This window comes from Macrotis lagotis, chromosome 5, assembly GCF_037893015.1.
Source record: "Macrotis lagotis isolate mMagLag1 chromosome 5, bilby.v1.9.chrom.fasta, whole genome shotgun sequence".
Classification (NCBI taxonomy): Eukaryota; Metazoa; Chordata; class Mammalia; order Peramelemorphia; family Peramelidae; genus Macrotis; species Macrotis lagotis.
The window spans coordinates 3988471-4215659 of NC_133662.1; the positions used below are offsets into that span (position 1 = coordinate 3988471).

At 40.0% G+C, this 227189-nt stretch overlaps 2 protein-coding genes and 1 pseudogene across 15 annotated transcripts; 1 reads left to right on the top strand and 2 right to left on the bottom strand.

Moving 5' to 3' along the window:
* Nucleotides 1-2002: 2002 nt before the first annotated feature.
* SPDEF (SAM pointed domain containing ETS transcription factor) lies at nucleotides 2003-120748 on the top strand. 11 transcript variants are annotated; one of them, XM_074236506.1, is made up of 8 exons: nucleotides 2003-4065; nucleotides 54951-55103; nucleotides 62178-62326; nucleotides 98907-99353; nucleotides 114605-114802; nucleotides 115767-115856; nucleotides 115979-116125; nucleotides 120074-120748. In XM_074236506.1, exons 4-8 carry the CDS (start codon nucleotides 98933-98935, stop codon nucleotides 120250-120252), a joined length of 1035 nt encoding a protein of 344 aa, XP_074092607.1. In that variant the 5' UTR covers nucleotides 2003-4065; nucleotides 54951-55103; nucleotides 62178-62326; nucleotides 98907-98932; the 3' UTR covers nucleotides 120253-120748. The 11 variants fall into 11 exon arrangements, with proteins under 11 accessions (XP_074092607.1, XP_074092605.1, XP_074092608.1 ...); XM_074236509.1 differs by lacking the exon at nucleotides 2003-4065 and adding an exon at nucleotides 4072-10449; XM_074236510.1 differs by lacking the exon at nucleotides 2003-4065 and adding an exon at nucleotides 45305-45439.
* On the bottom strand, nucleotides 61504-62283 carry LOC141523367 (large ribosomal subunit protein uL16-like; annotated as a pseudogene).
* A 1847-nt stretch (nucleotides 120749-122595) lies between the features above and the next one.
* PACSIN1 (protein kinase C and casein kinase substrate in neurons 1) lies at nucleotides 122596-224090 on the bottom strand. 4 transcript variants are annotated; one of them, XM_074236497.1, is made up of 11 exons: nucleotides 223948-224090; nucleotides 222127-222254; nucleotides 137523-137652; nucleotides 134932-135088; nucleotides 134110-134345; nucleotides 133444-133599; nucleotides 132729-132904; nucleotides 131181-131301; nucleotides 130920-131047; nucleotides 129401-129588; nucleotides 122596-128996 (listed from the first exon to the last, which is right to left on the bottom strand). In XM_074236497.1, the coding sequence occupies exons 3-11, from the start codon at nucleotides 137583-137585 to the stop codon at nucleotides 128887-128889; spliced, it is 1335 nt and encodes a 444-aa protein (XP_074092598.1). In that variant the 5' UTR covers nucleotides 137586-137652; nucleotides 222127-222254; nucleotides 223948-224090; the 3' UTR covers nucleotides 122596-128886. The 4 variants fall into 4 exon arrangements, with proteins under 4 accessions (XP_074092598.1, XP_074092599.1, XP_074092601.1 ...); XM_074236498.1 differs by lacking the exon at nucleotides 222127-222254; XM_074236500.1 differs by lacking the exons at nucleotides 222127-222254; nucleotides 223948-224090 and adding an exon at nucleotides 158142-158303.
* Nucleotides 224091-227189: the final 3099 nt, after the last annotated feature.

The following is a 227189-nucleotide window of genomic DNA, read 5'->3' on the forward strand; positions in this document are numbered from 1 at the left end:
AGGCTCTCATACCTCCACCATATTTCTGCTGAGAACCTCGACTCTTACATATGATTCTTATCCCTTCCTCTTCATCACAAAACTCAATACTTCCCCACTTGTCTTTTTTCCCCAGTCTTTGACAATGAGGTGTCCTTTTTTCACCAAGACTATATAATGCCCTTGATTCCATTTTCTTTCATCTTCAACTGATTCCCCCCAGACAGTTTCACTTTGTTTCTTTCCAACTTTTCCCTAGCTACCTGTGTTCCTTTCCTACTGCCTTTAGGCATTCCTAAGTCTCCCTCATTCTTTTTTTTATTTTTATTTTTATTTTTATTTATTTTTAGGTTTTTTGTAAGGCAACCGGGGTTAAGTGGCTTGCCCAAGGCCACACAGCTAGGTAATTATTAAGTGTCTGAGACCAGATTTGAACCCAGGTACTCCTGACTCCAGGGCCAGTGCTCTATCCACTATGCCACCTAGCCGCCCCTAGTCTCCCTCATTCTTAAGGAACTACCAACCCCTGGTACTTAATTGCCTCCTCCCTACCTTTGCCAAAGTTCTAAACAAAACTGTCAATACTTGTTGCCTCCACTTCAGGCCTCATACAGAAACTGCTTCCTCAAAGTTAATAAGGATTTCTTAATCTTTGAAATCCAAAGGTCTGTTTTTCAGTCCTCTTAATTTTTGATCGGTTGCTTCATTTGACATTGTTGACCAGCCTCTCTTCCTGTCCTCCCTTCTCTGGGTTTCTATCATATTATGCTCTCCTATCTCTCCTACTTGTCTGAATTTCGCCTCCCCTTTTTCAAAATTCTTTGAAGTAAGAGATGACTTGTGGGGAAAAGGAAGAGGAAAAGGGACATAGGAAAAATATAGGTGATGTTAAAACAAAAGATGCCAGTACAAAATGATTAAAAATAAAATACATATTTTTAAAAAAATATAAAACACTGCACACTGTCAGAAGCAATAGTGGAAAGGTACAATTAAATTTGACTTGGGAGTACTTGTTAACAATTAGAGTATCTAAATGTAGAGTTAACTGCTGTGAAAAATAGTGACTTCCCTCTCACCAGACAGTTTTAAGAAAAGACTTGAATGACCACATTGAATATGGTGGGGAGGGGAATGTGATTCTTTTTATTTAGATATGGCTTGATTTCAGTAGCCCCAGGAAAGCTCTTTGAATTGTGAGATTTGTTGCCCATGGATGTCCCATCTAGAGTGTTAGTCTCCCACATTCTCATCAGGGTTGTTTTTTTGGTTGGTTGATTTCTTTGTTTGGTTCGGGTTTTTTTGTTTGTTTGTTTTTTTTGGTGTTGTCAAAGTAGGAACAATGGGACTAGGTCGAGAATAGCCTAGCCTAGTGCATAGGTCACTGGACTCAGACACAAGAGTAAAGTTTGAGTCTTGCCCCAGATAGCTCCTTAGTCATATGATGCTGGGCAAATTACTTAATTTTCTCTGACTTTCAGTTTTAGCATCTGTAAGATGGAGATAATAGGTGTACCTACCTCACAAGATTATGGTGAGAATCAGATGATATAATGCCTTTAAGAAACTTGGCAAGCCTTTAAGAGCTGTAAGAAAGTACATTTTTGAAGTGCATTTCCTTTTATTGTAGTCTGGTGATGGAGAAAGTTGGAGAATATCAGGTATTGACTGACTTCCTATTCAAAGACTGGTTGACAGTCTCGTTTCTTTGAGATTGTCAGATGTTGGGTCTTTGGATAATAGATTAAAGTTCTAAATTGCTAGGAAATTAATTGTTCTTTTTGATTTGGTCTGGCTCAAATCTGGTTTCAAAATTTAAGCCTATTTCCACAACTATGGGAGGGGTGAAAAAAATGGTACTGTCAGTTACATATCCTATCCAATTCTCTGGTCATGGGTTTTTTTTTTTTTTTTTTTTTTTTTTGGTTTTTGCGAGGCAAGTGGGGTTAAGTGGCTTGCCCAAGGCCACACAACTATTTAATTATTAAGTGTCTGAGGCCGGATTTGAACTCAGGTACTCCTGACTCCAGGGCCGGTGCAGTGGATACACCTAGCCGCCCCTCTGGTTATATCTTAATCTTAAACTTAAAGTGCAGGGCAAAGGTTAATATGCTGAATTCACATTAGTTGTTACTGCTTATTAGCCTTCCACTTGAGAATGATATGTGCCCTCATTCAGCTTGTTCCCCACCTTTGAAAATCCTATTCCTCGGGGCTTCTAGGTTGCAGTGGATAGAGCACTAGCCCTGGAGTCAGGAGTACCTGAGTTCAAATCCGGCCTCATACTCTTTATAATTAGCTAGCTGTGTGGCCTTGGGCAAGCCACTTAACCCCCTTTGCCTTGCAAAGACCTAAAAAAAAAAAATTCTACTCCTCTACCCTTATTTTCCCTGCACTCTAAATTTCTTTAGGTGTAAAGTTTTGAAAGCACTCAAATGTCAAATCTTTCTTTAGATTTTTTTTTCAGGCATCTCTAATAAACAATTTATTTCCAGTAGCTTCCATATTGCTGATTCCAAAAGCAGGGCAAAGAAAAGAAATCTTTGGAGTCATTTATTCAGTAAGCATTTATAAGCACTTGATATATATATATATATATATATATATATATATACATACATATATATAGATATATATATATGCCAGACATTGATGATACAAAATCAAATTGTCTCTTACTCTCAAGGAGCTTACATTCTACCCAGGAAGACAATATGAATGCATATAACTAAATTAAAAAATAGATGGGGCGTGGGGAGTTTAAGGGTGGTGAAATTTGGAGGCAGACGACTTGGCTCTGTCCCTGCCTCCTTGGACTTTTTTCCAGCCTAGCCACAACACTGAAGGGGAGCTAAGTTGTCTGACTCACTTCCCATCTCCAATACACCGATTTATTTTTCCTTGCTTTGAGCAATCTCCAGACAACTGGCAAGTCCTCTAGTTCCCAGCTCCTATCTGCAGGCATTGAAGAATTCAGGCCAGCAGAGGGTGCTGAGGGGTCCTGTATCTGTCCAGTCTGGGACTTGACAGCCATTCAGTAGAGATGTGAGAGCAGTGGGGGGTCCTGCAGGTGTCTAATATGGGTGGCTCAGATGTGTTCCAAGAGCAGGAGTTGGAATGGAGAGGAGGAGGGTGAGCTAAAATTCGATAGGAGGGAGGGACAAAGGGAAGACGAACCAGAGGTCCAAAGGGGAAAGCAATGATCTGGGCAGGCTAAAGTGCACTTTAAAGGAGGAGGGGGTGTTGCTGAGTGAAGCTGGCAGAAGGGAGTGTCTGAAAGTGGCATTGGAGAGCAATATGCATGCCACATCTTCCGGCCCTGTATGTCAGGGGGTGTGGAAAAAAAAATCATGGAGAGGATGCCACGAGATGTGGTATCTTCAGGAGAAAGCTAAATTGTGGTTTTGATGTGACAGAAACTTTCCCAGAGGCTTATATTGAGACCATAGATTTAGAATTGTAAGGAGCTTTAGCTAATAGTGATATTTTAGATTTGCAAAATTCTTGCTATGTTCTCTTATTTGATCCACACAATACTTATGAGAGAGAGAGTTGTTAATGTCCCAGGGTTTTATTTTATAAATGAGGTATTTGACAAAAACCTAGAGGCCTGTAGATAGCCAGTAAGCCTCCCAGGCAGCATTTGAACTGAAGTCTTCTGACTCCCAAGTTCAATGCTATTGCTGTTTGTCTCTATGCCCAAAAGCTATTTAATGTAGCCCTTCTCCTCCCCCATTTTATAGATAAGTAAAGGGAAACCCTGAATGGAGTTAAGTGACAGATTTAGGATTTGAATTCAGGTTCTCTACCTGAAAGTTCCAGGGTTCTTTTCATCACAACAGAAGAAAGTTCTCAAAGAAGATGCAATGGAATGGGAGAACCAATTAAGTAACTGGGGAGAGCCAAGATTGTAGATGGAATGGAGCAGGTTGGAGAGGGTGTTTTGAGTGACTTGAATCCCTAGGTCAGACAGCATATCTGACAATGGCCAGCATGAAGATGCCCCTATTAGGATGTGCTAATCAAGGAATTTTAGAAGAGCTGTGGGACTCCTGCAGCAAGTGAGCAAGAGAGCCAGCTGGTCAGGTGACTGAGTGATTATGGAAAATGTAATGTCAGCAATCCTGGGGTAAAAGCTGATTGATTCGTGTTAGGTCCAAGTGGAGGGAAAGGGAGATTCTAGACCAGGACTGATCCACCTTACTTTTTATTGAAACGAGACAATATATTTTTATTTGCCATTTTAGTGAGAGCTCTGCAGTAGCTCTGCTTCATTTACTAAAGCATTTAGTAAACTCACAAGTGGCCTGCTGTATAAAACCACCCTGTGGATCGCATTTTGGACAGTCCTGTTCTAGATTACAGTATTTGGGCTGGAGTCAGATGATAGACAAAGCTGGGGTAGTAATCTGGATCTTGTGTTGTATAGTTAGGGGGACTATAGGTACAGGTGGCAAACTCATTCCCTTTCATTTGTACATTCCTACTTCTTCAATCTATATCACTTCACTCACTATGGAAAAAGGAATTCTAACATAAGTTAGCCAAGGAACCCTTTCTGGGCACTTGACAGATTAAATAGAGCTAAAATGCTTGTTTAGGGAAAGGGAGATAAAATCCTTCAACTTCTATCCTTGAGACAAGGGAAAGACTGGAGAAAATGGGGCTAAACTGAGGATCCAATCAGTTGCTAAGTCTTATTAGAAAGTACCTATATAACACATCTACATTCATTACCTTCTCTCCACCATTACTACCACCACTCTAATTTAGACCCGCATTCTCTCATGCCTAGAATCCTAATTGTTCTCTGTGTCTCAGGTATCTTCCTCCTTCAACTCATTTTCCACAACGCAGCTGCCAGTGACTTTTTAGGGTATAGGTCTGACCTATATGAATTATTCTCCTCATTAACTCCAATGGTTTCCTATTACCTTTAAGATGAAGTTTAAATTCTTGACTTGATTTCAACCTATCTTTCCAACTTCATTGTACATTCCCTTTCATGGTCAAACTAACCTTACAAGATGTTGTAGGTATCTTTGTACCACTTGTCCCGTGCTGCAATACTCTCCACTCCTAGATAGAGTTCCTAGTTTCCTTCAGAGATCAGCTCAATTATCACTTTATACAGAAAATCTTTCCTCATCTCCCGTCAGTTGCTAGTGGTCTAGGGGCTCCTATAGGGCCCTCTTTCTCTCTCCCCCCCCATTACCTTGTATATTTATATGCTTCTCTGTGTACATTTTTTTCTCCCTCCCATGGATTGGAAGTTCCTGGAGGGCAAGTACTACTTAATTTTTGTCCCTACCTTCCCCAATTCCTAATCAAATGATGGGAGAAGGAAATAGTTTTCCTAGGAAAGAAAGATCTCCCAGGAATGAGTCTTTGCAAGGGTACTGTGGTCAGTCCTTGTGTTTTAGTGGAAGCTGGCTTATGTGTGGGTGTTTTTAGCCATCTTTTGGGGGTTAGTGATTTTGGGCTTAGACTCAAGCTTTGATGCCTCAAACTTTTCCCCTTCATTCTCTCCAAATGTGTAGGGAGGAAGCGGGGCTATCTGGTCTGGCTGCACCGAGGGGTTCTGAGTGATGACTTGGGGAGCCTGTGGCTAGGAACTAGTTTGGCAAGCTGTGCTTGGCCCAAGCTGCTGTGGCTTACCACTTCCGAGCTGGTTTCTTCAAGGGGTGGCAGCTGAGAAGGCAGGAGTGGAGACCATGATGACACATTTTGTCCTCAGTACCTGAGAAGGATAAGCCACCCCACAGGGATAGAGGCCAGAATGACAGTCCAGGAATAAAAATGGACTTGAGCCTGGGGAGGGCTTCTAACCAGGAAGCTCTCCTTGGCTTATTACCTGTGCTCATTGTGTTTATAATAACAACAGTGACCTTCATTTTTATTGGGTTTTTCACATTTACAAAGTTCTTACCTAGGAAGGTGGAGGAGAAAATGAAAGCTTAATAGGTCTAAGTGACCTCTTAGCATAAATCACTTAACCACATTTGCTTCAGTTTCTTCATCTGTAGAGAAGGAAATAGCAAAGCATTCCAATATCTTTGCTAAGAAAACTCTAAATAATAGTCATGAAGTATCAGGCACACAGCAACAACAATAGGATCACATAGATTTAGATCTAGAAAGGACCTTAGAGCCATGAAGTCATCTATCCCCCCCTTTTTTTTTAGGTTTTTTTTTTTTTGCAAGGCAAACAGGGTTACTTGGCTTGCCCAAGGCCACACAACTAGGCAATTACTAAGTGTCTGAGATGGGATTTGAACCCAGGTACTCCTGACTCCAGGGCCGATGCTCTATCCATTAGGCCACCTAGCCACCCCTACCCCTTCAGTTTTGCAGATGAGAATACTGAGGCCCAAGTAGGCAAAGTGGCTAGCCCAGCATTACACTGGTACCAAATTAGTAGATCTGGAATTTGAACCTTCAAATAACCCATATAGGTTAAACAATCACTAAATATAAGAATCAATCTCCAAAGTCCCTTTTAGCTCTTAAGTCTATAATGTGGTTGGCTAGTGGTCATAACAGCTGCTAGTCAAAGGGTATCATAACATCATTATCAGTATCAAAATTGGATAGAAATCTCAGCCTCATTGTATTTACCGAAGACCTCACAGCCCTAATTTGCCCACAGTCATACAGCCATTCAGTGGTAGAGCCCATGATGTCCATGCCAGGGTTCTTGGCACCAGTGCTGTGGTTTATGTGGGGGGGGGATCAGTTTAAGCACAGAAAGGGAAAGAGAAACTGCTCATTTCATTTTTTACTTTTTGGGAGATGGAAAGGGAGTAAGGTCAATCTCAGTTGAGTCTGGGTTATGGGGTACAGGGACAGTTTTGGACTCCCAGAGATCATTTGCATGGAAGAAAAGGAAATTTGCATTTTTGAAGTAGCAACTGTGGGAACAAGGAAGAGGAGGAGAAAAGGAGTGAAGGGAAATGAGGTATTACTGAGAAAAAGAATGTTTTTGTTATTGTGACTTAACAGGATACTTATTATTTGGGGAGGCTGGGAACCAGCATCAACTAAAAGGCAGAGACATTGTTTAGTGGAGGGTGAAAGCAGAGGTTTTGAAGGAGGAGGGGTCCTATTTTTTTCTTCCCATCCTCATTATCAGAAGCTGATCAGACAGCTGAATGTTGGATTCAGAATTTTCCTTGCTTCAGTATTCAGAATTTAGGGAATATTTATATAATTCCAAGGATCCATATGCCCTCATCCATTCCTAGTAAACTGCAGAATACTAAGTTGGAAGGAACTTTAAAGACCATATAGTTTAACGCAGTTTTAAAGTAGAGAAATCTGAGATACAGATAGGGGAAAGCCACTTAACCTGGGATCACACTGTTGCCAGGATCTCATTCAAATCCAAGTCTTCCAAGTCCAGAGTTTTTGTGCAATGTTTAACTTAATAATAAAAGCCAATCCACTTTTCTGCCTGGCTTTGCTTATTACAGCCCTGTGAGGCAGGTAGGTAGATTATTTTTATCACCATTTTCCCGAAGAACAGACTGAGGCTCAGCTCAGCCATGATTGGATCTCAGGCTCCAGAAGAAAATGGATGCTTAAGGGGCAGCTAGGTGGCGCAGTGGATAAAGCACTGGCCCTGGAGTCAGGAGTGCCTGGGTTCAAATCCGGTCTCAGACACTTAACAATTACCTAGCTGTGTGGCCTTGGGCAAGCCACTTAACCCCATTTGCCTTGCAAAAAAAACCAAAGCAAAACCCTAAAAAACTAAAAAAAAGAAAATGGATGCTTAAAAAGCAATTTTACTTCACCCAAGAAGAGCTGCCTGCAAGCTTGAAGAGAGTGGAAAAAGAAGAGAAGGGGTGATAGGATTATGTCTTGAGTAGCAGAAAAAGAATAATTGGGTTCTGCTTGAGAACACGAAGGAACAGTGGAAAACTGTAGGCTTTGACAGGGATCTGACAGTGGGCAAAACTCACATCATTTGAGAAAAGATAAGAAGTTGGCTCTAAGTAAATAATACAGTCTCACTGGGGCATCCCCAGAAGCTAGATCACTAGTGTTGCTAATTGGAATTTTGGCTTTGAGAAATGGCCCCAAGAGCTACCAAGAAAATGGTGGTGCAATGAGGATCTCATTAAAGTGAATCTTAGACTGGCTTGCGGAGTTTGTTTTCTAGACACTATCTCCCAACAGCTGTGTATCCATCATGTCTGAGTTAAAGCTCCCTCCTCTGGAAGATGGTTAAAATGACTAGAGAAACTCTTCAGAGTCAGAGATTCTTTATATAGTTAATGGAATGAAGCAGAGCCCACCCAAATAGAAGGAAGAAAGATGAGTTCAGGAAATAGAACATTTGACCCAGAGGTGTGACCATAATAAGAGATTTCAACTGGGATGATATCTGTGAGTTTCTCTTTCTGCCCATTGAATGACAATTTTACTTGCTTTAGTGAGGATTTCAAGTTTTCCAAATGAGAAAGGAATCATGAAAGTAATTGCTATGCTGGACTTCAACCTGACCAATGAGCTGAAGGCAACCTCAGAAGAATGTGACCCCTCCTTTTGAAAATCCATGATAGAGAAAAGAGAAACCCAAGACAGCACCTGGATTCTGGAGGGAGTTTCACAGGTTTCAGAGAAGAGACAAGTAGCATCCCATTTCTGGATCTGTAGAAGTCGGCCCTAGAGGAAGGGAAGGTCTCAAGAATGACATTCTGAAGCCTTCATAAAGACAAACCATTTTGGTTTGGACGAAAAATGTGATGTGGTCAGCAGAAACGCACATGCACAAGGGACTCCTCTACCAATTTAGACTGTTTTTGCTTTTTAGAGATCTGTAGAAGGTGGAAACAAGAGCATTTCATACCAAAGAATGAACTGAACCTAACAAGGCTAAGAAGAGAGAAAAGAGTTTGGCACTTTTAAAACAAAAAGTTTGAAGTGCTTTGGATGCTGATAGTGAATAGAGAAGTAAAACATTGTTGTCATTTTTCAGTCATGACTGACTCTTCATGTTTCCATTTAGAGTTTTCTTGGCAAATGTCCTAGAGGAGTTTGCCATTTCTTTCTCCATCTCATAGATGAGGGACTGAGGCAAACAGGGTTAAGTGACTTGCCCAGTGACACACAGCTACTAAGTAACTGAGGCTGGATTTGAACTCATGTTGATGAGCCTTCCTGGTTCCAAACCCATTCTATCCACTGTGACACTTAGCTACCCCTTATTCTTATCTTGATTCTGCATTAATTGCCAAGGAAAATGATCTTTATACTGAAGCTAGAGAAAAAATGATTGATAATGGAGTTGAAACAGAATAAGTCAATGAGCCAACAAATATTTGATAAAACGCTCTTTTGGGACTGAAATAAAAGCAAAAGATAATCTCTGCTGTTAAGATGCTAGCAGTTTGAGGGTGCTGGATGTTGCAATGGATAGAGCCACTGATCCTGGAGTCAGGAAGACCAGAGCTCAAATTCAGATTCAGACATTTACTTGCTGTGTGATCCTGGGCAAGTCATCTAACCCCAATTGCCTCCCTTTCCCCTCCAAAAAAGATGCAGTTTAATGGGGGAGACATGCAAACAATTACATACAAACAAGATATGGACATAAATTCTGTAGATTCTTTAAAAAGATACAAGTTTAGGAAGTCTAGGAAAAGCTTCTTGCAAAAGGTGAGATTGCAACCAAGCGCTGAAGGAAGCCTGTAAAACTAGGAGTTGGAAATGAGGAGGGACAGCATTTCCAGGCACAAGGAACAAGCCAATGAAAAGGATGAGTCAGATGATAGAATATTCTGAAGACTGAAGAACTTTAAATATTGAAATGGAGGGTTTTATCATTATCCTGGACACTTTATAATTACCTAGCTGTGTGGCCTTGGGCAAGCCACTTAGCCCCATTGCCTTGAAAAATCTAAAAAAAAAAAAAGACTTTGATAAAATTTAAATTCAACCACCTCCCTTCCCCCCCACCAAGTTATTCCCTTTGCTCATACTGAGGATAATTTATTGGGTAACTCTAAAGTTGGACTATATATTCTTGGTCTTTATATTTAAAAGGGAGATTAGATCTAGGGCTAAAGAGAGGAAACCCAAAATTGGGAGGTCAGACAGAAGCCAGTTAGTTACACAGTAATTCAGTTCTCAGAAGGGAAGTTCCTTCAGAGACTTAGGAACCCTAGGAAACCTTTGGGGTGCAGAAATTGCTTTGGATAGAGGCAACATCAGAATGGTGGAGTTCCTAGATGAACCTCTTAGATTTAGCAGAAATTTTAAGACCAATGGGACATGGAAGAAAGGAAAAAAAACTTATATTAAGAACCTACTATTTTCCAGGAACTGTACTGAAGAAGGTTACAAAAATTGTATCATTTGATCCTCTCCACAACCTCCTCGAGATGAGGCCAAGGAGTAGCAGGGGACAGAGCCATGAAGTAGAGAAGCAAACCGCAAGCTTGATCATCACTGCTATTCCCTCCATAAGTATTTAAATTTATATGTATGCATACATTTAGAGAAGTTATTAAGCACCTACTAGATGATTGGAATTCAAATGCAAAAAAATAATCCCTTACATTCTAATAGCATAAATATAAAGTGAATAAACACAAAATAGGGTAGTTGGGGAGGGAGGACACCAGCAGTTGGGATGGGAGGGGCATCAGGAAAAATTTCTTGCAGAAGAAAATGCCTGAGCAGCATCTCAAAGATACTTTAATATATATTCTTTTTTTAAAAAATATATTATTTGCAGGGGCGGCTAGGTGGCGCAGTGCATAAAGCACTGGCCCTAGAGTAAGGAGTACCTGGGTTCAAATCCGGTCTCGGACACTTAATAATTATCTAGCTGTGTGGCCTTGGGAAAGCCACTTAACCCCATTTGCCTCGCAAAAAAACCTAAAAAAAAAAGAAAAAATATATTATTTGCTCCCAATTACTTTTAAAGAGAATCTTTTGAGGAGATGAGTTACGTGAATTCTGCAGGTCTCAAAGGCAGGTGAGACCTACCAGAAAGCAGATTTAATGGCTTCAGTAGGATCCGTTTGAAAGAGGGGGGGGTAAAGGTTGTAGTGGTGATAACTTTTGTCTTCCAGTGCTAGAATAAATCCAAACCATATCTTTAGAAACAGCCTAGGCTCATGGTGTTTGACTCCCCCCTAGCAATGCTAAGTTTTTCCTTGCTAGTATGGACCTCAAACTCAGTCTAGAGGTCTGTTTAACCCTGGGGAAGAAGAGTTCATTGTGGGGGGAAAAGGAGAATTATCTTAACAGTTTATGGGCTCAGGTGAAAGTTCTTTGCATTTTTTTGTTGAGTTAAAGCCTTTCCTATATTCAGTATTTTGTTTAGCTTGAGGGTTTCATAAGAGCTGAGGGTACTACTTTTGGTGTGAAGAACTAGACATGAGCCAAATTCTGATATGACCAGGGGAAATTCTGGGTGAAAGGAAAATGAGCCAAATTCTAATTTCTCAGGGAAAGCCCAGATGGGGACATGATCAAAAAAGAGAAGTTATATGAGAAGTCCCAAAGAAGTCCCAGTTTTTATAAACCCCAAACTTAGGTCTTGGGTGATAAGTTGCAGTATCATTAAAAAGGATGGCTTCTAAACCATCAAAAAGGGAACCAGTGATTACCAAGAACAGGTTCATCAAGAATAGTTCATGTTAAAAGTCATTTCCCTTTGTCTTGGGGCTACTGTGTTGATAGATCACAAGATAATATAGACATTATATGATAGGTTTTCCCCAAAGCATTTTGACAAAGCTTCTCATGCCATCTTGTGAACAGAGGAGAGAAATGAGAGAAAGATTGTAGTTGAGGGGATTTATAATTGCTTGAAGGACCAGATTCACAAATAAGTCATTTAATAGGTTAATATTGGTCATTTAGGGACAGCTAGGTGGTGTAGTGGACAGAGCACTGGCCCTGGAGTCAGGAATGCTTGAGTTCAAATGTGACCTCAGACACATAATTACCTAGCTGTGTGGCCTTGGGCAAGCCACTTAACCCTATTGCCTTGCAAAAAACAAACCTAAAACAAAACAAAAGAAAAATTTATATTGGTCATTTAATGGGTCAATGGAGAGAAGTTTCTAGTGGAATGCCCAATGTATCACTTCCTGCCTGTATTCCATCTAACATTTTTATTAATGATTTGGATGAAGGCAAAGAAGATCTGTTCACCAAATTTTAAGATAATCTAGAATTGAGAAGAATTAACAAGCATAACAGGACATAATTCAAAAAGATCTTTATAGATTAGAACATGACATTTATAATAAGAGAAAATATAATAGGAATAATTTGAACTTGAGTTCAAAAAATGAAGTGTACAAATTCTGAGTAAGGGATAAAAAGAATAGGGAAGGAAGAAGATAAGCATTTATTAAGTTCCAGGTCCTGTGCTTAGTACTTTTATAAATATTATCTCATTTAATCCTCATAACAACCCTGGGAGATAAGAACTATTATTTCCATTAAGTGACTTGCCCAAGATCACTGCTAAGTTTTATCTGAAGTGGTATTTGAACTTGGGTCTTTCTAACTCTAAATTCAACACTCTTACCCACTGGGCTGCCTCAGTGCCTCTGGAAAGTCAAAACTAGACAACAGGGAGGGAAAAGGCCTGAGGGGATTTTAGTAGTCTGTAAGTTCTATTGAGCAGCCACGGGTCTCAGTGGGTAGAGGGCCAGACCTGGAATCAGAAAGACTCATCTTCCTGACTTCACATCTGGCCTCAGACACTTAGCTGTGTGACTCTGAGCAAAAGTCATTTAATCTGTCTCTCTATTTCCTCATCTGCCAAATGAGCTGGAGAAGGAAATGACAACTCACTCCAGTATCTTTACCAAGAAAATCTCAACCACAACATTAGGTGATAATCAGCTTTGATGGACTAGTTCATTTCAGCCACATAATAATCAGAGACACTTCTAAAAGACTTGTGATGGAAAATACTGTCCATATCCAGAGAAGTAATTCTGGAGTTTAAATGCCTCTAGAGCAAAGCTTACTGTCTTCAGTTTTAAAGTTGTCTTAGGTATGAGATTTTTTCTTCCTCTGTTTTTTTCCCATTTCACTTAGGATTTTTCTTTCACAACATGATTAATATAGATCTATGTTAGCATGGTTGTACATTTATAACCTCTATCAGATTGCTTTCTGTCAGGGGGAAGTAGGAGGGAGGGAGAAAAATGTAAAACTCAAAACCTTGCTAAAAAATGATTGTTGAAAACTACCATTGACTGTAGTTGGAAAATTTTTTTTTAATTATTTCCTGCAAAAAAAAAAAATAATGGGGTCATGAAGAATTGGATGCAACTGACCAAATCACATCATGGATATATTCCCCTAATCCTCTGCTCTGTTTCTCTTGGATGTCAGTGATGTATCAGGGACCCTAGAACACTTGTAGGAGTGTGCAAAGCCCTGGAATGAGATGGGGCTGATGAGTGAGGGGTTCAGTAGTGATATATGAGCCTCTTTTCTATGAACTCTTAACAGATACTGTGTGAATTCCCCTGTTGGGGGATAATGACTTTCTCTTAAAACTGAGGTGACAATTGAGTCTGGAAGAGGGATTGACTCTCCATAAAAGAATTCTCCTTGTACCCAAAACCCAGAAGTTTAAGAGCAATCTTGCCTTGCCTCTTGAATTCTCACTCCTGTCATTCCTCATCTTTAGACATCACTTACATCCTTAAGCTTCAAACTGGGCATTTATCTTCCCTTGCTTTGCTTAGTCCTTGCTTCTCACCATTTACTTTCATCTACATTGATTAAACATCTACTGTATGCAAGAGTATAGTCCCTGCCATAGACTGCTTTCTGAAGAGCAGCTTAGATAACTACAGAGAGATAGGTTCATTACCACTTTGAATGCTGTATAGGCATTAACCAGTTAATTCCTTGGCAATTGCAATCTAAGAAATAAAAAGAAATACAAAATTATCTTTAGTCCTGGATGGCTTCTTTCACATTACAGAGCCGTGTCAAAGTGTAAAATAAAAGGGAGGGGAGTAGTTGAAGGGGGCAGGATAAAGGGTGCCAAGAATCAGTTTTAGGGTGGTATTAAGCATTAGCTTGGGGCAACTAGGTGAAATGGGAAGTGTACCAGGCTTGGAGTCAAGAAGACTGGAGTTCAAATATGGCCTCAGACACCTAATAGCTTTGTATTCCTGGACAAATCATTTAACCCAATCCTCATTTTCTTGCCTGTAAAACAGGAACACACTTGAGAAGAAAATGGTGTACTACTCCAGTTTCTTTGCCAAGAAAATCCTATGGATGATGTTATTCAGAGTCAATTGAACAATTATCTTAATTATTTATGCTATTTAGCTATTTATCTTATTAAATATAAGATCTTTGCCCAGTGTTCAATGTAATAGATGTACAACTTGTAGAATGTGACCTTATCAATTTTGACATTCTTGAAACCAGAATACAGGAATGTGAGGAAGGCCCATAGGGCCTTCTTCAAAAGGCATGTAAAGAAACAGGAAGGAGCATCATTTAATGGAACATTTGGACATCTTCCTTTGTGGTTCTTATAACTGGTGTTTGCAGAGACTGCTGTGAAAATAACTAGCTTATGGACCCAACATCTGGTGTAGGGGATGAAGAAATTCTATAAAGAACTCAACCTTTCAATTTAACCGTTAACTACAAGTTAAATAAAAATTTGTGATAGTCATAATGGAAGCCAAGGTAGATGAAAGCTTCAAAAAAAAGTTTGTCAACAGTATTGGTGCTGTAGAATTGTCTAAGAGGATGAAGAATGAAAAAAGTTGTGATTTTTGGTGGGGAAGGCCTCTGTGAAATACTGTCAGTAAACTGACTCTGCTCTGGACATTGGACCTTCTATTTTTTTTTTCCTTGAAATTTCCAGATCTTATGCTTGTTTTCCTGAATTTATTTACCAGAGCTGTCCTTAGGAACTATCTGCCTAAAGCATCCTAATGGATCAGAACTGGAAAACCAACCCAAGATGTCTGAGCAGAAACCTGCCCTTTCCTTGTATGCCTTGTTGAGCTGCCTTGGTATGATTAGGAGGAGAACCCAGGAATAATCATAGCCTGAATGGAGCACTTGGCAGATCCTGAGGGTGCTAAGACTGAGGACAGCTTCTCTGAAGGAACATCATCTTTCTTCTTACCCAAAGACCAGTCCACTCTTGCTTAGACCTCTTGTGATTAAGATTCATTACATCAAAAAAAAAAATCCATTGTATCTATCCTCTCCCAGTCATTGAGATCAGCTGATGATCTTCCTAAATTTCACCCATGATTTATTTTAGACTGACCCTCAAATTTGCTGTGACAAAGGCATATTAAATTATATATTAGTGGTCTGTCTCATTTTTTTGTGAAACCTCTAAATCCCTAAACTGCTCCATTGAACTAAATCAAGAGGTAGTGAGGAAATGGAGCCAGCTATTGTAAATCATTTTTTTTCCAGGAGTTTGACTGATGAGGGAGGAGAGAAAAGAGGTGATGTGATGACTTGACAGTAGCAGAATCAAGAGCAGGGGTCTTCCTTTCTTTTGTTTTTTGGGGTTTTTTTTTTTTAGGTTTTTGCAAGGCAAATGGGGTTAAGTGGCTTGCCCTAGGCCACACAGCTAAGTAATTATTATTAAGTGTCTGAGACCAGATTTGAACCCAGGCACTCCTGACTCCAGGGCTGGTGCTTTATCCATAGTGCCACCTAGCCTCCCCTCTTCCTTTCTTTCTTTACTTTCTTTCCTTCCTCTTTCCCTCTCTGCCTCCCTCTCTCCCTCCCTCCTTCCCTCTTGTCCTTTCCTTCTTCCCCTCTCCTTCCTTCCCCTCTCCTTCCTTCTTGCCTGCCTTCTTCCTGTTTTCCTTCTCTGTTTCCTTCCTTTCTATTAGTGAGTCCCAGGCATATTTGCTGACCTTGGGGAAGAAACCAGTAAAGACAAAGAGATTGAAAGTGTAAAAGAAAGAGGAAATAGGATCTTAAATCCCTAGGGACTCTGGCTTCACTCTTAGGTAATTAGTGATTCTGCTGCTATAACCTTGGTTTGGTCCCCTTCCTGTTCCCTCCACCTCCCTGCTTCTTCCATCCCATCTGGCACCACCACCACCTTCTCTCCCTTTATTTTATTTATTTAGTTTTATTATGAACTCATCAAATATCAAATGTAAACATTTCCGAATACAAAGAACAGACAAAAGATGATTGCACAAGAAAGCATTTATTTCTTTAGCTATGTTAAGTACAGATTGGCATTTTTAAAAATATAGAATAAATTTAACACAGTAGTACTAACACTGCCTTGCTTGGCTGTATCCTTTTTTGAACTTCCTTACACTTGGTGTATTTTAAAACTGTTCCATTGGTACTCTTTTATTTTTGTTATTTTTTTTTTTTTGCAAGGCAGTGGGGTTAAGTGACTTGCTTAAGGTCACAGTTAGGCAATGTGTCTGAGTCTGGATTTGAACTCAGGTCCTCCTGACTCCAGGGCCAGTGCTCTATCCACTGTACCACCTAGCTGCCCTTAATTGGTGCTCTTTTCTATCTTTTTTTTTGGGGGGGAAGCAGGGAAATATTTTCTCTCTCTTTAGATGACAGACCCCTGTCCCACTTAGCTCCCCCACTCTAGACTTGGGGCCCTAGATCTTGCTTTTCTGGGTAATGTGTTTAATGATAGTAATAATGCTATAAGTACAGAAATCAAAAATGGAAGAAATCTCTTTGGTTATCAATCAGTAAACATTAATTAAACAACCTACTTTGGAATTTTACCAGGTACTGTGCTCATACTCCATTAGAGGAGAGAATAATAACAACAATGATAGCATTTTTGTATAAGGATTTTAATATTGCAACTATCTTTAATATTACAACTATCTTATTTGAGCTTCATAAAAACTCTTGAAAGAAGTGGTTACTATCCCCATTTTATAGATGAGGAAACAGTCATTAAATGACTTGTCCAGGATCACATCCTGAGGCAGAATTTGAATTCAGGTATTCTTACTCCAAGTTGAATATTCTATCCATTGCTTAATCTCCCTACCTAAACAAGATAATTTATTACATCAGGTCCTGATGGAGAAGACAGACCTGGAAAGAGGAAATAACTTATTTAAGGGTTCCACAGTGAAATTGGCAGAACCAATTCTAGAATCTAGGCCTTTATACCCAAGTCTCCTTCTTCTGTCCCTCTTGGATTTTCAAAGTATTTTCCTATACGTTTATCTATCAAGAGCAAGACTGTATTAAATGCTTTTTTTTTTAATCTAACCCTGTCCTTATAGTGGCTACAGATAAGTATAAGACATCTTTCCTGTCTTCAAGGCACTCATAGTCTATCTGGGGAACAAGACTAACACTTAGGAAACAATGAAAAACAGTGGAAGATAGAGCTTCATTAAAGGCTAAATTAGCTGAGCACGATTGGAATTCAAAGAAGAGATTCAAGATTCTGTGGAGGATATACCCCCAGCAATAAGCTTTTCCAGTGTGAGAGGGCATTGGTGGGGAATGGACTAGAGGAAAGGAGACAAAGAAGACCTCTCATAAGGAAAGTTTCCTAGGATATTCCTATCCTTTTGTTCCTTTTAGTAACTCTAGAGATAGCATGGCAGAGCCAGCATCAGAGTGAGAAAAAATTGGGTTTACATCCTAATTCCTACACACATTGACTGTGGGACCCTGTCAAGGTACTAAACCTCTCCATGCCTTAGGCAATTCTCTGAAATTATAAATTGCAAACCAAGTAACTATCAGTGCATTGATAGAATTCATAGATTCATCGAAGAGCTTGAAGTCATTGAATCCAGTTCCTCTTCTTTTTACCAATAAGGAAACTGAGGCCCAGAGAAATTAGTATATCTCAGAGGTGAATTCAAACCCAGGACCTTGTTATTCCTGCTTTCTATCCATTATATCAGTTGTTTCCCTTGGGTTGTATTAAGGATCAATTCAGATAATGACCTTACAATAAACTTTCTATGGGAAGTTTTTTTCCTCAGTCTTTTCCAATACCAGCTTTCTAATATGAAAGAAATCACAAGTTTAGTTAAAACTAATAGGAGTAGGGTATTAGTGGGGAGATAATCCTGCTATTATTCATTTGACAAATGAGGATAGTGACAACTAGAACAGATTTACCCATTTTCACATTGTAAATGTTTAGTTGTTTAGTCATGTTCAACTCTTTGTGACTTCATTTGGGAGTTTTCTTGATAAAGATACTGGAGTAGTTGGTCATTTCCTTCTCCAGCTTCTTTTTCAGATGAATTGTGGCAAACAGTTAAATGACTTGCCCAAGGTCATACAGCTTGAGGGTGCCTGAAGCTAGATTAGAATTTAGGAGGATGTCTTGATTTTATATCCAAAGCTCCATCCACTGTACCCACCCATATTCACATTGCAAATTAGTAACATGGCCAGATTAAGAACCTAGGTCTCCAGATCCCCATGAGCTTTCTGTTGTACCCTCCCAAAATTTTTATCTCACTTATGCTGTGCATGCTCCCTAACAGGAGCTAAGGAATTGGGGGGTTGGAGGCAGGATTATAATATGTGAGAGGAAAATGAAGGAAATGTGGTGGTCTATGAAAGGAGCTGTTTCCTATAGTTCGGTGGGACCAAAGCACAAGTGTAGTGGATGAAATTAATCATTTTTAATTGCTACCTCTCTAACGTAGAACTATAAAATTCCATTTTCTTATCTCCTAACTCTTAACTACAGGGCCAGTGCTCTTTCCACTGTGCCACCTAGCCACCCCCCCCATTTTCTGATCTTAAGCATTTAGCCTATCATCTCTTCCCTCCTCTCCATTCTTCCTAGGCATTCTTTCTCACTATCATCATTTCTTTTTCCATCCCTTGCTGTTTTCCTAGTCCATAAGCCTTGCTTTGGCGTCATTTTCTTCTCTTAATAGTCTTGAAGTTATAATTAACCAATTCAACTCTACACCTTTCCTTTCTACCCTTGAATCCTTTGTTCCCTTGCCCTACTGTAGTTGACACCCTATTGGTCCTCCACCCTTTGGCATCCATCTGTTTTCTCCATTCCTACTCCCCTGCTGCTGAAGAGAACTGGAGGAAGTTGTGCAACACTAATTCATTATCTATTATCTAATCTCCACCTGGCCTTCATTCCTGCTCCTGAAATCATTTGAGCCTGGTGGTTTACATTTATTTCCCTTAGGTCTTATGTCAAATCCTCCCTCCAGGGTCCCTACACTCCTTTTTACCCTCTCCTTCATACCCAACTCCAAGTGTTCCTGTTAGAGGACTGTGGAGTCTTTTGTTAACTCCAACTTTTCATTATCTGCTTCATTGTCCAAATTTTGCCACCATCCTTCAGTTGCTTTCTTCCAACTTTCCTACTGGTGCATTACTTCTGAAGTCTCCATTTTAAGGAAAGTCCCATACCAGTCATACTTTATCTTCTTTGAACTTTGCTATCAGGCCCTTATACTTTTCCTCTCCCCTCTTTTAGCTATCATTTAATAATAGGTCATTTCCTCCCATTAGAACTTAAGAAAAGGGGCAGCTAGGTGGTGTAGTGATTAGAGTACTGGCCCTGGAGTCAGGAGGACCTGAGTTCAAAACTGACCTCAGGCACTTAATAATTGGCTAGCTGTGTGAACTTGGGCAAGTCACTTAACCCCATTGCCTTGTTAAAAAAAAAGAACTCTAGATAGGGTTAATTAGGTGACCCAGTATATATATATATAGAGCACTGGCCCTGGATTCAGGACAACTTGAGTTCAAGTATGACCTTAGAGACCAGTTATGTGACCTTAGGCAAGTCACAAAACTCCCAATTTCCCCTAAACCAAAACAAAACAAAAAAAACTTGAGATAAGAGACTTTTCCCCCCTTCCATTTGTGTCCTCATAGTTATATCTCCTATGTATTAGGATGTGCCTACACACAGTAAATTCTTAAATGATTATCTTCTTGTCTTGACTAGGTTATCTGGGGGGGATTACCCCAGCAGTGGTTAACTAATCTTTAATCTCTTATTTCCTGCTGTAAACATCTCCCCTGAAGCTATCCTGAATCTTGGCTTCTAGGAAGAATTCTTAGTCTTATCCCTTTAGTTTCTCAAGTCTTATTTCTCAACTCTCTTAAAAGCTAAAATGTTCACTCAACATCTACTTCTACTAGATTTTTCTTAGTTCTTATCCTTGACTTGGCTTCTCTTGACTTCCATGATACTCTGCTATCTCCTGTTTTTTCTCCCTAACATTTGACTGCTCCTTTCAGTGTCTTTTGCTGGTTCATAATTTGTCTTCTCCTATATTTGAATCTCCCCCAAGTTATATCCTGAACCAGTTTAACAGTTTTAACAATTTATACGATCAGTTTAACAATTGATTCTTCTCCAAAAAAAGAAATGTACATAAGGCATATTTTTACATTATTAATTATTAACATTTAATTCTAAGACAATCAACAAAATTATAAATCAAGTCCTGTTTTGTAGCATTTGTCAATTTTCTATTCTAAATGCTCATCCTAAAAATTTAACAATTGGTTCTAATGACTCCAGCACAATCTTTGTCTCTGTGTGTCTGTGTCTCTCTGTCTCTCTGTCTTTGACACTTTCTGTGTCTGTCTCTCTCTCTCTTCAGTTCCCATGAATCTCTTTCATATTCTGTTTTCTAATGAATTCCTGTGTTGTATATGCAGTTGTGCAATAGACATTTCTATATGGATGACATAAACTCACTATATCCAAAGTAAAATTCATCTCCCCCTCCTTTAAATTTGTCCATCCTCCAAACTTTACTGTTTGTATCAAGGACATGTCTTACTAAGCACCAGAGTTCCTAACTTTGGTGGCATTCTTGACTCTTCCCTCTCCCTCCCTCATTTCCCACATTCAGTCAGTTGTCAAATCTTGTTACTTCTATTTCCATACTGACTGTCACATTCATCCTCTCTCTCTGTTAACACAGCTGCTGCTATAATTCAGGCACTCATTACCTCTCACCTGGACTATTCTTTTTTTTTTATTAAAGATATTATTTGAGTTTTACAATTTTCCCCCAATCTTGCTTCCCTCCCCTACCCCCACCCCACAGATAGCACTCCATCAGTCTTTACTTTGTTTCCATGTTTTACCTTGATCCAATTTGGGTGTGATGAGAGAGAAATTACATCCTTAAAGAGAATAGAATTCTAAGGGGTAACAAGATCAGACAATAAGATATCTGGTTTTTTTTCGAAATTAAAGGGAATAGTCCTTGTACTTTGTTCAAACTCCACAGCTCCTTATCTGTATACAGATGGCACTCTCCTTTGCAGACAGCCCAAAATTGTTCCCAATTGTTGCACTGAAGGGATGAGCAAGTCCTTCAAGGTTGAACATCACTCCCATGTTGCTGTTAGGGTGTACAGTGTTTTTCTGGTTCTGCTCATCTCACTCAGCATCCGTTCATGCAAATCCCTCCAGGTTTCCCTGAAATCCCGTCCCTCCTGGTTTCTAATAGAACAGTAGTGTTCCATGACATACATATACCACAGTTTGCTAAGCCATTCCCCAGTTGAAGGACATTTACTGGATTTCCAATTCTTTGCCACCACAAACAGGGCTGCTATAAATATTTTTGTACAAGTAATGTTTTTACCCTTTTCCCTTATCTCTTATCCCTTATCCCTTATCTCTTCAGGGTAGTGGTATTGCTGGGTCAAAGGGTGGACTATTCTTAATAATCTCCTCAATGGTCTCCCTTGTCCCTTTTCTCTCCTGTTGATCCTCCACACAGTTGCCAAAGTGATTTTATTAAAGTGTGGAACAGACCATGTTGTTCCCCTACTCAGTAAATCTAAGTAGCTCCCTGTTACCCCAGGATCACATGTAAATTTCTATTTGACATTTAACATCCTTCAAACCTGACTCCAACTTATTTTTCCAGCCTTATTCTATATTACTTCCCTTCACGCACTTTTTTCTTTTTTTTTTTTTAAGATTTTTCAAGGCAATGGGGTTAAGTGGCTTGCCCAAGGCCACATGACTAGGTAATTATTAAGTGTCTGAGGTCGGATTTGAACTCAGGTACTCCTGACTCCAAGGCCAGTGCTCTATCCACTGTGCCACCTAGTTGCCCCCATACACTCTTTAGTTAAGCAAAATTGGCTATCTTACTTTCTTTGATAGAACCCTTTTCCCATATTTCTGTTTTTGCCTACAATAAATTCCATCCTCCCCTCAACCACTTGGAGTCTTGGAATTCTTTAAAACCCAGCTCAAGCCTCTAGATGCTTTGCTTTTTTTCTTCTTTGCATCAAATTACCATAAGTATTTATTTTATTTACTTTGCATATATATATGTCTTCCCCATTTAAACATAAGTACCTTGAGGAAAGAGACTTATTTTTGTCAGTGTATCTCTAGTGCATAGTACATACTTAATAAAAGCTTGCTTGTGAGTAGACTCCTAGTCTGTCTTTTTTACTTCCAGTTTTCTAACTCATCCTTTGTAAAGCTGATGAATCAATCTTTTTAATATATTTTATTTCATTAAATATTATATGTCATTCATTTAAAAAATTTTTGAATTCTATATTTTCCTCTTCCCTCCTGCCCTTCTTTCTTTGAAAAGGGAAGCAATTTGATGTAAAGTCATGCAAAACATGTCTATATAAGTCATGTTGCAAAAGAAAATAGATTAAAAAAAGGAGAAATTAAAAAGTATTCTTCAATCTGCATTCAGAGTCATCAGTTCTATTTCTGAAGGTGGATAGCATTTTTTTTCATGGGTCCTTTGGAATTGGGAATGGCTAAACATGTTGTGGTATATGATTGTGATGAAATACTATTGTGCTAATAGTAATTACAAGCAGGATGTGTTCAGAAATCTTGGGAAGACTTGTATGAACTGATGCAAAGTGAAGTGAGCAGAACCAAGAGAAAACTATATACAGTAACAGCAATATTGTATGATGATCAACTGTGAAAGACTTGATCAAGACAATGATTCAAGATGAATATTTCTAAGATACTGGTCTGCTCATATACATTCCCTTTTTCAAAGGTCATCAATCACGTCCATGTCTTTAATGTAGTAGACACTTAATAAATAATGATTTGATAAAGAGGCATCAGAGAAGGATGAAGGAGAAACCACAAGAAGATGGATAAAGCTTCGATTTGGTCATGGCAGGTACTAGGAACTCACAGCTTAGTTCATCAAGCTACAAAAAATTCCTGAGCCATGTTGGGGGCTCTTGAAACTGTTGACTTGGTGATGCCATATAGACTGCAGGACTGAAGAAATGAGAGCAAAGTAAGAGTATAGACATCATAGACACCAGGGCATATGAGAATATCCTGGGGATAAATCGGGTGGGATGTACATTCTGTATTCACTGAAGATCCAGTTCTACTTGAATTACTTTGAGTTCCCCTATTAATGTGAGTTTTTGTTTCTGCCCTTCTGGAAGAGAGTTAACCAGGTTCGGATGCAAGTTTCCTTTCAGTTTTTTACACTATTCAAAATAACTTCACTGTCTGGCTGCTTATTGGAAGTTTATTGCTTAGAGAACAATTGAATATTCTTAGGGGAAGACTAGAAAGAAACCAAACTGATGTTCCTAGGAGAGAACAAATATGAATCATCTAACTTCTTAGTAGAAAGAAAAAGATACCTATAATCCCTCAGGGGTCTTCCTAAAACCTTGAGAGATTTAGCCTGGGGCAGCTAGGTGGCACAGTGGATAGAGCACTGACCCTGGAGTCAGAAGTACCCTATTTCAAATGTGGCCTCAGCTCCTTAATAAATTATCTAGCTGTGTGACCTTGGGCAAGTTACTAAACCCCATTGCCTTACAGAAAAAAAATCAAAAAAACAGAAAAAGATATAGCCAATTTCTTTCTGGAAGCATGAGTAAAGAGGATCTTCCTTGCAATGACTTACACCTCCATTATTCCCTAATTCTATTTTAACATTTTAATATTTTTTAAAATGTTGAGTTCTAGGGGCAGGTAGGTAGCACAGTAGATAGAGCACTGGCCCTGGAGTCAGGAGGATCAGAGTTCAAATTTGGCCTCAGACATTTAATAATTACTTAGCTGTGTGACCTTGGGCAAATCACTTAACCCCCATTGCCTTAAGTAATTTTTTTTTCAAAATGTTGAGTTCTAAATTCTCTCCCTGTCTCCCCCATAGCTTCAGAAGGTAAGTAATATATATATGAAGTCATGAAAAATATATTTCCATATAGACCATATTGCAAAAGAAAACACACAAAACAAGAAAAGTAAGGTTTTTAAAAGTAGACTTTTTAATGTGCATTTAATGTTCTGTCTGTCTCTAGCATTTTTCATCATGAATTCTTGGATCATTGTCTTGGTCAGAGTAACTATCTTTCATAGTTGATCATCATAATACTGCTATTATTGTGTACAGTGTTCTGGTTCTGCTCACTTCACTTTGCATCACTTCATATAAGACTTACCAGATTTTTCTGAAAACCATCTTGTGCATTATTTCTTACAGCATAATATTATTCCATCACAGTCATATACTACAACTTGTTCATCCATTCCCTAATTCATGGGCATCTCCTCAACCTACAGTTCTTTGTGATGATGCATCTATTAACCACTGATGATAAACACCCCAAGTTCATTTAACAACATGAATTTTGCTTTTATAGAGAACAATAATGCAAACATTTCTCTCCCTAATATCAAAGGATTTAACTCTTCCCCCTTTACCATCTCGGGATCCGGGAAAAATAACTTCTGGCAATACAATTTCTTTATATCTTGGTCTTAAAACAAAGAATGAAGATTTGTATTTCTCCTCTTACAGCACTATATCTCCTCTTTCACCAGAAAAAGACTGGCTTGGGCATTTTGGATACTCTTCTATTCCAGTGTTTGCAGCCAATTAGAAAGCTGTCTCCCACTTAATATAACCAGACAGAACACAGTTACAGAATGTCTTCATGTTCTCCAAATCTCTTCAGGGCTCTTCTTTTATATCTCATCATGCCTTTCCCAGTGGGGGATTATATCAGCTGAGCACTGATACCTGTTCACCACCTCCACCCCCTACCTCTCCCATGCCTTTATCCCCCAATGCAAGAAGGGCATAGAAGGAGGATATGGTAGGGGGATCCAGGGATATTTTTTTCACTCCTATGTCCAGCTTATGACTTATATTTCCATTCTGCCTTTGCCCTGTGGTGATAAATCCTTGGCAGTAGTGTAACTTCCTTTCCTCCTTTCAAATATCCCCCCCCTCCATTCCATTTGTGGATGAATCTGTCATCAGATTAGGTATCTGCCCCTGCCCCAGGCCTAGGCCATGTATGGCCTCATCATGCTCCACTGCCTATCCTGGGAGGGGCTTATTTTCTTTCTTGGATCACTGGTAACCATGCCTAGTTCATCCGGCATCCACCTTGGCAAGTACAACTAGAGGTTAGAGACCAAGACAGCTTTGATGTCCCCCCAATCCCACAGGATTGTGCTGTAACCAGTCACTCTAGGGAGAGAACTTAAATGATGGTGAAGGCTTTGGGAGAAGGTTGAAAGGGGAAGAGGATGAGGATGAGGAAGGGCCAAAGAAAATGAAGAGGATTGGGAAAGGATAAGTAAAAGAGATGAATTGATAAGCATAAGGGGATTGAGTATGATTTTGCTGTGATAGAATAGGAAAGGAGGCCAACCAGATCTAATGCACCTGAGATTTCCATCTTTGCTCTACATGTGACCTTTATTTATCCATACTCCAAAACCAAAAGACTTCCTAGTTCATAGAATTTAGAACCTTGTTGTTTGGTGGTTTAACCATATCTAACTCTTTGTGGCTCCATGAACTATGGGGTTTTCTTGGCAAAGATCCTGAAGGGGTTTTGCCATTTCCTTTTCCAGTAGATTAAGGCATACTAAGTTAAGGGTCACACAAATGACCTTGAGTATCTGAGGCTAGATTTGAACTCCGGTCTTCCTAATTCCAGACCCAGTGCTCTGTGCATTTAGCTCCCTGGAAGGGATCTTATACAACATTATATACAAATCCATTATTTTATAGATGGGGAAGCTGAAGTCTAAAGAAGTTAAATACCTTGTCTGAGATCACTCAGGGGGCAATTAGGTGATTCAGTAATTAAAGGGCCTGCAATCAGGAAGACTCATTTTCTTGACTAGCTATGTGACCCTGGGCAAGTCACTTAACCCCTGTTTGCTTCAGATTTCTCATCTGTCAAATGAACTGGAAAAGGAAATGACAAACCACCCCCAGTATTTTTGCCAAGAAAACCCTAAATGGGGTCATGGAGGATCAGACAAAACTGAAAAACCACTAAACTGGGCAGCTAGGTGGTGCAGTAGATAGAACATTGGCCCTGGAGTCAGAAGGACCACCTAGCCGCCCCAGGACCTGAGTTCAAATACCGGCCTCAGACACTTAATAAGCACCTAGCTGTGTGACCCCATTGCCTTGCAAAAAAACAACAACAACAAAAAGCCCACTAAACAACAAAGGAATGGAGCTAGAATTTGAAAATCGGGTCCTTGCCTACTTCCTGTCACTTTATGAACCTGGAGAGAGAGGGAACTTTTCTCATAGGGATTTACTGATTGAGGTGAACAACACAAACCTTCACAGAATGCAGAATTACTTAAACTCCAGAGTACAGGAATCAAGTTTGAGAGTATTAAAGCTGAAAAGAACTTTAAAATACTCATTATACAGATGAAGAAACTAATAAGAACTAGAAAGCAGAAGTGATGTGTCCAAATCAGACAACTAAATCAAGAGGAGTGTTGATATTTGACTCAAGCTTCTTCTCTTAAGTATTATTCTACTTTCTAAAATACTCCTAGATTAGCCATAGAGGCTGGTGCAGCTTCCTGGGAAAGCTAGTCATCTGTCAAATGGGCAGCCAGATATGTCCATCTCTTTGTAACCCCCATTTAGGGTTTTCTTGGCAAAGAAACTGGAGTGATTTGCCATTTCCTTCTCTAACTCATTTTACAGGTGAGGAAACTGAGGCAAACAAAGTTAAATGACTTGCCCAGGGTCATACAGCTAATGACTGAACCTGAACTCCAGAAGCTTTATCTAGTCTTTCTGACTCCAGGTCATCTGAGAAGCTCTGACTTCTGCTATTCTCTACCTTCTCTAAGCTTAAGTTTTCCCATTTGTAAAATGAGGTGATAGGTAAGTGGTTTCTAAGATTCTACCTCTAGGGGTTTTGTTGGTTTGTTTGGGGTTTTTTTTGGCATATGAAACCATGAATGTCTATTTTGTACATCTTGGGTTTGGGGGGAATTTTTGAGTATATGATAGTTATAAAATCTCCCCACTTATCTCCCTTTCCCTCCTCACTTCTTCTTCTTCTGCAGGTCTTTCCCAGGCTCCCCTTCCTAGTGTCTTCCTTCCAATTATCTTCCATTTACAGTGGAAAAAAAATCTTACTTATACTTATTGGCATGTTATCTCCCCACTAAATTGTAAGCTCCTTGTGTGCAGGCATCATGATTTTACCTTTCTTTGTATCTCCAGCAATTAACACAGTGCCTAGAAGTAAATCCTTGGTCTCTTGCATTTTTTAAAAAATCTTTCATGGATTCATTTTTTCATTCTACTTTTTTTTTAATATCACTATCTCCATCTCTGGAATTGATGTTTCTTTAGTCCTGAGGAAGACCAGCCTGGGGAAAGTTCTTCAGTTTCCTGATCCCTATTCAAAGTTGGTACCCTCCTCTGGCTCCTTCCTTCAATTCTAGGGTCACATACCTGTAAGCATTTGCAAGACTCCACTTTCTTTGGTGAATTGCATCATCTCTACAGTTCCCCAAGAAGTTTTTATCAGAGCCCCTTTCAAGTTTACATTGCCATAATTCAGTCACATTTAGTTATAATCTATAGATGAGCTTCACTGGGAAGAATTCTTGAGTGCTATTTTTTCACAGTAAGAAAAAAGAGGGGAAAGAGGAAGACAGGATAAGGAAAGCACAGGAAAAGAAAAAAAGGGGAAAAAAGAGGAAGATATTAGTATGCAAAAGGAGTTGGTACTTATCAATTGGAGAATGCTTGAACAAACTAAAGGGGAAATTACATAGGAATTTATACTATAGGAAATTATAAAAAAGATGATTTCATAGTAACATGATTGTTATATTGAGTATAAAATAACACAGAGTCAAGTGGGTAGAACCAAGAGAACAGTTTATATAAGGAAAACAACATGATAAAAAAACCAACTTTGAAAACTTTTGTTGTTAGCCAATCATTTCAGGTATGTCCATGTCTTTGTAACTCCCAATTAGGGTTTTCTTGGCAAAGAAACTGGAGGGATTTGCCATTTCCTTCTGTAACTCATTTTACAGATGAGGAAACTGAGGCAGAGTTAAGTGACTTACCCAGGGTCACACAGCTAATGACTGAACTTGAACTCTGGAAGCTTTATCTAGTCTGACTCCAGGCTCAGCACTGTGGCGCCATCTAGCCAACCTTACTAAGTTTTATATTATCTATTAAATGAGATAAACTTGTAAAGTGCTTTGCAAGTCTTTAAGTGCTAATTAGTACTAGCTATTATTTTTCCTATTATTCATTAGTATATGAATAATGAAGTGACTGTTTACCAATGCAGGCCTGAATTTGTAGTCTTAAGGATTTGTCAAGGATGCTGATAGCTTAAGTGATTTACCTAGGGTCATGCAACCAATATATGTCAGAGGCAGGACTTGAACACAGGTCTTCCTGACTCCAAGGTTAGCCTTTTTTTTTTCAAGTATGCATGGTGAGAAATGCATAAGAGAGCATTTAGATTCTCTAAACAAAATGCAATTCTAGTGGTATATATAAAAAGTGAAATCCTCTGAATTTCAAGTTTGGAAAATCATATTTAAGAGATTGTATTAAGTTGTATTAAATCTGGTTACTAGAAGATTTTGTCAAAATTATGTAGGAACCTCTAAGAATGATTTGGAAATAGAGAAGCAGAGCCTAGTAGTCTTGAGAATGAAGTCTATACCAAAATGTATAAGATATCCAGTGATCAGGCAACTGCATGGGACGTCTGGAATTCAAAATGTGCTGATTAAATGGACATAGGGAGGGGATTACTAAGGTATAAGAAGACATGATATTATGTTATATTGGTGATAATTATTATTAAAAACAAATAAAAAGAAACCCATGTGCTATGTAGAGTCCAGAGGAGAAGATCATTACTGAACAAGCAACAGGGAAAATCCCTGGAAGAGGTGGTTGGGTAGGAACTCAGCATGTGAAAAAGGAGAGAACTGTCTAGTTAGAAGAAAAGACCTCAACAAAGTGTAGTATCTTCACCATCTAATTTAGCCCCATGACTAAAAGAAGATCTTACAATCTTTTTCTTAAACTGAATGGTACAAAGCAAGAGTATAGGTAAGGACCCCAGTGAGACAATCTGGGAATCTCTTTATCCTAACCGTGCTTTTAAGGACCCAAGGGAGGGGTGGGGGGGGAGAAGTGTTACCTCCCTAGACTCCTTAAAGCTCATACCTACTTATACCTGATGTCCCTTCTTGGCCCTGGTTGCCTGTCAGTGAACCCTAGAGCTTTGGGAGGGGCAGAGTTATCTGGAGAAGGGAGTGGTGGGTCAGGAAGAAACACCCTTGGTCCTTCCTGGGCAAAGCCATGAAGCTTACCAGGGACTGGTAGCTAGCTGTCTGCTCCACGTGCGGCCCCGATTTGAAATGGCTTTATGATGACATCTGGGAGATGTCAGGCAAACAGCAGCACTCATAAAGGGGAGGGGCAGGGCTGGGCTAGCATGAGGCCCTGGGAGAGAGAAGGGTAGGCACCCAACTGCTGCCTCGCAGTGGAGGGCTGTGTCCAGTTTTGTTCTGGGGCAGGACAGGATTAGGGGCGTTGAAGAGAAAGAATACTTTATTTGGAATACAGTTGAGATCTGGGTCTGCTATTTACTTGTATAGGGCTGACTTCATCTCTCTGGGCCTCAGTTTCCTTATCCATAAAATGAAATTAAACTAGATTTATCTTTAAGACATCTACTACCTCCAAAATTATGATTTAGGTACAAAGATGGTCACCTTTTCTTTATAAGATAGGAGAAATGAAACTTAGGGAAATCACTTGTCCAAGACCATATTGAGCTCCGGGCTCAGTATGTATATAATGTATCAGTATGTGGATAATGTATCATAATAGAGGTTAAGAGAAGTAAATGGGGAATTGGGGCAAGTAGAGGATTTTGCTTTGAACCTAGGAGTTGCTGGAGAATTGTGATTGAATCATTCCCTAGTCCAAGAACCTTCTGTGAGTTACCCTATTGCCAAATAGGTAGGGTTCAAATACATCTGTCTGGCATTCTAAGGTCTTTGGAATCCGGGCCCATCATTTCTAACCTTATCATTTACTATTTTCCTACAAAAAAAAAAAAACCCAAGTTCTAGGGCCTTAGGAAGAAACCAGTTTTGGGATTTAGGTTTTATTAAACTATCAGCTTCCCAGAATCTTTTTTTTTTTTAGGTTTTTGCAAGGCAAATGGGGTAAAGTGGCTTGCCCAAGGCCACACAGCTAGGTAATTATTAAGTGTCTGAGACTGGATTTGAACCCAGGTACTCCTGACTCCAGGGCCCATGCTTTATCCACTACACCACCTAGCGGCCCCTGCTTTCTTGGAATTTTAAACTGATCCTTGGAACTGGCCCAGAGGACCTTTGACCTAGAACCTTTTTACTTTTCACTAATTTCTTAACTTCCCTGAATACTAATTCACTTAATCCAATAAGCGTTTATAAAGATGTGGTACATCCATTGTGCTAAACTCCTAGAATATAAAGAAAAGTAAAAGATAGTCCCTACTCTTGAGGAGCTCACTATCTAATGATCTTGTGCTTCCCCACCTTCTTGGTTCAGGATTCTACCGAATTCCTTTTAATCAGAGATCTGCCATAGCTAATTCCTTATCTCCCCTGTTACCTTCTAGTATCCTTTTTCTTCTTTGGTCACACACCATAGAAGAGCATTTTGTGGGAAAAGAGGATTATACAAATTTACAATTTATACCAGTTGTAAGGCAATTAGCATATATAAACAGAAACTACCAAGTCCCATATTGGGTGGCACTTAAGATTTCTAACAATCTATAATTAAGGTTCCTTAGACCTATCTTGGCTCATATGAGATTTTCTTAGTTCAGGAACCCAATCCATGTTATTGTTTTAGAAATTTTCTGAAGAAGCTTGAACCTCAATTCTGACATTTACTACCAGTGTAACTTCAAGCAAATCATTTCTCCTTTCTGAAACTTAGCTTCCTCATTTGTAAAACAAGGGAGTTAAATCTCAAAAGTCCTTCCTGAGTTATAAATTCTATAAAAGTTCAAGGAGAGGGGCAGCTAGGTGGCTCAGTGGATAAAGCACCCGCCCTGGAGTCAGGAGTACCTGAGTTCAAATCCAGTCTCAGACACTTGATAATTACCTAGCTGTGTGGCCTTGGGCAAGCCACTTTACCCCATTTGCCTTGCAAAAACCTAAAAAAAAAAAGTTCAAGGAGAATATGCCCTTGATTGTAATTTGTGTGCTCCCCCTGTATTCCTACATAATCTCTTGCTATATACTTCTGTCACTGTGGTTGGAAAGATGGATTGGGGCCAGACTTTAAGATCTTTAAAAGATAAACAGAGATCTCTATATTTTATCCACTGAGAAGGATTGCAATTTCTTGAGTCAGGAATGGTAGGATATACACTTAAGGATAGTCACTTTGAAAGTAGTATAATAGGGTGGCTAGGTGGCGCAGTGGATAGAGCACTGGCCTTGGAGTCAGGAGTACCTGGGTTCAAATTCGACTTCAGACACTTAATAATTACCTTGGCCTTGGGCAAGCCACTTAACCCCATTGCCTTGAAAAATTAAAAAGAAAAAAAAAGAAAGTAGTATAATAAAAAGTAATATTAAAAAAAGAAAGTAGAATAATAGCTGAACTAGAATGAGAATGAATCAGATAGAGCAATTGTGAGACCACTGCAGGGCAGCTAGGTGGTGCAGTGGATAGAGCACTGGCCTTGGAGTCAGGAGTACCTGGGTTCAAATCTGACCTCAGACAATAATTACCTAGCTGTGTGGCCTTGGGCAAGCCACTTAACCCCGTTTGCCTTGCAAAAAAAAAAAAGAGAGAGAGACCATTGCAATAATATCCATCCAATTCTCACCTGGTTCCAAGAAGCAGCAGCCATACTCAGTTAAAACCTCTGCAGACAGGTGAAACCAGGTTGAGGGCAACTGACAGGCCTGAAACCCATTGGTGAGTTAGGGAGGATGTCTACCCTGAACATGTGAAGACTTCCCCTGGCAGAATGGATGTATGAGGACAATTTGTTGCAATGACCATGAAGGTTGCTGAAGCAAACTCTGGAATACTTAAGAGTTTAGTCAGGCATCAGAGACACCAAGGTCATCCACTTCATCCCAGTCCATTGTCAGTCGTTCTGTCTTTTGTCTTGTCATTAGACTTTGATGACTCTGGAAGAGAAAGTGAGTCTGATGACTTTAAGAAACACTGCTTCACTTAATTCTAATTTGTGGCCAAGTCAAGACACCATCTCATGATGTCTGGTCCTCTTCAAACAAGCAATAATATCCTTTTGGTTTTACTAAGACCTGGCTCCCTTTTGATGACACAGCTTCCCTGCCTCTCCCTCTACTACCGTCACTGAGTAATCTCTTCTTTGAGGCTGATTCAGTCTCTCACCTAACAAGATTCTAGTAACCACTGTCAATAAATCTCTAAGATACCCTGCTTATTTCCTCAATTTACCTTTCTTTTCCTCAGGACCTTGGACCCTGAGAAACAGGTTTGAAAATGTCTTTTCAGGGGTGGCTAGGTGGCACAGTGAATAGAGCACCGGCCCTGGAGTCAGGAGTACCTGAGTTCAAATCCGGCCTCAGACACTTAATAATTACCTGGCTGTGTGGCCTTGGGCAAGCCACTTAACCCCATTGCCTTGCAAAAATCTAAAAAAAAAAAAAAAAAAGTTTTCAGTTCTAAGTTCAGGCAATGGAATCCCCAAATCCAAGAGCTGGAGCCATAGCAATCTTAGAAGTAGGATTCCTTATTTTGCTGCCAGCCATCTGGGAAATCCTTAGAAGCCAGGGTGCCTGGACTTGAATGCAAAGGCGACTGTTAACTTAGAACATGGTGGGACTGTACCATAAGAACTGAACTAAACTGTGAATATAATGGTAAAACATTATGCTTGGACAGAAGGAAACCAGAGAAATTCTGATGGAAGTCCTTGGCAATTCTGATGTGCAAGTCAGTTGTCTGACCTGGGTATAGGGGCAAAAGACTAATTTCCATCTAGGAGCAGGTGCCCTCCGAAGTTTCCCTCTGGATAGTTGGTGATCTCTCATTGCATTGTCTGTATCTCTTGCACAGTACAGCTGCTGTATTTTTATCTGGTTAAGCAAATGATTAGAGGTTTGGGGCCAAAATGAACTCAACCTTTTCTCAAACTTTAAACAGGTAAGAAGCCCAGCTTGCTGGCTTGGAGCCAGCCATGGATTTTGAATTTGGTAGGCATAACTGGTGTTACAGGATGAGCCATATGCCAGAAGGCACCTGATGCTGAAGCTCATCAGATCTCAGAAAAGGTATTGCTTGATATAGACTACTGTCCATGGAATTCAGAATCTGCTAAGAAGTGTGTTAACAATTTACCTGCTGAATCAACTACCCCTGAAAATGGATGGTGCTGGAGTGTGGAGCCCATATCTGGCCATTGCTAGCAAGGGCAAGCTGCATGAGAGCAGTTGAAGGTACCAACTTTTGAGTCTCCTTAGGGGCTGGATCATAGAAAGTCTGCCACAGTGAACTTGCAAAGCTAGGGCACAGGTCTGGGTGGATTCACTGCAGGTGCAGCTCTTGGTGGTAGTAGCAAATATTCAAACAAGAACGTTGAAGGCCAAAGAAGAGTTCCACATCAACAGCAGTTAAACATAGGTCAGCTGGTCCTGAGAGATGAGTGAGTGTCATTCTGAAGGGAAAGTTGATGGCCTCTGTTTCCCCTCTGCCCATCGAAAAGAAGTCAGGTTCATATCCCTGAATCCAGAGTTGTGGAGACCAGTGCTGTGAGGCATTCAGTGATGTAACAGGAGGGGAGAAGTTGGTGGGAGCCCCAGGGAGAGTCCTCTTTTCTTTGTGAAGGGCAGTGGCTCCCTGAGTTTGCCAGAGAGAGGGGCCCTGGCCTTGGAAAGCTTTGTGGTTTTGTCAGCAAGTGGTGACCTAGAGCCCTGGGGAGTGTACTAACAGAACTGAGTAGCAAGCTGACCTTGTTGTCCTACTGTTAAAGCTATTGCTAATTGTAGCATCCTGATGAGTAGTTCACGAGTCACAGGTGGAAGGTCTGAGAGGAAAGGCCTTAATGATGATTGATCCATCAAGAGACAGGTTAGGATATATCAGGTTACTGCATTCTGTTTTCCTTCTTTTTTAAAAAATTTTATTTATTTAAGGCAATGACGTGCCCAAGGCCACACAGCTAGGTAATTATTAAGTGTCTAAGACTGGATTTGAACTCAGGTCCTCCTGACTCCAGGGCCAGTGATATATCTACTGAGACACCTAATTGCCCCCAGGATGTTGCATGTTAACAGATATCACATGTTGGTGCTTGCCCATGTTATGCCATGGTGCATCCTTGATATGGGAAGAAGTGAAAACAATTTAAAGCCAAAAGACTCCTGCAGCAGCTAGACCATCTCCAATAATCCTGTTTCCTGTTTCAATCAGACCATGGAGTGGAATTGATTCTGGTAAAAACAAGTGATACCTTTGTATCAACATACCTCTCAATATAATAAACATAATTGTGCAACTCAAGCCACAAATCATTGGGTTCTTTGGCATGGTCCTCTTCAGTACTAAAGGACTAGTAGTAACATACCTGGTGTTCAGGCAGTGGAAGTCAAGGCAGTAATGGTTACAGTTGTAGAAGTCTTCTGACTTTGTGCCCAAGATTCTCTCCTTTCCAGTCTATCCTCCACAAAGTTGTTCACGTCCATCCTCTATTCAGTAAATTCCAATGGTTCCCTCTTACCATCAGGATCAAATATGAAATCCTCAGTATGGCTTTTAAAGATCAACAAATTTCAGAAAAACCTGGAAAGACATAAACTGATGCTGATGAAGTGAGCAGAACCAAGAGAACATTGTACACAGCAACAGTAACATATGATCAACTATGATAGACTTAGTTCTTCTCAACAATACAGTGATCAAAAACAATTCTAAAAGACTTGTGATAGAAAATGCCATCCTTATCCAAATTATAGAATCTGAATACAGATCAAAACATACTAATTTCACTTTTTTAAAATTTGTTTTTTTGTTTTTTTTCTCATGGTTTTCCCATTTGTTCTGATTCTTCTTTCACAGCATGACTAATATGGAAATATGTTTAACATGATCATACATGTTTAAGGTAGATTAGATTGCTTGCTGTCTTGGAGAGGGAAGGAAGGGAGAGAGAAAATTTTACAAAAATGAATGTTGAAAACTATCTCTACAGGTAATTGGAAAAAATACTATTAGAATAAAAAAAATAAAGCTCTTCAAAACTTGTCCCCTTTGTACCTTTCTAGTCTTATATTCCCCCCATTCTGAAATCTACTAACACTGTTTCCTTGCCATTCCTTGAACAAATCACTCCAAATCCCAACTTGGCCATTTTCACTGTTCTCCCATGCTCAACATGATCTCTGTCCTCATCATGCTGACTTTAAGTTCCAGCTAAAATCCCACCTACTGTGGGAAACTTTTCCCAAACCCTCTTAATTCCAGTGTCGTCCTGTTGATTATTTCATAGTTTATTTGTACATAGTTGTTTGCATGTTGTCTTTCCCATTAGACTGAACTCCTTAAGAGCAAGAACTGTCTTTATGTTTCTTTTATACCCCCAGTATTTGTCTGGCACATAGTAGGTACTTCATAAATAGTTATTAGCTCGAAGAACAATCTGGAATTTTGCCCAAAAGGGCAGTAAAACTGTGTATACCCTTTGATCCAGCAATACCACTACTAGGTCTACACCCTGAAGCAATCATGAAAAAGAGTAAAAATTCCACATGTACAAAAATATTTATAGAAACTCTGTAGTGGCAAAGAACTGGAAATTGAGGTAATGTCTATCAATTGGGGAATGGCTGAACAAATTGTGGTTATTTGTATGTGATGGAACACTATTGTTCTATAAGAAATCATGAGGGACAGGACTTTGGAAAAGCCTGGAAAGACTTTCATGAATTGATGCTGAATGAGTTGAGCAGAACCAGAAGAACATTATACACATTAACAATATAGGGTGATGATCAACCTTGATGGACTTGCTCACTCCATCAGTACAATGATCAGGGACAATTTTAGAGGATCTGGGATGGAGAATACCATCTGAGCCCAAAGAAGGAACTGTGGAGTTTAAACAAAGACCAAAGATTATCATCTTGCATTTTTAAAAGTTGTTGTATGCATTACACAATTTTGCTATCTCTAATGTTTTCTTTCTTCCTTTTGAAGCTATTCTCTGAACATATACAATGTGGATCTGTTCAAATAATGGAAGCAAATGTAAAGACTATATTACCATGCCTTCTGTTGGGGGGAGAGGGGAGGGAAAGGAGGGAGGGAGGGAGGTAGAAAAAATATTGTAAAATTCAAAACCATTGTATGTAATTGGAAAACAAATAAAATATTTATATAATTTTTTAAAATTAGTTATTAACTGATCGACTGTTGTAGGTTATCTAGCACATATGTAGACACTTCTTCCCAATTTTGCTTATAATATTTCCTGGACTTAGTATACATCCCTCATGTACCCATTCTCATGTATTCTGCCTATTACAGCTATCCACTCTTCAAAGACATTTTAAATGTCAGCTTTCCCCTGACCTTCCTGAGTTGTAAATGGTTGACCTGATCACCAATCCTCCCCCCTCCCATGTTGTATGTATTACCTGATGTACAAATCACATTCTATCTTATCTTATACTTTGTCTCTGTATATGTTCTGTGTCTCCCCTGCCTACTCTTCCTACTTTTAGCCCAGTACTATTTAAGACATAACTCTTATAAATTTTTGTGGAACTGAAGTCTCTGACTAACCTAGCCCAAAATGATTTTCTCTTGTTATACATATACTCTTATTTATCACATGCTTCTTTGTGATCGCTTTTGTTTTACTTAGTTAAACTGTGTCTCCTTAGGTATGTGTGTCTGGGTATCCGTGTTTGTAGCTGTGGGACAGATGGTAAGCAACCTCAGGGCAAAAAATATCTTGCTTATTTGTACATTTCACCACACATAGACCAGGGCTGAGCAACTAAACCCTTTTAGGTACTTAATATTTGATGAAAAGGAGAAAGATGGTGTAGTAGAAAGTGCTGGATTTGTATCCAAAGATATGATTTTAATTGGACTTGGCCAATATCAGATGGATCAGTTTTGCTGATCTTTTTTTTTCTTTTTTTACTCTTCATGATAAGGAATATCTCAGGGTAGGAGTGGAGGAGAATGTAAGAATATCTTGGTGAATGAAGGTAATGTAAAAAACAAGGTATTATTTAAAACAAAAATAATAAAAGACAAATGCAGCAAACAAGCAGCATGACCAAAAACCTCCTAAGATCTGGACTCAAACCCTAGCTAGATTTATAGCTCTACACCTGAAAGGGACCTTAAAGGACATCAAATCCAGTTTCCTCATCTTACAAACAAGACAAACTGAGGTTCGAAGAGATGAAGATTTGCTCAGGGTAAAAAGCTAGTGTTTGAAGTAGGATTTGAACCCAGTTCTTCCTGAGTCTAAGTCTGGTACCCAAACTGCTACTATTTCTGTTAGATTGTGAGCTCTTTGAGGGACTGTTTCACTTCTTGTTGTATTTTGTATTTTGTGTTTAATGTAGTAGCTGAGATATAATAGATGCTTGATTTTATTGATTGACACCCATGAGACTCAGAGTTAAGTCCCTTAAGTTCTCTTGGCCTCAGCTTCCACATTTGTAAAAAGAGGAGATTGGAGTAGATTATATCATGAAGATCTGAATTCAAATCCAGCCTTAGATATTTAATAGCTATGTAACCTAAGGCAAATCATTTGACCTCTGTTTGCTTCAGTTCATCTGTAAAATAGAGATCCTAATTCACCTTCTCCCTAGGTTTGTTATGAGAATTAAATGAGATAGTATTGGGGATGGGCATGGGGTGGGGGAGGGTTCACTCCATAGGAGAATTGAATAGCATTTAAGAAGCCATCAGAGTCTTTACTTTCTGTAGCTTCTACTAGCTTAACCCCAGATGGGGGAGGAAACTCAGGCTCCCCATGTTGTCCTGATGCAGGAGCCGTGTTATGGAGGTTGAGATAGATTGTGGGGTGGGGGTGCAGGTACATAAAAGAGGTCGGTTACCATAAGTTCCAATGCAGGGCAGGTTCCTCACATCTGTTTTTCTCTCCAGTACATGCCACTTTGTTGCCCTCCCCATTCCCAGGAAACCCCATAAAGTGACTTTTTCTGTGGAATTGTTTGTTTAAAAGCTAGAGGAAGGCTGACTTTGATCTGCTCTGCCTCACACAAATCACAAATCAAGACATCAAGCTCATGATGTCATTGATCCTCTGAGAATGAAGGACTAACAACAAAAGCTGCCAAAAAAAGGTCTGTAGTGGGATGTGGGTGGGTCTACTTCAGGGTCATGCCCTCACAAAATGACCTTTGGAGGACCCTTCCAGGAATTCTCTGATCCTTTAATCCTGTTCACTGTCCTTTGGGCAGAGAAGAAAGGCTGGCTTACTGGGAACTACAACCTGTCCAATATGACTCAGTCAGTTTCCCCAATGTCACAACTATGTTTTAGGAAAATCAACTTTAGTGGTAACTGGAAAATGGGGCAAGTGACTTTACCTTTCTATTCCTTAGTCTCCTCATCTGTAAAATTACAAGGATTGGATTTGGCAACTCTAAGGATATGATTCTATATTGTTTGAGTTCTAAATTCATCTTAACAACCCTTCCACTAACTGGCTTTGTGACTTTGGACAAGCCCATTAATTTGCCGAATTTTCCTTATTTGTAAAATGAGGGAGTAGGACCAAATGATCTCCAAGACCCCCTCTAGGTCTAACAATCTGGAAATGGTAATAATTAATTTTTTTTTTTACCTAACTTAAGTGGAGGGAATGACTGGGTAGTTATTTCCTCCTACCTGTGCAGATGGATACCTGCTTTGCACCTGTTCTTAAAGAACTGCCCTGAGGTGCTAAAATAGTAAGTAACTGTTCAAGGGTCATAGAGCCAATTCATGATAAAGGCAGGACTTAGAACCAGGTCTTTCCACCTCAGAGACCAGTTTTCAAACCAGTATATCATGCTGCCTCAATAAATTAAAAATAATTTAAAAGCTTAAATAAATTTTATCCTATTTTTAAGTTCCAAAGGATATGGAGGATAGTACTTTTACCCACCCCCTCTCTCTCCTCTCCTATCTTCCTCATTCTTATGGTCTTTTCTCTAAATAAGTGTCCTAGAAGAATAGTGGAGTTGAACTGGACAGTCCTGGAGGTTAAAAGGGAAGGGGTGGTGGGGCTAAGGGAAGAAGTCATTTAAGTGTTTGTGTTGGAAGAGAGAAAATAGGAAGTCAGTAGTTTCCCTGGGCAACATTCTTTTTCCTTCCTCATTTCAAACATTCAACTCAACTTCTCTACCTGGCCCAAGTTAATTGTCAGCTTCATCATACCTCACTCTCCTCAAACTCTACAATCCAGCCAAGCTGGATTCTTTACACAGGCATTGTCTTCTTCTTGACTCCTTAATATATTAATTTATGTATTAATATAATTATCTCAAATTCCAAGACCTTTCCTTTATGTTCAGCTTTTTGTGTGACCCCATTTGAGTTTTTCCTTAGCAAAAGATATTGGAATATGTGCTGTTTCCTTCTCTAGTTCATTTTACAAATGAGGAAACAGAGGCAAACATTTAAGTGACTTGTCCTGTGTCACACAGGAAGTGTTTGAGTCTGAATTTGAACTCATGAACATGAATCTTTATGATTTCAAGCCCAGTGCTCTACCTATTTGTGCCACCTAATTGCCCCAGTAAATATAGTATACTTCATATTTATTCTGTTTACATTTATATAGTACATACCTTCTCCTACAATAAAATATAAATTCCTTAGAATCAGGGACTTATATTTTTTCCTCTGCTTCCAAGGAGTTTATAGTCTGTTGGAGGAGAAGGTATTTACTATAAAAATGTATACAAAGAATATAATTTAAAGAGTACAAAGAAGGTGTTTTAAAAAGGCTTGTTTGATTAATTGATCTCATGCCCTACAATGGGTAGAAGTTCTAAACCACTGTGGTCCTTTCTCTCCCACAATCCTTGTTTTCCAAGTGGGGAAGGTGTGGGGCAAAAAGAGGCTCTTCCCCTGCTGTGTTTGATCTTCCTCTTTGCAAAAAGAGAAAATTTGTTAGGGGAAAACTAATAAAGAAACTCTGCCTCTGTTCCATCTTTCTGACTAGGGGTGTAGTGAAGTCGATAGTATCTCCTAAATTTTCAACCAAGTAAATGACAAATGTGTGCCACTCACTGTATCTCTCCCATAATTATAAAGGGGACAGTGGTCTTGGGCCTTCCTTGGGTTGGAGAGAGATGTGAGGGATCAGAATTGGTCAGGAATATGAAGGGGAATGAGCTGGTTTTAAGGGCAGTGCTCATGGGTCTGGCAAAAGCTTAGGAAGGCATCATCTTTGAAGTAGAAGCACTTGGATTTATGTTCTCATTTTGTTTACAACCTGTGTGACTTTAATCACTTTATAAGCAAGAGTCTCAGTTTCCTTGTTTGGAAAATAAGGGAGTTGGATGAATTGATTTCTATTGTTTCTTCTACCCTATAATCCTAAAACTTTCCTTTAGGTCCAGGCATTTGTCTGGTCCTGTCTGAGGAAGGAAGTAGTTCTCTGACCAGAAGCAAAAATAAATCCATTTTCCCCAGCTATTTTCTACTCCCATTTCTTGGTAAGGCTAGCCTACCATTGTTAGATAGCTGTAATGAGACCTTCCCAGGTGCTTATCACACTAAGCATCAAGTTGGGGAGATGAGTAGTGAGAAAAATGCAGCCCAGGCACTCCCAGACATCTCCAAATCTACCCTCCAAGATTTGTCTTCTCCATAACCTAAATAGCCCCCCCCCAACATTTTGTCATCGCAAGTTTACTGGATATTAGAGCTGCAAGAGATTTGGGAGATGATCTAGCTTACCTGATCTAGTTAATGATCTTGGCCTTTCCTTGAGCTGTCATTCTTATCCTTTCTCCTTTTAAAAAAAATATATCATTTATTTTTCCAATTACATGCAAAGATAGCTATGAATATTCATTTTTTGGTAAGATTTTGAGTTCCACATCTTCCTTTTTTTCTCCTTTCCCTTCCCCTCCCCTTGACATCGAGTAATCTGATATAGGTTGTATCTGTATAGCTATACGACCCTGTTTTCTACTCAGCCTTAAGTCTTAGCTCTAATATCCATTTCTGACTTTGACTCCAACCCTGCCCCCTACCTATAATAACCCTGTCCTTGACCCTAATCCCGCTGTGATGCTCCAACTCAAGTCCTGGCCTTGATTGAACTGTCCCTGCCTCTGTCCCTGATCTGTGATCCTTGAGAGGGTCAAGGCCCTGCCTGTGAGAGTCCAAGTCAGGAAATGAAGGGCCTGAGAGTGCCTACTCCCTTTGGGGGATGCCTGGCAGCCAGATGATCCTTGTGAGCCCCTCCTGCTTCCTGGTTTACCAGCTGTATAGACTTAGGTCTTTTTTCCAGGAACCCCATGGTAACTGTACCTGTGAAGCTGGAGGGTGGGGTGTGTATAGTGGAGGTTGGTCAGTGACTCACTCCATGGGACCCAGGGAGGAGCTGCACAGGTGCTTAGTTCGGTCCATTGCCTCAGGTAGGCTTAGGGGCTCTGTCTACTCCCCTCACCTGAATGCCATCTCCGGACTGATCATGGCTTCTGAGTCCCTTGTGCTTCCTCCTTCCCTTTCCCTCTCACTCATGGATGAGCTCCAGAGCTCCAGAACTCTTTGGGGTTCTCTCCCCACCCATTCAGGTTCTCTCCACATCCCTTTCCTTACTCAGGCCTCTTACCCCAATATCACAGGCACTCACCCTACCTCCTGCCTATCCTGGAACTTATCTTAGAATCACAGAGAACTATAGAATTTTAGAACTGGAAGAGATCTTAAAACAGATCCAGTCCACTCATTTGGCGGATGAGGAAGCAAAGCAGGGGTGGTGGAGTGAGCACAGGATGCAGTTAGTATCTGGGTTCAAGTCTTGATTCTCTACTGACCACCTGTTTGATATTGAGCAAGTTATCTTAACTTTCTGGTCTAGCCGTTAGTTTTTTTCATGAAGAGATAATGAGGGAATAACTAATTCCCTTGATGAGTTCAGGGAAATTGGTCCAAATGAATTAAATGTGAGAAAGCAGTTGCCAGATTTAATTTCTGAGCTATTATCAGTGATGGGAGTGGGGATAATCTGGATTAAATGATTTACCAAGGGTCACAAAGTTAATGTGTCTAAGGAAGGATTTGAACTCAGATCCTTGTGACTCCAGAGACAATGTTTTATCCACTGTGTTACCCAACTGCCCCACCATCAATGATTTTTTTTTTGAAAGATAGTGGATGAGGGCAGCTAGGTGGTGCAGTGGATAAAGCACCAGCCCTGGAGTCAGGAGTACCTGAGTTCAAATCCAGCCTCAGACACTTAATAATTACTTAGCTTTGTGGCCTTGGGCAAGCCACTTAACCCCATTTGCCTTGTAAAAACAAAACAAAGCAAAAAAGATAGTGGATGAGAGGTATCTTAAGACTTTTGCTGCTATTGCTATTCAATCGTTTCAGTCATGTCCAACTCCTTGTGACCCAATTTGGGATTTTCTTGGCAAAGATACTGCACCAGTTTTCCATTTTCTTCTCCATCTCATTTTACAGATGAAGAAACAGGGTTATGTGCCTTGACCAGAGGTGCACAGTTGGTATATATTTGAACTCATGAAGATGAGTCTTCCTGAATTCAGGTCCAGCACCTAACTACCCTTAATTCTCGGATAAGTCTGCCTTTAGACTTTGACCAAGTACACATCTCCCTTTGCCATGTACTTCTTCAGGACTGATTGGGAAAGGGAAAGGCGGAAGACACAGGAACTTGAGATCCTAGAATCTCAAGCCACCTGGGCAAACACATACAGCTCACCATGTGCTTCTCGGGCCATCCATTAACTGTTATTGGGTAAGACTGATGCTGGAAGAGAGGGAAGAGGAGATGAATAAATTTAATTCTTTTCTGTTGTGGGTGACAGAGACAGTGAAAGAGAAAATGCAAAAACAAATAGAGACAGATAACAGAGAGAGAGAGAGAGAGAGAGAGACCAAGACTAAAACGGGGGGGGGGGGGGAGAGAAAAGAGAGGAGACAGAGAGAAAGATAACTTAGCTTGGGGGGGGGGTGGCTAGGTGGCACAGTAAATAGAGCACCGGCCTTGGAGTCAGGAGTACCTGGGTTCAAATCTGACCTCAGACACTAATTACCTAGCTGTGTGGCCTTGGGCAAGCCACTTAGCCCTATTGCCTTGAAAAATCTAAAAAAGGAAAAAAAAAAGATAACTAGCTCAATTTTATACGCCATGAGGGAGGGTACAACTCTTTGGATTAGATTGTCTTCCAGTGCTCACACTTATTCTCTACAGAGAGTTCCTTTTAAAATGTCCCCAAAGGACCATGCCCTTTAATCTAAACAAGCTGGTTGAGGGCCTCATCAAGTTGATCAGGGCCTTCCTTCTGAAGCCACTTCATTAAGAACAGGTTATATAGAGCACCAGCCCTGCAGTCAGGAGAACCTGAGTTCAAATCCGACCTCAGACACTTAATAATTGCCTAGCTGTGTGATCTCAGGCAAGTCACTCTTTTTTTTTTTAAGAATGATGTTATTTATTTTGAGTTTTACAATTTTCCCCCCATTCTTGCTTCCCACCCCCCACAGAAGGCATTCTGTTAGTCTTTACATTGTTTCCATGGTATACATTGATCTCAGTTAATTGTGATGACAGAGAAATCATATCCTTAAGGAAGAAAAAAAAAAGTATGAGATAATAAAATTACATAATAAGATAACAGTTTTTTTTTTTCTAATTTGAAGGTAATAGTCTTTGGTCTTTGTTCAAAGTCCATAATTCTTTCTCTGGATACAGATGGTATTCTCCATTGCAGACAGCCCCAAATTGTCCCTGATTGTTGCACTGATGGAATGAGCAAAGTCCATCAAGTTTGATCATCACCTCCACACTGCTGTTAGGATGTACAATGTTTTTCTAGTTCTGCTCATCTCACTCAGCATCAGTTCATGCATATCCTTCCAGGCTTCTCTGAATTCCTAACCCTCCTGGTTTCTAATAGAACAATTGTGTTCCATCACATACATATACCACAGTTTGTTAAGTCATTCTCCAACTGAAGGACATTCACTTAATTTCCAATTTTTTGCCACCACAAACAGGGCTGCTATGAATATTTTTGTACAAGTGATGTTTTTACCCTTTTTCACAATCTCTTAAGGGTATAGACCCAGTAGTGGTATTGCTGGATCAAAGGTATGCACATTTTTGTTGCCCTTTGGGCATAATCCCAAATTGCTCTCCAGAAAGGATGGATGAGTTCACAGTTCCACCAACAATGTAATAGTGTTCCAAATTTCCCACATCCCTTCCAACATTGATCATTGTCCTTTCTGGTCATATTGGCCAGTCTGAGAGGTGTGAGGTAGTACCTCAGGGATGCTTTAATTTGCATTTTTTTAAATAAGTAATGATTTGGAACAATTTTTCTTATGACTATGGATTGCTTTGATTTCCTCAGCTATAAATGGGCAAGTCACTCCTAACCCCCATTACCTTAAATAAATAAATTTTTTAAAAAAAGAACAGGTTAAATCAGACAAAACCATTTCATGAGCTGCAAATTTTCCTGATGAAATATGAAGCTGGGAAAAATAGCTAAATTATTTGATGGCAAGTGAGAATTCAAAAACATATGAATAGGCTAGAGCATTAGACTGAATTGAATAAGATGAAACTTAATGGAGTTAAAAATATAAATTATTTGGAACCAAGTTGTAGGAAGAAGAAATAGGGTGTTTCCCCCAACCTTCCCCTACCCCCAAAAATATCCTTTCCCAGACAGATATAGAAAATGTATCCTCAGAGGGAAATCCAAGGGGGAAAAATCATTCAGTGTCATTTTTTTGTTGATTAGGTTGGTATAGAGAGACAGAAAGGCCTGCATACTGGTCAGAAGCATACTGTCTATAGTATTTCAGCATAATTAGAGATCATGTACCAGGGCAAAGAGAAGTCCTAGATGCATCAAAGAGAAGTCTAACGTGCAGGATGCAAGGTAAGGTGTCAACTGGTAGCTATCACTTGCAACCACTTCCAGGGCCCATATATCCAGGATGAACCGAGGAGGGAACCTACATTTAAGGATGACATTTCCTCAACAGCATGGTTCTTTCTGAGGAGCTAAGCTTGAGCCTATGAGAATCATCTCCTCTCTCTTGTTTCCCTTATTTTTAAAATCTCCTTTTAAAAAAATATGAATTAGTAACAGCTCTGTTTGTAGTGGCAAAGAACTGGAAATCCAGGGGATGTTCAGAACTTTGGGAATGACTAAACAAATTGTGGTATATGTATGTCATGGAACACTATTGTTCCATTAGAAATCAGGAGGGATGGAATTTCAGAGAAGCCTGGAAAGATTTGTATGAACTGATATGAACTGAGCAAGATGAGCAGAACCAAAAGGACGTTGTACACCTTAACAACTTGGGATGATCAGCCTTAATGGATATGCTCACTCCATCAGTGCAATAATCAGTGTCAATTTTGGGGAATCTGTGATGGATAATACCACCTGTATTCAGAAAAAGAACTGTGAGATTTGAACAAAGACCAAAGATTATTATCTTCAATTTTTAAAAAGTTGTTTTAAATATTACATAATTTTAGGGGTGGCTAGGTGGTACAGTGGTTAGAGCACTGGCCTTGGAGTTAGGAGTACCTGAATTCAAATTTGGCCTCAGACACTTAATAATTACCTAGCTGTGTGGCTTTGGGCAAGCCATTTAATCCCATTACCTTGCAAAAACCTGAAAACACACAAAAAAAAACAAAAACCCAAATATTACATAATTTTTAATTTTGCTATCCCTAATATTTTCTCACATTGACCTATGCATATCATGGAAACAGTGTAAAGACTATCAGAATGCCTTCTGTTGGGGGGAGATGGGGAAGGGAAGGGGGGGGGGGAAATTGCAAAATTCAAAACCTTGCAAAAAAAATGATTGGTAGAGGCAGCTAGGTGGCGCAATGAATAGAGCAGTGGCCCTGGAGTCAGGAGGACATGAGGTTAATTCAGGCCTCTAACACTTAACAATTACCTAACTGTGTGGCCTTGGGTAAGTACTTAACCTCATTGCCTTGCAAAACAAACAAACAAAAAAAAAAAGATTGGTAGAAACTACTATTGTATATAATTGGAAAAACAAATAAAATAGTTATAAAAAATATGAATTTTGAGGTAATTTAGGTGGCATTAAGATTATTAATATTTGTGTGCACTTCTGAACTTTGTGTGTATATATTTTTATTTTATAAAACCATAAGTAGTTGATGCTACTTATCTAGTAGTAGAGAGAACCAGGAGTGAGGAAGACAGAATTTGAATTTGACCTCAGTTTCTTATTAAGTGTGTGAGCCTCAGCAAGCCAATTAGCTTGTTTTTGCCTCAGTCTCCTCATCGGTAAACGGGTCACCTACCTCTCTGGGTAGTGATGAAGACCAAATAAGATGATAATTATAAAGCATAGTTCCTTATACATAGAACTATATAAATATTAACTATCTGTGTTGTTGTTTTGACTAAAATATGAATCCACATGTGATATAGCAGCCAATGCAGGTATGAGATCTTAAAGTGAATTGAAATAAGTATATTGTCCAGCTAGAAGTTGAACTGATTGCTCTGGTCAGAAGACATATGGAATAATATGCTCAGTTCTGGGGTCCATGTTTTTGAAAGGAGTAACTTAGAGTCTGGAAGTGGAAACTTGGAGTTTCTTTTGCCCTTCAGGTCAATTTATTATTTTTAAATATTACCCTATAAATACAAAATAATAGATTTCATTATTTCATCTCTTATTTTATAATTGTACTTATTTGCCTTTGTCTGGGATGTTTTCAAATTGAATATTCTGCTTATCTCTATTTTGAGATTTTTTTTTTCCTTTGGCATAAATCCCTCAAAAGCTGCCATTGTAGGAACCATAGTAACTTGGAGTCTGTCCAGAAAAAGGAAACAAAGTCAAATCTAGTCACCAAAAATTTATCAATCACCTGCTAAATTCCAGACACTGTGCTAAGCATTGGGGATACAAAGATAACCTTGCTCTCAAGGAGTATACTTCTAACTAAGGGAGCTAATGTATAAATTAATAAATTTGTCTGCAGGACAAATGTGTAAGGGACTGTTATGTGTGAGAGTACTATAAACCGTTATCACCTGATGGCCTCTAGCACCAGAGCATTATTCATTGGTTGATTGAAGAGTGCCAAGGGAGTGGGGAGGATATTTAAACACTTGTATTTGATCTAATAAACAGGGATCTAGGAGATCTAGGAGAACTAGGAGAACTTTCCATCCTTGTCTCCTGCCTCTTCAACATTTGCCTGGGTAAGGATAGGCTAGCCAGCAGGAACCTAACACTTCCTGAGCAGCTAGTCTAACTGAAACATCACACAAATCGAAAGATTGGAAGTCCTAAAGGCAGAGCAGTGGGATGGATGGCAAGGTCTAGAGGTACTTATAAATATCAGGGGAGTCTAGGTCATGGAGGGATAACAGAAGGCAACTGATGGTCCATCAGAAGGAATATAGTCATTGATTCTCAGCACAACCCATTCATCTCAATTCAAACTAGTCAAGCAGATTGAGTAAAGGAGTGGCTCTTCCCATTACCTGCCTATCCCAGAGGATTTCTGTAACTTCTAGGGCCAGGGGAGGGATAAATGGGGAGAAATGAAAGGGAATGAGTGGATAAGGTTCCTATGATGGCAGCATTTGAGGCATTTATGCCAAGAAAAAAAATCACAAAATGGAAGTAAGCAGAATATTTAATTTGAAAACATTCCAGACAAAGGCAAATAAGTACAATTATAGAGAAGAGATGAAATAATGAAATCTATTGTTTTGTGTTTATAGGCTATTATTTAAAAATAATAGATTGACCTGAAGGGTAAAAGAAAAGAACAAAAGGAGGAAGGATTGAATGAATATACTATAGACTAAGTCCCAAGATCTCCTAGAAGTAAATCAGTCTTTTGAGGAAAAGAACAGCACAATAGGAAGAAGGGTAGGTAAGATTCAAAGCGGGACTGAAGATACACTCTTACCCAGTTTATAAGTGAATTGCAAAAGGATATCAATTTCTATAATCTCTCAAAAGGAATATGGGAAGCTGTGGAGGAATAAAATAGAAGTAATGAAGAAGAGGAACTGGGATAGAAAGGCAGGGATAGGCTTGCCTTGGAAAGGGAAAGGAAAGATTATTACTAAAGTACATTCTCAAGGGGGAAGCATATATCTGTAAAAAGAGACAGGAAATGTATAATCAATATACAAATGAAATTTCTTCTGAGTGGAATTTGTACATTTGAAGACTTTCTTCCATAAGAAAGATCTGCACATCACAGAACGTCATTCTTTTTTTAAAAAAATTTTATTTATTTAAGGCAATGGGGTTAAGTGACTTGCCCGAGATCACACAGCTAGGCAATTATTAAGTATTGAGGTTGGATTTCAACTCAAGCTCTGCTGACTCCAGGGTAGGTGCTCTATCTATTGCGCCACCTTGCTGCCCCCCTTATAGAACTTCATTCTACTCCAGCAACGGTAATATATAAAACTCACAATGTTAACTAATACTCAGGGTAGTGTGGGAGGAGCTTAAACCAAAGAGAGGATAACCTTGCCCTAGGAAAGATGAGAGATTAAATTACGATTTTGAACTTTGTAATTCAGGATATAGAATGATTCTCACCATGTCACTGCTTCTATTTGACATTGCTTCTGACATGAATTGATATTTCTAATATTGAGAAAGACAAGAAAAAAGATGGGGTAAGGTTTACAAATAAAATAGTAGAGAATGGAGTAGAGAAGTGAGTTCAAATTTGACAATCCAGAAATGTACCCCCATAAGGAACACAAATAGAATAAAGAAGAAACAAATAGTATAGAAAGCACAATTTGGAAAATAATTTTTAGAAAGAATAAAAGGGAAGAGAAATGAGGACAAAGCAAAAAAAATTTCTTAGAAAAATATAACAGGGATGGCTAGGTGGCTCAGTGGATAGAGCACTGGCCCTGAAGTCAGGAGTACCAGAATTCAAATTCGGCTTCAGACACTTAATAATTACCTAGATGTGTGGCCTTGGGCAAGCCACTTAACCCCATTTACCTTGCAAAAACCTTAAAAAATATATAACAAAAAGGAATTTTAGAGGTTGGAGAGATCAGAAAGAATAAAGATTATGAAGTATACATTTACCTGGGTGTAGAATGAGAAGAGTCAAAAAATGAAGAGAATTAGATAAATAAAAGGGGGAAAAAGAGAAATTAACAATGTAAATAAAATCAAGGAACCTTTCCTATGGAAAAATGATATGAGAGGAAAGAGCCATTGGGAACATACTGTTATTCTAGAAATATGAGTAAAATGAATATCAAGGACAAAATATTCAAGAAGAGTGTAAAAATTAATGCAAAATTAATAATGTAGGAAAACACAGACCCAACCACCAGCATCTCAAATGGCAATAGATGTACAAAATAACTGTTGTGACAGTGAAAATTAATGGGATGAACTCACCCATAAAAGAGAATAGGATAGAGAAATAGATTAGAAAGCAGAATCCAACATTATATTATTTACCAGAAGCACACTTTAAACATAAAGCTTCACAAAAAAAGTTCAAATGAGGGACTGGAACAGAATTTGCTATGTTTTAAGCAAATTTAAAAAAGTAGAGGTAGTTAGCAATCAAGATCTCAGACAAGGCAGGAATAAAAAAAAGTGACATGATTCAAAGCCATAATTACAAAAAAAATCATTTTCGTTAAGGACACTACAAGAGATAATGAATAAATATTAAAAAGTAAAAACTTACAACATATGTACCAAATAGGGATCATAGATTTAGAGATGGAAAGGTTCTCAGTGTGTCCCCTTTCATTCCTAGAAAATTTTCAAAAAGATAAATAAGTGAGACAGCTAGGTGGCACAATTGATAGAGAACCAGCCCTGGAGTCAGAAGCACCTGAGACCGCCTCAGACATTTAATAATTACCTGTGTGACCTTGAGCAAGTCATTTAACCCCATTGCCTTGCAAAAACAAACAAAAAAGATAAAAAAAGAAGTTAAGGATTTGAATGGAATTTTTAAAAAGCTAGATATAGGAATAGAGATGAATATATATATTTATTAACTTTGCTTGGTCCTTTTACAAAAACTTCATTTTTTTAGGGAAAAAACTTCCTGAACATTTGCAAAAAAGCAAAAATATTCAGCATATGCTTTTCTGACTACAATGCAATAAAATTATAATAAAAGGCTTCAAAAGAAATTATTTAATTCTAATGAATTGGAGGATCAGAGAACAAATTATAAAAATAATAATTTTATTAGAAAAAATAACAATAATGGACAATCATACCAAAATTGTGAGACTGCAGCAAAACAATACTTAGAAAAAAATTTCTATTTCTTAATATTTTCATTAACATAAGAAAGAATAGATCAATAAATTAAGCATTCAATTAAGAAAATAGAAAACAACTTTAAAAAAAGAAAACTCAAAAATAGAAATTCTGAAAATTTAAAAACACAAAACTGAAAAAATTTACTAAAATGATGAACTAGGAGCTTTAAAAAAATTCCAATAAAATAGATAAATCTGGGGGAGGGGGAGAAAATTTCCAAAAGAAAAATATAAACTAACAACAAATGAAGAAAAATAAAGGAAATTATTAGAAACTATTTTATCAAATTACTTGGAAGTTAAAAAGGTAAGTGAAATGGATAAATATTTTTTAAAATATATAAAATACCTAGATTGTCTGAGCAAGAAATAGAAATTAACCCAAACTCAGGAAAAGAAATTGAACAAACCATAAATGAATTCTCATGGGGAAAAAAACAAAAACCTATGACCATATATATTTTAAATGAATTCTATTAAATATTCAAAGATCAATGAATTTAAAATTTACCTAAATTCTTTACAAAAATAGAGTTAAATAGCATCTCTTTCTATAACTAACTTTGTCAATAAAATAAAAATAGTCTTGATGCCTAAAAAAGTAGACAGAAGTTGTATAAATAAAGCTATAACCCAAGATGAGTAATGAATATTGATATAAAATATTGAATAAATTATTAGGAAAGAAGCTACAGTAACATATTAAAAGCATTAGTCACTATGTCTGGATTTCATTTGAAAAATACTAGATTGAATTAGGAAAAGCATATATTGTAGACCATATAAATACTCCCCCCCAAAAAATAAAAATTACATTATTATATTAACAAATGCAGAAGAGATTTTGTTGTTGTTGTTGTTTTACAAAGTACAATATTTAAGTTAAAAAATGCACCTTCCTTTGATATGGGAAACAGAATCTAGCTAAAAACCAAAAAAACCCCACTCATAATGGGCAAAACATTATAGGCCTTTCTAATAAGATCAGAAGTATAGATGTCCATTGTCACTATCATTTCACATAGTTCTAGGAATATTATCTAAAAATTATGGCAACAAAAAAAGAATAAAATTGATGAAATAATCACATGCAAAGAAAAAAATAAAATTATTGCAGATGAAATAAGGACTCTGGGATTTCAACTAAATTAATAGGAACCATTAATATAAATGAATTAGCAGGATATGAAATAAATCCAGAAAAATCATTCTTTCTGCACATTAACAAGACAACTCAGCAGAATGAACTAGAAAAAATTATATTAAAAGTTACTGAAGAATGTATAAATCAGTCAATAAGCATTTACTAAGTAAATATGCAAGCATTTCTAAGTCCCAGCATTGTACTAGACATACAATAATTGAACCTTTCTATGCATGAGGAGCTTTTTCAAGACCCCATTTTTTTTTTATGTTTTCTTTTTGGCAAAAATAGTGGAGAGGTTTGTTAATTCCTTTTCCAGCTTTTTTTATAGAAACTGAAGCAAATAAAGTGAAGTGACTTGCCCAGAGTCACTCAGTTAGTAAATATTTGAGATCAGATTTGAATTAAGGTCTTTCTGATTCCAGGAGAGAAATTCTATCGACAGATAGATACTGTACCACCTCACTACAGTACTTACCAACTTACCAACATATACATAGTAATTATGTAACTACAACTATAAAACTTATTTTTAAAGACATAAAGGAAAGCTAATAAATTGAGAAGAATTAATTACTTAAGGTTGGAACATACTAATAAAAAAAAATGGGGGCGGCTAGGTAGTGCAGTAGATAGAGCACAGGCCCTGGAATCAAGAGTACCTGAGTTCAAATGTGACCTCAGACACTTAATAATTACCTAGCTGTGTGGCCTTGGGCAAGCCACTTTAACCCCATTGCCTTGCAAAAACCTAAAAAAAAAAATGACAATATCATTTAAATTAATTGATAAATTCATTCCCATACCAATCAAATCTCCAAAGGATTACTTTATAGATAGATAAAAGTATAATAGAACTCACCTGGAGGAATTAAAAGACAATAATCTCAAAGGAAACAAGGAAGAAAAAAATTAAGGAAGGAGGATTCCAGAGCAGCACCAGATCTTAAACCATATTACAAAGTAGTAATTATCTGAACAATTTCCTACTGGCTAAAAAAAATAGATAAGTTGGTCAATGAAACAGTTGAAGTAATAGGTACAACAGTAGAGCAGTGTTCAATAAAACCAAGGACATAACTTTTGTGGGTTAAGGACTCACTATTTAACAAAAACTGCTGGGAAAATTAGAAAGCAATTTAGGAGAAATTAGTCTTAGATCAACATCTTGCACCATATACCACAATAAGCTCTAAATGAATACTTGACCTAGATATAAAAGGTCATGTAATAAACAAACTAGAGGGAAAAGGAAGGTGATACCTTTCGTAACTATGAAAAGAGGAAGAGTTTCTGACCAAACAAGGGATAAAGGAGATCACAGACAATAAGTTAGACAAATTTGATTACATACAATTGAAAGGTTTTTGAATAAACAAAAGTAATTCAGTTTAGAATTAGAAGGGAAACAGTTGACTGGGATAAAATCTTTTCAACAAATTTCTCTAATATCCAGGATATATAGGGAATGGGTATAAATGTATTAAAACAAGAATAATTAATCAATAGATAAACAGCCAAATCAAATGAACAAGTAATTCCTAAAAGGAGAAATATAAAACTATCAACAATCATATGAAAAAAATGTTCTAGATCACTAGTAATAAGGAAATACAAAGTAAGACAGTTCTGAAGTTCAACCTCATACCTACCAGGTGGGCAAAGATAGCAAATAATGAAAATGGAAATTGTTGTAGACTTTGGTGAAGTTTAAAAATAGTATGATCATTCTGGAAAGCAATTTGGAACTATAATCAAAAAGTATCTCACCTGGGGGGGTCAGGTAGTGGAGAGAACACAGGGTCTGGAGTCAAATAGACCTGAATTCAAATCCAGCCTCATTTATTAGCTTTATGATGCTGGGCAAGTCACTTAACCCATTTGCCTCAGTTTCCTCAGGTATGAAATGAACTGGAAAAGGAAATGGCAAATTACTCCAATATCTTTTTTTTTTTAGGTTTTTAGCAAGGCAAATGGGGTTAAGTGGCTTGCCCAAGGCCACACAGCTAGGTAATTATTAAGTGTCTGAGATGAGATTTGAACCCAGATACTCCTGACTCCAAAGCCGGTGCTTTATCCGCTAAGCCACCTAGCAGCCCCTTACAATATCTTTTCCAAGAAAATCCAACTAAGGGTACAAAGTTGGACAATGACTGAAAAAAAGCTGAACAATGTCACTGTCCTTTGATCTAAATATAACACTACCAAGCATCTTCGAATAAGAAAAACAAACATCATCATCAGTGAAATATGCTAGTCAACCACCTCTTTCTTAGCAGAGAGGAAGTGGGCTATATGGATGGAATAAGTTCTTCATTTTAAGACATGGTCAGTGTGTTTACTAAACATGCATGTATGTTATAGATAAGTGTCCTCTTGAGGATTAGGACCAGGAAACCAGGAAGAGTCATTGGGAACTGATCATATAATGTAAAGAAAGAGACAAAAACATGGATAAAAGTGCAACATTAGAAAAAATATATATATATATATGGTGGCTAGGTGGTACAGTGGATAAAGTACCTGAAGCACTGGCCCTGGAGTCAGGAGTACCTGGGTTCAAATCCGGTCTCAGACACTTAATAATTACCTAGCTGTGTGGTCTTGGGCAAGCCACTTAACCCCATTTGCCTTGCAAAAACCTAAAAAAAAGAAAAAAGAAATATATATGTGTGTGTGTGTGTGTGTGTTTGTAAAGGGAAAAAAAGTAAAGCAAATAAAACAAATTTTCAGAGAGAATTAGTATTAGTATTAGTGAGAAACTGAGACTGGGACTCATGCCATAACACCCCATTGGTGCACATACAACCCCCCCATTATATAATTCTATCTCCCTTCTTGCTCTCATTTTGACATTGAGCAAGTCAGTGTCCAAGGGAGTGGAAATTAAAGAGAAATAACACTGACTTTTGATTTTCTCTGGCTCTCTTCATCCCTACACAGAGGCCCAGGACTTGTTGTCTCCCTCCCCTGCTCTGTCCATCCCCCAGCCTTAACTGGGCCAGGAGAGCCTATATAAAATCTCTGTCTTGAAGCTTGGTAAAGAGCCAGTGAAGGAACTTGGGACAGTGCCAGGACTTCACCCACACCTTTCTGGTAAGCTCTATTCATCCAAATAACCCTCTATTCAACCCATAACTGCTTACCCCCCTCATCTACTGATTTCCCCAATACAGCTTGGAAAGAGAGAAAATTCAACAAAGATTATAATTCTGATGTCAGGCCTTTTAGGCATCAAGGTAATCTAAAGGTAGAGATACATTCTTATGTAGGGGCAACAACACAGAGTTAGGGACCAAAAGAACCAGATACTAGGATTGGCTCTATCATTGCCCTAATGTTAAAATCCCCTTCTCTGGACTTTAGTTTCTTTCCTTAAAACAGTATTGAGTTATACAGTAGCAAAAGCATCCACCTAAATTCTCTTGGCATCCCCCAGAGGACTACTCCACAATGGACTGGTTTCCCCTTCACCCATTCTAGCACCACCAGGGTCATCCCCCCTGGGCAGGTGGGAGGACAGGACTGAAGGTTTTTTTGGGGGGTGGGGTTTCAAGGCAATGGGGTTAAGTGGCTTGCCCAAGGCCCTGCAGCTAGGTAATTATTAAGTGTCTGAGGCTGGATTTGAACTCAGGTACTCCTGACTCCAGGGCCAGTGCTCTATCCACTGTGCCAACCTAGCCGCACCCAGGACTGAAGTTTTAAAGAGATTGAAAGAGCTGGAGAAGGGAAGGACAAAACAACTCACAAGTAGGAGGGATGTACTATGTAACTGGGCGCTCTGGGCTTGAAATCAGAGTCTCATCTTTATGAGTTCAAATGCACTGATCTCAAACCATATGATACTGGATAAGTCATTTAACCCTATTTGCCTCTGTTCCTTATCTGTAAAATGAGCTGGAGAAGGAAATGGCAAACCTCTCCAGTATCTTTGCCAAAAAACCAAAAACCCAAAACCAACCCAGAAGGGGTCACAAAGAGTCATTTACAATTGAACACCAATTAAATGAGTGTAACTTCTCACACATACATACACACATACACACGACACAAGAAAGGCTAGAACACAATCTAGTTCTGCCACTAACTTTTTATGTGAGTTTGGTCAAACCTGGGCCTATCAGTAAGGATTTTAAAATTTGGAGTAAGGGAGAAGACAGGGCAGAGATGGGGTGCTGGGAGACAAGAGGACAGCTTCAAAAGTCAGAAGGGATGGAGCTCCTGGGGAGGAAGCATTAATGATCCTATTAGTGCCCTCTAAATTTCAGCACCCTGGACCAAAGTCCCACTTCCCCTGTCCTAGTTAGTGCTCTCAGAGATCCTCACTATGAGCCTCAGTTCCCTAATGTGTGAAATGAAGGAACTGAATTAGATAATCTATAAAGTCCTTCCATGTAAAAAGTGATTCCAAAGAGAGGAGGCCACCTTTTTAAGAACCAGACAGTCTTGAACCTTTCTTTCCTGCCACCCCCCCCCCCCCCCCCCCCCCCCCCCCCGCCACGTGTTCTCTTCCAACTACTCTGGCCAGAATCTGAGACCTGGAGGGTAGACTGGCTGGGGAAGGCTAGGAACAAAGGTATAATCACTTTTGGCTCAAGGAAAGGTCTCCCTTGATAAGGTGGGTAAATTTCAAACTGGGCTAATGAGGCAAAGTGTAAGGGGGGGTATTGGTGTTGATAGCCTCCTGACTCAGGGGGGCCTTGTGTGGCCAGACCCCTCCCCATTCCCCAACTTCCCACTCCCACCCCCTGGCTTCCTCCCCACCCCTTCCCCCTTGCAGGTCTATTAACAAAACAGGTTCCGATTGTGCTCTTATCAAAGCCTGTGGTTTTGTAAACGCGGCTGTTTGGCACTGGGCTAGTGGAGAAAAGGGCAGTGGCCACCTCTGGGGGTGGGGGTAGTGACACTCTCCCTTCCCCTATGGCTTTTCCCTACAAAAAGAAGGTTCCTGGATTGGCAAAATGAGACAGGTTAATGCCCTGAAGCAAGTACAATCTACCATCCATCAATCAGCAAGCATTTTTAAAGTCCATATTATATGTAAGATGCTGGGGGCATACTTCCAAGGAATGAAACAATCTCATCTCCCCCATCCCCAGGGTGGAGCAGGAAATATGGGGCACACAGTGTTCCTGTAGAGCTAGGGGCTGGAGGTGAGGGAGTCGAGGTAATTAGAGAAATCTGGAACAGGGCCAGATCTGGAAGGCTTGCCAGAGTCCCTCTCCTTCTGAGGACTAGGATTTAGTGGTGGTCCTCCCAGAAGGCAGGGCCTCCCCTGAGCAGACACTTCTGTGCGTCTGAGTATATGACTGTGTCAGAATAGGAGGGTGCTTCTGAGAGTATTGTGACCATGGGTGAATGTATATATGCCTTTTGCTTTAAGATCTCCACTGTATTTTGAGTAGTGTTTAGTCTTGCCTGACTCTCTGTGACCCCATTTGGGGTTTTCTTAGCAAGGATTCTGGAATACCTTTTCCAGCGCCTTTTGTAGATGAGGAAACTGAGGCAAACAAAATTAAGGGACTTGCCTAGAGTCACACAACTGGTAAATATCTGAGACCAGATTTGAACTTAGGAAGATGAGTCTTCCTGACTTCAGGCCCAGCACTCTAGCCACTGTACTACCTATCTGCTCCTTTTACCCCAGCTATATCTTGCCATGTATCCGGTTGTTTTGCAAATAATCTTCTCCATTAGAACATGAACTCTGGGGCAGTTAGGGGTTGCAGTAGATTAGAGCACCTGTCCTGGAGTCAGGAGGACCTGACTTCAAATCGGCCTCGAACTTAATAATTACCTAATTATGAGCCTTGGGTAAGTCACTTAACCACATTGCCTTGCAAAAACCAAAAAAAAAAAAAAAAAAAAAAAGAACATGAGCTTCTTGAGAACAGACCTAATGCCAGGTACTTGGAGCACTGTCAATTTATTGATTATAAATGTGAATTGGTGTTTGTGAGTAAAAATGCCAAAATTCTTATTCACAGTGACACAATGGTCCTGAAATCAGGAGTTTAAATAGGCCTTAGACATTGGTCTGTGTGACCTGGGCATTTAACTTGCCTGACTCAGTTTTCTCAACTGTAAAATGAGAAATAATAATAGCACCTATATTACAGGGTATTTATGAGGATGAAATGAGATAAACAGAGCACAGTACTAACACATCTCTTTTCTTTTGCCACTTCTAGTTACTCTCTTTTTTGCCCCTCTCCCCCAAGGCCATGCTCACTTAACTTTTAAAGTATCAACTATTTTAAAGAATCAACTACTGGCTTTAGTCTCATTGGATAGTGATAGGGAAAAGGGAGACCCCTTCCCAACTCTTCCCCATTTATGCTCAATCTATCTCCTCAGTTTTCTCTATGCAAATTTCAATCCTTGGAGGACTGAGATTCAGAAGCATGGGGTGCTTTTCAGAGGGTTGACTATACCTGGCATATCGGTTCAGGGGAAAATAAAAGCAAATCATCAGATTTGGTTCTGGGAGGAGGTTTAGAGGTAATTTAAATCCAACCACTTTTTTTGTGTAGATGAAATTGTGTCTGAGGTCAGACAGATGGTAACAGAGCAGCTTTTCTGTCCCTGATCTGATGATTGCTGCTACACCAAGTTATCCCAACAGACAGACCTCAAAGTTTTATATTTCATCCTAGAAAGACTATTAGATAGCCTTCATCTATGTATTCATTTTCCATTACTTGGAGACTCAACCCTTTCAATTCTGAATTCCTGCTCCAAGGCCACACTGTCTTGACTGGTATAGTGTCATCCATTGCATCCAGCCGGCCCCACTCATGATTCACATTCCACTCTGCATCACTTCTCGACATCTGACCTTTCCCTTCCAACCTCTCCTCTCCCCCATTCCATAACCTAATCAGCACTGCCATCACTACTGGAGAAGGCATGTCAATCAGCTCCTCATACTTCATTTTGGTGATCTTAAACCTCTTCCTTCCAGCTTCTAAATTCAGAATAGAAAGGTTTAAACTTGTGTGGACTGCAGAAATAGTTATCAAATGACAGCTTTGATGTTCACTACTTAGTCCAAGGTCATGAATGTGGATAAGTGGAGGAAGGAGCAGGGTGAAGAATGGCTGCAGGCCTTAGACTCTTATACTAAGCAAGCAGGTTCAGAAGCAAATATGAGCTGAATAGTTCTGATCCCACAGGATCAAAATAGTGGTGGAGTAGAATTTTAATTCCAGTCTACAATCTAATCCTAATCCTGCAATGGAGTGAGCAAAGCAAAAGGGATCCTGGAGTTTTGTCCTTTTAGACCAGCATGGGTCTCAACTGGATATCAGTGGCTGAGTTCAACAGCAATCTATTGGAACTCCAACTAGGCAAGTTCATAGGTGATTAGGTCAGACTCAAACCCATATCAAGAGATTTGAAGAGTTAAGACAAGAGGGTAATAATCAGATTTTGCCCTAGAGAAGAACACTTTGGGAACCTTGAAAGCTTGTGAATCCCTATTATGAGCAGTCCTTGAGATCTTAAAATAACTGCAAAATAAAACAAAACAAACAAAACCCAGCATTAGGAAGTCCAGACATTCCCTTCAGAAATGTGCAGAAACTGAACATATCAGGTCTGAAGTCAGAAAGCAGGCTTAAAAACATAAGCAAACAAATAAAAAAAAATCTCATTATTGAGTTAATTTGTTGGACACTGTTGACACAAACTGTTGGACACTGTTGACACAGTTGGACACTGAAGACACAAACCAAGAAGAAAATGACTCCAAAGATATCTGCAACGGGGATGGCTAGGTGGCTAGGTGGCACAGTGGATAGAGCACCAGCCCTGGAGTCAGGAGTACCTGGGTTCAAATCCGATTTCAGACATTTAATAATTACCTAGCTGTGTGGCCTTGGGCAAGCTACTTAAACCCACTTGCCTTGCAAAAACCTTAAAAAAAGTTAACCCCCCCCAAAATGAGAATTCTAGAGGAAAAATTAGAAGAGAAATGAGAACCATAGGAGAAAAAAAGTGGAAGGGGAATTTGCAGCTTGGTTCAAAGAGAAATGAAAACTTCCCCAAGCAAACAAACTCTGAAAACTAGAATGGACTAAATAGAATTTAATGACTCCATGAGACCACAAAAAAAAAAAATACTGAAACAATCAAAATAAAGTCAAAAGACTAAGAAAGAAAGCATTTGTGATAAATTCCATAAAAAAAAACTGCCCTGAAAGCACTGAGAAGAAATAATTTAAGAATCACTGTACTACCTGAAAGTTATGACCAAAAAAACCTTAGACATCATATTTTAAGAAATCGTAAAACTCTTTAGATCCATTAGAACCAGAGGGCAAAGTGGATAAAGAATGAATCCACCACTTATCTCTTGAAAGAAATCCCTAAATGGAAATTCCCAGGAACATTAGAGCCAAAATTCAGGGCTTCTAAGTCAAAGAAAAAAATGTAGTCAGAAACAATGAGTTCAAGTATGGAGGCGCCACAATCAGAGTCACATAAGATTTATTTATCTCTTACCATAAAAGAGAAAAGAACTTTGAATATATCCCAGGAATCAAAGAATATAGGCTTAAACTATAATCTGATAGATGGGAGAGAGGGAGAAGGGGAAATGGGAGATGGATTCTTAATGAAATAGAGGACTTCAAGGATTGCTGTTGAAAAGACCAGAGTTTAGAAACTTTGAAGTGCAATCACAGGAGTCAAGAGAAACAAAAAAGTAAATATGAATGATCATAAGGTCTAAAGATAAAACTGTAATAAACTAATATGGAGAGATAATAGTGATCCTTTAAATCCTATCATCAGAATTCACAGAGGGGGTTTAATTAGACAAGTCTTGAGAGTGTTTCTGTTATATCTTGAAGATCCTTTAAAAAATGGAAAGGGAGAGAAAAAAAATACATTAGGAGGGGAAAGAGAGAGAGAAAAATTAGAGAAAATTATCTCACATGACCAGAAATCTGTATTAAAAAAAAGAGGAAAGGGTGAGTAACTAGAACCTCACTCTCATCTGAACTATGCAAAAGGGAAAAATAGACACACAAGAGAGTTGGGCACAGAAATCAATGTCATTCAACAGGAAGAAAGGCAAGAAAGGGAAGGAGTGGGTAGATGAGAGAGAGAGAGAGAGAGAGAGAGAGAGAGAGAGAGAGAGAGAGAGAGCACCAGGCTAGAGCATTGGCCCTGGAGTCAGGAGGACTTGAGTTCAAATATGACCTCAGACACTTAAAAAAATTTTCCTAGCTATGTGACTATGTGACCTTGGACAAGTCACTTAACCCCATTACCTTGCAAAAAAACAAAAAAAAAAAATAAAAAAAAGGAAGGTCAATCACTTAACCTCAATAGGTCTTAGTTTCCTTCTCTGTAAAATGAAACAGATGAGCTAGAAAAGATAAAGGGGGAAAAATAATCCTAATCAAAATAAATTTTAAGTAGAGATGTACAAAAATATTTATAGAAGTTCGTTTTGCATTGGCATTTTGCAACTGCTAAGTGGTGGATAATCAACCAAGTTATGTGGAGTTACGTGGAGTACTATTGAGATCTAAGAAGTAATGACTGGGATGATTTCTTTTTTTTTTAATTTATGCAGTATTTAGTTTATGCCTTATAAGGCTGAATTCACAGGGCACTCCATTTACTGGTGGAGTGCCCACCACTTGTCCAAGGGGCCATGACTGGGGATATACTTAACCCCACAACCATCAGGAATGAGGCTTTTCTAAGCTATCATATCCTCAAACTCATCAGCATTGAACTTGGTGAAACCCCACTTCTTGGAGATGTGAATCTTCTGGCGGCCAGGGAACTTGAACTTGGCTCTATGCAAAGCTTCAATCACATGCTCTTTGTTCTGGATCTTGGTTCAAATGGACATGATGACTTGGCCGATGTGAACCCCGGCTACGGTGACCTGGGGTTTCCCAAAAGCCCCTCGCATGCCAGTCTGGAGCCTATCAGCTCCAGAACACAACAGCATCTTATTGATGCAGATGACATGGAAAGGATGCAGGCGCACATGGATGTGAAAGCCATCCTTGCCACAACTCTTCACCATGTATTTGTTGGCACAGATGCGTGCTGCTTCCAAGGCTTCTGAAGACAGTTGTTCATACTCATCTGATACCATGTGGCCACACAAAAGGTATTCCTCCACTTTTGCTTTCTTCCTACCAGGATAGAAGATTCTTATCTTGGCATCAGGAACTCCTCTGCAGAACCAGGACTTGGGGTACCGCTTGTTTTTACAATACCTGTAACAGCGAGCAGGACGACGGCCCATGGTGCTAGTGCTGGCAGGGACTGGATCTCACTGCAGCGAAAGGGTGGGATTATTTCTTAAACACCTTAGAAGACAGGTATGAAATGAAGTAGAGTTAGGCAAACAGAACCAGGAGGAACCATTTTTACAGTGACAACAAGTTTGTAGATACAAACAACTTTGCAAGATTTAGGAGTTCTGCTCAATGACATGACTAGCCACAATTTCAGGAAACTTATGTTAGGCTGCTCAACATCTGATAGAGATGTTGGACTCAAGAGTACAGATTGAGAGGATCTTTTTGGACATGGCCAATTCAGGAATTTATTTTGCTTGACTCTATGTATTTATAACAAGTCATTTTTATAATGTATATAACAGGTTATTTTTCTTTCTTTCTCAGGGTAGAAGAGGAGGTAGAAAGAAAAGAATGTGTCTTGTGCTTTAAAAACATTTTATTTATTTAAAATGTCTATAATATAAAAATGTATTTATATGATTTATATATGTATGTATATGTACATATATTTATATGTATATATACATATATTTATACACACACACACACATACACACACACGGGTACTAGATAGTTTAGTCAGGACTCTCTGAGTTCAAATCCAACCTCAGACATTTACTAACTTTGTGACCTTGAAATTACTTAACCCTGGTTGCCTCACATCCAGGGCTGTCTTCAGTTGTCCTGACTCCTATCTGGCCACTGGTCCCAGATGACTCCAGAGGAGAAACTGAGACTGGTGACTTAGCACAGCACCCCCTCACTCAAATCCAGTTCATATGCATATCTTGGCATCATCTCCTGATGTCATGGTCTTATTCGAGAATAAAAGTCAAGCATCATCATTATTTATCCATCTATCTGTCTATCTATCTAGATAGCTATCTTTCTATCTAAACTTATTTCAAATTGCTTATCACCTCAGGAAGGGGGGAAGGGAAAAAGGGAAAGGACAGAATTTGGAACTCAAAAACTTAAAAACCCTGAATGTTCAAAACTTTTTATATGTAAAAAAGTGAAATTCATTTTTAAAAAGTCTATTGCTGTAATTGAGACTAGAGTTCTACCTGGACTAGGGCAATATGAATAGAAATAGAGAACAGAGGACATATTCAAGAGATATTTGGAAAGAAGAATTCACAGGACTTGGGGGAAAAAAGGAACCTTTGCCTCAAGTGTTTGGGAATTGCTTGTTTGACCTTGGATGCCTGGACCCTTGGGAGAAGGTAGGGAAGATGGAGGGTGTTGAGCTAGGGTGGAATATTAGGGTTGGTTAGTGTCTAGTGAATGAATGTCATAAGCCCCAGAGGCAAAGGAGCCAGGAGCTCAGGATGGGGTTCTCATAGGCAAAGGGCTCTTTCTTCAGCTCTTTGATGACTGGTCTCAATCTTTTCTTTCTTGTAGGAGAACTAGTACTAGGAAGTCTCTGCTCCCCTTGTGTTCATTTGGTAGTGAGGATAGGCAGAGAGACTTTTCCCAGTCTTCACATATGTTAGAACTGGAAAGGGAGTCACATTGAGTAGACCAAAGGAGTGTTATAATGACAAAGAAATGAGTAGCCACTCAGAATAATGCCCTTTTCGTGAGTAGATGTCAAGTTGGAATGCCTTGAAAAATAGTTCAGTGCCTTATCATAGAATCAAAGGATCAGAGGTAAAGAAGTAAAAATACAATAAAACAGAGCAGATTTCCTAACCATAGAGGTTCTCTTCTTTTTCTCTTCAAAATTACATCCTAAAAATCAGAGCTTCCCCATAGTAGAATTGGCTGCATCAATCATTAGAGAATATTAAGAGACTTGTCAGAATTGTTGTAGAGAGGCTCCCTGTCCAACTATATGTAGGTGTGCTGGTTAACAACCTTGTCTCTGAAAAAAAAAGTATACATGTCACGCTTTTAAGTTTAATCCTCTTTATTAACTTTTCCCCAATCACTTTCTTAAGTCTAGATAACAACAAAACAACAAATCAAGCCCTGATATGTAGCTGATTTCTAAGGTATAAATGCTCCCACTCTAAATTTAATAATTGCTCTTGACAGTTGGTACATGCTGGCTTCTACACCCCCCTGGTGGGACAAGATGTCATCTGAGCCCTAAAATTCTGTGATTCTAATCTATTCAATTCTTTACTCATCAGGAGTCCAAACCTTGGCATGAAAGGGAGGGGTGGCAGTGGAAGGAGAGGTGGGATGAGGAAGGGATGCCAGCTGGAGCTCTTACCTGCCACCTTCATCCCTGGTCTGGCCTCAGCTTGGATACCTTCTTTTTGTTTTTAAGATTTTATTTATTTTGAGTTTTACAATTTTTCCCCTAATCTTACTTCCCTCCCCCCACCCCTCATAGAAGGCAATTTGCCAGTCTTTACATTGTTTCCACGGTATATATTGATCCAAATTGAATGTGATGAGAGAGAAATCATATCCTTAAGGAAGAAACATAAAATAAAAGAGATACCAAGATCAGACAATGTCAGTTTTTTTCTCTAAATTAAAGGTAATAGTCCCTGGTCTTTGTTCAAACTCCACAGTTCTTTCTCTGGATACAGATGATTTTCTCCATCGCAGACAGTCCCAAATTATCCCTGATTTTTGCACTGATGGAATGAGCAAGTCCATCAAGGTTGATCATCACCCCCATGTTGCTGTTAGGGTATACAGTGTTTTTCTGGTTCTGCTCATCTTGCTCAGCATCAGTTCACGCAAATCCCTCCAGGCTTCCCTGAAATCCTGTCCCTCCTGGTTTCTAATAGAACAATAGTGACATGACATACCTATACCACAGTTTGTTAAGCCATTCCCCAATTGAAGGACATTTACTTGATTTCCAATTCTTTGCCACCACAAACAGGGCTGCTATGAATATTTTTGTACAAGTGATGTTTTTACCCTTTTTCATCATCTCTTCAGGATATAGACTCAGTAGTGGTATTGCTGGATCAAAGGGTATGCATATTTTTGTTGCCCTTTGGGCATAATCTCAAATTGCTCTCCAGAAAGGTTGGATGAGTTCACAGCTCCACCAACAATGTATTAGTGTCCCAGATTTCTGGCATCCCTTCCAACATTGATCATTGTCCTTTCTGGTCATATTCCAGACTACTCTCCAGAAAGGTTGGATGAGTTCACAGCTCCACCAATACTGTATTAGTGTCCCAGATTTCCCACAACCCTTCCAGGAACAATGATCATTGTCCTTTCTAGTCATATTGGCCAGTCTGGTAGATGTGAGGTGGTACCTCAGAGATGCTTTAATTTGTATTTCTCTAATAAGTAATGATTTAGACCAATTTTTCATGTGACTATGGATTGCTTTGATCTCATCTGTAAATTGACTTTGCATATCCTTTGACCATTTGTCAATTGTGGAATTTAGATGCCTTCTTTCTTCTCTTTGGAGTATTCAAGACAGGTTGTCTTTTTTTTTTCAGAAAGACTTTCCTCCTGCCCGAAGCTTACATTTCTTTATGATTGAAGGTTTTCAAAGCTGTTTTGGCACAACCCTGTGAGTTTAGGGAGTATAAGAAGTAATTATTACTATCATCCATCTTTTACAAGTGGAATTATTGAGGTTTAAAGATGGAAATGTCTCACACAACCAATGTCAGAGCTTGGTCTTGAACTTGAACTGAGATACTCTGGTTTCTCTATGTCCTTTGTTTCATTTTGTTCTTGTTGAGTCATTTCAGTCATGACTGACTCTTCATGACCCCATTAGGGGTTTTCTTGGCATAGGCACTAGAGTAGTTTTCCATTTCCTTCTCATTTTACAGATGAGGAAACTGAGGCAGAAAAGGTGAAGTGACTTGTCCAAGGTTACATAGCTAATAAGTACTTGAGATTAGATTTGAATTCAGGTCTTTCTGACTTCAAGACTGGCACCTTATTCATTGTGCTACCTAACTGTCCTTCTCCTATACTAACAGGCTAAGGGGTAGAAAAGAAACTCAGAAACAAGACAGATCAGCCACAGAACATGGAAATCTTACTTTAAAATAATAAAATAAAAATAGGATCTTAATGTAGCACATATATATATTTAAATATACATATATAATGTCCCAAAATTCTTAGTCAGTTTGAAATTTCATTAACATCAGAAGTATAATGCTACAGGCTTACAAAAACATTATTTGAAAGTTATTAATTAATTAACTTCTCATTTATTTTTTGAATTTTGAATAATAAGACTTTTTAATTTTCTGGATGATACTTTCTCAGATCAATGGATCAGAAAAGGAGGTCCTTTTTGGTTGCCTGATCACTCTCCCTTAGATGTTTTTTTGATGGCTATATTAAAACTGTCATATACATAACAATCTCATTGTTTGGATGACCTTAAGATTAAGATTATAAATGCAATCCTTTCAGTCACTGAACAGCAGCTGATGAATTTTTTTTATAAGCTTTGAAAATCTACAAGAGCAATACATAGCACAATTGGTAGTCATATTGAATTTTTAATAAGAAAACTATCGGGGCAGCTAGGTGGCATAGTGGATAAAGCACTGGCCCTGGAGTCAAGAGTACCTGGGTTCAAATCTGATCTCAGACACTTAATGATCACCTAGCTGTGTGCTTGCCTTGGGCAAGCCACTTTCAAAGGTTTTAAAAATAAATTTATAGCACTTTTTCTTCTGAAGTTATTAAAGATTAAAACTGCACTAAGACTCCCTGTGTCTGTGTGCATGTGTATAAATACATATGTGTGTATATAAGCATATATACATACATGTACATGTTTACATATTCATGTATGTGTATTCTTTGGTCTAGGTTTATGTTTTATTTTTGTGAGGTATTCCCAATGTGGAAGTTCCCTCTGGAATGGGTCTGAGAAGCCTAGCTCAACTTACTTTAGAGATGAGGAAAAGCTAGGACCCAATGGACATTAAATGATTTGCCTAAGGTCTCATAGATAGTTAACATTTGGTAGTTAACATCAGAAAGAAGGGAGACTTGAACCCTGGACATCCAAATCAAGATCCTTGGAATCCAAGCCTCCCAATCAAGCAACTTATCTTTAATTTAAAGCATTAAAAAAGACATTAGAGATACTGAAAAGACAAGGGACCTGACTGCAGTCACATGACAGAAGCAGGTCCTCTGGACTCCACTGTTCTCCACTCACCACTCTAAGTTCATCACCATCATCATTCACTAATATTTATGAAGCTCTTTAAGGTTTGCAAAGCACTTCCCTCACAAGACACTATAAGACAGGTAGTGCAAACATATTCATCCCTGTTTTATAAAGGTTTGAGAGGTGACAGTTTCTCCCACTTTTGGCCACAGTGAATTAGTATTATGGGAATTTCAGGTGGAATGGAAGAGATGATTTAGTCCAAACCCCTTATTTTACAGATAGGGAGACTGGAGGACAAAGGGGAAGTAACTTGTCCAAGACTATACTACTACTACTAAGTAGCAGAACTGGAATCCAAATTCAGGTCTTAGTCTCTAGGCTCATCCTTGTCCCACAGTTCTTCCAACTCCAACTTCAATCCAGCTTTTTGCTGATTTTGCTTTATAAGTGGTGTCCCCTATGGGGTGCCATGTTCTATTTGAAAGGTTTGTTAAATTAAAACTCTTAGATCCAATTAGATACAATTAGATATTTACTTTTTCTGGCAGCTATTGGCTCTATCATTCACAATAAAAAAAACTCATTTGATAAGATATGGACTGTTTGATCCCTTAATTCTTTACACTCCACCAAGGAAACTAGGTCTCAACCTGCCAGCCCAAGGAAGCAAATTCTTTATCAAATATAACCCATGTTTTATGGTAAAGTTTGGATTTAAACCTTGCTTTCCTCATGGCAAGACTGGAGCTCACAACTCCCCAAGTTCTTATGCAAGCAAAGAGCTGTTTCCTTTTTGGTGTCTAGACTAGAAGCAAAACTAAGCATAGGCAAAGTGAGTGGTTTATCAGAATGCAATATGCAGGAAGGTGATGGTTGGATGAAGGATCCCTAAAAAATTTGTCTTTTTTACACACATATATGTGTGTATACATGTATGTTTAAATGTATAGATATACATACAGACATGCATACAGAGAGAAGCAGAGTGACTGGCACATGGTAAACACTAAAAAAGTGTTTATTGACTGACTGACTGACATACATTTGTAAGGCCAGGAAACTATGGGTTTTGTGGCAGGTTAAATAGAAGTAGCATCACAGTAGAGTGGAATGTGCACTAGGTTAGCAGATCAGAGTTCTGGCAAATGGGTCAGGTTTGATAAATATTTCTTAATGAAATGCCCACCTGTCATTAACTATAGTCTCTGAGTATTACAGGATACTATAATATTTGTAAAGCAGATCTGCCATTTAAAAGGTGCCTAATAAATACCTGTTTTCTTCCTTCCTCCCCCTTCCTTCTTTCCTATCTTCCTTCTTTCCATTCTACCTTCCTTCCTTCTTTCTTTCTGTCCTTACTACCTTCCCTCCTCCTCCCCTTCCTGTCTTCCTTTTTCCTGTCTTCCTTCCTTCCTTTCTTCCCTCTTTCTTTCCTTCCTTCCCTCCTTCCTCCTTCCCTCCTTTCCTTCTTCCTTCCCTCCTTCTTCCCTTGCTTCCCTCCCTTCCCAATGTCTGTAGACACCTGACCTAGGAAAAAAACATGTAGTCCACTAGACCAAACACAAGAAGTCAATGGAACTAATAGAACTAGGGATAATGGATGAGTATTCTGAGACACAGTAGCATCTCACCACTTTGACTTACCAAATCCTGTAATTAGCCAGTCAGACATTAAGCATTTATTAAGCACCTGTTGTATGTTTGGCATGGTTCTGTGCTGGAGGTACAAAGTACAGTTAAAGCTAGTCCTTGGGGCAGCTAGGTGGCACAGTGGATAGAGCACCAGCCCTGGAGTCAGGAGAACCTGAGTTCAAATCCAACCTCAGACACTTAATAATTACCTAGCTATGCGGCCTTGGGCAAGCCACTTAACCCCATTGCCTTGCAAAAAAAAAAAAGCTAGTCCTTGCTCTCAAGGAGTTTATACTATAATGGGGATGACAACATGCAGACAACTCTCTACCAAAAAGATAATTTGGAAATAAACAATTAAGGGAAGACACTAGTGCTGAGATGGGAAAAGGTTTCTTGTATAAAAGGTGGAATTTTACCTGGGATGTGAAGGAATTCAGGAAAGCCAGGAGACAGAAAAGAAGGTTCTGATAACCTCATTGACCTTGACTAGTTAGCCCTCCTAGGGGACTGATATTTCAAACAAGAACAAAACCTGAAGCCAAAGGAATAAAACTCAAGTAACAGAATTTCATACAGGTGGTGAGAATTTTTTTAAGCCACTATAGATGATAAATCATTGAATCATGAATTTAGAGCTGGAGGAGACCTCAAAGGAATCTAACTCAACCCTACATTTTATAGATGAGAAGACTAAGGTCCAGATCTGATCACTAATAATAGAAACAATTTTCAAATAAATTCAATTCAATTCAATGAATTTTTTTAAAGAGCATGTATGTATTTCTGTGGGCAGCTAGGTAGCAAAGTCAATAAAATGCTGGGCCTGGAGTCAAAAAGACTCATCTACCCAAGTTCAAATCACATCTCAGAATATACTTTTTTTTCCTGCAGTACATGGCACTTACACAAAAATTGACCATGTGCTAGGGCATAAAAACCTAATGATCAATTGCAGAAAGGCAGAAATAGTGAATACATCTTTCTCAGATCATAATGCAGTAAAAATCATATGCAATATTGGGCCAGGGAAATATTGACCCAGAACTAATTGGAAACTAAATAACCTCATTTTAAAGAATGAGTGGATCAAGCAACAAATTATAGAAAGAATTAATTATTTCATCCTAGATAATGACAATAATGATCAAATTATACCTCAGATGCTTACTAGCTGTGTGACCCTAGGCAAAGAATTTCAGTTGCCTTGGTTTCCTCAATTGTAAAATGATTTGGAGAAGGAAATGGCAAACCACTCCAGTCAAAACTGAAAAAACTGAATGACAACATAGGTTGTATAGTAGCCATAATGAGCTAGGCACTGTGCAAATTAAAGCATCTCTGAGGTACCACCTCACATCTACCAGACTGGCCAATATGACCAGAAAGGACAATGATCATTGTTCCTGGAAGAGTTGTGGGAAATCTGGGACACTAATAAGGTATTGGTGGAGCTGTGAACTCATCACTTTTACAAATGCTATCTCATTTGATCTTTTTTTGTTTGTTTTGTTTTTGTTTTTGTTTTTAGTTTTTGCAAGACAATGGGGTTAAGTGGCTTGCCCAAGGCCACACAGGTAATTATTTGGGGCCGGATTTGAACTCAGGTACTCCTGACTCCAGGGCCTGTGCTCTATCCACTTCACCACCTAGATGCCCCTCAGTCCCTCATTTAATCTTAATAATAACCTTCTTTGGTAGAAGCTATTATGTTCCTAACTTTACAGTTAATAAAATTGAGGCAGACTTGGATTAAGTGACTTGCCCAGGGTCACACAACTATTAAGTGTCTGAGGCCAGATTTTGAACTTGAGATTTCCTGACTCCCTGTGCCACCTTGATGCTTATTGATTGCCTACTCTGTGTTTTGTATTTTGTTAGGCTGTAGAGCAGTAGAAGTTAATGCTCTTGGGAGGTGTCTATGTTATTTGGTGGGGCTCATATATTTAAGTGACATAAGGAGAGTTAAGTGTTAAACTATATAGGGCTCCTTCCTCGGGTGTAAATGTAGAAGGTGAGGTCAATGGACAAATAGCTAGACAGGAGAGAGGTGAGGAAAAATGGGCAGTGTTCATAGGGAGAAACCTCCTTCCTTCTCACTGGTTTGTCCTTTGGGGACTTAGGTAAGTATAGTGGAAAGAAGATTTAATTCAATATTTTTCAAATAATTAATAAGAAACGACCATGTATGAGACACTGTACATAGATGCAACTTAGGCCCTGCCCTCAAGAAAGCTTTTGTTATAATGGGGAATTAGAAGTCTATTGGACCTGAAGACATGAAAAAGATTTGAAGTAGGTAAGAGTTGAACTAGATGATCTCTGAGCTCCCTCCCAATTCTGAGATTCTATAAATCTCTTTTTATTCCACCATTTTGCTGTGATTTTGGCAAGCTACTTAAAATTATTCTCTGAATCTCAATTTATCAATGGAAATTGTTGTTGAGTTTTCTTGGCAAAGATACTGGAGTGTTTTGCCATTTTTCTTCTCCAGCTCAGAAAATTTCACAGATGAGGAAATTGAGGCAAAAGAGTGAAGTGACTTGTCCAAGAATAACTAATAAATATCTGAGCTCATATTAGAACTCAAGAAGATGGGTCTTCCTGACTTTTGGCTTATCCACTCCCACTTAGCTGGGAAATATTTAATAAAATAAAAACATAATAGAAACTTAATGTTTCTAATTCAATACAGGAATCCTTATGTACAGTTTAGTGCTCCCTACCCCCACCCTTAATCTTCTCTATTTAAGTTTGATACCACAGATCATGAGACTTGTCTTCAGGAGATCTGAGTTCAAATACAATCTCAATCAGTTATTGACTAAGCAAGTATGTAATTACTCTGAACCTCAGTTTCCTTTTTTATAAAATGGTGACAAGTTAGATTCACTGACTTCTAAACTCCCAATTTAGATTCTATGATGCTATGAAATCGATTTGTAAACTCAGAGAATGTTGGTCATTATTGTCCTTTTTGTTTTTGTTTTTGTTTTTAGGTTTTTGCAAGGCAGTAGAGTTAAGTGACTTGCCCAAGGTCACTGAGCTAGGTAATTAGTAAGTCTCTGAGTACAGATTTGAACTCAGATCCTCCTGACTCTGGGGAGAAGAGAGATAGACTTTGTGGTTCAGTTGTTTCAGTTATAATAGACCCTTTGTGGACCCCATTTAGGGTTTTCTTGGCCAGGATACTGGAGTGTTTTGTCATTTCCTTCTCTAGTGAATCCATTTTATCAAACCATTAGGAGTTAAGTGACTTGCCCAGGGTCAGATAGCTAGGAAGTCTCTGAGGTTGGATTTTAACTCAGTTCTCCTTGACTCCAGACCCCACTGTTCTATCACAGAGCCACTGGTTGCCTCAAGAGATGGATTAGGAAGTATATATTAAGCACCTAACTAACTCCAAGATTGTGCTAGGAGATTACAATTCTGCTTTGTTCTGGACTCTGGAAATGGGAAATTTAGATAAAGGCACAGGACTTACCCTCAGGGAGCTTACAGTCTGACTGGGGAGGAGGCATAAATTATTGTATACAACATCATAAAATAAGCAGATTAGAGGAGGCTCAAGCCAGAGAAGGTTCTGTGATGTCTGAGGGGTAAGGAATATGATGTTAGGCATAGGATAAGATAGGCTTCTTGTCCTCTGGGCACTTGGAATCTTGGCTGTGTAGGAAGAACTCCCTAGACTAAGTTTTTGGGGAGAGAGAGGAAGAATCCAGCCCTGCAAGAGTTAAGTCTATGAGCTATCTCTGTGGTCTGAGGTAAGCAGGGAGAGTATTTGTTCAGGTAAATAAGGAAGGATTACTTATAATGGGAAATCAGGCTCTGACCCAACACTTCATCTCCCGGCTCTGCTGACTTCCTTCCAATACATACCTGCACACCACCCTCTCAGGAGCTGCCCCGATAGCTCTGTCCCCCAAGCTGGGCACTGTCCCCCTCCCACCTCTTGGGGGCTGGGCATAGCCACAGCCCTAGAAGGTGGCACTGGACAGGAGGCAGGTGACACCCTGAGGACAGCACTGCCTTTAGTCAGAGCACCTGTCTCCTTCCTTCCTTCCAGTCTTGGGCACTCACTGCACATAGGGTGGCATTGCCCACCGTGCCACACCCCATCACTGCCTTTGCCTCCTGTCTTCGCCCCCACCCATTCCCAATCTGTTCTCCTAATGCCTGACTGAGACAGTCTAGCACCCACAGCTGCCCTTACCTCTTTCTTGCCCCTGGGATTGGTGCTGCTGCTCCTGAGGACTCCCTGAGCACAGGACATCTAACGGGTAAGTCTGGCACAAAATGTCACAGATCACCTTGCCCTCGGTTCTTCTCCCAGTCAGCTTATTCTCTTCCTCTGGGGACCCTGAGAGAGGGATGGGGGGGTTGATTTCAGATGGACCCCAGAACATTAATGAAATTTATTCTGAATTTTCAATCTTAACTTCTGGGATTCACCTTGGGGGTTTGGAAGCTTGTTCACTAGCTTTCTGGGGGGTCATGCCTAACTGTCCATATCTGCTACTCCCACTGCCCAAAGCCAGGTGCAATAATAGGAAAAACTGCTAGAAGACACAATTCCCAATAGCATAAACGTGGCAAATGTCTGATGCCATCCAAGCTTGGCATGGACCTGGTGGAGGAGGGGAATCCCCTCCCTTTCTGTCACCCTTACCCTTCTCCCTACTCTCTCTCAGCTTTTCACTCTCTGGGCTTGGGCAGGGGTCAGTTTAGGGAGGTTTCTTGGGTCCAGAGAACCCCCCAATATATGACTGTTGGTGCTCATATAGAAACAGTCCTGCTGCTGCCAGACACACTCTCTTTCTATGCCTTCAAAACATTCCCTCTGGTACTGGATTCTGGGGTAGGGTTAGCCCCACATGAAGGGGCTCCAAGAACTGGGTCCCCACATTCTTCTCATTCCTCAATGGCCACATCTTAGAGCTGGACAGAGGGAGAAAAAAAACATGAATGGTCCAGGAGCCAGCCATGGCAAAGGGACCTAACTAGGAAAAAAAAGCAAGGGCACAGGAGTTGGGGTGGGGATAGAAGACTCAGGCAACATGGAAATGGAGGACAGCTGGGGAACAGCTTCAGGGTAAACTGTTTTGCCATGTGGGGTTGTGGGCATTGCAGAGAGGTGGAGTCTAAGTGCCTGTGGGCACTGTCTGTACATTTTACTAACATTTGCATTCAGAGGTTTTGGTGAAGGATCCCCCCCCCCCAATCCCCTCCCCACCTTCAAAGCTTAACTTTAAAAAAAATTTTCTAGATTTGCAAGAAAGCCCCAGGGGAAGTGAAAGGATTGTAGACTGTTTGGGGGGGGAGGGGAAGGAGGGAGGAGAAGAAAGACAGAGGAGAAAGAGAAGGAATAGGAGAGGAAAAGGAGGAAGAGATGGGGGCAGGAGAGAGAAGGCAGGAGAAAGGATGGGATTTTTTGGGAACTGAAGTTGGGGTAGTAAGAGGTATAGATGAGAAGGGTGGGCAGAGGGGCAGAAGAAAGGAAAGAAAGTTAGGTTAAAAGAAAGGGAGGAGGAAAGGGATGAAAGAGGAGGAAAAAGGTTAGTCTGAAACTATACCATATTCTATCTTTGTAGTATTTGGCATAGTAGGTGCTTAATAAGTATCTTTGAATTGAATCAACAAGGGAAAAGGTATAGGGTGTGAAGGGCAAGAGTCACAGAGAAGAGCCTGGTACCAGAAAAATTACTGAAGCCTTGAGGGAATCCTGATTGGGAGGGGGTCGGGTCCCAATCCTTTTCTCCAGAGATCCCAGATAACAAAATGATGGCAAAACTGGACTGAAGATTACTCTCACCCCAAGTCAAGCTCAATAAACAAATCCCCTGCAGGTTCCCATTTTAGGCATGAAAATCCCAAGCCACCCTACTCCAATAGGCATTGACCTCCCAAGCCGCTCCACCCCAACCCCACCCCACTCAATTCTTGTCTCTTCTCTTTTTCCTTGGTTTCATGGCCCTGGCCAGGCCTTTGCTCTCATTTCCTGCTGTGCCCCCAATAAACCTTTTTCTATCACCTCCCAATAAACCCCAGCTCCCCAGCACCAGCTGCCTGCTGAGTAACAAAGCAAATAGGCTAGCACAGAACTAACTATTCCCCACTCTGGAAAAGATAAATCCTCTGGACCCTGGCCTGCCACCCACTCCAGCCTAGTCTGCCTACCACAGAATGGCAGGGCATAATCCTGGGACAAGCCCAGGTTTGTGTGCATCACTGACCAGAGGGGTTGGACCGTAGACACTGTGCCTTGCCCTCCTCTGCCTTCTCTGCCAATCCAGCAAAGATTTCAGTGGCAGGTCTACCTTCCAGGCATCTGGGGAGGGGAGAGAAAGAAGACTAGGAGAGCTCTATAGTTCTGGGATTTAGATTCAGTATAGATTTCCCTGTCCAGAGTCCACAGCCCAATCAATTAATGAACAAGTATGTTCTCCATGGAATGTGAATAAAGAGTTGAACTGATTTCAACACATTTATTATTTATGTGGCCATGTAACTACAATAAGACTCAGTTTCCTTATCTGTAAAATTAGGAGTTGGACTAGATCAGCCATGTGTGAAACTTAAACAGAAACAGGAACCACTAATCTACACATAAAGATCCCTGTGGTCTGCCTTTTGACTTAGTTTTAAAATATGCTAATTATCTATATTTTATTATATTTTTATTTATTTTAAAGAACTATTTCCTGATTATATTTTAATCTGGTTCCTGTAGCACTTGGGAGTATTATGGGCTGTGGTAGGTTGATGCCTCTGGAATAAGTAACCTCTAAATTCTCTTTTGGGTGACTCAATGTATAGAATACCTGGAATCAGGAAGACTCATCTTCCTTAGTTCAAATCTGGTCTCAGACACTTGCTAGCTGTGTGACCCTGAGCAAGTCACTTAACCTTGCTTGCCTCAGTTTCCTCATCCGACAAATGGGCTAGGCTGGAGAAGGAAATGGCAAAACTACACCAGTATCTCTGCCAAGAAAATCCAAAATGGGGTCATGAAGTGGGGTCATGGTGAATAATAAATTTAACTCACAGGACCATAGATTTTAGAGCTTAGAAGAGACTTTAAAAATCTCCAACAGTCCAACTACTTCATTTTAGGACCAAAGAAACTGAGACCCAGAGAGGTTAAGGAGCTTTGCCTAAGGTTAGACAGTAAGTGACTGAACTGAAATTTTTACCATAAGTCCTCTGACTCCACATCCAGGACTCTTATGGGGTTTTTGTGTGGCTGAAACGTAATGATGTTCCTAACATTTTGTGACGTGGCTGATAATGGAACCTACTTTGCTTAACTACATATATTTGTTATGTGGGATTTCTTTTTCCTTTTTCACTTGGGAGGATGAAACAGGTAACAAGAAGAGAAATAAATGCTTGTAAATTGAAAATTTTGCAAATCTTAAAGTTCTTTCCTACCATAGACACACACACACACACACACACACACACACACACACACACACACACACACACACAAACTCTCTCTCTCTCTCTCTCTCTCTCTCTCTCTCTCTCTCTCTCTCTCTCTCTCTCTCTCTCTCTCTCTCACCATCAGTGATTGTTGCTAGAGAGGTTCAAACACCACCTTCTCCAGAAAGCCTTTCCTAATCTTTCCCCTGAGTTGTGAGGCCTCCCTTTCCCTTCAAAATTGTTGTTGTTCAGTCATTTTTTCAGTCGTGTCTGACTGTTTGTGACCTCATTTGGGGGGTTTTCTTGTCAGAGATACTGGAATGGTTTGATGGGTTGCATTCTCCTTCTCCAGCTTATTTGACAAATGAGGAAAGTGAGGCACACAGGATTAAATGATTTGTCCAGGGTCACATAGTTTATAAGAATCTGAGGTTTAATTTGAACTCAAGATGATGTCTTCTTGCCTCCAGGTTTGGTATTTTATTCACTGTGCCATCTAGCTGCGCATCTCCTCTAAACTCTCATGTTAATTTTGAAATATTTTATGTCCACTTCCAATGTCCATGTGGTCAGCTCAAGTAGGATGTAGATTACACTTCTACTTCAAAGACATTCACAGACTTCATTCTGATCATCCTCACAGCTCGTGTCTGGTACAATCCCTTATGTTTACAGATGTGGAAACTGAGTCCCATTATAAGAAAGGCTCAACTGACTCCTCCTGTCCCCTCCCCTTCTTACCTGTCCCTTCATCTGACTCCTTACCCCAACCTACTTCACCTGTGCCCTCATCTCACCTCCATCTCCCTTGTCCTTTCACCCTTACTTTACCTGTCTCCCCATTCCTTCTTTCACACCTTCAGCTTCCTTTTCTATAATATCCATTTATCCCCCACCCCCCAACCCCTAGTCTAGCTGCCAGTCAGGTGGAGCAGCCCTTCCCAAAGCAAACTTTACACAAGGAGATGTTGCCCAGGGCTCTTCCTGACATTTAAGGCAGTTCATTATCTAAGCTAGTTTGCATAATGTTTCTGCTCAGCCCTTGGGCAGCCCAACCCAGGTGATTCTTCCCCTCCCTGGGATCTGGGTCCTAGCCGAGTTTTACCCATATAGAGCCCCTAACTCCTTTTCTCTGAACTACCTCTTATGGACATTTGATGGGAGTCTAGGAAAGGAGCTGTCTTGATTATCCTTCCTCTGTTTTCCTTAGGTGAGAGGGAGGGAGAGTTTCCTTCTTCCTCCTGTGACCTCCTCTCTTGGCCTCTCCATGGGCTCAAATTTCCCCTCTTCCCAGGGAAACTCTTGGCTGACAACTGCATATATTTATGGTGAAAAAGCTCCCACACCCCTGGAAAATATAGATCTAGGTTATCCATGCATCCAGTCATCCCATCCCACCCCTTGTCATCTCTGTTCTGCTTGGCCCTAGAATGCAGAACTTGGAGGAATGGTTCAAGGAAAAGCAGATCATTGGCCCTTGTAAAGGGCTTGCTATTGAGATTACTGTTCAGATATTGTTCAATCATTTATTCATATTAAACATTTGGGCTTTTGGCAAATATTGGAATATTGCTATTTCCTTCTTCAGCTCCTTTTTTTGTTTTTGTTTTGCAAGGCAGTAGGGTTAAGTGACTTGCCCAAGGTCACACAGCTAGGTAATTATTAAAAGTCTGAGGGCAGATTTGAACTCAGGTCCTCCTGATTCCAGGGCCGGTGCTCTTTCCATTGCACCACCTAGCAGCCTCCTTCAAGTTCCTTTTATAGATGAGGAAACTGAGGCAAACAGGGTTAAGTGATTTGTCCAGGATTACACTGTCTGTAAGAATCTGAGGCTGGATTTGAACTTAATTTCCTGACCCAGCACTCTAACAGCCTCTAACTGTTCAGATATGGGTTTTATACGATGTGACTCTTGAGGTCCCTCCAAGTCTAAAATTCATGTTATCCCATCCATGCTATGTCATGCCATGCCATCCCATTTCATCTAATTCCCTCCCAAATCACTCACTACTATAATATTCCATTGATTAGTCTCTTTTCTACTTCCACAATGACTTTCCTTATCTCAATCCTTCCCCACCTCTTCTTTAACCCTTTCTCCCTAACTCCATCTTTTAGTTCCTCCCATTGTAGTAAACGATCTGAGAGGGTTTTAAAGCCAAAGGAAGAATGGAGAATTGGAGATAATGGAAATCATGCCAGATTTGAATTAGGATTTGGATTCAAATTTTGGTGTTGCCATTTCTTAATTGGGTCATCATGGGAAAGTGATATCATTTTTGTAAACCTCCATTTCTCAACTATAAAATGAAGGGATTGTGCTAGATGGTTTCTTCTGGCCCTGGATCTGTAATTTTAATTCATGAGGCAGCCTGGTGCAATGGAAAGAATTTTGGAATTGGAGGCAGATGACCTAAGTTTGAAAACTGTCTCCATTATTTACTATAGAACTGATCTGGGTGAGTGATTCAAAGTCTCTGGACTTTGTACTTTATGTGTGTGTGTGTGTGTGTGTGTGTGTCCCCTTTATTTTGGTCATAGAACAAATTCCCTCTACAATTCTACCTTTTTTTTCCTTCAGTACCCAACTCAGGTGAGACTTCCTCTATGAAGTCCCCCCCAATTTGAGATCCTTTCCTGCCTAATCCCCCATGACCCTCTAACCTTGTTCTTCATTTTTCTTATATTAGTTCATCTTTAAATAAGACTCATTGTACACCTAACTCATTCCCTTTTTCCCCCCTCTGTCTTCATTAAATTATAAATTTCTCCAGGGCAGAGACTGTGTGTCCTTCTTCCATCTTTTATCTCTCCCTTATGAGATACCCCATGGATATCTCAAATAATCAGTCTTTGATGAATTAAACTCAATCCTAGATGATACCATTCCCTCCTCACTTCTGGGAAGTCTCCTGAAATCAGTTTCCTAATCCTTTTCCTTGTCAGTCATCTCAGGAACCCACTATTCCCTAGGAAAGAGGTTTCCTTTCCCAGAAGCAGCTCATCAATTCTCATTTCCTTTAGACAAAGTTTTTTGCAGTTCTGATTTGGAACTCAACTTTCTGGGGCCCCTATGAAACTAGCTAGTTTGTACCTTGGAAGACAAAACACATAGGTATCCAGACCCTTCCCCAGAGCTTGACTTTGCTGATGCAGCAGGATCATAGACACATCAAGATTGGATTTTGGTAGAGGAAAAATAAGTTATCAGTAAAATCATTTTAAAATGAGCAGCTTGGTAGCACTGTGCTGGGACTGGAGTCAGGAAGACTCATCTTCATGAATTCAAATTCAGACCTTACTAGCTGTGCAACCCTAGGTATGCCACTAAACTCTCTTTTTCTTCAACTGTAAAATGAGCTGCAGTAGGAAACTGCAAACCATTACAGTCCCTTTGCCAGGAAAACCCAAATGGAACCAACAAAGAGTTGAATATGACTGAAAAACTGCTAACTACCAACAAAATGAATAATCATTGACTAGCACTAGTTATAGAGTGCTTTACATACATCATTAGGAAAGCAAGTAGATAGATGATAGTTCATATCTTCTTAGATGTGGTCACATAGGATAGATAGAATTGGAAACAGGAAGATCTGAATTTAAAACCTTACTCCTCTACTTACTACCTTTGAGAAAAATCACTTAATTTGGTTCTCAGTTTCCCTATATGTGAGGCAGCTAGGTAGTGTAGTAGATAGTTAGGCCTGCAGTCAGGAACACTCATCTTCCTGAGTATAAATCTGACTTCAAGACACTTACCAGCTGTGTGATTCTGGGCAAATCACTTAACCCTATTTACCTCAGTTTGCTCATCTGTAAAATGAGCTAGAGTAGGAAATAAACTGCAAACCATTACAGTACTTTGCCAAGAAAACTCCAAATAGGATCGTGAAGAATCAGAAATGACTGGAAAACTGGACCAATACTGTATAAAATTAGGAAGTTGGACTAGATCATCTCCGAGACTCCTTCCAGTTTTATGTCTATGATCCTTTAACCTTCCTCAAAACTGAGATTCTAGGATTTCTTCATTTGATTCTCACAAAACTCTCCTGGACGAACCTAGAGAAGAGTTTTTCTCAGAAGAGTTAAGACTCATGTACATTTTCCTTGGATCCACGGTGTAGGTTGAGTTTTCTTTCTTTTCTTAGCTACATTCCTCGAAGAAGCTGTCCAACACTCATTGTTTCTATGTCTCCATTTAATCACTACTCATCCTTCAATTGATTGGTAGATTTGCAGTTTGCCTTCTGACCTTATCACTGAATGTCTTTCTCCCAAATTACCAAAGATCTCTTGATAGCTAAATCTAATGGATTTAGGTCTCATTCTTCTCACCCAATCTTCTCTATTGGTCACCCATAGTAAGCAATTTAAAAATGCTTGCTGTTTGATTGACTGACTGTGAAATGAAGGTTAAATGGTCTCTCAGGTTTCTCCCCATTCTAAGTCTATGAATCTAGAAACTCCAAAGAGTTTATGGAGCTAGACAAAATAATAGCAAAATTATTTTCATGAACCAGCATCTCATCCTGGGTATGCTCTTCTCTCTGGAGTTTTGTGGTACTATCTCCATTCAATTGCCAGATGTTATCATTTTGATCTCCATAATATCTCTTCCATTATATTTCATCTTCACCATTCAACCACTTTTTGTGTCAGACTCTGTTGACCCCATTTAGGTTTTTCTGGTCTTAAGTTCTTCTCTTTTCCCTGTCTCCAGTTAATGATCTTATTAGTTCCCATTATTTTAATTATGATCTGTATATTAGGGACTCTTGTTTCTACACCTCCATTCCCAGTTTCTCCTGAGTTGCAAACCTACTTCAACTATTGCCTGGATATATTAGACACATTTTAATCTCAGCATGCCTGAAACAGATCCCAAACTTACCTATTACTGTTGAAGCCACCACCATCCTTCCAGTCTCCATTTGCCAAATCTTGCCATTTTTACCTCCACATCTCTTGTATCTGGCATCTTCTCTCTATTTATTCAGCTACCACTTTAGTTCAGACCCTCACTACCTCTCAACTAAATTATTGTAATGGCTTCTGATTTGTTTGTCCTGCCTGAAGTCCATTTTAGTTCATCCTCTACGCAGTTGCCAAAGTGATTTTTCCATGCAGATCTATTCATGTTCTTCTGCTCAATAATCTTCCATGGCTCCCTATTATCTCTAGGATCAAATAAAACTCTGCTTAGATTTTAAAGCCCTTGACAATTTTGTTTCAACTGATCTTTTCAGTCTCATTGGATATTACTCTACTTCTCCCACTCTTCTTGTTATTCATTCATTTTTCAGTTGTGTCCAATTCTTCATGATTTCATTTGGGGTTTTTCTTGGCAAAGATATTGGAGTGGTTTGCCATTTCCTTCAACAGCTCAATTATAGATGAGTAAACTGAGGCAAACAAAAAGTTAAGTGACTTGCCCAGGGTCATACAACTAGTAAGTGTTTGAGGTCAGAGTTGAAGACAGGTTTCCTGATTCCAGACCTTGCATTCTATTCACTGTGCCATTTAGCTGCCCATAAACAAAATATACATACACAACCCATCATGTGATATATGCATATCACATACATGTTATATAGCATGCATATTATATAATGTATTGTGTTATGATTTGTTATATATCATTTACTTTATGTGGTATATTCTTGTTTTCTCCCCCATTTGAATGAAAGTTCTTTGTTTTGTTCATTTAGATTTATCTTGAGGATATATTACAATACCTGCAACATAGTGGGCTCAATAAATATTTGTTGATTGATCAGTTAATTGCTTGTTCTAGATTTGAGACAGAGAGAGACCTCTTACAATGACACTCAAAGAAAAAAACTAAGTGAAACATGGACCTTGCCCTCACAGAGTTTACAATCTACTGGTGTTTTAGGGCCAAACACCTGTGGTAATGTTTCCTTTCTTTCAATATTTAGTCTAATAGTCAATTTTTCTTGACCCTCCCCTCTATTTGACTTTTCCTTTGTCCTGGATCCCATAGACTCCTAGGGTCATATATTTAGAGTGGGGAAGGGATCTCTAGACCAACTTCCTTGTTTTTAAGAGATAAGAAAACTGGAGTCTGGAAAAGTTAAGTTATTCAGCCAAGGTCACATGATTGTGTCAGAGGAAGGATTTCAATCCAGATCCTCTGAAACTCAAACCAGTCTCTCTCCACTATACCAGCCTTAAAATAATCTAACTCTTTTATTTGTCTTTTGTGCACATGTCTTATTCCTCCTTCTTAGGATGACTAAATGGTAAGCTGAGAGCAAGGATTTTGCTGCTCAGAAAATTACACTGAGTGAATGCTTATTAATTATTTATTACCTTAAAGTGAACTGAGGTGAACAATTGATTTAAAATTAATAGCATTTGTGTATAATAATAACAAAATCCAGGAGGAAATACTATAAAGGGAAATCCTTTGTTCAAAATACAAAAATGCATAAAAATCAGCCTGCTGAGACACTTTCAAGACCTGTATAAATGCAACTACAAAATTTTACTTAAAGAAATAGTGACTTAAATATAAGAAAGGATATTCAGTGCTCATGGTTAGGCTGTGACATTACAATAAAAATGGCAAGACTACTGAAATTACCTTACAGACTTAGTTGTGAGAGGATCTCAACTTGGAGTCAATAAGACCTAGTATCAAATCTAAGACAGTTACTAGTTTTATGAACCTGGACAAGTCATCCTCTGTGCCTCAGTTTCCCTATCTATAAAACATAGTAAGCAATTAAAAAAATTCTTGCTGTTTGATTGACTGACTATGAAGTGAAGGTTAAGTGGCCTCTCAGGTTTCACCCCATTCTAAGTCTATGAATCTAGAAACTCCAAAGAGGATACTTTATGGAGCTAGACAAATAATAGCAAAATTATTTTCATGAAACAAAGTTCAGAATCTTAAGGGAAACAATGGGGGAAAGTAGGAATGGAGGAACAGAACATAATTGAATTGCATCCCTGTGAATAAATATATATTGATAACTTGCTATATGCAGGGTTTTATCCCCATGATTTCCCTAGCTTATCCCAGAATTCTGACTGATAGAAGTTCTAAAGGCAGAAAGGTAGGGGTGTTAAGTTCAGCCTCGAAGATTAGAAATCACCCTTCAGATCCTCCTGATTTTCTCAAATGTCCCACAGGTGAGGTATGAATGAATGAATTTCATCTACAAATCGATCTAAAACCTTATTGAACCTCTTCAGTCCTGAAGTAGCAACAGTATCATATAGGGGCTAGTGAACTTTTCTCTTCCTAAATCTGCATGTTTTTAAAGTCAGAACATTTTGTTCCAGGCACAGATTAAGTCCTATTAGATCAGTGAAGGCTTAACACTTCTGGTGGTCAGGAACATATAGGAGAGACACAATTTCCCAACCTGCACTTACAAATATTGCCTACTAATAAGTAATGAGTCCTATAAGTTACTTGACCCACTGGATGATGGATCCTAAAGGGATCTCTTTCAAGATTTAAGAAGTTCCAATAAGAACAATAATAGCTAGCATTTCCAGAATACTTTTTATTAACCCCATTTTGCAGATGAGAAAACTGAGGCACAAAGTGTAAGTAACTTGCCCAGGATCACACAGATAGCAAATGTCTAAGACAAGATTTGAATTTGGATCTTCCTGAACCCATATCTAGTGTTCTAACCATTATGTAACCTAGCTTTAGCATTTAAGTATCAGGTCCCTCTATCCCTCATCCCCAAACATGCCTTTCATGTTTAAGATTTTGATCAACTGGGGCAGCTAGGTGGCTCAGTGGATAGAACACGGGCCCTGGAGTCAGGAGTACCTGAGTTCAAATCTGGCCTCAGATACTTAATAATTACCTAGCTGTGTGGCCTTGGGCAAAAAAACCTAAAAAAAAAAAGATTTTGATCAATCAACAAGTATATTTTGAGCATTGCCTTTGTATCCAGCTCAGTTTCAGTGCTATGGAAGAGTAAACTGAAGCAACTTATAGCCTCTTTAGGGGAAACAAGATGTACAAAAATCTACCATAGATAAATACTGTTAATGCTGCATTGTGTCTACTTCCTGAAACTATAGAATATGGCACCTCTTAAGGGTGTTGTTGGGACAACTAGATGGTGCAGTACATAGAGTGGTGGACCTGAAGTCAGGAAGACTCATTTTTCTTTATTCAAATCTGGCCTCAACCAATTGCTGTGTGACCCTAGGAAAGGCACTTAACCCTATTTGCCTCAGTTTCCTCATCTGTAAAATGAGGTGGAGAAGGAAATGGCAAATCACTCCCATATCTTTGCCAAGAAAATCCCAAATGGGGTCATGCAAGTCAAACATCATTGGAATGACTAAACAACAAGAACAATGATATATTACTCCTTGGAAGTAATTCATGTGAATTGGAATAGTAAAGGAAGTTTTCACAGAATCATAGATTCATAGAACACCAGAATCGAGAGGCATTTTAAGTGGGGGCTATCTAATTCAATTCTTTCTTGAATAAGAATTCCCTAAAGTATCTTAGCTAATTGGTCATCCAGTCATCTCTTGAAGATTTCCAGTGATGAGGAGCTCTCCTGAGACAATCCATTTATGGAGAAATGAGACCGGGGCGGCTAGGTGGCAGTGGATAGAGCACAGGCCCTGGAGTCAGGAGTACCTGGGTTCAAATCTGGCCTCAGACACTTAATAAATTACCTAGCTGTGTGGCCTTGAGCAAGCCACTTAATCCCATTTGCCTCACCAAAATAAAACCCTAAAAAAAAAAAGAAATGAGACCACCTCAGCTTGGACCTAAAGGGTGTGAAGAGGAAATTAAAAACAAACAGAATGGATAGGTCATGATCAAAAGCCTGGTGGCTGTATTGTTCATGTCATTGTCAAGGACAGGGATGAGACAACTTGATTTGAGGATATATATTATGCCTTAGTGAGTGATATTTGGATAGGTTGGCTTCAGATTGAATAGAGGCTTTAAATGCTAGGCAAGGGGAGTTTGAGTTTATTTGTTTTTTGTTTTTTGGGGTTTTTTTTGCAAGGCAGTGGGGTGAAGTGGCTTGCCCAAGGCCACACAGCTAGGTAATTATTAAGTGTCTGAGGCCAAATTTGAACTCAGGTGCTCCTGACTCCAGGGCCGGTGCTCTATCCACTGCACCACCTAGCCGCCTGAGTTTGAGTTTAGAAAGGAACATGGTGCAATGGAAATCATGTTAGATTTGGAATCAATGACCCTAAGTTTGAATCTTCCTTCTGCCATTTATACCTAAAGTATTTTGAATAAGTCACTTAATCTCTCTGATCCTCAGTTTCTGTAAAATAAGGGAGGAATAAATGACCACTAAAATCCTTTCCAGCTTTAAACCTATGGCCTTATGAACTAGGAGCAATGAGTAAAAGCTGAAAGAGGCAGATAGAGGCATGATTGAATAGGCAAATAGGCATTTATTTTGTTTTTACTATCTGACATATTTGATTTAAAGAAAAACTAGTGTAGAATTACTTTCTAACCATCTTGGATTTCACACTCTTGATTTTCATAGATGAGCTTATTTCTCTAGGAGTTTAGATCTCTGTGACACTTTCTGGGCATATCCTGTCCTAGCATGTCCTGTCCCAGCAGAAATCTCCCTTACCCTCTTTTCCAGTCCCCCTTTGTGTGTTTTCTTTCTCCATCTCTTCAAGGGTAGGGACTTTCTTGCTTACTTGTATTAGTATTATCAAAACTTAGTGCATTGATATGTGATAAATAACAAATTCTCTATCTATCCATCTATCTATCTATCTATCTATCTATCTATCTATCTATCTATCTATCTATCTATCTATCTATCTATCTCCATTGTCAGTTTGTCTACCTGTCTGTCAGTCCATTCATCTGTCTGTCTAACAAATAATGCTGACTAAAAATGGAATGAAGGTGGTCAGTTCCCTTTCATTGTTGTTATTGTTGTTGTTCAGTCATGTTCAATTCTTCAGGACCTCATTGGAGTTGTCTTGGCAAAGATACTTGAGTGGTTTGCCATTTCCTTCTCTAGGTCATTTTACAGATGAGGAAACTGAGGCAAACAGAGTTAAGTGACTTGCCCAGGGTAAAACAGCTAATAAGAGTCAGAAGTCACATTTGAACTCCAGGCCTGGAGCTGTAACCACCAAGTCACCAAGCTGCCCATTCATTAGATTTTATTTGTCAGGGATATTGTCGAGGAAATTACTGTCTGGGTGTGTGTTGGACTTGGTGGCCTTTGGATATACGTCCAACTCTAAGAATATGATTGATAGAATCCTTGAATGTTAGGATCATCATTGAATCAATTAGTCTAACATCTTCATTTAAAAGATGAAATTGAGACATATAAAGGAAATGTGACTACAGCAGGTCACATACTAAGAATTAGGAACCACTTGGTCATTGCAAACTTGGTCATTTGTTTAGTCAATCTTCCTCCTTTTAGTCTAAAGATTCTCTGGGAATTTTTTTGAATGCTGAGGGAGAGAAAGGAAAAGAGCAAGGATAGGGGAAGTTGTGGGAAAAACTGGGGAAAAGAAATGGAAAAAAATCTGTCATCTGGGGGAAGGAAACAATCAGTCTCAAAGAAAATTGAACCTAGTGCCTTTTCAGTGGCCACTGATCCTAATTCCATAGTTTAGGGTCTGAATGATTTTTCGTAATACCCCTCCTCTTTCTAGTAAGGGCAGTGGATAAATTAGGCCTCTCTCCTTATATAGTGTAATCTGTCCCTGGACTATGAGTGTAAGTCCCTGAGATCCTCCAAAAGCAAAGGAGAGAAAAGATGCCATAGACTCACAGAAAGGGACCATAGAGATTATCCAGTTTAATCTTCTCATTGTATAAAAACTGATATCCTGGAGGGGAAGTGACTTTCTCTGGGTTATATTGTGGGAGATATCTCCTCAGAGAGAGGAAAGAAAATGAGAGCATGGCAACAGGGAAAGAGAAGGGGGAGGGGGAGGGAGATGAGAAGGGAATGAAGAGGGAGATAGTGAGAAGTGAAACCAGAAAGAGGTGAAAGAAAAAGAAAGAAGAGAGGGGTGAGAGGGGGAGAGAGGGAGAGAGAGAGAGAGAGAGAGAGAAAGGGGAAGAAATGATATTCTATTATTTCAAATATCTTGGCACCCCACAGATATGAGATTATAATGATAACTTGTCTTTTAGTAACACTTTGGAAAACAAATTCTGTATAACTATCCTGTAAAGTAGTTCATAGAAATGTTATTTATCCTCATTTTACAGGAAAATAGGATACCTGGTGAGCATGAGTGACTTGTCCATGGTTCTACAGCTAATAAGTGTTGGAATTAGGACCTGAATCTAGGTCTAGACTCCAAGTCCAATACTTGTTCTATTATGCAATTAGTTATGCTCTGCTCTGCTAACTATGTGATATTATATGATAACTATATGATGTCAGATCACATTATATTGTATCATGGCAGCCATAATTATTTTTACTAATGACATCCTCTTATTCCTCTCATTTCCCATCTCTATTCCCTATCACCCTGTGTTCTAATTTTCCCATTTCCCTTCATATTCCCATTGTCTATATTAGAGACATGGAGTTGCTCTCTAAGGAAAACTTTCTTGTCAGCAGTACTGTAAAGAATGAGGGAGGGGGCAGCTAGGTGGTGCAGTGGATAAAGCACTGGCCCTGGAGTCAGGAGTACCTGGGTTCAAATCCGGTCTCAGGCACTTAATAATTACCTAGTCATGTGGCTTTGGGCAAGTCACTTAACCCCATTTGCCTTGCAAAAACTAAAAAAAAAAAAAAAAAAAAAAAAAAAAGAATGAGGGAGACATGCAAAGGTGAAGCTCATTAGGGGTTGGAAAAGAGGAAAAAACCAAGGAGAAGAAGTTTGGATAGTGTTAGGTGACAGAGGAGAGCTAGTCAGGGAAAATTGTATCTCTAATCCCACAAAAGGCACTCCTGGATCACTCCTTCTTCCTTCTCCTTTCAAAAATATCTCCCTTTTATCAGGGAATAGGAGATATAACATGGTGTGAATATAAGGGAGTGAAACAAGGGAGATGACAAATGGAGATATCTTGGATAGCTTGGATCTGAAAAATGGGCATGTCAGGTGAAATCACACTAAGGTCAAAGAGGTCTGAAAAGAAATTGATGGAAGTCAGTCCCCAATTGATAAATGGTCAAAGGATATAAATAGGCAGTTTTCAGACAAAGAAATCAAAGCTATCTATAGTCATATGAAAAATGCTCCAAATCACTATCAATTAGAAAAATGCAAATTTAAAAAACTCTGAGCAAGTTTTTCACATCTATAAGATTGACTAATATGGAAAAAAATGAAAATATTGAATGTTGGAGGAGATGTGAGAAAATTGGGACATTAATGTGAAATTGTTAATGAACCAAACATTCTGGAAAGCAATTTGGAACTATGCCCAAAGATCTATAAATCTGTGCATACCCTTTGATCTAGCAATATCACTGCTATCTATATCCCAAAGACTTCCAAAAAAAGGGGGAAAGGGATCTATTTGTGGGAAAAAATTATAGAAGCTCTTTGTGTGGTGGCTTAGAATTAGAAATTGAAGGGATTTGATTGATTTTTTTTGAAGGATTCCCAATCAGTTGGGAAATGACTAGATAAATTGTGGTATTTCAGTGAAATGGAATATTATTGTGCTATAATAAATGACAAGCAGGATTATTTCAGAGAAACTTATTAAGGCTTACATGGACTGATGCATAGTGATGTGAACAGAACCAGGAGGACAATGCATACAGTAATAATATTGTTTATGAAGAACTCTAAATGATTTAGCTATCCTCAGTAATGCAATGCTCCAAGACAATTCCAAAAGACTAATGTTGAAGCATAATATCCACCTCCAGAGAAAGAACTGGTATTGTTTGAATACAGATTGAAGCATGGTCTTCACTTTCATTTTTTTCTTTTTTTGTCTTCAAATTATTGATATAAAAATATTTTACATAATTATAATCTATATTTAATTGTTTACCTGCGGGGGGGGGGGGAAGAGGAATAGAATTTGGAACTCAAAACTTTAAATAAAAATGTAAAAAGAAAAGAGAAGAAACCAATTAGAATGAGAGAGACACTGAGGGTGGGTGGAGAGGAAAAGAGGGAGAAAGAGAGAGGAAAGAAAATGAGAGCAAGGAGACAGGGAAAGAGAAGGGGGTAGGATGAGGGAGATGAGAAGGGAATAAAAAGGGAGATAGTGAGAGCTGGAACCAGAAAGAGGTGAAAGAAAAAGGAAGAAGAGAGGAGGGAGGTTGGGAAGAGGAAGAAAGAAAAAAAGAGTTAGAAAGACGTGGAAAAAGAGAAAGGGAGAGATAGAAGAGAATGAAAATGAAAAGGAAGTAGTGACAGAGATAGACAAGGAAGAATCATAAAGAAGAGAAAGATGTAGAAAAAGGAGAAAGAAGAAGCGTGAGAAAGAGGGGACAAACAGAGAGAGGTGAGAAGGAGAAGAGGGATGGGGGAGAAAGAGAATGAGAAGGAAAGTAGTGGAAGAGATAGACAAAATAGAAAAAAGAGGCAGGGGGAGAGAATTTAAAATATAGAAAAGCATAAGAGAGGAGATAACAGAGAAGAGAGAAAATAGGCAGGATAAGGTGAGGGGATAGAAACAAAATCTTGAAGAGCCTGAAAAGAATTCAGCCCTCAATGTCCCATTGATTTTGGGGAAACTGCAGTTCTCTCCAAGTTTCTAGCTTGTTGACCAGATAACTGAACCCCAAGCCAGCACCCAAGAGCACACAAGCTTCCAGCTGTTTGCCAAGCCCCAAGTTTTTGCCTATTCCCAGTTGAGTTCTAAACTGTAAAAGGTGAGATAACTCAGAGAGTTTTATGGAGGAAGAGCCCCAAGAAAACCTACTAACTTAGAATCTCATTATCTTGTAGCTAGAAGACAATTCTGAGGTAAACTAGTCTATTTGTATGTAAGGGTCATCTCTGTAATAGTGCTGGGAAGTGATAATCCAGATTTTAATTCCACTGGTCATGAACCTCTTTGGCAAACTGTTGAAACTTCTGAACTCTTTCAAAAGACTGTTTTTAAATAAAATACATAGGATTACAAAGGAAACCAATTCTATTGAAAGACAATCAATTAAAAAAAAGTTCAGGTTTAAGAATCTCTGCTCTAATTGAAGACATCTGGTGAAAAAAAAAAAGGTGGATTTAAAACTTCACAAAACAATGTGACCAAAACATTCAATTTGATTTATGCCCCATATTTTCCCTCCACTGCCCCATAATGGACTTGACTTGGGGAGGGACTAGCTGCAAGCTATATGGATAGGGCTCTGGTACTAGGTACAGATTCATCTTGGCTCTGCTTGATCTGTGACCTTAGACAAGTCATTCCCCTCCTCTGGGCTTCCATCTCCCCATCTGTAAAATGAGAGAGTTGTACTACAGTAAGGGTTCTTAACCTTTTGGGTGTCAGATATACCCTTTCCTTTGGCAGTCTAGTGAAACCTATGGACTCCTCAGGATAATATTTTTCTTTTTTTTTTCTTTTTGGTTTTTGAAAGGCAGTGGGGTCAAGTGACTTGCCCAGCTAGGTTATTATTAAGTGTCTGAGGCTGGATTTGAACTCAGGTCCTCCTGACTCCAGGGTCAGTGGTCTATCCACTGTATCCCTAGCTGCCCTCAGAATAATATTTTTCAATGCCTAAAGTTAAGAATGAAAGATTACCAAGGAAACTAATGACATAAATATATATACATATGTAAATTAAATATGATATTTAAATATTTCCTTATAGTTTAAAACTACATTGAAATGGGACAAAACTCTGGATGACATGATCACTAAGATGTCTTCTAGCTCTAATGCCACATAATAATAACGATACTACTAATAATGCTATGATCATAGACCAAACTTTGGGGTAGAATTGACTGTGATCTTGGGATTAGGGAAAGAACTGAGGTTAAGATCAAGGTGAAATACCTTAACCCTTATGTTCCATATTCTGAAGTCCCATCTCATCTCTTGGACATATATCTGGAATGAGATGATAGGGGTAAAAAGCATTGAACCTTTTGAATTTAAGACCCCTTCTCAACAATACCCAACTCTGGCAGTTTCTGAGTTTGGAATTGTAGTTAAGCTTTATGGTGATTTTAGTGTAATTATGGTTAAATTTACAGAAGACTTGAAGGAAACACTGATTGAGAAGATGAGGACTATGACAGATGAAATCAGAGTGGAGTTGGGGGCAGGGCAGGACAGAGGGAAATGAGAGAAAAACTGGAGGGCTCCTGGAGAGACAAAATTTCTCTGGGGGGGGCAGCTTTATTAGGGAAAGAATGGGAGAAAAGAAACTTGATCTAATTTTAGTTCTTTCAACCTTTTCTTTTCTTTGCTAGGTAGAGTTAGGGGCTGAGGGAGGGATGGAGCCTTTGGAGTTATTTAATCCTCCCTATCTCCTGCATCAACATTCAGTCCCTGACAGTCTCTGGCCTCTGGCCACACCAGCTGTTACCAGAATTCCTTTGTCCAGAAGTGGAATGAGGGTGGCAAAGAGAAGCTGATCCCTCCATGTCTATAGCTTAATCCAAAGAAAATCAACTAAAGTTTTGCAAAAGAAGAAGGCATCACCCAGGGAGACGAGAGATATACCAGGACCCAGTCCTTTGGTTCTAACAGAAACTAACTGACCAGAATTTAGCCTCAGGGTGCCTTCTCTTTCAGGGTCAAGGGGAATGGGGAGTGGGTTCTCAGAGGAGGCAACAACTAGAAGTCATTTTACAGTAGTGGAAAGAAACCTAAATTTTGAGTCTGGAAACTTGGGATCAAATCTTAGCTTTGCTATTTACTACCCATAGACTCTTGAAAAATTTACTTTACCTTCTCTGAGAGTAAGTTTCCTCCTTAGTAAAATGGAGAGTTTGAGGAAAGTAGGGGGTATAGTGCCAGAGTACTGGAGTCAGGATCACCTGTGTTCAGATCCTACCTCAGATACTTATTATATGTGTAACCATGTCTAACCTTGTTGTGTCTCAATTTCTTCATCTGTAAAATGGGAAAAATAATTAATGGCATCTAATTAATAGGGTTGTTATAAAGATCAAGTGAGATTTTATATATATATATATGTGCATATATATATATACATATATATATATATATATATATATATATAAAATCTTAGCATACCTTACAGCACTCTGTAAACTTTAACTTTTATTATTAATCTTTAAGCACTAACATTCTATTTTAAATGATCCTCAATGTTTAGTAATTAACTGCACTATTCCTTGCATCATGCAGGGCCTGGTATGAAGAAGCACACTTAGGATATATTTGCCTTCAAGCAGCTTACAATTGAACTGAGGAATCAACACTTCAAAAACTCACACACAAAACAATTAGATGATGGATAACGATTAGCAATTCTTAATTGCTCGAATAACCCACATTTATTTACCATTTTAAAATTTATAAAGCACTTTATAAGTATATCTAAACAACCCTTCTGAGGTAGGAGTTATTATCTCCATTTTTATAGATGAGAAAACTGAGAGAGATGTTAAGAGACTTACCTGTGTGTGAGTTGTGTATCTCCATTGTCATAGATGAGGAAATTGAGGCAAAGGTTAATAAACTTACCTAGGATTTATAGAGCAGATAAGCATCTGAAACTGGTCTTGCATTCAGGGCTTTTAGAGTCCAGGCCAATATTCTATCTGCTATACCATCTAGTACTGCTCTGTAGATAACATCTGTTATCTAGTAATACATGCCTGGATGTATAATTAAAGGTTGAATTGTTCATCAGTCTCTAAGTATTATAATCTTAGATAAGAGGGAGGACTTAGTAGAGAGTTTGGGTGCTCGGGGAAGTCTTCATGGAAGAGGTAGAAGTAGAATCAATCAATCAATCAGCACTGATTATAATAATAATAGATAACATTTCTATAATGCTCAGTAGGTGCTCAGTACTAAACTGAGCACTTAACAATTAGTTTTTCATTTGATCCTGGCAACAATCCAGGGAGGTGTGTGCTATAATTATCCTCCATTTTACAGATGATGAGAAGATCCCAGGCAGATTTGGTGGGGTTGAGGAGCAAGAGAGAAGGGTCCAACATAAGTAAGAGAAGAAATGGGCACAGCATATAGAGGTCAATAGGGAGTTGGTCTGATTAAACTGTACTGGGGAGACGTGGGGAGACAAGATTTGAGGATCAAGTTAGTTCATTGCTTTGAATGCCAAGCTGAAGCGTCTGGACATGGTGGGACAGGCAATGAAGAGTCATGGAAGATTTTTGACTAGGGGACTAACTTTCAGGCAGGATTTTAGGAAGATCGGTGTGGAGGTGTTAATCCAGGGGTATTGGAGAAGGAAGCAATTGAAGGCAAACTTCTTTTAGGGATTTCTGTAGGGTCAAATTTCCATTGTTCTCCAAGGGTGATTTCAGGGTGATCTGTAAACTTAGACAGGGGAAACAAATCACATCTTTATTTTCATTAACTGAAATTTAACATTCCTTCAATTATTTAAAAACATTTTTTCTGATAAGGGGTCAATAGACTTGACCAGTCTATCAAAGGGGTCTATGACCCACCCCCAAGTTAAGAAATCTTATTGTAGAATCTTACTAATGTAGTATGAACAAGATCACCAGAGTTAGCGCTGAATGGAACCTAGACATCTTCTAGTGTTACTCCCTCATTTAGGAGGAAACTGAAGCCCTGAGAAGTTAAGTGATTTGCCCACGATTGCCTAGAGATATATTTGAACCTAAATTCTCTAGTTCAAATATGGATCTCTTTCTACCCTATCAAAGTGTCAATTCAAAGACTCCTAACTAAACCAAAGTAGAAATCCTAGAGCAAGATAAGAACAAATGGATCCATGTAGGTATGTGTCCCTGTCCTCCACTGCTGCTCATCTTCCATGGTTATGAGCTTGGTGGAGATGCCCAACCCTTCTCTTTGGACAATACAAGCCCTAACTTTCTTGGATTAGGCAAGCAGAAGAGTCCCTTTATCCTTCAGGCACTCCCCACTCCCCTCTGTGCTATGTTCCCCACCACCCTCCACCTTCTGTACAATCTTCAGACAATTGGACCTTTTATGCAGCCTTAATGTTAATGATTAACTTCTCTTTCACTTGGAAAAAGTGACCCAAAAGGAAATCTTGGAGCTAGGATTAAGTCAGCTTTTTGGTCCTTCATTGGGTTGGGAAGCTTGTGAGAGGAGACTGGGTTACAGGTGTGTGGACATGGGGAAAAGAAGGGCTTTTTTCTGCTCCCTATTTCCCAAAGTAGGCAAATGCTGCCACTCCCCAACCTGGCCATTCTCCTGTTGCCCTAACTCCAAAACTCAGAAGCCACAGCTACCTGTGATTGATGCCAAGAACATAGCCATAGCACTAAAAGGAGTGAGTTCTCCTGCTTCTTGGAAAAATCCTTCTCTTCCTGGCAAGAAGCCCAGCAGGACTGGCAGTAGTGCATTACTGTGGCAGAGGTGGGGGAGGGGGAAAGATATGGCCCAGATTGGAAGACAAGGGGGAAAAATGTGGAAAATGGGTGATTAATTTGAGTGACAAGGACTTCTAGAGGCTCCCCCACCTTTGTAGTTAATGGGGCACTGACTCACGGTAGGGGGGAAGGGTGTGGGCCCAGGAGGCAGGGAACAGAGGGACAAGAAGAGATAGACTATAGGTGCAGCCTGTCCTGAGAGTCAAGGTAAATAACTTCATCCCACAGCACACACTTGTGTTTGCACAGAAGGACCTGAACTCATTCCAGATCTTCCTTCTATCTTCCCCCCACACCAGTCACACCCCACCCCATTCTGACCTTTCAGACCTTGTCACTTAAAGAAACCCAAGAAAGGGAGAGAGACAGCCAAGGGAAACTTCCCCCCACTCCCCTCTCTCTCTTTCTCTCTGCCATTACTAGAAAGCTAGGTTCAACTTCTAAGCTATATTTTTATTCTTCTGACTCTGTCCATGGGACTGAAGACCTAGGTAGGGTCCTTCTTGTGCCAGAGGAGGAGTAGTTGGAGTTTGAGGTTTAAGGAAAGCTTCTCTTGTCTCTACATGTCTCTGTTACTAACTTCAATGCTTGAATGTTGATAGTAAGGAATCCACAGAATCATAGAATGGTAGCATGTTGAAGAGACTCTTAGCAATCATGGGGCCCAATTCCCCTTGCTTTCCTGATTCTTTCTTTTGAGTTAAGCATTGCCCTCTTTTTGTGTTCTCTTTCAACACTGGGTGGAGGAATGAGAGACTGAGTTCTTAATATTTTAGTGTGAATAAATGATCAAAATATCATGGATTTAGAATGGTAATGAACCTTACAAGTCATCAAGTCCAGCCCTACCTTACATTTTACAGTTGAAGAAATTGGCATTCTGAGAAATTAAATTATTTGCCCAACTTGAGTAGGAGTCAGACCAGAGCTCCACTGTTCTACCTATATATACCATGATGATTATTCCCTAAGTAACTATCCTAAGAAGATGAAGACTTTTAGTCTGGTATAAGATTTTTAAAAGAGCAGGTTTCTAGGAAGACCAAGAAAAAACTTATTTTACATAATATGATAGGAACTATAGGTGTCACAGTGGACAGTGTTAGACTTGAAGTCAGGAAGACTCAAGTTCAAATCCTTCTTCAGATACTAACTAATCTTGTTAAATCACTTAACAGCTATATCTATAAAATGGAGATAATAGCATTTGCCTTAGAGCATTGTTGTAAGGATTAAAAGTAATTAATATGTGCAAATAACTTTGCAAATCTTAAATTATTGTCATCAGATGAAGTTTTGAGAAGTTTGAGAAGGAACAATGAGGAATCTAACTGTGTTGGATTATTATTTTATTTCTGGAGTTCTCATACTGATTTTGAGTCAAAAAATCAATCCTTCAAGTATTTATTAAGCTCCTACTATTGTACCCACATTTTGTAAAGTCACAAAGAGGAAAAAGAAACAGTCCCTACCATCAAGGAGTCTACATCAAGGATTTTAATCTCATTTCTACCACTATGGGTGGAATCTTGGACACATCCCCTAATCTCCCTGACCTCAGTTTCCTCTGCTATAAAAATAAAAGTATTAGACTAAACTCTAAAACTTCAGGTGATTAATTTCTAAGGTCCCACCAGGGTCTAAATCCTATGATCTTCCTATGCCTCTGAAATCCCACCATAAATATGTCTATCATAAGAAAAAAAATGGATTCCAGCTTATCAAGTCCACCAGCATTCAGTAGTTGTCCAGACTCCCACAAGTCTTTCCTTTGACAAAGCATTCACAATTTTAAAAAAATATTTTATGAAAGCTTGTTAGTGATTACATGTATAACCTATGTTCCATCTTTGGGATAGGGGAGCTAATAAGAGAGGAAGAAAATTCAGAACTCAAAACTTTTTAAAAAGTATTAAAATTGTATTTACTCATAATCAGGAAAATAAATTTTTATTTTTTCATATATGTAAATACCTATACATATATAATACTTATATACAGGTAACAATACAACCAACTAAATTGTCCCTGAGGACCAGGTTATGTCACACAGGAAGCATTGAAGTTAGACTTCTGAAGGCACTTCCTCCTTTGTGTATATTTGTGGGGAGAGAGGGGGTGGGGTACAGTAGGATTGTTGTTCATCCTTTGTCCTAGGAGAGGACCAAAGATGTCATTAGGGTGATGTCTTGACTTGCAAGTGAATTGGTTGTGAGACAAAACTCTCCTCCAGAATCATTGGAGTCCAGTAGCAAATCCTAAAGCAGGATGACTGACAATGGGCCTGGGTACAGTGGGAGACTTTGACTTTTTTAAGATAAGGTCTTTCTCAGATTTCAGCTTGCCTGAGGCAACATGTATTCAGTATTCAATCCTTACTCTACTATCCTCCACAGACACCTAGGTCAACCTGAGTGGAGCTTTGGGCAGGTAATACTAATACTAATAACAATAATATTTGTCCTTCCTTCTTGAAGAAGACCACTGACATCAGGGAGGTGATGCCATGACAACATGAATTAGATTTGAGTGAGAAAACTGTGCTTAGTCACCAGCCTCACTTTTCTCCTCCAGAGACATCTGGAACCAGTGGCCAGATATGAATCAGGATGACTGGAGATGACCCTAAATATGAGGCAGTCAGGGTTAAATGACTTGCCCAAGTTCACACAGCTAGTAGGTATCTGAGGTTGGATTTGAACTAAGGTCCTCCTGTTTTCAGAGCCTGCACTGTACCCACTATCCCATCTTGCTGCCCTAACTGAGGAAGTTAGACAATGCAGTGGATAGAAAACTGAACCTTGACTCAGGAATACCTGAGTTCCGATCCTATTTAGATACTTATTAACTGTGGGTAAGAACTGAAGTAAAAGGTGGCCTACTTTATCTTCACAAAAGGGATGGGGAGGGAAAGACCCTTAGAGTTTCTAGTCAGAACAGAAACAATTGCTATTTAAACTTGAAGCTAGGATAGATTATTCAGACAAGAATTAGAGAACTTTTTTTTTCTGAAGAAATAGGTCAGGGGACTAAGGCATAGATAGGCCCCCTTACCCCAAGGGGCCTGCCTAGCCTAGAGGCAGGATGGATGGTAATATTTCTGGATGGTGCTTTCTGATGAAGTCAGTAGCACAGAGAAGCTAGGAGACTATAGGACCATGGATTTGAAACTGGAAGGGACCTTAGAGGTGATCTAGTTCAACTCCTTCATTTTACAGATGACAGAGAGTGACTTATCCAAGGTCACCCAGCTAGTAAGGGGTAGAATTGGAATTCAAATTCACATCTTCTAGCTCTTAATTGATGGGAAATCGGGTCATGGAGGAAACATGGTGTCTGTAAAGGCTAAGAGTGAGGATCTAATCATAGGGCATCAGGGGAGCTGACGTTGCCACTCACCTAGAAAATGTACTTAATTTTTCTGAACCTCAGCTCTCAAATGGGAATAATTATGCCCACCTCTGTAAACTGCTTTAAGTAATTATATTAAGCAATATAATTGATTAATTTAAGTAATATATAAATTTCAACTCTCATTATTTTTGTTATTGTTTATTATATATTATATCATATTAAAATTATTATTAATATTGTTATTGTTAAAATGTACCCCCCCCAGCCAGAGACTCCTGAGATCAGCACCTTGAACCACAACTTCCCCTTCTCTAATCATCATCATCTGATGAAGGGGAAGTTCTTTCTCCTCTGCTCCTTGACCTAAGAACCCCAACTTCACCATTGGGAGACTCTGGCCAGAATACTTTGCCTCCTTTCACCCCATCTGTCCCTAGCCTTGGTGCATTTTCCTTTTCCAATGTATTGTCTGTCTTCCACAGCATCTGAGCTCCCTCCCCTGCCTGCCCTGAGCCAGACAGAGTACCTGCCCAGTCCGTTATCCCCCTAACAGGCTTAGCATCCCCTGCTAAGGAGCGGGACCTTGGGGATGAAGCTGAAATCCTTACTCTATACTATCCTCCACAGACACCTCGGTCAACCTGAGTGGAGCTATGGGCAGCGCCAGCCCTGGACTGAGTACCCCTTCACCCACCCGCCTCCTCTTACCAGAAACAGGGCTACGGAACAGCATGGAAAAGAGATCAGGGACTGAGAGGAGAGTTTGGAGCCCCAGCCCCCCTGCCACACCTGAGCAGGGCTTGTCAGCCTTCTACCTTTCCTACTTTGATATGCTGTACCCTGAAGAGGGAACCTGGGGAGGGAAGGGCCCCATCGATGAATGCCCGGAGGAGGCCCCCAAGGAGCCAGAGCAGTGCCCCATCATTGACAGTCAGGCCCAGGGGGCCAGTCTAGACTACTCCCCAGGCAACCTGACCCTGGAGGAGCACTCGCTGGAGCAAGTCCAGTCCATGGTGGTCGGAGAGGTGCTGAAAGACATTGAGACTGCCTGCAAGCTTCTCAACATCACTGCAGGTCAGAGGCTGGTGAGGGGGCCCTGGGAAGGCTGGGGTGAAGTTGCCTTGGGGAGGCTGGGATGAAGAGATCTTGAGGAGGTGGGGGTGAAGGGGTCTTGGGGAGGCTGGGATGAAGGGACCCTGGGGAGGGGAGGGTGGGGGGTCCCTGGGGAGAATGGGGTGGGGGGCCTTGGGGAGGCTGGGAGCTGAATTTTTAGTGGGAGGGAGGGAACTATCAGTCTCTTGAAACCAGAATAGGCCTTAGAAGTTTGGAAATATGGAGGAGTAAGTCACCAAGTTTTGCCTGTGCCTACCTCCCCCCCCCCCCCCCCCCCCCCCCGCAACCCCATACACATACCCTTTGAGGGGTATTCTCTGTTAAGTGGTGTGTTTAAAAAAATAATCTAAGTCTCATATGTACTCCGTCCATTAAGTTTCCTTTATATTCAGTCAAAGTCAGAGGTAAAAGGTACCTTAGAGCATAGAATGCAGAATATCTGACATTAGAACATGGAATCTGGGGAAGGGTCATCAGAACATAGAAGGTCAGAACATAGATTATCAGAACTAGAAGGGACCTTAGAACATGCAATGTTAAAACAAGAAACATAGAATGTCAGACCTAGAAAGTTCCTTAAAATATAGAATGTTAGGATAAAGAACATAGATGTTAGAACTGGAAGGTCCCTTAAAATACTGAACATTAAGACAAAGAATGTGGAATGTCAGACCTGCAAGGGACTTTTAGGGATTGTTTGGTCAAACCCTCTTCCTTATTTTTGAGAAAGGAACTGAGCTCCTGAAAGGGAGATAGCTGATGATCACTCTCCCCCAGGTCACCCCTCTTGGAACATCTCCCATTTCAGTCTACTCCTGGTGCATGTTTGACAGCATTGAGGACTTGAAGAAATGGCCCCAGCCACACTGAGCCCATCCCTTCAGTGGAGCCCCAGCCCCAATCCTCTCTAGGCTTCTTTTCTGCTCCTTCCTAAGGCGGCCTCACCCCAGAGTTGCAAGACCCAGAGACTTTAGACTGGGCGAGTTAGTTCCGGAAGCTGCGTTGGTCTCTATGGTTAGATTAAGGAGATCTCAGGATAAGATTCCTGAGCTTTGTATCTTGGCCATTCTGCACTCTCTAAGCTGTGTGGCTTGGTTGAAAGAAACCTGGTCCTGGGGTCAGAAAACCTGACTTCCAGCTCCGGTTCTTATTTACTGAGCCGGGTGATGCTGGGCCTCTTTGTGCTTTCTACCCCTGTAAAATAAGGATAAGAATACCTGCCCTGCCTTGCTTCATGGTGGGGTGAAGGAAGGGTGGACTGAGGTGTGATGCAGTCACAAGATTGGCGTTTGAATTCCAGCTGTTCTGTGTCCATGTGGGATCTTTAGCAACAAACAGCCTCCTGGCTCTGGTTTCCTCTTTTTTTATAAAATGAGGGTTTGGACTGGCAGAACTCTAATTTTCCTCTCAGCTCCAGAGACTATGGAAATGCTTAAGCCTTAATGCAATTATATAAATGTGAAATGTGTCAAGCTGACAGTTGGCATCTCCAGAGGCTTGGGTGTCTGTTTGGTGAAAGGGAATGTCAGAATATGTTTTCCAGGTGTTGATGCAGGCCTGGGTATCCTTTTATGCAATACCCTTGGGTTAGGCACTGGAGAAATGAAGACACACATTTGATAAAATGTGAACCAGATGAGAAGGGACATGAGTTGGATTTGTAAACTCCCCCAAAATATAAGGGTGCAGCCACGCTATGATCTCCCCTTACTTCTGCTTCTATCCCTTGCCTTGCCAGGACAGTTTCTCTTTTAGTGTAGAATGGCACCATGGTTGTATTTTTTTTTGACATTCATCCATTTGCAAGTTTCACATTTTTCTACCACCCTTCATTCCCTCCCCCCCTCTTCATGGCAGCAAATAATCTGGCCTAAGTTGTACATGGACAGATGTATTTAACATATTTACAAATTACTCATGTTGTGAAAATGGAATTAGAACTAAGGGGAAAGAAAACATGGTTGCATTTTTTAAAAGTGCTTCTTTCTTAGCACCTAAGGGATAGGAATAAAAACAAAATTTTTGTAGAATATAGAAACAAAGCCTGAAACTAAATCTAAGAACTTCCTAATTAATCATTAATAATTACATAAGCTCTGGGAGCAATAGCCCTGCCCTTCTTATCCCATTATTATTCCTAACATTCTTATTATTGTTATCGTCAAAAACAATTGTTATCATTCAGTCATTTCAGCCTCATCCCACTGTTTATGATCCCACTTGGGGGTTTCCTGGCAAAGATACTGGAGTGGTTTGTTATTTTCTTCTCCAGTTCATTTTACAGATGAGGAAACTGAGACAAATAGGGTCTTTGTCCTGTCTTTATCTGATTCAATACTTTGAATTATCACCCCCCCCCCCCCACCAACTGCCTAACAGCCTTGGAAGAAATTAAATACCATATAGACTGGGTCCACTGCACATTTATGGCATCTGATCTCAACTGGGCTCTCTCTACTGCATGGTAATCTTTTTATCCTTCCCTGAGAGACTCTTTCATATTGCCTACAATAGCTATTCCAAAGCTCTTAGACCTGCTCAAGCCTCTCATTTCAAAAATATAAATTATCTTGCTTCCTCTACTCATCCCTCCTTCCCATTCTTTGTGTCCAAACTCCTTGCCACTTCCTTGCAGTGAGAGAATAGGAATTCTCTTCTTTGCTCTCGCCTCTGAAGAAGAAAGAGGTGGCCATTCTATTCAAGATCAATTCCTGTTCTTACCCCTTTGACTTCTTCCCCTCCTATCTCTTTTAGCAAGCTGCTACCTTAATTATCTTGGCTTAATTTTTAATTTTCAATTTCTGCCTATCTATTGCCTCCTTCTCTACTGTTCATCAATATTTCCATATCCTCCTCATCTTTAAAAAAACGTTCCCTTGAGCTTATCATCCCCTCAAGTTATTGTCCAATATATTTCCTCCCTTTCCTCTTCCCTCACTTCTATGCCTGTTCTAATATAGCTTCTAACCTCATCATACAATTGAACTACTCTTCAAGGTTATTAATGTTCTCTTAATTGCTTACTAGAATTAAAAATGACTGGTTTCTCTCAGCCCTCGTGTCTCTTGACTTTTCTAAAGCTTCTGACATGGCCTGTAGCTTCTCTTGGGTACTCTCTCCTTTCTAAGTTTCAGTGACAATGCTTTCTCCTAATTCTCTTCTTACCTGGCTTCTGCTTTTCAGAGTCCTTTACTAGATCATCTTCCAGGCCTTGCCATGTTGCCCATCAAAGTTCTGCCTGGCTCCACTTCTCTGTCTTGGTCTCTGTCTCTGTCTCTTTGTATATAGATATAGATGTAGATATAGATATAAATGTAAATATATATATATACATATATATATATATGCACACACACACACCATCTCTCTTGCCAACCTCATAGTTCCTATGGGTTCAATTATCTCTATAGAAATCATTCCCAACTCTATATATTCAGTTCTTGTCACTCTCCTTACTTCAGGCTTGCATCATCAACCACCTCCCTCTTTTCATATCCTCAGGGATTAGCACAGTACCTGGTGCTTCATAAATGTTTATTGATTGACCTGTTGGGTAACTCCAACTGCATGTCTCACAAGCCAGCTCAAAATTTATTCAACATGTCTAAAACAGAACTTATCATCTCCCCTCCCCATCACCCCATCCTTTTTTCTATTTTCACTATTTCTAACCACTCAAACTTATAACTTTAAAGTTATTTTGGTTTCTTCCCTCTCCCTTCCCCTTCCCCCATTTCTAATCAATTGTCAATTCTATCTCAACAACATCTCTTAAATTTGTTCCATTCTCTCTACTCACATAGACAGCTCCCTAATTCAAGCCCTAATAACTTCTTGCCTGAACTAATGCTACAGTCTTCTAATTGGTCTCCTTGCCTCCAGTCTTTTCCTTTCTCTAATCCAGTCTCTCCACAATTGCCAAAATGATAATCCTTTTAAAGCACAGTTCTGATCTTATCACTCTCCTACTTAAAAACATCCTTGGCTGCCCATTGCCTCCAGGATAAAATGCCTATTCCCTTGTCTGACATTTTAAAGATCTGATTCCAACCTATCTTTCCAGACCCATCTCACATTACTCCTCCTCATATACTTTATGGTCCAGTCAAACTGGTTCACCTACTGTTCCCTGTAGATGACATTCCATCTCAGTCTCTGTGCCTTTGTCCAGATTTTCCTGGCATTTGATCTTTCATCATCTCTACCTCTTGGCATCTCTAGTCCCCTTCAAGGCTCAGCTCAAAAGACAGGACATTTCCTGATCCTCCCTAGTTATTAGGACCTCCTCTAAAATTACTTTATAATTTCTTTGTAAATATTTTTCATTGATTTCTCTAGCATTAACTTTCAGTAGAAACATGTTATTTTCTCCAGTAGAATGTAAGCTTCTGGAAAGCAGGCACTGTTTCATTTTTGTCATTAAATTCCCAGAACTCAGTTTCCTGACTGACATAACAAATTTTGTTGATTAAATGAATGATCTCAGGTTTACAGTTGGGGGAGGGAAAGCAAATAAGCATTTTTATGTCATTTTTTTATGACTAGTATGCCATTTTATCCTCATAACAGCTCTATTATTTTATATTTAAGGAAATTGAGGCAAACAAAATTTAAATGATAGTTACATAGCTTGTAGGAGTCTAAGGTTAGATTTGAACTCTCCAGTTCCAGGATTCTATCCATTTAAGTACCAGTTGAACTTTAGAGGTTATTGCATTCATTTTGACCAGTAAGGAAACTGAGGCAAATAGAGGTTAAAAAACTTGCCCAGGGTCACACAGATAATGTACCAAGTAGGTTCATAGGGTTCAACAAAGCTAAATTTGTCAAACCTAAGTTTTCTGACTTCAAATCCCATGTTCTCTTTCCCTCACACCACACTTCTTTCCTAGGAGTTTCACAATTATCTTGGTCCTTGGGTAGGTCAGTCATCTTTTCTTGGGAGAAAGATGTCATCTGGTCAAGCAAAGAGCCCTTTCAGCCTATGACACCTCTCTAACAGTGGTGGTGTTGGAGTGCTTTCTTAGCTCCTCCCTCCAGGTTCCCAGACCAGTCCTGGCAGCCTTCAGTTAGTCCACTTTGATTATGGAGAAGTTCACCTAGGAAAATAGTCACAAGTTTGATAGAGCACATGCTGAACCATGTACAGACCTAGCCGAAGCTGGACAAGGTTTGAAACTTGTTCCCCGTTGATAGTTACTTTCTACTGATAGCTTTGAGCCTTTTCTGTAATGCATATGTCTTGACCTTTCATTTAATAATAGCCCAGGAGCCACAAAAAATAGAATTTTCTGACACTAAAATATGAGGGTGTATATATACACCATCCTGAAATCTTCAAGGAGATAGGGTGGGGAGGTGAACTAAATGCTGTTGGCCCTTTTCCTCCTTCTAGATTCTCTTTCTTTGTCTTATATGACCCTGCTTTCTCTTCATTCTCTTCTTAGCTGTAGGACTACTTCTAGCTCATCAATCAGTTAATAAACATTTATTAAGCATCTACTATAAGAAAGACACTTGGTTAAGTGTCTAGGATATCGAGAAAGACAATTCCTGTTTTCAGGAAACTCATAATCTGATGAGGGGAATAGCATGCAAACAACCAGGTATGAGCAAGCTATATACAGGATAAATGGGAGATAATCAGTAGAGAAAAGGCACTAACATTTTAAAATTTTAATATTTTATTTTTTACCAATTATATGTAAAAACAATTTTTAACTTTTTTTTTAGGTTTTTTCAAGGCAAATGGGGTTAAGTGCCTTGCCCAAGGCCACACAGCTAGGTAATTATTAAGTATCTGAGACCAGGATTTGAACCCAGGTACTCCTGACTCCAAGGCCAGTGCTTTATACACTACACCACCTAGCTGCCCCAATTTTTAACATTTTTTAAAATTTTTGAATCTTAAATTCTCTTCAACACCTAGTTCCCTCTCATTGAGAAGGCAAAGCAATTTGATACAGATTATAATGTGCAGTCATGCAAAACATATTTCCATGTTAGTAATGTTGTGAAAGAAAATACAGACAAAAATCCAAGAAAAATAAAGAAAAAGTATGCTTCCTCCTGCATTCAGGCTCCACCAGTTTTTCTCTGGACATGGATAGTATTTTTTATTATAAATCCTTTGGAATTGTCTTGTATCCTTGTATAGATGAGAATAACAAAATATTTCCCAGTTGTTCATCATATATAATTGCTTTTACTGTTCTCCTGATTCTGCTCATTTCACTTTGCATCAGTTCATGTAAATCTTTCCACCTTTTTCTGAGATCATCCTACTCATCATTTCTAATAGCATAATTGTATTCCATCACAATTATATACAACTTGTTCAGTCATTCCCTAACTGATGGACATCACTTCAGTTTCCAATTCTTTGCCACCCCTAAAAAGAGCTGCTAAAAATATTTATATATATATATATATATATATATATATCTTTTTCCTTTTTAAAAAATTTTTATCTTAGGACACAGATCTAACAGTGTCATTGTTTGATCTAAGAGTATGCATATATTCTTTTTTTATTTTTCTTTATTTTATTTTTTATTCTCATTTTGTATAAATGTTTTTTTTTACATTAATAAAATATTCTTGTTTAAGAGTAAATGAAATACCCCCTCCCCCCATGAATATAGACTTGCTTGAGAGATTTATCGCATATGTTCTTTATAACCTGAAAGGTACTAGCATTAAGGGGAATCTGGAAAAACTTCTTATAAGTATTTTTGTTGGGGCAGCTAGGTGGCACAGTAGATGGAGCACCCGCTCTGGAGTCAGGAGTCCCTGAGTTCAAATCCAGACTCAGACACTTAATAATTACCTAGCTTTGTGGCCTTGGGCAAGCCACTTAATCCCATTTGCCTTGCAAAAAAAAAAACACAACTCCTAGAAGTATTTTTGTTTAGAGAAAAACTTCTTGTAGAAGGTCTTTAGGGCTTGAAGGAAGCCAGGAAGTGAAGATGGAAGAGGGAGAAAATTCTAGAAATGGAGGATAGCCAGTGAAAATACCCAGTCAGGAAATTAATTATCTTTTTCAAGGAACAGCAAGGACACTGGATCAGAGTGTGTGGTGGGGAGTAAAGTATAAGAAGACTAGAAAGGTAGGAGCTAGCCCATTTATGAAAGGCTTTGAATATTAAATAAAGGATGTTTTATTAATATTTTATTTGTTTTCCAATTATATACAATAGTAGTTTTTACCTATCATTTTTGAAAGGTTTTGAATTTTAAAATTTTCTCCCACCCTCCCTCCCCTCCCCCCACCCCCCACAGAAGGCAGTCTGATAATCTTTACATTTTTCCATGCTATACACTGATCTAAATTAAATGTGTTGAGAGAGAAATCATATCCTTGTGCAGAAAATAAAATATTAGAGATGGTAAAATTATATAATATATAAGACACTTAAAATAAAGGTAATAGACTTTGATCTTTGTTTAAACTCCACAGTTCTTTCTCTGGGCACAGATGGTATTCTGTGTCATAGGTACTCTAAAATTGTCCCTGATTATTGCACTGATGGACTAAGTCCATTTAAGGTTCATCATCACCCCCACATTGCTGTTATGGTGTATACTGTTCTTCTGGTTCTTCTCATCTCACTCAGCATCAGTTCATGCAAGTCTTTCCAGGCTTTTCTGAAATCCCATTCTTCTTCATTTTTAATAGAACAATAGTGTTCCATAACATACATATACCACAGTTTGTTCAGCCATTCCCCAATTGATGGACATTCACTCAATTTCCAATTCTTTTCCACCACAAACAGGGCTACTATGAATATTTTTGTACAAGTAATATTTTTATCCCTTTTCATGATCTCTTCAGGCTATAGACCTAGTAGTGGTATTGTTGGATCAAAGATCAAACGGTATGCACATTTTTATTGCCCTTTGGGCATAATTCCAAATTGCTCTCCAGAAAGGTTGGATGAGCTCACAGCTCCACCAACAATGTATTAATGTCTCAGATTTCCCACATCCCTTTCAACATTGAACATTATCCTTTCTGGTCATTTTGGTCAATCTGAGAGGTGTGAGGTAGTACCTCAGAGATGCTTTAATATGCATTTCTCTAATCAATAATGATTTAGAGCAATTTTTCATAAGACTGTGGATAGCTTTGATTTCCTCATCTGTAAATTGCCTTTGCATATCTTTGACCATTTGTCAATTGGTAAACAAAGGATTTTTATATTTAATTCTAGAAATGATAGAGAATCCTGGAGTTTATTGAGAAAGGGGTTAGATATGGTCAAAAAATGAACTTCACAATCAATTTAACAGCTGAGTGTATAGAGTGCTTGGCCTGAAGACTCATCTTCCTAAGTTCAAATCTAGCCTCAGACACTTACTAGCTGTGTAACCCCAGACAAGTCATTTCACTCTATTTGCCTCAGTTTCCTTATCTGCAAAATGAGCTGGACAAGAAAATGCCATGATTGTACATGGATAACCCATATCAGATTACTTGCTGTCTTGGGAAGGGGGGAAAGAAGGGATTTAGGAAGAAAAATTTGGAAATGAAAATCTTACAAAAATGATTATTGAAAACTATCATTATTGAAAATCAATATAACCATTATATTACTGGAATAGCATTATAATGGGGGAAATACTATTAAATGAGGAAATGGCAAACCACTCTGGTGTCTTTGCCTAGAAACCCCAATGGAGTCACAAAAGTCAGTCATAACTGAAATAGGATGTAGATTCAGGCTTCTCTCTGAATCCTTCTGGGCTCCCAGCTTCTGAAAGGTCTCCTTCCTTTTGTTTTCTGATTGTTCTCCTTCTGAACCTCCCCTTTACCTTTCTCACACTCTGCTTTGTATATTACTTACTTGTCTACATGTTGGATCTCCATTTTAGACTGTAAGCTCCCCAAGGACAAAGACTATCTTGTTTTCCATTTTTTTTTTTTTGTATAACCAACACAAGGCAAGGTAAGGCAAAGAAAAAGAAAAGAATGGAATTTATGATTCATTAATATGAGAAATTCCTGGTGAGGAAATTCCCTCCTCAGGGCAGCTCTACAGAGCTGCTCTTCAGAGTCTTGAGCAGGAATTGAGGTTAAGTGACTTGCCCAGGGTCACACAGCTGGTAAGTGTTTGAACTTGGATATTCCTGACTCATTCTTTTGGACCACTTAGCTGTCCCAATTTATTTAGATTCCTTGATCTATAGACCCACCAAAAAAAAAGTGGTACATGAATAGATTTCAGGAGCTCTATAAACTTGGAAGGAAAAAAAATTGCATCTTTATTTTCCCTAACCTCTCTCATTTCATTCAATTATATAAAAACATTATTCTGAAACAGGCTTTACCAGACCAACAAAGGGGTCCATGTTACAAAATAAAGGTTAAGTCTTCCTGTCTTGGGGTCAACTAGGTGGTGTAGTGGATAGAGCACTGGCCCAGGAGTCAAGAAGAACTGAGTTCAAAGTCACTTAATCCCATTGCCTTAAATAAATAAATTTTTTAAAAAAAGTATTATTTTCTTAAGAGAGTTGCCTGGGTCTGCTGAGAAGTGAAGTGATTTCCCCAGGGGCACACAGTTAGAATGTATAAAAGGTGGGATTTGAACTCTGGGCCTCTTTCCACAAAGGCCCTCTCTTCTCTGCCACACTGCCCTTTCCCTGAGATGTAGCAATAGCCAAATAAATGTTTGTTGAAATGAACTGGGCTTATTTATGTATTAGGTACTTAAATGTTCTAATACAAAATAGTGCCACATAAAGATGCAGGTAGGAGTCCCTGAGCCCTGGGCCCACATGCATTTGGGTCCCCTTGTCTCCTGACCCCTTATCTAGAGTTTCCATCTGCTCTAGCAGTGCCCCTAACCACTGAACCTGAGCCCCTCCCTGCCCTGGCACCAGAGCAGTCCACACCTGGGTTCTATAGCCATCTGAACTGGGGCCTCTGCTCCTCCCTTATTTCCTCCATCCTCCAGGGAGGTCGAGGGTGGGGTGAGGTTTCCAAACTGACTCCCCCTATCCCTGGAGGTAAAGAGCTGTGTTCTCCACTCCCTCCTGCTCTCCCCTCCCATTAGTCCCCCACCTCCACCCCAGTCAGGTCGCCCAAATCCTATGTGAGTCCCTGGTCAAATGGGAGGCCCTTGAATTCTTACCCTCCCAGCTCACCACCCCAGGTACTCCCAGGGAGGTGCCTCTGAAACCTGAACAATGGAGACAGAAACAAATTGCTTTGACATGGGCAAGAAAATGGTCTGATTAAGTAGGGGCAGCTGAGGCAGGTCATTGGACCCTGGGCACTGGGCCCTTGGGTCCAGGGTGTTCATTTAGGAGAGCCTCATTGTGTGCCTGCTTTCCCTGCCCCCCACTGCCCACTCCTCCATGCCAACCAACCTGGGTATCTAGAAAGGGGGGCTGGGAGGGAAGGGAACAGGGAAAGATAGGAGTCCCTAAGGGCTCAGAGCTCTCTCCTTTCTCTTTCTCTGCCTTGCAACCAATCTGGCTGGACCTTGCAGTTAAAATCACGTATCACAAGCTCAGAGTTGGAAGGGAACTGGGTTTTTATCTAGTCCAACCTGTTCCCTTCTGGCATATCTTGTGTGATGAACCCCAGGAGAGGGAATCCCCCCCCCCCCCAAAGGCAGTCCCTTCCACCTGCAGGTAGCATTTATTTTGGAGAAGTTTTTCTGTGTAACCTGCTGAATTCTGTCTATATCTAAGACAGCTCCTCACCAAAGCGTCAAGAGAGAATCAGAGAAACCTTGTGGTCATTGGAGGTCAGGAGCTCTTTGAGTAGATGCCCAGATGTCACTGGCTCAGTGCCAGGCTCTGGCTAGCTCTCATTCTCCTGGGTGCTGGCTTTCAATTTAAGAGATTGACAGAAAGGGAGAGGGGTATTAGGTTAGAAATTAGGCTAACCCAGGCACACCTGTGAAACAGAATTGCCGTGCTACCTGCCCTTTTATGTATTAATAACAGAAACTACAGAATGCTCAAGGCAACAAGAGAACATCTTATCCTTTCATTTTACAGATGAGGAAACTGAGGCACGGGCTATTAAAAATAACAGAGCCAAGATTCAAATCCAGGTCCTTTAACTCCAAATGCAGTGACACTAATATTTCACAGAAAACCAAAAATGTTAATGTGGCTCTCAGTTATCTACCCTCCTCACCAAGTCAAGTACTGTTACTTCATCTTACAGCTCAAGGAGGCTGAATAAGTTGGGATGGCTAGATGGTTCAATAGATGGAGACCATGAGCTGGAGGCAGAAATACCCAAGTCCAAATTTGGCCTCAAACATTTATTAGCTGCATGACTCTGAACAAGTCATTTAACTTGTTTCCTCATTTCTTTTTTTTCTTTTAGTTTCCTCATTTCTAAAATGGTAATGATCATAGTGCTACCTTCCAAAGTTGTTGTGAGGATCAAATGAGATAATATTTGTAAAGTACCTCATCACATACGAGGCAGTACATGAACTATTAGTTGCTGTTTAAGGTCATATTCATCTCCACCATAACAAACTAGGTTATGTAGGTAGAAATGAGTTTCTAGGTCAGAAAAGAGACCAACCAGGCTCTATCCCACTTATGATTCCATGCTAGAACCCTTGGTCCACTTTGTTGGTTCTTGTTCAGTTGTGGCCAACTCTTCATGAGCCCATTTTGGGCTTTATTGGCAAAGATACTGGACTGGTTTGCCATTTCCTTTTTCTATTCATTTTACAGTGGGTGGCTAGGTGGCACAGTGAATAGAGCACCGGCCCCGGAGTCAGGAATACCTGAGTTCAAATCCGGCCTCAGACACTTAATAATTACCTAGTTGTGTGGCCTTGGGCAAGCCACTTAACCCCATTTCCTTGCAAAAAAAATAATCTATTCATTTTTACAGATAAGGAAACTGAGACAAACAGGGTTAAGTGATTTGCCTAGGGTCCCACAACTAGTAAGTGTCTGAGGTCAGATTTGAACTCAGTTCCAGGCTTGGCACTCTATCCTCTGTACTACCTAGCTGCCCCTAACCTTGGTTGGCTTCCTTTAAAACATTCCTAATGTCCTGTATCTGACATTTACTTGTTGACTTTTTAAAGTTGATGAATAGTATGAACAAAACAGAAAGATCAGTGATCTTGGAGTTAGAAGGTTCAATTCTTGATTCTCTATGAGACCTTGGCCCTCCAACTTAGAGAATCAAGAATTGAACCTGGATCTGTTTTTGAGGTTGGTTATTTTTCCAATGAGATATTTTTCACATTTTTTCCCCCCTAATTTTTAATTTTTTGGAATAGTTTTATTTCTCCCTGATTTATTGCAAAGTCATCAGCTTCCTTAGTTCCATTCTACATCTGAAGGAGTTTTCTTCAGAGAACTTTTTTTATCTCCTTTTCCAGCTGATCAGTTCTACTTCTTAAAGCATTCTTCTCCTCATTTGCCTTTTGTTTTGCTTTTTCCATTTGGCCTAAACTGGTTTTTAACATATTATTTTCTTCAATTTTTTTTGTATTTTTGAGCTCATCCATAACTTGAGCCCATTTTCTATTTTTCTTGGAGGTTCTGGATACAGAAGCTTTGATTTTGTCATCTTTTGAATCTTTTATTGGACCAAAGTAATTTTCTATGATCAGATTCTTCTTTCTTTTATTTGCTCATTTCCTCAGACTATGACTGATTTACCATACTTCCAAGGCTTTGGGGAGTTTTGGGGACACCCCACTGGGACCCTAATACCTCTAAGGTCTTATGAGAGGCACTGACTGCTTTCTTGCCTGTGCTTTGATTTGTGGATGACCATAGGCATTCTCTTCTGTCCCGGGGCTGTGAGAAGAGTCCCTGCTCAGGAATGGTGGGGTATGGTGGTATAGGGAGCCCAGACTTCAACCTGGATCTGAGTGTGGGAAAACAGCAGAGTCCTGCCCCAAGAAGAGCAGGGAGACCTCTGCAGTCTCCCCTGACCCCCTTACCATCTGTGGGCTGTGCTCTGGAGGTGCAGGCTGGCTTCCTTGATTCCTGCTGCAGGTTCTCACCCCAGGGCTGCTCTGAGGCCAATGCTCACTCTGCACTCACTCTGGTACAGCAGAGTTCTCTCACCACCCCTTTAAGTTGCTCCCAGTGATTCCTGGGTCAGGAGGTCTGGAACTGCCATAGACCCAAGTGTCCCCAGGGATGTAGGCACCTGGCCCTGTGCTGTGCTGCTGGCTGTGGCTTTTTCCAACCCCCTATCCCAGTGAAACAGATCTTTCCTGTGGAACTTCTAAGTTGTCTTGGCCTGGGAAATTGTATCACTCAGTCTTTCTGTGGGTTCTGCCCCTCTAAATTTTAGCTAGAGTCATAATTTGATGGCTTTTGTAGTGTTTTTGGGAAATGAGTTTCCAGGAATTCCTGCCTTCATGCCACCATCTTAGCTTCACCCCTGAAGGGTTGGACTAAATGATTTTAAAGTCCCCTTGCAGTTCTAACATTCTGGGACTTCACAACACAGACCCCAACATGAGCTTAGTTCAGTGGGATTCACTAATTCTTCCAAAACACAGAACTCTCCTTAATGCATCTATCAACAAAGGTTAGATCTTTTTGTTAGATTTTAAGGGAAAGAAAGAAAAAGATTCATAGTACTGAGCTCTTGAATTACAGTTTAACCTAAAATAATCCAAATCTAGACATCAACAGTTATCTGGAAAGGAATCTTTGAGGTTGTCCATTGATGAGGAAATTGAAGCCTAAAGAAGGACTACTAGGACAAAATAGCTTCCTTGATGGAATTTGACTTGGTTGCCACTAGGCCCCCAGTTTTCCTCTCCGTAGATATGACCCCACCCAGTTCTCCTTTTTTCATTTTTGATCCAAAACTGATGATCCTTCTAGCTAAATAACTGGGATTGGAATCAGTAAAATCTGAGTTCAAATCTGACCTCAGATACTTCCTAGATGTATGGTATTATATAAGTCACTGCCTCAGTTTTCTCACCTGTAATATGGGAATGATAATAATAGTACAAATGAGATATTTGCAAAGTACTTAGCACAATACCTAGAACATAGGTCCTTAATAAACACTCCTTTTCTAATCTTTCCCTGTTAGTCCTGTACAGACATAACTGCTCCCACCCACATAGTTGATGTTATTAATACATTATCACCAGACTCTACTGAAAAGTAATGAAAGTCCATAGAAACATTTGTCCTCTTGTCAATTGATAACATTTTTACATTTCTTCTATTATATTGTTTTCTCAAATAAAATAACTTTTTTGAGAATCTATCTAAGCAGGGTAGGCCAGTATTTCCTATCAGCAATCCACTATATTAGCTAAACTCCACGAGCTGACCTCTTTCCATTCAGGAAATAACCAATAATCATTTATTAAGTACTTACTATGTTCTAGGCCTTGGTGTTATGCATGGGGGGGGGGGGGAATAATAATTAAAAAAAAAGCAAAAGGCAGTCTCTGACCTCAAGGAGTTCACAATCTAATGGAAGGGGCAACAAACAGAAATATACAAATGAACCATATATGGGGGAAATAAGAACTGATGAATAGAGAGAAGGCACTAGAATTGAGTGGTTGAGAAAGGTTTCCTGTAGAAGATGGGATTTTCATTAGAACTTAAAGGAATCTAGGAAGAAGAGATGCTGAGGGAGAACATCATAGCCATTAGGGACAGCCAGAGAAACTACCCTGAGATGCCCAGATGGAGAAATTTGTTTGAGGAATAACAAGGAGGCTGGTGACACTAGATCAGAATATGTAGTGGGAAGTAAGGTATAAGAAGATTGGAAAGAGAAGAGAGGGGACCCATTTATAAAGGACTTTCTCTCTTTTTTTTTTTTTTTTTTTTTTTTAGGTTTTTGCAAGGCAAATGAGGTTAAGTGGCTTGCCCAAGGCCACACAGCTAGGTAATTATTAAGTGTCTGAGGCTGGATCAGGTACTCCTGACTCCAAGGCCAGTGCTTTATCCACTACGCCACCTAGCCGCCTCCTATGAAGGACTTTCAGTGCCAAACAGAGGATTTTATAGATGATCTTGGAAGTGAACGAGAGCAACTGGAGTTTATTGAGTAGGGGGATAACATTGAAATAGGGTTATGAAGTCAGATACAGCAACTTCTTTGAAAAAGACAAATAGAATTGGGGGGGGGGGGGAGAAAGGGAAAAGAGAAATCCCACTACCCTTCTCATTCATAGGCATTGTAGTCACAGGAACTGAGGACTGAACTTTCCCCCCCACAGACCCCAATGACTGGAGTCCAGGGAATGTGCAGAAGTGGCTCCTTTGGACAGAACACCAGTACCGGCTGCCTCCAGTGGGCAAAGCCTTCCAAGAACTGGGGGGCAAGGAGCTGTGTGCCATGTCAGAGGAGCAGTTCCGCCAGCGCTCACCCCTCTGTGGGGATATTCTGCATGCCCATTTGGACATCTGGAAATCAGGTAGGCATAAGCAGGGGTGAGGGGCATGGGATAAAAGCTGGGCTACATAAACCCAAGGGAGCAAGGGATCTAGGCACTGCTCTCCTGATGCTCCTCATTAGCCTTTGCTACCCACTGTGGCATTTCACTCTATAATGACCTGAAACAGAATACACCAAGAAGATGCATTTGGTTTCCAGTGGGAGGTCTTTTACTCTCTTCCAGAGAAAATAGATCCCTTTGCCAAAAGTCCTTTGATCTTGACCTCCAAACCCAGGGCTAGCACATTGAACATGTAATAAGAAGATTTGGCTTCAAATCCCACCTCAGATGCAAGATAGTTGCGTGATGTTAGACAAGTCATTTAACTTCTCCTCTGGATCATATACTGAATGGGACAGAGGGCTGGATTCAATGACTTATAGGGTCCTTTCCAGCCCCACATCCATAATTCTGGTTCTTCCTAAGGTTCCATTCTCAATCCTGAATCAACCTTCAGCACCAACTCCAATTCTGTCCTATCCTCTGTTATACTTCTGACTCTAGACTCCCCTCAATCACCTTCCTCTGGATGAACTTCAACATATCAATGTCCTTCTCAAAATGGGATCCTGAGAACTGAAAAGTCCAGATGTGTCCTGATTATCTCCTTGTTCTTTCTGGACATCACTACTCTTTTATTTGGTCATTTTCCCACACTGCAGACATAATCACTTTGAGTTTTGCAGCCCATTCCCCTGACTTGGAGAGAAGCAACATGATCCAGGAGAAAGAAAACTCGGTCTGAACAAGTCAGAGGACCTGGGTTCCAATGTCACCTCTAATGCTGATTACCTGTGTGATCTGGGATAAATCATCTGACTGTCTCAGCCTCAGTTTCCTCAATATGTAAAATGAGAGGGTTGGACTTATAGGCCTCTGAGGTTTCTTCCAACTCAAGGTCTGGGGTCCTAAGGTCCCTGCCTTCCTCTTCCCTGAAACTCAGGCTGGTGCCTCTGTGATTCTCATCAAGCCCTTCCTTCTGCTACAGCAGCCTGGATGAAAGAGAGAACCTCCGGAGCACTGCACGTTTGTGGTGAGCTCCTTGGGAGTCTTGGGTTTAGTGGGGTAAGAGGGTAGGGGGAAGGGGCAGATAAACCAAGCAAACAGAGGGCTCTCAGGAATCAGCATTGTGCCTCTTCACCCTCCTGTCTCCAGCAGTGGAGAGTGAGGAGACCTGGAATGACAATGAGGTGGACTCCTCCTGCTCAGGCCAACCCATCCACCTTTGGCAGTTCCTTAAAGAGCTACTACTCAAGCCACACAGTTATGGCCGCTTCATCCGATGGCTCAATAAGGAAAAAGGTGAGTGGAGGGAAGGAGTGAGAAGGGAGATTTGGGGAATTTGAGGGGCCTGAAGGCAAGAAGGACCCCTGAGCAGAATAATCGAAGGAGAGGGAAGGAAGGGAAAGGGTCTGAGAGACAGGGTCCAAAGGAGAAGCCTAGATCTTCCAGATCCCCTGGGCTTGTCTTACCTGAAGTCTAGTGAAGGGAAGTGATTTAGCCAACGTGGAACAAGAAGTCAGTGCCAGGCAGATTCAAATTCTTGGGTTTGCATCTTGCTGTCCCATGTACTATTTGTTTTTTTAATACTATTTTAATTTTTTCCAATTACATGCAAAGACAAATTTTAACATTCATTTAAAAAGATTTTTGAATTTTGAATTTTAAATTTTCTCCTCTCTCTTTCACCACTACTCTCCTCCCTAAAATAGTAAGCAATTTGGTATAGGTGATATATGTGCAATCATGTAAAACATATTTCCATATTAGTTATACCATGTACTATTTCTACAAACTTGGTCAAGTTACTTCATATCTCTCAGTTTCCAATTCTGTATATATCCAATATCCTTCATCTCTCATAAATAGTATTTCTTATTTTATTTTTTTGCAAGGCAATGACTTTGTCATTGTGACTTTGTCATTAAGTGACTTTGCCCAAGGTCACACAGCTAAGTAATTATTAAGTGTCAGAGGCTCGATTTGAACTCAGGTCCTCCTGACTCTAGAATTGGTACTCTATCCACTGTGCTATCTAGTTGCCTGTACAAATAGTATTTTTAAAGACCCCCCCCCCAAAAAAAAAGAAAGAAAGAAGAAAAAGAAAAAGAAGTAAAGAAAAAGAAAAAAGGGAAATAAAAATAATCAATAATCAATCCAATTGGTTAATACATTGAAAAAGGCTGAAAACATGTGCCATGTAAGGCCTAAGGACCTCTCTTCTCCATGAGGTAAAGATGTAGTCTCATGTTGTTCAGTCAAGTCTGACTCTTTGTGACCCTATTTGGGGTTTTCTTGGCAAAGAAACTAGAGTAGTTTGCTATTTCTTGGCAAAGAAACTAGAGTAGTTTGCTATTTTCTTCTCCAGCTCATTTGACAGGTGAGGAAACTGAAGTAAACAGGGACAAGTGATTTGCCCAGGGTCACACAGCTAATATGTGTCTGAGGCCAGATTTGAACTCCTGAAGAATCTTCCTGATTCCAGGCCTAGTGCTCTATGCCCCTTAATTTTTTTTATATCTCTTCATTAAATCCCACTTGATTTTTATAATTCTGTTACATTTTTGATTTTATTGTATGTGACTGATCTTTTCATCAAATAGCTGTAGTCACTGTATATGTTATTTTTCTGGTGTTTTTTACTTCAGTCTACATCAATTCTTGTAGATATTTCCATGATGCTCTGAATTCATTACATATATAATTTCTTATAGAATAATAATGTTGCAATTTGATTATTCATTCTTCCATTTACTTGTCATCTACTTTGTTTCCAGTTACAAAAAGTGCTACTATAAATATTTTGGTGCATGTGATGGCTTTCTTGGGGTGTGAGCCCAAGGATTTATTAAGTCACTGGAAATGTTTGCAGCATTGTGTTTCTATAATTTTCCTGCTTGAAACCAAGGAATGAGGCTTGCGAAAATATCTATGCCAATTTCAGCAACTTAGATTAATCCTTACAATTAATTAGAATTCAATTGGTTTTCTTTTAATAATATTAATAATAATAACCAACATTTATATAACACCATGATAAATATTTTATAAGAATTATTTCATTTGATCATGCTGGGAGGTGAATGTTATTAATTATTCTCATTTTATAGATGAGGAAACTGAGACAAACAAATGTTTAATGACTTGACTAGGGTCACATAGAGAGTGGATTTTTTACATTGAATTTGAACTCAGTACTTCCTAACTTCAGGCTCACCATTCTTTTCTTTTATACCACTTAGCTCTGATTATTGTGTATATTGTTCTGATCTTTCTTTTACTCCACATCAGTTCATACACATTTTCCCATAGTTTATATTTCTCAGTAGTTCTCATAGTTTTGCATTTCATATAACACCATTATTTGAGTATTCCCTGGTCAATAGGAACTCACTGTTTTGTGGTTTTTTTCCCCTTTCTACCACAAAAATTCATATCCATCCTTTCATTTTTATTCTTTTTTAAAGTTCTGGTTTTGATTCTTAGCTTTAACAAGTAAATGATTTGGCTGCCAATTTTAAAGGATTCCACACATCAGTAACCATACACTTCCTGTCTGTTCAGTTGTAGTCAAGGATTTTTTTCTGATTTTGTCTTCTTGAATAACATATCCTTGATATATGGTTTTTGTGTAAACTGCAAACTTTCAGCCCTTTGGGTTTCTTGCTCCAGAGTCTTTTTCCAACAAATTTTTTACCATCCTCCTCCATACTGACATTGTAGCCACAAAATAAATGTTAAGTCATATGTCAGTTTTATTTGGAAGGACTTAAAAATTCTGTCATATAATTTCTCTGCCTCTTTATCCTCTGCTTCAGTTGTCATCAATACATAAGCTGTAGTTATTTTCATGGTGATCTTTTTTGCTTATATTTGATATTAACAATGCAAGGGAAGACGACTTCATGTCCCACAAAGAGCCTCAAAGTAAGACACTAAAATAAAACTTTTGTTGGCATTAACCCATTAATGATTAATCTTTGAGACAGAGATGTAGTGCAATAAGTAGATAGGGCACTGAATCTGGAGTTAGAAAGACAAGTTCAAATTCAGTCTCAGACACTTACTAGCTGTGTGATCTTGGGCAAATTACTTAACTGTTTACCTCAATTTCCACATCTATAAAATGGACTAATATAATAACACCTACATCCCAAAATTATTGTGGGGATTCAATGAGATATTTGTAAAGTGCTTTGTAAATCTTTAAAAAAAAAAGACAACATAGGGGCAGCTAGGTGGAGCAGGGAATAGAGCACCGACCCTGAAGTCAGGTGGACCTGAGTTCAAATATGACCTCAGACATGTAATAATTGCCTAGCTGTGTGACCTTGGGCAAGTCACTCAAACCCTATTGCCTTAAATAAATAAAACAAAATTTAAAAAGCAGCCACATGATTGGATTATAACTATAAGCAAATGTAAATATTATCATTATTATTATGATCATTCAGTCAGTTTTGAATCCACTTTATCATGTTATCTGTTTCCTATGGATCTATCTTGTCCTCAAGATTAGAGATTTTGTCAAGGGATGTGTTGAAAAGCTTAGGTGGTTTGCTCACAGTCATACTGACCAGAGTAAGTGGCAGCAGCCCCTGGATTCCAATTCAAAAGTTTGAAGGTGAGGTCATTGTAGGCTAAAGAAATCAAGAGAAGGGAGTTGACCTTGGCCTTGAAGAATGGAGGAGAGCAAGATTACAGTGAGAGCCCCTGTAGGTAACCATCAGAAGATGCTTCTTGGTGAAACAGTTTGAGGTCGCCAGAATACTTATCTAAGAGAGAAAATCAAATCTTGTCCCAACCCAGAAAGAGAATTTTAGGGGAAAGTAATTTGGGAATCATCTATCCTCAGTGATTCAGATACAGACCTGTCTGAAGGCACAAGGATGGACTCATAAACTTACAGTTCTATTGGGATATCTCTAATTCACTTGAAGGGCAGAAGAGGTTTTGGGAAGGACTATATATGATGTATATATTGTATATATACATGCATATATACACACACACACACAGACTTCAATTTCTCCTTATTTCCCTACTGCAACCTGGTCTAGAGTGACTCTTGAAACATCCCAATATTCCACATTTTCTGGGCTTTTTTCCTTTTCTTTTTCTTTTTTTTTTTCCTATCCCAAATTTTCACTGGAGATTGTTCTAAATTAACTCCATTCTATCTCTTTCCTTGTCTCTCTGTCCTTCACTCTGCTCACCCAACCTTACATTCTCATGACAAACTTCTTCTAGGCATTTTCAAGATTGAGGACTCAGCCCAGGTGGCCCGGCTGTGGGGCATCCGCAAGAATCGTCCGGCCATGAACTATGACAAGCTGAGCCGCTCCATCCGCCAGTATTACAAGAAGGGGATCATTCGAAAACCTGATATCTCCCAGCGACTGGTTTACCAATTCGTGCATCCTGTTTGACTGGGGGTGACCCTGGATCCAGGGAGCCAGGAGAGGGACAGAACAGGACTGGGACCCTGATCTCACCCTACTGGCTCACCTCTCTTTATTTGTCCCTCCCCCCCCAACCTGGGCCCTGCCTGCTCCACTCCCTGATCCTAGTCTGTGCTGTTGGGAACTGTGCTCAGGCCAAGGGGACTGCAAGGCCGAGCTCCAAGTTGGCTGAGTGCTATCCAAGGAACAAGGGCTCTGTGTTGGGGAGGTGGAGTAGTGGTCTGCTCTTTGAACAAACAAGCATATTCTTCTGGGACTGGGACCTTGTGGGGGTGGGGTCTTTCTCTGGCTAAATTGTTGACTTGACTCTCATTCCAAAATATTAATCTACTCTCTTACCTTTTTCTATGCTCTCCCATTGGAGAGAACACACATACAATACACACACACACACACACACACACACACACACACACACACACACACACACACAGAGTTTAAGACCACTGTGGAATGAGGACTCTTACTACTGTTTATTGCTACTTTTCCTGCCCCTGAGCTGGGATTCCAACCCAATTGTAGATTCCCTTGCTGCCAGTTATCAGCCTCTCCACTGTCAATTCATCCCATAAAGGTTCATTAAGAACCTGGTCTGTGCTTTGGACTAGATAGGGGTGGGTGTGGGTGGGAGTTTGGATGCTAAAGAAATCAGAGGCTTCCTCCTTCAGCTGAAGGAAGTCAGGATCTAATTGGGGAAGCACCCCATAAACAAACATGAATACAGATCAAAGATGGTAATCCAGGGCAAGGTGTGACTAAGTCGGAAGTTTTCAGAGGAGGAAGATAAGACTGATAAATTGTTTGTGTTAGGGGAAGGAATTGCTAGAGAAGGCTTTTCAGAGGATGAAGATGGTGAAGATTTCAAGGATGAGTAGAAATATAGAAAAGAATTCTGGGAAAATAGTATGAAAGGGGATGTATAAGCCAAAGCAAATAGATAGAAATAAGAATGATAAGGGGCAGGAGAATGTCTTTTTTTAGTTCCAACCCTTGAGTTCCTAGAGTTTGTCTGATTTGAAACTAAGATCTGGGGTGGTGTAAAGGAACTCATTTCCCAAGGCCATAGGAGGGGGGGAGGTAAGAATAGACTTTCTCTTACTTTGCTTTCCTATCACAAACCTAGATCGATATGTTTAATTAGTTGCCTCTTAGAGGGGAGAGGGAAGATTGGGATAAAGGGGTTTCAAACTTGAGCAGCCCCCAATCCCCCACACCCATGGCCCTTCCTCTATGACAATGCAGATAGTTCCCCATCTCCTCCCTCCTCCCCCATTCCTATTTTTGCCAAAAGGAAGCTTTTATCATTGCAAGTCTTTGGGAGAATATCAATGGTGAGAGTGGGGGAAGGAATATGATTCCCTGATCCTTTCCTAGTTCCCATAAGGACACATTACAAACGTCTGTCTTGATGGAACCTCTTAGGGGAACTGGAGCTGAGCTTAGGTCAGTGGGATTGTCAAGACCCCCCCCCACCCCCACCCCCATTCAAAGAAATTAGTTGTTTGTCTCCTTTTTGAACACACCTCAAGATTCCCCATCCCAACAGGGATGTTTCTGTGAATGTGTCTATTTCCAGACTTGTGAAGGTGGGAGAGTTTGTGCCAACTGATGAGGTGTGAGTTTGTGTGTGTGCGAGAGGGGGTGACAGGTGCAAGTAGGTGTGAGCTTTAACGAGGAGTTCTGGGACTCTCAGCCCCAGGAACTTGAGAGAAACTGTGCTTTTCTCCTCCTCTCTCCCCAAAGAATCACAGAGCCAGAAGGAACCTCAGAGGCCACTGAATCCTACTTCTTCATTGTACAGGTGAGGGAATTGAGACCCAAAGAGGTGAAGTGATTTACTTGAGCTGCCAGAATCTTAGCCCAAGAGTCCAAAGGAAGCATTGGAGTCAGAGCCAAAGTGAGGCTCAGCATACTGAGGGTTAATCCCAGTTTCCTGGACTTTTTTCTACCTCCACCAGTTTTATTGTCAAGGAAAGAGTTTGCTTCTGAAGTGAGCAAACAGACAGTTGGCATCTTCTGTGCCATCTGAATGACTCCAACAGAGGGGCTGCTTCTGTCTCTGTCCTCCCTCCTTGCCTCTAGACTCACTTAATCAAAGAATCATAGAATTGAAGAACTGTTGCCAATCCATACAAGCTAAGTCTTGGCTGTCCCACCCAGTCCCATCTTAATTCCTCCACTCTTTCCCCTAGTAAGGGAGGAGGAAGACTTGCACCCCAGGCTAAATCCTTAGCCTGGGGTTTGTTCTACAGGTTTTCTTGGTCTCCTCCCATTCTTGCTAGGACCCATTTTTCAGCTTCCCTGGCTGTAGTTCCAACAGTTCTAGGTGATTCTTCCCTTCCTTCAATATCTGTCCCCTTTTAGAACCTGAGACTGGGAAGAGAATCTAAGTAGAAGAGTTATCTGGGAGTATGAGGGTGGAGAATCAGTGGAAAAGGAAGGAGAGTCAGACCGGTAGGAGAGGTTAGAGCCTTAGGATGGGAGTGGAGAATCCAGGAAGAGGAACAGGAATGGAATGGGGTAGGGGTAAGAGGGTAGCCCTGTCTAGTTGCATGTACTTTCAGACACACAGAATATAGGAGACTCCATCTCACAAATTTGCTGCCTGGCCTTGGTTCCCTTGGCAGCCCTGATAGTCACTCTTCTACTTCTACCCTCTCAACCCAGACCAATTCCTCTATTTTCCCAGCTCCTACTTTTGAGCTCCCAAATCCTGGACCCATGCCTCAATTCTTCAAAAAGGTCCTTTCCTCCCCATCCTATTAGGTGTGACCCCATTTCCAGGGTCCCACCAATAACCAAGCTCATATACATGAATAAAATAGTTTTGTCTTTATTCATAGATTTGGGGGTTGTCAAAGGGTCAGGGGTTCCGATTGGGACCTGGGGTCCTTCCCCTCTATTATATCTGTTGGACAAAGAGGGGAGAGGGGACAGGCAGGTTGGACAAAGATGCAAACTCAGACTATGATGAAACAGCAATGGGATGGCCTTGTGTCACTGTATCTGTTCTAGGACCTCAAGAGTTCACCATGAAAAGAACCTTCTTCAAAGGTTTGGTGGGAGAAGGGACAGGGGAAGAAGAGGGAAGGGTGTTAATATACAACAGGTCACCTGTTTTCTCCCAAAACCACATAGCTTGGAACCCTGTTTGTTTCAGTGAGTTTCTAACTCAACTAGCACTCTTTCCCTAACCAACTGCTTCTCACCAGCTTGGAGGCTGGGCTAGGATGTTTCTCAGGTGACTAAAGCCAGGCTTTCTGAAACTCACCTCTTCACATTCTGTACCTCCTTTCATAAGTGTTCCTCATAGGGAATAGTTCTGAATTTTAGAACCAGAGACTCCTATAGTTAAGACTTTATCTTAGTGAAAGGACTGTATACTCTGAATGACCCTCCCTGCTCAGTCATACCTTAGGGAAACCATACCAGGGAATCCAGTTTTTTTCTCATTCTAACTCTACCACTCCACAGCTTACCCCACCCCAAGTTCCTGTCCCAGGGGCAAAAGCTAGGGAGGGGGTTCCCAATGGGTACACTATTTGTAGAACTCTTTCCATAAGAGAAATTTCATCCAGGGCAGGGGAAACTAGGCTTTCCTACCCACTCTGGAGGGTGGGGATTGAGATACACAAGGCAATAAAACTTAATATAATCAGTCAACTCTTCCCCACCTCCCATTTTACAAAGGAGGAAACTGAGCCTAGAGGAGGAGGGTCAATGTCTTGCCCAAGGTCACCAAAGTAATAAATTGTAGACTGCGATTACAGTCAATCCTGATTCCAAATCTACCACATTGCCTCTTTACCTCTAATGCATGGTGACTTTATAAATTTGACCCTGGCTTTATCCTGGGGGTAGTTTTTCTGGAATTGAGATGGGAGGAACCGGGAATTAAGGGAAAAGCCTGTGGGTTATGTATTGGGAACTGGGCAGGGAAGGGAGGTGGCTGAGTGTGTGTGTGTGTGTGGGGGGGGGTGACCAGGAAGTCCACACAATCACTGCTGAAAGGATATGAAGTTAAGGAGCCCAGAGAACAGGATCACAGCAATACGATGACAATCTTCTGACCTTGGGAAGGCAGCCTGACAAGCTTTCACCCACAGCCCACATCCCTGGCCTTGTCTGTGCACAGGTCTTGACCTCTCTGTTTGTTCCATGAAGCCTTTTCCAAATACCCCTAGTCTCTGATAGTCTCAGAACTGGCCTCAGAATTAGTAGAGGCTTCAGAGTCCCTCTCTCCATAAGAAGTCATCTAACCTCTGCCTTAATACTTTCAATGGTAGGGCTCTCACTACATCTTTGAGTTGCCCAATTCTACTCTAAGGCAGAGCTAATCCACAGGGAATTTTTCCTTTTATTGAGCTAGAAAATGTTCTCTCTCCAACTTCTACCCATTATTCCTTGTTCCCATGTTGGTGCCCAGTTTGACCTCATTTGTGCTTGTTTCCAATGATCTCCTCCAACAGTCATCTAATCTCTGCTGGTCCTTGAGATGATAGGATGGTAAAACTGGAAGGGACCAGCTAGACCAACCCTCTCCTCTTCTAGGAAACTAAATCCAGAGAAGTCAATTACCTGAGGATACTGAACATGTTCCTGGCAGAAAATGAGACAAGAACTAGGATTTACTGAATCTCTGGGTCAGCATCCTTTCTATAGCACTATCTTTTCTTTCTGTGGACTTGCCCCATAATAACCAGTCTCTGAAGGAAAATCAAAGGTCATCTCTGGGACCACAGGAGTGGAGAATATTCAAATTAAGATAAAGTTCAAGAGAAAGTAACAGGTTTCTGGTCTTTATCCAATCAATCACAGTATATAAATATATATATATGTGTATGTATATGTATATATATACACACAAACACATAGGTGTGTGTGAATATATTTGTATGTATGTGTGTATTGTGGGGAGGAAATATAGGAATGGAGCACTATGGAGGAATGACGGGGTGTGTATGTCTTATGGGACCATAGAAATCGCCATTGCCCTTCTTGCATTCCCTTGTTTTCCCAATAGATTGGGCAAGTTCAGGGTAGAGGCCAGGCCCAAAGTCCCAGAAAAACCAGAGAAGACTAGTGGAAATTTTCCTGGAACAGAATGTGAGGATGGGGACTTCTCAGCAATCAGAAGAGATGGAGGTGCCCAAACAATTCTTTGGGAAAAAGAGAGGGCACAGCTGGGTTGGAAGTCCAGGGCAGAAAGAAGGGACAAAGTAGCAACCCCTTCCCTAACTACAGAGATGTCTCCTGACCTATCACTAAGAGAGAGTGACCTCCATATCCTAAGATGCAGAAGCATCCTATCATTTCCATGAGCATGGAGATAGGGACATGAGCAGAGGAGAAAACAAGAGGCAGAGTCCCATGTCCTAAAAGCCAGGCAATGATGATCATCTCATTTGATCCCCATAACAACCCTGGGAGATAGGTGGATTCCTGGGCCCTTTTTGCCTGTCCAGATGGTATGAAGATGGGGAGTATGCACAACGTTAATAAGAAGTTTCCTGAATAATGCTTTGAGTTTTATAAGGGACCATCTCAAATTTGAATGGAAGTGGAATACTGAATCAGTCATGGGGGAGAGGGAATGAGATGATTTGTAGACTGAAGAGCTGGGGAAGGCCAGTGCACTTAGAGGTCAGACTCCAATTAGGACCCTCTTAGAACATTGCCCCTAGGCATTAAGAGCTCTGAGGGTCTAGGAGTTAAAGCTTCAGGGTGGACTCTAGGGAAGTGATAAAAGGCAAGGCATCTGGAGGCAAAAGACCCTAACAACAACAAACAAAAACAACCCCCCCCCAAACTCATATCTGAGGGTTCTTTGTGACCCTAGCTGAGTAAAGGGTGTCTATCCATGGTCCTGAGCTTCAACTTCTACTTCCGAAGCTCCACTGGCTCAGACTTTAGCAGTGATAAAGCAGGGAAGGGATAATCAGATTAAGGAATAAAAGGATCCTGATGCTGCTAGAACTGATTTCTGCTAAGTGTTGTCTATGAGGTGGAGGACTGAAGATTTCCAAGGTTTGGGATTGATCAAGTCTCACCTGTTGCTACATGGTCATCCTTTGGTATTAGCTTCCCTATGGCATCATGGGTCACCTTTCACCACCACCAGTCCCTGCTGCTAGGCCCCAACACACTCCAGTAGCAAGAGGGTGGTCTGGATGGGGACAGGGAAGGCCATGTGAAGTCTCCTCTTATCTTATTCCAGGGTTGTTGGCCTTCGGTTTGAGTGGAGTTTATCTCCCAAGCAATCTGTAGCTGCCCAGATAGGAGATGAAAATCTGGAATCTTCTCTCTCTCTCTAATATCTCCTGCCTTCATTTTGGCAGGAAATTCTTCCATCCATATATAGAGACCGCTGGTCTTTTATCTCATGCCTCTTGGGCTCACCTGGCCATAGTTCAGCTTGTCCAGACCAAGGAGGTGGGAAGAAAAGGGGAGTGGAAACAAAGTCACCATCTCCCTGATAAGGTAAAGATGAAGAAAAGGAGACTCTAGGAAGATCAAAGCCATCTTGCTAAAGTGTAGAGGCTTTCACCTTCTAAAAACAATGTCAGCTTTCCCCCATCCTTCCTCCTTAGTATATTGAGAGTCATATGGAATCCTGTCCAGTAGAAGACAAAGTTGGGGATGGGGTGAGCTCGGTTTCTTGGAGTAGCTCTCTTGATGAGGAGAAGGGTGAAAATGGAAGTAGCCCAGGGTTTTGAATGGAGGTATAGAGAGCCAAGAAGAACAACATTATTGCCCCCCATGAGAATCCATCCCCTGCTCCCAAGTCAGTAGCTCCACAGACCCAAAGTTTCAAAGGATGGCTCCCAACCACAAGGTCATTCAGGTTTTTAGAGACATGGTTGAAATGGGGAAGGGGAAGGCTAAGAGATGCAGAGGAGAAGTGGGGTTCACATGGTATATCTAGAAGTACAGAGTGGAAAAGGCAGGGGCCTCTGATTCTGAATGCCAAACATGATGAAATGTTGCTTCCTGCACCCTCTGAGACAAAGTAGTTGCTGCTGTTAGTGATTTTGTCTGCAAGGTGCTAGACCTTTTCAGAACTTTGGGGTTCTAGAAACCATCCAACAAGTGTTTATTTGAAGGGTGAGGTATCCATGTGTGGGTATATTTAGAGGGTTAACTCCTTCCACCCAGGTCAGCAACTGGGATAAAATGACTGCCCTGAGGCCCCACCAAGGAGTGATGCTGCCTCATCCTCAGCTGCCCTAATCCAGGTTTACTGATGAGAGAAAGAGTGAGCAGGAATAATCTCACTGCCCTAACCTTGATGATTCCAGTTAACTCGGCACCAGATCCCATCTCTCACTAAGACATGGGGCTGAGGTCAGCAGCTCAGGAAAGAGAAGGCTCTTCCCTTCTGTCCCCTGAACAAAGGCCCTAAATCAAGGTGAACCAAGGTCAGGAAATGCTAAAGGAATCCTTACCTTCCCATCTCTCATTGCTAGAAGTGCCTGCAATGTCCCCTAAAACTGCTCTGTGGGAGCTACGACCTCCTATCTCTCCCAGTTTGGAAGGAAGGGGTCCATTATGCTCCCCTTCATAGCCCTTTGACCTGCATCACCTTCTCCCTCACCCTTTCCATGGCCACTGGGAGAGGGGATGGAACAGCTTAAGAAAAGAACAAATAAGAACAGGTAGACCTCAGAACACCAGTGGAAGACTTAAGAGACTGAAAGAGCTCACCCTCCCTCAGACAGCAGTCCTTTGGTGAAAGACATGCAGGAGGTGGAGGGGTGGTTTGTCCTCTTGGGAAAGAAGAAATAGTGGAGAAAGGGGCAGAGGAGAGAGGAGGAGGCAGAGGACTGAGAGAGAGAGAGAGAGAGAGAGAGAGAGAGAGAGAGAGAGAGAGAGAGAGAGAGAGAGTAGGGGGAAGCAAGTAGGAACAAGTATCCTTAGAGATCAGTGTGACCTAGTAGAAAAAGCTTTGGATTGAGGAGTCAGGAATCCTGAGTTCTTGTCTGCTGCTACCTCGTGATGTGACTAAGACCGTTATTTTCCCATTCCAGGCTTCACCTCTATAAAATGAGGGGGCTAAACTAGTCAATATTTAAGGTCCCTTCCAGCTCTGACATTTTGTGGGTCAGTCTAAGAATGGATGGCAGTTGGGGATTCTGGAGGAGAGGGTCTTGGGAGACTTCTGAAGGGCACAGAAAGACAGACCTCTTTGGGGGTATCTGAAAACAAAAAGCCCTTGCCAACATTGCTGGCTGAAGCTGTGGCCCCTCACCTGCAGGAGAATTATTTCCCCAACCCTACCCCTTCCCTGCCCCAACTCTATGGTGCTATTGCAAATGCTTGTTTCTGGTTTTTCTATTTTTCTTTTTTTTTTTTTTTTTGCTCTATATTTTTTCTTCCCAAGACGACTTTTAAAAAAATAAAAGCTTGATTGGAAAATATGTCTGGAACTCTATGGAACAGGGGTAGGAAGAGGAATGGGCTGGTTGTGGAAGAGAGTAGATCAGAAAGGAGAAAAGACGGAAGAGGGTTGGCAAAGGATGAAAGGTATAGATGGCAGAAGGGAGACTGGGAGGGAAAGAGGGAAAGGAATGAGGTGAGTTGATGGGAGATGGGGAGAGACAGTTAGATGGATTCCACATAGTTGGCAGGATAGAGGCCAAGTTGCCCACTGTCCAGACGACCTCGGCACCAGCCCTGCTCATCTTCTTCTCCCAGTTTGGTGAGTTCATCTCCTGGAGGGACATACCAGGAGATATGGTTAATGGTTGGGGAAGAAAGGAATATGTTGTCTATGCATCCCCAAGACTCTACCCTATATACTGCCTGGAATCCTACTCTACCAGGCTCCCAATATTCCACAGTTCCAATCTCTATCCCCTGACCCCTTGCCTTTCAGGTCCCTTACACCTTCACTCTTACTGTCTGCTCCTTAAGCTGCATCTATTCCCCCTCTCTGTTGAGCCACACCCTCAACATCCCGTGCTCCTTCCAAACTTCATGCGGCCCTCTCCTGCCCAATACCTATCCTCTCCAGGCTGCCCTGACTTCCAGGTCCGCTTGTCATCTAATCCTTGGACTGAAACTCTACTTCTTGCCCATCCATACCCTGGGACACCCCCCCCCCCCCAGGTCAAACCTGCTTTGAAGCTGAGTTCGTCTTGCTCCTGCCCATCATAATCATAGAGTGCCCGAACACGCACCCCCTTGGCATCATCCTCAAAGGGATTGGCACCCCCATTGGCTTCACCTGCCCCGAAGGGATTTCCACTTTCATCATCAGACCATTCAGCGGCATATGGCTGGCCTCGGTCATAGCTGCTGACGCTGAGTGGAAGGGGACAGGGGAAGAAGGAAGGAGATCATCATTGACTTTGCCCTCAAGGGGCTTTTTACTCCCCACCCCCAGCACAAATTACAGAATCACAGAATTTGGGGGCTGAAAGAAAAAAAAAAGGGTCATCTGGCAATCTAGGCTAATCCACACAACAAAGGAATCTCTTTTCTTACAAACTCCAGTTAGTTGGTCATCCAGAGTCAGCTAGAAAAAAGTTCTAGAGTGAGGGAGACCTGAGTTTCAATCTGGCCTTAGACACTTACTAGCTGTGTGACTCTGGGCAAGTCACTTAGCCTCTTTTGCCTCCATTTTCCTCATCTGTAAAATGGAAATAATAATACTATACACCTCCCAGGGTGGTTGTGAGGATCAAATAAGATAATATTTGTAAAACACTGAAGTACTATGTAAATGCTAGCTAAAAAAAAAAAATGACAGGCAGCCCAACACCACTTGAAGCAGCTCAATTTACTTTAGAGCAGCTCCACGAATAAGAATTTTTTCCTGACATCAAACCTAAATTGTTCCCTTTGCAACTGCCACCCATTGTACCTGGCTTCTGTCCTCTAGAGCCACACAAAAAAGTTAAATCCCCCTTTCACATGACAGCCTTTCAGAAACCCTACTCCAAACTTTTCAAAAATGATGGAAAGTGCTAGAGGATGGCATCTGGAAGAGAGGGAGACTCCTCTACAATGGTTTAGAATCAAGAGATCTGGGTTCAAATGCCAGCTTTGCTTCTAACTAGCTGAGTCACCCTAAGCAGGTGATCCTGATCCTACTTCTGGGGTGGGGTGGGGGGAAGAGTGGTTTTATCCAAATTTCCACATTTGTAAAATGGAGCCACAGGCAGGCTTCATTTTAAACAGTCCTAGAAAAGAAGTTACTTAATTATTTGCACTACGAAGAATCTTTTATAGTTTCCTTAAATAGTAGTTTTCTCTCCTGATACATTCCAAATAAAATTCAGTTTAAGTATCTTTTATCAGGATGCTATCACAATGCATAAAGCAAGGGGCACATGAAATCTTCACTGCTCTGAGTCCTGAGTCAGGCTCCTGGAAATAACAACAACAAAAATAAATGTGAGAGGGTTTGGGGATATTTTTAAATGCTTTAGGAATGTAAGAGGTAATATTGTTATTGTTATGGTCCTAGAATCTCAATTATAAGGTACTTCCAAGTTCATCTAATCCATCTTACACCTGCTAGAATTATAATTTTCTAATGGACCCTGCATACCCAATGCTTGGGCATCAAGGAAACTCCAATGGAAGACCACCATGAGAGGTGAGGGAATGAATGCCCACCTGGTACTCACCTGCCACGGTCCCCAGCCTGGGCCATAGACTCTACCACCCCCGAGGCATTGGTCAAGGTCACACCATCGTTCTTCTTGGGCAGTTTCTCCTTCCTGGTGATGGTATGGGTGAGGTCTGGGTTCCATTCCTAGTGGCAGTATGGGGTATAGGCATAAGGCTGCTCCCTGCCTATTCCACATGATTCCCTCCTCCTGACCCTCCCTGCCTCTTCCTCACCAGCCCCAAGTCCACCTCTACACACCAGGAAGGCAGGAACTGACCTCAAACTGTGGCCAATTCATGGGCATGCCAGGCCCACTGGTGCTTCGGAACCACTTGAGATCATCCTGGGCATCGGCCCCCCGGATTGTCTGCTCCAACTCTCGGTACACGCTGATGTAACTGGGCAAGGGAGAAATCGGGGAAGTTCACTCATGACTCTGTCCGAGATTCAGGGGGAGAAGCCAGACCACTCCCAGGGTCCAGTTCAGGCTATCTTTTAGAAGTCCTAAGATTTTTCTTCTGGGGATACTTCAGATCAGGTAGCCAAGGCAACCTAACACAGAGGATGGGCACAAAGGTTGTGCTACTTGAAGCCTGGGCCCATGCAATGGTGTCAACTGAGCCTAGTCTCTTCCTTCCTGCTCCTCCCACACTGTCAAATTATAGTATTAGAGAGGCTTTATGATATAATAGGCTTGGAGTTCAAATGCTGCCTCTAATAAGGTAGGACCAAGGGCAAACTCAAATGCTTCCCCTCTGACCCTCAGTTTCCTCATCTGTAAAATAGTGACAATAATAATAATAACCATAGTACCTAGCTCACTAGATTGTTATAAAGGTTAAAAGAGATAATGTCTATTGGTCAGTCAGCAAATAAATATTTATTAAGTACCAACAATGTACGAGGAAAAGAGTTGTTAAGTGGCACAGTGAATAGAATACTGACTAGAGTAAGGAAGACTTGAGTTCAAATCTGACCTCAGATACTTACTAGCTGGGTGACCCTGGGCAAGTCACTTCACCCTGATTGCCTCAGTTTCCTCATCTGTAAAATGAACTTGAGAAAGAAATGGCAAACCACTCCATTATCTTTGTCAAGAAAACCCTAGAGTCAGACAAGTCTGAAATGAAGAACAACAAAACATGCTGACCACTGTGCTAAATATCTGTAAATATATGTGGAATGCTTGGAGCACCTTTAAAGCAGAGCTACACTCTTCCCAAGTCACAGCAGGCCTGGCTGAGCTCTCCAGCCCCGTAGGGCAACAGTCTCAATTGTATCTGTGGTGCCAGCCATGACGTTATCACGCCACTGCTCAAAAGGCTTTGGTGACTCCCTAGTACTGTTTAAGAGAAAACAGCGGCGACTTTCCTTCCTTGTCTGGCTCATGGCACATGACTCCTCCATATGTGGTCTCCTGAATCCCATCTCCATCTCCTTGTACTGGCTGCTCCCTGAGCAAAGGGGGTACAGGGGATGGGAGGGAAAGGGGAAGCATACTCCTCCTAGTCACCTCCCTTCAAGGCTCAGTTTAAGGGCCACTTCAAGGGAATTTTCCTGAGTTCCCAGGTATTGTTAGTGCCTCCCCAAATCACTGTGTTTTTATTTTGCTTATATCCTGTATTTACTTATATGTGAACATTTATCCTGATAGAAAAAGGTAAACTCCTTGAGGGTAGTGCCCAGACTGAATAGGTGCTAAACTAGTGCAAGAGGATTGATTCAGCCACAGGGTAAGTCAGGACAGAAGATGATCTGGTCTTACTGCTAGTCCTCCTTTGAGAAGAGGGTTTTAACCCCTGCCCCCTAAGCTTTACTTAGGTACCTGCTGTTTTCTGCCAAGTTGAGATGGCGTTTTATATCCAAGAGCACCTCCTTCAGGAAAACCAGTCTCTTCTCCTCAAATTGTTGGCATTGTTCGAATACCTGCTCCATGCTTTCCATGTACTGGGGAGTTGACTTGCCAATCTCATCCAACACCTTTTCATATTTTTCCTGGGTCTATTGAGAAAGGAAGGAATATTGAGGAAGGGCAAGGGAGGAAGGGAGAGAAGGAATAAAGGGAGGAAGAAAGGAAAGAAAGAAGGAAGGAAAGAAGGAAAGGAGGAAAGAAAGCAGGGACAAGCTGAAACCTGAGGACCTTTAGGATGCTCCCTTCCACTCTCACCCCCACTACACCCCAACAATATTGGTAAATATTGGGAAAATATTGGTAAATGTTTAACAATAGCTCTCAGAGCAAAAAAAAGAGCTTAACACATTTATAATTTCAATCAGCATTAATTTCCTTTACTTTCATATTTCTGGATTTACAAAATATCAAGTTCTGATTTGTATCTCTGCTGATTTCTAAAGTATAAATGCTTACATTGAAAATGTAACAAATTTAACAATCGGCTCTAGGGAAGCAGTAGGCACTGGCTCCAGCATCCATTCTCCCATTCTGGAACCTGTAGTAGCTCTCCTTCCCACCCCCTGCCCCGGCCAATTCCTTCCCCTCTCCCCCTCCTCCTCCCCTCCCCCCAGCTGCAGACCCAGACCTTCTGGACGTCTTGCTTGCACTTGTCCACTTTGTCCTGAAGTTTCTTTTGCTGTTCTGGGGTGACTGACTGCTCTGCTTTGCTGTTGGCCTCCCGAGTCACTGCCAGCTTCTCCTCCTTGCAAGCCAAGTGGTAGGCTTTCTTTGCTGCCTCCAACTTTCAGAGATGGGGAAACATTTAATGCCTTAAGGTTAGTAAAGCAGGGAGGTGGGTCAGGGTCATTACTATCCCCATTTTACAGATGGAAGAATGAGGCTAGAAGAGGTGGGGACTTACTTATCACTTATGGAATAATTAGCTGAATAAGAACAAGACCCCCTCCTCTTTCCTCATTAACAGGGCAGTGATCCTATGGACACCCTCCTTCCAGATAAAGATAGCTTTTGCCCAGGAATTCCTCCCTGTAGATTCTCATATCATCATAGTTCCAGAACTGTAAGGGACCACGGAGTCCTACACCTTGATGGATGAAGAAGCCGAGGCAGAGGTGAAATGACTTTACCGCAGTTACATGGCAATTAAGTGTCTGAGGTGGGGTTTGAACCTAGGTCTTAATGATGCCAGAGCCAGTGCCCTATCCACTACAATGGTGCCTTTCCACAGGTTTCCTGTTGTTTTTAGCTACAAGGAATCTCACACCCCTCTCCCCCACCCAGTCCTGGGTACCTCTTTCATCTTTTTGGCCCAGGGTTTCTGTGCTTTCCGGAAACCATCCTCAGCCTCCTTGGTCTCCTTGAAGCCGCCCATGATCTGCTTGTGGTAGGCATCCTTCTGCCAGTTCTTCACCTTCTCCAGGTCATCATTGACCAGACTGTTCTTCATGTCCTGATGCAGCTCACTAACCTTGTCAGCCTCTGTCATGATGGCGCCCCATGCCCTCTCCAGGCTGCCATACTGTGGGCCTGCAGATAGAGAACCAAAGCCTGAGCATGAGCTGGGCAAGAGACAAGAAATGCTGGCCTCTGCCTCTCCCACCTGAACATAACTGAAGGAGAGCATCTCTCCCTCTCCTGCTCCCCATCCTGCTCCCCATGTCCCATGGCTAGGCAAGTAACCCAAAGAAGGCTCACATCTGACTCCTGCTGTATCATAGGCTTTCCTGAGTTCAATTCAATTCAACAAAAGCACCTTCAAATGGGCCAGATTCCAAACTGGGCTGAGTTGAAAGGGGCACTTTCCTCTATGCCACTCTTGGTGAATGACTGAAAGACTCCTTGAGGTCAGGGTACAACAGGGTGTAGCCAGGAGGTTCCTTGGGGTGGGCTCCCTCCCACAATCTCCCTCTCCTCCTCAGGCACAGTCTCCATAGCTTAGAGGGACTACCATCACCCAGCTGGTTCTAACAGGACTCCCTAGAAAGGGGTGAGGGGTGGCCAGGTCTAGATCCCCCTGCTTATATTCCTCCTCTAGGCATGAGAGTGGGATCCCTGGTGGGGGGAGGCATCACTGCTATTTGTCAGTTTGGTGGTGGGATGAATACAAGGGCACCTTTCTCCAGGAGCTGGCGCCAGCGCTTGGCCCAGTCTGTGAGCTGCTGGGCATAGGCCTTCTCAATCTTAGCTCGCTCATGAAGGCAGCTCATGAGGTCGTTGCAGAGCCGGTGGCCATCATCGATCCTCTTTACCGTCCTCTTGTAGTTTCCCACCTGGAAGAACCCCAAGGATAAATGAGCAGCCCCATTCCCTGGTTCCCTTGGCTGCTGCCTCTCCAGGGGGACCTTTCTGAGCCTCACCACTAATGATAGCTAGCCATATAGATCAAGAATGGTTTTCCCTAACTATTCTCCAAGGGCACCAAGCCAAACCAGCATAATCACAAACAACTCCCCCTCCCGCACACACATAGGCATATCCTGTTGTGTCCAATGGGTGCCTGTCCTGAGTGAGGAAAGGCTGGGACAGCTGAAGCAGAAACCATCTGGTCTCCCACCCCATCCCACATTCCAACCTGGTCCACACCCTGGCTCCCATATTTCCCACCATCTACCAAAACTTAGAAGAAAGAGGAGATGAGCCCCCAAGCAGATTGGGGAGGGGACAGAAGAAACATTAAGGAGAGAAATGGAGAGGCAGGCTGAGGAGAGGAAACAAATGAAGGGGAAAGGATAGCAGAGATAAAAAAAAAATCCAGATGGATGGGTGAAACATAGGATAGCTCACACAAATACGGCACCTTCAGGTTTACAAAATGCTTTCTTCACATTCTCCTGGTGAGGTAAATAATGAGAGCGTTAATCTCCCCATTTTGTAGCTTTGCTACATGAGGCTCAGAGAGGATAACTTGTTCAGAGTCAAGCAGTTAGTACAGATGGCATAAGGAGCAGTAAGTAAGGGAAACTGGGAGATAGATGATTAGGATAAGGACGTTAGACCTAAAAGAAAAATCTTGGGGGCAGCTAGGTGGCACAGTGGATAGAGCACCAGCCTTGGAGTCAGGAGTACCTGGGTTCAAATCCAGTCTCAGACACTTAATAATTACCTAGCTGTGTGGCCTTGGGCAAGCCACTTAACCCCATTTGCCTTGCAAAAGCCTAAAAAAAAAAAAAAAAAAATCTTGAACTCCACCCCAGAGTAATATTGAGAAAAGCTCTACTTATTAATTTTTTATTAATTACTCCATAATAGGGATTAGGCCTGTGATTTCATGGATTTAGGGAACTTCCAGGAAAGAGTTCCTCTATTTTATTGCAACATGTACTCTTTTGGGGGGGGGAGTTTTGTAAGACAATAGGGTTAAGTGGCTTTCCTAAGGTCACACATCTAGGTAAGTATTATGTGTTTGAGGCCAGATTTGAGCTCAGGACCTCCTGACTCCAGGGCCGGTGCTCTATCCACTGTACCACCTAGGTGCCCCCTGCAACATGTACTCTTGAAGAGTTGCCTACCATACTAAGACCTTAAGCAATTACCTTAGGGTCACACAACCAATGACTATCAGAGGCAGAACTCTTCCAGACCTCTGAAGCCATCTCTCTAACTATTATACCATGACTGCTGCCATTGTCATCATCATCATCATCGTCACCACCACCATCACCATCCTTCTCTCTTTTTCATCATCACCATCATCAACCTCATCATCACCACCACCACCACCACCACCACAACCATAACCATCCTCTCTCATCAATACCATCACTACTATCATCATCATCATCACCACTCATTCCTACACTATTTTCATATTTACAAAGCTTTTCTTACAAAAACACTATGGGGTAGTTTCCTTAAGTAGTTTCTGGTGGGGGGAGGGTAGATTGTAGTTGTTTCAGTTGTTTTCGGTCATGTTTGACTCTTTGTAACCCCATTTGGGGTTTTCTTGGCAAATTTGCTAGAGTAGTTTTCATTTCATTCTCCAGTTCATTTTGTAGATGAGGAAGTGAGGCAAACAGGGTTGAGTGACTTGACCAGGGTCACATCACTAGTAAAGATCTAAATTCAAATTTGAACTCATGCCTTCCTTACTCCAGGCCTGGTACTCTATCCACTGTGCTATCTAGCTGCACATTATTCATCTTAATTACTAAATAAACAGGAACTCTGATAACCACTCTCCTTATTCTCCTACTCCCCAAATATGCAGCCCATAATGCATAGGGTATCTAAAACAGATGAACAGGGCATCTAAAATGGTAATTAAAGTTTTAGGAGAGGAGGAAGAGACAATGGAAGGTATGAGAGAGACACACAAAATGGCAGACAAAGCCTTGATTTGGGTTGGTGGGAAGGCAGGAGAGTGGATGAAAGTTCATTGAAATGGTCATCTTGCTCCCTCTTGTGGCTACAATATGCCAAATTAATTCTCCAGAAAAGTTGTGAAGAAGGGCAGGGAGGAAATAAGGATGGTAGAAGCATTAGGTGGGCAGAGGGAGGGAAAAAATACCAAGACAGGACAGTGAGGGAATCCAAACCAGGTGCTGCTGAAATATCTGATGTCAGGGTGGACAGTAGGTCCCACAGGACTGTCAGTGGACACCCCAGATGGTGGCCCCCCTGTGGAAAACTAGGCAAAGGTAGGACTGGAATTTGGGAAGGAGGAATATGTGAGAGGAAGGATTGGAGAGTGGGGGGAAATCTCACCTCCCAGAAGCTGTCTGTGATCTCCTCCACTGAAGGTGTGGCCTCATCATAGGAGCCAGACATGGTGTTTGGGTTTGGGGTTTGGGGTTGGGGACTGGGCTGCAGCCAAGGACAAACCTCTGCTCATGCACTGAAAGATAGAGGAGAAAAAAGTGGTCAATAACATATCGGAGGGAGCCAGCTCTCCCCCTCCATCCCACTTCGAATAATCTACCTCTGCCCACAGCTTCAAAGCCCTGAGCTTCAAAGCCTTTCCTGAGGACTCAGATGTATACAAACTTCTGAGCAAAAGGTACCTTAGAAATTATCCATTCCAACCTTCCTATTTAACGGAGGAAAAAAACTGAGGTTCAGAGAAGTTAAATGATCTGCTCAAAATCACAAAGCTATCAATAGCAAAGCCAGAACCCAAATCTTGTGACTTCCATCCTTATTTAGTGGTCTTTCCACTATTCTCCTTTACCTCTGTAATCAGACACAAGCCTGGCAGAGAATCCAGAGAGGGGACTCTATAAAGGGTCATTCTGCATCAGGTAGCACTGAAAGTAGTATCTTAGCCAATTCCCAGATCTTAAAGCCCTTGGAGGAGGAGGAGATATGGAATCTCATTGTTCCCACACTGGAGAGTGGAGATTTCTCCTGGATTGTATCAGCAAGCCAGTGATGATTTTGTTGTAACCCAGTTTTCAGTGGTGCCCCCATTTGGGGTTTTCTTTTGCAAAGTTTTTTTAGGTGTTTTTTTTGGCAAGACAATGGGGTTAAGTGGCTTGTCCAAGACCACACAGCTAGGTCATTATTAAGTGTCTGAGGCTGAATTTGAACTCAGGTCCTCCTGACTCCAGGGCCAGTGCTCTATTCACTGTGCCACCTAGCTGCCCCTCCTCCCTCTCATTTTAAAGGGGAAATTGAGGTCCACCACAGGAAAGTAACATGTTCAAGGTCAAAGAGGTAGGGAGGAAGTAGCTTGAACTTGTTCCTCAGCTTCCTTCTGCTGTACCACATTCTCTGCTGTCTTTTGCTACCATCAGTTTTAGACACATTCAAATATTGGCTAGTCTGTGGATATCTTCCCTCTCCCATTCCTTTTTTCAGCATCCCAACCCATTGGCAAGGCAGCTTAGCACTGAGATACCATCTCCCTCCTCTGCAGTAAAGCCCCATGCATGGCCAAAGTTTGGGTTCTTGGTTTTTCCTGAACTGAGCCTCTAGATCAGACCATGTACTTTCTCCCCAGCTCCGCCTATCCAGATGGTTTTTCCCTCTTAAAATCTTAACCTCTTCTTCCTCACAGTCTTTCTGGATCACTACCATTCTTCCTGAAAGTGATCCTTCCATCTTCACCTTTCTGGATGTTCCCCCGTTCCTCTTTCAATCTATCTTGTATCCTACTTTATCTGTGGACATGTAGTTTGAGAGAGGTGAAGTCGGGGGGCTAGGTGGCACAGTGGATAGAACACCACTGGCCCTGGAGTCAGGAGTACCTGAGTTCAAATCTGACCTCAGACACTTAATCATTACCTAGCTGTGTGGCAAGCCACTTAACCCCATTGCCTTGCAAAAACCTAAAACAAAACAAAACAAAACAAAAAAAAAGCGGGGAGGAGAGTTGACTTCATGTAATACACACAAAATCTCTGAAACCTGGCTAGAGAGGTGAGGTCTTAAAGGGAAATGATAATGTCATTATCTATCTCTGTTTCCTCCTTGTCTACCGTGGTGCCTGGCTACTCAGAAGGAGATTCATAACTACTCGTTGAATGGAATTTGTTAGCATTTCCCAGTGTACAACTGACCCTATTTCCCTCAAGTCCTGTTAGAGATTCAATTCCTCCTTGCCCCTTTCAGCTACAGCATGATTCTGCCAATGTTCCAGCTGCCCCTGGCAAAGCCAGAGAGGGGCACAGACCCCAGAATTTCCAACTCCTCCCTTCTCCTCTTAAACAGGGACCACCAGACCTGACCATCTTCTTACAAAATGTTCATCTGTCTGTCTTCCTCTGGCCAGAGGATCAGTCGGGATTTGCTCAGCTATCTGTGTGCGTGGATCTGCCCTTGATCCGTCTGTTTACATCACTGCTGCCCAATTTAGTCTGCAAGTTTCTGCAGGGCAGAGGCTTTGACTCCTCCCCAACCCCCAACAGCTCCTCTGCCAGCTTCTTAACACAGAGAGAGAACTCATCACCATCCCTCACCGAGGAACTCCAGAACAAACCAGCCAGAAAGGGAGAACCAGACCTCAGAGAGTGAGCAAGCTCTGACTTATGAGATTGCAGAATGTGGAGCTAGGAGGACCCCCCCCCACCCCGCCCCAGAGTTTATCTAATCTAATACACATCATTCATTTTTCAGGGAAAGTGTAGCTCAGGAAATAAAAATGACTTGGCCAGTATCACAGAAGTAGCTGAGATCCAAATCCTGGTTCTTTGACTCAAAAAAATATGCTTTTTTATCACATCATAATTTGTGGTCCAGCTCCAGTCTGTTCAGTTGCCCTTATACTTTCTCCCTCTGCCTCAAAGCACCAACCAATGAGTACCTTAAGAGTACTCAGGAGGCGGCTAGGTGGTGCAGTGGATAGAGCACTGGCCCTGGAGTCGGGAGTACCTGAGTTCAAACCCTGCCTCAGACATTTAATAATTACCTAGCTGTGTGGCCTTGGGCAAGCCATGCACTTAACCCCATTGCCTTGCAAAAAAAAACAACCCAAAACCAAAACAAAACAAAAAAAAAGAGTACTCCATTCAATCTGGAAAAATCAAGGAGATGCCCCATCCCATCTGAGACATCTTAACCTATCTCTCTCTCATAAAGAGATTTCCTTATATCTGAAGCAGCAGAACCAAGGACAAGTGGCACTCCTTTGCTAGATCCCCTATTTGGAGGTGTAACCCTAGAGCTCTGTAGAGAGCTTCTTCTCTTTTCTCACTTTCTCATTTGGTGACCTAATCATCCTCAACAGATTTAATTATCCCCTCTATGCTGATGACGGCCAGAGCGTCTCTCTGTCTCTCTCCTTAGTCGACATTTCAAACTTAAATGTATCAGCCTCTGAAACTTCCTTAACATACCCAAAGCATAACTCATTATCTTCCCTCAACATTTGTTATTGTCATTTTCCAGTTATATCTGACTCTTTATGATTCCATTTAGGGTTTTCTTGGCAGAGATACTGGAATGATTTGCCTTTTCCTTCTCCAACTCTTTTTATAAATGAGGAAACTGAGGCAAACAGGGTTAAGTGACTTGTCCCAGGGTCACACAAGTGTCTGAAGTCAGATTTGAATTCAGGAAGATGAGTCCTCCTGAGTCCAGGCCTGGCATTCTATCTACTATGCCATCTAGTTCTGTATCCCCTCTACCAAAATGCACCATCATCCTTCTAGGGTACATAAATTCAAAACCTAATGATTACTCTTATTTACAATAAATAATAATAATAATAATAATAATAATAATAATAATAATAATATCACCTAACATTTATATACAATGTAACATTTGCAGCAACATCTCATTTGATCCTCCTAACAACCCCATGAAGTTTATATCCCCATTTCACCTATAAGAAAAGTGGGTCTGAGGACTAGTCACTTTGTCCAGTGTCACATATCTATTAAATGTCTGAGGAGGGATTTGAAACCAGGCCTTCCTGACTCCAAGTTATTAATTACTCACTCCATGGTACTTCTCTCAGTCAACTTTTTTTTCCAGCTTTTATTTTATTTGAGTTTTACAATTTTTCTCCCAATCTTAACCCCCCCCCGCCACAGAAAGCAATCTCATTCTTTACTTTGTTTCCAAGTTGTACATTGATCCAAATTGAGTGTGATGAGAGAGAAATCACATCCTTAAGGAAGAAACATAAAGTATAAGAGATAACAAGATCAGACAATAAGATAATGTTTTTTCCCCCTAAATTAAAGGGAATAGTCCTTGAACTTTGTTCAAACTCCATGGCTCTTTATCTGGATACAGATGGTATTCTTCATTGCAGACAGTCCAAAATCATCCCTGGTTGTTGCACTGATGGAACAAGCAAATCCATCAAGGTTGATCATCACCCCCATGTTGCTGATAGGGTGTACAGTGTTTTTCTGGTTCTGCTCATCTCACTCAGCATCAGCTCATGCAGGTCCCTCCAGGCTTCCCTGAAATCCCATCCCTCCTGATTTCTAATAGAACAATAGTGTTCCATGTCAGTCAACTTTTAAATCTTGTCATATCTACTTCTATAATATTTCCTCCATATATTCTTTCCCCCAATCCACACAGTCAGTATCTTAGTCCAGTCCCCATCTGAACACTTGCAATAGTCTTCTTAAGATTTTTTTGTTTGCAAGGCAATGGGGTTAAGTGGCTTGCCCAAGGCCACACAGCTAGGTCATTATTGTGTCTGAGGTCAGATTTGAACTCAGGTACTCCTGGCTCCAGGGCCGGTGTTCTATCCACTGCACTACCTAGTCGCCCCTACAATAGTCTCCTAATTGGTCTCTTTGCCACAAAACTTTCCCCACTCCAATTTATCCTCCATATAGTTCCCAAAATGACTTTCCTAGGTTTGACCATATCTTTCTCCTATTCAATAAAATCCAGTGATTCCTTATTACCTCTAGATCAAATATAAATTCCACTGTTTGGCACTTAAAGTCTTTCAACCCCTGATCCCTTCCTACCTTTCCAACCTTATTACACGTTATACCATTTTCTTCAATCTATAGTCTAGCCAATCTGGTCTTCTTACTTTTCCTCATACCCTTTATCTCAGATCATCAACCTTTGCTCTTGCTGTTCCCCATGTCCAGAATATGTTCCTACTATACTTCACTTCTCAGTGTCTCTAGTTTTCTTCCAGGATAAATTTATTCACCATCATCCCTGTGAAACCTTTATTGATCCTCTCAAGATATTAATGCCTTTTCTCTCCCTTCAAAAAAAATCACACACACACACACACAGACACATACACACATAGACACATACACACACACACAATATATATATATATATATATATATTGTGTGTGTGTGTATAAAATAAACCTCTCTGAAAACTTTCATTTTTATATTTGTATTTCTATTCCTCAATAAATGTTTTTAATTGGTTGATTGTTTCAGGTAGGGAGAGCAGGAATTGTGATTCTCATTATGAAAGGGAGTCCCTGGAAGGTGAAAGCTTATTGCATAAGCTTACACATTCAGACTAGTGACAAAAGAGGGGCTAGGACCCAGATTCCCAGGATTCTAACCCAATATGATATGGAGGAAAAAGTACAGGCTTGGGAGTCAAAGGATTTGGATTCAAATCCTGCCCCTGCTAATTACTATCTGGCTACCTTGGGCAAGTCTTATACCCGCTGGGGCAAGTCATTCGTAAAATAAATGTGTTGGATCATATGACCTCTGAAGTACCTTCTAACTCTAGACATAATACCCTATGATCCTATTTATCCAGTCTATAGTTTGTTTGTACATAGCTGCTTGAATGTCATCTCCTCCATTTGACAGCGAGCTCCTTGAGAGCAGGGAATGTCTTCTGCCTTTCTATTCCCAATGCTCAGTGTTTGATAATGATTATTGACTGTCTGCCTGTCTGTGATCCCTTCTAAGTCTGTCTGTGACCTTATAATGCAGGACTCTTTTCGCCATTTCATTCACCCCACAACAAAAGAATGGAGGGTTGCTTGATAAAAATCACAGCCAGTAGCCAAATGGTGAGGTTGGGGAGGAGTTGGAGCATTACAGCTTTCAAATCACACCCTGAGATAATCACCTAATCTGTCTACATGGTGGCCAGCAACATTTTTCTGTCTGGTCTGGGGATTCCAGAACAGATCCTTGTAAACAGATGACTGCATATATAAATGGGTAAACAAGAATGAGACCCAAATAATACAGCGTCTAGTCACCAGATGTGGTTAAAGTGAGAGACAGAATAAAGGTCTACCTCTCGCTAGGGAGGGGCAAAAAAAAGCACTGACCAGTATAAAATCACAGAATATCAAAACTGGAGAGCCCCTCAGAGCGCCACTCACTTCGGTTCTTCCATTTTACAGCTAAAGAAATGAAGACACAGAAAGAGAATTGCCCAAGGTCACACAACTGACATGTGACAAGGGCAAGACCCAAACCCACATCCTATGATCTTTCCAGGGTAATTCCTCATTGCTATAATAAGAGATCCTTGATCATACATCTCTCCTTCTCCTACCATTCATATGTCCCTTGTGAGATTGGGTATTTGGAAGAATCATTTTCAGGAACTACTTGTTTCCTCAGAGGTCAGCAAAAATAATGGCATAATTAATCAAAGAGATTGGCCTAAAAGTTAGGAGGTCCAGGTCTGTCACTGATTTCATGATGAGAACTTGGGTAAATCATTTCTCTACATGGACCTCAGTTTCCTCAATTCATCTAACCTGAATTTGAATAAGAATTCTCTCTCTAGCCCAAGTGATTTTTCAGGCAGATTAATCCCCCTGGAGACCGTCCTGATTATTAGGAAGTTGTATCTGACATCTCCACAAAACCTGCTTCTTTAACTTCCACCCACTGTTTCTAGGCTCTAGAAATCATGCCCTCTGGGGAATAAGAAAAACAAGTCTCTTCTCTTTTTCATATGACAGTCCTCCAAAGATATAAAGACAGCTTCAATGTTTCCACTAAGTCTTCCCTTCTCCAGGCTAAACATTCCCATTTCCTTCAGAAGATGAACCTAGGACATGTTTTTCAGTCACCTTTCCCAAATTAAACCCCCCTCCAATTGTCCTTAACCTTCTTAAAATGTGAGACCCCAGACTGAACACAAAACTCAAGGTATGATGCTTTTGTCCCAAACTCATTGATTCTGTGACCCTGGGCCCATCTGGATCTGGAGTCAGGAAGACTTGACTGAACTACACAAAAGCAACAACAGCTAGTATTTACATAGGTAGGGACTTTTAAGATTTGCAAAGTGTATTAACTCATCTGCTCCTCATAACAACTCTGAGCTGCAGCTGCTATAATTACCCTGATTTTATAGATAAGGAAACTGAGGCAGGCAGAAACTGAGTGACTTGCCCAGGGTCACCCAATCAGTCAAAACCTGAGGCCACATGTGAACTCAGGAAAAGGAGTCTTCCTGATTGCAAGCCAAGTGCTCTATTGGCTGTACCATTTCCCAAAACTTTGTGAATTAAGGGGAGGAGGATCTAAGTCCATGCCTAAGTTTGGAGAGGCAGTCAGATGGCTTATTAGTGGGTAGAGCACTGGAACTGCTACCAGGAAGACTTGAGTTCAAATAGAACCTCTGATACTTACTAGCTTGACAAGTCACTTAACCTGTTTGTCTCTGGAGAGGAAAATGGCAAACCACTCCAGTATCTTCATCAAGAAAACGCCAATGACCAGTGCTGGCATAATATGATACAGGGACTCATGAAGAGTCTGATATGACTGAACAATAGTAAGAACCCTGGAGAATTTGAAGATGAGCCCTGAACTTTGGTCAGTAGTATTGGGTGAGCAGGAGGAAAGTAAGTAGAAGGGAGCTCTCCTGATAATTCTGAGATAAGGTTTATTTTAGAGATATAAATCTCATCTATTACCAAGTAAGGGTTTAGCTGTGTCCCTTTCCTGTCTGGAGTCCTTCCTCCTTTAACTGAGTTCCCCATCAGAAACACACTGACATTAGACACAGTCAGAAAGTCACCAACGCTTATAAAAAAAAGGAGATGAAAACAAAGAGAGATTGTGACCTCCCAAAGTCATGTAGGTGACTTATCAGGAAAAAGCAGCTAAGACACATGTACTATGGGTGAAAGGGTCTTTCTTCCATTGCATCTCTAAATTTCCTTACAGAATTCATGCCCTGCCCCAACTCTCCTCCAGCATAAGCTAAAGCTTCTCATCTCTCACTTAAGTGGAACTTATCTTTGGGAGCCCAGCCCATCTTGGGTCTAGCCAAGACTGACTAAGGAAGGAAACCTTTCTTTGGAGAAAGAGAAAAGAGGTGACAGGCAGGCAATCTGAGATTTGGTTCTAGCTCTTCCACTCACTTGTGGTGTGACCTTGAACAAGTCGCAGTGAACCTCGGGGTTCACCCTTGTAAAATGAGTATAACACAATCGGCCCTTAGCTCTCAAAGTTGTCAAAGGAAAAAAATGTTTTCAGTAAGTAGCACTTTGGAAAATATAACCTGTCATAAAATTGTTTTGTTATAGGCAGAAGACTGTATGTCACCATAGGATGCCTTTCCCAATGATTATAATAGGGTGCTATGCATTGTTACTATTTGTGTAACCTTGGATAAGTTAGTTATCTAATCTCTCTAGGACTCAGTTTCTTCCCTTGAAAGATGAACATCTTAGATTTAGAGCTACAAGAGATCTTAGAGGTCATCCGTTACAACTTCCTCATTTTAAAGATAAAAAAAACATGGGGGCGGGAGGGCAGCTAGGTGGCACAGTGGATAGAGCACCAGCCCTGAAGTCAGGAGGCATGAATAGAGATTCAGGCTCAGAGACTTGATACTAACTAGGTATTTGGGATTTTCTTGGTAAAGATCCTAGAGGGGTTTGCCATTTGCTTCTCCAACTAATTTCACAAATGAGGAAACTGAGGTACACGGAGTTAAATGATTTGTAAATACAAGTGACAAGGGTCACACAGCTAGTAAATGTCTAAAAGTCACTTTAACTTTTGAACTCAGGAAGATGAGCCTTCCTAAATCCAGACACTTTACTTGTGCCACCTGGCTGTCTTTGAGGTCCTTTGATGATTGATCCTATTATCCTTTGATTATTCCCAAATCCTTCATTGCAGATGACTTAGCAGAAGTAAGATATAAAAAGCTTGAAAATAGGGGAGAAGTAGGGATTTCGAGTTTAGGAGCCTGAAGGTCAGTTAGCCAGGGAAGCCAGGGATCTGGTTCAGAGCTGGATCTTGACGTTACTTATGATGACAAAGCTAGAAAATCTTAGACACAGGATAAGGAGGAAGACAAAATACTACGCTAAAAAACAGAGCATGAGTAGAAAAAGCCATGGCAGTCACAGAGGCTTTGGGAAAGGAAAGAATGTCATAGATAAAGAGGAAATCATTGAAGAAGGCTCACATGGTAACCAAGGTTTCTAAAATGAGAGAATGTCCTGAGCAGGCATCTCCAGATGGAGTCCTCTTATATGTATGTCTGAAAGTTCTTTCAACTTGGAAAGACTTTTTTGAACTGCAAAGTGAAATGAGAAGAACCAGGAGACCATTGTACACAGTAATAGCAGCATTGTAAGGATAGATCAACTGTGAAAGACTTAGCTACTGTAATGCAGTGATCCAAGACATTTCCATAGGACTCATGATGTAATGCTATTCACTTCTAGAGAAAGAATGGATAAACACTGAATGGAGATTAAAGCATACTTTTTTCACTTTTTTTTTGCAACATGACTAATATGGAAACATGTTTTACATGACTTTACATGTATAATGGATATCTTATTGCTTGACTTCTCAATGAGTGGAAGAGAGGCTGGAGAGAGGGAGACATTTTGGAACTCAAAATTAAAAAAAAAAATATAAAAAAATAAAATTATCTTGTATATGTATAACCTATATCAGATTACTCCCTGTCATGGGAAGGAAGAAGGGAAGGGAAGGAAGGAGAAAAATGTGGAACTCAAAATCTTATAAAAAAATGAATGTTATTGATGCTGAGTGGGATGAACAGAACCAGAAGAACATTGTATACCATTAACAGCAACATGGGGGTGATGATCATCCTTAATGGACTTGATCATTCCATCAGAGCAACAATCAGGCACAATTTTGGGGTATCTGTGATGGAGAATACCATCTGTATTCAGAGAATTGTGGATTTTGAACAAAGACCAGATTATTACCTTTAATTTAAAGAAAAAAACTATCCTATTATAGCATTTTTCTATCTTTTATACTTTTTTTTTCTTAAGGATGTGATTTCTCTCTCATCACATTCAACTTACATCAATGTATATCATGGAAACAATAAAGTCTAACAGACTGCCTTCTGTGGGAGTGGGGGAGGGAAACAAGATGGGGAAATTGTAAAATTCAAAATAAATTAAATAAATTTAAAACTGAATATTGAAAATTATCTACATCTATAATTGAAAAAATAAAATAAAATTTTTAAAAATAAAAATTCAAGTACAAATAAATAAAATAATCAAAAATAATAGAGAGCCCCTTGAATACAAGGACAAATTCATTGTTTCCATTCAATCGATTTAATTCAACAATTATCTCCTATTTATTCTCTCTCAGTAAAGAAAATAGATGGTTCAGAATTAAGATCTGAATTCAAATCCTGCCTTTAACATGTATTAGCAGTGTGACCTTGGGCACTTGCCACAGTTTCTGGGGATAATAGCATGAAAGTATTATTTCACCTTTTTTTTTTTCCTGTCATTAACTGAAGACCATTTCACCCAAGGTTCTGCCAACTTCCCTGGATGCCTTTGCCCCTAGATATAGCGGTTCTGAGTTAGGCTATATTCTTTCCTATGTGTGATACTGAAATAATAGTTTATGTAGACTTAACTATTACTGAACTGTCTGTTTTGTCAATTATAACCCAACCTCCACATCCCAAAACTTCAAACTGTAGGAACATAATTTGATGCCAAATTATCAATTTGTTGATTTCAATTGGAAAGTGGGAAAAGGAAGAGCTTTCCTGAAGATCTAATGAATTTTCCTTCCTACTCCACTCCTTTGACTACATCCTTTATGAAAAGTTTGGGGGCAATTGAGAGTTTTTAGAAAGACAGAAAAAGATTCAGGACAATATTGGCATCCAAGTCAGGGACAAAGGAGGGATGTTCTGCCTAGAATGTGTCACAGTGGAAAGAGCTCTGGATTTTAGCCCAAGTCAAAGAACTTGAGTTCACATTCCAGATTTGCCACAATATCTATAGGACCTTAGGAAAATCACTTAAGCTCTCTCTTAGCAACAGTTTTCTAATCTATGAAATGGGGATGATAATAGCAAGCACTTCAAGGGTTGTTATCCAAAATGGAATGTAAAAACACTTTCATGGTTGTTGCTGTTTTTCAGTCATGTCCAACTCTTTGTGACCCCATTTGAGGTTTTCTTAGCAAAGGTACTGGAGTGGTTTTCCATTTCCTTCTCCAGCTTATTTTATAGATGAGGAAACTGAGGCAAATGGGACTTGCCCAGGGTCATACAGTTAATAAGTGTCTGAGTGTAGATTTGAACTCATGAATATGATCTTTCTGGCTCCAATTCTGGCACTTTATCCATTGCATAATAAATAGATTGATAGACAGACAGATAGATAGATACACATATACATACATACACACATATAAATATATATATATATATAGCTATAAATGCAATATATATGTGTATATTAGCCTTTTATTTTTAAAATTCTTTATTTTTATTTTTAAATTTTATTATTTATTTTTAAAATTAAAAAACCTAATATACATAAAAAATCCAAGCATATATAAACATAAAAAGACCCATGAAACCATAGCCCTCTTCCCATACCACTTATTTTTTAGTATATAAAAATTCAACATATTACTTTAAAACTATCCTCTAACTACTTTCTGAATTCTCTTTTGTTCTCCTTTAGTCATCTTTAAAACTATACTAATGACTCCACTCTTTTTTCTTTTTTCTTCCTTTTTTTGAAGTGGGAGGGGAGGAATACATCATTCTTGCCATTCTGACATTTTTCTACTTTTATTATTGTTACTATTAACTCTAAAACGAGGGGGGATTGAACCAGATGACCTGTAAGACCCCTTCCAGTTCTGAATCCATGATGTAATGAAGTTTAGAGAGGCTCATGACCAGCCTGGATCCAGGAGAATTAATTTCTCAGTTATAAGGACACATGCAGACTGTCTACTGCAGTGTGAGAGGGATTATCATGGAGAGGAAAGGGACCCACGTTGATGAAAGTATTGAATACAGTGCAGGTACACTGTAGGTTCAAAGCTGCCTAAAAAGCAAGCTGCATCGCTATAGAATGGATGATTTTTTTCCTTTGTTAAGTAGCCCAATCTTGTAAAGGGTCCCAGGTGAATTAAACCTGTAATGAAAAGACTAAAATGAATGGGCTGATCCCAGGTCAGAGGTGTGTGATTGTTTAGCTGTCAGCTGGCTTAATAGCAGTTCATCTGAAAAAAGAGAAGGAGTTTTTGTTGACTCAATATGAGTCAATAGTGTGACGCATCAGCCAAAAAGGCTAATGTGCTCTTGAACTGAATTAGCTGAAGAGCAAGGTGCAGAGCCAAGGAAGTGAAAAGAAAGTAGGGAGAGAAGGAAGGAAGGAAGGAAGGAAGGAAGGAAACAAAGAGGGAGAGAAGAGGGAGGAAGTCAAGGAAGGAGAAAGGGAAAGAAGGGAGGAGAGAAGGAGAAAGGGAAAGAAGGGAGGAGAGAGGGAGAGAGAGAGAGAGAAGGGAGGAAGGAAGAAATAGAAGGAAGAAAGAAGCGAGGAGGGAGAAAAGGTTGTCCCTATTACCTTTTACCTATTCCTTGACCCTATTTCCTTTGGTCATTCTCCATCTGTTTTATACCCATTATGTTCGCCAAGGTTTTATATAACAGGGATGAGGAAACTTTTCTGCCAAGGACCATTTGGATATTTATAACATCATTTGTGAACCATACAAAATTATCAGCTCAAAATTTAGCCTGCTATATTTGGTCAAATATTTAATTAATTCATCCCTTAAAAGCTCCTACATTTATTTGAATCCCACTTCAGTTGATTTCATGGATCTTATAAGGTCAACTGGCCAGACATTCCCCATTTCTGCTCTCTAGCCTTCTTTCCCTTTCCCTCTTGCACTATTCCCTTGGTACTCTCAACAACTTCCATAGGTTCAATTATCATCTTAATACAAATGATCTTCAGAGCTACCCAATGACCCCACTCTTTTTTCTTTTTCTTCCTTTTTTTGAAGGAGGGAACTAGTTTTTTAAAATAGTCTCTCTCTCTCGAGTCCTTTTGGACATCTCAAACTCAACATGATCAAACTGGATTCATTATCTTTTCTCCCAAATCCTCCCTTCTTCCTAACATTCTTATTTCTTACAAAGATGCCACCATCCTTCAAGAAATCCAGTCTCCCAAGGTTGGAATTATCTCTTTATTCTCACTCATCCCACATGTAAAATCCATTGCCAAATAATTCTGTCTACCTTCACAGTATGTCTCCTTTTTTCCACTCACATTGCCACAAAAATAGGTGAGGACACCATTACCTATCACCTGGACTATTACAAAAGCCTTCTAATTGATCTCTGGCTCAAGGCTCTCCCAAGTTAATCCATCCTCCAAGAAGCTGTCAAGGTGGTTTCCCTAATGCAGAGCATGTGCCCCTATGACCTCCAGGATCCAATATAAACTTCCCCATTTGGCACTTAAAGCTCTTCTTATCTTCTTATCTGATTCTTTCTAATCTTATATACCTCATTCCCTGCCATGTAAACTACTGCTCAACAGAGTTGGTCTACTCGAAGCTCTTCAAACACAATAATCCAACTCCGGAATCCATGCCTTTGGAATGGAATTCTTTCTGTCCTAACCTGTCTTTTGGTTTCCCTGGATTCCTTCAAGACTCGACTCCAGTCCCACCTCCCACAGGAGACCTTTCTAGGTGACCCCAGCTTTGAAGACCAACCCCCTCTCAGAATGCCTAACTGGTTATTTACATGTTGTGTCCTCTCTCCCCAATTAGAATGCAAGCTCCTTGAGGGCAAGAGTGCTTTTTTTTCTGTCCTCAGTACTTAACATAGTACCTGGCAAATAAGAGACCTGGTAAATGCTTGTTGATTGATTGTAAATGTTCAAGCAGATTTTGGATGACCATTTGCAAGGATGATATAGCAGGGTGTCCTATCATAGGATGGAAATTTAGATGAGATGGTTCTCTAAAATTCTTGATAATAATAATAATAATAATTATTATTATTATTATTCATATTTTTATAATGCAGTTACTTCAAAACAGCAATGAGCTGTTGCAGTGGATAGAGTACTGGGCCTGGTCAGGAAGACCTGAGTTCAAATCTAGTCTAAGACATTTACAAGTTGTGTGATCCTGGGCAGGTCACTTAACCTTTTTTGCCTTAGTTTCCTCATCTGCAAAATGAGTTGGATAAGGAAATGGCAAACTATTCCAGTGTATCTCTGCCAAGAAAACCCCAAATGGGTAATAAAGAAATGACCAACACTTCCATACAACCCCTGATAAGGTAGATGATATAAATTTTTGGGTGGGTGTCTCAATTTATGATTTTACTCAAGTAGGGATTTTCCATTATAGAAATTTGCCACACCAGTGTAGATAGCAGCAGATTATGTGACATAGTCTCATCATCCCTTGCAACTGACCCTTTCTCTCAGCTCACATGGCTTACACTTTCATTCAGGTCCTTAATATCCCTTGCCTGGATTACTCTAACACCCCCCCCCCCCCCCAACTGATTTCCCTGCCTTAACTTTCTCATTATTCCAATCCCTCCTCCATTCTGCTGTTAAAATTATTTTTCTTTAGTGCAGATCTGACCATCCAACTCTCCTACCCAATAAATTGCAATTGCAATGGCTTCCTATTGCCTTTAGTATAAAATCTGAACTCTGTTTTACTCTCCCACTCTACCTTCCTAACTTCAATTTTATTCCCTTCTCTCTCCTCTTTCTCTCTCTCTCTCTTCTCTGTCACCCATTACCACCTTCTACTTGAAATCTTTTCTGATCCCCCCAATTGCTAATACTGTCTCTCCCTAACTACCTTTTACCTATTTAGTTCTCTCTGTATTGTGTACATGCATACATGTGTATTGTCAATATATGTGTATATTAAACAAATAATTTACAAGGTATATACTATCATACATATACCTATTTGTTGTCTCCTCCAGGTATAATGTTTGAAGCAATCAGGTGATAGAGAGCCAAGCCTGGAGGCAGGAAAACCCAAGTTCAAATCAGGCTTCAAAAACTTACTAGCTGTGTGACCCTGGGCAAGTCACCTCACTTTGCCTCAATTTCCTCATCTAAGAGCTGGAGAAGGAACTAACAAATCATCCCAGTCGCTTTGCCAAGAAAACCCCAAACAGGGTCACAAAGAGTCAGACAAGACTGAATAACAATAACTAGTTAGAAAGTAATTTTTTGACAAATAGGGATTGTTTCATTACACTTGTATCTCCAGGATTTAGCAAGGTGTTTGTCAGATTATAAATGCTTGCTTGATTAATTGAAGAATCGCCTGGGACAAGGAGAAGTTATTCTCCATGATCCACTACTTATATGTGTTAGAAACAGAGCCTGAACTTGACCCCAAAGTCAATCCTCTACCTACTATGTCATAATGCTTTTTGCCAGTATCTTTAGCCCCATTTTATAAATGAGGAAACTGAAATTCAAAGGAATAAATTAACCTGCCCAGGGTCACAACCCTAGGAAAGTGTTGGGTAAATTTCATGCCAGGTCTCCTGACTCCAACTCTAACACAGTTTCCTTTCCACCAGGCTTCTTTTGTCCCCAGGAGTTCTTAACCTAGGTCCTTGCATAGATTTCAAGGGGTCTGGGGAAAAAAAAATTACATCTTTATTTTTACTAACTTCTATCTGAAATTTTGCATTTCCTTCAATAATTTAAAAACATGATTTTCCAGACCGCCAAAATGGCTCATGTCACAAGAAAAATCAAGAATACCTGCTCTAATTCTAAAGAATTTATTGAAAGACAGCATGATGCCTGCAAAGAACATTAGCTTAAAAATCAGAAGATCTGGGTTCAAATCCTTCCTCTGACACTTCTTGCCTGAGGGTCCTTAAATAAATCACTTATTCTCAAGCTGCCTCAGTTTCCTTAGTTGTGATAGGAAATTGTCATTTAAATCCCTAAACATTAAAATCCCTTCCAACTCCATATCTATAATCCCATAATAATGACTGACTGATACTGGATACAATTCCTGAATGTGCTTCCTTTAAAGAATGTGTTTTCAGGGCGGCTAGGTGGCACAGTGGATAGAGCACCAGCCCTGGAGTCAGGAGTACCTGGGTTAAATGCGGCCTCAGACACTTAATAATTACTTAGCTGTGTGGCCTTGGGCAAGCCACTTAACCCCATTTGCCTTGCAAAATCCTAAAAAAAAAAAAATGTGTTTTCATATACTCTTGTTGGGCAGGGTGCAGCCAGACTCAGAGACAGATGACCTTATCCCTCCCTCAATTTCCTTCTCCAGGCTAAGTAATCTCAAACTTCTAACTATCCTTAGGAGCCTTTCATTATAGCTGTGGTTTACCTGGGAACCTCCCAAAGGTCTCCAGGTTCTGATCTCAGCCTTCTGGTTGCCTTGTTCCTTTGTCTGACTCTAGGAAACACCTACACTGTACATAGCTAAAACCTTTCCCCTCCAGTCCAGGACTGCCCAGTCTCACGGACACTGCATTCCCTGTCCAAGGACCTCCATGAATTTCATCCCTCCCAAGAGTGGCTGCTCCCAAACCCAGGAGTAAGTACATTGTTCTAGAGAGGTAGATATTGGACCCTGAAAATCATTCCGGGTTGAAGAGCTTTATGCCTAAGATTACAGAGAAACAACTTTCAGGAAATTGGAGAATAGCTCTGGTCACAGGGACTGTCCCAACTGAAAGAAGTTAAAATTAAAATAAAGTTCTGTTTGCTTCTTACCTGCGTTGTGAGACCAGGCTAAAATTTCTCCACTGACTGGTTGCCAGCTGTCCTTCCCCAACCAACTCTCCTCTCTCCTACTCCTAGACACTGAACTTTGATCTTTCACTCCAGAGACACTCCCAATTGGGAGTGTCTTCCCAGGTCTGGTCTTGGTGAATACTCCCAATACACATTTTCCGGTTTACTCTCTCAACCCCCCAATCTACTTTAAGGTCCCTTCATTCTGGCTCCCTTCATCCATCTAATGCATTTCTCCCTACTTTTCTTCTACTGGAAAATAACCCTCTGGGTGGAAAATAATCAGAATAAACATGACTTCTGGTTTTGCTTTTCTCATCAAGTACTATGTGACCTTGGATGAGTCATTTCATTTCTTCAAGTCTCAGACTCCTTCTCTGAAAAATAGAGATAATAAGCTCAGACCTGACTACCTCACTGGGTTCTTGCAAAAATGAAGTGAAAAAAATTTATTTGAAAAAGATTTGAAAAGGGCAACTGAGTTCTAGTTCTGTCTCTGCTATCACCTGTGTAACCCTGGTGAAATTGCTTTCCCAAGTGTGGTTGATTCTTTTTGGGTCTCAGTCAGCCCATTTCCTTAATACGGTAACTCACAGAACATATAATGTTAGAGTAGGGAGCCAACTTTGAAGTCACCCAGTGAATCAAAAAAACAATCAACAAACAAATATTAAATTCCTACTAGACCCTAGATGTGGTTTTAGGCACTAGAGATACAAAGATAAACAACTACCCTCTTTTCTAAAGGTTTTTGTTCTAATTAGAATATTCCAACTTCCTCACTTTACCAATAATTGAGACCCTAAGAAGTAAATATACTTGGGGCGGCTAGGTGGCGCAGTGGATAGAGCACTGGGCCTGGAGTCAGGAGTACCTGGGTTCAAATCCTGTCTCAGACACTTAATAATTCCCTAGCTGTGTGGCCTTGGGCAAGCCACTTAACCCCATTGCCTTGCAAAATCCTAAAAAATTCTTCTGGGGGGGGGGGAGAGTCCCTGAGTCCCTATTCTTTTCTTGGATACCAAAAGGTATTTCCTGAGCAAAGGATGTTACCTTCAGTCCTGTGTCAAAGAAGGTCCCAGAGAGACTAGACTGATACAGATTCCAGTCACTAGTCTCTGCTTTCCCATGTTACCTATGATATTGAGGAACAAGATGGCGCTGGAGTCAAAGTCAGGAAGACCTGAGTTCAGATTCTACCTCAGACATTTACTAGTTGGATAAATTATCAAATTTCCCTCAACCTTGGTTTCCTCTTCTGTAAAATGGGGAGGATGTGAGGACCAAAGTATTTTGTAACCATAAAGCACAATTTAAATACTCGTTGTTATTATTATTATTATCAGGAAAGAAGTCTCTCCATCCTTTCTCTCTGCTATGCTGTGTTATTCTGCCCTTGTTTTAGATGCTGCCTAATCATGGATAGAAAAAGGGTTCCTGCTCTGTGGCTCTCTTAGGGCATTAGTTTGGAGTGAAAGAATATGACTGAGATGGGGGAAAAGAAGAGGTAAGATCAAAGCAGCAACTTTACTTTTTTATACTCCTGGGTCAGCACCCAAGCCTAGCCTGGTGTGAATGTGAAATCCATGGGAGCAGTGGAAGTGAGAAAGGAAATGATTGTGCAGTTTTCACAGTGCTGAAAACTCAGGAGAGACACTCCACTCTTCAATTCCCATTCCCAGGACCACCCTAAAATAGTCACTATAATTCACATCTATTAAAGCTTTCTAAGTTAACTCACAACAAGAAGTGTTATTTATCCCCATTTTATAAAGGAGGAAACTTGAAGAGATGAAACTGTTTTTCATTCTACAGGTCCAAACTCGTTTCCCTACCCCAAGTCCACTTTCTGTGATACCACATTCCATGCCTGTCTCTAGCCCTTTCAACCTGAATCTGGCCTGGGTGGCTCACATATGTTCTTCTTCCCTAAAGAAACAAAAAGAAAAATCATAGAATGGAGAACTTAGAATACCAGAGCTGAGACCCATTTCACAAATGGGAAAACTGAGACTCAGATAGAGTGACTTTCCCATGATCATCTAGCCGATGAGAGGTGAGGCCAGCTCCAGGTCTCATGGCTCCTAGTCCTGTGCTCTCCTTCACAAGGTAGGTAGGAATTGGTGCCATGCTTCTCTCCCTAAATTAGAACCCAGGGAGAGGGGTAAGATCCACATAATGTCAGGATCAGGAGGAACCAAATAGAACAGGGGAAACAGATGAGATGGGGAATCCTTCAACACTTCCACACATGCATTAGCATGTGCATATATATACACATAAGCATACAGATCCCAAATATATGGATCCATGCTCTGCTTTGGAATAATGATTCCCTCTTATGCCCTGGGCTGAAGTGGGGATGTCAACAAGGAACAAGAAATCTCCTTCTTGTTATCTTTTTCACTCTAATCCAGGAAAAAAATCAGTCTTCCCCACCCAACCCCTCTAGTCTCTGAGTCAGACAGACACAAGTTATCTTCCCCACCCCTCTCACCCAAGGGCCTCTGTTATTCCAGAAGCCCCCAGCACTCCTCACTAGTTCTTGGTGCAAAGGTAACTGACTGTCCCTCTGGAGTGCCTCACCCCCTCCAATGGCTTGGCTGCCTCCCTCTGCAATGCACATTCCTCTCTTCATTCTCCTCCCCCCCCCATCATCTTTCAGAGCAATGCAGCAATCAAGAAGGAGTCCTAGACTATGAGGTTTGGGCAATGTGGCTGGAGGAATTAGTAAGGGTTGAAACACCTTGACTCTGACCCCAGGGGTCAATTACACCTATTTCAGACATGCCCACCTGCTCAGCCCTGGATCATTAGATGGAGATGTCAGGCAGGAGGCAGGGCTAGAGGAGGGGGTGAGGTGTCAGCTTTGGTGGAGGTTGAGACAGGAAAGGGTGCTGAGGTAAAGGACTTGAGAGTTGGAAAAGATGTCATATATCTTTTAATTCAATCCAATTGGAATTAGCTTTCAGAGCTTTTGCTCAGAGGGATGGTAAGGGACTAGGGGGAGGGCATGTTTCTCGGGGCTTCAGGAGGGATAGGGAGTGGGGGTCATCCTGTGGTAGATGCTGCATTCCTGGAGCAGGGAGGAAGAGTGAGGAGATCCCCAGCTGTAAACCACTCCCTTCTAAGATTGGACAATAAATAATTCCACAATCAAAGCCCTCCCCAGAGAGGGGAGGGAAGAGGAAAGGACTGGAGGAGGGCAAGGGGCCCAGGGAAAGCAAGGATTCTGAATTAGAAAACTCTTCCGGTCTTGACAGTGACCAAGTGCCCTTTGCTTCTTCTCTGCCCTGTTCTCACATATACCAGGGATGAGGTGGGATGAGAGCATGACTACACACACACACACACACACACACACACACACTGCCCCAGGAAGCATCTACATTTCAGCACTGACTTGAGCATGGAGGAACAGGGGACATGTAAGAATTTGGGGGAAGAGGGGATAGAAGTGGGGTACCAAGCATCTGTTTCGTCATCTGTAAAATCAGGAGCTTGAGCCTTCAAGTCCCCCACCACTGTAGCAGGCTGGGATTTCCTGGGATAGAGTTTGGAGTGCTGGCCCCTGGACCTGGCTGGGGCATTTTCCTTGGAGCGCCATCCAGTCCAGCCTCTTCCCCTTCCTGCCTATCTCAGGGCTGTCCTTCACTGGATCCCTCTCGAGTACACATAGATGCCCCTTCTCTTGTGTGTTTGGGGGGGGGGGGGGTAAGATGAGTGAGGAGGGTAGAAAGTAGATGAAGGGAGCACTAGAAAAGCTATTGGGCTTCTCCCAGCATGTCTCCTCACAGATTCTGCCCCTCTCCCTTCCAACCCCCGCAGCCTCATTATGCCCAGATCCTGGAGCCTTTTCCCTATGTCTGCCCTCTGCCCAGCTGGGTGCCTACCTGGGCCTAGCCAGGGCTCAGGAGCCAGCCTCCCTTCCGAAGAGACCAGAGAAACCGACTGCTTGTTGGAATTAGTTCTCGTCCTCCTCCTGCCCTTCCTCTGGCAGAGACAGGGGAAGGGAACCCGGCGGCTAGGCAGGCAGCCCCAGCTGCTCCAATTGCCTCCACTCTGCCTGTGATGAGACAGTCGTACCAGGGCTACAGACAGCCAGCTTCTCTCCCTCTCTCCCTCCCTCCCTTCGCCCTCCTCCTTCTCCTTCTGTGCCCGCCTCCCTCCTTCTCCAGCCACCCACCTCCTTCTGCAGGTTTCCATGGCAACTAGGCAAAGCACATTCTGCTTCCCTCCAGTGTAGACTGGGCATACACACACACACACACTCACACACACATATCTTCTACATACAATCTGCATGGGGAACACACCTGTCCCAAATACGTCACAGATGGTGAAGCATCCCACTGCAGGCTTGCCATTCCCCAACCAACACATGCATACAAACAAATACATACATATGTGTGTGTGTGTATGTGTAGACACAAGAGTTCAATCAGGACTACCATATCTTTTCTCCACATTCTGAGCTATTCTTCTACACCTGTGTTCAGCACCCAAGAGAATATAGCCCAAATTAACTGCCAGAAATGGTCATGTTCATCTATCTGCACACACACACACACACACACACACACTCCCTCATGTGTGCATGAATGCGCAGATATGTGTCTATTCAGAGATAGAAAGACATGCCACATGTGTGCATATATGCATTTGCAATAGAATGTTACAAATGTGGGTTATGTAAGACTTATAACCATTCAGCAGTTAAGCGCCAGTCTTGGAGTCAGAACAATCTGGATTCAAGTGTCACATTTTGGCTATCTAATTCTGGGCAAATCAATGAATCTCTAAGTGCCCCACATAATTTTCTAAGACAAAATTACAGAACTGTTGCTGATATTTTTGGATAGAAGGACTTGCCTTACCGAAACAGATTTAATCATATCCTTAGTCAAAAAAAACCCCCAAAACTCCAAACCACTTAAGAGTATTGACTAATTATGCACACAGGAAAAACCAAATGGATGAAGAATGTCTATTAATCAGAATGTTTAATCTTCTGCAGTTGGATGGGTTTAATCCAAGAGCAGACAGAGAAGTCTGTCTTGTACAGACAGTACAGTGAATATACATGTGCAACATGTATCATCCACGATACATGGACATCCACAGTATTTCAGGAATAGAAATCCATGGCATCTTTTTATGCAGAAGCAATATACACATATAAGATATTCATGTATATCTACATGAATTAATAATGCAAATATAATTCCTAACATACATACAATATACACAAAAATGTCCTAGACTCAGAGATGTGGATCAGCAATTGGAGGAAAGTATGTTGGGCAAAGGATTGGAGTGAGGGGGAAAGGATCCCACTGCCTTTCCCAGTTACCCTGGAGATGTGAGCTGAGCTTTTGTTCCTTCTTACCATTAATGGGGGGATGAGAGGAACTCTTGGACTATTTTCCTTTCCCAAAGTTTCCAGAGTCAGACCTGGAGAGGACCTTGGTGATCATCTATTCCAATTCTCTTACCAAGATGTAAACTGAAGCCTACTATGAGGAAATGACTGTTCAAGGTAAGTGGCAATGCTATGACTAAGAACTGACCCCTAACCCTGTGTTTTTCCTATGTACTATGGTCATTTACATTCTTCTTTTCCCACCCAGCATTATGGACTGGAGTCATGCAAAAAAAGCAAAAGCTACAATGGATTACTCATCCTTCAAGACCTCTTACTGTTTTCCATAGATAATAGGCAATATCAATCAATCAACATTTATTAAGTAGCCACATTGTGCTAAACATTGAAGCTACAGAAAGAGATAAGTTCCTGCCCTCAAAGAGCTTACAATTCAATGGGAGAAACTATATGCAAACAAATACATATAAGATAAATGGGAAATACTTAACAGAATTATTAGGAATCAAGAGAGATTGGAGAAGGCTTCCTATAGGAGGTTGGATTTTAATTGGTACTTAAAGGAAGCCAGGAAGGTCAGGAGTTGGAGAAAAGGAGGAAGAGTTTTCTAGGTATGGCGGACAGAGTCCCATGAATGTTTCTAAAGATCTGTGTCTCCCCACCTATAGCTCCTGAGCAAATGAGCATTTGGTATATTGGAATGAACTTTTGAGTCAATTCTGATCCTTACTAACTGTGTGACCCTGGGCAAATCTCTTTGACCTTTATCTCTCTCATTCTCTTCATGTATAAAATGAGTGTTGGTTATAGTACCACCTCCCAGTATTGTCAGATCAAAAGAGATACTTTGCATAAATGCTAACTATCATCATTAAATTCCAGAGCATTAATTATCTATGAAGTACAAAATTCTCAATAGTTTAGTAATATTAAACTTTGTTTCTTTTTATTCCTAAATTAAAAAAAAAAACCAACAAACTAAGAACGAGGATATCCCATCTGTTTAAAATGTCAGCCAGATGGGACAAAGGCAGGCTACATTCCCTTTCAGCCCGAAGTCTGGCAATTCTACCTAAGGAGAAGTCAGACTTCAGGCTGGTTCTGGGAATCTCAGAGTAGGAGTCAGGACCCTGGCCAGCCCCTGACAGCCTGAGAGAACCAGGGGAAGAGGGCATGAGGGGAAGAGGGAATAATTCTCCCCCCCTGGAGCAGGGTCTCCCTAGGGAAAGAGGAAGTTGGATACTGAGAGGGCTGAGGCTGGGTATTGAGTTCCCTGGTCATGAAAGCAGAATACCCCCCCCCCCATCCCCATTACCTGGCCCCCAGGTCTGGCTCATCTTCTAAAGAGCCTGGCTGCCTCAATATTGGGCCCCAGGGACAGATGCTCCCTCTCCTTTACTCTTCAGCTGCCCCTCAACCTGTCTATCCTTTTTCTTCCCCATCTGTCCTCTATCCCCCATCTCTGCCCTAGATCCTGCCTCTGTCTTCAGAATGGCACATGCACAAAGACAGATCTTTGGTTTGCCCACCCCATTTCCTTTCTCCTTAAACACCATCACCAGAACCTACCCTGGAAGCCAGTGGGGGAAAGGTCTTCATGATCTTAAATCTTGATTTGGAGGAGCTCATATGCTTGAAGATCCAGAGCTGAAAGAGACCTCAGAGGCCTGCTAGTCTGGATTTCTCCTTTTATAGATAAGGAAACTGAGGCCCCCCCCCAGGAATTTCCAAGCTTCAAAACTGAGATTAGAACCAAAACCTAACCCTCTTTTCACAATATAATGTTCTGGTTCTTCTTCACTGAAGTCTCCTCATTCCCTAGGTCTAGAGACAGAGCAGGAGGCTTCTAGATTCCTCTCCTCCCCCTCCCCCCCACGGTGGGGTAGGGACCAAAAGAGTGGGGGATAGTGAAGATTCAGCCAAGGGACCTGCCTATGGAGTCACTGACCTCCCCATTCCCTCCACCCCTGGAAACCCAGAGTGCTCCTTTGCTCTGAAAAAAGCTCAGAGATTAAACCGAAGAATCTCTATCTCTAGATCAACTGTAATCAGCACTCATTTGCTGTAATTTGGCATTTCATTTGCATCATACTCGTGGAATGACAAAATGTCTGAAAATCCCTCCAGTCCCCACCCCACCCTCTGGTTGTTATGAATTGGATTGAACTAGTTTAGAGAAGTAAAATAAGTTAGCCATTCTCATCTAGCTGACCATCTGCCCTAGGAACCCGGAGGGAAAAAAAGCTTGGGGGCTGAGGCTTATGTTGGGTTAAAGCTACTGGAGTGGAGGATGGGGAGGAGAACAGGGGAGAAAGTTGTCCCTTTCCCAAAGAGGACCAATGACATCAAGACAGTGATGTCTTGACTTGCAAGTGAATTGGATTTAAGTTAGGCAGAGCTGTGCAGAGTCATTAGCCTCACTCTCTCCTCCAGAGTCATTGGAGTCCAATGGAAAGACATGGGTCCAGATCACTTGGGGATGGTCCCCAGGGAGAAATTTAAGAGTTTCTTGAAGCACAGAAAGGTCCTGACTACCCCACTCCCCTGCTCCAAAGCATCAGTGACTCCTATCGCCTATAAGACAAAATACAAATTTCTTAATCTGATATTCAAGGCTATTCTCCATGGTATACTCTACGTTGCAGTCAAGAGAGATTGGAGAATTCCCTAATTTCTTCTACTCTTCTGTCTTTGAATATTTTCCCAGGCTATTTCCTAACATTGAAATGCACTCCCTTCACAAGTGCATCTGTTGAAATCCTCCAAATTTAGCATTCTTCCCACTGTATACTGTTACTGCTGCTACTGCTAACAGCTATGGGGTCCACTTGTGTGGGTTTCCCTCATGGAATCTATCACCACCACCAAATAAAGAATGTTTTCAGCTTCCCCAAATGTGCTGGGCATCTTCAAAAGAAAAGCGAAGACATTTGGTCCCTCCCTATTCTCTGATGATCTAAAGATTTAAACAAACAAAACAAAAATTGCTAGAAGTAGACTTATGGAAGGATACTGGTCCCCTAAATAGCTGTAGAAACACTCAACTTAATTCAACATTTATCATATATTTGCCAAGAAAAGAAGGAAATAAGTATTTAGTTTATTTTCTGAGTGCTCTTATATAGATACAGCATTCAAAGAAAAAAAGAAATAAGTATTTATTAAATACCTACTATTTACCAGGCACAATGTTAAAAATGTTATAAATATTATATTATTTGATCCTTTCAGCAACCCTAGGAAGAAGGTGCTATTATTATAATACCCATTTAAAGATGAGGAAACAGAGGCAGATAGCACTTAGGGTACTTAACTAAGGTCACACAACTAGTAAATATTTGAGAACAGATATGAACTCAGGTTTTCCTGATTCCAGACTCAGCACTCTATGAATTATGACTTCCATTAGGATTAAATGAGATGAGGACCAAAAATATCAAGAATGAAGGACTACTACCAACAACTATCAACCACAACCAACAACCCTGGTAACTAGGTTCTGTTATTATCTATCTCCAGTTTACAGTTAAGGAAACTGAGGCACAGAAGCTATGGTTTTACCAGGGGTCACAGAGCTAATGTGTTCTACTTATTTAGTAACTAAAAGGAGTTGACAGGTAACATAGTAGATACAGCTTTGGGCCTGGAGTCAGGAAGACTTGAGTTCAAATTTGACTTCAAGATACTAGGCAAATCACTTAACCCTCTTTGCCTCAGTTTCCTCATGTGTAAAAATGATCTGGAGAAGGAAATGGCAAACCACTACAGTATCTTTGCCAAGAAAAAGCCCAAAAGGGCTCAGGAAGAAACTGAACGGTAACCTATCACAAACACTCCAACACTACTTGCATTTTTAATCATATTTTAATGTCTTGATTTTATAGGACCTACCTTGCAGGATTGTTGTAAGATCAAATGAAATAAAAATTGGGAAATGCTTATTAGCTTACTGCCTGGCACATGGTTGATACTTAATAATGCTTATTCCTGCTCCCCCTTGATCTTGTAGATATATCAATTCTCTCTAAGATCTTGGAAATCTGATATCCATCCAAGATGTTTTGCTAAAAGGTTTTTCCTTCATTACATATCTATTCATCTTATTCTAACTGTACTTATTTTTCATGCAAAGGCTTTTTATTTTTATATCATAGAAATAGTAGACTTTTTTGATTTATTTTTACAATAATCTCTATGTCATGGCTGTTTATAAATTCTGCCCCTACCCACAGTTGCATTCAATGGGCAACGTTGCTTCTTACTTGATCTTGTTGAGAAAGCTTCCTGTGCTTTTCCATGTCTTTAAATAAGTATTTTAATTCCTGTGCTTTTATTGTAGTTCCAAATTGTTTTCCAGAATGGTTAGACCCATTCACATTAGCATTCCTGTCTTTACACACCCTATCTAAGGAAAGACAAAAGACTATTTCTGTCTTTTGTCATCTTTGCCAATTTGCTAGGTGTGAGGTGAAGCCTCAGAGCACCTTTAATTTGAATCTCTTATTGTTAGTAATCTGAAGCAATCTTTCATATGATTGTTAATAGTTGGCAATTCATATGCTTTTACCATTTCTTACTGGGAAATGTTTAAACTCAGTCATATATTTGGATGACCTGCTCCTGATAAAGCTGCAGAGCTTTTTGCAATCTCCACTTTTTTTTCTAAGAGTTCACTTGATATACATATATACATATATACATATATACATATATATAGTAGCATTTTATTAGGAACTGCAGTAAAGTTCATTGATCTATAGTCTGCAAACTCTATTTTTTTATTTTTTGAAAATCAGAAGTATATTTGCCCTTTTCCAGATTGGCTGTCCCTTTCTCATTCTGTTTGATCTTCCAAAGATCACTGAAAGAGGCTTACCAATCACATTTGTGAGCTCTTTCAGATGTGAGAGATACATACTTACCTGGACTTGGTGCCTTGAATTCATCAAGGATGACTAGGTACTATCTTACCATCTTATTATTTTTTTTTTGCTGTTATTCAGTCATTTCAGTCATGTCATATTTATAATCCATTTGTAAGTAATTTGCTATTTCCTTCTCCAGATCATTTGACAAATGAAGAAACAGATAAACTGAGATATCTGAGGCCAGGTTTGAACTCAGGAAGAAGAGACTTTCTGTCTCCAGGTCTAGTACTCTATTCACTTTGCCATCTAGCTTCTTCCTTCCTATTTATTTTGGGTATACTAATTCTCTTATTAGTCATTTTTGTTCTTTCCTTTCCAGTTCAAAGATAATTTTTCTGGGGGAAAAAAAACCCCAACCCAGAACCAAATTAAATATTAAGTTACTCTGTCTTCTCTATGATTTTCATTGTCCTGTTCACCTCTTATTCTCAATATAGCTTTCTAAAAAATCAAATCCCTTTTATTGTCCTTAGCTTCAGCCCATGCTGAATTATAGTGGGCCACAGGCTTTTTTTTTTTTAGTGCTCCAAATTTATTAGTTCCTGTGGAGTACAAAGTAAACGAAGTTACTGAGTCTGCTATAAAGAGCACAGATGACTTGAAAAGTTTGAGATTTTTTGAAAGTGTGATTCCTGTCTTCATTTTTTGGTGTTTTGCTTTGGTTTTTCATTTTAAAAAGAAACAAAGCTCAACTATTTCTACCCTTAAGCAGTATTCCTATTTTAAGGGGCTAAGAAGAAAGGGGAAGAGAAGGAAAATGAGGAGCAGCTGGGAGGGTTCTGATGATCATTCAGAAGACCCAACCCTGGTTTTGCTGGGCTTACTGACCTGATAGTTTCTCATGGCCTTCTGAGCCAGGTGGTGAATGACCATGTCAAGTACAGTTTAGAAGGCTTCTGAATGCTCTCTAGAGATTCCACTGTGATTCTTATGTAGAGATGCATCAGCTTCCCAAAGAAGATTGTCCACCAATGATCCATGTATGATTTTAAGACCAAGATGGTGGGGAATTACTTCCCCAGAGTAATCCCCCAACAGTGAAGCTGTTATTGGAATGAGAACTCATGTTCCTTCTGAAGTTGTCATGGGTTCCTACATGTGGACCCTTGAATGGGATTGTTGCCATATTGCTTGTTTTTGTGATGATGCCAAAGGTTCCAAAGTAACCTCTGTGGGGAAATGGACTAAATCATCACTGACTTAGCTGGGGGGGGGGGGGGAGAATTCACTAGTCCCCAGAGTCCATTTGTTGGGAGATCATAAGAAGATACTATACAACCATGAAATGTAATAGAGTTCTTTGGTTTTGGACCACACTTTTTAAAAATTATTCTCAATTACCTAATCTTGCATCCATCTTCTGAATAAAAGGCATCTCCTGATTTGCTAACATTGGACATTCCTTATGAATATCCCAGGCATAGGAACTAAAAAATTACGAGTTCAAATATTACCTTTAGCTGTGATCTCAGTAGAACAAAGAGGTGAATTCTAGAGAGTGCAGCAATAGCATAGGTACTCTCCTATAGAGGACACCCTTGTTGCATTGAGATTGGGGTTGGGGAAAGGCAATAAGGAGAAAAGAGAGAAAAGAGTTGTTTGCTATTACCAGCAGCACCATGACCTTAAAATAAGACAGTTGATTGTCAATAAGTATTTATTATGTGCTGAGAATACAAAGAAAAGAAAAGGCAGTCTCTGCTATTGAGGAGGGGGACAACATGCAAACAAATATATACAAAGCAAGCTAGATACAGGATAAAAAGGAAGTAATTAATAGAGGGAAGGCACTAGAATTAAGTGGGGCTGAGAAAGATTTTCTGTGGAAGGTAAAATTTTAGCTGGGACTTAAGGGAAGCCAGGGAAGTCAATAGGTAGAGATAAGGAGGGAGAGGCATGAAGGACAAACCCAAGAAAATGCCAGACCAGAGATGGAGCATCTCCAATGCCATTGGATAAAAAGTTCATAGGTTGAAGAGGAGTGTGTAAGAAAAAAGAAGTGGGATGATGATGATGATGATTGTGTTTGTCCTTCAATCTTGAAGAAGACCGTGATATCAGGGAGGTGAGGACATGACAAGCATGTGAATTGGATTTGAGTGAAGGGTGCTGTGCTAAGTCACCAGCCTCACTTTCTCCTCCAGAGTCATGAGATATGATTCAGGACAATTGGAGATGGCCCTGGATTCAAGGCAATCAGTGATATATGACTTTTAAGTAAATGTCTGAAGTCAAATTTCAACTCAGGTCCTCCTAACTTCAGGGTCAACACTATCATCTAGATGTAAGAAGTGGAATAAGTGGAATACTAAAAGATCGCAGTAAAAGCAAGGAAAAGTCAGAGCTAGAAGGAGACTTGGGAAGGAAAGGGAGAAATAAAGTTTAAGAGAATGAATGAGCAGATCATTTTAGCTCTAGGAGTCAAGTCAAATTTGAATAATTTTTAGATCTGGCTCCATTAGTAACTTGTCTTGTGACCTCAGGCAAATCATTGCCCCAAACTAAGCTTTAGGAATCAGACTAGATCTTGAAGGTTTCCAGTTAATAATAATAATAATAATAGCTGACATTTTATCAGCAAGAGGCAGTGTGGCTTAATATTAATAAAAATAGTAGGATTTATATAATTCTTTAAAGTTTGCAAAATATCAGAATCAGAAAAAACTGAATCTCCAAAACATACTGGCTATATGACCCTGGGCAAGTTTCTCCAGTAACTTTCTATGCTGAGCAGATGCTGATATGAATTAGTAGAAGGAATATTTTCATTGGAAATTCCCTGTACCAAAGAACTCATTGATTCAATCCAAAGAATAAAAGTTAAAATTTATATAATGGCTCATGTTTATAAGATGCTTTAAACATGGAGAACAGGAATGAGCTATGGCCCACCTACATGAACAATGGAGCCTGTGGGCATGGTGTCCAACCAGACACTTGTAATCCCCTTATCTCTTTCTGGGTTTCCTCACTCACTCACTCAGAGAGTAGCAGGTCTGGAGGTTTTCCCAGACATGGGGCCATCCAAGTCCATGACCACGTGGCTACAACTCAACATCTCTTTGAGAGTCCTGGGATAACTGTCCTGCAGTGGGGAGGGTGGCAGAGATACACTCCTACCTCTCACCATTGTAACTCCTGAGCCCCTGCACTATACTTTCCATTTATACAAATCAGTCACAATGACACTACTGATTCTTAAACATGAAACTGACTTAGCAATAAGGCAAAAGGCAATGGAAGAAAAGAACAGAAATAAACAAAATATAACAGTTCACCCATAAGTCTACAACTTACTCTCCCACTGATGCATGCAGAATCTGTGGGGGAAAGTGGGAACACCTTACAAAACATTATCAGAGTGCTACATGAGTGGTGAAACTGTTATGTCCAGAGCAACTCTGGACTACAGTCCTAGACATTCTAGTTCTTCAGGGATAACAAATTGTACCATGCATCATCAAGTAAAACCACTGATATCTGCTCTCCTTCTGGGCAAAGCCATTTCTCTGTTACTCTCAAGCTATTAAAGCCTGCAGTTTTCCTGCTCATAGTATTCTTGAATCCAGGATTATTACAGTGACTGGAGCATTTGACCTTGGAGTCTGGTGACCTGGAGTCTAATCCTAGTTCTGTCACTGATTAGCTGGGTGACCATAGGATAGGTGCTTGGTCTGGAGCCAGGAAGATTGGGGTTCAAATTCAACCCTCAAACTAGCTGTGTTTCCCTGGACAACATCTGTCTGCCTCAGTTTCTTAAAATGTGAGATAGAGATGGTAATCGCACTTCCCTCTCAAGGTTGTTTTGAGAGTCAAATGAGGTAATATTTATAAAGTATCCATACAGGGGTGGCTAGGTGGTGCAGTGGATAGAGCACCGGCCCTGGAGTCAGGAGTACCTGGGTTCAAATCTGGTCTCAGACACTTAATAATTACCTAGCTGTGTGGCCTCGGGCAAGCCATTTAACCCCATTGCCTAGCAAAAACCTAAAAAAATAAAGTATCCATACATAGTATTTATTACAAACTTATTTTCTTCTTTCCTTCTCTTTTTCTTTCTTTCCCTCTTCCTTCCTTCCTTTTCTCTTCCTTCTTTCCCTGCTTCTTTTTCTCTTTCTTTCTTCCTTTCTTCCACTAAACCTCTCTGACCTTTAGATGGTTTCTAAGGTTCCCTTCCATCTCTGACACCCTGAGACAAATTACAAGAGGTGTGACTATAAAGGAAGGATGATTCCAGGGGCCATATGAATGATTTGGTCTCTTTCCCTTACCCGTTTGAGTTTTGGGACTGGATGAAGGAGAGGGAGAATACAAATCAGAAGCAGTTCCCAAGAAGAAACTCCCACAGGTATCAGAACTTAACCTAACTGAGGTCCTCTTAATATAGTTCACTGAACCACTATTAAGCCCTATTATGTTTAATCAGCTGTGTCTTTAACACTCTAAGTCCATGGTTTTTTACTTTTGCTTGGGAACAATGAAAATCTTGAGGTTCTTTCTCCTCTAATACTCAGGTTCCTCTAACATCGTTATTGATCATAATTTCAGCTAAATAGTCTTTATTAACATGACCCTCTGGAAGGGCCAGACATGGCCTTGGTCAATTGTTCTTTACCCATTTAAAAAAGTTTAAGGATGCTTATCTCTGCTTTCTTCCCACAAGTCTTTGGTTATTCCCAGTCTTGGAAATATCATTGTGAAATAGAGAAAGTTAGTTTCTGAAGTCTTTCTATTCCCTCTCAGTAAATGATAGAATTTCACAGTTAGAGAGGCAGACAGTGGTTAAGTAACTTGCCAAGGATCACCCAGGTAGTTAGTGTCTGAGAATGGATTTGAATCCAGATCTTCCTGACTCCAAGTCCAGCCTTCTACCTTATTTGTCATGTAGGTACCTAACAAACTAAAATACTTTGTAAAGTCTTATAGTAATGTCAACTATCATTGGTATTACACTTAGATATGAATGAAACTACTGGATATAGTGGATAGAAGGTTGGAATCAGGATAAAAGGTCTGGTTTCAGTGCAGAAAGAACCCAAAAGATGTGGGTTTAAATCCAGCCTCTGATGCTCACTACTTATATGATCACGGGCAAGTCACTTAATTGTCCTCTGTAAAATGAAGGGGTTAGACTGCCTAGTCAATACATACAGTTAATAAATATTTGTTAAACTTCTATGTGCTGGACACTGTTAATCCCTAGGGATACACAGAAGAAATAGAGTTCCTGCCTTCTAATGGAAAAAGACAATTCAGAAAAGGAAGTTCAAAAATGGGGAGCACTAAAAGGCACCCCACTTGGGGACATGAGGTTTTGGAGTTGAGATCAAGCAGAGCAGCTGATAGGAAAATTAGATGGCCTCTAAGATTCCCTTCTGGGCAGCAAGGTGGCACAGAGGAAAGAGACAGGAAGATTCATGTTCCTGAGTAGAAATCTAAACACAGACAAGTTCTTATTGCATGACCCTGGGCAAGTCACCTAACCCTATTTGCTTCAGTTTTCTCATCTGTAAAATGAGTTGGAAAAGGAAATAGTAAACACTCCAGTATCTTTGTTAACAAAACCCAGGTCACAAAGTGTCATACATGACAAAATAGTTTCCCTTTCAGCTCTAGCTGGTTGAGCTATTCAAATCTTATCTTAGAAACTATGAACTTGATCCTTCTGAACCTCTGGAAGCACTCTTAAGATTTATCTGGTGCTTTACTGAAGGCTTGTAGGGAGTTTCCACAGTTAAGAACTGGAGGGTGCTTGATATGTTGATATATTAACGAGAGATAACCCCTTCCTAAGTAATTTAGAGTTGTAAACAGCACAATCTCAGACCAGAGATAACCCAAAGGAACTCAGGAAATTTAGGATTTAGAGATTTAGAGCTAAGCATCTATCTATTTTATAGATGAGAAAAATGAGACACCCACCCCTCCCAAAGGTTGTAACTTTTAAAAAATCATTATTTATTTATTTATTTCTTACATTCATTGAGATTAAAAAAAAATTGAGTTCTAGTTCTTTAAACACACACACACACACACACACACACACACACACACACACACACACACACAGACATCACTGCCCACCCATTGAGAAGGCAAGAAATATGACATCAATTATACATTTGAAGTCATGTAAAACATTAGTCATACTGCAAAAACAAAGCAAGAAAAATAAAGTGGGGAAAAAAGTATGCTTCAGTTTTCACTCTGACTCCATTCAGTTCTCTCTCCGGAGGTGGACAATAGAATTGTCTTGGATCTTTGCATTGATCAGAACAGCCAAAAGTGACTTGTTCAAGGTCACACAAGTAGTAAGTGACTGAACTGGGATTTGGATCTAGGTTTTCTGATGCCAAAGCTGGGACTTTTCCATGAGGGATCCCTGAGAGTAAGGATGATCTTGTTTTAATTATTGTTATTTTTTCCATCACTTTCTGATCTTGACTATTTCCAAGACACAGCCTCACTCTGAATATTAATAATTATCTTTCCTGAGCTGGTCTGACCTGGCTCCAGTATAATCCTATAAAAAGTGTGTGTGTGTGGGGGGGGGGGCCTAGGTGGCATAGTGGATAAAGCACCAGCCCTGGAGTCAGGAGTACCTGGGTTCAAATCTGGTCTCAGACACTTAATAATTACCTAGCTGTGTGGCCTTGGGCAAGCAACCCCATTTGCCTTGCAAAAACCTCAAAAAAATGTGTGTGTGTGTGTGTGTGTGTGTGTGTGTGTGTGTGTGTGTGTGTGTTTATATTTATATACCTCCAGGATCAAATACAAAACACTCTGTTTGGCATTTGAAGGAAATTGAGGCAAATAGGGTTGAGTGAGCTAAAATAAAAAGCGATCCCTTGGGCAACTAAGTGGCACAGTGGATGGAGCACCAACCCTAGAGTCAGGAGGACCTGAGTTCAAATCCAGCCTCAGACACTTAATACTTACTTAGCTGTGTGACCTTGGGTGAATCACTTAATCCCATTGCCTTGCCAAAAAAATAAAACCAAAAAAGAAGTAATGTCTGTTCTCAAGGAGCTTGCAGGTTCTTCAGATGTACTCTTTGATCCAGTGACATGGGCCTCTTGATTGTTTCATGAAAAAAAAAAACACTTTATCTCTGACCTCTGGGCATTTTCTCTGACTGGAATGCTCTACTTCTTCTACTCTGACTGACCAACATGGCTTTCTTTTTGTCCTAACTAAAACCCTATCTTCTACAAGAAGCCTTTTTCAACTTCTCTTCATTACAGTATTTTCCCTCTAATAATTATTTCCTATATCTTGTATTTAGTTGTGGGTTTTTTTCTGTCTACATCTGTTCTCATTCTCCCATTAACCTGCCTCAATTTCCTTATCTGTAAGATGAGCTAATGAAGGAAAAGTCAAACAACCATAGTATCTTTGCCAAGAAAATCTTAAATGGGGTCGCAAAACATCAAACACAGTTGAAAATGACTGGGGAAAAATGTTGATGTACATATGTATCACCTATCTTTCAATCCATCCATCTATCTATCTTTTCTTTTCCATTGCATATTATGTGACCACTTCTTTACCTCATAGGTAGGAATATTCCTTGAAAGGCATTTGATCTTTTATGGGTGTAGATTGAAACCCTAAAAGATGCAAGTAGAGAGGTCTCCTGCCTTCCTCTCCCCTCCCCTCTCTTCTCCTCCTCTCTCTCTTCACCTTCTCTTTCCACTCTGCTCCTCTCCCCTCCTCACTTTTCTCCTATCTTATTTCTTTCCTCTTTCTTCTCCTTCCCACTTCTCCTCTCCTTTTCCTTCTCTACTCCTCTCTCCTTAGTGAATAAATGAATAAAGAAAGCATTAGTGATTATAATTATACAGAGTTCATTTTTCCCCCACTTTAATTTCAAGCCTTTCATTTTATACAGAGAAGACAAAAAAGAGAAAAAATTGCTCAAGGTCACCCAGTTAGAACTCCATACCCATATTCTTCCAATGAAGCACCCTGGGGGTCCTGGGTATTTGCCAGATGGGGAGGAAAGAGCAAGAGAGGGAAGGACAGAGGCATTGAGCTGTCCTCATATCCTCAACTGGGCAGATGGGAGCTGACAGATATGTACTATATCATCCAGAATGGAATCATCAATGAAATGAATGAAGAGCTGTCTGAATGATCTGTCATTTTCTTTTCATTTTCCAAGCTATGATCCTATGACTCTCTGAGCCCTAGGGTGAAAGTGTGAGGCCATAGTACAGTTCCATTTTGTAAGATTCAATTTGGTTTCAAAAAAATAATTAAATCTATTTTATCTTGGACACTGAGGGAGATAAGAATCTGGTTTACAAAGCATTTTCCATATATTTTGTATCATTTCATCCTCATAACAACCCTTCAAGGTAGATGCTATTATCATTCCCATTTTAGAGATGAAGAAATGAAGGTTAATAGAAGGTTAATAAATGTCCTGCCTGTTACTCACAGAGCTAGTAAGAGGAAAAGACAGGATTTGAACTCCAGTCTTCCTGATTTCAAGCCCAGTAGTTTTTCCACTATGCTACCCAGCTGCTTAGATACAGAGGTCAAAAAGTTCTCTTTACTCCCTTCAACTTGCTTATCTTGGTTGTCCGACAGGAAGACTAGGATACCCTCTCCTGAATACTCTCTCTTCTGTGGATTTTCATCACCCTGCTTTCTCTTGGTTCTCTTCCTTCATATTAAATAGCTCCTTCTCAGTTATTATCCATGGCATACTCACTAATAGTGGATTTAGCTCAAAGGTCTGTGCTGGGACCTCTTCTCTTTTCTCTCTGCATTCTCTTTCACTTGGTGACCTTATCAACTTTCCTAGATTTCATTGTCGTCTGTATTTTTTCAGTTTTATATATCCATACCCAGTCTCTCTTCAACTTCTTGTCCAAAATTGCTAATAACCTTCTGGATATTTTAAACTGAATGCCAAAAAGGAGTTCAAACTCAAGAGGTACAAATCAGAAACTATCATCTTCTCTGTCTTCCCTATGCCATAACCCATCCTTTTTTTTATGTAGGGTACCACCATTCTTCCAGTCATCCCAGTTTGCAATATGTACATTATTATCATTTTCAATTTTATTAATTTTTCATTTGAGCTTCAAGATTTCCAATATGATATTTAATTGGGGATTTTTTTTTAGGTTTTTGCAAGGCAAATGGAGTTAAGTGGCTTGCCCAAGGCCACACAGACTGGATTTGAACCCAGGTACTCCTGATTCCAAGGCTGGTGCTTTATCCACTATGCCACCTAGCCACCCCTAATTGGGGATTTTTATTTTGTTCTTTTCCTAGCTTTTTGGTTGCATGCCCAATACATTGATCTCTTTATTTTATTCATGTAAGCAATTAAAGACAAAATTTCTCCTAAGACTTGCTTTGTCAGCATCCCATAACTTTTGGTATATTGTCTCATTACTGTCATTTTCTTGGCTTATTGATTGTTTCTATATTTGTTGTTTGACCCACTAATTCTTTAGGATTAGGTTATTTAGTTTCCAATTAATTTTAGTCTATATTTCCATGATCATTTATTACATGTAATTTTTATTACACTGAGGGAGATAAGAATCTGGTTTACAAAGCAGTTTCCATATACTTTGTGTCATTTCATCCTCATAACAACAAGGAGGCATTTAGTATTTCTGCCTTCCTATATTTTATTGTGAAGTTTATATGCTCTAATACATGGTCAATTTTTGTTTAGGTGCCATATACTTCTGAGAAAAAGGTATATTTCTTTCTATCCTTATTTAATTTTCTCCAGAGGTCTATCATATCTAACTTTTCTAAAATTCTATTCACCTCCTAAACTTCTTTCTTTTTATTTTGTGGTTAGATTTATCTAATTCTGAGAGAGGGAGGTTGAGGTTCCCTACTAGTAGGGAATTTCTTCCTATAACTCATTTAACTTCTCCTCTAAGAATTTGGATGCTATATCACTTGTTACTGATATGTTTAATATTAATGCTACTTTATGGCCTAGATGTAGTTTCCTTCTTGATCTCTTGTAATTAGGTCTATTTTTGCTTTTGCTTTGTCTGAGATCAGGATTGCTACTCTTGCTTTTTTCACTTCAGCTGAAGCATGATATATTCTACTCCAACTTTTTACCACTACTCTGTGTGTATCTCTCTGCTTCAAATTTGTTTCTTGTAAAAAAAAAATTAATTCACCCTATTAGGTACTTCTGTTTTATGTTAGAGTTTATCCCATTCACATTCACAGTTAGGATTACTAATTCTGTATTTCCCTCCATCCCTTTATCCCCCCATTTATACTTTTCCCTCTCCTTTCACCCTATTTCTCCTCCCCAGTGCTTTGCTTTTAATCACCACCTCCCTCAATCTGCCCTCCCTTCTATCAGCCTTCCCTTTTCTTCCCCTTTCACCTCCTACTCCTGTCCATTCGTCTGCTTTCATTTCTATTAGTCCCTCCTTCACTTCCCCCCCTCCCTTTCCCCTCCTACTTCCCTGTAGGGTAAGATAAATTTCTAAACTCAATTGGGAATATATATTATTCCCTATCTGAGTGAAATCTTGATGAGAGTAAGATTCAATCAAATGCTCAACCACTCCTTTCTTTCCTTCTACTATAATATACCTTTTTTCTACTTCATGTGATGTGATTTACCCTATTTTGCCTCCCCATTTCTTCTTTCTATACAATTCATATATATATATATATATATATATATATATATATATATATATATATATATATATATATATATTTACTTTCATCGTGGAAGGAATGCAGGGTGTTTGACTTCCACAGAATGCAAGAGAAGATTGTAAGTTTAAATAAATATACGTTACAAAGACTGGGACCTGCCTGTAGCTCTTGGTACAGATATGTGAGTGTAAGCAGAAGAAATGACCCTGATCAATCATTGAACTGAATGAGGTCTCTTCACCTGACATTAAGCCTCCTTACCCAGGAGAGGTCAAGCTTCAGGACTAGCTTCAGCTAGACTGGGGTTGACCTAGGGACCTTATCCTTTACAAATGCACCTGCTCAAGGAGGTTTATGCATATTACTGTTCACTTCCCTGTGCTCATTTGTATATTGTCCAGGGTTGGGAAAACATATTATTAGAGAATGGTATAGGGGTGAATGTTTTAATTAGATTGTAACCCCAACCAATGGCTGGCATGAAGGGGAGGAACAAGTCTTTCAAACTATATAAGACTGAACATTGTCCCAATTCAGGGCCTTTTTCCACTAGGGAAATGGGTCCTCCTCTGCAGAAAAATTTATTAATAAAAGCTATTTTAATCTCTCTCTCTCTAGACTAAGTATAATCACAAGTTATTTATAACATGTCACATCAAAATCCACTATACCCACCCTCTTTATCTGAGAGTACTCTCCTTCCAACTGTCCTAAGAGAAATACAGTTCTCAAGAATTACAAGTCTTATCTTATTTTAGGGGTATAAGCAATTTAATTTTATTGAATGACATGTTTTATTTTTCTTTCTTGTTTACCTTTTTTTTATATATCTCTTGAATCTTGTATTTGTACTGAATTTTCTATTTGGCTCTGGACTTTTCATCAAGAAAGTTTGAAAGTCCCCTATTTCATTAAATGTCTATATTTTTCCCTGAATGATTATGTTCAGTTTTGCTGACTAATTAATTCTTGTTTATAATCCAAGCCTTCCTGAATATCATATTCCAGGACGTCTGATCCTTTAATGTTGAAGCTGCTAAGTCCTGTGTAATCCTAACAGTAGCTCCTTAGTATATGAATTGTTTCTTTCTGGCTGCTTGCAGTATTTTGTCCTTGAAGTGATAATTCTGGAATTCTAGAATTTGAATTGGAATTTTCAGTGTGAGATCTCTTTTAGAAGGTGATCTATGGATTCTTTCAAGATATTTTGAGCTGGAAAATTATTTCATTCCATCTTTTCGTGGGTTCTGTTGCTGTAGAATCTATTTAGAGATCTGATTTAACACTGTTTCTGGCTTCACTCTGCTATCTTCTTGACATTGTTCTCTACCCTTTTCCTCTCACATCACTTATCTAATAAGGTAGCTAGGTGGTAGAGTGGATAGAGTGCCAGGCCTGGATTGAATTAACTGGTTTCAGACATCTACTAGCTAGGTGACCCTTAACTCTGTTTCCTTCAATTTCCTTATACTGTAAAATGAGCTGGAGAAGGAAATAGCAAACCAGTCCAGAATCTTTGTCATGCAAACCCCAAATGCAGTAATGAAGAGCTGGACATGACTGAACAACAACACCTATCCTATCAGTCTCCTTTACTATTCTTTCTACTCTAGCAGCCCATCCCCTTTTTCTTGGATTATTTCAATACCTTTCTACTTGATTCCCCTCCCCCAAATCTTTCTCCCACATAGCTCTGCTCAAGAAATTTTCCTAAAACATGTTTCAGATCTTCCCTCACTGACTCAATAAACTCCAGTGATTCCCCATTAACTCTAGGATAAAATAAAAATGACTCTGCCTGAACTTTAAAGCTTTTTACAACCTGACCCCTTCCTACCTTTCTAGTGTTCTTATACTTTATTCTCCTCCATGGATTTTGTCATCCAACCATATCACCCTATTTGCTATATTACATCTCCCATCTTTGGTCCTTTGCCCCATTACTTGGAATGCTCCTCCTTCTTCTTTCTACCCCTTGGAATCCCTGCTTTTCATTCTTTCTTTTTTTTTCAGTTAGTCAATAAGCATTTATTAAGTGCCTCATTTTTTTCTCTCATTTTAACATTTTATTTGTTTTCCAATTATATACAATAGTAATATGTACCCATCATTGTTTTGCAAGACTCTGAATTCTACAATCTTTCCCCCTCCTCCCTTCCCCCCACAGAAGGCTAACAGTCTCTACATTATTTCTGTGCCATACCTTGATGTATATTGAATGTTATAAGAGTAAACATAAGAATAAACATAAACCCCCACCCCCTCCCCAAGAAAATGAGAAACCTCAAGAACAGAGAGAAAGGAAAAAAAAACTGTACTTCAGTCTTTGTTCAGATTTCAATGGCTCTGTCTCTGGAGTGAGTTGCTTTCTTTATCATAAGGCCACCAAAGAAGTTGCTTCAATATTTTTCCCTTAGTTGCTATCACTAACTGTACCTCCACTCTATTTCTCCCCACTCTCATTTATTCTATTCTCTCTCTTCTTTCATTTTGACCCTGTCCAAAAGTGTATTGCATCTCAGTACCCTCTCCCACAATCTTCCCTCTCTTCTATCACCTATCCCATCCTTCCCTCCCCCCCATTCCCCCTCATCCCATCCCTTTTCCTCCCATCCTTCTCCAGGGCAAGACAGATTTCCTCACCCTATTAAGTGTGTATGTCATTTCCTCCCTGAGCCCTTTCCTATGAGAATGAAGGTTCACTCATTCTCCCTTGCCTTTCCCTGCCTCCACTGCATTGAAAAAGCTTTTTCTTGACTCTTAAGTGAAATCTCTCAGCTTCTTCATCTCCTTTTCCTTCCTCCCACTACTTCCCCCATCACCCATTGACTCCATCCCTTTACTACATCATACCATTATATTCCTCTCCTTCCTATGTCCTGTCTATATATGTTCCTTCTAACAGCTCTTATAAATGCGAAAGTTCATATGAGTTATCAATATCTTCTTCCCATGCAGGAAAACAAACAGTTCAACATGATTAAGTTCCTCATAGTTCGTCCCCCTCTTCCATCCCCTCTATGGTTCACCAGAGTCCTGTACTTGGGGATCAAACTTTCTGTTCAGCTCTGATGGTTTCAATAGGAAAGTTTGAAAGTCCCCTGTTTCATTGAAAGTCCATCTTTTCCCCTGAAAGAAAACGTTCAGTTTTGCTGGGTAGTTGATTCTCAGTTGTAAACCAAGATCTTTTGCTTTCTGGAATATCATATTCCATTCTCTATGCTCCCTTAATGTAGATGCTGCTAGATCCTGTGTAATCCTGACTATGGAGCCTCAGTAGTTGAATTGTTTGTTTCTGGCAGCTTTTAGAATTTTCTCTTTGATTTGGGAGTTTGGGAATTTGGCTATAATATTCCTGGAAGTTCTTTTGGGATCTCTTTCGGGGGTAACCTGTGAATTCTCTCAATTTCTATTTTACCCTCTGCTTCTAGGATCTCAGGGCAATTTTGCTGTACTATTTCTTGAAAAATGGAGTCTGGGTTCTTCTCCTGGTCATGGCTTTCAGATAGTCCAATAATTTTTAAATTATTTCTTCTGGATCTGTTTTTGAGGTCAGTTGTTTTTCCAATGAGATTTCATATTTTCTTCTAATTTTTGGCTCTTTTGGCAGAGTTTCATTTCTTCTTGCTTTCTTGCAAAGTCATTAGCTTCCTTTAGTTCCATTTTGCATTTGAAGGAGTTATTTTCTTCAGAGAGCTTTTATATCTCCCTTTCCAGCTGGCCAATTCTTCTTTTTAAGGCATTTCTCTCCTCATTTGCCTTTTGTTTTGTTTTTTCCATTAAGCCTAAACTAGTTTTTAACATTTTATTTTCTTCAGTTTTTTTTTTTGTGTATCATTCACCAAGCTTTTGATTTGATTTTCATGATTTTTTTCGGCATCACTCTCATTTCTCCTCCCAATTTTTCCTCCACCTCCCTTAATTGCTTTTCTTTTTTGTTGTTGTTATTGTTATTGTTTTTGTTTTTTACGTTTTTTGCAAGGCAAATGGGGTTAAGTGGCTTGCCTAAGGCCACACAGCTAGGTAATTATTAAGTGTCTGAGACAGGATTTGAACCCAGTTACTCCTGACTCCAGGGCTGATGCTTTATCACTGCGCCATCTAGCTACCTCCTTAATTGCTTTTCAAAGTCTTTTTTGTGTTCATCCATAGTCTGAGCCCATTTTCTCTTTCTCTTGGAGTTTTTGGATATGAAAGCTTCAATTTTGTCATCATCTGAGTATGTGTTTTGATCTTCCATGGGACTAAAGTAATTCTCTATGGTTATTACTATTTATAGTTTTATATATATAATGTCACATATACTATGGTCATTACAATTACTAAAGTAATTCTTCTTTTTCTGTTGTTTACTCATTTCCTCAACCAAAGACTAATTTACAGCACTTCGGGGTTTTTTTTTGGGGGGGGGGACACCTCACTGGGATCTTTATTCCTCCAAGGTCCTATGTTCCATAGCCTCTGCTTTGATATGTAGATGATCACAGCACTACCTTCTGCCCTGGGGTTATAAGGAGAGATCCAGCTTGGTTATTTAGTATGGAAGCCCAAACTGCAATATGTGAGTGAAGGCAAACAGCAGAGTCTTACTCCAGGGAGAGCAGAGAAATCTCTGAAGACTTCCCTTACTGTCTCTGGGGATGCAGGCTGCTTTTTCCAGATTCTTGCTGCAGATTCTGTGGCCAAGCTCCACACTCACCCAGGTGCAGCAGAGTTCTCTCATGGCCTCTCCAAGCTGTTGCCAGTGATCTCTGGGCCGCGCTAGGCTGGGCTGCACTGGGCTGAGCTGCTCCATGGCTTTTTTTTCCCAACCCCGAGTCCTGGTGAAACACACCTTTCCCATGGAACATCTAAGTTACATTGGACTGGAAAAATGTATCACTCAGTCTTTCTGTAGGTTCTGCCCCTTTAAATTTTGTCTAGAGCCATCCTTTGTTTTTGCGGGGTTTGGAGGGTTGGAGTACTGGGAAAATACTGCCTTCATGCTGCCATCTTGGCACCGCCCCACCCTGCTTTTCTTTCAAAATTCATCTCAAGTCTCCTTCTCTCTCTGAAATCTTTCCTAATTCTCCCATTGCTAGACCCCTCTCTTGTATTTAGTATGTATATTATTATATAGCTACATGTTTTCTCCACCAATAGAATATAAGCTCCTTGAGGGCAGGAACTGTTTTACATTAATCTTTGTATCTCCAGTAATTGAAATAATATCTGGTACATAGAAGAAGGCTTAATAAATCCTGGCAAGGTTTTCTTGATGCCTTTTGTTTTTATAACATAATTATTAGAATCTGTTGCAGAATGAACTTTTCCTCTTTGACAAATCAAACAAAAAACATCAGTTATAAATATTGTGTCTAAAAATGTATATGATATTTTGTCCTATTAGTTCTCTACCTCTCTTTCATGTAGGAAATAAGCTTTATTAAGCACCTATATGCACCTGTGGATATAGCACCAGGTCTGTAATCAAGAGGACCTGAATTTAAATATTCACTTAGATACTTCCTAGCTGTGTGATCCTGGGAAAGTCACTTAACTCTGTTTACCTTGGTTTCCTCATCTATAAAATGAGCTGGAGGAGGAAATGGCAAACCACTGTAGAGTTTTTGCCAAAAAACAGGACTAAAAGACTGAACATCACCACTATGTGCCAGCTATTCCACAAATATCTCTTTTGATTCTCACAGCAACCTTGGGAAGGTTATTATTATCATATCTATTTTACAGATGAGGAAGCTGAGACTTACTTAGGGTCACACAGTCAGTACCTGAGGTCATATTTGAACTCAGATGTTCCTGACTCCTGGCCCACAACTCTTCCATTGAACATACAGTTCTCTAGGTGCTTTGTGAGGATACAGGTGTGCTTATTAGCTTTTCTCAGGTTTTTTCTTTACTCAGAGTTCAACTTCTTTCAGTGATCTTTTCAGTGATCTAAATATAGTCATGTTTATACATATATTTTATAGTGTTATTATCTAGCTCAGATTTATCCTAAAGTGAAAGAAGGAAAAAACAAGTATTAAACTCTTTCTAGGTGGCCTGGTAGATAGAATTCCAAGCCTATAGTAAGGAGACTTGAGTTTTGTGATGATTAAAATGGTTTAATAGACATAGTTTCTGGGTAATTTAATCATTTTGGTAACAAGGTCCGTTTGTTTTTAATAAAAGAATGGTCATTTGGCTGTCTCTCTCTTAGACCAAAGACAATGATGGTGTCAGATATCCTTCAAAGAGTAGGGGTTCCTGAGTAATGACAAATGATTTAGATTGGACAGCACAAAGAAAGGTAAGCTATGTTCAAAGGAAAGGCTTTGAGTGACATCATGCCACCATTTGACAGAGAAGCTAACTCTATCCCAGACTACTCCCAGCCTTGGGCTATCTAGGCAATCTTTCTCCAACCAAGCTTGAGTACATTGCAAAGGGTTTCCTCACTTTAGGTTAAATCCCCGGAAAGATTGGGTGGGGTCTGACCAAGATCTAGAAAGCTAATTCAGTCTCATTATAAGTATTGTTCTTTAAGAGACTGAACTTTTTAAAATCAAGTATTTGGGGTGGCTAAGTGGTGTAGTGGATAAAGCACTGGCCTTGGAGTCAGGAGTACCTGGGTTCAAATCCGTACTCAGACACTTAATAAACTACCTAGCTGTGTGGCCTTGGGCAAGCCACTTAACCCCATTTGCATTGCAAAAACCTAAAAAAAAATCAAGTATTTGGAAGAAGGAGAGAGCACTGAATTTCCCCAAAATACTGATTATTAATATTTCTCTCAGTTTGATTTTGGCCTTGGGCACTTATTAGCTGTATGATTCTGAGCAAGTCACCTAACTTTTGCCTTAGTTTCCTTATCTGTAAAAAAGGAGATGATAATAATATCACTACCTTCCAGGGTAATTGTGAGGATTAAATGAGATAATTGTGAGATACTTAACACAGTGTCTGGTATACAGTAGGTAATATAAAAATGCTGTTGTTGATATTATTATTATTATTATTATTATTATTATTATTATTATTTTATTTTATTTTATTTTATTTGCCCAGCACTAGACCTAGCCCTGGGAATACAAATGCAAAAACAAAGACAGTCCCTGTCCTCAAGGACTTTTAATGGGAGAGTTAAGCATATTAGGGACTGAATGGCATATTGGTACAGAAAAATATAGGGCTGATTGGGGAGTAGAATGATATACCCCTTTCTGGTAATAAGTGGAATTGATCTCATGGTTCTATAACTGGAGGTGGGTGAGAGATGGGTCTGGCAGCTGATGAGTCAAGAAGAAAATGGCTTTGGAGAATGGGGAATGGTGGAGGTTTCCGTGAAATTGAGGGACCCTTTAAGGCAGTTGTTCTCTCTGAATTCCTCCAATCATTTTTTGCTTCACAATAATAGCCCATTACATTCACATACCACGGTTGTTTTCAGTCATTCATCAGTACAAAGGAACTTGTTTTGTTTTCAGTTATTGGCTACCACAAGGAAAGGTGGATATTTTGTTCCCTTTCAGCTCTAATTGTCTGTGATGGACAATTCCCAAATTGAAGGCTGGTCAGTGACAGAGTCCTTGAGGGCTTGGGAGTATGTGACTTTTATATTATATATATCATTGAAAGAAAGGTAGGACATTGAATTCATAGATCAGTCAGTCAACCACCATTTATTAAGCATCTACTCTGTGCCATATATTTATGTATATACTTGTTTATATCATTAGAATAAACTTGGTATTCCCAACACCTAGCACAGTGTCTGGAATAAGTTGATGCCTAATAAATAGGTAGGTGGCACAGTGGATAGAGCACCCAGTCTGGAGTCAGGAAGACCTGAGTTCAAATTTGACTGTGTGTGTGTGTGTGTGTGTGTGTGTGTGTGTGTGTGTGTGACCATGAGCAAGTCATTTCATCGTGTTTGCCTCAGTTTCCTCACTTGTCAAATGAACTGGAGAAAGAAATAGCAAACCATTTAAGTATCTCTGCCAAGAAAACCCCAAATGGGGTCATGAAGAATCAAACACAACTGAAAGGACTCAATAACAACAAAAAAATGCTGATTGATTGATTATCAGTCACTACGCTAAATCTGGTATACAAAGAAAGGCAAAAGCCATCTCTGCACTCAAGGAACTTTGAAGAGACACCATAATAGGTACATTTATTATACAGAGTAGGAAAAAGGTCATATTAGAGGGCAGATGTTAGCACCTCTGTAGACTGGGAAAGGTGTGCTGGAGAAGGTGACAATTGAACTAGAGGTCGTTATATGGTAAAAGGAACACTGGGACCTGAAGTCAGAAAGACCTATGTTCAAATCCAGCCTCAGATACCTGCATATAACCTCATAAGGTTATATGATCTTAGGTAAGTCATTTGACTCCTTGCTTCATTTTCTTCAACTGTAAAATGGGAAGATTAATAGGACCTACCTCCCAGGGTTGTTGTGAGGACCAAATGTGTTACATAAATGCTAACTTTAGTATTATGATGAACTGAGCCTTGAAGAAGGCTCCAGCTACCTTCCCAGTTATCAGATGAGAAACTAAGAAATAGAGAAGTTAAGTGGCTTTCTCAGGGTCCCATGGTTAGTATCTAGAGCAGAATTTGAACTTAGACCTTCTGAACACTAAGTTCAGCAGAATCATACACAACACCAAAACTGTGATTGTGTATAAAAAATATGTCACTCTACCTACAAAATGTCATTGGATGCCTCTTTGTTCATTCAAGAAAGATTTTATTTATTTTGAGTTTTACAATTTTTCCCTAATCTCACTTTCCTCCCCCCAACCCCCACAGAAGGCAGTCTGTTAGTCTTTAAATTGTTTCCATGGTATACATTGATCTAAGTTGAATGTGATGAGAGAGAAATCATATCCTTAAGGAAGAAACATAAAGTATGAGAGAGAGCAAAATTACATAAAAAGATGACAGTTTTTTTCTGAGTTAAAGGTCTTTGGTCTTTGTTTAAATTCTACAATTCTTTCTTTGGATACAGATGATATTCTCCATTGCAGACAGCCCAAAATTGTCCTTGATTGTTGCACTGATGGAATGAGCAGGTCCATCAAGGTTGATCATCACCTCCATGTTGCTGTTAAGGTGTACAATGTTTTTCTGGTTCTGCTCATCTTGCTCAGCATCAGTTCATGCAAATCCCTCCAGGCTTCCCTGAATTCCCATCCCTCCTGGTTTCTAATAGAACAATAGTGGTCCATGACATACATATACCACAGTTTGTTAAAACATTCCCCAATTGAAGGACATTCACTTGATTTCCAGTTCTTTGTCACCACAAACAGGGCTGCTATGAATATTTTTGTACAAGTGATGTTTTTACCCTTTTTCATATGGATGCCTCTTTTTAGACCCCCCTTCTTTGAAGTGCAGGAGAATTTGCTGTTCTAAGAGTCTAAGGGTCCTTTATGGAATAGCTCTCCCCTGGTACTTTAAGACTAAAAAAGTTATTTCCCTTCAGCAATACTGAGATAGGTCATACAAGTGGTAATATCCCCCTTTTAGACATAAGGAAATTGAGGCTTATGCTGGTGAAGCATATCTAACCCAATCCCCTCATTTTAGAGATAAAGAAACCTAAGATTCAGTAGGATCAAATGTCTTGTCCAGAGTTACACAGGTAATAAGTAACAGAAAAAGGACTCAAATCCAAGTCTTCTGAAGACAGGTCCAATTTTTCTCTTTTCTTTTTCCTTTTTTTTTAACCCTAGTGTTTGTAACTTGTTTTTTTTTAACCCTAGTGTTTGTAACTTGTTCACCTACCTGTCTGCTCTTATGTTACATTAGTCACTTTTAGAAATTTGGGAGTTGTAAGACCATTTTCTCCTAGAGGTAAGGCCAACAATTCTGGGAGCTTCTACCAGCTTCTACTTTCTAGGTCAGTCAAAAGTTGGGCTTTCCTGATGAATAGGGTTGGGTTACCCAACAGTTCCTCTGGAGTTACCCTGACAAAGCACAATTATAAAGGAGATCAGTCTTGGGTAGGGGGAGGGGGACTGCCCAAGAATCACTGCACTGCACCCAGAAAAGATAACTTACTGGGTTATACTTTAAGACTTTCTAGGAGCAGGACTTGGAAACAATTGCACAGAATGAGAAGCTGCTATAAGATTAGGCCTGGTGGTCATGAGACCACCATGACAATTTATCCTAAAACTATAAACTGTAACTTACAGAAGCCATGCATAGAAAATATTATTATAAGATTAGACATGATGATTTTGAGACCATCATTATGGTTTCTCCTTAAGGGAGATTGTAAGCTTATAAAATATACTTTTGGAAAAATGCTGCCAATAATGTTTTTCAAAATTAATAAAACTATGTCCCCCCAAAATAATATTTTGTCTATACTCAGCTTATTTTTCCTCTGATAATAAATCTCCCAAATAATATTTTGTCTACAGACAGTTTATTTCTTCTCTCTGATATAAACCCCCCAATAATATTTTGTCAGACAACTTATTTTTTCTCTTTGATAATAAACCTCTCAAAATATTATTTTGTTTTGACCATTAATATGTTGTACAGTCAGCTGTAGGGGTTATCCAGATTCAAAGTATAAGAACCCTACTCTCAGAAGGGCCCTTTTCTTTTTTTTGCAAGGCAAATGGACTTAAGTGGCTTGCCCAAGGGCACACAACTAGGTAATTATTAAGTGTCTGAGGCCGAATTTGAATTCAGGTACTCCTGACTCCAGGGCCAGTGCTCTAACCACTGCGCCACCTAGCTGACCCTGAAGGGCCCTTTTCTGCTGAATGGACCCATATCTCTGTGTTCCCCAATATAGCATTGGTCTTAATATGAGTCATATTCTATAGTAAATGTTTGCCTGAACTTTAAGATGGGTCCCCTTTTCTTCTTTTCCTTCTCCCTTTTTTTTTAATCCTTCATTCTTGAAGAAGACCATGACATCAGGGATGTGATGCCATGACAAGCACTTGAATTGGATTTGAGTGAGGTGGTGCTGTGCTAAGTCACCAGCCTCACTTTCTCCTCCAGGGTCATCTGGGCCCAGTAGCCAGATTTGAATCAGGAGATTACCCTGGGTGTGAGGCAATCAGGGTTAAGTGACTTGCCCAAGGTCACACAGCCAGAGTCAAGTGTCTAGGCCAGATTGGAGCTCCTGCCCTTCTGAATCCAAGGTTAGTGCTCTATCCACTGCTTCATCTAGTAATATAGGTCTGTGTTGAACTGTGTTGAACTATTGCTTTACTTGTTATTCTCAGGACTCGAACTCATTGAGGGGAGTTCCCAGACAAGGGCAACCTATTGGCAGCCTCATCTGCCCTAGGGGAGTAGGGGATGTTGAGCCCAGGTAGAGAAAGCAAGATTCAATAGGGGAGCCTTTCAGGAATGACTCCCTTGGGCCAAAGGACTGTCTCAAAACAGAAATGATGGATATCTTTTGATTTTCCTTGGAGGGAAAACGTACATTAGATTCTTCAGTTCATAGGCAGCTAGGTGGCACAGTGGATAGAGCATCAGCCCTGGAGTCAGGAGGACCTGAGTTCAAATTTGATCTCAGACACTTAATAATTACCTAGCTGTGTGGCTTTGGGCAAGCCACTTAACCCCATTGCCTTGCAAAAAAAAAAAAAAAAAAAAGAAAGAAAGAAAGAAAAGAAAAGGAAGGGAAAAAAAAAGGAGATTCTTCAGTTCAGTAAACATTTGAAGCAACACCTACTCTGTACAGGCACATGATAGGTAGTGAGAATACAAAGACAAAAATGAAAGTCTTTTCCTCTCCTCAACTGGTTGGAGAACTGTGATGTCAGTGTTTATAAATAGATGATGATATGATAATAATAGTAATAGCTAGCATTTATTTAAAATTTACAGAACACTTGCTGTATTGTCTTATTTGATCCTTAAAACAACCTTGAGAGGCTGTGCTTTATTATTCCAATTTTAGGGATGTGGAGATTAAGTGATTTGGCCAGTATCACACAGCTTCTAAATGTCTGAAGCCAGGTTTGAATTTGTGTCTGGGAAACTTTAGGTCAAGCATGCAATGTACTTTGCTGTTTAACTCCTGAAGAAAATGTGAGAGTACTTGCCCTCCCAGAGCTTACATTCTAATGGAAGCAAGGATGGAAGGAGAGAACAACTTGTGATTTCAGGGAGATAAATATATAGAGAGAGGTAGATATAGAGATAGATAGATAGATGATAGATAGATAGATAGATAGATAATATATATAGAAAGAGAAATAGAAAGATAAAGATAGATAATAAAGAGATAGAGAGAGATAGAAAGGTTAGAGAGAAATAGAGATAGATAGATAATAGAAACAGAGATCAGAGATAGAGATGGATAGAAAGATAGAGAGATAGATAGATAATATATATAGAAAGAGAGATAGAAAGATAAAGATAGATAATAGATAAAGAGATAGATAGAAAGGTTAGAGAGAAATAGAGATAGATAATAGATAGAAACAGATCAGAGATAGAGATGGACAGAAAGATAGATAGAAAGAGAGAGAGACAGAGAGAGAGACAGACAGAGACAGAGAGAGAGAAAGATAGAGAGAGATAAAGAGAGAAAGAGACAGAGAGAGAGAGAGAGAGAGAGAGAGAGAGATAGGGTTAGATATGGATAAAAAACTTGACCAAGACTATACAGTTGGTGGTAAGACCAGGATTCTTCGAAGTACTCTGAATCAAACCCTACCATCCTTTCGAGTATGCCCACTCCTCTTTTCCTGCTAGGCTAGTGCTGACAGCATAAAATTAAGATTAGATTAGATAACATCAGATGTCCTTTCCAGTTCTCAGTCCATGAATTTATGATCTATGACCAGAGGCCCTCCTCTGGACCAGAACAGTCCTCATTTTAAGAATAGAAAATGTATATTTTTAATGAGATTTTGCAAAAGGAACATGTTTTGGGGCAACTAGGTGGTGCAGTGGATAAAGCACTAGCCCTGGGCTCAAGTCCAGTCTCAGACACTTAATAATTACCTAGCTGTGTAGCCTTGGGCAAGCCACTTAACCCCATTTGCCTTGCAAAAAAAAAAAACCTAAAAAAAAAAGGAACATGTTTTGCCAAATCACGTGTCCTGATGTGGGGGCTTCAAAAATATGACCACCTCAGTAGGGAGGAGCTGAGTCCTTATCCCTCCTCTATGACACTTTCCAAGTAAATGGAAACTTGACCCTTCTGGCAGTGAATGTGGTCTTCCAGAAACATCTTCCAGAAACATTCTTCCCCCAATGTTCTCCTGCCCCCCTCAATTCCTGCAAAACACACACCTCAGGAAGGAATGTGCTTGGAAGTTTGTGGGAAGGGGCTTCTTTCTAGTCTGTTCTTTCTGTCCTCCTTTGAACATCAGACTAGGATCAGCCCCTCTTGGAGGAGCAGCTCACCCCTCCCAGGAGGGACTCAAAAGGTGTGGAAAGAGGGAAGGGCCCTGGATTGGGGAGAGAGACAGGAGAGCAATCCAGGGCACTGGGAAGATGGCAGGCTAGGCCCAGTGGCTCTTCTGGGAATAATTGCTCCGGTAATTATGAAGATTACACATGCAAATGACTCTAATTTACATGCCATCCCCAGGTGGTGGAAAGGTCATCTATAATTGACTAATTCCTTCATGCCAGAGGGTGGAAAGGCTGGGCTGGGGCTCCTGAGGAGGGGGGCACGATGCCTCTGATTTAGTGTCCATATGGGGGGCCCTAGTGGCCACCCCTCCTCTCCTATGCAGCTTATCCTACCATCCCCTAGTTCCTAGAACACACATTTCCCAGTCAAAATAGGATGTTGCAGAGATTCCACTCCTCACTTCACTCTCCCATCATCACCCACTCCCCAGAAGTTTAATGTCGCACAGGAAGTAAAGTAAAAGAGATTTGAACTAAGTTCTTCTGGGAGATTTGAAGACAAGGAAACAAGAGATGAGAAAAGCCAGAAAGGCCTGGTGGGTGCCATGATGAATTAGACAGATGCTAATTTTGATCCAATACTACAACATATTACATAATACAACATAATTCAACACCAATTATAGTCCTTGTTGTTTAGATATTTGCTCTTCTGTATACATATCACACTCCATCTTCCTTCAAAGTGCTTTTCCTGCCTATCAAACCCAAGCATTTTACATCTAAAAGATGAGGAAGTTAAGGCCTAGGAAGGTTTAGAGATTTTCCTAAATGAAAGAAGCAGGATTTGAACCCAGCTTCTCTGAATATAAATTCAATATACTTTCTACTCTATTTATTAAGGACTATTCTGTGTAGTCCTTCTACTGGAGTAGCTAGATGGCAGAGAGGGTAGAACGCTGTAGCTAATCAAGTAGATGTGAATTCAACCCTTGAATACCAGGCAGGAGAGTTTGAAATTTACTTCGGATAGTAAAGCAACAAATGAGGTTTCTTGGGTAAGAATTGTCATAGAAAGATAGATGGGAGGGGGGAAATGTAGGCAGGAAGGGAAGCTTGGGAAGCTGTTGCAGTAATCCAGATGGGTGCTAATAAGGTAGTATGAAAGCAATATGAAAATAGTAATATTTGGGAGATTCAATTAACAAGACATATAACTGACTAACCATGAGGGAGAGGGAAGAATGTTCCTAGGAAAATCTGGTCATAGTTTCTGACCTGACAAAGATAAGCATCCCTGGCAGGTCACATTTATAAAGCATTTTATATGGTCTCATTTGAGTCTCACAATGGAGGTGAGGACTATAAGTTTGTCATACCATTTTACAGATGTAGAAATGAATGCTCAGAGAAATGGACAGTCATAATTGCCACAAGAAGGTTTGGAATCCAGGTTTTCCATTTATCTATTTATAAAGTACTCTTTAGCAAAGGTAGGTATTGAAAGGATAGATATTAACGGATTTTTCCTTAAATTGATTTTTTTTTAAAAAGTATTTCCTAACACCATCAGCATGCATTACTTTTTTTTGGTGAGTTTTTTTAACAAGGTAATGGGTTAAATGACTTGCCCAAGGTCATACAGCTAGTAAGTACCAAGTGTCTGAGGTGGATTTGAACTCAGGTCCTCCTGACTTCAGGGCTGATGCTCTATCCACTGTGCCACCTAGCTGCCCCTGGCATGCATAATTTGTAATGGGGATAAGCTAGAAGCCTCCACAGGAAGATAGGTGTAAAACAAGGATCCCATTGTCACCAATATTATTCATTATTGTAGCAATTCATTCTTCTAACAATAGGAGAAGAAAAACAAATAGAGCCAGAATGGAAAATTAGGTGATAAAGCTCTTTTTGAGGACATATTGATGCTATGCTTGGAAAATCCCAATCCCAACTAAAAAGTTAGTTAAAGCAATTAATAATTTTAGCAATGTAGCAGAATATAAAGTAAACACATAGAAATCATCTATCTTCTGTGTCTCTCAAGATTTATGACACTACATAAATGGTGGCACCATATGCAGAAAAAATTGAAGACAGAAGGAGGAATGGATTTAGAAGGGAAGATGCTAAGTTGTATTTGGAATATATTGAGTTTGAAATTCTAGATGTCTAAAGAGAAATAATACTGTGGGTATTTGAAGATATAAACCTGGAGCTCAGATGTGAGGATAGAATTAGAGATACAGATTTGTGCGGCATCTGCCTACAGGTGGTAGAAGTCATGAAAGTGAATGAAATAGCCAATGGAAAGAAAAGAATGCCAGGAAATAATGAGCTAGTGAAGACCGAGAAGATTTGATTACAAAGCAGGGGGGAAAAACCAAGAAGGAATAGAGCTTCTGAAACCAAGGGAGAAGTCTATACAGGAATGGGTAGCCAACAATGTCAAAAACTTTGGAGATGTCAAGAAGGACAAAGACTGAACAGGAGCTACTGGATTTGTTGATTAGAAATTTCTAAGTGACCTAGAGCAATTTCTCTCTAATTCAAAGAATGAGATATTGTAGGGGGTTGAAAATAGAGGGGCTAATGGGGAAGTGAAGGCAATAGATATAGATGACTTTCAAAAAAATGTGTCAGTGAAAAGGAAGATGGTAATGGGATGGTAACTGAATAGCACAGAAGAGTCTAGAGAAGTTCTTTTTAGGACTGCTCAAATAGGGAAGAGCTTAGGGAAAAAGAGAGATTGAAGGTGCATAAGAATAAATGATTGATGGAGTAAAATCCAGTATGAGGCAAGAGCTTGAAAGTCCTTGAAATCACTGCTACTGTGCAAAGGCAAGGCTTTCACATGAGAAAGGCAAATTTAGGAAATGAGGAAGAAATGACACCTGAGTAGATAGAGCACTGACCCTGAGATCAAATCCAGCTTCAGACACTTGACATTCACTAGTTGTGTGACCCTGGGCAAGTCACTTAATCCTGATTGCATGGCCATTCCCCCACTCCCCCCAAAAAGTGATATCTGAAAACAAGATTTCTGGATTATGGCTTAAAATATAAAATCACAGTTTCCTATCTAGGGATGAAATGCCATCTAACAAGGGCTGGTGAAAATACAGGATAGCAAAGCTATAGTCTTGCAAATAAATATTTTAAAAGCCTGTACATTAAAAAGGTAGGGGAAGGAGGAAATTGCCAATAGAACAATAACTAGATACCACAGAGAACAGTGACAATGTAGGAACAATGATAGCAATAGCTAGCATTTATTTTGTGCATTGTTTTACAAAGAGCAGCAACAAAACTCATAGCTCTATTGTCTTTTTGCAAATGCACACAGTACAAGCAAAGTAATTAGAGATTCTAATTCAGAAATCAATTTAATCTCATGGTCTTAAAATCATTACTTGAATCTGATTTTGGAGCATATATCTTATTTAAAAAGAAAAGGATAGGCAAAAATGAGAGGCAGGGAAGATGTAGAGTAGTAGATTAAGAAGATATGGGAGGCAAAGTGGAGAAGCAATGTAGAGAACATTTGGGTGATGATCAATGAAGACAAAAATAGAAGCAATGATGTCAACAGAGTATATTACAGACCACTTGATCCAGAAAAAGAAATAGGTGAAGAGTTCTGGAAATATCATTAACTTTAATGGAAATATAGTAGAAAAGAAAAGATTGAGGGGGGGAGTTCAGAAAAAAATAAAACGCAGTAACAGAGATTGTTAATAATGATGTAGCAATGATGAAAGACTTGACTACTCTGATCAATACAATGATCCAAGACAATTTCAAAGAACTCATGATGAAAATATGCCATCCATCTCCAGAGAGAGCTTTGTGGAGTCAAAGATCTGGAAATTTCGGGGATGCTTATCAATTGGGAAAAGGCTGAACAAGATGTAGTATATGATTGTGGTCGAATACTACAGTGCTATAAGAAATGATGAGCTCAATGACCTTGGAAACACATGGGAAGTTTGCATGAAATAATGAAGAGAAAAACAGCAAGACCAAGAGAACATTGTATATTATAAAAGTAATATTGTTGTTGGTGCAGTGGATGGAGCACTGGTCCTGGAGTCAGGAGGACCCGAGTTCAAATCCAGTCTCAGACACTTAGTAATTACCTAGCTGTGTGGCCTTGGGCAAGCCACTTAATCCAGTTTGCCTTGCAAAAACCTAAAAAAAAAATGAAATAAAAGATAATGTCATCCTTTCAAAAATGAAAGTGCCAATAATTTGCATTTGAATTTTATCAAGAATTAATAATGGGGAATTGCTACACAAGATAAGTAGGAAAATAATAAGAAAGCACATAGCCAAGTGCCTCATCAGGCCCAGATGAAACTAAATCAAGGTGCTGAAAGCACTGATGGATGCAATTGCTGAATCAGTATCAGTTTTGAAAGACCAAGAAGAAAGGAAAAGAGACTAAGGTTATGCCAGTTTTCAAAAAATGGGAAGAGAATGGGTTTTGGGAGCTATCAACCAATGAGAATCACATCAACTTCCAACAAAAATTCTAGACTTATAACAGTATGTTTGCCCCTAACTAGAAAAGGAAATGGTGATTACAAAAAAACCAACATGGCTTTATCAAGGATAGTCTGTGCTAGATTACATTAATTTCTTTTTCAAAAAATTGATTACTGGGGCAGCTAGGTGGCGCAGTGGATAAAACACCGGCCCTGGAGTCAGGAGTACCTGGGTTCAAATCCGGTCTCAGACACTTAATAATTACCTAGCTGCGTGGCCTTGGGCAAGCCACTTAACCCCATTTACCTTGCAAAAACCTAAAAAAAAAAATGATTACTGATGGGTTGTACAGGGGAATGTTATATGTACAATTTCTCTAGATTTGACAATTGGACGTGGCTACATTTGACAAAGTCTCTTATTCTATAATTTTTTTTAAGGTTTTTGCAAGGTAATAGGGTTAAGTGGCTTGCCCAAGGCCACACAGCTAGGTAATTATTAAGTGTCTGAGACCGGATTTGAACCCAGGTACTCCTGACTCCAGGGCCGGTGTTTTATCCACTGCGCCACCTAGCTGCCCCTCATTCAATTATTATGAGTAAGATTCAGAGATGTCAAATCAATGAACATTAATTAAGCACTTACTGTATGTCAAAGATTGTTGTCAGTTAGATTGGTACAAAAAATGGCAAAATACAGCCCATGTCTTCAAGGAGCTTACATTCTAATATGAGAGACAATATATTTGCATTCAAGTTACATATAGGGTAAATTAGAGGAAATTTCAGAACTAACAGTGGGGAGGGCCTTCTAGGTGAGATATGAGTTGAATCTTGAAGAAGGCCAGGAAAACCAGAAGTTGGAGCTGGAGAGAGAGTATCATGGAGAGGATAACTACTAAAAGTTAACAATATGGAGATTGAGAGTTTTGTTTGAAGGAAAGCTAAAAGACCAGGACTATGAGAGTAGAAGGGGGTGTAGGAGGGAAGATTGGAAAGAAAAAAGAATAAATGCTGGAAAGTTCGAAGGAGCCAGATTGTCAGAAGTTTTAAAAAACAAGCAGAAGACTTTATATTTGGTCCTATAGGTAATATGAAGCCACTGTAATTTAATGAAGGGGTAGGGAAGGTATGACATTTTTTATCTTTAGGAAGATTGCTTTTGTAGCTGAGTGGAGAATGGACTGGCATGGAGGTGAAACTTCAGGCAAGGAGACCACCCAGAAAGTACAACAATAGTTCAGGAATGAAGTCATAGATGCCCCAGCAGCTGTTTCAGAAGACAGAAGGGGATTTATATGAGAGGTGTTATGGAGGTAAAATTGATAGAGATAATAACAGAATACATGGGGACTGATGAGATCACCAAGTCAAAAGTATAAAAGAAAAGTTGATCTAGGAGAGAACCTTGGTGAGAGACAGAGAGGGTCATCCAATATCAGTAAGAGTGACTGGGAAGAAGATCCAATAAAGGAGACTGAGGAGCAGTCAGATGGGCTGGAGGAGAATTGAGAGAGGGCAGAATCACAAAACCTAGAGAGAAGGGACTGGCAAGAGAGTCTCAAAGGGCAAGTGACATTATCAAAGCCTGTAGAGAAGACAAGAAAGATGAAGATTGAGGGAAAGTCATTAGATTTGGCAATTAATCACTGGTAACTTTGAGGAGCATGACTTTGGTTGAATGATGAGGCCAGAAGCCTAATCACAGTGAGTTAAGAGAGTGAGCTGAGAGGAAGGAGGTGGAGGCACTAATTCAAGACTGACTGAATAGTTATTGGTGATTTGGGGGATGATTTTCAGTGAAGTCCCCCAGGGATCATTTTTTGGCCTTGTACTGTTTTAAGATCACACCATATAAAGATTAATTGAAGAAATTTGGAATTTTTATCCTAAAGAAGGGGAGATTTGGGAAGGACATGGTAACTTTATGCAAGTATAAAAAGAATTAGCATGTAGAAGGGAAAAATTTGTTCCTTTAAACATTGTTTGGCTTATTGATCAATCAATAAGTACTTATTAAGTGACTATTAAGGTACTCTGGCTTGAGGCATTGGGAATTCAAAAACAAAAGGGAAATAGTTCCTGTCTTCAAGGGTCTTACATTTCAATGGGGGAGACAACAAGCACATATATTTGTTGTTGTTGTTCAATCATTTTACAATCATATCTGAGTATTCATGACCTCACTTGAAATATACTTGGCAAAGATACTGGAGTGGTTGCCATTTCCTTCTCTAGTTCATTTTACAGATGAGGAAACTGAGGTAAATAGGGTTAAGTGACTTGTTCAGGGACATACACCTAGTAAATGACTGAAGCCAGATTTGAATTCAGGAAGATGAGTATTTTTGATTCTAGGTCTGGCACTCTACCCACTATTAGCACCATCCAGCTACTTATATACATATGTAAGTACATGTAAAACAGATAAAAAAGTAAACTTGGGGAATGGAATGGGGAGAGACACAAGCAACTGGAGAGATCAGGAAAAAAGAACAAGGCATGATGGGTAGAAGCTTTGTAGAAGTATATTTAGGATGGAAATATGTTAAACACTATTGTACATGTACAACTTTTACTAGATTTTCCACTGCCAAAGGATGGAGGGAAGGGAGGGTGGTAAAAAATGTGAAATGCATAAATTTGTAAATGGATGGATGTTGAAAATTACTTTTGTGTATAATTGGAAAAAATAAAATAAGAATAATATTTAGGATATCTTCAAGGAAAAGCTTCCTAACAACCAGAAGCCTGCAAAAATAGAATGGAATTCCTTAAGAAGAGATAAACTCTACCTTCCTGGATGTCTTCATTTCAGGCTGCATGACTATTTAATGGGAGTGTTGTAAGGAGATATTCTTATACAGATATGGATTAGACTAGATGGATTGAACTGAGCTTCCATTCAATTCTGAGATTCTGTGATTTAGCAAAGGATGGTGTCATGGGTACAGGTAGGGACGAGCTCTAGTGAATTTAATGAAATAACTGATTTGATTGAAAGGAAGAAAGAGAAAAACCCAAATTATTAATATCAGAAAAGAAAAAGGAGAACTCACGACAGATGCAAAAGAAATAAACATTATCATTAGAAACTATTTTGCCCAACTAAATGACCATAAAACTAATAACTTTAAATGAAATAAATTAATATTTATCAAAGTTATAAAATGCCTAAATTAACAGAATTGGACATAGAATATTTAAACAACCCAATTTTAGAGGAAGAATTTATCAAGTCAAAAGAATTTCCAAGAAAAAGAAAAAGGATCAGATGGATTCACAAGTGAATTCTATTAAACATTCAAAGAACACTTAATTCTAATACCACATAAATAGTTTGCAAAAAGATAGCAGAAGACATCCTACCAAATTCCATGACACAAAAATGGTTTTGATGCATAAACCAGGAAGAGTCAAAACAGACAAAGAAGACTATTCCAATATCCCTAATCAATATTGATACAAATATTTTAAATAATATGTTAGTAAAAAGGCTAAAACAGTATGTTACAAAGATTATCCAATATAATTAGATTGGTTTGAAACCAAGAATGCTGAGATTCCTAAGCAAGATTCCCTTACAAGACTGAGACAAGATTTAGCAGTTTTATTCCCTCTACATTACTACTATTCCATCAAAACTTGGATCTTTTGAGCTATTAAAGTTATCATTAATAATAATAACCCAAATTTATTTATTGCTTTAAAATTGACAAAGCACTTTTATTTTTTTAAAGAATTCTGAATTTCACAAACAGTAAGTAAAATAATCATTTCCATAAATGTAGGAATGGAAGGGTTTGTATAAAAAACTATGACTCTCCATTTTGTAGCTCTTGTTTTTCTTTTAAAGTATATGACAAGTACAACATGTATTTGTAATGCTATCCTGATTGGCTATGATTCCTTCTGGTTATCCTTATGTTCTCTTCTAATTTTCTTTTGTTTGGGAACTCTATCCTTATTTACCCTCTCCTCCCAACTCCTTGCCCCTCCTCCCCAAAGAAGAAGAAGAAAACCTTTGTAATAAATATGCATAGTCGAACAAAACAAATTCCCACAATGCTCATGTCCAAAAATGTATGCCATTCTGTACACTAATTCCATTACTTCTCTTCCAGGAAGTTTGTAGAATCTTCATCATGGATTCTCTGAAATGATACTTAGTTTTTACACTGATACAAGTTCTTGGTATTTCAAAGTTGTTTGCCTTTACAATGTCATTATTACTGTATATATTGTTCTCCTGGTTCTGTTCACTTCATTCTGCCTCAGTTCATAAAGGACTTTGCTGGTTTCTCTGAAATTATTCCCTTCACCAATTTTTTACACAGAATAATATTCCATTACCTTCATGTGACATAATTTGTGCAGCCATTCCCCACCTAATGAGCTCTCCCTTCTAATTCCAAATTCCAGTTTTTGCCCCTATAAAAACAGTTCCCATGAATATTTATGTGGGTCCTTTTTCTGTTTATTTAGTGACTTTTAGGAAATAGTTCCAATTTGCTTTCCAGAATGGGTGGACCAATTCACAGTGTCACCCACCAAAAGTGCCAATAAAGTATTTTTTTCCTACCACAGTTCCTGTCACCTTAAGAAGTTTCTTTGCCTGTCGTTAGCCTCAGCTCTAGACCTTGTAGTTGTTAACCAATCATCATTCTCCTTTGGATCAAGATTGTTATGGTGCTGATCCAGAGTCCATGGTGAGATCAGACATATCTGTCACTACTCCCTCCATTCTAAGACCCCTTCCAGAATAGACACCCACAATGCTCATACAATTGTCCACCCTCTCAGCCCCCACATAAACATATCAAACTCCTTCACTTCTTAGGGCTTTGCTTAGAGATCCTCCCTCTTCTCCTCTCAGCCAAATCCCACTCAGCCTCCTTACCTCTCCCATGAGGCTTTCTTTGACCAGCTGACTGTCCATATTTGTATGATCTTCACTTCTCTTGATATCTACCTATTGTACCACTAGTGACTGTGACACACTTTGATTAGTTCATGGTTATTACTTTTGTCTACTCTTGGATATTATCTGGTATAAGGGACTGGATTTCAGGGAAGCCTGGAGGGATTTGCATGAACTGATGCTGAGTGAGATGAGCAGAACCAGAAAAACACTGTATACCCTAACAGCAACATGGGGGTGATACTCAACCTTGAAGGACTCGCTCATTCCATCAGGGCAACAATCAGGAACAATTTTGGTCTGTCTGCAAAGAAGAGTGCCATCTGTATCCAGATAGGGAGCTATGGAGTTTGAACAAAGTTCAAGGACTATTCCCTTTAATTTAGAAAAAAACAGATATCTTATTGTCTGATCTTGTTACCTCTTAGACTTCTTGTCTCTTCTTTAAGGATATGATTTCTCTCTCATCACACCCAATTTGGATCAAGGTACAACATGGAAACAAAGTAAAGGATATTATCTGGTATCTGATCCACCAAATTGATAAGTTCTTTGGAGGGAAGAACTGGGTTTTATCAACCTTTAAATCCCACAGGGGTGAGACACCTCCCCCACTAGCTTTGTATAATATGGATAGGGTGGCTAAAGAAATTCTCAGTAATTCAGGTCAAGTCAAGAACAATTGATTAAGCACCTACTATGTGTCAAATCCTGAACTAAGCACCAGTATACAAAGAATAGCAAAAATAGTCCATGCTCTCAAGGAGCTCCTGTTCAAAATATCTACTGACTTCGTCTTGAAGATGCAAAGGCACAGTTTGCTGTAATGGGGAAAAGATATATTAGTCTTGCATCAGAAGACATGGGTTTGAGGTACAGGCTAGAGGAATAGAGTTGGAAGGGACCATGTAATCAAGTCTCCTTGAAATCTCTAGAAATCTATAGAAAGAATTCATCTTGCACAAGATCAATCAGAAAGTAAGCATCAGAGAAGCAGGGTTTGAACCCACATCTTCCAGCTCCAAATCCAACATTCTTTCTATTGTCTTAGGTTTCTTGAAGAACCCGGAAATCTATATTAGATGGCTATGTGAATGCCAAATTCATGCCAGCAACAATAGCCCTATTCATCCCTGTGTGGATTTAATATCTGCATGGCTTTGAGCGCATTGTTTAATCTCTCCCAATCTCACTTTTCTTTCCTGTAAAATGGAAATATATCTTTTGTTTGTGGGTAATGTGGTTGCTGAATGGGTTAGAAAAAGAACATTTGCATGAGGAAAACTGGTAAAAGTCAACGAGAAAAAACACAGCTTCTCAGATAAAACATAGAGGAAAATATATTCTGAGGATGAGATAGAAAACTGCCTCTCAGATGAATATACTGAGAAGGTCTATTTGATAGTAGATCAGTGACTGAGGTAATTAAAATTGAAGAGCATTGTGGACTATCAACTCATTTGAAATATAGAGTTTTAAAAGTTATAAACAAAACATTTCAAACAAATAACAGACTAGAAAGTATGGGGAGATTGTATAAGGACTATTGGGGTCATACTTGACAGAAGAATTATTGAATTTCACATCATTAATTAGGGATGGATCACTACTTTTTAAGGTACTGGTTGGAAGCATGAAAAGTCAGCGAAGATGCTCTAAGAAGCTATCAGAAAAACAGTAGAAAAGAAAAAGAAGGGTAAACCAAATGTATGAGGAGTCAGGAGCAAAAGACACAGGAAATTATGAGAAAAGTTGCTTACAGAAGACAAAATATAGCAAACTGACATATTGAGTTGACTGGAAAAATTGACTAAATCCTAATAGGGATTCAAACTACAGGAAGAAAATTAAATCCTGCTGCTACTTGTGAAGAGCTAGCTGAGGGACAGTCTCACTGGAGTGGCTTGTTGTCCTCTACTCTTTCCTCGGATTCAAAAAGGAGAAATAAATGGGGAAACAGAATTTGCATCTTCTTTACTGTAAAAAAGAGTAAATAGAACAAAACAAAAAAGTTTCATGGCCAATCACTGTCTATGCTTGTTTGTGAGGGAAAAACTCATATTTGAGAGGGAATAACCTAAGGCAGATCTGAAGAATTTAGTGGTTCCCTTTGGCTTAGGAAAACTGCCAATTTTTCCACAGTGGGCAAATGGGAATAGTAGAGTGGAAGTGAGGATGGTAGAAGGCTCATCTGAGGTATAACTAAAGGGGAAAGAAAGGTCACCTGAGACAACACATTTATAAGCTGCTGATTGGGAAGGTTATCTAAAGGCAAAGCAATCAGGAGGAGGAACTTCCTCAACAGAATATTTTCTAAATTTCATGCCCTAAAACAAAGACCCAGAGACTCCACCAGAGATAAAGTTCTGTCCATCAACATCATTCATTCGCGATTTATTAAAATCCTATCAACTGTACTAACCCAACAGTATCAACCTATTTGGCTCTATATATAAAAAAATATTTTTTTCTTCATTTTATTTTTTTTTAGGTTTTTGCAAGGCAATGGGGTTAAGTGGCTTACCCAAGGCCACACAGCTAGGTAATTATTAAGTGTCTGAGGTCGGATTTGAACTCAGGTACTCCTGACTCCAGGGCTGGTGCTCTATCCACTGTGCCACCTACCCCTATAAAAATATTTTTAACAAATCTCTTAGAGTTGACAAAAAAATTGCAAACTAAGGGAGATGCCCATCAGGTAAGGATTGGCTGAACGAATTATGGTGTGAATGTACCATAAGAATGTACCAAAAAGAAAAGTTTTGTAGAAACTTGGGAAGAATATTATGAATTGATACAAAGTACAAGTGAGTAGAACTAAGAATAATCACAATTATATAAAAGATAAACAACTCTAAAAGACCCAAGAACTCTGATCATTGCAATGACCACTACTCATTCTAGAGGACCAATAATGAAATACAGCACCCACCACCTGAAAGAGATGTCATTGATACAAAATGGATATACATCTTTGGGTATGACCAATGTGAGAATTTGTCTTACTTGATTCTGTATATTTGTGATCAGGGTTTTGCTTTTCAATTGAAGTACACAGGTGAGAGGAAGAGAAAAACATTGAAAAACAAAATAATTTCTAAAAAGTTCCTACTTGTCCTATGTTGATGTTTCCTGAAGAACCAGGAAATCTACATTAGATAACTATGTGGATGTCAACACTGTCCCAAGCCTGAAGGGGATGGAAAATTTAGATGAGTACAAACTATTTTACATGGAATAAATATATTCCATGTAAAATAGTTTGTATTTGGATGTTGTATGCACATATAGATGCATACAACATCCAAATAGACAACTATTTATATGTATATATTCATGTTCATTGTACATGTGCATGTACATTTAGGTAATATAGTACATAGATACTGAGCTTAGAATCAACAAGAGTCATCTTCATGAGTTCAAATCCAGACTCAGATATTTACTACCTGTGTGACCCTGCACAAGTCACTTTGCCTCAGTCTCCTCATTTATAAATTGAACTAGAGAAGGAAATGGCAAATCATTCCAATATCTTTACCAAGAAAATCACAAGTTGGGGTCATGGTGAGACAGATATGACTGAAAAACAACTGAACGACAACAACAATAAATCTATATGCATATGTGCATGTATGTATATGTATGCATCTGTTGCATATATGTATATGTATGCATATATATATGCATCTGTGTGTAGGTATAAATATATATATGTATATATACATGCACAGGGTATTTCCAAAGTCTAGGTGCAGTTTTAAGCTTTAATAGCTTAAAATTGCAACTTATAATACCCTGTGTGTATGTATGTATGTACATACATTTGTATATCCATACAATATAAAATACATTATATATATAATAGAAATTTGGTAGAGGAAGCTCCTTACCAGGGCTTCCCTATGTCCTAATTTGAGGAAATCACAGATCTGGCAAAAATATGCAGGATAGATATAGCCTCTGGCAAGTGAGTCACTCTAGACAAGGCACTGAGAACATCAGATAACTTTTTAAAACTATAAATCATGGAGTAAAAAGGGAGTTTCCTGACCAAGGATTCCCTGTAATAATGAAATTCCAGGTGCTATCCAAAGTATGAATAACTCACATTCCTAGAGACTTTCAAGAATACCCCCAAAAAACTTGCTCATGACAATGCAAGTATTATTATTATTTACAGATGAAGAAACTGCGGTTCCCAAAAGCAAAATGACCTGTCCCAAGATACAAAACTAATTAGTCCCAGAACTATATAATCTCAGAGGATTTCCTAAAGAAAATGACTTCAGTAGCTACTGGGTCAATCAAACAATAAATAAGAACTGCTGGAAAAGAAACATAGTCCCAAACTCAAGGAATTTACAATCTAATGACAGAAGATAACATACGGAAGGAAGCAGAGATGTGGTTAAGAAATGAAGAAATGGGGCAGCTAGGTGGCTCAGTGGATAAAGCACCGGCCCTGGAGTCAGGGTTCAAATCTGACCTCAGACACTTAATAATAATTACCTAGCTGTGTGACCTTGGGCAAGCCACTTAACCCTATTTGCCTTGCAAAAACCTAAAAGAAAAATCAAGAAATGAAGAAATGGCTAAATGGAGGTTCTGGGAGAGCTGTCCACTACACCTTCTAGTCAGAGGGACCCAGAGGCAGAGGTACTGTTAAGGTGTGAGAGCCAAGGCCAAGGTGATCTTGCAGGACAAAATGTAGGATGAGATTCCTCATAGTACTCAAGTCAGCCTTTTCCTATCTGGCTGTACTCCTTCGAACTTTCCCCCATGCCCTCCTCTTGTGAAACCCATACCTGATTAGAAATCCCCTTTGTAACATGATGCTAAAAGATTGTATATTCAAAGAAAACCTCAGACACTTACTAGCTGTGTGACCTTGGGCAAATCACTTGATCTCCTTATCTGTAAACTTGGAATTATAATCTCATTTACCTCCTAGGGGTGTTGTGAGAATCAAATGAGATAATATGTATAAGGTGCTTTGCAAACCTTAAAGTGCTATATAAAAGCTAAATAATATGTCTAAAGGTTTTCTATTCCATTTCTAAATGTCCCTAATTGTTAGAAAGACTTTTCTTAAGTGAAGCCAAAATTTGTGTCTCCATAATTTATGCTCATTGCTTCTAGTCCTGCTCCCTAAGGCCAAGGAAAAACAAATTTAATTTTTCTCTCACAGGACAAATTTCCAAATGGTTGAAGGTATCTATTATGCCCCCCTCAAATCTCTTCTCCAGATAACACACCCAGTTTCTCTAAATCCCAGTATTCATATCCCAAGATCTCTTATCCCCTCACTACCTTAGTCTCCTTTTTGGACAAGTTTCAACTCATAAATGTCTTCTAAAAATGTGGAGATCATAATAGAGCATCTCCCTCCCTGGGTTAATATAAGGTTAAATGTATAATTTAAGGTTATATAAATATATAAATATAAGGTTAATTTGGGAGTTAACCTGCCAAGGCAAACTCAGAAATTATATGAAAAATACTATAAAATACATTTTACACAAATAAGATCAGATCTAAATAACTGGGTAAATGTCAATTGCTCATGGGTAGGCAAAGTTAAAATAATTAAAATGACAATCCTATTTAAATTAAATTACTCTTTCAGTGCCATACCAAATTTCCAAAAAATTACTTTATTGAGCTAGAAAAAAATTAGTAACTAAAGTGATATGGAGGAACAAAAGGTCAGGGGAATTAATGAAAAAATGCAGATGAAGGTGGCCTAGCTATACTAGATCTAAAATTAAACATCAGTCATCAAAACTGTTTGGTACTGGCTAGGAAATAGAGTGGTGGAACAGATTAGGTGGGAAAGAATAGTAAATAGTAGTAATCTGCTGTTTGATAAACCCAAAGATTGCAACTCACTCTTCAATAAAATCTGCTGGGAAAACTGAAAGATAGGATGGCAGAAACTAGGCACAGATGAATATCTCATACCTTATATACCGAGATAAGGTCAAAATGGGTGTAGAATTTAGACATAAAAGGTAATATTATTCAGATCTATGGAAAGGGGAGCAGTTTATGACTAAGGAAGAGTTGGAGAACATCACCAAAAACCAATTATATGATTTTGATTACATTAAATTAAAAAGCTTTTGCACAGATAAAACCAATGTAACCAAGATCAAAAGAAATCTAGTAAATGGGGAAGTAATCTTTACAACTAATGATTCTGACAAAGGACTCATTTCTAAAATATACAGAGAACTGAGTCATATTTTTAAAACAAAAAGCCATTCCCCAATTGACAAATGGTCAAAGGATATGCAAAGGCAATTTACAGATGAGGAGATCAAAGTAATCCATAGCCATATGAAAAAATGCTCTAAATCATTATTAGAGAAATGCAAATTAAAGCTTCTCTGAGGTACCACCTCACACCTCTCAGATTGGCCAATATGACCAGGAAGGATAATGATCACTGTTGGAAGGGATGTGGGAAATCTGGGACACTATTACACTGTTGGTGGAGCTGTGAACTCATCCAACCCTTCTGGAGAGCTATTTGGAACTATGCCCAAAGGGCAACAAAAATGTGCATACCCTTTGACCCAGCAATACCACTACTGGGTCTATACCCTGAAGAGATGAAGAAAAAGGATAAAAACATTGTACAAAAATATTTATAGCAGCCCTGTTTGTGGTGGCAAAGAATTGGAAATCAAGTAAATGTCCTTCAATTGGGGAATGGCTTAGCAAACTGTGATATATGTACGTCATGGAACACTATTGTTCTATTAGAAACCAGGAGGGATTGGATTTCGGGGAAACCTGGAGGGATTTGCATGAACTGATGCTGAGTGAGATGAGCAGAACCAGGAAACACTGTACACCCTAACAGCAATATGGGAGTGATGATCAACCTTGGGGGACTCGCTCATTCCATCAGTGCAACAATTGGGAACAATTTTGGGCTGTCTGCAAAGGAGAGTGTCATCTGTATCCAGATAAGGAGCTGTGGAGTTTGAACAAAGTGCAAGGACTATTCCCTTTAATTTAGAAAAAAAAAAACAGATATCTTATTGTCTGATCTGGTTACCTCTTAAGACTTCTCTTCTTTAAGGATATGATTTCTCTCTCATCACACCCAATTTGGATCAATGTACAACATGGAAACAAAGTAAAGACTGACAGAATGCTTTCCATGGGGGGGGTGGGGGGGAGGGAAGCAAGATTGGGGGGAAAATTGTAAAACTCAGATAATATCTTTAATAAAAATAAATTTTAAAAAAGGTAATATTATAAGCCAATTAGGAGAACAAGGAATAGTTTACCTATCAGATACCTATCAGGGAAATAGATAATGACCAAAGAAGAGATAGAGAAAATTATAAAGTGCAAAATGCATAACTTTGATTATATTATATTGAAAAAACTTTGCACAAATAAAACCAATACAACCAAGATTAAAAGGAAGACAGTAAGCTGGAAAACAATTTTTACAACTAGGGCTTCTGACAAAGGACTCATTTCTAAAATATGAGTTAAATTTTAAGAATATGAATCATTCCTCAATTGATAAATGGTCAAAGGATATGAAAAGGCAAATTTCAGATGAAGAAATTAAAAGCTATAGTCATAGAAAAAAATTATCTAAATCATTATTGATTCAAGAAATGCAAATTAAAACATCTCTGAGATATCACCTCACACCTCTCAGATTGACCAATATGTCTAGAAAGGAAAATGATCAATGTTGGAGGGGATATGAGAAATCTGGGACACTAATGCATTGTTAGTGGAGTTGTGAATTGATCCAACCTTTCTGGAAAACAATTTGGAATTATGCCCAAAGGGCAATAAAATTGTGCATGCCCTTTAATTCAGAAATACCATTTCTGTATCCCAAAGAGATCACAAAAAGGGGTAAAAACTGCCAAATGCACAAAAAAATATTTATAGCAGTTCTTTTTGTAGTGGCAAAGAATTGGAAATTGAAGGGATGCCCATCAATTGGGGATTGGTTGAACAAATTGTGGTATTAAATGTGATAGAATACTATTGTTCTTTAAGAAATCATAAAAAAAAAAAAATAGGACTCCAAAATAGCCTGGAAAGGGGAAGACTAGCAAAAACTGATGCTGAGTGAAGTGAATAGAACCAGAAGAACATTATATACACTAACAGCAACACTAGGCAATGATCAACTATGAAGGACTTGTTGACTTCAGCAGTACAATAATCAAAAACAATTCTAAAAGACTTCCAGAGAAGGAACTGTGGGTTTTAATTGCAGACCAAAACTTAATATCTTCAATTTTTTAAAGTTGTCTTTTGTATTTTTTCTCTACATAATTTTTCCTCCATTTTGATTTGATTCTCTTCTCACAACATAACCAACATGGATATATGTTTAACATGTTTATATGTGTAGGGCCTATGTTGGATTGCTTTCTGGAGGGGTTGGAAGGAGAAATACCTTATCAGTTATGCTAAAGACCACCACAAAAACACTATGAATTTTCCTCCCTGCTGAGGGTCAACACATCTAGTGACTTTTGATACTATGGAATTTATTAGTGGTCAATAATGTTCTTCCTTTATTTGTTTGTTAATAAAATTGGATTTTATGTAAGATCTGTTTTCACTGTTTGTTTTTGTTGCCAGTTTATTTATTTTATTTTATTTTATGTTTTTGCAAGGCAAATGGGGTTAAGTGGCTTGCCCAAGGCCACACAGCTAGGTAATTATTAAGTGTCTGAGACCAGGTTTGAACCCAGGTACTCCTGACTCCAGGGCCGATGCCTAAGTTTATTTTTTTAAATTCATAAATACAGGATGAGAGTGTTAATAAATGATATTTTAGTGGAAAAAAAAGGTTTAAACATTTATATACCTATGCTGTACTGACACTATGCTAAGCACTTTATAAATATTATCTCATTTGATCCTTATAACAACCCTGGGAGATGAGGGCTGTGGAAATCAATAAATGGTACAAGTCAAGGTTTGATTTATTGTTTTAATGATTGATCACTTAAGAATATGTGAATAATGCAGCTTAAATATAAAGACGTATAGTGTACATTTTTCAGAGTTGGCTGTTAAACATTTACCAGAGCATCTTTGAATGTAATAAGAGAAAAAAAAACCCAAACCTTCCTGATACTCAGAAAAAAAATTTTTACCCCAAAACAGATTTACCCCAAAAATTAATAAATGAATTACTTCAGGAAGGTAGCAGTTTTTCCTACAATAGAATTCTTCCAGTATTGATTGATTAGTCATTTGTTGCAGTTGGGAAAAGGAAATTCTAGTAGAATATAAGCTCCTTGAGGGCAAGGGAATGTCTTACACATCATGGTGTGCCCTTAATGAGTGCATGTCTGGATATGATTGGATATTGAAGAAGGGATTCTTGGATAGGAGGGTTAGACTAAGAGGTCTCAGAGGCCTCTTTCCACTCAGATTCTGTGAATGGTACCTGAGCATTTTAAATAGATGGCATGACTATCAACAGCAACTTGTTTTTATCCTTTAAAACAATAACATTGTTAAAAACAATAAAAAATGATCACTCATTAGATTTAAAGTTGTAAGGAAGCATCTTGGAGATTGATTAATTCCCTCTAGACATTCTTCCTAGATTTTGGTTGTTCTCACCCATTGGATAATGCTCTGTGTGGGTTGAGATCTCCTTTGAAAGTAGAGAAACAGGAACCCACTCATTGATGTATTATATACTAAAATTTGGCTCTTTATTAAATTTATGATGGGTGCAGTTCCACCCTCCCACTTTAATTAAATAGTTCCTCAATGCCCTGATATCTTTATCAGGTGAGTCTGTCTCTTTGAGTTATAGAGCCAGTCACTCTGCATAAATAAAACTGGGGCAGCTGGATGGTACAGTGGATAGAGTTAGCAAGGGTCAGAAAGACTCACCTTCCTGAATTCAAATCTGGCCTCAGACCCATACTAGCTTGTATGACCCTGGGCAAATCATTTTCCCAGGAAGTAACTGAAATCAAATTAAAGTTCAGTTGATGCTAATTGAGGATATGCACTAATAATCGATTCAAATATATTGTTGATAACATGGGTGGCAGTTTCAGAAATCTATCCTCAGGATTATTCCTAGAATTCCAAATACTAGTAGTATCAGTGCAGCCTGCCTATGCAAGTAGGAATTAGGAAAGTAACTTGGGGAGGGGCCAGGGGAGAAAATCCAAATTAATAGCACATATTTCTGATAATTACTTATACTGATAATATGATTTCAACTATTGGCTGTGGAGTTAGATCACCTGGATATAAATCCCAGACTTACTGGCCCCTGATCGTGTACTTGTCTATATATAAACTTCAACAATTAATCATGTCAGTTTTGTGGCATTCCTATTATTAGAGTTTCATATAGTTTTTAAAAATCTTACATCATTTAATTTTTGATATATTTGTGCCTTGTTCATAATCTAGATAATGAGTACAGGTATTATACCACATCTTATGCTGTTATTTTTCCCACTTTACCAACAGAAATTCTTATAGTTCAATGGGTACTCAAGACTGGTTGTTGATTTAGTAATTTAGTGGTGATTTATATGTCCAGAATAGACATTTATTAAATAATTGTGTAATTAAAGTCAAAACAAGTTACTAAATAATATATCTCTGCACAAAATACATACCTTTGTAACTAAACATCACCATTGCCAAAAGTGAATCAATAACTCTTAACTTTTATTTATGTCCTGGGCCCCTTTGGCACAGGTCTTAGAATTATGTTTAGTTTCGTTTTAACGATATTTGATTTTTTACATATGTACAAAAATATTTAATCAGCTCTTTTAATGATTGCAAAAAAATTGAAAACTGAGGTCCATCAATTAACTGGGAAATGGCTGAATAAGTTGTTATCTATGATTATGATGGAATATTATTGTACCATAAAAAATAATGAGCATGATACTCTCAGAAAAACCTGGAAAGATTTATATGAATTGTTGCAGAGTGAAATGAACAGAATCGGAGAACATTGTACATAGTAAGAGCAATATTATATGTTGATCTACTATGAATGACTTAGCTATCTTCATGATCTAAGACAATTCTGAAGAATTTATGATGAAAAGTTGCTGTCCATCTCCAGAGAAAGAACTGGTGGAACCCAAATGCAAATCAAAGCTACTTTTTCTTCATCCTCTTAGGGTTATTTTTGCCTGTAGTTTCTTTCGAAGCTTGACTTACCATTTCTATATGTGTTTTGCATGACAATACAGGTAATAACATGTCAAATTGCTTGCCTTTTCAATGATGGAGGGAGAGAAGAGAGGGAGGAAAAAGAATTTGGAACTCAAAATTTGAAAAAAGAATGTTAAAATTGTTTTACATGTAATTGGGGAAAATAAAATATTTTAAAATAATAATTTTAATGTTGAACTACAAATTCTATTCCTCCTTCCCTCTCTCCCCCTCCCCAAGACTATAAGCAATCTGATATGGGATAGACACAGAATCATATTTTTAAATGCATAAAATAAGACATAGGATTACAAAGGAAACAAACTATATAAAAATAAGGTTATCCAAATGTTAATTTTTAAAAATGTTTACAGTTCACCTGGTTTAAATAAACTTCTCATTTCCTAGGCTTCTCAAACTGCTTCTCAGCTCTTGGCGGCTAACCATCCCCTGTCTGTTCTGAACAGGTTAGACTTTAGGTGTCAGTTACCTCTTCAAAGTCCCCCTCCAAATATCACTCTCCGATCAGAATGAACCACTTTTAATTTCTCCACTTGGCCTGCTATTTTGAGTTCTCAGTCTCAGTGTGCTATCTGCCTCTTAGCTTATTCAAAGGATTTCTTTAAATGGAAGCACATCACATTGCTTGCAGCATTTGCAGTATGATTTCCCCTTGATAGTCTTTCTCTGGTCAAATTCCATATCTCCCTTTGACAAGCCAGACCCTGAAAATTACATAATTTTAAAGTGATTTTTATAGCTCTTATTGAAGACTTCTTAAAGGAAAGAGACATAACTCAAGGTTTAACTAGCCAAGGATTCACAGGGCTTTGGCCCAGGAAAGGAAATTTAAAGAGTGGGGGGAAAATAAATTCAATCTATATTCCTACTGCAAAGTAGAAAGATGTGATGGGATCTTGTGCTCCGATGTTGACTGAGGAATAGGGAAGAGGAGATTAGCCCTCTAAGTAACTATGGGGCAGCAGAGCCTTGCTTCACTCTCCTATACCCATTTCCCTGCACAGGACTTCCCCTTCCTTCTCTCCTTTCTAAGAGTACGCAAAGAGTACGTATCTATCTCCTTTCTATTCTTTATAAGTAGTCATGCTTTTCTTTAGTAAGAATGAGCAATAATCCTGGTGTTCCCTTCCTTCTCAAGCCTCATAGGACTTACTTTTTCATGAAATAAGCATGGGAATAGGTGACAAAATGGAGATTCCAGTGATGAGAGAGAGAGATATCGATGAAATATTTTTTAAAATATATAGAAAAAAGTAGATCAAAAAGGAACACAGACAAAGAAGGCAGTGTTGTTACTATGTTAAATATAATATATATACTAAAAAAATAGAAATTTGTGGTTCTCTGAAGAAGAAAACACATACAAAACAAATAGAAATAGGAAAAATGGTGGAGATAGGTCTAGAGAGGTAAACAGTAGCCAGATAAACAAAAGCACCTCAAAAAGGTGGAATAAACCCTGGCTTTAGAGTCAGAAGAGATTGAAAGAAAGACTGTGGGCTCTTGGGTAATTCATAAATCTCTTTTTGTAATTGTTGTTTAGTCATTTCTGTCTCTCTGTGACCTTATTTTGGGTTTTTTTTTTGCAAAGATATTGGACTGCTTTGCCTTGTTTTTCTGCCAAGGCAAAGAGGGGTAAGTGACTTACCCAAGGTCACACAGCTGAGTGTCTGAGGCCAGATTAAAATGATGTAGAAAATTATGAATGCAGCTTTAATGATGATAAAATCTTGTGGAAGGCTGTTTGCCCCTGAGATGTAAACTGACCTTTATTTTTTATTGTATCTTGTTGTCCCTTGACCCTATTGTATGTATCTTGTCCCCATTTTCTCCTTTGCCTAACCTTGTGTAGACACTGGCATGACAGGAAATGACATGTTGAACTTGGGGGTTGAGCACCTTGGGATAGGAAGGACCAATTCACAGCTTGTCAATGAAAGATACATTGGTCCAGAGTGTAAGACCACTCCCCAAGGGTGGCCCCATGCCCAACCTACCACAGAAGGGTGTTTAACCAGAAGTGCTACTTCTTTTTTTCTTTCTTTTCCTTTGACTCTAGCAGAATGGGTTTTTCTCACACTCTTTCTTAAGCCACGTGGAGGACCATAGGCCTCCCCTGTGCCATATGGCCAGACAAAGCCAAGCCTCATGCCCCCCCCCATTTCTCTCTCTCTCTCTCTCTCTCTCTCTCTCTCTAAATCTTTCTCTCAGACTTTCACTCAAACTTCACCTACTCTATTCTTAAAGTGGTTACTGCTTTTCTAGGATTTTTAATCTGTATATTCGTAATATTTCACCATAATAAAATCCTGAGCAGTTTTAAATTCCCGGAGAGCATGCGAATTCCTCTACCTTTTCAGTGGCCTTAAATCTTCTGTCTTCAATCTCTAAATCTTTAATAATCCGCAGGCAACAAGAACTCATGAAGATGTCTTCCTGGTTCTAAGCCCAGTGCTCTATCCATTGTACCACCCAGCTGCCCTATCAACTTCCCTAGCCCTCAGTTCTCTTTGCAAAAGTGGCCTAGATTATCTTGCAGATCCCATTCAACTCTAAAATCCTGGATCTTCCCTTGGTTAATTCTTTAAATGACTTGAATTTAGAAAGTTTAATTGGCTCTCTTGGCATATGCAAGATTCCTTTACTTATTTAAAAGACAAAATCTACTTTGCTTTCCAAACACATTAGCCTCCTGAAGCACACTCAAGAGGTTGAAAAGCAGGATTCTCACTGACATCATAGTGATCCCCTTGGGTCCAATAATCTTATTCTAGGCATGAGTAATCACTACCTTCCTTGCCCCCCCCCCCCCCACCATCCCCAAATCAAAACTCTAACTCTTCAGGGAGAAACACAGGCTTTGGAAATGGTTTCATACAGATCATAGCTCTGCAATTCCTATTTACTTTCCTATATTAAATAGCATAATGCTCAAACTGGCAGCTGCAATCATCAGATTGCCTTATTTGCATTCATTTTGCATATGCTTTGCATGCTAATCATTTGATGCCAAATGCACAGAAATATTCCCCCAAGGTGCCACTGTATCAAGATGGGCTGATCCAGACTAGACCTCCCTCTTGGTTAGTCTCCATCTCCCTGAATATAACCTTCAGAAATGGGAAGGATGAGCACTCCAAACAAGAAGTCTGCCCCCAGCTCAGAGATAACAAGCGGTGGAATTGAAGGAATCTGGGGTTCTCCATTCCCTCTCTCTCTCTGCTGGCTCTAGGGAAGACCTTCCCTTAGAGATGGAATACAATGTCATTGGGCCTCTAAACTGGGAGTGTGTTAAAGCCTCTGCAAGTTGAATTAGACAAGGTTCCGAGTAGAAAATCACCACTTTCATAAGAGAACTGACAAAGAAATATTGAAGCCAGTAAATATTCCCCATGGAGTCAGTGAATCCTTTCTAGGCAGACAGAGAGGGGAGGGAATGGGTCTAAAAGTTATGAGCAGCCCTTAAGATTAATCCCTAGAATATGTACACCATTCTCCTTCCTCTGGGATTCTACTCAAACTGTTCTCTATACTTAGAACACCCCCCCCCCCATAGAATTCCTGTTCATTCTTTAACTTTCCTTTTTAATTTAATTTTATTAATGAACAAAAAAACCTATTTCCTCTCTCTCCCAACCCACTGCGAGAAAAAAAGAAGCAAAAACAAAAGTTATGAATTCCCTCATAGGTCACATACCAAAAATTGTACATTTCACTCTATATCACTTCTTGGTCAGGAGGTAGTAAGTATTCTTCATGATCCATCCTTTGGACTTATCTACCCATAATACAAATTCTAATATCATCTTCTTCCTAGATAGCCTCTGCCTATAATATATGTTATATATCATTATATGTATATATTATTTTGTGATAAAATATATATTAATGACTATGATTTAGCCTTCATTTTTTTTTTTTAGATTTTTCAAGGCAGTGGGGTTAAGTGGCTTGCCCAAGGCCACACAGCTAGGTCATTATTAAGTGTCTGAACTCAGGTACTCCTGACTCCAGGGCTGGTGCTCTGTCTACTGCACCACCTAGCCACCCCTTTATCCTTCATTCTTGAAGAGCTCCATAACATTAGGGGTGGTACCACGACAAGTGCATGAATTGGATTTGAATGAAGGGATGCTGTGCTAAGTCACCAGCCTCACTTTCTCCTCCAGAACCATCTAGATCCAGTGGCCAGATATCAATCAGGACAACTGGAGATGGCCTGGAGGAGAGGTAATCAGGGTTAAGTGACTTGCCCAAGATCACACAACTAGTAAGTGTCAGGTGTCTGAGGTTGAATTCAATCTCTCATCCTCAGTACTCTATCCACTGCACCTAGCTGCCATACCTATCAATTAAAGGGGAAAAAAAGGCAAGCCATTTGAGCCTCATATGCATATAATCAAGCCCATAAATCTCCCCACAATCAAAAAGGGAAAGAAAGTGAGCTTGGATATTCCCCACCTTCTAAAGCTGTCTGGGCTCTTTTTGCTGAATAGAAAGTGAAAAGTGATTGCAGTCTTCCAAGCAGTCTAAAGACTTGAGCTATCCAACTGAGTGGGATAGACTGAGTTGTCTAAGGAAGTAGCAAGTTCTTTTTTCTGTAAGTCTTCAAGAGGACACTGGATGACCACTTATATGCCATCTTTAAGAGGGGTTTAATGTCTAGGATGTCAGGATTTTTAGGACTTCTGTTGGTTATTCTAGTTGTGAGATGTTTGAATATTATGATGTTTTGTAAACTGACTTCAACTCTCTGTATATATGTGGGTTTATACAGATATACATATATTTGTTTCCTAGTTTTTTGTCTTTTGTAATTTTCATTCATGATTTCTTAAAATATAGAAAACTAGACTTTGAATCATTGGGATTCAAATAGAAATAGTTGACTATGACATTAAACCCAAATCAGTCAGGTTCTCATTGGCCAATAATGGTTGGTTGGTTGTCTTTGTTCTTGAAGAATATAAAAATGGCATCAATATGTGAGAGTCTTATAGTGTATCCAACTGTGGCTGATCAGACCAATATAACAGGTCCCAGTCCAAACCTCACTAGTTCATTTTTTAGGGTTTTGACAGCTCAGAGCAAGGGTAAATAGTAATTGTTTCTGTTCTGGAATGAAGCTCTAAGGGTCTTCCTCTCCCAGATTGATTTCTTTTGTGAAGGTAAACTAGGTCATCTTTTGCCTCAGTTCTTACCTAGCCTTTAGTTACTTAAATGAAGGTTGATTCAGATAGATTGAGACCTGGGAAAAAAACCTTATTTTAAAAAGACCAAGGTCTCCTGCTGCATCAGGGACCATCACAAGTCATCCTGACATGTCTTGCCAATGGACTCAGATGACTTTGTACAGCTCTGCCTCACTTGCAAATCCAAATTCACTTGTAAAACAAGAAATTACTGTCTGATATTGTTGGGTCTCTTCCCTTTGCTTTTGTCTTATTCCTTTATATAAGATAAGTAAATTCAATGAGGGATAGTACCCAGTCTTAACTAAAGTTTTATTTTTCTCTCTCTTCCCCCCAAATAGATTGTGCATACTGAGTAGAAGCATTACTAATTAGCTTTACATACTTTTCCATTCCACCTCCTCCCCACTCTTTGCTCCTCCCCCCCTCTCCACCTTCACCCTTCTTACAGTTGGTTGAGCAAAGATGAAGAAAGCTGTTCCATCTCCTGGGGTTGAAAAAAAAATATGAGCCTCATAAATTCCCCCCCCCACTATAAAAAAGGGAAAGAAATGGAACTGTCTTTTTCCCTCTCTAAACATCCATCAAGTCTACCCTTTGTGTATTTTCCCACTTCTAAAAATGTCTGGGATCTTTTTTGCTGAATAGAAAGTGAGACGTGATTGTAGTCTTCCAAATAGACTAATGGTTTGAGCTATCCTAGAGTGGACTGAGAAGTAGTGAGCTCTTTCTGGAAGTCCTCAAAAGAACACTGGATGATCACTTATATGAAATTTTGAAGTGGGTTTTAATATCTAGGGGGTATCAGGATTGATATGACTTCTGTTGGCTGTTCTAACTGTGAGATGTTTGAATATTATGTTATTTTATTAACTAACTTCATCTCTGTAAAAAAAAAACCTGGGAAGGGATGAAAGTGAGAAGAAAGAGGCTGCCACTATGATCAACCCTTCCCTATATCCTCTCATAAGCCCTTCCTGGGGAATCCAGGTCAGAGAGAATGAATGGGAAGCAAGCTTGACTATGGAACTCCGGAGGCTGAGGGAGACAGATTGTTGACAAAGAAATTTTCAGTTTCCCACTATATCTGTGGGGAAACTGATGCTCAGAGTAGGTTCTGGATCTGCCTGGGTTGTCTGGAGCAGGGAGCCGGTGACAATAGCCAGGAGAGGAGAGAGGGAGGAGCCAATTGGAAATGGGCCAGTGGCAGAGACAGCACCACATGGGAGAAGGGGGTAGGTGGCTCACATCAGAAGCACCCGACCCTGGGGCTGGGCCAAGAGGGCCAGCTGATACTGCTGAGGCTGGATACCCAACGCTCTACAAACAGCAGGCAACCTTGGTGTCTGATGGAGTTTCTGATAGGAGAGACACTGGACACCGGAGGTGGCTTGGGACTTAGGTAATATGGTTGGGTGGGGGAATTTGGTGGGGGGAGGAGAATGGTCATCTGGTAGGAGGCCATGAAGAACACACCCCATGGAAGTGGGAACTGCTGAAGTAGGACTGAGGAAGGAGGGTCAGACTCTCAAATTTGGGACTAACCTGAGTGGAAAAAATCTAGAACTCAACCAAAAAAATAGTAATTTAGTAATGATGATAATAATTGACATTGTACTCCCAATGACCTTGAAAATTTCAGCAAGTATTGCAGGTATCATTATACCCACTTTAAAGAATGAGGATACTAAAAGTGATGCTTTTAAGTGGCAAAACCAGGTCTTCCACCTCCAGGTCTACTGTTTATCCCACTGCACCTAGATACTAGTTCTCAAACTACCACTTCACCACTATGGGTCTCAGTTTCCTTACCTTTAAAGAGAATTGCCCTATCTACCTCAGAAGGTTATCCTGAGGATAAAATAATATAGTCATAGATACAAAAGTACTTTCAAAATTATAACATGCAAAGAGAGATGATGCTCTTCATCTTCTTTATCTTTATCTCCTCATCTCTTCTTAAGACTAAAATCTTAGTGCACTTTAACTTTTTGTTTTAAACATAAAACTGCACAAAGATTTTTGAGACAACCTGTATAATGGGGAGAGGGCAGGAGGAGGAATTGTTCCACATGATCTCTACCATTCTCTAATTCTATGAAATATTTATTGGACTACTATTCTATATCTGGTACAGTGTTAGCTTGGGGTGGGGCTGGGAGTGGAGAGAGAGAAGTGTGCAAAAACAAAATAATTTACAGTCCCTGCTGACCCTCAGTCCTTGAGACAGGAAGACAGGAAAAATAGCTGTTGTCCAGTGGAGGAGAGGGTAATTGGTACTCACTGCCTTCCTTTGGATTCCCCAATCACATTATCCAACAATAACAATAGCTCATATTTCTATTAGATTTTAAGGGTCTATTGCAAGATCTTGCAACAGTCCTGTGAGGTGAGTAATGCAAATGCTATTCCCTCTTCTCCCCCATTTTACAGATGAGGAAATGGAAACTCAGACTAATGTGAGTTGGAGATGTAAATGCTAGCAGCCAGACCCAGGAGAGCATAGAATCATGAACCTGGAAGGGACCTCAGAAATCATCGGGTCCAGAAAGCCTCCCCTGGCTGTTCCATTCTTAGATGATCTTAACCTCCTCTGAACTCCTTTGGCACCTCCTGGACTATAATGACTACAGCTTATCTCTCTAACCAGGCTGTAAACTCCTTGAGAGCATCCTTCCACCTCTTGTTTATAGAGCACTTTACCAACAATCTTCATAAGATAGTTTCAGTCATGTCCAACTCTTTGTGACTCCATTTAGGGCTTTATTGGCAAAAATACTGGAGTGGTTTGCAATTTCCTTCTCCAGCACATTTTTCAGATTGTGGAAACTGAGACAAACAGTGTTAAGTGACTTGCCCTGGGTCTTCCTGATTCCAAGCCCCTGTGCTCTATACACTTCATCACTTTTTTGGGGCATGTGAAGCTGAATTTGAACTCTAATTTTCATCCCACCCTCTAACTACAGTACCATCCAGATGCCTCATTTCCATCCTGAACTTGGCACAGTACACACAGTAGGCTCTTAATAAATTAATTAAAGCATTAAATAAATTTAGAGACAGTGAGTTGGCACAGCAGATAGAAGGACTAGGATAGAAGGGCCAGGAGTCAGGAAGACCCAAGTTCAAATTTAATCTCAGACATTTACTAGCAGTAGGACCCTGGGCAAGTCATTTAACTGCTATTTACCTTGATTTTCTCAACTGTAAAATGAGTAAATGTTAAATAGTAGAAGCACCTACTTTCCAGGTTTGTTCTGAGAATCAAATGAGGTAATATTTATAAAGTACTGTGTGCTTAGCACATAGTAGGTTCTATGTAAATGTTATACTATTAACTATTTATTAATAATTAATTAATATTATTAAATACTTATTGACTGACTGATAGTCCCTAGTATAGAATAAGTCCAGGTTCAGTGTATCTAAATACATATAGATTCCTTAACAGTGGGTGCTACTTTGACCCACAGAGATTCTGTCTCTCTCTCTCTCTCTCTCTCTCTCTCTCTCTCTCTCTCTCTCTCTCTCGCCTAGTAGACAGTCTGCTTGTATTGCCGCCCCATGCTTTGTCCCAATATTAACCAGCTGATCTTTTGGTGATGAACTTTCTGAACTGAGCTTGGCTTGTCTTCTAATCACTGGTGAAGTCCATTTTGAGGTCCAAACTCAAAACTTTCCAACTTTATAAGACCCCATAAGCTCTTATATTCTACTGGTATAAGCCTTTGACAACCCAGGGTTACTTCCCCACAATGAGGAGGTATCAGAGGAATTTACTGGAGGTTATATACAGCAGGTGCTTAATAAATGCCCGTTGGCAGATTGATGTTCAGATACCTTTAAAGATTACTGCGTACTTACCCCCTCCTTTTCTCATCCTTTTTACTTGTCTCTCCACTCAATTAAGTTATCAGATACCAGAGCTTTAGAAGAATAATGAAGGTACAAATGGAGGTCTCAAAAGAATTTAGATTAGCCAGTGAATAACAGTATCATGAGTCATAACTGAACATACAAGAATTCTACTTGTATATTATACAACCAGTAGAACAAGGCATTATAAATTTATTCTTTAAAGTGGTTTGTGTTGTTTGTGTGTTTGTCTAAAAAAAGACAAATTTTTATTGATTTCTTTTTTTTAACATCACCTTTGTTTTCAACCCATCTTAAAGAGCCATCTTTGGTCACAAAGAATAAAAAAGAAAGGGCCAAAAGAAAGTTCATTAAAACTTACCCCTACATCATCTGAGAATGATGGAAAATGCAATAGTTCATAGATACCCACCTCTACAATGTCAAGAAATATATATATTTTTTAATTTTTGGCAATGGGATGAAGTGACTTGCCCAAGGTCACACAGGTAGGCAATTATTAAATGTCTGAGGTTGGATTTCAACTCAGGTCCTCTTGACTCCAGGGCCACTGCACCACCTAGCTGCCCATAAAAATGTCTGAAAGCCAACATGGCATAGTAGCTAAAGGGTTGGTCCTAGAGTTAGGAAAGCTTGGGTTCATATCTTGCCTCTAATATTAACAGTATGACATTGAACATAATCACATAACTTCATAGTGCCTCGGACAATCTCTAAGACTATAAATTACTAAGCAACTGCTGATCTGTATCAGTGGAGGTAGTTTCTATACTTGGAGTTCCCCCATACATATGAAATCACAGATCCAAATAATAATATGAGATATGTTTCTTTTCTTTCCCAAGTTTAAATAAAGTAACATAAGATAATATCAAATATACTTAAAATGAAGGACTTGAAAGTGATGTGTTAACCTTAGTCAAACCTCCCTAAATACTTGTCCCAAACCTCTTCAATTTTGACTTGCTGCCTTCCCCAGCTTTTCTATCTATTTCAGTGTCCTGGTGTTCAGTCCTTTCAGTCATGTCTGACTCTTTGTGACCCCATTTGAGGTTTTCTTTACTGAAGTGTTTTGCCATTTCCTTCTCTGGCTCATTTTCCAGATGAGAAAATTGAGGCAAATAGGGTCAAGTGACTTGCCTAGAGTCACACAGCTAGTATATCTCTATGGCCAGTGCAGCTAGGTGATTCAATGAAGTCAGGAGGACCTGAGTTCAAATCCAGCCTCAGTCACATAATACTTACCTTGGGCAAGTCACTTTACCCCATTGCCTTGAAACACCCCCCCCCCAAAAAAAGTCTCTGAGGCCAAATTTGTACTCAGGAAGATAAGTCTTCCTGACTCCAGGACCAGTTGCACTGCCTAGCTGCCCCCTTATCAGAACTCACCAATCCCCAAACTGAGCTCATCATCCTTACCTGCCTCCCCTTCCTCATAGTTCTATACTTGTCCCTAGCATCAGAATTTTTAGCACCTTAGAGTTCAATTTGAATCCTTCTCCTTCATCTCCCTCCAGTCAATCTATTAAAGCAAGAATTTTTTGGGGCTTGGAATTCTTCCCTTATAATGTCTCAAAATCATTCCTTCTTTCCCATTGCTACTGCTATCACCTTATCCAAAGTCTTCTTCCCCTCATTTCCAGACTGCCCTACCTCACTAAAAATAAAATTTTTTTGCTAAACATTCCATCAGATAATCATTCTAAAAATTATAGTCTTAAAGAATCACTTCTCATCTTAAAAGCCCTAGTCATTGTCAGACCAAACCCAAATGTCTCAACCTGACAATCAAAGTCTCTCAGAACCAAGTTGAGGGGTAAGCAAGGTAGATAGTTTCCTGAGGCACCAAAACACATGGGGAAGAACATTCAGAGATATTATTTAATTAGTCTTTTCAAAAATGCATTTATCTATATTGCCAGAAAATTGAACCTTCTGTGTTTAAAAGAGTGTATGATGTATTAGAGTCAGGGTCAGAAGTGACCTTGAGCAAGTCCCTTCAACTCTCCAGTACTCAGTTTCCTCATCTGTAAAATAATTGACTTAATTTAGCTGGCCACTAAGGTCCCTTCCAATAGTAAATCTACATTTTAAGGTCGAATGGATGGAAGGGGTTTTGCTAAGAGAGTTGTTCCCAAAATTTCCAAAGCACACATTGCCCTGTCCAAGGTTCTGCCTCCACCATCCAGTCCTACCTAACCTATCCTGCCTCACTTCTCAAGCCCCATTCTTTTTCAATACCCAACTTGTACCTCATGGGATCATTGGATGGGAGCTGGAAGTGGCCTTGTCACCTCCCTCACTTTTACAAATATACCAGGCAGGTAGTGTCAAAAATAGGATTTGAACCCTGGTTCTCTGATTTGAGAATCAGCACTCCATTCACCCTCATATGCTGCCTCTTAATTGAGCTGTGGTTTTTCATCCCAGCCTGATTTCTCCCTTCCTTTCAATTCCTACAGACCTCAGAATCTATGCCTCTATAGTTAAAAGACTACACTGGCAAAAAGAAATGAGAGAGGAGAGAGCAGAGAGAAAGAGAGACAGAGATAGACATACTGAGACAGACACAGACGCACAGAGAGATAGGGAGAGAAAGAGACAAAGACAGAGAGAGACAGAGAAAGGGAGAATGCCTACCATTTGGGCTTTTGCAGATTGTGTCTGAGGGCCCTTTTAACTCTAAGTTCTACATGAGAGAAAGAGAGAGAGAGAAACAGAGACAGAGAGAGAACTGGAGAGACAGAGACAGACAGAGACAGAAAGATGGAGACAGAGAGAGAGAGAGAGAGAGAGAGAGAGAGAGAGAGAGAGAGAGAGAGAGTGACCTAGGCTGAGATTGAGTCAGAGAGGGAGACAGAGACAGAGACACAGAGACAGATACAGAGAGACAAAGACAGGGACAGAAAGACAGGGAGAGACAGAAAGAGAAAGTCCACAACAGCTTTTTCAAATGGTCTCTGAGGGTCCTTTTAGCTCTAATTTCTATATAAGAGAAAGAGAGATGGAGACAGACAGACAGGCACACACACACACACACACACACACACACACACACACACACACACACACACACAAAGAGTCAGACAGGAAGACAGAGACACAGATGGAAAGACCTAGGCAAAGACTGAGAAAGAGACAGAGACACACAGACACAGACATAGACACAGAAAATAGGGTGAGAGACAGAGAGAGAGAGAGAGAGAGAGAGGATTGTCTTAAAGAAAAGATTTAGGAATCAGAAGACTTGGCATTCAACTGCATGCTAATTAGATGTATGACCCTGGGCAAGTGACTTCACTTCTGTAAGTTTATTTGCTCACTTATAAAATGGGGGGAAAGGGCCGCTAGGTGGTGCAGTGAATAGAGCACCGGCCTTGGAATCAGGAGTACCTGGGTTCAAATCCGACCTCAGACACTTAATAATTACCTAGCTGCATGGCATTGGGCAAGCCACTTAACCCCATTGCCTTGAAAAATCTAAAAAAAAATAAGTTTCAATAAGTGACAACTCACTTTAAGGTAGCAGTAGGAGGTGAGCAAATACAAATATTATCAACATCCCCATCCCCCCCCAGGAAATGAAGGATTTGAGATTTTAAGGGACATACCACTAGCAATTGTCTGAGTCAGAATTTGAACTCAGGTCTTCTGATTTTTAAATTTGGTTCCCTTTCCAGAATATCTATTCTCTTTCATATCTGAGAGATTCAGGTGCAGACTAAACCTCAAACATTCTCCCTGGGCAGTAGCATTCTCATTAAAGATGGAAAGACCTATGATAGATGATATTCAGTACATTGGGGATGTTCATGTGTGATTTGTTCTGATCCACAATTGCTGGACATACCTTTCTCACTTCTGACACAAACTGGGTTCTACGATGAATTGTCTTCTGGTCTCAAAGGCTTCTTCATAAGCAAGGGACAGGAGGGAGTTCCATCACAAGAAGGTATCTTAGGAGGAGACTTTAGGGAGCTGTCAGGAATATTTAGGATCAGAAGACCAGAAGTCAAATCCTGGCTCTGGGAATTTATCACCTGTGTGACCTTGGACAACTCACTTTTCTTCTCTGGGCTTTTGCAGATGATCCCAGAGGACCCTTTTAGCTCTAAGTCCTATATACTTCTAATTCACACAAAATCATAGCATCTGAATTTGAAGGGACCTTATGATTGTCTGTTCCAACTTGTGTGTGCACAGGTGGAATATCTTCTCCAACATCCTGGATGCATTCTCCTCCAGCATCCTCTGGACAGTGTCCCCTACTGCTGCCTCTTGTTCTGACAGTTTCTTTTTTCTTTTCTTTTTTTTTTAATTTATGCAAGGCAATGGGGTTAAGTGACTTGCCCAAGGCCACACAGCTAGGTAATTATTAAGTGTCTGAGGCTAGATTGAACTCAAGTCCTCCTGACTCCAGGGCCGGTGCTCTATCCACTGAGCCACCTAGCTGCCCCCCGACATTTCTAATTCCTTACCTATATAACAGTCCTTCACATACTGCAAGACAGCAGATGATGCCCTCCTCCCCTTGTTTTCTTTTCTCTAGGCTAGACATGATCAGTTCTTTCAAGCATGCAGGATGTTATTTCTCCAGGGCTTCTGTGAAATGTCACATGTAGTTACAATTGCATGATACATGTTCCAAGCACACCAGAGTCATCCCTGGGTCTTACTGGAGAAGGGGGGGAGGGGAAAGATGCTAAGTCTGAGGACAAATAATTCTTTGTGGATCGTCCTCCCCTGACATTTCTATACAGATGAAATCAGGCTAAATGAAACTACCTTTCTAGGCAGCGACTGGCTGCCTTCATACAGCAAAAAAAAAAAAAAAAAGTCACCAAAGGGCAAATTGAGGGTTATGTGGTGAAGATATTGTTGCTAGGCAGTCAGATGCATTGATCATATATATATATACAGTTAAGCACCTTAAGCTCCACCACTCTCTCCTCCCTACTCTATTTCTTGCACTTAACTAGTCCCGTAATGGCAGGGGGACCTGATCCACCAGTTCCCCTGACCTGCATCCCTAAGAGGGCTCTGCCACATTCTGCTGATAAAGGTATCCAGCTGATGACATAGGACGCAGTGTTTCTCTCCTACTAGCATCCATAAATATAACAAGCACCTCTGACTCCTTCCCATTTACCCATCCAAACAGATCTTGAGCAAACCCTGAAAAACCTGGCAAAAAGAGCAGGAAAACCCCTCAAAACCATGGCTGCCTCCTCCTCCTTTCCCTTGCCTTCTTTCCCTACCCCCAACCCCCATCAGGGGCCCAAGCTTTCCAAGGCATCCATTTCCTGTCCTTTCCCCAGGGAGCAAAGATATATATCTCTAACAATTTGGAAGTAATATATTCAGCAATTCTGCTCCTTCTCCACTGCCAAGGTGACACCTGGGACCCCTCTGACACCTCTCCATTCCAGACCAGGTATACCCTAGAAACCTTTGCCGGGGGGTAGACATGAAAGGGAGCGGGGGGAGCAGTAGAACTGCAAAGTCCCCAAAGCCATCACCATTCTTGGCAGGCAGCCCAGACAAGCTGCAGGTCCCTGGTTAACCCCTTCCCCACCCCTACCTACTCCCGGAGACTAGCGCTGGGGTAAAAACTACTCAAATACAATAGCCCTGACCCTTGTCATCAAGAGTAAAGGGGGTAAAGACCTACCTTGGGGCAGGAAGAGTCAGTGAGCCAGTCACCATTGGAGGTTCCAGAAAGGATGGTGGGGCAGCTAGGACAGAGGGAGATCCCAGCCGTGTAGAGGCCAGTCCTTCAAGTCCAGATGGCTTCCAGGGGGCAGGCTGGCTCCCCGCCTGTCTCTCTCTCTCTCTCTCTCTCTCTCTCTCTCCCCCCTCCCCTCCCACCTCCCTCCCTCCCTCTATTCCTCTCTCTCCCCCTGTTTCAGCTGGGTCTCTTGGCAGGAGGAAGGTCAGCGCAGATGAAGAGGAGGAGGGGGGCGTGTAAAAGATCAGCCTGCAGATTAGAGGAGCATTTTTAGCGAGCCAATGGGAGGCCAGGCTTGGGGACGACGGGCTCCGTGACAGCACAAGGTGAAAACACGATTGCAGAAAAGGCAGTAAGTAGTAAATAGGCTCAGGGCCGGGCCAGCCTCCGGACACCGGCCCGAGAGTCCTTCCCCCTCCTCCTGCCTTGGTTCCCTCTGCCCTCCTATCTCCCTACTGGGGGGCAGGGTCCTCCCTTCCTCTTCCACTTGCTCTCTTTGGGGATTTTCTCCCCTCCCCGGACAGCCCTCTCCACCACCATCCCTCCTTCCCGCACTGCCCTGCTTATTACTCACTCCTGCGCTCCTTGGAAGACAATCCTGGGTGCAAAACACAAACTTTAGATGAGACCTAGTTCCTGGCCTCGGAAAATTTAAGGTCCAGTAGGGTTTAAAACACACACACACACACACACACACACACACACACGTAAAACCCTCAATAATACATTACAAGTGCATGGGAGAGGTACGGATCAATGTGGAAGCGGGAATGTAAAAAAAGTACTAGCTAAATCTGAAAAGCATGATTCTATGATATTTAGTCATTACTAAATGTTAAGGTGATGATCTGAAGGACCCCATTGTGCTCTCCTCCTGTAGTCCTTGGGACTACAGTTAAAGGCCCGAGGAAAGGCCAGTGATTTGTAGCCAGGGAGTATGGGATCTGTGTGTTGCTAATTACTTCTTATGTGTGACCCTGGATAAGTCATCAAATCTCTTTGGGATTCAGTTTTCTCATTTTTTTCTATTTATTTGTTTGTTTGTTATTTTTGCAAAGCAATGGGGTTAAGTGACTTGTCCAAGGCCACACAGCTAGGTAATTATTAAGTGTCTAAGGTCGGATTTGAACTCAGGTGCTCCTGACTCCAGGGCCGATGCTCTATCCATCCTTGACACCACCGAGCTGCTCCCCTTATTTTCCTGAAGTCCCTCTTGGCTCTAAAGCTTACCTACTCTTTTGAAGTTGGAGGGTAATTATTGCCTGGGGAAATAAGGGAGGGCTTCTTGGAGGAAATAACATCTGACAATCTACTGGGCTGGGGCTGAAGAATATAGTTGCTGGAAAGGGCAAACTGTAAGGGAAAAACGTGTCTTCTTTCACAAGAGAACAGTCTGCTTTATTTGCTGGTTGACAAGCATCCATATTCAGAAAGGATCCTTACATTTGGAGTCAAAAGACTTGGTTTGGAATTCCAGCTCTTGGATTTACTATCTATGTCACCTTGGTCACTTTCCCTCTCTGCACCTCATTTTCCTCATCTGTAAAATTAAGTAGTTAAATTCTTGTTTTCTAAGGTCACTTCTGGCTTTGATCTTATGAGTCTGTTAAATAGCTTTTTGGTCTAGCTGTCTAGTCTTAGGACTCCCCCCCCCCCCAGCCTCCCCTCTGCCCCCCCAACCCACCCCAGCAAGGATTCTGCTAATCTATTAATGCAGATCAGCTACCCCCAAAGCATTCTTGGCCTTCTTCATTCTGGGTGTGAAATAAAACCACTAAATCTAAAATAGCTCTGGCTTCTCCTAAACTTCTGTTTTTAGCCAGTGGAGTTTTCCTCACCCTCAAGAATCTGAGAGATTAGAAAACCAGAGAAATAGGGGGGCAATCAACTCTCATGGGAATTAACAGGGGTGTGGAGGGGGAGACATGGGGGAGTGGGTGTAGAATATATGGATTCATTCATTCAATGAGTTAAAAAAAAAGACATCTCCTAGGTGTTGTGAAGATCAAGACTGTCTAAGACAGGTATTTAAGCTCTCAAGTAGTTTCCTGTCTAATAATGGAAGATGTAGGCATGTATGTACGTATATAGTGATTCATGGCAATAAATAATAAGCACCATATGAATGGTGCCAAACGTTTGGTAAGTTCTGAGAAGGGAAGATATCTCTCTGGGCTGGATGACTTCATAGAAATCTGGGAGAAAATAATATTTAAGCTATGTATTGAAATAGATAATAGAATTAGACTTCAGTTCAAATCTGACCTAAAAAACTTAATAGCTACGTGACTCTGGGTAAATCATTTAACTTCCTCATCTGTAAAATGGGAATAACAATTGGTACCTCTCTTCTGCGGTTGGTGTGAGTATCCAATGAGATAATAATTGTCAAGCCAAGTGCCTGACTTTACATTGCAAGTGATATATAAACATTAACTTATCATTATTTTGATTACTTTTGAAAAATAGGCAGAATTAGGATAGATGGAAATGCAGAGGAACCCATGAGAAGCATGGAGGTGAAAGCTGTGCCTAGGGAAAAATAAACAGAATGGCAGTGACGAGATGAAAAGCCCAGGTCTTCTGACTGCTCTTTTCAATGTATGGAACAGTCTTAAGTTATCAGCTAACCCATTAATGGACACCCATGAAGTTCACACTCATTCACAGCAAGCTCATGGTTCAGAGTATGAACTAATCTGAAGCAAACTTTGCAAAGAGATTATGTGATGTGAAGAATCACCTTGCTTCAAAGCCTCTACCCTCTGCTATTCCACTTTTCTTAGTTATCATTTCAGGTTCAAGGCAACTCTTCCCCAATGAGCTCTTATTAAAATGCAAGCAAATTTCTTGGGATGGGTAGTCAGTGAGACAATAAACATTTGTTAATCACCTACTATGTGCTAAGCATTGCCTTAAGATTGAGGGTAATACTGTGGAGAGAATTCCAGGCCTGGAGTCAAGAAGATTCATCCTCCTGAATTCTAATCTGGCCTCAGACACTATCTATGTAACCCTTATCTGCAAAATGAGCTGGAGAAATAAATGGCAGACCTCCCCAGAAACTTTGCCTTTCGGGATCACAGAGTCAAACACGAATGAAACAAGTGAATGAAAAATGTCCATCTAGAAATGGAAACAATGTTCCCAAATAGCAAGTATGATTTCATCAAGAACAAGTTGTG

Excerpts from the sequence above, each read along its gene's own strand:
- SPDEF (XM_074236501.1), top strand. The coding sequence starts at position 10,212 with ATGAACCTCTTAGATTTAGCAGAAATTTTAAGACCAATGGGACATGGA. Across the intron at positions 10,450-98,906 it reads CACTGCTATTCCCTCCATAA|ACACCTCGGTCAACCTGAGT; the intron begins GTATTTAAATTT and ends TATCCTCCACAG. Across the intron at positions 114,803-115,766 it reads TTTGGACATCTGGAAATCAG|GCTGGTGCCTCTGTGATTCT; the intron begins GTAGGCATAAGC and ends CCTGAAACTCAG.
- PACSIN1 (XM_074236498.1), bottom strand. The coding sequence starts at position 137,585 with ATGTCTGGCTCCTATGATGAGGCCACACCTTCAGTGGAGGAGATCACA. Across the intron at positions 132,905-133,443 it reads GCAAGCAAGACGTCCAGAAG|ACCCAGGAAAAATATGAAAA; the intron begins GTCTGGGTCTGC and ends CTTTCTCAATAG. Across the intron at positions 129,589-130,919 it reads CAGGCTGGGGACCGTGGCAG|CGTCAGCAGCTATGACCGAG; the intron begins GTGAGTACCAGG and ends CCTTCCACTCAG.